This window comes from Scyliorhinus torazame, chromosome 5, assembly GCF_047496885.1.
Source record: "Scyliorhinus torazame isolate Kashiwa2021f chromosome 5, sScyTor2.1, whole genome shotgun sequence".
Lineage (NCBI taxonomy): Eukaryota > Metazoa > Chordata > Chondrichthyes > Carcharhiniformes > Scyliorhinidae > Scyliorhinus > Scyliorhinus torazame.
Genome location: NC_092711.1, coordinates 255,266,030 through 255,554,387, shown reverse-complemented (window position 1 = coordinate 255,554,387; position 288,358 = coordinate 255,266,030). Strand labels below are relative to the sequence as shown.

The 288,358-nt window shown below is 49.0% G+C and overlaps 1 long non-coding RNA gene across 3 annotated transcripts; it reads right to left on the bottom strand.

The window, feature by feature from the left end:
• Window positions 1-147,918: 147,918 nt before the first annotated feature.
• On the bottom strand, window positions 147,919-277,898 carry LOC140421057 (uncharacterized). 3 transcript variants are annotated; one of them, XR_011946657.1, is made up of 4 exons: window positions 227,859-228,008; window positions 199,969-200,048; window positions 158,361-158,429; window positions 147,919-148,616 (listed from the first exon to the last, which is right to left on the bottom strand). It is a non-coding gene; the product is annotated as an uncharacterized lncRNA (long non-coding RNA). The 3 variants fall into 3 exon arrangements; XR_011946656.1 differs by lacking the exons at window positions 199,969-200,048; window positions 227,859-228,008 and adding an exon at window positions 277,790-277,898; XR_011946658.1 differs by lacking the exon at window positions 199,969-200,048.
• Between the last annotated feature and the right edge of the window lie 10,460 nt (window positions 277,899-288,358).

Sequence of the window (288,358 nt, the reverse complement as noted above, 5' to 3'; positions counted from 1 at the left end):
ATCCGCTGTTACATGTCCATACTGTGCATCTGCATCACTGGATCTCCCAGCCTTCTATCATCACTGATAGCATATGGCCAAATAGAATACTAATGAAGTACAATCATGAGTGGTTTGAGTCTCTCACTGGTGTCATTGGGTAAGTGTTCTAATTGCTCTACCCTGCGTCCATTGAATGAACTTTGAAAATGAAAACTGAGTCAAATAACTGTGGCAATAACAAGAAGGCAGGCTATTATCTGAATGGCCATAAATTAGGGGGGCGATTCTCCCAAATGGAGCCCAAGTGTTTGCGCCGTCGTGAACGTCATCGCGTTTCACGACGGTGCGAACCGAGCCCGGGTACGACCTATTCTGACCCGCACAGGGGGCCAGCACGGCGCTGGAGTGGTTCATGCCGCTCCAGCCTCCTTTCCCAGTGCCAAATGGGCACCGCGCCAATCCGCGCATGCGCATGCGTGGGGGACTTCTTTAGCGCGCCGGCCCCGACTCAACATGGCTTCGGTGTTCAGGGGCTGGCCGCACAGGGAAGTAGGACTGGGGGTGGGGGTGGGGGGGAAAGAGGCCGGCCTGCCAATCGGTGGGCCCCGATCGCGGGCCAGACCCCATCGGAGCCCCCCCCCCGGTGAAGGAGACCCCCTCCCCCCCCCCCCCCCCCCCCCCCCACAGGCTGCCCCCGACCGCTCACGCAGAGTTCCCGCCGGCAACGACCAGGGGTGTATGGCGCCGGCGGGACTGTGTCGTATCCGCACGGCCGCTCGGCCCATCCGGGCTGGAGAATCGGAGGCCCACTGCCGGCGCCGCGTCAAACGCGCTGGAGCAAATGGCGCCGATTCTCTGCACCTCGGAGAATCGCGCGCCGCGTCGGGGGGTCGTGGCGCGGTTGCGCCGATTCTCCGGTCCGGCGCGGTGCTCGGAGAATCGCCCCCCCAGGAGAGGGGAATGTGCAACGAGACCTGGGTGTCCTCGTACACCAGTCACTGAAGGTAAGCATGCTGGTGCAGCAGGCAGTAAAGAAGGCAAATGGTACGTGGCCTTCACAGCGAGACGATTCGAGTACAGGAGCAGTGATGTCTTGCTATAATTATACAGGGCCTTGGTGAGGTCACACCTGAAATATGTGTGCAGTTTTGGTCTCCCTATCTGAGGAAGGATGATCTAGCTATAGAGGGAGTGCAGCGAAGCTTTACCAGATTCCTGGGATGGCAGGACTGACGTATGAGGAGAGATTTAATCGGTTAGGATTATATTCGTTGGAGATCAGGAGAATGAGGTGGGAATTGTTGTGTTGGGCGCTCTGGATCCGTGGAACACATACAGGGCACCAACATTTGAAATAGTGCAACACTATTTTATTGAATCATTAACTGTTTAACATACTCTCACTGTGGGTTAACACGATACTAGCTTTAACTAAAGACCTTTGCCTTGTCCTAACCAGTCGATGCACTCAACACATGGTGAATGTCTGTGTTGCAGGCTGTGAGCTCTGTGCTCCTAGCTAGCTGCATCTCGAATGAGAGGGAACTCTGATGCCCCCTGTCTTTATAGTGCGTGTGCTCTCACTGGTGATTGGCTGCGGTGTTGTGTTTGTTGATTGGTCCCACTGTGTGTCATCAGTGTGTGTCTGCACCATGATGTACTGGTGTACATTATGACATCCCCCTTTTATAAAAGAATGTACATGTGTGGCAATAAATAGTGTATGGTGAGAATGTCCCTGACTACGTGTGTGCGAAAGACATATTTACAGGACTATGTACATGAGAACTAAGCTATTTACATGGGAAGGTGCCTGGTGCAGAAAAACAGTATGCAACAAGAATAACGAGATGAACACTATATACAAACCATGTAAACGATCAAACGGAAGAACAGCACAATTCAGAAAGTCTATAAGTTCACAAATTAAGTCTCTGAGGTGGGCGATGAATTCTGGTTGATTGCCTCAAGGGTGGGTTGGGAGCCGCCGGCTGAGGAGCGGGCTGGACTGCGTCAGAGTGAGGAGGATGCAGAGTGACAGGGATCTCTGCATAGTCCATGGCAGGGTCAGCAGGAGGGCGAGGCGACAGTGGAGGAGCACGTAGCGAGCGTGGAACGAGACGAAGGGCGCGTCGATTGGGGCGCAGAATGGAGCCATCCGGTAGACGAACCAGGAACGAGCGGGGGGCCACCTGCCGAAGGACAACAGCGGTTGCAGACCAGCCACCATCCAGAAGATGGATGCGGACGTTGTCATCTGGAGCCAGAGCAGGGAGATCAGCTGCACGGGAGTCATGAGCCGCCTTGTGCTGTGCACAAGACAGCTGCATCCGTCGAAGGACCGGAACGTGGTCGAGGTCTGGGACATGAATGGACGGCACCGTCGTCCTCAGGGTACGACCCATGAGCAATTGGGCTGGCGACAGGCCAGTGGACAGTGGGGCGGAGCGATAGGCCAGCAAGGCGAGGTAGAAATCGGACCCAGCATCGGCAGCCTTGCAGAGGAGCCGTTTGACTATGTGAACGCCCTTCTCCGCTTTGCCGTTGGATTGGGGGTACAGGGCACTGGATGTCACATGGGCAAAATTGTATAGCCTGGCACAGTTGGACCATTCCTGGCTTGCGAAGCAGGGGCCATTGTCCGACATAACCATGAGCAGGATGCCGTGTCGAGCAAAGGTGTCCTTACAGGCACGGATGACTGCAGACGATGTGATATCGTGCAACCGTATCACCTCCGGGTAATTTGAAAAGTAGTCCACGATCAGGACATAGTCTCTACCCAGCACGTGGAACAGGTCGATGTCCACCTTGGTCCAAGGTGACGTGACCAACTCATGGGCTGCAGGGTCTCACGTGGTTGGGCAGGCTGGAAGCGCTGACAGGTGGAGCAGTTGAGCACTGTGTTGGCTATGTCTTCATTAATGCCGGGCCAGTACACTGCCTCTTGGGCCCGTGGGCAGCACTTTTCCACGCCAAGATGGCCCTCGTGTAGCTGTCCCAGGACGAGTAGGCGCATGCTATGCGGGATGACAATGCGGTCCAGTTTCAGAAGAACCCCGTCTACTACCGCCAGATCATCTCTGACATTATAGAACTGAGGGCATTGGCCCTTGAGCCACCCATCTGTTAGGTGGCGCATGACACGCTGTAACAAAGGGTCAGCCGCTGTCTCGCGGTGAATTTGGACAAGGCGTTCATCCGTGGCAGGTAGATTGGAGGCCACGTGGGCGTCAACCTGGCAGACGAATCCCGCTGGGTCACATGGAGTGTTGACTGCCCTGGAGAGAGCGTCAGCAATGATGAGGTCTTTGGCTGGGGTGTATACCAGCTGGAAGTCATATTGCCGGAGCTTGAGAAGAATGCGCTGGAGGCGAGGCGTCATGTTGTTCAAGTCTTTCTGTATTATATTGACCAGCGGGCGATGGTCGGTCTCGACGGTGAATTGAGGAAGTCCATGCACATAATCATAAAATTTAACCACAACGGTCAGAAGGCCCAGGCACTCCTTTTCTATCTGCGCGTAGCGCTGTTCCGTGGGGGCATGGCGCGTGACGCATATGCAACGGGGGCCCATGATGAGGCCTCATCGCGTTGCAGGAGCACTGCCCCAATGCCGGATTGGCTGGCATCAGTTGAAATTTTGGTCTCTTTTGCTGGATCAAAGAAATCTAAGACCGGGGCCGTGGTGAGTTTGGCTTTGTGTTCTCTCCATTCGCGCTCGTGGGCAGGGAGCCATTGGAAGTCTGTCGTCTTCCTGACCAGGGGCGAAATTCTCCCCCAACGGTGCGATGTCCGCCGACAATCAGACGGGCATCGGCTGGCCCAAAGGTGCGGAATGCTCCGCATCTTTGGGGCCGAGCCCCAACATTGAGGGGCTAGGCCGAAGCCGGAGGGATTTCCCCCCGCCAGCTGGCGGAAATGGCGTTTGTTGCCCCGCCAGCTGGCGGAAATGGCTTTTGGTGCCCCGCCAGCTGGCGCCGAAATGCAGCGCATGCGCGGGAGCGTCAGCGGCCGCCGACAGTTTCCCGCGCATGCGCAGTGGGGAGAGTCTCCTCCGCCTCCGCCATGGTGGAGGCCGTGGCGGAGGCGGACGGGAAAGAGTGCCCCCACGGCACAGGCCCGCCCACGGATCGGTGGGCCCCGATCGCGGGCCAGGCCACCGTGGGGGCACCCCCGGGGTCAGATCGCCCCGCGCCCCCCCCAGGACCCCGGAGCCTGCCCACGCCGCCTGGTCCCGCCGGTAAATACCAGCTTTGATTTACGTCGGCGGGACAGGCAATTCCTGGGCGGGACTTCGGCCCATCCGGGCCGGAGAACTGAGTGGGGGGTCCCGCCAACCGACGCGGCCCGATTCCCGCCCCCGCCCAATCTCCGGTACCGGAGACTTCGGCGGGGGCGGGATTCACGGCAGCCAACGGCCATTCTCCGACCCGGCGGGGGGGTCGGAGAATGACGCCCAAGGTTCCTGAGAGCCGTGGTATGAGAGGCGAGGTTCGGGATGAACTCCCCTAAAACGTTGACCATGCCCAGAAATCGGAGGACCGTCTTCTTGCCCTCTGGCGTTTTCATGGCTGTGATAGCAGCCACCTTGTTCGCATCTGGCCGCACACCCAACTGGGAGATGTGGTCCCCGAGGAACTTGAGTTCCGTCTGGCCAAAAGAGCATTTGGCCCTGTTCAGGCGTAGGCCCTGCTCACGTATGCGTTTGGAATACGTGCTGGAGGCGACTGACATGCTCCTGCGGGGTTGTGGACCAAATGATTATTTCGCCGACATAGACGCGAACACCTTCAATGCCTTCCATCATTTGTTCCATAATCCTATGGAACACTTCTGAAGCAGATATGATCCCAAACGGCATCCTGTTGTAACAATATCTGCCAAAGGGGGTATTGTATGTACACAGTTTCCTGCTAGATTTGTCGAGCTGGATATGCCAGAATCCTTTTGAGGCGTCGAGTTTGGTGAAGAGCTTGGCGCGAGCCATCTCGCATGTGATCTCTTCGCGCTTGGGAATTGGATAATGCTCCCTCATGATATTGCGATTTAGATCCTTGGGATCAATGCAAATTCTCAATTCGCCGGAAGGCTTTTTTACACATACCATGGAACTGACCCAGTCGATTGGTTCCGTGATCTGGAAATCACTCCTTGGTCCTGGAGGTCCTGCAGCTGCTGCTTGAGGTGGTCCTTAAGGGGTGCTGGGACCCTGCGAGGTGTGTGCACCACAGGCGTGGCATTCTGTTTCAATAAGATCTTGTAAGTATATGGGAGCGTGCCCATGCCTTCGAAGACGTTGTGGTGCTGGTTGATGATGGCGTCGAAGTCAGTGTCCTGAAAGGCAGACGTGTCATCAGGAGAGAGAGTGAACTCTCTGAACTAGGTTCAACAGCTTGCATGCCTGCGCACCAAACAGGGAGGCTTTCGAGGAGCCCAGGATTTCAAAAGGAAGGATGGCTTTGCGTGACCTGTGCGTCACTTCAAGTTGGCATGAGCCGCTGGCATCAATGGCATTGCCATTGTAATCCAATATCTGGCAGGTTGATGGAAGGATGGCTGGTTTGACACGAAGGCTTTGGAAGTCAGACCGCGCAATCAGATTGGAGGAGGCACCAGTGTCCAGGCGGAATCGTATTTGGGACCGGTTGACCGTCAGGGTGGCACACCACTCATCGTCTGGATCGATGCTGTATACTGACAGCGGCTGGTGTCTTTGCTTCGGGGACACCCTGTTATTTGTCACGATTCCGACTCAAAAAGGCGCCTTCAGGTCCTCGGTGTCACTGCTGTGTGGAAGGTCCGCATCGGACTCGGTGACCGTGGGTTGAATTGCCCGGACATTCCTGCGAGGCTGGCTGAAGCGATATGAATTGGCAGCATAGTGGCCAAGTCTGTCACATCTTAGGCATTGTCGAGATTTGGCAGGGCATTGCTGTTTTAAATTGGCGGAGCCACAGTTGCCGCACGTCGTAGCGTCAGCACGTTCGCTGCGCCACCGCGCATGCGCGGTGCGGTCGTGCATGGTGCGCGCCTGCGCATTACATTCTTTGACGTTGCCGTCCCCGCGTTTGATGCACACAAGCGCGGGAGTCCGCGAAAAGCGCGGGAAATGGCTGCCCTCATCCAAGCTGAGGCCCTGGAGTTGCTCAATTGTTTGGACCCGTTCCGCCTCGTGGGGACCTTGCCGTGCTGTTTCAGCCGCTTGGATGTGGAAAAACCGGCTCGTGGCGTTTTCAGGTAGGACACAGGCCTCAATGGCGGTCGCTAGGGTGAGCTGCTTTACTTTGAGGAGCTGCTGTCATAGGGGGTCCAACTGAACACCGAAAACGATCTGGTTGCGTATCATGGAGTCGGAGGTGGGCCCGTAGCTGCAAGACTGCGCAAGGATGTGGAGGTGCTTGAGAAGGGATTGGAAAGGTTCATCCTTACCCTGCAAACGCTGTTGGAACATGTAGCGCTCGAAACGTTCATTCACCTCTACGCTGCAGTGAGTGTCGAACTTGAGGAGGACCGTCTTGAACTTTGTTTTATCTTCATCATCCGCAAAGGTGAGAGAATTGAAAATGTGGCTGGCATGGTCCCCGGCCGTGGAGAGGAGGAGAGCAATCTTCCTGGTATCCGAGGCGTCCTCCCTGTCTGTGGCCTCGAGGAAGAGCTGGAAGCGCTGTTTGAATATCTTCCAGTTGGCCCCTAGATTGCCGGCGATGCGGAGCGGTGGTGGCGGGCAGATGTTGTCCATGTTGCAGGATGACGGAATGCTGGCGGAAGGCAGATCACTTGCAGGTAGGTCTAAGAAGTGCTAATATCCCTCAACTCCTGGTATTGTGTTGTGTTGTGCGCTCTGGATCCGTGGAACACATACAGGTCACCAACACCTGAAATACTGCAACACTATTTATTGAATTATTAACTGTTTAACATACTCTCACTGTGGGTTAACACAATACTAGCTTTAACTAAAGACCTTTGCCTTGTCCTAACCAGTCGATGCACTCAGCACATGGTGAATGTCTGTGCTGCAGGCTGTGAGCTCTGTCCTACTATCTAGCTGCAGCTCCAATGAGCGGGAACTCTGATGTCCCCTGGCTTTATAGTGAGTGTGCTCTAACTGGTGATTGGCTGCAGTGTTGTGTGTGTTGATTGGTCCCACTGTGTGTCCATCAGTGTGTGTCTGCACCATGATATACTGGTGTATATTATGACAGGAATCTCATAGAAACCTATAAAATTCTAACAGGACTAGACAGAATAGATGCAGGAAGGATATTCCCGATAGTGGGTGTGTCCACAGGGGTCACAGTCTGAGAATATGGGGTAGACTATTTAGGACAGAGATGAGGAGAAATTTCTTCACCCAGAGATTGGCAAGTCGTGGAATTCGTTACCATAGGAAGTAGTTGAGTCCAAAAAATTTCTGGTTTCAAGAAGCAGTTAAGTATAGCACTTAGGGAGAAGGGGAAAAATAGGGGATATGGGGGAAAGTGGGATTAGGCTATTGAGTTGGATGATCAGCGATGATCATAATGAATGGTGGAGCGGGCTTGAAGGGCTGAATGTCCTTCTCCTGATCCTATTGTTTCTATGTTTCTAAATATAGTGTACCCTTTGAATACATTTTTCACTGTTAGGAAGATTATTTTATAGTTAGTGTTAACCTTCTGTTTGACGGATAAAATGGGGGGGGGAGCGGACATGGTGGAGTAGAGGGTCATTGAAGATATTAGCAACCAGAAATATCCTCTCTATTCAAACCTAATCTCTGGAAAATAACTCCTTTAGTGCCAGAACTGTATGGTTATGAATCACCATCATATGTGACAGGGAACCTGGTCAGCGCTGACCTATGGAGCAAAGGGGATATGAAAGCAAGCAGTAATTAATTATTTCAAGGCTCAATGATTAAGACTTTAAAAATAATAATAAAAAGTCTGATTAGAGCTTTAACAAGTGACCAAAATAATCTTTCATTGTTGTTTTCACCAAAGTATTGTTAATTGTTAAAGCTCTCTTCAAGTGGATCTCACCAATGCGCAACCACTCCAAGGCAAACAAGTGGATAAGCTAAGTAAAAATAAACTGCATTATGAAAATTATGTTTAAATGCAAGCAGTCTACTTTTATCTGCTGCATATTTAATTGGGATAAATTATGGAATTGTGATGCATGTTATGTACAGGGATAAGCTCTGTCTGAGTTTGCTGCTTTTATAATTAGATAGATTTGGAATTATAAATATATGTCTGCAAACTTACAACTAACGTTTTACTTCTTGAGATCTTCATCTTTCAAAGCCTTATGTATGTGCAAGAGAACTGCCATAATAGGGGCTCAGGCTGTGGTGAGAAGTGGTCTGTTTTCAATTATGCTGATTGACTGTGAGATTGATGTACAAGATTTGCCAAGTGCCACAATCAATTGTGTGTTGGGTCACATTCCCATAAAGCCAAATCAGTCTTTCCTGCAATGCATCTCCATTTGGCCTCATTCCCCCATGTTTCATTTGGAATGGTGGAGCTGTTTTTGACAATAGTTAACACAATATTTCCTTGATAGAATTGCCCACTTAAAGGTTTATTTTTCATATTCAGGAAAACTAAGGCCTCAGTTTCAACTCCACCTTCTCCCCCATGCCTCCAGTTGTTGGATGGGGCCAGTTAAATTGAAGTGAGGGATTTACCCATTCCTTTTCCAGCCTGATCTGACTGACAACAATTTTAGATTGTAGGCAGCAACGACACCCTTCCCAAGATGTGCACTGTGTTCCCATTAAATAGTATGGATCCCATCTGCTATTTTAACCGAAGGCTTGAGCAGCAGGATAAGTGGAGGTTTCCTCACCAGGCCAATGGTGCCATGAACAGCAGGCAGGGCCAGTAAGCTCTGCCAATAGTCCTCCCCCATGACAATAACGCATTGAAAAGAAATGGGGTGCAATATAACAGGAAAAAATGTCCTATTTTGGGCAGGTTTAGTCGAGGACGACCCTGCTATCAAACGGGATTCTTTTTTTTTGGCCTCCATGAAGAATGACCCGCCGAGGCCGCACTTACCTTTATTCCATGAGCTGAGCTCGTCAGTGCAGGAAGATATCTGGGCATTATTTTAAAATGCCACCTTGAACTCCCGACCCCCCCATCGTGGCCTTCGGAACCCCCAACGCTCCAACTTACTTGTTAGTGGGTCCTCAAGCTCCCCCTCACCCCACCTCATAAGGACAGGGCACCCCCTCGCTCTTCCAGCCTACCAGTGCCACCCAGGCACACTTGCAGGGGTGCCTGGGTGGCAGTGCCAAGGTACCAGGCAGGCAGTGCCAAGGTGCCCAGGTGACAGTGGGAGTGCAGGGGTATCACCCTGCCCAGAGCTTGCCCATCTGGGGGCCTCTGATGGCCTGGGAGACCCCCCAAGATTCCATTGTCCCTGGTTCATGTTTGTGTGGACCAGTACTAAACGGCGCCATGGCAAGGTCTCCCAGGTACGAGCATTTGAGCCTAGGCCTTGGGAGACTCCAGCACAGACATATTTAAGTGAGCCTAACTGCTCGCTTAAATATACAAATCTGGACCCAGCCCAGTGACGGCAAGATCCAAATCACAATGTCTAACGAGATCTCTCTCGATCCCGCGACATGTCCCGAGCGTCGCAAATCTCGCAAACGGCCTCTTGCAAGATTTAACAGCTTTGGCACTTCACCAAGTCTGACGTTTCAAGGTTGTTCGATCACACCCATGGTTTCGATTTTCTATCCAAAGAGGAAAATAAACAACCTTTAATGTATTTTTTGAAAGCATTATTAACTTTAAGCCTCTGTTAACTGTGTGTCTTGGGGTTGATTTGCACCTTGCATCCAAAATGGGCACAAGGTGGGCATGGGGCCCATTCTGCCTCTCGATGGCACAAGTGAGAGGCCTGACCCAGTTGGAACTTTGCACTTCATTATAATATTAACAGTGAGATGTCAGTGCTAGTCACACTGGTTATTGACAGCTTGACAACTGGGGGGCAGCAATTAATGTTCCCTGGATGCTCTGTGTGTGGCTGTGCAGCAACCCTGAAGGTGCTGCGCAGGCTTTTCAGAAGATTCTAAGATACGAACTAGGCACAACCACACAACAAAATGTAAAGACACTGCACATTCACAATGAAACTCGGGCATAACGATTCCCACTTGGTCGTTTACCACCCAAGCATTGAAGGTAAAAATTACACAGACCTCACCAAGGTGAGCCACTCTGTTGCAAAGACTGAAAAACGCGTGTAAGACATTCAACCAATCTGCTAAAATTTCAGTGCGCTAACATTGGGAACTCATCAAAATTTTCACTATCACTTCCATATGTTACCCTATTAATATGTCCCTCAAAAGCAAATCTTTATACTTACATTTTTGTTAAAAAAATTAAACAGATGTTCAAACATATCACAGAGATGCAACAGCTGCTATTAATTAATCTCAGTTGCAGAAGGAATGATATACAAACAGACAGACCAACACTGCAGCAGTCAGGTTTATATAAAAAACAATTGCTTCAGAATAATGCAGTTTCCCTTGAAGGCCAAAGGTTTCTTCTCAAAGCAGATAGCAACATTTTTGAACTTTCTTTTTTACAGATAGCTGTTTATAGCAGATTCGAGAACTGACTGAACAGCCTACGCTTGTCATTTATTCCCATTAAGAGCTAAGCTTTAGCTGTAAGCAGAGGCCAGTGCAAACAGCAAGGAAGAACTCGTATAACACGATTGCTTTAGAAGGGGCTGGGGCTTTGGGATCTTTTCTAAATTTGAAAAAGAAGGTGCCAACAATTAATTTATATTCTTTTCATCTTTTCTTCAAGATGTTTGTTCTTCTTTTACTTTTGGAGATAACAACAACTTGCATTTATTGAGCACTTTACATAGTAAAATGCCACAAGGCACTTTACCGTAGTGTTATATTGCTTAATGTGACACTTGGCTAAAAAAGGAGTAGTTAGGGTAGGTGAAGTGGGTTTTAAGAAACGTCATAATGCAGTAAAGAGGGATAATGAACTGGAGAGGTTTAGGGAGGGTATTCCAATGTTTTAGGGCTTCACAGCTGAAGGCACAACTGCCAACGTTGGGAGCAGGGAGCTTGGAAGGTTGTAGGGCGGGAGATGGAGAGATAGGAAGCTTGAAGCCAAAGGGATTGTTGAGGCCATGGAAGGATTTAAAAATATGAATGAGAATTGTAAGATCAAACTGAGAGCCGATTTAGATCAGCGAGCACAGAGATCCAGAACTCAGTCTTATGGACAATTGTTGTCGATACCACACTAAGATTAGCTTCGGGACGACTTTCTTTTACTGGAACTAAAAATTAAATGCTTGATATATTAGTCAACATTAGTAAAGATATTGCATGGCATGCAGAATTAAATCAGTCAGTCATTAAATTTCAGGGCCCCAGCATGCCACAGTTGATCCTGTAATTCTGTTAGATTTGTACAGTTTGAAATTCAAAGATATGGGAGGTGCAGTGATGACGGAAATAATTTAATGGAATAGAAACAGAGTCCCATTTTGGATGCATTTAGCGGAGTATTTCCCGGTGCTTGCAGTGCTGAGAATGATCTCACTACCGGACTCTGCTTCTTCTTTGGGCCTTGGCGAGGAAGGCCCTGCTGAGGTAGTACTTAGATTTAGACTGACTTCATGCAGTAACAAGCTCAGCTCGCCAGTGAAGGAAGAGATTGGAGCGCCATTTTAAAATGTCATCTCAATCTCTTGACCTCCCAAGCGGCCTCCAGCAGACCCTCCCCCCAACAACTCAACTTACCAATTATGGAGTCCTCAGGGGTCCCCCCGGACCCCCCAGGCCTGATCTCGGGCACAAGTAACCTGGCACATCGCACCTTGGCACTGCCAGCCTGGCCTTGGCAGTGAGCATGCTAGCCTGGCATGGTCACCCGGGCATCCTGACAGTGCTACCTAGGGTGCCCAGGTGGCATCAGGGTGCCAGAGTAGCACCCTTCCCAGAGCCCGGCCACCCAGGGGCCTCCAACTGCCTAGGAGACCCCCCAAGTGCTGTAATGCCTGGTCCATGTTTGCGGAGACCCGTACTAAATAGTGCCATGCCGGGGAGTCCGAGGGGAGGCCGTTCAATCCCGCGCCTTGAGTAACTCAGGCATAGACATGTTCAAGTGAGATTAACTACTCACTTGAATATGCAAATCTGGATCATGCCCATTGAAGGTGAGATCCAAAACGCAAGAAGTAATGAGCGGCGTAAATCTCGCAAGGTCTCTAGAGAGATTTAATGACCTCATCGCATTCCCAGTCAGCAGTGCCAAAATGAGGCCAGTAGATCGCGTCTGACATCCTGACAATAATCAGTGATGTAGTCATGCTCATCACAACCTTAGTGTTGATGTTGATATTGGCATGTGAGAGTACTTTTAAGACATGGGTGTTTAAGCAATGTACCTTTAAGAAAACAGTGATGTCAGAGAGTGGGTGGGGCTGAGGTCAGGTCAGCCATTTTGCAGTTTAGTTTTGCAGTGTTTCCAGAGAGCTGCAGTTAGTTTGAAAAGAGCTTGTGTGAGTCTGTGTGTTTCCAGAGAGCTGCAAGTTTGGAAAACAGCTTGTGTGTGTCTGTGTTTGCAGTGAGCTGTGATGTCTGCCATAAAGGACCATCTCTGGATTATTTGGGTGATTTAAACTTATAATAGTGAAGCCTTTAACCTGATGTGATTTTGTTTAAAGGTGTTAAGTCTCTTGGAAGTTTGAAGGAACATTTTAAGGAATTATTTACTGTTGCAATATTTTCTTAGTTATCTTTGAAGTAAGGGGTGTTAAGAGATCCAATGTTTATTTAAGATGTTAAGTTGAGTTCATGGAATAAACATTGATTTGTGTTTGAAAACCCACGTGTCCATAATTGTAAACCCACACATAGGGGACAAGCAGTGTGCTCGGAAAAGCAACAAATCCATTAAAGGGGTTCTGAAAACGCCTCGCTAATAACAATATGTAACTAGTAATCCTGAGGCTTGGATTAATGATTTGGTGATGTGAGTTCAAGTCAGCTGGCAAATTTAAATTCAATTAGTTAATGTTGAAATTATATGAAGTGTTAATGTTGAATTAAAGTAGCACGCATAAACGGCAGGTAGAAAATACTGGATCAAGGTTATAAATAATACATCTCCACTCTCCTAAGGGGCTCCTTCCCCAACCTGCACCCAGGACGGGGTTTAGATACAAGGGAGGGCTCCGCTTGTTAATGGGATGCCCCGCCCCATTACCTGGGAAGTTCATATTCTGTGGAGGTCATGGGATACCGGACCCAAGTTTTCACATTTTGATTTGATGTTTTTAAGTTTCAGTTCCTCTTTGTTCTTTTTGGGCTTTGCTCCATTTGTTCTTTGTAGGAGCGACCCCCTTTAATTTATCCGTTAATTAGTTTCAGTTCTTTTGATTAGTTGATTGGCCCTATAATGCATCATGGGAAACCGGACCCCAGTTTTCACATTTTATTTAATGTTTATAAGTTTCCGTTACTCTTTGTTCTTTTTGGGCTGTGCTCCGTTTGTCTTTTTTGGGAGCGGCCCCTTTTAATTTATCTCTCATTTAATTTTGGTTCTTCTATTTAGATGATTAACCCCAAAATACATCATGGGAATCCGGATGGTCCTTATCCTGTGAACTCCAAGGAGGTTAGAACAGTTAGTATCATGAAACAACTAACTTATTGTAAAAGTCTACCTGCTTCAGTAATATTCCTTAGCGAAGAACTCTGCTGTACTTACCTTGTCTAGCCTATCTGAGACTCCACAACAATACTGTTGACTCTTAATTGGCCTCTGAATGGCCTGATAAGCCTATGGCCTATTCAAGAAAGTAGTTCATCAATACCTACTCAAGGACACTTACAGATGGAAAATAATTGCTGACATTGTCAACGATACCTGAACCATGAATGCATTTAAAAAAGCTTCAACTGCAAGCATAGCACTTGTGTGTGAATTCAGTGGTCTAACCAGCAATAAAAGGATTACTGGAGGCTGCTCATATAAACAGCTGAAGATATTTTGTAACTTATATTTTTGTGAGGGTTGGGATACGCCTCCTAGGCTCACAAAAATCCTTTGGGTCAATGTTGGCCTTGTGGGAGCCAAACTCATTCCCACACCACCCACATCCCCACTCCTCAACTGGTTAACTGTGTCAGAGCAACAGTTAGTACCTGCCATTTGTCAGCGGATAAACATGAGACACTAATCTCAAAATAGCGTGTTTACCCTGTTCACATTGGGTGGGCAATGGGTATGTTCGGCCAGCGAACTGCCTGTTGTGCATTTTTAAATTTAGATCAGCCCTAAGGAACTGGCTGACTATCTTCTGTGCTGTAAACGCCTATAATTCTGGTGAGTATTTTTAATCTATTATATGATGAGCTACAATATTGGACTTGAGTTCAACCTTTAAGAAAGAAGTAATGATAATAAAACACTAGAATGTTGTCACAATAGACTACCAAACATACACCCCCCAAGGCATGTAGTTTCACAGAGCACAATATGTCCTGAATTTCTACGCTTCCACAATTTGGTGTCCGTGTAATTCTATACCAAAAGTCCTCGAGGCACTGAAAATGCTGCTTTCAGAGTAAATCTGAACAATGATGAAACATTTACAGCAATAAATCACTTGCTCTAATGATACCATGCATTAATTTGCTCTTGAAAGGTCTACTCTGCAGTCAGACAGCACAACTAATCTATAATGCTGGTTGTGATTATCTTATGATGAGCTGCGTATAATGAATTGCCAGACACAGGTGCACATTTAATGTGAGTTATTGGTTCATGCTGAAACTGCAGCTCTAAAAACACTAAAGAAGGAATTTAAGGTTTACTGTGTGATCGAGTTCATCTGATAAACAGGTGAAACTCAATTGAAGAATTGGACAGATATATCAGGTTAGGCTTCTTTCTACTTTACTCATTACGTGCATTTCCTGCATTGAAAAAGAAACTAGCAGGTAGCTCCCACCTGAAACATTTATATAATTTAAATAAAGTTTAAGCAGTATCACGTCAATTTCTTCAAATTCAGGAATCTGAAAGGTGTACCTGGAATTATGTGTAACAATGCCATCGAACTAATGACGACAGATGCAATCAGCACATTACATATAAGCCAAACCTTTCACGACTTTCTAACTTTTCTGGCTGGAATGGACCCATATCAAAAATCCTAGGCTTGGTATGTCCTGGGCAGAAGGAAAACACAAACTGCTAGTGACTGACCTTTGGCCCAGTTAAAGCAATCAAACTCAATTTATATCATTGTAAACATACGCTGGACTAAAAATTGGACAGTGCCTGTTTTCAGGTATGAGGATTCCAATGTACAATTACCCCGGTGGCCATTCAAGTTGGTACAGGCAGCAGTTAATTTCTTGCTACTTGCTCACCATGATTGTGCAGACCAGTGCCAAAGATGCTGCCTGGATGCATTCACAGCAAGGTGCACACCAGCATGTGGTGCCAGCTCAGAAGTGTCGGCCCTGTTCTCAACTTGTTGTCCTCTAGAGCAGTGATTGACAAACTCAGGGGCGCGACCCGCGGGTGGGTCGCGGGCAGGTGCCGGGTGGGTCGCGGAGCTGTCCTTCGCAGCGCTCCCGATCGCGCAAATCTGCGCACAGCAGCCGGCTTTTAATAACACTGGCTGCAAGCGGCCTTCAAAATGGTTGCGAACATGTTTTAAAAAATGCGGCCGCATTGCGCATGCACGCCCGATCATCGGTGCACATAACCGGCGATCGGGCACGCATACGCAGTGCGGCCACTTTTTCTTTTAAATGTTCGCAGCTTTTTTGTTTTACAAGTTCGGGGGGGGGGGGGGGGGGGGGTTTATTCATTGAATTTTTTTTTTTTTTCATTTATTTTATTCATTTTATTTTTATTTTCTTTTACAAGTTCAGGGGGGGGTTTATTTGATAAAATTTTACAGAAAAAAATGCACAACTTTAGACCAATGGAGACTCCATACTTTCCGACACCGGAAGGCTTCACCTTCATCCAACAGGTTCCATTGGAGGAGCGTGTACGAGGGCCAAAGGGACCCAAAACCATTTCCTCCATTTTTGTCAGCAGCAAACAAGGTAAGAGAAAATGGTGGGTCGCGCAGGTCGGCCAGCATGGGTCGCGAAGGTCGGCCGGGTTGGGGCCCGAAGGTTGGCCGGTTGGTAAAAATGGGTCCCCGGAAAAAAAGTTTGAAGAACTGCTCTAGAGTGTGATGTTTCTCGTCTATTGTATTTCTCATTTTGGAGTGTCCACTTGCCTTTCAGCATCTTGTTAAATGCAATATAATTCAGGTCAAATTCACCCACACAAACATTCATGGTAGAAACACAGATGTGTGTTTTTTTTAGGTGACCAAACTGCATTCATTGGCGCGAAACTCTGGCAGCGTTGGGCTCTCGATTGTGGCACCGCAGCCTGAGAATGCTGGGAAAGGCCTCCAGCGAGCCTCCTGACAAGCCCCGACAGACTTCGGAGTCGGCATCCCAAATGGGCTGGACTGAATGACGCTCGTGGATGTAGGTCGGAAACTTAGTTACGACCTACCTGCACGGGATCCAGCGGCCTCCCTTGATTCGTCAGCCTCCCCAGGGAGGCTGCAGCTGGGCGCCGATCAGTGCTGGTCCACACTAAGGTGGACCAGGAGGAACGGCACCCGGGGGTTTCCAGGTCCTTCAGAACCCCTGAGTGTCCAGGGTAAGTGCAGGATGGCTCCTTTGCCCTCCCCATGGAACGTGGGCACCTTGGCACTGTCAACCTGGCACTGCTATGATGCCAAGATGGCACTGCCATGCCAGGAGGAGCACTCCTTGGGTCTCAGTGCAAGGATGCCCGTGTGCCAGGATGGCACTGCCAAGGACCAGGGAGCGAGGGGAGCTATGCATATGAAATGAGGCTGGAGGGGGGGTTTGAAGGGTTGGATAGTGCAGGGCAGGTAAGAAGGTGCCTCCGGGAGATTGGGTGGGTAATGGGTGGGGGTCCTAGAAGGAAAGGATGCTGTAAGGGGGCTTGGGGGGCCTGAAGAGGAGGGACCCACAGGGACCCCATAGCGGGGTGTCCTCACTTGGGGGTGTGTGGGGTAGTGTCCATGTGTGTGGGGGGTGACATTGCCCATGGGTAGAGGGTGTGGGGGTCTGACAGGCTCACTTAGAGATCGTGGCGTCCTTTTAAAATGGCGGCTTGATCTCTTGAGCTCACCTCCCCAATGCTAAAAAAAATTTTAAGTGTGGGCTAAACCAGTGAGAAACACCCCAGGACCCAAAAAAGTGACTAAGTGTCAGTGAATAGCAGTGGGGAACTCTCCGGTAGAGCCGGCACAAAACTCCCTGATAAACCGCCACAAATTAACTTTGACATTTTTTGGGACATCTGGCCCATTATTAAAAAGACATGTTCAATAGGTGCTGTGGTTTCCGATAAACACAAAACAAACACAACAGTCTTTGCCACATGTGAATATTCGTCTGCCTTATTGTCTCTCTCTTTCTGCTACCTTCCAGAAACAAGTATTTTCTGAGTTCCCAGCCAGACATGTGACAGGAAAATTATTGATTTGCATTTGCTTATTCATCAAAAAGACAACTATTGTGTATGCAACTGATGGTGGGAATTCTTGTGGACAAGTGGCAAAACTACTTTGGACATTTTCCCACACTGCCATGCTTTTCAATCGGACTCAATCAAGCTTTCCTGTATGTCCAAAGGCAAGGGACGTCGTTCTCCGACCCCCCGCCGGGTCGGAGAATCGCCGGGGCCTGGCGTGAATCCCGCCTCCGCCGGTTGCCGAAGTCTCCGGCACCGGAGATTCGGCGGGGGAGGGAATCGTGCCGCGCTGGTTGGCGGGCCCCCCCGCTCGATTCTCCGGCCCGGATGGGCCAAAGTCCCGCCGATAAATTGCCTGTCCCGCCGGCGTAAATTAAACCACCTACAAGGTGGCGCGGGCAGGCTCCGGGGTCCTGGTGGGGGCGCGGGGCGATCTGGCCCCGGGGGTTGCCCCCATGGTGGCCTGGCCCGCGATCGCGGCCCACCGATCCGCGGGCTGGCCTGTGCTGTGGGGGCACTCTTTCCCTTCTGCCTCCGCCATGCGGAAGAGACTCCCTCCACTGCGCATGCGTGGGAAACTGTCAGCGGCCACTGACGCTCCCGCGCATGCACTGCCCGGGGATGTCATTTCCGCGCCAGCTGGCGGGGCAACAAAGGCCGTTTCCGCCAGCTGGCGGGGCGGAAATTCCTCCGGCGCCGGCCTAGCCCCTCAATGTTGGGGCTCGGCCCCCACAGATGCGGAGCATTCCGCACCTTTGGGGCGGCGCGATGCCCGTCTGATTGGTGCCGTTTTGGGCGCCAGTCGGCAGACATCGCGCCGTTTCGGGAGAATTTCGCCCCTGGTTTCCAATGTTCCTGGTTGTTCAGAGAAGTTGTGAAAAAGGCTGCACTGCAAAATTCCTCTTCCTTAATTTTCCACTTTCAACGAAAGACTGCAACAGGATCCTTGGGCGTCATTCTCCGACCCCCCGCCGGGTCGGAGAATGGCCGTTGGCCGCCGTGAATCCCGCCCCCGCCCCCGCCGAAGTCTCCGCTCCCGGAGATTGGGCGGGGGCGGGAATCCAGCCGCGCCGGTTGGCGGGACCCCCCGCTGGATTCTCCGGCCCGGATGGGCCGAAGTCCCGCCCAGGAATTGCCTGTCCCGCCGACGTAAATCAAACCTGGTATTTACCGGCGGGACCAGGCGGCGTGGGCGGGCTCCGGGGTCCTGGGGGGGGGCGCGGGGCGATCTGACCCCGGGGGGTGCCCCCACGGTGGCCTGGCCCGCGATCGGGGCCCACCGATCCGCGGGCGGGCCTGTGCCGTGGGGGCACTCTTTCCCTTCCGCCTCCGCTACGGCCTCCACCATGGCGGAGGCGGAAGAGACTCTCCCCACTGCGCATGCGCGGGAAACTTTCGGCGGCCGCTGACGCTCCCGCGCATGCGCGGGGAAACTGACAGCGGCCGCTGACGCTCCCGCGCATGCGCCGCATTTCCGCGCCAGCTGGCGGGGCAACAAACGCCATTTCCGCCAGCTGGCGGGGCGGAAATCCCTCCGGCGTCGGCCTAGCCCCTCAATGTTGGGGCTAGGCCGCCAAAGATGCGGAGACTTCCGCACCTTTTTGCCGGCGCGATGCCCGTCTGATTTGCGCCGGCTTTGGCGCCAGTCGGCGGGCATCCCGCCGTTGGGGGAGAATTTCGCCCCTTGTGTCTGATGTGACAAATGTTTCTCTGAGCCTCTACACTAAATGATCTTGAAGGGTCCAAAAATGCAAAAATGCAGTGCAACGTCTGTCACCAATGAGTCACATTTCTCAATTGCCACTACTGTTTTCTAAAGGTGGTTATTCGCTTAACAGTAAAAGTAAGTCAGTTTCATGTGGCGGTCATTCATTGAAGACTTTCTTCAACTGTGTGGACAATATGGCTGGGCTCATCAAAAATCAACAAAATTCTGTCTGGTACTGAGAGAGAAATCATGTGCTGCTGTGCTCTAACAATTTAGAACATGCAAGGTCAACAATGGGCAGAAGTCTTTTAGTTTCTTTACATGAACAGTGTAAATGTGAAATGATTCATGAACTTTCACGGCACATGATTCCAACTCATTTGAAAGACAGTCAGCGCATGTTTGCTGATAGTTATGAACAATGTGAACACCACAAAGAATATTAAAGATCTCTTTCCCGAGGCTGACTTGCAACTTTTGTTATACATATACTAAATATACTGGGAAAAACAAAGTCTGTGTTTGTATTGTCTGCCCAAAGCCCAACAGATTTTCACCATGAGAATGTTTCTCAATCAGCGGCACAGTGGTTAGCTCTGCTGCCTCACAGTGCCAGGGACCCGGGTTCAATTCTGACCTCGGGTGTGTGGAGTTTGCATTTTCTCTTGTCTGCATGGGTTTCCTCCAGGTGCTCTGGTTTTCTCCCGCAGTCCAAAGACCGACAGATTAGGTGGATTGACCATGCCATATTAATTCAATCAATAATATTTGTGTTTACACCGCCACTTGTTGGAAGAAAACAGTTCACAAGAACAGAGACTAACGTTTGCTCCGTTTTGTTTGCTGCAAACACACTAAATGTAATGAATGAGCATTTATCTCAGACCCACTCCATTGATAACGGAGCTCATACATTGCAAATTGTTGCCTTAAATCTTGTGTGTGCAGATGAAAACCTGTGGTGGTTAAATGTTCTGTAACAGAGGTTACATCCCTGCTATAAAGCGTCATGTGATGTGTAGTGACGTCAGAAGAGTGTGCAGGGTTTGCAGCGTTCCATCTTAGATTGTCTGAGCACTTCTCATCGTGTTTGAAATAATCCAGAATGTGGGCACCTCTTTTCGACAAACAAAGGAATATAACAGAAAACTGGCAGCGAGGATTGAGCCAGGAAAAATTGCTGGAAAAATAAATTAGCCGACCATAGTTCGAGATGGCATTGGGAGCAACGGAAGATTCTCTGAATCATCTCACACAGACACACTTCGGGAGAAGCACAGCCGCCAATACGGAAGATCTTAATAAAAAGTCTGATAACAACCATGAGTAAAGAAGGCCGACAGTTTGGGGAAAACACGCTCGTCGTTAAAGTAAATAGGTTCTATGCTGCAGGGACCGTGCATGGGGTGAAGTTAAATGGGCTGCGGGGAATGGGGATTCCGAAGCCTGCCAATGCACCACAGGCAACTGCTCAGGGAAAAGTCAAACTACGGTCAGGCAAAACAAAAATAAAATTCTCGTTGTTTGTAATAAAGAGGATCATTTGTGCAATACTTTCCTAAAGAATCGGAAGTGAAGGGCAACACGGTGGCACAGTGATTAGCATTGCTGCCTCACAGCGCAGAGGTCCCAGGTTTGACCCCGGCTGTGGGCCACTGTCCGTGTGGAATTTGCACATTCTCCCCATGTTTGCGTGGGTTTCGCCCCCCACAACCCAAACGATGTGCAGGGTAGGTGGATTGGCCACGTTAAATTGCCCCTTAATTGGAAAAAAATGAATTGGGTACTCTGAATTTCAAAAAGAAGAATCGGAAAGGAGGAAGTTGGTTGAAGTATGGACCCGAGGAACCCGGGTTCAAAATGGCAGGAAAAACAGGCTCCATGGATGCATTTGATGAAGTCTGTGAGCCTTAGAACTCATATGAGGAAAGATTCCAATTAAATCTCATAGCAAATCTGACACAGGAGGATCTAAATGTTGCAACATTTCTCAGCTGAGTAGAGCGTAAAACCATTATGCTGCTACAAAATTTATTAAATGCAGCAAAACCAGGGGAAGTCCTCCATTGAATTAATGAATATCTTAGCGGTGCATTTCTCTCCTAGGCCGTTATTGATTGCAGAAAGATTTTGGTTCCAGCGTTGTAGTCAGGAATAAGGTGAAAGCATTTTATATCATTCGTAGCGACTTTAAGAACGTTAGCAAAATATTGCAGATTTGGTTCAACACTTGATGATACTCTTCATGATAGGCTGGTTTGTGGACATTGCAGTGAAGCTATTCAGAGAAAGCTGCCTACAGTAAGTGATTTAACTCTAAAAGCTGCTTTGGAAGTTTCCACATCTATGGTGCGAGCAACAAAAGAAGCTTCACAAATAAAGGTTGGAGCAAAGTTGCACAAATTAAATACCACAAGGAACAAAGCTGCAAGGGTGATACCATGTCACTGATGTACACAGTGTGGTGATATGTCTGTGAATAAGATTGTGCACATGCAGCAATGCGACCTCCAACCAGCTGGTGGCGTCAGACCTTGGTCACGTGATGTGGCACTCACCAGTTGGTAGCAAGGCATACACTAGGACAGTAGCACATCGGGTAGTTCCAGAGCAACCTAGTCTGTATCATATTCTGTATGTTATCCTTCCACGTGTTAATCAATAAATCATCATTCTAAGTAAGTTATCAGCAGTTCTGTGAGCATTATTGCAGCAGCAAGACTGCAGAACACAACACACAGGTTGGATATTCAGTAGGAGAATGCTGGAGTAAAATACATACCTGCAAGAACTGAGGCACAAAGGGCCATATTACCAAGGCACACTGAGCTCAGAAAACATTTCTTACATAAAAAAAAAAGCTAAACTGACTAATCATAAGACAACGTGTTATGTGTGTTGACAATCCGGGGTGATCAATAACATTTTGGGCATTTCCAAAACTTGACGGTCATGAAATTAAAATGGAAGTGGATACGGACGCAGCAGTATCAATAATGCCAGAGGCAATTTATACTTAAAAACGGAAGTTTTAAAACCGTCAAATAGCGCAGCCCTTTAAGGGGGAGGGATTCCAAGTGTGACGGACTCGGACCACTCGTGCAGGAAAGGTGTGGATGCCGGTCAATGGAACGGGGCCCTGGGAGCAAGACCTTGGGCATTGTGGACCGGGGAGCCAAAGTGTAAAGACCTGTTGTATAGTGTTCTGTGCCTGTTACTTATCTGCCTTTGCCTTTCATCAATAAATCCCTTTGTGAACTACTGGAAGCGCCAGTGTATGCCTCGAGCCACCATACTGGCTGTTGTGTTATGCTGCTTCGGATAACACAGGCTGCTACTTGATGCAGTCTTAACTAAAGGATGCTCCAGACTCTGAAATGAGTTCAACGTGTTTATTGAACTATTAACACAGTTCTCAAATGAGTTCGACTCTCTGCTAATCTAACTGTAGTAACTCAGTCTAACTGTACCAGCTTGCTCTAAGCCATGTGCTGGGGTGTGATGCTGCTGATCAACCCTGTCTAACCCTCTAGATGTCTGTCTGTGGAAAGAGGCAGGGTGTGAGTGCCTTATCCCTTCTATAGTGGTTATGTCATGCCCCCTTGTGGTGATGCCACCTCTGAGTGTCCTGACTGCCCATTGGTTGTGTCCTATTCTGAGTGTTCATTGGTTGCATGTTTGCACATCATGACATTGGCATCGAGGTAAAAGTTTCAAATGCAGCTACAGTCATCGTGAATTCAGAGTGGAATTAAGGATCAGTTAAGAAACAAGTGAAGCTCCAGCAGGAGTCAGAAGCATTGACACAATGAGTAGAAATGCCTATCATTGGGGAAACTAGACCTGTTTGACCAAGGGGCTAGGATTGGAGTCGGTACTTGAACGGCTCCATTTTCTTTACTGTAAATGAGATCACAGGCGAGGACAGAAAGTGATACTTCTGTTTGCAGGCCCCAAGAGTATAATTTGATAAGGAACCTCATGCCCCCAAAGGCACCTGACTGGAAGACCTTTGGCCAGGTAGCGAAATCAGTTAAAGAACATTTCAACCTAAGGCACTTGATTGTGCTCCAGTGTTATAAGTTTAACTCTGCAATGAGGTACCACCTGTCTCAGCCTTCAAAGCCAGACTTCGCCAGTTTGCTGAGCACTATGGATTTGGGGCCGCACTCAGTGACATGTTGCGCGATTGGCTAGTTTGTGGGACCCATAACCTTAATATCCTGAAGAAGCTTCTGGTGGAGGCTACAATTACGTTGGAAAAAGCAATCGAGATAGCTCAGGTGTTGGGGTGTGCCAAAAAATGTGCCAATGATCATCAAAGCATGGCTGAAGGGGAGGTTCGCCAGGTATGGTAATTATGGCCGCGAGGACTGCGGCGGGATCAACAGGCACAGCAGAGAACAAGACACGGGCCTCGGTACAGGACCGGAACCCAAGGAGTGGGAAAGAGTCGGGGAATCAACCCAAATCCGAGGTGGGCTGCTATCGTTGCGTGGGGTCCATCCCCAGAAGATCTGCATTTTTGGGAGTTCTTGTGCTTCCGATGCAACTGAAGGGGACACAATCAAGCACATTGCCACATGAGATCAAAAAACAAATACGCCAATGCTAAAGAAAAAGAACTAACAACAGCAACAGTGCACAGCGCCACGGAACATAATGGAGAAGACCTCTGAAGAAGAGCACTATTGGTTGAATGCAGTCCAATTAAATAAGGCGGCTCTGATCGAAATTGTCTTAGGAATAAATAGTAGACCCCTTAAAATGGGTCAACACCAGGGCTTCACTGATTATAGCGGGAGAGCAGACTTTCCAATATCATTGTGCAGGAATGCAGTCTTTAAACTTGAAGAGAACTGCAGCCAAGCTTTCAACATACACCAAAGTTGAAGATCCTCAGAACAGCCAATACCCCAATGCCATACAGATGGCAGGGGATCCATCTGCCTTCAGTTGTCGTGGAAGGGCATAGACCCTCTCTGCTGGGAAGAGACTGGTTACAGAAGATCGGGCTCAACTGGCTGGCAATCTTCAAAATATCCAACGCCGTCCTTCAAGATGTCTTAAGGAGATATGAAGGAGATCTTTCCCAAAAAATGGGCCCGATTAACGGCACACAAGCCAAGACATATGTCAATCCAGTTCTTCAGAGACAGAACAGTACCCTATGTATTGCATCAGAAGGTTGACGTAGAGCTAAAGAGATTGGAAGAGCTGGGTATAATCAAACCAGTCAAGTTTTCAGCTTTGCCCCTGTCCTTAAGCCTGATCAATCAATAGTATTTGTGGGGACTCTAAGCTGACCACAAATCAGGTTGAGCTGGTCGATCAGTATCCAATTCCCTGAATTGAGGACCTCTATTATTATTATTATTATTATTATGCTAAGCTGGCGGTGGGCTTCACCTTTTAAAAATTGGACCAAAGTCAATGAATACCCACAAAGGCCGCTTCCAGTATACCAGACTACCGTTTTGCATTGCCTCAGCCTGCACTATTTTCCAGAGCACGATGGAAAATTTCCTCCAGGGAAATCCCATGGTGATGATCTACCTTGATGATGTGCTAGTCACTGGCACTACACCAAAATAACACATGGCCAGCCTAAAGGAAGTATTGTAGAGGGTTCGTGATGCCTAAAATGCCAAAAATGTACTTTTCAGACTGAAGTGATGTACCTAGGATTTCTCACTGATGTGAGAGGGTTTGGAAGAAAAGGTCAAGGTCATATGAACATAGAACATAGAACAGTACAGCACAGTACAGGCACTTCGGCCCACGATGTTGAGATGTCCCTACACTCAAAAATGTCAATGAGCTTAAATCTCTTTTCGATATGGTTAATTATTATGGAAGGTGTATTTCAAATCTAGTCACAACATTGGTGCCATTACATCAGCTATCAAGGAAGAATCAGTAGTGGCATGGAGAGAGCCCCAAGAGGAAGCTTCTCAAGTCGTGAAGGGTGCATTACAGTCTTCAAACCTCTTGGTGCAGTTTGATCCAGGGAAACCAATCGTGCGGACATGTGATACATCCCCTTACGGTATGGGGCCGTTTTGTCCCACAAAATGGAAGATGGTTTGAAATACCGTATTGCCTTTGCTTCAAGTACCCTTTCTGGGGCGAAATTCTCCGGAAATGGCGCGATGTCCGCCGACTGGCGCCCAAAACGGCGCAAATCAGTCGGGCATCGCGCCGCCCCAAAGGTGCGGAATCCTCCGCATCTTTGGGGGCCGAGCCCCAACCTTAAGGGGCTAGGCCTGCGCCGAACGAATTTCCGCCCCACCAGTTGGCGGAAAAGGCCTTTGGTGCCCCGCCAGCTGGCGCGGAAATGACATCTCCGGGTGGCGCATGCGCGGGAGCGTTAGCGGCCACTGACGGCATTCCCGCGCATGCGCAGTGGAGGGAGTCTCTTCCGCCTCCACCATGGTGGAGACCGTGGCGAAGGCAGAAGGGAAAGAGTGCCCCCACGGCACAGGCCCGCCCGCGGATCGGTGGGCCCCGATCGCGGGCCAGGCCACCGTGGGGGCACCCCCCGGGGCCAGATCGCCCCGCGCCACCCCCAGGACCCCGGAGCCCGCCCGCGCCGCCTTGTCCCGCCGGTAAGGTAGGTGGTTTAATCTACGCCGGCGGGACAGGCATTTTAGCGGCGGGACTTCGGCCATCCGGGCCGGAGAATCGCGGGGGGGCCCCGCCAACCGGCGCGGCGCGATTCCCGCCCCCGCCGATTATCCGGTGCCGGAGAATTCGGCAACAGGCGGGGGCGGGAATTACGCCAGCCCCCAGCGATTCTCCGACCTGGCGGGGGGTCGGAGAATCTCGCCCCTGAAGTAGAACAAAACTACGCCCAGTTTGAGAAGAAGGGCTCAGCAGTTATATTCGATGTGAAGAAATTCTACCAGTATGTGTACGGCCGATAGTTCGACATATGGACTGACCACGAGCAATTACTGGACTTTTCAAGAAAGGTAAGCCATACCACCCAGAGGCTCGACAAGGGTACACCACTCCAGCCTTGTTGATGGCGGCCTACAACTATGCTTTTCAGCACCAGCCTGGGACTCAAATTATTAATGTGGATGGATGCATTAAGTCACCTGTCCCAACTCAAGAAATTTCTGCCACCACCTGTAACCCCAGGAGGTCATTCTAGCCCTAAATCTACGAAACACTCGACCAGTGTCCATGGGGCGTGTCTGCAACTGGACCCAAAGAGACCCGATTCTTTCATAGGTTAAATGAATGGTACAGTCTGGCTGGCCTTACAAATGCAGCAATCTTTTCCGCCTTCCTTCACCCTTGGGAATGGCTAGGTTACCCGTGGACCAGGGTCCATGTTGATTCTGCAGGCTGGTTTATGGGCAAGATGGTTTTGGTGCTGGTGTTTGACCTATCAGCTCAAGAGATGTGGACCACTACCTCAACAGCTGCAGTAGATGCCTTGCATCGAGTGTTTGCCATACATGTGCTTCCCAAATCAATTGTTTTGGACAACGGCACCCCGTTCACCAGCGATAATTTCCTGTTTTTTGTGCGAGCCAGTGACATGAGGACAGCCTCTACAACCCACCATCAAACGGTCTGGCTGAGAGAGCTGTCCAAACTTTCAATAATGCCATGCAAAAGCAGCCTGATAAATCCCTTTGCCAGAAATTGACCAATTGCTTGCTGTTGTACAACCCAACCTCTTATTCAACCATGGGAATCACACCAGCTGAGCTGATCATGGACCGTTGGTTGAGAACCCAATTGGATCTTGTGTATCCAAATTTTGAGGGAAGGGTGGAGGCACCTCAGGTCTCTCAGAAGAGTCAGCAGTCAGTCCAGAGGGGTGACAGGACATTCTGGGTGGGAGACTGGGCTTTGCTCCATACTTTTGCCTCAGGTTCACCTTGGTTAGAAGGGTGGTTGTGCCCCAGTCAGGGCCAATGTCCTATGTGGTTAATGGAAGACTTTCAGAAAGCATGTCAACCACTTGAATCAAGTTTGACCACACACAACTTGGAGTAAACAAGCCCAGCTAGCATTGTGAACACTCTTGTAACTCTGTCAAGACAAAGGGATCCAGGGACTCACGGTTCTGTTCAACCAGCTGTGCCTGTCGAGGCTAGTGAGGCCAGTTCGCCTGTGGTTGAGTTGGTGCCTCCTCATGTTGACCACTCAATTACCCAAAAGAGTGCCAAGCCTGTGGCAGGACTACGGAGGACCAGGAGGACCTAGAGGTCTCTGGACCAATTGCCTTTTTGATGGACTCTCTTTCCCTTGTTGTCTCTGTTAACATTTGTAACTTCTGTATATAATTCTTGGGTAATTGTTTTAAGGGAATTAAGTGGGGAGGAATGTGGTAGAATGGCCCCTTTAAGGAGGCGGGCTTCATGGACCATGTGACCGGCTCAGGGCCAATTGTGTGGGAACCCCAGCCAATTGGGGAGTTTGCGCAGGGCCCTGGGAGCAAGACCCCAGGCAGTGTGGAACAGGGAGCTGAAGTGTAAGGACCTGTTGTCTAGTGTTCTGTGTCTGTTACTTATCTGCCTTTACTTTTCATCAATAAACCACTTTTGTTAACTGCTGGAAGCCTCCTGTGTATGTCTCGAGTGATCCCAAGGACATACGCTGAAAGGGACAGACCGTGAAAAGGATGCATTATGGTGAAAGTAGAAGCAAATGGACAGATGATTAAGTTGTCTCTTCATGTTGTCCATTGGAATTTTCCTGCTTTATTTGTCAGAGCATGGGCAGCACGGTGGCACAGTAGTGAGCACAGCTGCCTACGACGCTGAGGACCTGGGTTCAATCACGGCCCTGGGTCACTGTCTGTGTGGAGTTTGCACATTCACCCCGTGTCTGCGTGGGTTTCACCCCCTCAAAGATGTGCAGGTTAGGTGGATTGGCCACGCTAAATTGCCCCTTAATTGGAAAAATATAATTGGGCACTTGATAGTAATCAACTATTTCCTGAGAGACCTAATGAATAAAAAGGCTATTTTATGTAAATATTAAGACCCAGTTTTAATACCCATTTTAAAATGAGGGTTTCAGCACTCATAACCTCAGATCATGACAAGACACATAGCTTCAACAGAGATACAAAAATCCTGACACATGCATAAACTAATTGGAGATAAAAACAACATTTTCACTAAGCAAGATGAAAAAGCTATTGTTCTAATAAACATATTTTCAAAGACAGTTTTGAAGTGTTGGGTGCTCTGAGATACAGACGAACCAACACGGTTGCGATTGGTACAACGCAGTTTTATTCCTTTAAACTACTTATATAACAAACTTGGTACTCAGCACGTGGTGAATGTGTGAGTGTCTGGCTTTGAGGTCCTTGCCCTGTGCCGTCTCCTGATGGACTGCCCAGGAAGTGTCATGTTTCTTGTTTTGTACTGTGTATGCTCTTGTCTGTGATTGGCTGTCGTGCTATGTGTGCTAATTGGTCCGTTGCTCTGTCTATCATTATGTATGGGTGTATGTGATGTTCACTTGAATATCATGACATCCCCCCTTTTTTTACAAGATTATGTGCCTACGTGGTTATAAATAGAAATGTGTACTGAGTGCAGCTAAATGTGTGTGTGTATAATATTTACAGCATGTACATGGGGCTTAACTATATACAAGGGGCGATGTCGTGTGTGACATACTAACGAGGTTGTACCATAACAAAAAAAAACATGGAAATGAGGAACGATAAAACGAATGCCTGTAACGAGAAGAACATAGACATGTTAAAACAGTGGTTGCATGAGTTCAACATGTCAACAGTCTCATAAGTCCAGTCTAGTAGGTAGGCGACGAATTTGGGTTGACCACCTCAAGGGTGGGTCAGGAACCACCGGCTGAGGAACGGGCCTGGCCACGGGCAGCGACGGAAGGGGCATGGTAACAGGCAGCTCCACGAAGTCGCTATCAGGAACCACAGGAGGACACGGCGTCAGTGTAAGGTCTCGTTGCGAGCGTGGAAGTAGGCGAAGAGCCCGGCGATTGTGCCTACGCACAGATCCATCAGGCATGCGTACCAGGAACGAGCAGGGAGCCGCGCATCAGAGAAGTTCGGCAGGTGCTGACCAGCCACCTTCTGGTAGGTAGATGCGGAAGTCGTCTCCAGGGGCCAGGGCGGGAAGATCAGTTGCCCGTGTGTCATATGACCTCTTCTGGCGACCGCGCTGCAGTTGCATCCCATGATGTACCGGAGCATGGTCTATTGTTGGTGCCAGGATGGAAGGCACAGTGGTCCTGAGGGCGCGACCCATCAGCAGCTGTGCTGGTGAGAGACCAGTGGCTAGTGGAGCTGAGCGATAGGCCAGCAGGGCGAGGCAGAAGTCGGACCCGGCAGCAATGTGAACGCCCTTCTCCGCCTTTCCATTTGACTGGGGGTGCAGAGGGCTGGACGTCACGTGTATGAAGCCATACGAGGCAGCAAACAATGACCATTCCTGGCTGGCGAAACAGGGCCCATTGTCCGACATGACAGTCATCGGAATGCAGTGGCAAGCGAAGGTGTCTTTGCAGGCCCTTATGACAGCAGACGACGTCAAATCGTGCAGGCGTATGACTTCTGGGTAGTTGGAGAAGTAGTCAACTATGATGACATAGTCCCTGCCGAGCGCGTGAAACAGGTCCACACCCACCTTCGCCCAGGGGGACGTCACCAGCTCATGGGGCAGAAGCGTCTCAGGAGGTTGCGCCGGCTGAAACCTTTGGCAGGTTGTACAGTTGAGCACCATGTTGGCAATATCGTCACTGATGCCCGGCCAGTATACCGCCTCTCGGGCCCTCCGTCTGCACTTCTCGACCCCCAAGTGGCTTTGTGTGGTTGGTCGAGAACCAGCTTGCGCATGCTGTGCAGAATCACAATCCGGTCCAGCTTCAGAAGGATGCCATCAATGACGGCCAGGTCGTCTCGGACATTGTAGAACTGCGGGCACTGCCCATTGAGCCACCCTCCCGTCATGTGGCGCACCACTCGCTGTAGAAAGGGGTCGGCCGCAGTCTCTTGCCGAATTCGGGCCAGACTGGAGTCGTCAGCTGGCAGATTTGCCGATGTGAAAGCCACTTGTGCCTCGACCTGACATATGAACCCCTCCGAATCTGGCGGCGTTCTCACTGCTCTAGATAGGGCATCCGTAATGATGAGTTCCTTCCCTGGGGTGTAGACCAGTTGGAAGTCGTACCTCCTGAGTTTAAGTAGGATGCGCTGGAGGTGAGGGGTCATCTCATTCAGGTCCTTGTTTATTATGCTGACCAGGGGACGGTGGTCAGTTTCGACAGTGAACCAGGGAAGACCATATACATCATGAAACTTGTCTAACCCGGTTAGCAAGCCCAGGCACTCCTTTTCGATCTGCGCGTAGCGCTGCTCTGTGGGGGTCATGGCTCGCGATGCATAGGCAACTGGGGCCCATAATGCCGTGTCATCCTGCTGCAGGAGCACTGCTCCAATGCCGGATTGGCTGGCATCAGTCGAGATTTTGGTGGCACGAGACGTGTCAAAGAACGGCAATACCGGTGCTGTGGTGAGCTTGAGTTTGAGCTCCTCCCATTCCAGCTGGTGTGTGTGTTGCCACTGGAACTCTGTGGACTTTTTGACGAGGTGGCGCAGAGCCGTCGTGTGGGAGGCAAGGTTGGGAATGAACTTCCCCAGGAAGTTGACCATGCCAAGGAAGCGTAGTACTGCTCTCTTGTCGGCCGGCTGTGGCATGGCTGTGATGGCGCTCACCTTGTCTGCATCCGGACGGACCCCTGACCGGGAGATATGGTCCCCCAGGAACTTCAACTCGGTCTGGCCAAAGGAACACTTGGCTCGGTTGAGGCACAGGCCGTTTTCCCGTATGTGGGCAAAAACGCGTTGGAGACGATATATGTGCTCCTGTGGTGTGGTGGACCAGGTGATGACGTCGTCCACATATACGCGCACCCCTTCGATGCCTTCCATCATCTGCTCCATGATCCCATGAAAGACCTCGGATGTTGAGATGATGCCAAATGGCATCCGGTTGTAGCAGAACCTGCCGAAAGGGGTGTTGAAGGTGCATAGCTTTCAGCTGGAGGGATTGAGTTGGATCTGCCAAAACCCCTTAGAAGCATCCAGTTTTGTAAATATTTTCGCCTGGGCCATTTCACTGGTGATCTCCTCCCGTTTGGGTATGGGATAATGTTCCCTCATGATATTATTATTGAGGTCTTTGGGGTCAATACAGATGCGGAGCTCGCCGGAGGGCTTCTTGACACACACCATGGAGCTGACCCACGGCGTTGGCTATCCAGATCCTGGATAGGACCCCTTGGTCCTGGAGATCCTGCAGCTGCTGCTTGAGGCGGTCTTTAAGTGGCGCAGGAACCCTGCGAGGTGCGTGAATGACCGGGATGGCATCCGGTTTGAGGTGAATTCGGTAGTATGGCAGTGTTCCCATGCCCTTGAATGCCTCCTGGTTGTGGGCGAGGAGCGACTGGAGCTGTGCGTTGAACTCTGCATCTGGGAAGTCAGATGTGCCGTCTGGAGAGAGAGAGTCGACTCGTTGCACGAGGTGGAGAGCCTTGCATGCCTGTGTGCCCAGCAGGGAGTCCTTCGATCAGCCGACTATCTCGAACGAGAGTGTGGCCGTGTGTGTTTTGTGTGTCACCTGGAGCTGGCAGGATCCCATAGCCGGGATAACGTTCCCGTTGTAGTCGACCATCCTGCACCGGGAAGGCCGGATTGGTGGTCTGACCTTCATGGCGTAGAAGGCGGACCATGCTATGAGGTTGGCGGAGGCACCAGTGTCCAGGCGGAAAGTGATCGGCGATCGGTTGACTGTCAGGGTGGCACCCCATTCATCACCCGCATTGATTGTGTTGACCTGGTTCCCATCAATGACCGCAACCCGGAAGGCGTCTTGGTCATCTGTGTCATCGGCTTGGATGTCATAATGTGGAGGCTTAATGGTCCTCACGTTCCTGCGAGGTTGTCGGAGATGCGGAAGATCAACAGGTTGAGCTGCTCGACAGTAAGCAGCGTAGTGGCCCACCTTGCCACAGCGGAGGCATTGTCGGGTTTTTGCAGGACATTGCCCTTTTAAATGTGCAGTTCCACAGTTGCCGCACGTCGTGACATCATGGCGTTCGTTACGCCACTGCGCATGCGCAGTTCGGTCTTGCGTCGAGCGCGCCTGCGCATCACGTCCCTCGGTGTTGCCGTAGGCACAGGCGCGGGAGGCCTCGAAAAGCGTGAAAAACGGCCGCCCTCGTCCGGGCCGTGGGCCAGGAGGAACTCGATCGTCTGGACCCGTTCGGCCTCGTGGGGCACCTGGCTCGCCGATCCGGTCGCGTAGGACCCCCTCCGCGCCGATTCGGTCGCCTGAAATTGGGCATAGCGGCTAGTCGCGTTCTCGTGCAGGACACAGGCTTCAACTGCAGATGCTAAGGCCTTTTATTTTTAGAAGCTGCTGGCGTAGGCTGCCGGAGGCAACCCCAAAAACGATCTGGTCCCGGATCATGGACTCTGAGGTGGCGTCGTAGCCGCAGGACTGCGCGAGTATGTGGAGATGCGTCAGGAAGGACTGAAAGAGCTCATCCTTACCTTGCAGGCGCTGCTGGAAGACATACCTCTCAAAGCTCTCGTTGACCTCAACGTTGAAGTGTTGGTCGAGCTTGAGGAGGACCGTGTCATATTTAGATTTGTCCTCGCCTTCCGCGAACACCAGGGAGTTGTATACATGGATGGCGTGCTGACCTGCGGTGGTGAGGAGGATGGCGATCTTCCTTTTGTCCGAGGCGCCCTGTTTTTCGTTGGCTTCCATAAAGAGTTCGAAGCGCTGCTTGAACAGCGTCCAATTTATCCCAAGTTTCCCAGTGACTTGCAACGGCTGCGGTGTGTTGGCGGTGTCCATGGCGCAGGATGGCAGATTTGTGGGTAGGTTTTGATTCACTTCTGGTACCATGAAGTGTTGGGTGCTCTGAGATACAGACGAACCAACACGGTTGCGATTGGTACAGTGCAGTTTTATTCCTTTAAACTACTTATATAACAAACTTGGTACTCAGCATGTGGTGATTGTGTGAGTGTCTGGCTTTGAGGTCCTTAACCTGTGCCGTCACCAGATGGACTGCCCAGGAAATGTCGTGTTTCTTGTTTTGTACTGTGTATGCTCTTGTACGTGATTGGCTGTCGTGTTATGTGTGCTAATTGGTCCGTTGCTCTGTCTATCATTATGTATGTGTGTATGTGCTGTGATGTTCACTTGAATATCATGACAAGTTTGTCATTAAGAAATTAGCGGTACCAGTAATCAGATCAAGGCCAAGTAAGCACCAGAGGAATATGAAGGCACCATTGTCCAGAATATGGATAAAAGCAAAGTCAGCAGAAAACCAGTAGAAACCAGTCTTGATAAAAGCACAGAATCGCATTCCATAACATACACAAATATTCAAACATGAAACATTCAGAACTTATGTTGCACATTAAGGATTGACAGTTAACCATCGAATCAAATGTATTTGATTCTCACCCAAACCAATTAGGACGACATAGAGGTGTAGACAGATAGCTTCAGACTGATAAAATTCTCTTTAAACATGATGGTCCGTACGACCATCTTTATCCAGGATCATCCGATACTTTAATCTAACTACTCGCTATCCTTATTTTCATATTTTTACTTTTCCACTCTAACTCTTGAAGTAAACGCAAGTTGTTTTGCCGCAAGCAAGAAACCATTTCTGCATTATTTTGAAAGTTAAATTGTTTATAAGTTACTTCTCGTTAAGTCCTTTTGCTAGCCGGAGTTTATTGAGAATAGATTTAAGTTTCTCTCAATTGTCATCAAATAGAGGCAATAAAGATTCTTGTTTGCATCCGAGAAGTTTAACTCCAATTTCTACTGAGTTTTAGTGTTGCGAGACTTCACTAATTCTGCATGGTAGATCTCATCAGCACTCTAAATATTTTTTTAAAATTATTTGTCAGAGCATACTTGGCAAAGTTTAGGCTTAACTGGGAAGCAGTAGATTCAAAGAACAACTTGCAACAACTTCTGATGAAGGTGTTTGATGATTCACTAGGCTCAATGACTGGAGAGTTACACCTAACAATCAAGCCAGACAGCACATCCAAATGTCTCAAAGATAGAACCGTACCATCCGCCCTCAGGCCAAAGTTGCGGAAGAACTGGAAAGACTAGTGCAAACAGGTGTCATTGAACCTGTTGCTACAAATGATTGGGCAACAGCAAATATTCCTTTCGGAATAATATCTGCTCCTGCTCTTTTTCAAAGATCCATGGATCAAATTCCAAGTGGGCTGAATGGAGCGCAGTGTTATTTAGATGACATCCTCATCACCGGTTCAAATGAACAGGAGAATGTGGAAGCTACCCTGAAGTGTTTACACAGCCACAATATGAGGGTTAAAAAGGAAAAAGTTTGATTTTTTTCATGTCATCCATAAATTACCAAGACAAGGGGCGTCATTCTCCGACCCCCCAGAGGGTCGGAGAATGGCCGTTGGCCGCCGTGAATCCCGCCCCCGCCGGTTGCTGAAGTCTCCGAAGGGAGAAAAGTCGGCGGGGCGTTAATGGCGCCGCTGCCGCGGAGAATGTCACGGGCCTGCGCAAGGCAGCCGATTTTCGGCCTGCCGATATTCTCCCTTCCGGATGGGCCGAAGTCCCGTCGACGTGATGACCGTTCACGTCGACGTCAATCAAACCTCCTTTTCATCGGCGTGACCCGGTGCTCCAGGCTCACGCCGACCAGCGAGGAGGTGAGTGACGGCCTGGGGGGTTGGCTCTGGGCAGGAAATGGCGTGGCCGCAGACTGATTGCCTGAGGAGAGGTGTGTCTCGGCTTGTGTGTGTGTGCGGCGGGGGGGGGGGGGGGTGGTTAGAGTAGGCTGGGCTCCGGGGGAGTGCCGGGAGGGGGTCCGTGCCGGGGTGGAGGTTGGGGGTTGTGGAGGGGGTCCGTGCCGGGGTGGAGGTTGGGGGTTGGGGAGGGGGTCCGTGCCGGGGTGGAGGTTGGGGGTTGGGGAGGGGGTCCGTGCCAGGGTGGAGGTTGGGGGTTGGGGAGGGGGTCCGTGCCGGGGTGGAGGTTGGGGGTTGGGGAGGGGGTCCGTGCCGGGGTGGAGGTTGGGGGTTGTGGAGGGGGTCCGTGCCGGGGTGGAGGTTGGGGAGGGGGTCCGTGCCGGGGTGGAGGTTGGGGGTTGTGGAGGGGGTCCGTGCCGGGGTGGAGGTTGGGGGGGGGGTCCGTGCTGGGGTGGAGGTTGGGGGTTGGGGAGGGGGTCCGTGCCGGGGTGGAGGTTGGGGGTTGGGGAGGGGGTCCGTGCCGGGGTGGAGGTTGGGGGTTGTGGAGGGGGTCCGTGCCAGGGTGGAGGTTGGGGAGGGGGTCCGTGCCGGGGTGGAGGTTGGGGGTTGTGGAGGGGGTCCGTGCCGGGGTGGAGGTTGGGGGGGGGGTCCGTGCTGGGGTGGAGGTTGGGGGTTGGGGAGGGGGTCCGTGCCGGGGTGGAGGTTGGGGGTTGGGGAGGGGGTCCGTGCCGGGGTGGAGGTTGGGGGTTGTGGAGGGGGTCCGTGCCGGGGTGGAGGTTGGGGGGGGGGGTCCGTGCTGGGGTGGAGGTTGGGGCGGGGGGGGGGTCCGTGCCGGGGTGGGTGATGGGAGGGCAAATGAGTTGGTCCACCTGGCCAGGTGCCAGCCTCCAACAGTTGGACCCATGCGGTCCATGCCACCTGGCTGGGGGGAGGAGGGGATATGGGCAATGATGACATGTCGTCGTTCCCCTCCCCCCCACCAGGTCGTCATGTTTTCAGATCATCCAGCGATGTTGGCCGCCGTGGTGGCAGCCGCTCATGTCTATGTTGCCCTGGATGAGGAGGAGGAGGAGGAGGAGGAGGAGGAGGAGCGTGCCAGAGAGGCGGCGCAGGCTGCCGCAGAGGGGCAGGCGGCAGCCGCCCAGGCTGGAGGGACACCTGACCGACAGGACGAGGAGGGAGAGGAGGACGTCGCGGCCCCACGGCAACGGAGGCACCCGAGGGCGCCCCGTGTGTACCGGCCCCGGCAGTCATACCAGGACCTCACGGACCGGGAATGCAGGAGGAGACTCCGGATGAGCCGGGAAACCGTGGCACACATCTGCCACCTGCTGGCACACCTGTCACCGCGTGGCACTGGCGGGGGACACCCTCTCCCCGTGTCCGTCAAGGTTACGGTGGCCCTGAACTTTTATGCAACGGGGTCATTCCAGGCACCGAGTGGGGACCTGTCCGGCATATCGCAGACATCGGTGCATCGGTGCATCCGGGCAGTGACAGATGCCCTTTATGCCATGGCGCACCGCTACATCCGCTTCCCCGTGGACCGGGCCAGCCAAGATGCCCGGGCCGTGGGCTTCTCTGCCATTGCCGGGTTCCCCATGGTCCAGGGCGCGATCGATGGGATGCACGTCGCCGTGCGGCCACCTGCAGATAACAGGGCCGTGTTCACTAATAGGAAGGGGACCTATTCGATGAACGTACAGGTGGTCTGCGACCACCGCATGATGATCCTGCACGTCTGCGCCCGTCACCCAGGCAGTGTACACGACTCATTCGTGTTGTCGCGGTCATCCATCCCCGGCATGTACGAGGGACGCCATCCCCGGCTGAGGGGCTGGTTGCTGGGCGACAGGGGCTACCCATTGCGATCGTGGCTGATGACGCCTATACGGAGGCCACGCAATGAGGCGGAGAACCGCTACAATGATGCCCATGTAGCGACAAGGGGAGTGATCGAGAGGTGCTTTGGCGTGCTGAAGATGCGTTTCAGGTGCCTGGACCTCTCTGGGGGCGCCCTCCAGTATCGGTCAGATAGGGTCGGCCGCATCATTGTGGTGTGCTGCGTCCTGCACAACATAGCCCAGCAGAGGGGCGATGTGCCGCAGGCAGAGGAGGGCGGAGTGGAGGAGCAGCAGGAAGAGGCCCAGTCCTCCCCAGATGAGGGGGATGGGGGCAATGGTCAGGGCAGACGGGGTAGACACAGGCGGGTGGCTGTCCACCGTTACCGGCTGGCCCAGCGGGCACGGGACAGACTGATAGACGCCCGCTTCACTGACTAGATGGGCGTGGGAATCGGGTAGTATGGCCACAGACCGCACACCATGACAACAGCCGACCACCCACACCCCCCACCCATCCATCCACCCAGCACCATCACCCCCCTCCCCAACCCCACACACCCCACCCGCATGCACACCACCCCCCCACTCCCAATTGCCGATCCACCGGCGGCACAACGGGCCGGGCTCACCCAGTTGCGGGTGGACGCGTGTCTATCGCAGGCCATGGAGAATGATGACAGCCCGCCTCCGATGAGCTCCTGGCTCTACATCGTTGGACTATGTCTGACCCATGGCCACAGTACCACCATCCACCCGGACCATCCCTGCATGCGGCTGTGACACTGCAGCGCACGGTCCCGTCCTCTGCCCGGGGGATGTTGATGGCGGCCCAGGGGGAAGGGGGCAGACTCACCTGGGGCTGAGGTAAGACCACCCCTCACACACACACTTGCGCTCAACGTACATGACACCCCCGCACACTTTGGACAGAGCACAAAGGCAGCTTCGGTAGGTGTAACATTGACTTTAATAACCAAAGGAGTTCATGCACGTGCCCTAGTGCCTAAAGCTCATCTGTGCCCTGCACCCGTGCCAACTTACTCAGTGTCTAATTGTTTGGCCTTACGGGCCCTTTGACTACGTCTACGTGGTTCCCCAGATGGTACAGCAGAACTGGAGGTGGACTCCTGTGATTCCTGCCCTCTGACACTGGATCCCTTTGGCGGCCGTTTCCTGGGGCGTCCTGGCCAAGATGGGCCAGGCTGCGGCCCGGGCGACTGGGATGGCGAGCTGCCAGCCTGTCCTGCCCGTTGCCCACCCGATGCACCTGGGACGGAAGGGGGGGAGTCCGAGGTGTCGCGGTGTACCGGGACCTCCCCTACAGAGGGAGCCGGGACGGACCACACCACCTCCTCCTCCCTCGGGGTGCCCGATGGCCCCCAGGCCTCTACATGGGTGGGGGATGCGAACGGACTGGCCATCCGACGCGCCCCCGACATCTGGCGCTGCCAGTCCTGGAGGCCCGTGCTGGTATCGACAGGGGTCTGCAGGTTTGCAGCCATGGAGCCCAGGGGGTTGTCGAACCCTGTCTGCGACAGTGCGACGCCAGCTCGCACATGGCCACTGGCGCCGATGCCCTCAGCGATGGCCTGCTGAGACTGGGCCATGGCCTGCAGAGACTGGGCCATGGCCTGCAGAGACTATGCTATGGCCTGCTGAGACTGGGCCATGGCCTGCAGAGACTGGGCCATGGCCTGCAGAGACTGGGCTATGGCCTGCTGAGACTGGGCCATGGCCTGCTGAGACTGGGCTATGGCGTTGAGCGCCTCTGCCATCTGGCGCTGGCACTGGCTCATGGCCTCCTGTGAGAGGGCAGCCATTTCCTGGGCCACAGACGCCGCCTGCACGGAAGGCCCCAGGCCTCGCAAACCGTTCCCCATGTCTGACACCGTCGCACCCATTGCCTCCACCGCGGACGCCACCCGTGCGGTGTCAGCCTGGGTGGCACGCATGACCGGGACCACTCCCAGCTCCTGGACGCGGGTGGACTCCTCCACCTGCGACCGCAGCCGCCGCAAGCCACCCGTCACCCTATTCGCTCGTCTCCGTGTCGGTGGTTGCATCGGATCTATGTGTGGGTGTGGTAACTCCAGGAACCCGGGATCCATCTGGGCGGCAGATGTTCGCTTGGCCTGGGCTGCCCTCCGACCGCCCGGTCCCTCTGCTGCTCCTACCTCCACCTGCTGTACCGGGACGGCTGTGTTGTGCGCACCAGTGAGTGTACCAGACGCCTCATCACTAAAGTGCCCAACCGTGGTGAGTGTTTCTGCGATGGTGGAGGGTGTTGGTGACAGCAGTGGCGTTGTGTCGTGCTCTTCGTCCCACTCTGAGTCCATGGCACTTTGGGGTGGGGGTTCGTCTCCACCCATCCACTCTGAGTCACTGTCCGGTATTTCGTCTTCCCGGGTAGGGGTGTCCTGGGTAGTGCTGTCCCGGGTAGTGCTGTCCCGGGTAGGGGTGTCCTGGGTAGTGGTGTCCCGGGTAGGGGTGTCCTGGATAGTGGTGTCCTGGGTAGTGGTGTCCTGGCTCGGATGTGACGGGGGCCTGTGGCTGCCCCCCTCATCGCTGGGTGGTCGCTCCCGCACGTGACGGGGGTGTCGTCTCCCTGTTGCTCCAGGTCTCTCCGTCTCCCGTGGTCTCCGAGGGGCATCCTGCGGGCGTCGCATGCTGGAGGGTTCGGGTCTCTCCGTCTCCCGTGGTCTCCGAGGGGCATCCTGCGGGCGTCGCATGCTGGAGGGTTCGGGTCTCTCCATCTCCCGTGGTCTCCGAGGGGCATCCTGCGGGCGTCGCATGCTGGAGGGTTCGGGTCTCTCCGTCTCCCGTGGTCTCGGAGGGGCATCCTGCGGGCGTCGCATGCTGGAGGGTTCGGGTCTCTCCGTCTCCCGTGGTCTCGGAGGGGCATCCTGCGGGCGGTCTGCATCTGCGGGGATGGGTGCCTGGACGTTTGGTCCTGCGATACACAATGAAGCATGCATGGTTAGACATCAGGCAGTGATCAGGTGATACGGGAGAGGGGGATATAGGGGAGGGGGGATATGGGGACGGGCTGTTGGTGGCTCACTTGCTCGTGGGGCCCCGACCTCTGCATCAGCAACCTCCCGGTCGTCAGGTCCGCCAGCCAGTTCCAGGGCCCTTTCCTCGTGTACGGTCAGTGGCCTCTCATCAGCGGGCCCTCCTCCAGTCCTCACATGCTCCCTATTGTTGTGTGCGCGCTTCTCCTGGGGGGGGGGGGGGGTGGTGGCAGGGGTAAAAGGCAACAGTGTTAGGCAGGTATATGAATGCACGCCATCGGTTGCGCGTGCATTGCAGAGGTTAAGGTTAGGGCTGGATTCACTTGGGGATATGGGGGATATGGGGGAGGGGGGATATGGGGGAGGGGTGATATGGGGGATATGGGGGAGGGGGGATATGGGGGATATGGGGGAGGGGGGATATGGGGGAGGGGGGAATATGGGGGATATGTGGGAGGGGGGATATGGGGGAGGGGGGATATGGGGGAGGGGGGATATGGGGGAGGGGGGATATGGGGGATATGGGGGAGGGGGGATATGTGGGATATGGGGGAGGGGGGATATGGGGGAGGGGGGATATGGGGGATATGGGGGAGGGGGGAATATGGGGGATATGGGGGAGGGGGGATATGGGGGATATGGGGGAGGGGGGATATGGGGGAGGGGGAATATGGGGGATATGGGGGAGGGGGGATATGGGGGATATGGGGGAGGGGGGATATGTGGGAGGGGGGGATATGGGGGAGGGGGGATATGGGGGAGGGGGGATATGGGGGATATGGGGGAGGGGGGAATATGGGGGATATGGGGGAGGGGGGATATGGGGGATATGGGGGAGGGGGGGATATGGGGGAGGGGGGATATGGGGGATATGGGGGAGGGGGGATATGGGGAGGGGGGGATATGGGGGAGGGGGGGATTTGGGGGAGAGGGGATATGGGGGATATGGGGGACGCTCACCCTGCCTGCTCTGACGAGGTCGTTCACCTTCTTGTGGCACTGGGTGCCTGTCCGTGGTGTCAGGGCCACAGCGGTGACGGCCTCTGCCACCTCCCTCCACAGACGCCGGCTGTGGCGTGGGGCAACTCTGCGGCCGTGCCCGGGATACAGGGCGTCCCTCCTCTGCTCCACCGCATCCAGGAGCGCCTCCACATCGCGTGACTCGAACCTCGGGGCTGAGCGACGGCCAGCCATCAAGTCGGGTGTTGCGGTCGGCTGTTCCGGTCGGGTGGGGGGGAGCTGCGCGGCCTTATGAGCCGTCACGCCGTGCAGCGCGTATGACGCTGCACGGCGTGAACCACTGCGCAAGCGCGGATCCCGTTACGTCGCTGCTAGCCCATTTCGGGCCGCAGACTATCGGCCCATTTTTATGACGTGACGCAAGTGGGATTTGCGCCGTTTTTTGCGCCGATCGGCGGAGTTTCCGCCGATAACGGAGAATTTCGCCCCATATGATCAATAAAGATGGCTTATACAAGGAGCCGAAGAAAAGCTCCAGGCCTCAAAAGTGTTCACATTTAAAGGTCATTTTTAGGATTGAACAATTATTACGGTAAATTTGTGCCAAATTTAGCAACACGCGTGAAGCCTTTATGCACTCTGCTTTGCATCAAACAGACAGGGCACTGGCCAGAAGAATACAAAAGTGCATACAATGAGGTAAAAGAAGCCTTACAAAAGTCAGAGCTATTGGTTCATTATAATCCCAAGTTGATGTTGCAACCTGCTTGCGTGATGCCTATGTATAGAAATAATGCATCAGTGGATCTGTTGTATAAATGTTAAGAAATTGTTGTTGTACTAATGAAGTAAAGGGGGAGGGTTGTTATGTATCAGAGATTACATCCCTGCTGGTAAAGCTTCACGTGATGTGTAGCGACGTCAGTATAGTGTTTGCGTGGGCTTTGGAGTTCTGCATCTTAGAATATATGAGCAAAACGGGGCAGCACGGTAGCATTATAGGGCAGCACGGTAGCATTGTGGATAGCACAACTGCTTCACAGCTCCAGGGTCCCAGGTTCGATTCCGGCTTGGGTCACTGTCTGTGCGGAGTCTGCACATCCTCCCCGTGTGTGCGTGGGTTTCCTCCGGGTGCTCCGGTTTCCTCCCACAGTCCAAAGATGTGCAGGTTAGGTGGATTGGCCATGATAAATTGCCCTTAGTGTCCAAAATTGCCCTTAGTGTTGGGTCGGATTACTGGGTTATGAGGATAGGATGGAGGTATTAACCTTGGGTAGGGTGCTCTTTCCAAGAGCCAGTGCAGACTCGATGGGCCGAATGGCCTCCTTCTGCACTGTAAATTCTATGATAATCTATGAAAACCACTTCATAAATCTCTCATCGCGTTTGAAAGAATCCAGGGTTTATTTTTATTTTTGTGGCAAACAAAAGTTCAGACGGACTTTAAATATGCAGATTGAATTTGAAAGTATGTCCCTGGAGCACAGCAAACAGCCTCACTTGCACGCAATTGATCAGCTTCTGTGTCTTGCTTCACAAAAAAATCCAAGACACTTGGGGGTTTGCACACTCAGCTCATTCAGCTTCCTTATGTCTTCTTGTCTGAAGATTCTGAGTAATGTCACTGCAGCCGCTGTGAGCAACTAAGAAATATGCTGTGACATGTTTGACACACAACCTGGGTTACCTGAACTATTGAAGAGTCTTTTTCCAAGAGACTTGGATAAAAGAAAGTGCATGTTCTTGTGACATTTTTCAAGTTAAATTTGATCTAACTGCACATGCTTCCAGTCTTGCAACGTTTTGCACCTAGCAGGTTGCCCAGAGCAAAAGCCATTCCCACCGCCTAATGTATATCTGACCACTTTATTATGAATGCAATAAGATGCACAGATGTTATGAAACGTCTGCCTGTGTTGTGTCTTGTGGTTCCTTGAAGTTTAAATAATCACACTTTTTAGGCACAAATACTGAAGCTTACATCAAGTGCATTCTTCCCATCTTCCCATGTGTGTGTGGTGGAATAATATGTTAGTTTTGTGTACTGACTATGGTGTAAAAGTGAGTGCTGTGGCATTGTAGATATATATTTAACATACACATGACAGTATAATTCCTAAATCATTTTGGAATAATATAACAACAACATTACACTACCCCATGTTTACCCTTAGTTTTATTTCAGGAACTGTAGCCATTTGGAAAAATTAGGCGGCAGAAACACAGTACAATTTGCCACCTGTTAAGAATAAGTCACAACACCTGCGCTAGGGTTTAAATATGGGACTGTCCCTTTAAAAACGTATGGTCACCCTAATTACTTAAGAATAGACAGCACTCCTGTTCTTCTAGACCCTACAAAAGAAAGCATGCGCGGGTTGGCCGGCGCCAACTCGCGCATGCGTGGTTGCCGTCCTCTCCAACTCCAAGTCCGCCCCTCAAGAAGATGGCGGACGGATCTTGCGGGGCCGCGGAAGGACGTAGGTCCTCCTTCAGAGAGAACGGCCCGACGATCGGTGGGCACCGATCGTGGGCCACCCGACATTTGAGGTACCCCCCGGTGCAGGATCCCCACTCCCCAACCCCGCAGGCCGCCCCCCCCCAGCGTTCCCGCGCTGTTCCCGCACTGTTCCCGACGGCAGCGACCAGGTGTGGATGGCACCGGGGGGTACCTGCCGTTTTGGGCTGGCCGCTCGGCCCATCCGGGCCTGAGAATAGCGGGGATGCCGGAGAATCGCCATTTTGGGTGTTTCGGGCGATTCTCCGGCCTCCGGCCCATTCCCGCCGCTTGGGAGAATCGCAGGAGGGCGTCGGACCGGCGTCGCGGGACAGTTTGGCGGCCCAGGCGATTCTCCCAACCGGCGCGACAGTGGAGAATCTCGCCCCCTGAGCGGCCAAGCCGAGGGGCTAGGCCCACGCCGGACTGATTTCCGCCCTGCCAGGTGGCGGGAAAGGCCTTTGGTGCCCCGCCAGCTGGCGCAAAACTGACTTTGCCGGGCGGCGCATGCGCGGGAGCGTCAGCGGCCGCTCACGGCATCCCCGCGCATGCGCAGTGGAGGGGGTCTCTTCCGCCTCCGCCATGGTGGAGACCATGGCGAAGGCAGAAGGAAAAGAGTGCCCCCACGGCACAGGCCCGCCAGCGGATTGGTGGGACCCGATCGCGGGCTAGGCCACCGGGGCCAGATCGCCCCGCGCCCCCCCCAGGACCCCGGAGCCCGCCCGCGCAGCCTTGTCCCGCCGGTAAGAGAGGTGATTTAATCCACGTCGGCGGCACAGGCATTCCAACAGTGGGACTTCGTCCCATCCGCCGGAGAATCGCCGTGGGGGGCCCACCAACCAGTGTGCCGCGATTCCCGCCCCCGCCGAATATCCGGTGCCGGATAATTCGGCAACCAGCTGGGGCGGGATTCACACCAGCCCCCGGTGATTCTCCGACCCGGCGGGGGGTCGGAGAATCCCGCCCCAGATGTGGCATGCACTTGGGGTGCGATTCTCCCAAAAGGGAGCAAAGTTCCCTGGTGAGCGCGCTTAGCCGCATGTTTGCTGGCACTCACACTGCCGGCAAACACATGCCTATTCAATGACACGCATGTTGAATAATATAATAATTCTTTATTGTCACAAGTAGGCTTACATTAACACTGCAATGAAGTTACTGTGAAAAGCTCCCAGTCGCCACATTCTCTCCATGAGGGAGAATTCAGAATGTCCAATTCACCTAACAAGAGCACTGAATGGGGAGCGTACAACCGAGGCTGTACAGAGCACTGCTTTGTTCCACTCGCTGGAACTCCACATAGTCGCGAACGATTGGGATGCCCCTGAAACACCCCACCTGCAACGCAATATGGAAGGGTCCTCCTCCACCCACAAGCCGGACAACGCTGGCTTGATCATGCACTTGCACAAAATCCCAGCTTGGCACCTTAGCAATGCCAACTTGGCATTCTGGCAGTGCCCAAGCCAGCTGGCAGTGCCACCAAAGCACCTTAGCAGTGCCAGGCTGGCCACCAGGTGGCACTGCCAAGGCGCTTGGCTGCCCAAAGGGCATGCAGCTGGGGACCTCCGATCCATGCAAGACCCCCACATGTGCTTTTCCATCTGGTCCCCGTTTGGGGACCCGTGCTGAATGGCACTCGCCCGAGGTCTCTGAGGCCAAGGGGGTGAATCCTAAAGCCTCAGTAACCTCGGGAATCAGCACATTAGAGTGAGGCTTACTGCCTTGCGCTAACATGCAGATTTGCTAAAAGGTGATACCCCCCATGTGGGAGGGATTCACATCGCATCATCGTGCGAGATTGCGTTGAATCGTACAAGGCGTTGTGAGCCAGGTAGATCCCAGGAGCGGGGTCTCCCGGCTTTCAACAGCCACGCTGCGCTGCGGCAAGCTGCTTTTATAGCGCAACGTGACCATTGGATCACGCCCTTGCTTTTTTACCAAATGAGCAAGGTGAAAATCAGACTCCACCCCTTTCTCCAATACAGATAAAATTAAAATTGGGCAACTTTGAAAAATTACATTTAATGTAATGTCACCAGAAAGAGTGGTAAGGAAATTTATTTCCTTCTAGTTATCTTGATTGGGCTTCATCTTCACAAATGTATTGGGGTATCGTGCCTGGCATAGTCCTGATAAAGTCTATTACATTAGCTCAGCCTCTTTAATCCCTTCCATTGTTCATATTGAGGGAGTAGAAATTCTGCTGTAACTCAGAAACTACACACCATTCCCATAGAGAAGCAAGAATCGGATCAATGTTGTGGTGAACACTACTCTAGGACTAAATGTTGATCAATGAACCGCAGCAATTCCTTGGCAAGTATTTCAACAAAAAACATTCACCATTTTGTGCTGACATATAAATAAGATAAATGTGACACCATTTTGTGCTGACATCTAAATAGCATCATTGTGTCACCCTAAGTATGGAAAGATATTTTGTTTCCTCTAGTGCTGAGACCACCCAAAGGTTCCAGTACAGAATATTATCAATCTTGATTGAAAACAGCTTCAATGTAACAAACACTGACTAAGAACTTAGGAACCAGTTAGTACCAGCGAGGCTACTGGACCATATGTACAGCATTTAATAAAAAGAAAGAACACCCGTTTTCCGGTGCAGCGCACTCCCGTCGGCAGTGGGATTCTCCATCCTGGCAGCCGGCCAATGGGGTTTCTCATTCCCCAAGCCTTCGGAAAATCTACGGGCGTGAGTGCGCTGCCAGCGAAACGGAGGATCCCGCCGATAGAGAATCCAGCCCTACAACTTTAAGGTTTCCAAATTTGTCTTTGATGACCCTTTTGGTTCATTATTAACCCGGGTGGGGGGGGGAGATTTTCTGCTCCCGTTTCTGGGGTGCGGGAATGGCGGCTGGGGTGGAAGATCCCACGGGAGTCCCAAAATGATTTTTATGCTGGTGGGATTTCCCAGATTGGTCATCCCTGCTCCCTTCCAATCACATAGTGGGAATCTGGACTTTTATCTCAATTTGAATAGATTTAAATATTATCAGGTCTCCCTCGTCTTGCCATTGGATTGCCCATTCATATCGGCGTGAGAGCACCTGGCAAGACGTGCACCTGGCAAGCAGACGTGCTGGAGGTGCACAGGTGAGTACTGCCCCGAGGGGAGAGGGTCATGCCCGGACACCACCCTGGTACAGCCCCAACGCACTGACCCAAGGCATTGTTCCCCAGCACACCGATCTTTTGAAAATGTAAGTTGATGGCGGGCCGGGCTCAATCAGTGCCCACCCCGCCAGCATGGTGTCGTGGGACCCGTCCCTTAACCTTTTTTGACTAAGCGTCTAACAGTATGGGGGAGGAAGCGGTCCTGGAGGCCAATGCCTTCCATCCTCTTTTTCCCACCTGCTACATCAGTCTGCAGAAACATTTCTGCCCTCTGTAACAATATTGTGATTCTGAGCTACTCATCTCCAGACTCCCCAAAGACTGTCCACTATCTACAAGGCACATATCAGAATGTAATGGAATACAATCGAATTATCTGAATGATGCAGCTCCAACAACGTTCAAGAAACCCGACATCATCCAGGACACAGCAGCCTGCTTGATTAGCACACCATCCGCCATCTTAAACATTGACTCCCTCCACCGGCCAGTGGCACCAGCGTGTGCCATATACAAGATGCACTGCAGCAAATCAACAAGTCTCCTTCCGCAGCACTTTCAAAACCTGCAATCTCTACCATATGGCAGGACAAGGGCAGCAGATGCATGGGAACACTACCACTTGCAAGTTCCCATCCAAGCCACAAACCATCCTGACTTGAAAATGTAATGTTGATACTTCACTGCTGTTGGGTCAAAATCCTGGAACTCCCTTCCTATTGCACTGTTGGCGTCTCTCAACGCACATCATAAAAATCATAGAATCAGAATCCCTACAGTGCAGAAGGAGGCCATTCGGTCCATCATGTCTGCACTGACCCTCCAAAGGAGCACCCTATTTAGGCCCAATCCCCCAGCCCAATCCCCGTAACCCCACTAACCTTTGGACACTTGGGGGCAATTTAGCATAGCCAATCCACCTAACCGGCACATCTTTGAACTGTGGGAGGAAACCGGAGCACCCGGAGGAAACCCAGGCAGGCACGGGAAGAACGTGCAAACTTCACACAGTCACGCGAGGTCGGAAATGAACCCGGGACCCTGCCGCTGTGAGGCAGCAATGCTAACCACTGTGTGCCACCATTCTGCTTGGACTGCAGTAGTTCAAGAAGGTAGCTTTCCGCCAACCTTTCAAGCGCAATTTGGGATGGGCAACAAATGCTGGGCCAGCCAGCATTGCGCCTAGCCTGTGAAATAATATAAAATATATGGGCCGGGATTCTCCCCCAACCGGCGGGCAGGCCGTATCGGCGGCAAAGAGCGGCGTGAACCACCCCGGCGTCGGGTCGCCCGGAAGTTGCGGAATCCTCCGCACTTCCGGGGGCGAGGCCGACACTGGAGTGGTTGGCGGCGCGCCAACCGGCGGCGAAGGGCCTCCGCCGGCCGGCGCGAGTTGGCGCATGCACGGGAGCGCCAGCGTGTTCTGGCGCATGCGCAGAACCGCTGGCGTGATCCCTGCACATGCACAGGGGGTTTCTTCTCCGTGCCGGCCATGGCAGAGCTTTACAGAAGCTGGCGCGGAGGGAAAGAATGCCTCCACGGCACAGGCCCGCCCGCAGAATGTTGGGCCCCGATCACGGGCCAGGCCACCGTGCCCCCCCCCCCCTCCCCCCGCAGGCCGCCCTCAGAACCAGGTCCCGCCGGTATGGACCTTTTGTATTTCACGCTGGCGGGACCGGCTGAAAACGGGCGGCCACTCGGCTCATCGGGGCCCAGAGAATTGCCGGGGGGCCACTGCCAATGGCCCCCGACCGGCGTGACGTGATCCCAGCCCCCGCCAAAAAAACGGCACCGGAGAATTCGGCATCCGGCGTCGGAGCGACGGGGCGGGATTCACAGTTTGAGGTGAGTGCAACAATGCTTTCCGCTATAGTACTGCACTGTTGCTGATGCTGCTGTGGCAGACCTGTTGCTGCCCTCCATCTTCATGCCGAGCTAGTCTTCATGGACAGCACTGTTCTGCTGGGCCCATGGACTCTCCTGCGCCACCGAGTCAAATCAGTTTTGTGCCAGGAGTTTCCATGGGTGTCCTTCCCCTGGTGCCACACAGCCATGCCTATCTGGGCAGCACTGTGCAGTGGAGCCATGAGGCCACTGCAACAAAGGTATGTATGCAAGGTGAGGGGGGTGGAGGTGGGGAGGATGGTGCATGAAGACCGAACAAAGACAAGGATGGCAATGTGGAAGGAGGGCTGCGCATGGAGGGAGGGATAGGGTGAGGGTTCACAATGGTAGGTAGAAGTGCAAGGAGGTGGATGAAGATGACAAACAATGGAAGATAGAGGGAAGACTGAGGGGAGTTTAGCCAAACCACAAAATGCCTGCATGAAAAGCTCATAAATAAGGGAGTCAAAGAGATATCACATTGTTTACTGGAAAAGGGTGCATGAAGACTCCAGCAGCAGTGTATAGAAGTCCAAGTGGGGCTTGGGCACCTCACAGGTGATGTGGGCCCCGGGGTGGGGGGTTGCTGGCGGGCGAGGTGGTTGAATTGAGGAATAGACTTTTTCTTGAGGCTGCTAACCGTTTCCCTCTGGGTTGGTGACATTGTGCATGGACTGGCAAAGACAGGTGGGCTGGAGAGAGTGCTGGACTGGTATTTAAATATGGTGCCGGGAATTAGCTGAGGGCAGACATCTATGTCAGCTGTCGGCCTACAAGGAAAGTCAGAGGGGAACTCACCTGTGCATTATTGACGTTTCAAGCGTAAAATCTGGCCCAGGAACCTGCCATTCTGGTCGGCCAGACAGACGCCACTGCCATTGCAATCAAGTCTCACATTCCTAAATTAATGCAATTTTAGCTGTGATTAGCATTATTTTCATTGTTTTGGTTATTTTAGAGGTACCAAGGCCCATATTAATTAGCTAGCTAACATACAACAATGTTGTCATTTTTTCAGACATCATTTGAATTCTTAAATTAAATCGATATCTTTATAAGCAGCACCAACATGCACAATGTTATGTTTTATTGTCAAACTTTTACAATAAAATTTACCTTTTTCATTCCAAGTTCTCATATTTTATGGTAGCTTACACTGGCAGCAGAAGTTATCACAAAACCAGATGAAAATGGCAACATGCATTGCAAAAATTAAAAAATACAAAATCCTGACCAAAATATTTTTTCTCTCCAATGGAATACATGAATAAAATTATTTATATTATTCATAAAGAACAATGGTATGGTCAAAACTAAAAATACATTTTTTAAACTGGAAGATTTGCTTTACTCTTTCCTCTTATACCAACTTGTTTTATTAACCGGTGGAAAAACTGGCTAAAACACAACATTTTACTCAATTATACATACAGTTTAAAAAATCTACTGAGAGGGAAAAGAAAAATACACAAATGTAGTTGAGGGATATGGGATTAATGTAATGTCCTTGAAATAATAGGGTAAGAACACATTGAATGCAAGCCGATCAGGTGTTCTGAATTAAAATCTGGGTTTATTGCCAGATGCAGTAAATGTATATTCAATCTATAATTATCATAACCTAAACCTTACCATGTGGTTCATCCTTTTAATATGTGCTGATAGAAATAATCTTCCATGGATGTCACCCTCTGGCCTCTGAATATAATGAGATCTGCTTGTAGATGTACAAGGTTCAAACCAGTCCAAGATGAATTAAGTTCCAGCTTGTGACATTAATTAACCTTTGATCACCCAAAACAACCTCCCTTTCAGCCCCAGTGACCCGTATCTGAAGCTCTGCCTTAACTGATAGCAATTTAAATTTTAAATAACATCCAAGTCTTCAGGGAAGGATAAACTCCCTCAAATGAGAAAATTAATAACAATCAAACTTTAAACTCAAGTGCCAAGCAACAACCATCTCCAACAAGACAAAATCTAAACATTTCCCCTTGATATTCAGTGGCATTACCATCTAAATCTCCTGTTATTAACTGCCTGGGGGTTGCCATTGACCAGAAACTGGGCTGGATCAACCATATGAATGATGTGGCTACAAGAGTGGGTCAAAGGCTGAGAATTCGGAGACAAGTAATTCACCACCGACTCCCAAAGCCTGACCACAATCTACAAGGCACAAGTCAGGAGAGTAATGGAATGCTCTCCATTTACCTGGATCAGTGTGACTCTGCACAAGTAGCTTGACACCATGCAGAATAAAGCAGCCCCCTAGACTGACACCCCGTCCATCAAATTAAACATTTGTTTCCTCCACCATTGGCACACAATAGCAGCAGTGTGTACTATACTCAGGCTGCACTGCAGCAACTCACCAAGACTCTTTCAATAGCACCTTCTCATGAACGCTACCACCTAAGAGGACAAGGACAGCAGATGCATAAGAATATCACTACTGCACGTTCCCTCTGAGGCACACGCCATCCTGACTTGGAACTATCTCACCATTCCTTCCCTGTCAAGGGATCAAAATCCTAGAATTTCCATCCTAACAGAAATTGTGGGACCTGCACTAGATGGATTACATTTAAGAAAGTGATACACCAAAACATACTTAAATATTTTTTTAAGGTAATAGTGGAAGAAACAAATTTAAGCATTCACGTAGTAATTTATTTTCAGGTTGCTGATGTTACCACAGAAAAATTATTGCAGAAGTGTTTTTACAAATATATTTTGTAATTAGAGAATAGGATTGTGATTTAGCATGACTGGATTCAAACTATAGCATGCTTTGAACGCCCAGAATTGACCTAAACTGTGAACTCTTCATTTTGATAAATAAAATATTTTTTTGCTACTTTGTAATCTGAAGCCGGGTATTTACTACTACACCTCACTTCTCATTATTGTCATGGCCTGTAAGGCATGTCATATTCATAATCTTAAACATGGACTCTGCTCATGGAAACATATACAACTGGCTTTATTCATTTAAAAATGGACGCCTATGAAGTGTTAAGATGGCTGCCAAGGGAGTTGGGTGATATGTGCAACTTCAGTGCAAATAATCAAGCTTCCAGAAGGATCTGGGGCGAGATTCTCCGACCCCCCGCCGGGTCAGAGAATCACCGGGGGCTGGCGTGAATCCCGCCCCCGCCGGTTGCCGAAGTCTCCGGCATCGGAGATTCGGCGGGGGCGGGAATCGCGCCGTGCTGGTTGGCGGGCCCCCCCGCGCGATTCTCCGGCCCGAATGGGCCGAAGTCCCGCCGCTAAAATGCCTGTCCCGCCGGCGTAAATTAAACCACCTACCTTACCGGCGGGACAAGGCGGCGCGGGCGGGCTCCGGGGTCCTGGGGGGGGGCGCGGGGCGATCTGGCCCCTTGGGGGGTGCCCCCACGGTGGCCTGGCCCGCGATCAGGGCCCACCGATCCGCGGGCGGGCCTGTGCCGTGGGGGCACTCTTTCCCTTCCGCCTCCGCCACGGTCTTCACCATGGCGGAGGCAGAAGAGACTCTCTCCACTGCGCATGCGCGGGAATGCCATCAGCGGCCGCTTACGCTCCCGCGCATGCGCCGCCCGGAGATGTCATTTCCGCGCCAGCTGGCGGGGCACCAAAGGCCTTTTCCGCCAGCTGGCGGGGCGGAAATCCATCCGGTGCCGACCTAGCCCCTCAAGGTTGGGGCTCGGCCCCCAAAGATGCGGAGCATTCCGCACCTTTGGGGCGGCGCGATGCCCGACTGATTTGCACCGTTTTGGGCGCCAGTCGGCGGACATCGCGCTGTTTCTGGAGAATTTCGCCCATGAGTAGGCCATTCAGCCCTTCAAGCCTCCTCTGCCATTTAATAAGATAATGGTAAGTTCTGGAGCAGAGGTCATCAGTACTATTGCCATAATGTTGTCAGGCATCCACTTTTGCAGCATTCAGTGCCTTCAGCCATTTTTTGATGTCATTTGGAGTTAATCAAATTGACAGAAGACTGGCAATAATAATCCACTCAATAATTCAGGCTGATGTGGTTGCAAATGCTTCAACCTTGACTTGTGTACTGATCTGCTGGGCTCTCCCAACATTGAGCATGGAGAGCCCTTTTCACTCCACTAGCCTCCACTTTCAAATAATAATAACCGCTTATTGTCACAAGTAGGCTTCAATGAAGTTACTGTGAAAAGTCCCTAGTCGCCACATTCCGGCGCCTGTTCGGGGAGGCTGGTACGGGAATTGAACCCGTGCTGCTGGTCTTGTTCTGCATTACAAGCCAGCTGCCTTAGCCCACTGTGCTAAACCAGCCCCAGGATCATCCTTCATCATTTCTGCTAATTCCAGCATGCTGCCACCACTAAACACATCTTCCCCGCACCCTGCATTCAGCATTCTGCAGGGATCACTACCCCCATGACACCTGGTCCACTCCTCCAGTGTCCCCAACCCTTCAACTGCTTCCTACAGCACTTTCCCATGCAACCGCAGAATGGGCAACACCCGATACTTTACCTCCTCGCTCCTCACTGTTCAAGGTCCCAAACACTCCTTTCAGGTAAAGCAACATTTTACTTGCACCTCCTTTAATTAGGTTTGCTGTATTCGCTGCTCAAAATGCGGTCTCCTCTACATTGGAGAGACAAAATGCAGACCGAGTGACCGCTTTGCAGGGCACAATCTCTCAGTCCACAAGGATGATCCCTACCTTCCGGTGGCTTGTTATTGCAACTCAGCATCTTGCTCTCATGCACACATGACCATCCTTGGCCTGCTGCAATGCTCCAGTGAAGCCCAACACAAACTGGAAGAAAAACACCCATCCTCTGATTCGACACATTGCTGCCTTCTGGACTCAACATTGTGGTCAACAACTTTAGCTTGCGAACTTTCCCCTCCAGCTTGACCCCCTTTTTGTCTTTTGATTTCCTTGGTTTGCCCCAGTATAACTTCTCCTGCCACCTGTCCCTTGTTTTTCAGTTTTTCTCCCACTGAGCACTGACCTCTGTTCTCCTGTTAAAACATTCTGCTATCTTACCTTTATGTCACTATTAGCACTTCTTCAGTCCTTAATGCTACTATTAGTACCCCATCTGTCTTATATTTATGACATCTTTGTCAATTTCTCCTCCACCGCTCCCATCCAAATGCCCAGCTATATAATCCATTACATTTTTTATCCCTCTTCAGTTCTGACGAAGAGTCCTGTGAACTCAAAACCATGATCAGCTGACTGGGTCCCGCCGGAATCGGGATGGGATGTGGCTGGTAGATCCCGGGAGAGGCCTCGTCCGGGATTCCCGACGGCTGTTACACCTCGCGAGATCTAACCAGATCTCGCACGATATTGCAATCTGAGTACTGCCCACAATGGACGGGGCTCAGTCTCTCACACTTAAGCGAGTTTGAAAGCCCACTTAGGCCACGCCGGATTGAATGGCCAACCGGCATCTATCGCCTCGCCAAGGAGGCCCCAGCCAAGTGCCGATTAGTACTGGCCCCCACAACCAGGGACCAGGTGTACCAGAACTTAGAGGGTCTCCAGGCATTTGCTGCTGAGTTTATCCAGCATTTTCTGTTCTTATTTGTAGTGTTTTGCTTTTATTTATTATTGAGAATGAATATATTTGTGGAGTCTCTTCCTCCAGTGAATTGATTAATTTGCCGCCACAATTCGCGATTGGGTGTGGTAGGACTGCAGAGTTTAGATCTGGGGCGAAATTCTCCCGAAACGGCGCGATGTCCGTCGACTGGCGCCCAAAACGGCGCCAATCAGACGGGCATCGCGCCGCCCCAAAGGTGCGGAATGCTCTGCATCTTTGGGGGCCGAGCCCCAACATTGAGGGGCTAGGCCGACGCCGGAGGAATTTCCGCCCCGCCAGCTGGCGGAAACGGCCTTTGTTGCCCCGCCAGCTGGCGCGGAAATGACATCTCGGGGCGGCGCATGCGCGGGAGCGTCAGCGGCCGCTGACAGTTTCCCACGCATGCGCAGTGGAGGGAGTCTCTTCCGCCTCCGCCACGATGGAGACCGTGGCGGAGGCGGAAGGGAAAGAGTGCCCCCACGGCACAGGCCCGCCCACGGATCGGTGGGCTCCGATCGCGGGCCAGGCCACCGTGGGGGCACCCCTCGGGGCCAGATCGCCCCGCGCCCCCCCCAGGATCCCGGAGCCCGCCCACGCCGCCTTGTCCCGCCGGTAAGGTAGGTGATTTAATTTACGCCGGCGGGACAGGCAATTTATCAGCGGGACTTCGGCCCATCCGGGCTGGAGAATCGAGCGGGGGGGGGCCCACCAACCGGCGCGGCCCGATTCCAGCCCCCGCCGAATATCCGGTGCCGGAGACTTCGGCAACCGGCGGGGGGTCGGAGAATGTCGCCCAGGATCTGTTGGTTGTCGTTTACCTTTGTGTATCACATGTTGCTTCAGCTGTTTGGCACACGGAGTCCTGAGTTGTAGCTCCTCCAGGTTGATTCCTCATTTTTAGGTATGCCTGATGCTGCTCCTGGCATGCCCTCCTGCACTATTTGTGTTTCTATACAATTTTGCTGCTACTGAGAGCCCACAACGGCTCATGGATGTCTGAGTTGCTAAATCTGTTTGAAAACTATTCCATTTCACCCAGTGGTAGTGCCACACAATAGCTGGAGGGTATCGTCGATGTGTGGATGGGACTTTGCCTCTACAATGATTCCGCCATATTGTCATGGACAGATGCACCTGCATCTGGTGAGAATGAGATCAAGTAGGTTTTTCCCTTTTGTTGGTTCCCTCACCACCAGCCATAGAATCTGTCTCACGCCTATGTCCTTTAGGACTCAGCCAGCTCGGTCACTTTTGGTGATAGACATTGATGGAATACATTCTGCACCCTTGCCACCCTCAGAAACTCCTCCACGTAGTGTTCAACTATTTCATTAGTTGAGCGTGGGGGGGGGGAGGAGTTGTTTGGGGAACAGTATGTGATAACCAGCAGGAGGTGGCCTTGCCCATGTTTGACCTGATGCTTTAAGACTTATTGGGTTCCGGAGTCAATTTTGAAGACTCCCAGGACCACTTCCTCCTAATTGTATGCCACTGTGCCGCGATATCTGTGGGGTCTGCCTTGCCAGTGGGAGAAGATGGTGGTGTCTGGGACGTGATCTGTAAGAAATGATTCAGTGAGTATGATTATATCAGATTATTCTGTGGGACTGCTCCCACAATTTTGGCACAACCTCCCAAAATGTTGGTAAGGAGAACTTTACAGAGTCAGGTGTGTCGTTGTTGTTTCCTGTGCCAAGGTCAACACTGGGTGGTTTCATTCCTTTTATAACTTTGTAGTGGTTTGAGACAACTGAGTGGCTTGCTCGGCCCTTAGAGAAGCATTTAAGGGTCAACCACATTGCTATAGGCCTGAAGTCACATCTAGCCATGCCAGACCATTTCCTTAAAATGACAACGATTTCATGGCCATGATTAGACCAGCTTTTTAATTTCAGATTTAATAATTAATGGCATTTTAAATTCCACCAGTTCCCACTTTCCCAGAACCTGGGCCTCTGAATCACCACACCAGTGATATTACCACTGCTTCACCCTTGCTTTGTTCAGCCTGTTCTGACAATCATAAATTGAGTTATTATTTATTCACTTTAACATTTTTATTTGGATGGATTATTTTATTTCTGTCATTGGTATCCTCCTCAAGGGCGGCACTTGAAAATGCTTATGGTTCCTTCAGGCTTTTCACAATCATACCAATTACCTCTCTGTGCAGAATACTCAGACCTTGATAAATTGGATGCAAGGTGGAGACTTTAGGCAGCCAATATTATTGAAGTAATTTACAAGATTGCTGTGTGACAGGACAAGGAAGAGCAGAGATGTTCCAGTGTGCAAAGTGGAATGTTGGCAATGTCGAATAAGAATGGAGATCGGTGAGGAAGGGGTTCCTTATGGCCGAACAATGACAAAGATTCTTGTGTCAAAAATGGATAATGTTAGACCGTAAAACCATTAAAATAGTGAATCAGGAGATGGAATCTCAGGGTAAAAGGGATTGAACAAATGAGAAATGATGACAAATGAAGAGAAAAAAGGGAGATTTATGATAGATTAGCAAAGTTAAGCACGGAGCACTGTTCAGATAAGAAGAATGTTCCTGCTTGCTACGAGCTGTGATAAAATCTCAATAATAGGCATCTGCTCCTTCAATGCAAAAATTATTTAAGGCTGAATATCATTTAGTAACAAGATTCAAAGGAGAATGAATGAGTTTGTGAGGGCTCTTTAATCTGTTACCAGAAAACTCCGAGATTTAGGTCCGGGGTGTCTAAGACTGAATAAAAATCATGGTTGTGCAGGGATAAGTATATTCTGGGAATGCTCAATTATCTGAGTGTGGGAGGTGGTTGATAATGTAACTGCTGGGGTTCCTGAATAACCCCAAATTATCCTTAAAACTATCCCAGAAGCAAGGCAACTGAAGAAGTGACAACTGTGGTCTGCATGATTGGAATTTTTGCTGAATAAAAGAACAAGATATATTTGTATAGTGTTACTCACATATGGGAAAGTCTGGGGGAAATTCACAAGGAGATAAAAATTGGACATCAGTGGGAATAGCAGAAATTGAAGTGGATGGAATAGATGTTTCAGAGGCTTTTGAGGAAAAATGAAACTACCGATGGCATGAGTGGTTTGGGAAGGAAGTTGCTGGGGGCTATTGAATGAAGGATCAGTATCAATGGTGAAAGAGCAGGATTGAGAGATAACTGAGCTAAAACAATGGAAGGTGGAATGTTGCTTGGGGGGATCTCTAACTGGAGGAGGATGAGATTGAGCTATGGAGGGATTTCAAAATAAAGACAAGGATCATCAATTTAATATGCTGAGGAGTGGAGAAGTGGAGCTGGCAAGGATCCGGGTAAGCGTACTGCACCATCTTTTGCAGTGGGAAAGTTTAGAATTAACTGGAATTTCTGAGGGAAACAACAAAGAACAAAGAACAGTACAGAACAGGAACAGACCCTTCGGCCCTCCAAGCCTACGCCGATCACGTGTCCTATTTAGACCAACCGCCTGTATCCTTCTATACCCCGTCTGTTCATGTGTCTATGTGAAACCTGGGAGATAAACATTGATCCTTGTTATGATAAAAGAACATGGGGCGAGATTCTCCGACCACCCGCCGGGTCGGAGAATCGCCGGGGGCGGGCGTGAATCCCACCCCCGCCGGTTGCCAAATTCTCCGGCACCGGATATTCAGCGGGGGCGGGAATCGCGGTGCGCCGGTTGGTGGCCCCCCCCCCCTCCCGGCGATTCTCCGGCCCGGATGGGCCGAAGTCCCGCCGCTAAAGTGCCTGTCCCGCCGGCGTAGATTAAACCACCTACCTTACCGGCAGGACAAGGCGGCGCTGGCGGGCTCCGGGGACCTGGGGGGGCGCGGGGCGATCTGGCCCCGGGGGGTGCCCCCACAGTGGCCTGGCCCGCGATCGGGGCCCACCGATCCGCAGGCGGGCCTGTGCCGTGAGGGCACTCTTTTCCTTCCACCTCCGCCACGGTCTCCACCATGGCGGAGGCAGAAGAGACTCCCTCCAATGCGCATGCGTGGGAATGCCGTCAGCGGCTGCTAACGCTCCCGCACATGCGCCGCCCGGAGATGTCATTTACACGCCAGCTGGCGGGGCACCCAAGGCCTTTTCCGCCAGCTGGCGGGGCGGAAATTTGTCCGGCGCCGACCTAGCCCCCTTAAGGTTGGTGCTCGGCCCCCAAAGATGCGGAGCATTCCGCACCTTTGGGGTGGCGCAATGCCCGACTGATTTGCGCCGTTTTGGGCGCCAGTCGGCGGACATCACACCGTTTCCAGAGAATTTCGTCCATGATGTGAGAAAAATGCAGACTTGGCAAATAGTTGTAAAGTATAATGGTTTGAATCTTGCAGTCCCGATAGCGGCATCGCTACTTCCAGGAATCCCAATTCTGCTTGAATCTTGAATTGACTCTGATGGTCGCATTGAGACCAGTTTTATGTACACTTTACCTGATTGCCCTATACTTACACCAATATCTACACTGATTTAGTTAGGGCACCCCCTAGCCAGTGCAGAGTCTGCTCAAGAGTGTACCCCTTTAAATCAGCAGGGGCGTGTTAAAACACTCCTGCGTCTCTGGCACCCCACCTAGATCGCCTGCATCTGCTCCCCCTTCCCCAACCCACTACACCCTTTGCTCCTTAGTCCCGCTGATGTCTGAGAGAAACGTGGGGGTGCAGAGTGATCGGCGGGGAAGGGTAGGGAACTGGGGTGGCAGTGGTGAGATGAGTCCAGTATAAGGGTCTGGAACATACATTTAATATGGTTAATATGGAAATGAGTACAGTACTATTCACACAGTTACGTAAGAAGACTCGAATCTAGAGTCAGCGTAGTATTGGCCTGGCATGTTTGGACGGAAGATGGAAATAGCTCCTTACCTTTAACTTTATATTTCCATATGGTTACATGTAGTAAATAAGGACTTGCTGTTAACATACACAAAGCAATGAAGGTTTATTTAACAGGCATATTCTGTAACCAACACCATCCCAACAGTGAAGAGTCCGGGCTGCTTGTGGAAGATGGGTGAGCAGCCCAGGGGTGCCGGGAGAGATGGGGAAGTGAGCTTTTCAGAAGGCACTAATCGGGGTGTGAGCCTAGTTGGAGACCCCAGGGACTGGCAATGGAGCTGAGCATGGGATGCTGGTGTGGGAGCTGGAATTAAAAGACTAAAGACAAAGTTTAAAATGATTAAAATCAGGAAAATTAGAGATAGGCAATGAATGCTGACCTAACAAGCATCGCAAGAATGAATTAAAAAATGTTAATGTCAGGTGGTAACACTGCTCACACCGAAATGCCTAACTATATGATGTTAAACATCAAAATGCAAATTAGGCTAAAGAATAATACATTTTCTTACTTATTTTGTTAATTTTCTTATTGGTCCCCAGTAAACATTTGTTAATTCTTTATAATTTGATGTTAGATAATTAGGAGCCCCAAGATAATATGAAACTTACTTGAACATTAATGGGCATTGTTCTAATGGAAAATGTTGAACAAACTATCTTTGGAAAAACAAAAGAGCAACTTTGATATTTTCTTATTGCAAAATGCCACATGATGCATTTTTAATTGTATTAATATATGACATTGAATCATATATATGTTTACAAACTGAGAAAAATATCTTTGCCAAAACCATTTCCAATGAAGGCAGTGGGGTTAATTCTCCGCGCTCCCCAGCCGTATGTTTCTCGGCAGCGCTCCATTGCTGGCAATGGAATTCTCCATTCCCGCCACTGGTCAATGGGATTTCCTATTGTAGCCACCACTCACGCGGTTCGCTTGAGACTTTGAGGTGAGTGCAAGATAGCCTACCTGCCGTGTTGCTGTGCTGCTCCTGATGTGGTGTTGGTTCCTACTGTCCATCTCCACACAGAGCTGCTCTTCACGGACAACACCATGCTGCTGGACCAATGGACCCTCCTGTGTCACTGTCTCGGATCAGTACAGGGCTCACCTTCGCTTAGTGCCGCACATCAGTGTCTATTTGGACAGCATTGTGGTGCTGGGTGTCATGATATCCACACCAGCATATCATGGTGCAATCACACACACACTGATGGACAGGCAGTTGGACCAACCAGCACACACATAACATCGCAGCCAATCACCAGTGAGAGCACACGCAGTATAAAACAGGGAACACCACAGTTCCTGCTCATTCTACCAGGAGATAGCTCAGAGCACAGAGCTCACAGCGTGCCACTCAGACATAGACCATGTGCTGAGTGCCTCACTAAGATAGTGATAGGGCTGGGTCCACAGGTTAGCTGGTGAAGCACGTACCCAAGCCAGCAGTTAGTAGTTGTCATTGTTAAGACAATCAAACAAAGTTGTACCATCTACAGCCGTGTTGGATCATTTGTGCATCGGAACACCCAACACGGCATGATACCAGTAGTGGAAGCTAACTAGCGACTGTGAGACCTACCTGCCTCCTTTCAGAAATCCGCCATCCTGCTCCATGGAAAACATCAGCCCGCTGCAGCCGCTCTGCATGGCTGGAAATCTTGGCATAAACTGGAAGCTGTTTAAACAGCGCTTCCAGCTCTTCCTAGAAGCCACAGACAGGGAGAATGCATCGGACACCAGGAAGATTGCCCTCCTCCTCTCCACGGCGGGGCAACACGCCATCCACATCTACAACTCCCTGGCATTCGCGGAAGGCGAGTACAAGACAAAATATAAGACGGTGCTTCTGAAGTTTGAGGAACACTTCAGCTTGGAAGTTAATGAGAGCTTTGAGAGGTACCTCTTCCAGCAGCGCCTGCAGGGTAAGATGAGCCTTTCCAATCTTACTTGACACACCTCCGTATCCTCGCGCAGTCCTGCGGCTATGAGGCCACCTCCAACTCCATAATATGGGATCAGATAGTTTTTGGGGTCATCTCGGACACCCTATGCCAGCAGCTCCTAATAATAAAGCGCCTCACCCTAGCGACTGCCATCGAGACCTGCGTCCTCCATGAGAACGCGACCAGCCGGTACTCCCAAATCCAGGCGGCCGAAACGGCACGGCACGGGTCCTACGGGGCGGAGCGGGTCCAGTCGATCGAATTCCTCCCGGCCCGCGGCCCGGACAAGGGCGGCCATTTTGCGCGCTTTCCGAGGCCTCCCACACTTGTACGCGCCAAAAGAGGGGACGTTGACGCAGAGGGACATGATGCGCAGGCGCGCTCTACGCAGGACCGCACCGTGCATGCGCAGTTGCGCAAAGTACGGCATGACATCACGACGTGCGGCAACTGTGGCTCCGCCCATTTAAAGCGGCAATGTCCGGCCAAAGCGCGACAATGCCTCCGCTGTGGCAGGATGGGCCACTACGCTGCTTGCTGTCGAGCAGCTCAGCCTGCCAACTACCAACAATTCCGCCAGCCTCGCAGGGACGCGCGAGCGATTCAGCCCCCCTACACTGAGTCATATCCTGATAGCATGCAGACCAGCGATACCGAAGACAGGGAACCCTTCCGCGTTGTGGTAATCCACAAGAACCGGATATCCCCAAGTCGGAACCACCAGCCGCTGCCAGTGCACAGCATTGATCCGGGCGATGTGTGGTGTGCCACCCTAACGGTCAACCGATCACAGATCATATTTCGCCTGGACACTGGTGCCTCCGCCAATCTCCTCGCATGGTCAGCCTTCCAGACCTTGAAGGTTAAACCACCGATTTTGCCATCCCACAGTCAGCTGGTTGACTACAATGGAAATGTCATCCCGGCCACAGGATCCTGCCAGCTCGAGGTTACACACAACTCACACAAAGCCACATTATCGTTTGAAATCGTTGGATTCTCGAAGGACTCTGTTAGGCGCACAGGCGTGCAAGATTCTCCACCTCGTTTAGCGGGTACACACTCTGTCTCCAGAAGGCACGTCCGATTTCCCGGATGCAAACTTTAGGGAGCAGCTCCATTCACTCCTCGCGCACAACCAGGAGGTTTTCGAGGGCATGGGCACACTGCCCTACACGTACAAAATACGGCTCAAACCGGACGCCACCCCGGTCATTCACGCACCTCATAGGGTCCCAGCACCACTCAAGGACCGCCTCAAGCAGCAGTTGCAGGACCTGCAGGACCAAGGAGTGCTTTCCCGGGTCACAGAGCCAACGCCCTGGGTCAGCTCCATGGTGTGCGCCAAGAAGCCCTCCGGCGAGCTCCGGATCTGTAGCGACCCAAAAGATTTGAATCACAACATTATGAGGGAACACTACCCCATACCCAAACGAGACGAAATCACGAGCGAAATGGCCCGGGCAAAAATATTCACCAAGCTTGATGCCTCAAAGGGTTTTTGGCAGATTCAACTGGATCAGTCCAGCAGGAAGCTGTGCACTTTCAACACTCCATTTGGCAGATACTGCTACAATAGGATGCCATTCGGCATCATCCTGGCCTCCGAGGTGTTCCATCGAATCATGGAACATATGATGGAGGGCATCGAAGGGGTACGCGTCTACGTAGACGACGTTATCATCTGGTCCACCACACCACAGGAGCACATCAGTTGTCTCCAGCGTGTCTTTGCACGGATACGGGATCAGGGCCTGCGCCTCAACCGAGCCAAGTGCTCTTTTGGCCAGACTGAGCTAAAGTTTTTGGGGGACCACATCTCCCGGTCAGGTGTGCGGCCGGATGCCGACAAAGTGGCAGCCATCGCAGCCATGCAGCAGCCGGCAGACAGGAAGGCAGTGCTGCGCTTTCTCGGGATGGTCAACTTCCTGGGGAAGTTCATTCCTAACCTTGCTTCGTACACGACTGCTCTTCGCCACCTGGTCAAAAAGACAACGGAATTCCAGCGGCTGCCCGCACACCAGAGTGAATGGGAGGAGCTCAAGGTCAAGCTCACCACCGCCCCGGTACTGCCGTTTTTCAATACCACACGGGAAACAAAGATCTCAACTGACGCTAGCCAGTCCGGCATTGGGGCGGTACTCCTGCAACGGGGTGACATCGCTTCATGGGCCCCGGTCGCCTATGCGTCGCGGGCCATGACCCCCACAGAATAGCGCTATGCGCAGATTGAGAAGGAGTGCCTAGCCCTGTTGACTGGCATCGACAAGTTTCACGATTATGTATATGGGCCGAAATTCTCCCCCGACGGCGCGATGTCCGCCGACTGGCGCCCAAAACGGCACCAATCAGACGGGCATCGCGCCGCCCCAAAGGTGCGAATGCTCCGCATATTTGGGGGCTGAGCCCCAACATTGAGGGGCTAGGCCGGCGCCGGAGGGATTCCCGCCCCGCCAGCTGGCGGAAACGGCGTTTGTTGCCCCGCCAGCTGGCGCGGAAATGACATCCCCGGGCGGCGCATGCGCGGGTGTGTCAGCGGCCGCTGACAGTTTCCCGCGCATGCGCAGTGGGGAGAGTCTCTTCCGCCTCCACCATGGTGGAGACCGTGGCAAAGGCAGAAGGGAAAGAGTGCCCCCACCGCACAGGCCCACCCGCGGATCTGTGGGCCCCGATCGCGGGCCAGGACACCATGGGGGCCAGATCCCCCCGCGCCCCCCCCCAGGACCCCGAAGCCCGCCCACGCCGCCTTGTCCCGCCGGTAAATACCTACTTTAATTTACGCCGGCGGGACAGGCAATTTCTCGGCGGGACTTCGGCCCATCCAGGCCGGAGAATTGAGCGGGGGGGCCCCGCCAACCGGCGCGGCCCGATTCCCGCCCCCGCCCAATCTCCGGAGACTTCGGCAGCCGGCGGGGGCGGGATTCACGGCGGCCAACGGCCATTCTCCGACCCGCTGGGGGGTCGGAGAATGACGCCCATGGTCTTCCGCAGTTCACTGTGGAGACCGACCATCGCCCCCTGGTCGGCATCATTCAGAAGGACCTCAATGATATGACCCCTCGCCTCCAGCGCATTCTGCTCAAGCTCCAGAGGTACGACTTCCAACTTGTCTATACCCCAGGGAAGGATCTCATCATCTCAGATGCTCTGTCCAGGGCGGTCAACACACCGCCTGACTCGGAGGGGTTGTTTGTCAGGTCGACGCACAAGTAGCCTTCACATTGGCCAATCTGCCGGCCACTGATGCACGTCTGGCCCACATTCGCCGTGAGACTGCGGCTGACCCCCTTCTACAGCGTGTAATGCGCCACATGACGGAAGGGTGGCTCAAGGGGCAGTGCCCACAATTCTACAATGTCCGGGACGACTTGGCCGTCATTGATGGTATCCTCTTGAAGTTGGACCGGATCGTGATCCCACACAGCATGCACCGGCTTGTCCTTGAACAACTGCACGAAGGCCATCTCGGAGTTGAAAAGTGCAGGTGGAGGGCCCGAGAGGCTGTGTACTGGCCGGGCATCAGCAACGACATCGCCAACATGGTGCTCAACTGCCCCACCTGCCAAAGGTTTAAGCCGGCGCAACCCGCTGAGACACTTCAGCCCCATGAGTTGGTAACGTCCCCCTGGGCGAAGGTGGGCGTGGACCTCTTTCATGCGCTCGGCAGGGACTACATTATTCTGACTGACTACTTCTCAAGTTATCCGGAGGTCATACGCCTGCACGACATGACATCATCAGCTGTCATCCGGGCATGCAAAGAAACCTTTGCTCGCCATGGAATTCCGCTCACCGTCATGTCTGACAACGAGCCTTGCTTTGAAAGCCAAGAATGGTCTTCCTTTGCCACTTCATACAACTTCACACACATGACGTCCAGTCCCTTGCATCCTCAGTCGAATGGCAAGGCGGAAAAGGGCATCCACATTGTGAAGCGGCTCCTCTGCAAGGCTGCTGATGCCGGATCTGACTTCTGTTTAGCCCTGCTGGCCTATCGCTCGGCCCCACTGTCCACGGGCCTCTCGCCAGCCCAGCTGTTGATGGGTCGCACCCTCAGGACCACTGTGCCGTCCACTCATGTTCCTGACCCCGACCATGCTCCAGTACTGCAAAGGATGCAACAACAGTGTGCTCAGCAGAAGATGGCACATGATGCTCAGGCGACTGATCTTCTTGCCCTGGCGCCTGGAGACAACGTCCGCATACACCTACCGGAGGGTGGCTGGTCGGCAACCGCCAAAGTTCTCCGCCACATGGCTCCCCGCTCGTTCCTGTTTCGCATGCCCGATGGCTCCATTCGCCGCCATAATCGGCGGGCCCTTAGTCTGGTTCCGCGCTTGCTACGTGATCATGTACTGGTACCACGCCCTCCTGTTGTCCCTGATGTCGACTTTGTTGAGCTTCCTGCCACTCTTCCTCTCTCGCCCGTGGCCAGGCCCATTCCTCAGCTGGTGGATCCTGACCCACCCTTGAGGCGGACAACCCAAATTCGTCGCCCACCTGAGAGACTTGACTTATGAGCCTGTTAGCACATTGGACTCACTGAATTGTTTTACAGTACTGTTAACGAGTTTCTTTTCTTGTCGTTCATTGTTCCAGAAGTTTTCTCTCGTCGTTTGCTGATTGCATTTGTTCTGTTATTGGTACAACCTCGTTGCTCTGTTGCACCTGACACCTTCCTCTGTATATAGTTTAGCCTCATATACATGTTGTAAATATTGCACACACATACTCAGATGCACTCAGTACACATTTCTATTTATTAGCATGTAGGCACATATCCTTGTGAAAGGGGGGGATGTCATGATATCCACACCAGCATATCATGGTGCAATCACACACACACTGATGGACAGGCCGTTGGACCAACCAGCACACACATTACATCGCAGCCAATCACCAGTGAGAACACACGCACTATAAAACAGGGAACACCACAGTTCCCGCTCATTCTACCAGGAGACAGCTCAGAGCACAGAGCTCACAGCGTGCCACTCAGACGTAGACCATGTGCTGAGTGCCTCACTAAGATAGTGATAGGGCTGGGTCCACAGGTTAGCTGGTGAAGCACGTACCCAAGCCAGCAGTTAGTAGTTGTCATTGTTTAAGACAATAAAACAGAGTTGTACCATCTACAGCCGTGTTGGATCATTTGTGCATCGGAACACCCAACATGACACTGGGCTCTTGCAGTCAGCTCAACTTGGGGTGAAGGTGGGGGAGGGGGAGAGGGAGGGGGGTAAGTGGCCTGATGAAGACAAAGGGAGCAATGGGGAAGAAGGACGGTACAAGGAGGGAGTAGGGGAAGATTGAGGCCTCACAATGTCAGGCAGAGGGGCAAGGAGGTGGATGAAGAGGACAAACAATAGAAGGCAAAAGCAAGACCGATGGGAGGGAAGCTGGACCTTGACAAAGCTGCATGATACCTGGGCAAACAAGTGAGTCTAAGTGATGGAACATGTACGACCAAAAGGGATGCACGCAGACTGCCGATTATGGGATGCGTGCCTGTTAGTGTGGCATATTAGGGATGGTTTGCGCAAACACTAAACAGGTCGGGGCTGCAGTTGCGAAGGTTACTGTTGTCCTTTGTCCTCTTTGGAAATGGGAACTATGTCAAGGCTCCCGGTTAAGTTCAGGGGCCGGCAGACAGGAGTCAGAGAGCACAGCATCCCTGCTGTGAAATGGAAAAGTTTCACAGATGGCAGGCAGCCCAGCAGCTATGTGGACCTCATAGTCTGAAGTCAGAGATTGGAGACAGTGCAGAACAGCAGCCATGCAGCAGGAGCAATCATTGGGGCCATAATGTACCCCAGCTGCAGGGAGGGGCCAGAGCTGTGTGCTCCACAGGAAAAATGCACAGCTTTGTGTGCAGGGCTGCTCTACAGTCAATGTCCCTGGGCATGGTGGGCTCTGATTTGGGCTACAGAGGGTATGGTGGTGGTCACAGGGGGCATCTGCAGCCTGTAGATAGGGAAGGAATAATATGGTTGGGACTGGGTGTGTGTGAAGGTTTCAAGGAGTTGGGGACAGTTCCCAGATGGGGTGGGAAATGTCTACATGAGGCATTGGCAACTTGCAGTTGATGGGCTCAGTGGGGGGAGTGTCCACCACCACAACGGTGGGATACAGTATTAGTAGGGAAGGCTGGAGAATGACAGGTGGCAACTGTGTTGCACATCGTGAGGCTCCAGATAAATCAGAGGCATGTGGACAGTGAGTGAGGGAGTGCCGAACTTCATCCTGTAATAGACATGTTGGAACACCATCTCGACAATCAAAAAATGGCATCACCCTAAATGGAAAGTAAGATTGGTTCTATTTGGGAAGGTATGATGAAGTGTGGGAGGACTACTAAGCAGTGCTCTGAGGCTCCTTCTTGGAATACATACTCACTTGTTGGTGCTACTGCAGTGGATATATGATTCACACCCCATTGCCAGGAAGCAAGAGCAAACCAGATTTCTAAATTTGCACTTTAAAAGAGATTGGCACAATTCAATGAAATGAAATGAAAATCGCTTATTGTCACAAGTAGGCTTCAAATGAAGTTACTGTGAAAAGCCCCTAGTCGCCACATTCCGGCGCCTGTTCGGGGAGGCTGTTACGGGAATTGAACCGTGCTTCTGGCCTGCCTTGGTCTGCTTTCAAAGCCAGCGATTTAACCCTGTGAAGACAGGTGGGCTGGTGAGAGTGATATGAGTGTGCTGGACTGGTGTTTAAATATGGCACAGGGACCTTTAAACCTGCCAGCTGACAGTAGGTGGATGAATCAGCTGCCGGCCCGATAGGTGATTTGGAGGGAAACTCGCCTGTGCAATATTAATGAGGTTCCAAGCACAGAATCTGGTGTGGGGTCCCACCATTCTGGCCATCGGGAAAGTGCCCCCGGAGCTGCCCGCCACCAAACTTAATCTCAAAATTGGAAAATTCCACCCGTATTCCCAGAAAATCTCCTTGACTGCATATAATGGAGTGTTTGCAGAGCCCATATCTTCCTCTGTGACTGACATACTGGCAGCCATCTTATTGGACACAGACGGACATTAAACAAAGACCGATCATAAACATACAACACTAGCTTCCTGCACAATAACTGACCTATCGTTCTCCCTCAAACATCAATGAATGCCAGCCATGAGGTATGCCAGAACAGTTAGGTCTCTAAGTAATGAAGTCTCTAAAAAGGATAATGATGCACACATCTATAAAGTGAAAACAATATATTGTGCAATATTTACATGTGATCAAGTGAATTTTGTAAAAACACTTGCAACATCTTTGTGGTCTCATAAAAGTCTTATGTTTTCTTTTCGTACCACTATGTCTTTGTGTGAACCCACCATCAGCAGCTGTGATGAGGGCAGGTTGCTGAGTGTGATGCCCCATTGCCCGTAATGAATTTGGCCTGCTTCCTTTGGAGATGTGGGGGCGTAGAGACTCCACCTACATGCCTCATGGTGTCCGTGAAGTCCTCCATACCCTGCGGAAAAGCTGCGCATAACTAGTGGCATCTCCACCATACGTTTTCCCCTTGCTTTGCCACTACAGCCTCATCATCAACAATGGATCAGCCTCCCTGTTCCCCAGCGAGATGGAGGGCTCCTTCCTCAGACAAGGGTAAGGACATTGTGATCGGGGGAACTCCCCCATCCATCTAATCCCTTTCCATTTGATTATGTGAAGCACGTACTGCAGCACGGTAGCATTGTGGATAGCACAATTGCTTCACAACTCCAATGTCCCAGGTTCGATTCCGGCTTGGGTCACTGTCTGTGCGGAGTCTGCACATCCTCCCCGTGTGTGCGTGGGTTTCCTCCGGGTGCTCCGGTTTCCTCCCACAGTCCAAAGGTGTGCAGGTTAGGTCGATTGGCCATGCTAAATTGCCCTTAGTGTCCAAAATTGCCCTTAGTGTTGGGTGGGGTTACTGGGTTATGGGGATAGGGTGGAGATGTTGACCTTGGATAGGGTGCTCTTTCCAAGAGCTGGTGCAGACTCGATGGGCCGAATGGCCTCCTTCTGCACTGTAAATTCTATGTTTCTATGTTGTTTCTTCTGCAGGAGAAGTGAAGATTTAAAAACTTTAAGAATACCAACAGACCCCCCCCCCTGTCTGCATACATCCCAGCATCACATATACTGCCCTGTCAATATGTTACTTTGTATCTGATTGCTCACTCAAACCAAACTGTGCATTATTCATCTACCCTAAATGAACATCTTTTGTTTGTTTATGGGACGTGGGCGTCGCAGGCTGCGCCAGCATTTATTGCCCATCCCTAATTGCCCTTGAGAGGGTAGGTAAGAGTCAACCACATTGCTGTGGGTCTGGAGTCACATGTTGGCCAGACCAGGTAAGGATGGCAGATTTCCTTCCCTAAAGGACATTAGTGAACCAGGTAGGTTTTTAAGGCAACCAACAATGGTTTCATGATCATCATTAGACTTTTAATTCCAGATTTTTATTGAATTCAAATTGCGCCATCTGCACTGGCAACATTTGAACCCGGATCCCCAGAACATTACTCTGAGTCTCTGGTTTACTAGTCCAGTGACAATACCACTACGCCACAGCCTCTCCCAAATACATACTCAAAACTCAAATACATACCGCTGACACTTTTCCGGAACTGTACGCATTTTGATTTGATTTGATTGATTTATTGTCATGTGTACCAAGGTGCAGTGAAAAGTATTTTTCTGCTTACAGTCCTGCCAGATCGCTCCATAGATGAATACTGATAGAACATACCACAATATCATTTATAAAAGATGTAGGAAGAGAATCTGTAGGGGAGAGCTCACAGAGAGTCACCACACTCCAGCACCAACTTGTAATTTAAAAAGAAAATCCAGCTGCAGCCTGTTGTTGTTTTTTTGTGCCCGATGTCTGTCAGGAAGAGGATGCGCAGGGTCCGCTTCCCTTGTAGTTGGTCTCCTTGGTGAAACACTGCTTTAATCTGCTTTAACCTCAGCAGTAGCCTCAATGCTGATGACATGCTCCCTGTTCTGTAGGATAAGCTCCTCAATCCTCTCCAGCAGGTCATAGATGGAGTAGATTTTGGGGTGGACGCTCCCAAAGTCCTGGATCTCGGCCCGGATGGCCGCTGTGTTGGCCAACTGCTGCTGGTAATTCATAATTTTGAAGCCCCCCCAAAAAAATTAACCCCCTCCCAGGGTAGAGCCCATGGATGCTAACCTTCTCTGTGATCTCTTGGTCAGATGGGAGGGTCTCCTGTTGCCATCGCTCAAGAAGAATATATCCCACCATTTCCTGACAGTCTGGAGAAGAATCTGGAAGGAGGCTTTGCTGAACCATGGGGCTGATCAATGTCTCTTTTTTGATATCTCCAATTAAATTTGTATAAAGAGCTTGTGTGTGATTGGGAGGTGGGCAGTAGCAGAACAATAGATTTTAAAGAGGGGGTGATGGGGGATATGTTTGAGGGGGACTGAATGTTATTAAGGATTGCAAAAGCAAATTAACCAAACTGCAGAACAAATAGATGTGGATGTGGAACCTATGGGCTAGACCTTGAGCCTCCATGCTTGTCCAGGTAGCTCCGTTATAAATGCCTGGACCGTCGTATGATGGTGGGATCCTCCAATAGAAACCCTCCCCCTTCACATATGCACACGTGTTTCACATGTCCATCACTGGCCCTTTACATTTTTATATGAGTCGCATGGCGGCAACTCCTAACATAAAAATGGCAATGCCACCCTCTTCCAGTTCCTTCCGTCAGGAACAGTGGGCAATGATTAAATTTCATTCTTTATTTTAAATGGATTATTATTGTCATTAAAGTAGGAGTGATGCAGCACAATTTTTGTGCCAGATTACTCATTTGAAGTTCCTTGTTTGGGTATCAAAGTTAGCTTCAATTAAAATCACATTTGCAAAATGCTGTCAAACGTTTTGAAATCAAGCAAATACAAAGCAAACACCACCATTATTAGCCCTTTTTAAATTTGTGCCAGAATCTGAATAGGAAGCCTAAGTAGCCAGATCAAAGTATCACAGATAAGACCTATATGAGACTATTTGAAAACAATGTCCTTTTATTCTTTGAACAAAACCTCTGTATGCCCTTTGCTAATGGATTAATGTAACAGTTAATTTTAAAATAAGTTGATTATGCAACAGGCAGGAAAGGCTGGTATTGTAATACAAGAAAAGGAACATGTCTAGATTAAAGGAGCGTGGAAATTTCTGCAGGAAACAGCGAAATGTTTTGTTTGGTCAAGATCCTGTAGATTTCTATTTTGAGGCCTAATCTGTCAATTTACAACAGATAACTTACTATTAGCTCCTTCCATTCTCAGTAGCTGTCGTAAAATAACACAAATCCACTGTCTCTTTGGAAATGTTAAGTAAACAGATAGTCTATAGGTTACGCAGAGTTCTATAGAATACACAGCATAGAAACAGGCCATTCAGTCAGTAGACCGAGTGGTTATGTGATGACATGATGACGCGGCTACTTAAAGGGTCACATGACGGAAGTTTGGGAGTTCGCCCCGGAGCGTGGGAAGAGTACAAGCATCGAAGAGTTGCACAGACTAGTCAATATACTATTGTTGTTCTAAGTCGTTGATCGGCAGGTATTGGAACCAAGCACTTCTCCATGGTGTCAAGAGTTGGCTGTATAGCACAAGAGTTTCTCCACATTGACCCACTCGTATTCAATAAAAGTATTACATACAACTGAGCCAAGTTTGAAAAGGAGTGCCATATATATTGTTGTTCTGGAGTATCGGATAAATCAAAAAAGTCACAAGCTTACAACTTATTAAATTTGGCGGAGGCCCCAAGGCTGTTCAGAAGTTTGAATCATTTGTTTTTCAAATGGAAGAGGAGAAAGAGGACCACCAATTTTTTTTTAAGTTTGAAAACATCTGCCTGCCAGTGAAGAAAATAATGCTTGACAGGCACATGTTTAACTCTACAAACCAAAAATCTGAATACAATCATGCGTGACAACTTTGAAAATCTTAGCGAAACAATGTGCATTTGGCACCTTCACTGATGAGTTATTTAGGGATTGAACAGTCTGTGGTGTCCACAGTAATCTTGTCCTCAAGCAGATGTTGTAAGAGAAAGATTTAACACAACAAACAGCCATCAGCACTTGCATGCTAAACGATCAGTCTGACAAAAGCAGCAAGGAGTTTAAGCGGGAAACAGAAAGAGATATTTTCACATTACAGGGCATACCTTGCCCAAATTTGGTTGCCATTGTTATATTACCTTGTGTGGAATATAAGGAAAGTAGGAAGGAACTTAAGCAAGGAGTCAGGAGGGCTAGAAGGGGTCACGAAAAGTCATTGGCAAATAGGGTTAAGGAAAATCCCAAGGCTTTTTACACATACATAAAAAGCAAGAGGGTAGCCAGGGAAAGGGTTGGCCCACTGAAGGGTAGGCAAGGGAATCTATGTGTGGAGCCAGAGGAAATGGGCGAGGTACTAAATGAATACTTTGCATCAATATTCACCAAAGAGAAGGAATTGGTAGATGTTGAATCTGGAGAGGGGTGTGTAGATAGCCTGGGTCACATTGAGATCCAAAAAGACGAGGTATTGGGCGTCTTGAAAAATATTAAGGTAGATAAGTCCGCAGGGCCTGATGGGTTCTACCTCAGAATACTGAAGGAGGCTAGAGAGGAAATTGCTGAGGCCTTGACAGAAATCTTTGGATCCTCACTGTCTTCAGGTGATGTCCCGGAGGACTGGAGAATAGCCAATGTTGTTCCTTTGTTTAAGTAGGGTAGCAAGGATAATCCAGGGAACTACAGGCCGGTGAGCCTTACGTCAGTGGTAGGGAAATTACTGGAGAGAATTCCTCGAGACAGGATCTACTCCCATTTGGAAGCAAATGGACGTATTAGCGAGAGGCTGCACGGTTTTGTGAAGGGGAGGTCGTGTCTCACTAACTTGACAGAGCTTTTCAAGGAGGTCACAAAGATGATTGATGCAGGTAGGGCAGTGGATGTTGTCTACATGGAATTTAGTAAGGCCTTTGACAAGGTCCCTCATGGCAGACTGGTACAAAAGGTGAAGTCACACGGGATCAGGGGTGAGCTGGCAAGATGGATACAGAACTGGCTAGGTCATAGAAGGCAGAGAGTAGCAATGGAAGGGCGCTTTTCTGATTGGAGGGCTGTGACTAGTGGTGTTCCGGAGGGATCAGTGCTGGGACCTTTGCTGTTTGTAGTATATATAAATGATTTGGAGGAAAATGTAACTGGTCTGATTAGTAAGTTTGCAGACGACACAAAGGTTGGTGGAATTGCGGATAGCGATGAGGACTGTCAGAGGATACAGCAGAATTTAGATCGTTTGGAGACTTGGGCGGAGAGATGGCAGACGGAGTTTAATCCAGACAAATGTGAGGTAATGCATTTTGGAACGTCTAATGCAGGTAGGGAATATACAGTGAATGGTAGAACCCTCAAGAGTATTGACAGTCAGAGAGAGATCTAGGTGTACAGGTCCACAGGTCACTGAAAGGAGCACACAGGTGGAGAAGGTCGTCAAGAAGGCATACAGCATGCTTGCCTTCATTGGCCGGGGCATTAAGTATAAAAATTGGCAAGTCATGTTGCAGCTGTATAGAACCTTAGTTAGGCCACACTTGGAGTATAGTGTTCAATTCTCATCGCCACACTACTAGAAGGATGTGGAGGCTTTAGAGAGGGTGCAGAAGAGATTTACCAGGATGTTGCCTGGCATGGAGGGCATTAGCTATGAGGCGAGGTTGAATAAACTTGGTTTGTTCTCACTGGAACGATGGAGGTTGAGGGGCGACCTGATAGAGGTCTACAAAATTATATGGGGCATAGACAGAGTGGATAGTCAGAGGCTTTTTCCCAGGGTAGAGGGGTCAATTACTAGGGGGCATAGGTTTAAGGTGCAAGGGGCAAGGTTTAGAGGAGATGTACGAGGCAAGTTTTTTACATAGAGGGTAGTGGGCGCCCGGAACCCGCTGCCGAAGGAGGTGATGGAAGCAGGGACTATAGTGACTTTTAAGGGGCATCTTGACAAATACATGAATAGGATGGGAATAGAGGGATATGGACATCGGAAGTGCAGAAGATTTTAGTTTAGATGGGCAGCATGGTCAGTGCAGGCTTGGAGGGCCGAAGGGCCTGTTCCTGTGCTGAACTTTTCTTTGTTCTTTGTTCTTTGTCTGTCTTTTATACCCATCGCTAGTGCAGTCATCTAGCGATTACTTAGTTGTCACTTCCAAACATTAATCCCTTATATACATACAGATTGGCAGATCACTACAGCCATGACCCTCTTTTGCATGGTAACGGCTGCAACAAATGTTTCAAGTGGGACCAGATCTAAATTACAGCAGCTTTCCTTTGCCACCAACCACATTACATCTGATCAGCCCTCTGGTGTTTATAATCTACTCGTATCTCCTTTCATTCTATCTGCCTCATCTGAACCTCTCAGCATTTCTTTCTATTCCCCTCTTTCTCATGTAGTCAGCTTGTTTACTTCTGAAATCATCGAAGCTATTTGCCTGTACCATCTGTTTGCTAGAGAGTTTTATATTCTAATCACTCTGAGCATAGAAATTTTTCTTAATTTCTGACTTGGATTTCTTAGTAACTATCTTGTATTTATCGCTCAAGTTTTGGATACTCCATCTCTCTCCCCATTTCCCTGTCCAGCCCATCGATAATTAGAAAGGCCTTGGTACGGTCACATTTAAGTCTTCATCTTTCTGAAGGAAGAATGCACAATGTGCTCTATCTATCCCGATGGCTGTAACCTCTCAGTTCTGCGTTATCATTCTAAATATTTTTGCACATTCCCCAGTGTTTCTATGTTCTTGTTATAATATTTGGACCAGAAGTTTGCACAGTAGTCCAAGCATGGTCTGATCAAGGTCATACACAAGTTTAACATAACTTCCCTATTTTTGAATTCTCTGAGCCCCTAGAAATAGATCCCAGTGGTTTGTTAGTATATTTAATTGCTTTGCTGATATGCGGTGCTGCTTTTAATGATTTGTTCACCAGTATCCTTCGATACTCTTCTTGCTCTTCTACACCATCCAGTTTCTGGTTTTCCAAGTTATTTTTATTAAAGAATCATAGAATCCCTACTGTGCCGAAGGAGGCCATTTGGCCCATCAAGTCTGCACTGACCCTCCGAAAGAGCACCCGACCTAGCCCCACTCTCCTGCCCTATCCCAGTCCACCTAACCTGCACATCTTTGGATTGTGGGAGAAAACTAGAGCACCTGGAGGAAACCCACCCAGGCACGGGGAGGTTGTGCAAACTCCACACAGTCACCCAAGGCCGGAATTGAACCAAGGACCCTGGAGCTGTGAGGAAGCAATGCTAACCACTGTGCCACCATACCGTGCCGTTTCTATTTTTTTTATCAAAGTGAATCACATCACATTTATCTATGCCAGCAGTGTGCATCTGCTATATATTTGCCCAGTACAATTGTACAATGCTAGTTCGAAATTTATTCATATCTTGCAAACAGTGAAAATTGCAAATTAAGCTATTAAAACAGTGTGCACAAAAAATCCTGCTAACTCATGAGTGCATTCATAATAAATATTGTGTGACATAATTTTAAATCCATTGTTTACATGGGGATGAACTGTGAACCGAGACTGCCTTTCCATTCTTCCTAGAGTCGAGTAAAAGATTCGCTGTAGCTCTCTAGATGGCTATTGGTATTAGGTTGAGCACGTATCCATGGCTGCACACATGATTAGGGCAGCACGGTAGCATTGTGGATAGCACAATTGCTTCACAGCTCCAAGGTTCCAGGTTCGATTCCGGCTTGGGTCACTGTCTGTGCGGAGTCTGCACATCCTCCCCGTGTGTGCGTGGGTTTCCTCCGGGTGCTCCGGTTTCCTCCCACAGTCCAAAGATATGCAGGTTATGTGGATTGGCCATTCTAAATTGCCCTTAGTGTCCAAAATTGCCCTTAGTGTTTGGTGGGGTTACTGGGTTATGGGGATAGGGTGGAGGTGTGGATCTTGGGTAGGGAGCTCTTTCCAAGAGCCGGTGCAGACTCGATGGGCTGAATGGCCTCCTTCTGCACTGTAAATTCTATGAAATCTATGATTATGTAAAATTAAGTAACTACTAAACTAGTAAGTCACCAAATGTATGATTGATATTTGACGTAACCAATTTAAAACAAACATGGGGCGAAATTCTCCGGTATCGGCGCGATGTCCGCCGACCGGCGCCCAAAACGGCGCAAATCAGTCGGGCATCGCGCCGCCCCGAAGGTGCGGAAGGTGCGGAATCCTCCTGCATCTTTGGGGGCCGAGTCCCAACCTTAAGGGGCTAGGCCCGCACCGGGCTAATTTCCACCCGCCAGCTGGCAGAAAAGGCCTTTGGCGCAGAAATGACATCTCCAGGCGGCGCATGCGCGGGAGTGTTAGCAGCCGCTCACGGCACCCCGCACATGCGCTGTGGAGGGAGTCTCTTCCGCCTCCGCCATGGTGGAGACCGTGGCGAAGGCGGAAGGAAAAGAGTGCCCCCATGGCACAGGCCCGCCCGCGGATCGGTGGGCCCCGATCGCGGGCCAGGCCACCGTGGGGGCACACCCCAGGGCCAGATCGCCCCGCCCCCCCCAGGACCTTGGAGGCCGCCCGCGCCGCCTTGGCCCTCCGGTAAGGTAGGTGGTTTAATCTACGCCGGTGGGACAGGCATTCTAGCAGCGGGACTTCGGCCCATTCGGGCCGGAGAATCGCGCGGGGGGGGGGGGGGGGGGGGCGCCAACCGGCGCAGTGCGATTCCCGCCCCCGCCGAATATCCGGTGCCGGAGAATTCTCAACCAGCGGGGGCGGGATTCACGCCAGCCCCCGGCGATTCTCCGACCCAGCGGGGGGTCGGAGAATCTCGCCCATGATTACTATGTTTAACCTACAGAAAGTAGTAATAAAATCTCTTACTTTTTCCAAAGCTATCATTCAAGAAATGCCATGGAACGTTAACTTTACCCACCCAATAGCTCAGAGTTTCATTATTCTGTTTATGGCTTCCATCTTCATTATTCACTTGAGACAATTAGAAATAACGGGCCGAATGTTGCTGCTAAAATGATGGTGCAAAAGGGCATCTAATAACATCCAACGTTATTTAGACTTGCCATGCCTCCTTCAGCTCAAAATATTTTACTGGAAGTCTGTGGTGATAACACACAGTGAGGGAACTAGGGGGCAGGATTCTCCGCCGGTGGGATGCTCTGTTTTGCCAGCGGCCGGGGGTTTCCCGATGGCGGCGGGCTGCCCACAATGGGAAACCCATTGACCAGCCGGCGTAACGGAGAATCCCGCTGGTGTGGTGAGGCAGAAATGTGGCGCGGTAGGACGGAGCATCCCGCCCAGGGTATCGGGGACCAAATGTGTATCTTCTTCAGCAATGAGATTGAAGGACTGAGGCATAAACAGGATGATGAAGGATGGTGAGTTAAAGGGGGTGAATTCAATGTCAAATCAGGTGCAGACAAATGAATAAAGGTAAGGAAAGAAAGTTTGCATTAAAGGATAGTGAAAAATGAGCCAGATGGAAAAAAATAAGAAAAAAATGCTTTCATTTAAAAGTTAAACTGAAGCCTTGAACACATCTTCCACTTGGCACACCCTTCCAAATATACATTGCCCGCTGCCATCAGGAGAGCCACTTTGCCGAAGCAACATTGTGCCACTGACCCTACTGGAACTACATGAAGTCATGGACCATTTTGCAATCCAGTTACACTTCTGGGCCCCAGGGCTGCTACCCTCTTCTGCGATCCCCATCCAGGCCACCTTTATTAGGCAGGTGGGTCACTTGTGGCCATTGCGGGGGAACAGGGTCTCCCACCATTTCCAGACAGCCTGGTGTAGAACATGTAGGAGATATCGCCAAACCGTGGGGCCACTCATTTGCACCGAGACATTTGTATAAATGTGTATGAGTTCACAGCAGATGGGCTTCAGCAGATGGGGAGGTCGGTGACAACGGCTACAGGGATCAAAGTGTGGCAGGTGGGGTGGGGATGGAAGCAGCTACAGGGTTCGAAGGAGCAGGGTTGGGCAGGGAGGTGGCTGACGTTCAAGTTGAAAGGCGTCCTCTCAGACTGCCAGACTGATGCTGCTGGCTTGCAGAGAGTGGTTGCTTGTCTGGGTGCCATTTAAAAATGGCACACAAACCTATAACCCATGAGGTAATGTTTTGATTGATAACTCCCTGCCTATCACCACAAGATTGGTCTCATAACTCTGAATATCTAGTTGGCTGGCCATCACGTGACCAGCCTTTCCATCTAAGTGGCGGTCCCGTCTGTCAAAACCCGCTGCACGGGATTTACTGAGTGGGAATGATTGTCTTCTCCGTGTCCCTTGCGGCGTATGAGCTCCCTCATTAAGGGGTCAAGAGAAACTCAATCTATATTGTATAAAAGGTTGGCCAGTTCAGCACTGACTGTTAAGGCCCAGTTGGGATCTACCAGGTGCTGTGTATTATAGCCTTGTAAATAAACCTACGTTTCTTTGATGCAACTCGCTGTGGACTCACTATGACTTCATAAAACCATCCACTCCCATTCCACCATCAGAACACTTGCCACTGCAACAGAAGTCCACCCAATATGTGAAAATATTGTGAATGTCAAGTAAAAAGAAACCCTCTGCAAGGTGGATTCTCCAAATGTGAAGTGTCATTGCTGGAAAAACCTTATGGAAAATCCCAAAACAAGGAGTTTGCAAGCTGCTTTGTCCTTTTACAGACAGGAAGAGTGCTATGTGGGGCGTAATGAATGATTTTTTTGGGTGAAGTACTTTGTATTACTGAGGGGACCTGACATTTTCTAGAAGCAAAATGAGGGGGTCTTCATGCTAAACCTCGGCTTTAGTTGGCTATAGACCTGGTCTGAAAAGCTACTCTGCTCTTCACATCTATATAAAAGTTAACGTCTACCATTAAAACAATGATGTTTTTGCTAGAAGCCTCCCTCTCTCCTCTCTGAAACAATCGGCGGGATTCTGCGCCTCGCCACGTCACATTTCTGCTTCAACCCACCAGCGGGATTCTCCATTACGCCGGCCGGTCAATGGGGTTTACAATTTGGGGCATCCCCACGCCGCCGGGAAACCCCCGGGCTTCCGGCAAAATGGAGCAACCCGCTGGCGGAGAATCCAGTCCATGATATTCTGCCTCATTGCTGCTGTCAGAAAGATTGCGACCAACCCTTGTTACAATTTTAAGATCCCTCTTGCTCCTCAAATCTGATCATAGGTTCTCCTCTGATTGCTTTCTTTCTCTAATGTTGTGATATCTTTAATCAATAAGACACCCCTCCTCCTCTTCCAGTTTCCTCATGCTTTCCAAAAACATTCTCAATGATAACTGATTTGCAGCCATGTCTCAGTGATGGCCACCATGTCAAGCTGCATTTGAGTCAATGGAGGCGATCTACCCAAAAGGGTTCAAAGTCCCGTCGCGTGTGAGATTAGTCGGGTGTTTCCCAGCGCACAGAGCGGCGAGAAGCACCCTGCTATCTAACTCCCATCCAGGTAGATCGGGGGCCTCAGTGGGGAACTTCCCAAACAAGGCCGCACTTAGCCCGTTTTCTGCACTGAGGTGCTCCGCTTGCCAAAACCCCTCAGTGCAGCGAAAGATCGGGATGCCATTTCTAAATGGTGCCCCAAAAGCGTAAGCCTCCAATGCAATAGAACATAGAACATAGAAAAATACAGCACAGAACAGGCCCTTCGGCCCACGATGTTGTGCCGAACTTTTGTCCTAGATTAATCATAGATTATCATTGAATTTACAGTGCAGAAGGAGGCCATTCGGCCCTTTGAGTCTGCACCGGCTCTTGGAAAGAGCACCCTACCCAAACTCAACACTTCCACCCAACACCAAGGGCAATTTGGACATTAAGGGCAATTTATCATTGGCCAATTCACCTAACCCGCACATCTTTGGACTGTGGGAGGAAACCGGAGCACCCGGAGGAAACCCATGCAGACACGGGGAGGACGTGCAGACTCCGCACAGACAGTGACCCAAGCCGAAATCGAACCTGGGGCCCTGGAGCTGTGAAGCAATTGTGCTATCTACAATGCTACCGTGCTGCCCTTGAGAACAAATAAATCTACACTATCATTTTACTGTAATCCGTGTACCTATCCAATAGCTGCTTGAAGGTCCCTAATGTTTCCTACTCAACTACTTCCACAGGCAGTGCATTCCATGCCCCCACTACTCTCTGGGTAAAGAACCTACCTCTGATATCCCTCCTATATCTTCCACCTTTCACCTTAAATTTATGTCCACTTGTAATGGTTTGTTCCACCCGGGGAAAAAGTCTCTGACTGTCTACTCTATCTATTCCCCTGATCATCTTATAAACCTCTATCAAGTCGCCCCTCATCCTTCTCCGTTCTAATGAGAAAAGGCCTAGCACCCTCAACCTTTCCTCGTAAGACCTACTCTCCATTCCAGGCAACATCCTGGTAAATCTTCTTTGCACCTTTTCCAAAGCTTCCACATCCTTCCTAAAATGAGGCGACCAGAACTGTACACAGTACTCCAAATGTGGCCTTACCAAAGTTTTGTACAGCTGCATCATCACCTCACGGCTCTTAAATTCAATCCCTCTGTTAATGAACGCGAGCACACCATAGGCCTTCTTCACAGCTCTATCCACTTGAGTGGCAACTTTCAAAGATGTATGAACATAGACCCCAAGATCTCTCTGCTCCTCCACATTGCCAAGAACTCTACCGTTAACCCTGTATTCCGCATTCATATTTGTCCTTCCAAAATGGACAACCTCACACTTTTCAGGGTTAAACTCCATCTGCCACTTCTCAGCCCAGCTCTGCATCCTATCTATGTCTCTTTGCAGCCGACAACAGCCCTCCTTACTATCCACAACTCCACCAATCTTCGTATCGTCTGCAAATTTACTGACCCACCCTTCAACTCCCTCATCCAAGTCATTAATGAAAATCACAAACAGCAGAGGACCCAGAACTGATCGCTGCGGTACGCCACTGGTAACTGGGATCCAGGCTGAATATTTGCCATCCACCACCACTCTCTGACTTCTATCGGTTAGCCAGTTCGTTATCCAACTGGCCAAATTTCCCACTATCCCATGCCTCCTTACTTTCTGCAAAAGCCTACCATGGGGAACTTTATCAAATGCCTTACTAAAATCCATGTACACTACATCCACTGCTTTACCTTCATCCACATGCTTGGTCACCTCCTCAAAGAATTCAATAAGATTTGTAAGGCAAGACCTACCCCTCACAAATCCGTGCTGACTATCCCTAATCAAGCAGTGTCTTTCCAGATGATCAGAAATCCTATCCTTCAGTACCCTTTCCATTACTTTGCCTACCACCGAAGTAAGACTAACTGGCCTGTAATTCCCAGGGTTATCCCTAGTCCCTTTTTTGAACAGGGGCACGACATTCGCCACTCTCCAATCCCCTGGTACCACCCCTGTTGACAGTGAGGACGAAAAGATCATTGCCAACGGCTCTGCAATTTCATCTCTTGCTTCCCATAGAATCCTTGGATATATCCCATCAGGCCCGGGGGACTTGTCTATCCTCAAGTTTTTCAAAATGCCCAACACATCTTCCTTCCTAACAAGTATTTCCTCGAGCTTACCAATCTGTTTCACACTGTCCTCTCCAACAATATCGCCCCTCTCATTTGTAAATACAGAAGAAAAGTACTCGTTCAAGACCTCTCCTATCTCTTCAGACTCAATACACAATCTCCCGCTACTGTCCTTGATCGGACCTACCCTCGCTCTAGTCATTCTCATATTTCTCACATATGTGTAAAAGGCCTTGGGGTTTTCCTTGATCCTACCCGCCAAAGATTGTTCATGCCCTCTCTTAGCTCTCCTAATCCCTTTCTTCAGTTCCCTCCTGGCTATCTTGTATCCCTCCAATGCCCTGTCTGAACCTTGTTTCCTCAGCCTTACATAAGTCACCTTTTTCCTCTTAACAAGACATTCAACCTCTCTTGTCAACCATGGTTCCCTCACTCGACCATCTCTTCCCTGCCTGACAGGGACATACATATCAAGGACACGTAGCACCTGTTCCTTGAACAAGTTCCGCATTTCACTTGTGTCCTTCCCTGCCAGCCTATGTTCCCAACTTATGCACTTCAATTCTTGTCTGACAACATCGTATTTACCCTTCCCCCAATTGTAAACCTTGCCCTGTTGCACGTACCTATCCCTCTCCATTACTAAAGTGAAAGTCACAGAATTGTGGTCACTATCTCCAAAATGCTCCCCCACTAACAAATCTATCACTTGCCCTGGCTCATTACCCAGTACTAAATCCAATATTGCCCCTCCTCTGGTCGGACAATCTACATACTGTGTTAGAAAAGCTTCCTGGACACACTGCACAAACACCACCCCATCCAAACTATTTGATCTAAAGAGTTTCCACTCAATATTTGGGAAGTTAAAGTCGCCCATGACTACTACCCTATGACTTCTGCATCTTTCCAAAATCTGTTTCCCAATCTGTTCCTCCACATCTCTGCTACTATTGGGGGGCCTATAGAAAACTCCTAACATGGTGACTGCTCCTTTCCTATTTCTGACTTCAACCCATACTACCTCAATAGGGTGATACTCCTCGAACTGCCTTTCTGCAGCTGTTATACTATCTCTAATTAATAATGCCACCCCCCCCCCCCCCACCTCTTTTACCACCCTCCCTAATCTTATTGAAACATCTATAACCAGGGACCTCCAACAACCATTTCTGCCCCTCTTCTATCCAAGTTTCCGTGATGGCCACCACATCGTAGTCCCAAGTACCAATCCATGCCTTAAGTTCACCCACCTTATTCCTGATGCTTCTTGCGTTGAAGTATACACACTTCAACCCATCTCCGTGCCTGCAAGTACTCTCCTTTGTCAGTGTTCCCTTCCCCACTGCCTCATTACACGCTTTGGCGTCCTGAATATCGGCTACCTTAGTTGCTGGACTACAAATCCGGTTCCCATTCCCCTGCCAAATTAGTTTAAACCCTCCCGAAGAGTACTAGAAAACCTCCCTCCCAGGATATTGGTGCCCCTCTGATTCAGATGCAACCCGTCCTGCTTGTACAGGTCCCACCTTCCCCAGAATGCTCCAATTATCCAAATACCTGAAGCCCTCCCTCCTACACCATTCCTGCAGCCACGTGTTCAGCTGCACTCTCTCCCTATTCCTAGCCTCGCTATCACATGGCACCGGCAACAAACCAGAGATGACAACTCTGTCTGTCCTGGCTTTTAACTTCCAGCCTAACTCCCTAAACTTGTTTATTACCTCCACACCCCTTTTCCTACCTATGTCGTTGGTACCAATGTGCACCACGACTTCTGGCTGCTCACCCTCCCCCTTAAGGATCCTGAAGACACGATCCGAGACATCCCTGGCCCTGGCACCCGGGAGGCAACATACCTTCCGGGAGTCTCGCTCGCGACCACAGAATCTCCTATCTATTCCCCTAACCATTGAATCTCCTACAACTATTGCTTTTCTATTCTCCCCCTTCCCTTCTGAGCCCCAGAGCCAGACTCAGTGCCAGAGACCTGGCCGCTAGGGCCTTCCCCCGGTTGGTCATCCCCCCCAACAGCATCCAAAACGGTATACTTGTTTTGAAGGGGAACGGCCACGAGGGATCCCTGCACTTTCTGCCTGTTTGTTTTTTTCCCCCTGACTGTAACCCAGCTATTCTTGTCCTGTACCTTGGGTGTGTTTACCTCCTTGTAACTCTTCTCAATCACCCCCTCTGCCTCCCGGATGATCCAAAGTTCATCCAGCTTCAGCTCCAGTTCCCTAACACGGTCTTTGAGGAGCTGAAGTTGGGTGCACTTCCTGCAGGTATAGTCAGTGGGGACACCGGTGGTATCCCTCACCACCCACATCCTACAGGAGGAGCATGTAACTGGCCTAGCCTCCATCCCCTCTTACCTGACAGAATATAGCTGCCCTGTGGACTAACTAGATCTCCGCCCTCCGACCCTCCTCCCAGTCAGCTACACTTTCTGTAAACTGGCTCTCTTCGCACTCTTTGCGGAAATGTCGGAAACAAAATGAAAGGAGCACCTTACTCCCTCCTCACCGAACTCCCTCGGTCACCAAACTCTTACTATAGCACTCAAAAAGCACCAAATTCAGCACTCCCTCGGTCACCAAACTCTTACTATAGCACTCAAAAAGCACCGAATTCAGCACTCCCTCGGTCACCAAACTCTTACTATAGCACTCAAAAAGCACCAAATTCAGCACTCAGTGCAAACAAAGTCTGCACTGTAGGGGATCACTTTTATACTGTGAATCTAGCCTCTGAAAACTGGCCTAATCCAATTAACTAATTAACAAGTTCCAGCTGCAAGTGCCTACAAGTAGAAGCCTGTTTAAAGCTTATTGAAAATTCACCTTCTTCTAAACCATACAGCAACTTTTAAGTTAATTAACTAAATAAAAGAAAGACTAAACTTTAGATAAAAATGAAGCCTTATACTCCCTCGGTCACCAAACTCTCACTATCGCACTCAAATGCACCAAATTCAGCACTCAGTGCAAACCCTGAACCTCCCCTCTAAACCCCAACTCACTATAAGGATGTCCCCGGGCCCCGCCACACCCTCCCACACTAGAACAGGGCATACCCCGGCCTGATCACTGCCACCTAAAAATGCCAGCAGGGCACCTTGACAGTGCCAGCCTGGCAACATGGCAGTCCCCCTGCCACCTGGCAGAGCCACCTGGGCAGTGCCAGGCTGCATCCAGGTAGCACTATCAGGGTGCCAGGCTGACAGTGTTAGGGTGCCCAGGTGACACCAGAAGTTCCAGGGTACCACCCTGTCCAGAGGACATGCACATGGGGACCCCAATTCACTAGGAGCCCCGTGATACATTTCCGTCTGCTCACCATTTGTGGAGATCAGCACTGAACAGCTCGCACAAGGTCTACAAGTCGAGGGAGTTAGATCCATCGCCTAGGGAGTAGGCCTAGGTAGGGTGTTCTTTCAGAGGGTTGGTGGTAGTCTCAATGGGCTGAATGGCCTCCTTCTGCGCTGTAGGGATTCTTACGTTGTTTTATACAACATTGTGGAGTTTTCCCAAAACAATGGCAATGTCACATTCTGACTGAAAACCGATGTGTTTCTCTCCAGAAACACAGCCAGGTTTTCTGACCAGATCTTAGAACACTCTGTCGAAATAAATTAGGTGAGGGATGCGGTTTGCGTCGTCACTCTGGTGGAGTGGGGCAGAGCGGGGGGGTTGCATGATAGAGCCAACAAGCCCAGTTCCATTTTTAAATGGCACCCAAATCTGTGAGAAAAATGAGCCACTCCCTCCCACCCCACCCGACCGCAAAAGTTTCCGGGCGACCCTGCCCCCTCCTCCCTGCACATTTCAGCAGGTGTCCATCTCCCCCACACCGCCACATATAGGGGGAAGCCCGCCTCCCCTAATGGAGGAGGGTTACCCCCCTGGCTGTGCCCCTGGCAGTACCCACCTCATTGCCTACCTCAGTGCCCTCGGCACTACCTGCTGGTACTGTAGCCATCTGGGATGGCCACTTTCAGCATATAAAATGGACACTCGCAGAGCATACAGGGAAAATGGACAATGCAAATTAACAAGCAGGCACAGAGCCTGAACATGTATTTAGAAGCCAGACTGCAGACAGAACCGAAACTCTTGGCCGATTTGCACATTGATGGCCCAACTCCGATAAACAAAAGACTAGTGCTCAGGTAGCTGATACCGTCCCAGACATTCCGGCGCCACTACCCCACCAAGAAGATACAAACAAAGTAAGGCCAACGGCCACTTAGGACACGCCCAGCCATCAAGGCACCCGCCCCTTTATTGGCTCAGGTCAATGGCAGTGATCGAGAAGCTGCCCAATTAATTGGGACCAAGTTTAAGGCCAGCCTAAAAGCGCACAAAGCCCCTCAAGTATAAGGAGGAACCCGCACCATGTGTTCCCTCTCTTCGAATCGGCCCTCAACCGGAGAGACCCTTCCACCAGCACCACCAGAAGCAAGTAAGTTCAAGGTCAACGCTCGCTACCAGACGGACTACCTTAGCTGTACTCCTGTTACCTCTTCGAACCCAACAGCCTCAGATCCGAACAACGGCCATTGTTCCTCTGACCTAAGTGGGCACCCGAAGTTAAGTAGAGGTGTCAGTGATAGATATAGTTTAGCCTGTAGTGTTATTGTGCATGAGTAAATCATACTGTGTAAATAAAGTAGTATTGACTTTGAACTAACTAACTGGTGTATTGGCTCTTTGATTGGTATTCGGTTGAACCTTGTGGCGGTATCAAGAGATACCTGGCGGCTCTGAAAGCATATTCATAATTAAGATTAAGAAAGGCGACCTTATTAATCGCCATATTTAGAGCCACGAAAGAGAGCAACATTACTGCCCCCTTTCACTTCCAGGGCGCAGTACTAGAGGGCAGTGTCCAGCTTGGCCCTCAATCCCGGGGCATCTAGGCACCTCTGTACCGCTGGCGTGGTCAACCTCACTGGCTTTCGCTTTTGAAAACTGGTAGTGATTTGTGTCAGCGTGATGTCATGCCATGGGGTTTGGGGGAGATAGAATTGCATGGGGCTGAACACTATGGCGTAAAGCTATTTAATATTTTTCAAGTGGATGCTAATTTACGGGTACCCTTTCTGGGTGTGAACCTGATCACATCACTGGTGGGAGGTGGGGGGGTGGATCTCAAACCAAGATCTCATTAGCGCAAATTCAATTTTGGCCCACTGGTAAGATTTAGAGGCCATAACAGACCCGAAAAATCGGTCCCCATATATCTTATTTGTCACTCCTGCTGTAACTACTTCAGTGTAACGTATTGCTTCAGTAGATTTGTTATATTATGTTGTTGGGTAAACCACTGCCATGTTTAAGCTGTGCTGGGACCTGAGGGACTCACCTTTGAAGACTAATTCTATCTGTGAGTGATGCTATGCAAGATCATCGAGTAGTCATGTAAATCAACTCAGATCATTGCTTGAACAATCAGTCAGCAGTGTGCTGTATGATTTGTGATGAGTTTGCCTAGAAGTTACTGTACCTTTAAAGTTTCAGAACTTTCCAAAGAGCTTATTTTCTCCGGCATGGAAGTCTGTTAGGAGCAGCAAACCCCCACAGGATAATCTATTACAAGCAATTGCTTTAGGTTGCTGCAAAGTGTCAGCAGAGGCAGACGTCCAAACCTTTAATTGACTGCACATGTTGACTGCAAATATAGCATCTGTAGAGTTTATTTATCTCATTCCAAGATATGTAGTTGAAACAGTGGATGTATTTAGTTATGGCCGGGTGGCATTACCCGTAGCACAAAGCAATTGTAATTAATAAATGCATATTTTAGCTGAAGTATAGCCTAGGTTTATAAAGGATATTATAGATGTTACAATGTATGAGGAGGTGCATTTCAAGAAAGAACATGTATCAATGTTATGGATAGAGTCTGAGACAGGAGAAGGCATTGTTGAAAGGTATTGTTGGAATTTACTGAAGTGGCCAAGTTTATATGGGAGCATAGAGTGAAAATGTTTGGACACATAGGAAGCAGACTTCCTGAGTATCTTCTGGATGATCTTTGCTATCTATTACACTCCAGTACTCATTCAGGTAGTATAAAAAGAGGTAATGATGCATGCCACCAAATCTCCACCTCTTCTGTGTCTGATGCATATTTGGAGCACCATTTAAATAGGCCCTGAAAGCTTTTCCAAGGATCAGGTGGGACCTTCACTGTAATAGGCCATAGGGCAAGCATAATCTTTCAGTTACCCCATTTGTGGACAAATTTGACAATTGCAAACAGATTCAGGAAAATGCCCATGCAAAACAGGCATTCGGAATGTTAGGCAGAATTTTTAAAATTTCAAATACCAAATAGATTGCTCAGTATATGTTGGGAAGCAAACGGAAGTTTTATTTCCTGTTCTTTTCCTAGAATCATAAAATCCCTACAGTGCAGAAGGTGGCCATTCAGCCCATCAAGTCTGAACCAACCCTCTGAAAGAGCAGCCTACCTAGGCCCACACCTCCACCCCATCCCCGTAACCCAATTACCCCACCTAAACTGCACATCTTTGGACACCAAAGATGGTTTTGATTGTGCTGTGGGCAAGAGTGCTGGAGTACCATCAAAGCCAACCCACCTAACTTGACCGGCATAATATTATGTAGACTGTTAGATTCAATTTATTTCTGTGCAAGAAGCCGTATAGCATTTGATACATTTTGTTGTATACCTATTTCCACGTTTACCACTGAAGAATGTTATTTAATTGCAAGTGCACTAAATTAAGTGTCAGAAATGAAAACCTCTGCTGCCACATGTTCTTCAATGTTTATCAGGCAAGCCGGTATGTATCATCCAGAAAATTTTCATTTTTGACATTGCAATAAATTCTCCTCCAAAATGTTATCGGTGTACCACGTAAAGATCAATGTAAGCTTTCGGTGGGTGCACACAGATGGCTGTTCAAATCCACTTTTCAAATTGCCACAACACGAGTTATTCACAGGTGTAAGATGATGTTTTCAATTATTTTATGTTGAAACTCATCCCTCAAGTTGGAAGAAGTTATTTATTTGAAAACTTATAAAAACGCTGAGTGACCTGGTGGCAGTTGGCAGCTGGGTACAGCTTGATTATTTTCACAGCGATGGTAAGGAACCACATTAAAAAATAAATCATTGTCAACTGTTTAATAAAGCAGTGTAACTGGTTATAAATGAATAAAGCTTATTTCAATCCTGGTTAATTCACAAAAATTCAACTGAGTGAAGTCTAATCCAATAATTAGTGCTTTGGTGGTTGGAAATTTTATACCAGTTAGCTGATTACACAAGGTGTTATTTTTCAACATTTGTTTAAATCTCCATTGACAATCAGGCATGGTATGAATCCGAATGAGAAAAGTCAGTGTGGAATGTTTACGTATAATTAAAGAGAATAGAGATTAAGGTGGGAATCATAGCTAGTGTAGGGGAAGATGTGCTCCATGAGGGTTCCTTACAGCACCATCTGTGCAGGGAACTGTTCTCTTTGGTATTGACTTCAGGTGGTCTTCATTGACAGGAGAGTTATAACATGGGGCAGGGGTGCAAAAATATCATGGGTGGAATTTCCCCCCCAAAATGATAAAGTGTCAATCTTGGCCCGAAAACCGGCACGATTCCCGACGGCCCCGGTGGCATGGCCCGGTCAGCAATTTTAAGGCACTTAGAAAATAAAGTTGCATACAAGAAAAATGCCACGCCTGGGGAGAAAAACATGGGCTGGATTCTCCGCCGGCAGGATGCTCCGTTTTGCCGGCAGCCCGGGGGTTTCCAGACGGTGTGGGGCTGCCCCACAATGGGAAACCCCATTGACCAGCCGGCGTAACGGAGCTCCTGCCGGCGGGGTGAAACAGAAATGTGGCGTGGAGGGGCGGAGAATCCAGCCCCTGACTCATCTGCCACAGGAGTCTGAGCACTGAAATGAAAGTGCTGCATTTAAACGGCTGCGCAGAAATTGCTCTCATTCAAGCCAGGTGGATGGCAGTGAGGAAGTCAGCACCTCGATTCACGGCGGCAGCCCTCACCCATATGCTGGCTGTCTTGTAGGAGAGACGGGAAACAATATACCCTCGTGGTGTCAGGAGACCCTCCAGCAATATAGAAAATCTAGCCTGGGAGACAATGACAGCACTGGACAGTGCCAGCAGCCTGCACAAGAGGATGGGGTACGGTGCTGCAAGTAGATGAATGACCTACTCCGATCGGTCAGGGTAAGCGCTTCCTGTGTCCTTTCTGTACTCCACCTTGCATCACTCCTCGGAATGTCACCTCAATTCCATATGCCGCCATCTCGTAGGGCCCTAGTACTTGACCTCCCACATCCTCTGTCACTCCTCTTCAGAATACCTCTATTTTTACATGCAGCATCCACACATGCCAGCACTGCATGAGGTTCCTCCGGGTGTTCCAGTTTCCTCCCACAGTCCAAAGATGTGCAGGTTAATTGGAAAGATCATGCTAAAATTGCCCATTAGTCTCCAAGGATGTGCAGGTTAGGTGGGGTTATGGAGATACGATGGTGATGGGCCTAGGTAGGATGCTCTTTCAGACGTCAGTGAAGAGTCGATGGGCCGAATGGCCTCGTTCTACATTGCAGGGATTCTATGGTTCTTCCATGGTTCTATGACACTGACCAGTACTGTCACCGTCTCTCAGATGGAATGCATCACCTTGTTAGAGGGCCTCTTGCAAGCCCGAGGGTACATTGTAGCCTGCTTCACATCCATGGCAGCTAGCATCTGGGTGAGGAGCCCCCTCCATAAATCTGAGAGCTGGATTCCTCGCTGCCATCCTCCTATCTTGAATGAGAGCAAGTGCTATGGAGCTGTTTAAATTCAGTAGCCCCTTCATTGAATTACTCAGATGATCCCCCCTAGCCGGCCGATTCAGATACTTTATGCCTCAGACATGGAGGCGGGATTCTCTCAGCCCGAGGCTGGGCCGGAGAATCGCCGCAACCGGCGCGAATTGGGCCATGCCGCCCTGGCACCGGGACTCGAATTCTCTGCAGAGCGGAGAATCAACGCCATTGGCGCCGCCGTGGTCGGTGCGACGCCGGTCGGGGAGCACTCTATGGGCCCCCCCTCCGGTGATTCTCGGCCTGGGACGGGCTGAGCGGCCGCAACTAAAAATCAGAGTCCCACCGGCGCCGTTCTAACCTGGTCTTACCCGGCGGGACCGCGGCGTGGAAGGGTCTGGGGGCGGCCTGTGGGGTGGGAGAGGGGGTCCAATCTCGGGGGGGGGGGCCTCCGCTGTGGCCTGGCCCGCGATTGGGGCCCACTTATCGGCGGGCCGGCCTCTCAGGCGGGGGGCCTCCTTTCTTCCGCTCCGACCCCTGTAGCCCTACACCAAGTTGCTTCAGGGCCGGCACTTGCGCATGCAGTTGATGATGGGATCGGCAGCTGGAGCGGCGTGGGTCGTTCCAGTGCCATGCTGGCCAATTGCTGATCCTGAGGCCATGTTGACACTTAGCCTCAGGATCAGAGAATCCCGCCCTGTATTTTTCACACGGGGAAAGAAAATTCTTCTAAGTGCCTGAAAACTGCGCTCCAGACGGCGCCACCGGCATTGGCGGCAACCGCCCCAATTTCCTCGCGAAAATGGCGCTGTCATTTTTTTGGAACATTCCACCCGTAATCATTGTTGTAATGTTGGAGAAATCGTTGGACTATTTGTGCAACAAGCTCACAGGAACAGTAATATGGCCAGATAATCTGTTTTTACGCTCTTTGAAATATAATTATTGGCCAGGCTATCGGGGAGAACTTCCTTCAAAACAATAGAATTGGATCTTTTACATAGAGAGAAGACAGCTTAATGTCTCATTCAAAAGACAGTAGCATAGCACCTTACCTCCTCAGAACTGCACTGATCTCAATGCCAAATAATGACAAATAAATATTTTTAAATTTTTTAAATTAATATTAAAAAATATTTCTTCAACATTTTCAACTTTATACATAACAATAATAAACAATCCAAAACCACCCCTCCCACCCCCAAACCACACTCCCCAACCAAAAAAACTACCACCAAAGAAAAGCCCTCGCCAACTCCCTCCTCCGGCTGTCTCCTCCCCCTCCCTAGCAACTAACGGTGACCAGCTCTTTAAAGTGCAGAATAAAGCTCTTTAAAGTGCAGAGGTTCCTGTAGAACTCCTCAATTGCTCCCCTCATGGTGTACTTGACTTTCTCGAGGTATAAAAACTCCATCAGATCTCCCAGCCGCACTGAGGTACTGTGTGGAGAAGCTGACCTCCATCCCATCAGCCCTCGCCTCCGAGCAATCAGCGAGGCGAAGGCCAGGATCGGCCCCTGCCCCCGTCTGCAGCTCCGGCAAGTCTGACACCCCAAATATGGCTCCTAGTTCAATTTGCAAAATCGTCGATGTGGTGCAAAAGAAGGAGACCCAGAACCCTATGAACTTAGGACACGACCTCACCATGTGCACATGGTTAGCGGGTTCCTCCCACGATGCTCACACTTATCCTCCACTCCGTAAACGACCGATTCATCAATGACAATCAAATAAGCCCTATGCACTACCTTAAATTGTATTAACCCTAATCTCGCCCACAAAGATGTAGCATTCACCGGCCAAAGTCAAGTAAATATCAATAGACTCTCTCATAGAAAAGAAAGCATTTTAAACAAAAATATCCTCCTGCATTTCCCTTCCTGGTTCAGAAGCTTGAAAACATATTGAGAATTGTCTCCGGATGATCCCAGAGGGCTCTCCTGGTGCATTTTCAGTTGATTTTGAGAAAAGCTTTCACAGCTTTCACTCCTGAGGAGGCACATGTGGAAATTCTTTGGCAGGAATCTGGATAATAAATTGAGCTTCATGATTAAAGCTAAATTTTTAGAAGTAGGTATACATGGATGGCAAAACAGCAGCAATATTAGACTCCAGCAAACTGCAATTAAACTAATCTCCTGAGGGGAGTTGCGGTTCACGCTGGCAAACTACCACAAAACCAAAAATATGCAAATAACATCAGTAAAGTATAAGCCCTACAACTCCTGTCACTTAAAACCATGCCAGATATGAGGATTCCTTTCACAAAACCCTGCTGAGGTTTACATCATGTTTACTATGTCGAACAGCGACAACAGGCAATTGTATTATTTTTATAAATTAAACAAATTATGGACAAAATGACATTGCATAGCCTCAACTGTACTTATTTAGTAACACACGACTGACTAAATGTTAACAAAAAGCAAAATACAGTCCAAAGACGTGCAGGTTGGGTGGGGTTGCGGGGGAATGGGCCTGGTAGGGTGCCCCTTCGGGAGGGTAGGTGCAGACTTGATGCCAGATGATCTCCTTCTGCACTGTAGAGATTCTATGATTCTATGATACTGCAAACGCTGGAAATCTAAAATAAAAACAGAAAACGCTTGAAATACTCAGCAAGCCTCGCAGCATTTGTGGAGCAAATAAACATTTCCATAACTTCCACCCAGTGACATAAAGTCATAGCCAGCTGAAATGACAAGGGTTTAAAGTGCACCTACCAGCTCCAGAAAACTTCATTTGAACCTCCACTGGCTGGAGCCTGAAGAGTCCCCAAAAGGCTGCAGCACAGAGCAAGACAGGTGAACTCAGGGAGGCCACACCCACTTTTTTACTGCACTGACTGTCGTAAAGCAGTAGGTATGAAGGGCCAGTCAGATTGACAGGTCAGAGAGACCTAAAGAGTGTCCAGGTAAGCGGATGGGATTTGGTGAGTCCGGGGAGAGTGGGGGGTGGTTTCATTTCCACAGGGGTTCAAGGTCCTTAAAGGGGTCTGCTTGTGGAGTCTGGCAGGGGGTCACATCCACTCTGGGGAGGGGGTGTCGAATCAGGGGAGGAAGGGGAACCTAGAGTCGGGCCCGCAGGTTGGAGATGGGGTGAGTCCTCTGCTGTTGGAGGTCAGGGGGTGAGGGAATCCCAAGAGGGTGATTAGGGAGGAGGTGGGTAGGGACGCCCTGGGGTTCATTACTTGGGAAGTGGGGATCTGGAGTGTTGGGGGGCTTGGTCTGGCTGTTTAAAACAATTACTCTGCAGTTAGAAGTGCTTTTATTTCTTCTAACTCCTTCAGAGTAAATTGTTGTGCAAAAACTGGCAGAACCATCCAAAGTTAACCATTTAAATCTCTTTGTTGGGTGATTCCCAGCGCAGCACAATTGTCCAGGGGATGCTAGCGCTTCTCGACACTTGCCAGGTAAACCCTTATGAGGGATCTTTCAAAAGGGTTTCCCTAGCACATCTTTGGGGTACCCCCAAATCCGATGTCGGTGGGCCAGAAAGTTATGTGTCAGAGATAAGGGGGGGACTTTTCCAGCTGTTCACATCGGCGGGATATTCCGGTCCCGTTGACGCCGCATCACCACCGTAGGTTTCCCAGTGGTGTGGGATGGATTGAATGGGAAATCCCATTGACAGCAATGGGACCAGAAGATCCCACTGCCGACCAGCAGTGGGTCACCTCTCGCTGCCGAGAACCACACCACAGGGAGACCAGAGAATCTCGCCTAATATTTCACATCAATGGTTCTGATAAAAGGTCATTAACTTGAAGTGTTAAATCTGCTTGTTTGAAAAGTTGATAGAAACAGGAGATAAATGACACTGGGGCCACGATTTAGCAGCGGTGCTAACCATGTTCAGGTTCACGCCCAGGAAGGGCGCGAGCCTGATTTGCATAATTAGTGGGCTTGATGGTGCCATTTCCTCTCTCACGGTATCTTTTCACCCAGCTGGCGCAACGTCACGCTGGCACGAATCATTACTTGTTTTCAGTTGTGATGACCAACCCGGGGCACACAGGTAAGTATACCCCCTGGGTGGTGACGGACCTGCGCCGGCAGTACCCTGGCACTGATTGCTGGCACCCATATGTGGGTTGGGGTGACCCAATGCTTGTAAGTGGGGAGGATCATTTGTGTCCGTGGGGGTTTGGGGGGAATTGTGCGGCTCAGAACACCCCTTAAAAATGAAAACTACTGAAGAGCATATCCACATATAATTGCTAAAAATATACGGTTGTGATCTTAGTTCCTCACAGCCCTTGTGACCTTGGAGAAAAGAATTAATTCTATTTCATTTTCTTTGTGTGATCTAGTGAGGAAGAACTAGAAGCGAAGTTTGCATTTGTTGTCTCATTCACACTGGCACATCAGATACACAGCTAGTAGGGGCAAATGCAGTTTCCTGCTGTACTTCTTTTGCAGTTTAAATCTGGGTTTATTGTCCTGTCCTGTGATGTCCAATGCTTAGGTGACACAGGAAGATTCAAATCTGTCTTTATGGGTTTCAGACCTCTGCCTGTCCAACTCCTGATTAAGTGCTCTCTAAAGGGCAATGCAGGTTTACATTGCGGTTAGCGCATAGTGGGTGAGAAATAGTCCAGCTGCTCTAGGCTATCTGCAGAGAAATGCTGGATATCCCACGAGTGCTGGGTCTTTTTATCACAGGGCTGAGCGGCGTTGGTGTAGCTTGGCTTCCGCCTATTCACCTGGTCACTTGTGGGTTCAGTTGTTGAAACACAGGGACTGTGGTTAGGCTGGGTGTCAGTAGATTGGGATGTTTTAATGGGGCTTTGACCTCTTTCAGGGATTCTGCTTTAGTGTTCGGTTCAGGTGCCAGCACTACTGGGGTGTTCCTGTTACTGTTGCTAGGTGCTGTGGGTTGGCATGGCAGCAAGTGGACAAACTGCTCATGAACTTGTGCCAACTTTTCTAGGCCCAGATGATAGGAAGACTGCCTTCTGGAACCATCCTCTCCTGCACCCAGGGCAGGGTAACAGTGCGAACCTGGTGAATTGTTACAGATCCTTTGCAGTGGACAGGCCTATCAGCTTGTCTCACAATTCTGCACTAAGGTAGGTGGGCATGAGATCCATTCTCTGCTAGTCAGTTAGGTGGGAGGTTCTGTGTCTTTCTGAACACTATTGCCATCTCGTGGATGGTCAGCTCTCGTTGTACCTCCCGGTGGGTTTTCTATGTGAGATATCACCCTCAATATTTGTGGTCCAATTTGGGAACATTCCTGGTCCCCACTTAAATTCACCATAAAGCTCTCAGCTAGACCAATCAATGGCTTCTTAGCCAGTGCCTTCTTAGCCAGTGCCTTTGCTTTGGGAGTAGACACTCTCCTAACCTGTTCCCTGTTCCTGTTCTCTGGAACACCGCTGCCCTCAGGTGGTGATGCAGCTCTGGCTACACTCCCTTGTGGCATTTCAACTCTGGGGGGGGAGGGGGAGGGGGCGGAGGCATATAACTCCCTATCTGCTCATCGGTTTGGGGAATCTTTCTGTCCCTATTTAAATTTGGAAAGAAGGTTTCTGCCAGCCATACTTCAGGCAATTCCTGAGCTTTGGCCTTTCCTGGTTTAATAACTTGTCTTCAGGCTCTTTGATTATGTGAGGCATCCCCTTGAATATCTCGTTCCTGGCTCTGGGACCTCTCTGGCCCCTGTTTAATTCTGGGCTACAGTCTGTTCTACATTCCAGAAACAAGAGTGCGGTCGAAGAGGCAGTTCTAGGATTCAGGCTCATCAGTCACTCAAGGACCCACAGAGCCCATGGGATTTCTTAGGTTGACAATCCTACTCGTTAATAAGTGATCACATAAGGTTACATATACTCCAAATTCACTCTATCTATTATAGTTCCTTTATTGGAATTAACATCCCCATAATAAACCAAAATGTAAAAAAAAAACTCTTTATTTCGCTTTCTGTGACTCCAAACTGAATTTATACATTAAAGTACATTTTAACCAGTCTCATGACAAACCAACATTTTAAAAATATATATATGTCCATTTTTAATAAAATTTAAAATGCCCAATTCATTTTTGTTTTCCAATTAAGGGGCAATTTAGCGGGACCAATCCACCGCCTGCATCTTTTGGGTTGTGTGGGTGAAACCCATTCAAACACGTGGAGAATGTGCAAACTCCACATGGACAGTGACCCAGAGCTGGGATCTCGGTGCCGTGAGGCAACAGGGCTAACCCACTGCACCATCGTGCTGCCCTTGTATGTCCATTTTAAACATATTTATAAACATTATTATAAAGGATTATGCCACTGAAAAAATGTTCTCTGATGTCTCCTGCCTCGGGGCAGGAAAAAACAGTGCAAATAAACAAGCATAAAAACTTATCTAACATCGAGGCAGGCAGGCCAAATTAGCGTTGTCCCGAGATTCAGCATTCAGCTCCTTCAGCACACCGTTTGCAGCAAAGTACTTTAAAAATACTGGAACAGAAGTTTGAACTTGGCACGCTTTCAAAGCGTATGCCTGTGCATCAGGACCTCTATATAGTCTCAACGCGCATGTGCTCCATACACCAGAAGAGTTTTTTAAAAAAATTCCATGTGAGGGAAATTTAGCGTGCCTAATCCACCCACCCACACAGACACAGTGAGAATGTGCAAATTCCATACGTACAGTGACTCGGGGCCGGAATCGAAGCTGAGGCCTTGGCGCCGTAAGGCAACAGTGCTAATCACCACCGAGCCGCCCTACACCAGAAGATTCAATGGAAGTTACGAGATTGAAATCACAATTGGTTGCATGGTAGGATGCACATTGAATCAAGTCAAGTTATCAAACTTCTGCAAATATATTCACCTTGGGCGGGATTTTCCGGTCCCAAGTCAGCGCACGGGTTTCCCGGTCTATGGTAAATCCCGCTGACAACGTTGGGACCAGTAGATCCTGTTGGCGGGCTGCCTTCCCCTCCGAAAAACATGTGGCATGAGGGTCAGTAAATTCCGCCCCTGTCTAATGTGTTGTTTCATCTTAAGGCTTAACACTCCCCGCACACACTGAGCCTTTGGTCTTCAGATTCTCATGCTTCTCAAGACCCTAACATTGTGAAGACTATCTGCTTGGGTTGCCCTTCAGTTGTCTATTTGAGCTGATCTGCATCACCACTCACCCCCAATGACCCAACTCCCATATAGCATCTCGCAATCTCCAACACAGGACTCTGCATAGTTGCAACCACCCAGCAACGGTGGTAGTGTGGTGATACACCACTGTACCTCCCTACCATTGTACATAGTATATAATAGTTGTGCGTAACGTGGCCCTGTAATACTGTGTATTGTACTGTAACTCTGCAGAGGTTCGGTCACTGGTAGGTAACCCGACCTGGCCACGGAGAGCTCCGCCTTAGCCACTCCCCCGGGAGTCAGTATAAGAACCTCTTCTGGGACAGCCCCCATTCTGTCTGGGGTCGTCTGTGTCGGGTAAGCCTCCCTTGTAGTATATTAAAGCCTGAGTTAAAGTCTCACATGTCTTTGTGGTTCTTGACGCTTAGCGCATCAATTTAATATACTACAGTTATAATGGAGGCTGCTCTGAAACCCGACAAGCTCTCGCTCGACCCCCACGCTCCACGCGCAGACCATCTTTTCAACTGCTGGCTCCGGTGTTTCGAGGCCTACCTGGAAGCATCCTCCGCCTTCGCCAAAACGGACGCCGACCGACTCAATCTCCTGTGCTCACGGCTCGACTACGGGCTTTTCGACCTCATCACGGGAACAACGACCTACGCCGATGCCATCGTGAAGCTCAAAAGCCGGTATGCACGAACTGTTAATTCTATTTACGCCCGCCACCGCCTCGCCTCCCGGCACCAGCAGCCGGGTGAACCCCTATCCGTGTTTGTTCGGGACCTCCGTGCCCTCGCGCTCACCTGCAACGCGCCAGCAGTCTCCGCTGAGCAGAACACTGAGGCCCTGGCGCTTGATGCCTTTGTAGCTGGCATCGCTTCCGTCCCAATTCGCCAACTCCTTCTGGCACAAACTACCCTGACTCTGGACACAGCAGTCACTATGGCAGAGGCCCAACAGGCAGCCTACGACAATAATGCATCCTACACGTCTGCACGAACTTCCTATGCTCCTGTCCACGCTCCCTACGTGGCCGCTACCTCCCAGCAACAACCCCTGCAGGTCAGGGCCCACCCAGCCACTCCAGCAGTAAAAATGCCTGGGCCCCAGTGTTATTTTTGTGGCCAGGCAAAACACCCCAGGAAACGCTGCCCTGCTAGAGATGCTACCTGTTCAGCCTGTGGCAAGAAAGGCCACTTTGCAAACGTCTGCCGCTCCACTGCTGCCTCGGGGTCCAACGCCGCGGTCTGCTACTCCGGGGTGCCGCCGTCCTCCGTTCCCGGCTCGCTGTTCAACATGTGCGACGCAAGGGCGCCGCCATCTTTGATCATCCCCGGCCCGGCTCACTTCACTCCCGGTTCGCCGATCGTCACTTCCGGTTCGCCGATCGTCACTTCCGGTTCGCCGATCTTCGCTTCCGGTCCGTTGCCGATCGTCACTTCCGGTCCGTCGCCGATCGTCGCTTCCGGGTCCGCCCCGCCACCGAATTGCATCACTTCCGGTCCACCGCCGATCGTCACTTCCGGTCCTGCGCACTGGACCGAAATGCTGCAAACAAAGGAGATGCAGCCACCAACAGCAACCTGGCCTCCAGCAGCAGCCTACGACGCCTGGGCGCCGCCACCTTCTCCCACAGGCCGCTCCTCGGATCCGGCTCCCTTCTCCAACAGCTCCACCATCGCATCCATCGTCCTCGACCAGGACCGACCGCATCAGCTCGCTAGATCCACCATGGAGGTTCAGGTAAACTGTTTCACTGTCACCTGCCTCTTCGACAGCGGCAGCACGGAGAGCTTCCTGCACCCGGACACCGTGCGCCACTGCTCCCTCAAGGTACTACCCACGCGCAGGCATATTTTCATGGCCTCCAACTCCCAGTCGGCCGAGGTTTTGGGCTACTGCGTCGTCACCCTCTCAGTGAACGGCGTGGTGTTCCAGGATTTCAAATTCATGGTCCTCCCTCACCTCTGCGCCCCCGCGCTCCTCGGCCTGGACTTCCAATGCCACCTGCGCAGCCTCACCTTGCATTTTAACGGCCCCCTCCCCCCCCTCTCGGTCTCCAACCCCCAGTTCTTCCCTGATTCCTCCCCGGATCCCACCTGTGGTCTCTCCACGCTCAGGATCCCCCCCCCTTCACTGTTTGCTAATCTCACCCCCGACTGCAAGCCCGTGGCTACTAAAAGTCGGCGTTACAGTTTCGGGGACCGCCAATTCATTCGAGCGGAGATTAAGCGCCTTCTCTCGGAAAATATCATTGCTCCCAGCACCAGCCCCTGGCGAGCCCAAGTGGTGGTAGTCAAGTCTGGTGAGAAACACCGCATGGTCATTGACTACAGTCAGACCATCAACCGGTACACGCTGCTTGATGCGTATCCCCTGCCCCGCATATCTGACATGGTCAACCAGATTGCACAGTACCGGGTGTTCTCCACCATAGACTTGAAATCCGCCTACCACCAGCTCCCTATCCGACCGGAGGACCGTAACTTCACGGCCTTCGAGGCGGACGGCCGCCTCTACCACTTTCTTAGGGTACCCTTTGGCGTCACCAATGGAGTCTCGGTCTTCCAACGGCAGATGGACCGAATGGTGGACCAGAACAGACTGCGGGCTACCTTCCCGTATCTGGACAACGTCACCATCTGCGGCCACAACCAGCAGGACCATGACGTCAACCTCACGAAATTCCTCCAAACTGCCAAACGCCTCAACCTCACGTACAACGAGGCAAAATGTGTGTTCAGCACCACCCGCCTCGCCATACTCGGCTACGTGGTGGAGAACGGTGTCCTCAGCCCCGATCCCGACCGTCTGCGCCCCCTTCTCGAACTCCCTATTCCCACCTGCCCCAAAGAACTGAGGCGATGCCTCGGACTCTTTGCCTACTATGCCCAATGGGTGCCCGAGTACGCTGACAAGGCCCGACCCCTCCTCCGTTCCCCCTCATTCCCCCTCCCGCCCGAGGCCTGCCAGGCCTTCCACCTCCTGAAAACTACTATCGCCAGAGCCGCCATGCATGCGGTAGACGAGTCTGCACCATTCCAAGTCGAGAGCGATGCCTCCGACTTTGCCCTGGGTGCCACCCTCAACCAGGCGGGCAGGCCCATCGCCTTCTTTTCCCGCACACTCCAAGGCCCCGAGATCAGCCACTCCTCTGTTGAGAAGGAGGCACAAGCCATAGTGGAAGCCGTCCGGCACTGGAGGCACTACCTGGCCGGAAAACCATTTACCCTCGTTACTGACCAACGATCAGTTGCGTTCATGTTCGACAACAAACAACGAGGTAAAATCAAAAATGATAAGATATTACGGTGGAGGATCGAACTCTCCACCTACAATTATACTATCTTATACCGGCCAGGTAAGCTCAATGATCCTCCTGATGCCCTGTCCCGTAGTACTTGTGCCAACGCACAGGATGACCGGCTGCGGGCACTACATAATGACCTCTGTCACCCGGGCGTCAGGCGGCTCTACCACTACATCAAGGGCCACAACCTACCCTTCTCAGTCGAGGAGGTCAAGGCCATGACTAGAGACTGCCAAGTCTGTGCGGAGTGCAAGCCGCAATTCTACAAACCAGACAAGGCGCACCTAATCAAGGCCACCCGCCCCTTTGAACGTCTCAGCATTGACTTCAAAGGGCCCCTCCCCACCCACAACCGCAACACGTACTTCCTCAACGTCATCGACGAGTACTCGCGGTTCCCCTTCGCCATTCCCTGCCCTGACACGACCTCCGCCACCGTCATCAAAGCGTTGCACGACCTCTTCATGCTGTTCGGTTATCCCAATTACGTTCACAGTGACCGGGGCTCCTCCTTCATGAGCGAGGAGCTGCGTCGGTACCTGCTCGCCAGGGGCGTTGCCTCGAGCAGGACGACCAGCTACAACCCCCGGGGGAACGGACAGGTGGAGAGGGAGAACGCGACTGTTTGGAAGGCCGTGCTGCTAGCCCTCAAGTCCAAAGGCCTACCAGTCTCCCGTTGGCAGGAGGCCCTACCGTCCGCACTCCACTCCATCCGGTCTCTTTTGTGTACTGCAACGAATGCTACCCCTCATGAGCGGATGTTTCTCTTCTCCAGGAGATCAGCATCCGTTACATCGCTTCCGTCCTGGCTCCTGTCCCCGGGAGACGTCCTGCTCCGCAAGCACGTGCGGACCTCTAAGGCGGAGCCCCTGGTGGAGAGAGTCCGTCTCCTCCACGCCAACCCACAGTACGCGTACATAGCGTACCCCGACGGGCGTGAGGAGACCGTCTCCATCAAGGACCTGGCCCCCTCTGGGGCCCCTGCCGCCCTCGCCCCGCAACCTCCACCCCACTCCCTCTCTGCTCCCGTCAATCCCTCGGCCTGTTACTACTCCGTGCCAGCCGCTGTCATCCCGCAGTTTCGCCTCGAGCCAGCCGAAGCGGTGGGGGAAGTCATGCCGCCTCGCGAACCAGCACCACCGACCGCACGGATACCGCCGGACACTACCTCAGCGCCGCAGCTCCGACGTTCAAAGAGACCGACCAAACCCATCGTTCGTCTCGACCTTTGACGACACGGAACCTCCTGATGGACTCTGTTCACTGCTCCAAATTTTCACCCCGGACTTCCTTCTAAACAAGGGGTGAATGTGGTGATACACCACTGTACCTCCCTACCATTGTACATAGTATATAATAGTTGTGCGTAACGTGGCCCTGTAATACTGTGTATTGTACTGTAACTCTGCAGAGGTTCGGTCACTGGTAGGTAACCCGACCTGGCCACGGAGAGCTCCGCCTTAGCCACTCCCCCGGGAGTCAGTATAAGAACCTCTTCTGGGACAGCCCCCATTCTGTCTGGGGTCGTCTGTGTCGGGTAAGCCTCCCTTGTAGTATATTAAAGCCTGAGTTAAAGTCTCACATGTCTTTGTGGTTCTTGACGCTTAGCGCATCAGGTAGTGAAGTTCTTCCTTCAATCTAATATCTTTTCCCCTTCCTTGGTCACCCCCACCATATCCCCCATAACCATTTCTCCCCCAGAAACCTTCCCGCTGTCACTCTTCAACATTCCCCTTTAACTTTTGGAACCGTGCAGATTAGCTTTGAGGTCCCCTATCTCCCTAAGAATCCCACCCCATTGCATTGACATGTCTACCCTCGTGCTGGCCACTCCCGAATGCCTAGCAATCTCTGCGTCCACACCAACAACCCTCAGCATCCCTTCACGAGCGATTGTCGCATCCTCACCCTCCCACCCTACTGATTCCCTCTGTCCCCTATAACCTTCACCATACCTTCCTACCATACTTACCCTCTGTTTGCACCCCAGGATTCCACCAATGACTCCACCAAATCTTCCCTGTGAACCCCTTCACACCTCCGCATCCCCCATAGCCCTTCAGACCACCACACTCTCCCATGTCCTTTCAGATCTGCACAAGTTATACACCTCCCCGTCCCTCCATTCACCCCCCTCAACAGATCCTCGCCATCCAACAGGACCTCCTGCAGCCTTTCATCCGCAACTGGAGCCACCGAACCCTGGGTGGTCTCTGGATGGAGATCCGAGCCCTGGAAGAAGTTGCTATGCTGAGAACAGCCACATTCTGGATGCTGCTGCACAGAGAATATCCCGGTGGTGGGTCCGTCACTCACACACTGCTGCATGCGACGTTCCGGGTCAGGCCTCTGGAGGCCTTCAGCTTCTCTCCCTCTCCGCAAGCTACCTAAGGCAGCCTTAAAGTAGATGTGTCTTTGTTCCAGGCATATTCTGGACCAACATAAATTCCTCTGTAGAACTGTGGGGTGGGGGGGGGGGGGGGGGGGGCGTGCTGCGTAGCAGTTCTGGCTGGGCCTTCATCTGCATCCCATTAGAGGGATTCTAATCAGTTTCACTTTGGCGTTTGGCATAAATTGCAACCTGCCATGGTGGACAGAAGTGGAAAATCCTGCCGTCATTTTACATCTGTGGAAATTGATTTCCGACCTCACGCCACAATTTCCACGGATGTAAAATGACGGCAGGATTTTCCACTTCTGTCCACCCCCGTCTGTCCGTCCGTCCACCATTAGACTCACTGCAGGGGAATTGGGTAATTCCACCCATAGTAACCACTGTTAACACAAAGACTGCTGCCATTGTCTCTGAGCGTAAACGCCTTTGCACCTTCTTACCAATAAAATAATCTGGGTCCCCTTTTCGTCTCTAACAACACAAACTTACTGTCAGGCAGACTTCAGAATAGGTCACATGACCCCCTACATTTTTCTTTAAATTAAAGGCAAGGTCCCAAAACGTAAAAATCCTACTATAAATTTCATAATTACAACATTATGTACCAGTTATGGGGATGAAAATCCTGCCCAACTCACTTTCACTGTCTCACTTTCCTCATCTACTTAAATAAACAGCATAACCATACTTTTTGAAAAAATATAGATCAGTAAAGATTTCACAGCACCCACAGGAAGGCAACCAGTGGATAAGCTGCAGTTTCAATCACGACACTGATGTTATTTTTTCAAAGTAGTTCCAGTCAGCAATTATACATCTGACCCAGCTGAATGCATAATTGCCAAAATAACAAGAAACAAACTTATATCAAAAAATTATAATTCCCCGAAAAACATGATTTTTTCCCCCCCCCATACATCTGTATCAATCCCACATTCTTATATTACCGGTAATTCCAGAGGCGTATTTATGGCTTGGGAGAGCTGAGTCTCAGATTTCTTCCTTTAACCTCAAGTCTGCCTGATTTCGTCCTTAGCCATTGTTCTTGTTTCTTTCCCTTACCATGGGCCCAACACACATGCCCACAACGCACTACTGACTCACAACACCAGGGACCCGGGTTCAATTCTGGCCTTGGGTGACTGTGTAGAGTTTGCGTGGGTTTCCTTCGGGTGCTCCGTTTTCCTCCCACAGTCAAAAGGTGAGCGGTTTAGGTGGATTGGCCATGATAAATTGTCTCTTGGTGTCCAAAGATGTGCAGGTTAAGTGGGGGTTGTGAGGATATGTTGAGGGAGTAGACCTAGGTAGGGTAATCTTTGGGAGAGTTGGTGCAGACCCGATGGGCCGAATGGCCTGCTTCTGCATTGTAGGGATTCTATGTCTATGCCCTGTCAGACTCAATCTTGTGCAATATTCACTAACATGCTCCACCTTGCCTCACAAAAATACCATCAGACCATTGCTGGCCCAACCTCACACTTGTCTGCTTTAACGCTTTCCCCACTTCAGACATGTGGGGCAGGATTCTCAGACCCGCCAGCCCTGTTTCCCAGCACGGTGTGCCCCCGCCGGCAGCAGGATTCTCCGTTCCTGCAGATGGCCAATGGTGTTTCCCACCCCCACGACGCCGCAAAATGCATAGACGTGGGTGCGCTGCCGGCAAAACAGAGGATCCCGCGGGTGATCTGGCTCAGCATTAAACATGGCCAGAATTCAGCAAGTCTTGACCAGAAAGCTGCAGCAGGATCTTCCAATTAATACCTGGAATTTAACCAGTTTAATTCAAATCAGGCCTGTTTTCATACTTTCATCAGTCTGTAGAATGACATGGGCTGCAAAATGAACATTTGGTTGGCTTGCTCTCTGTTTTTGCTGCAAGTCGGATTTTATGGTCCTGATCTCTCTTTGCTATTTGGTGCTTCCATCAACTCAAAGATTTCATTCCATTATGGTTTTAGAAAAAAATAAGTTTGTAATAAACTAGCAAAGAAGCTTACTTTATTCTGCTGGTGCAATGTGTCACTGGGCCAGAATTTAATTGCTGAGCCCCCGCCATTCTGAAAATTCTGGCCATTATACACTACCCGGACGCACAAATCAAGAAGGTCTCAGGTTAAAACAATGATTTCAATGTTAACTCTTCACATATGCTGAAACAGTTGGATTGAGCCAGTTGCCCTCCAATGTGAAACTCTTCTATCTCAATAAGGGTGAAAGAGCAGTTGGCATAGCATGCTCCCTTCTGATATTTCCTGTCCCTTTATGTGAGAGAAAGTGGAAGATAAAACAGACCAATAAGTGGGGAAGATTGCAGACAAACAGATAATGCAGATGCGGTGTATGAGTGAGAAGTCACCCAAGAGACAGAAAGGGATATTATTCACCAGATTAACTTTGAATGACTTCTTTCTATTTGGTAGTACAGAAATTGGATGTCACTGAAAAGAGAGACATGCTGCCAAAGCTTTTATTTTTTCACTCATCAGGACAAATATAAGAATGTCAAATTTAATTTATAGAGGAGAAAAGGGTACTGATTGGTTGGCAAGTTGACTCTGTTTCGCAAAGGTGTTGCCATGGAGAATGTAACGTGGAACTGTAAACTCCGGAAGCTATTATGTAATTCAAAAAAAGTGCAATACTTGAACATATTCCTTTAGTTTGCCGACATGGCCATATGGATGAATGTATGCTCCTTCTAGAAGTGCAAATGAGCCAGGTTACAAGCTCAATTGTTTATCTTTGATTAGTTATTAGTGTTGCTATTGGTGCACTCAGCATTGTTTAACCAGTACAGCCCAAACACAGAATCACATCTAACAGACGTTTTGATTTGGGTTTTGCAAGCATGGACAAGTTAAGTTTTGTCTGTACTCTCTCTGTCTACTGCAAACAACCGAATGAACATACTGTTTGATTCAATCAGCCAGTTATTGGGATGTACGACCTAAATACCTGCCATTACGCAAGCACTGAAATTCATGTATTATGTTGCTCAGTTATCCGGTAGGCATTCTATTGATGGATAATACCACTTGCATAGCCACTGTGTAGGAGCAGCATGAGACAGCTTGTTTAATCTGTTGTTCAAATTATTTGCCTTTCAAGGTAATTTTAGGTAGACTGGGAACTTTTTAGTTCTGACACAGTAGCCTTTGGTCTATTTACAAATTTGTGTGATATGGAGTGAGCAAATTATGTAATCAGGATAACTATTGTTTGCAGGATAGCTTTGATGTGCTTCATCTGTGCGCCAGGTTTGCAAGGTGCGCTTGCCGTTCCAAGTTGGTAATGGTATGATTGAGGGCTAAGGTTGTCACAGGTTCTCAGGCTGGTATTGCAGGAGTCCAGGAGAGATTTCGCATTTAGAGATTTCACTATAGCAGTTTGAGATAATGGGTAAATCTCCTGCTCCACTTTAACTGCTCTGCATACATAATGAGATTTGGCTAAGAGCCTAAAATCTATTAGGGGAAACATTGCTTGATCAACAGCTCAGGCTCTCAGATCTCTGCGGTCAATGTCACAATGTTTGTTTACATAACTCAAGTGGTTTCAAGTGTTTATGATTTATGGGTTTTGAGACTTCAAAGGATTTGTCCAGACTTCTTTTTTTACAGGTATAAGGGAAAGTGATCAAAGGATTACATTTTTTTAAAGCATTTTTTTTTTTACACATACATTTTACACTGTGGTGTTCATTGGTTCCAGAAAGATCAACGGGTATGGACGTGCCAGAGTCTGGCAAAGAGGAATGAGGGAGTGGGTGGAAAAGCAGAGCTTTGCATGGGGACGTGAAGGGCCTGGGGAGTGGGTGAAAAGACAGAACCTGATATCGGGGATATGAGGGGCCTGAGGAGGTAGGTGGATGGGAAGAGCTTGGCATGGGAGTATAAGAGAGCTGAGGGGGTGGACTGAAGGGCAGTGCCTGGCAGAGGAGGCATGAGGGGCCTGATGAGTTAGGTGGGAGCATGAGGTGGCATGGATGGGGCATGGAGAGTGTTTTCAGGGTGAAGGGAGTGTGAGTGGTGTGGGCTGGAGGACATTTGTGTTTTTCTTTAACTGAGATAAAGTCCCATAGCTCCAAACAGGATAGTAAACAGCCTTCTCAGCACCCAGTAGCCCATGTGACTTCCTCCAGGCTTATTACCTGGGCGCCTGGCCAGACTCCAGCTCACATCAGCCCTCCTCCCCCCCCCCCCCCCCCCCCCCCCAGCAATGAAGATCCCACCTTGCTGGGCCTTTTCTCTTGAGCCAAAAATGTTCCTGACTTCCCCAGGCCCCTTGAGGACGAAAATCCAAGCCACTGTGTTAGAACATTGCCTTTTAATTCTGTGACCTGGGATCAAATCCAATCTAGGCTTAGGTGAAAGATTCTCTTTCTCTCGCTTCGATTATGTACAGAAGGGAACAGTTGATTGAATATGGCCTTTTGTAATCTAGAATTAAATTTGGCTTAGCAATAGAAGTTCTCTTGTCTTTCTGTCAAACTCACTTTGGGGACTGAGTTGTATCCTTGTCGTAAGACACTCTTTTTCACCTCTGTGAATTGTGATCTGCTGCAGCCCAAACAGAAGAGGACGAAGCTGTCCCTCTTTCTCTCTGACCTCTGACAGAGGTTAACAGAGGTAATGGAAATTGGCAACCTGATCTGCGAGCAGTTTATGTGATTCAGTGCTCCACACATTCATCACCTTACATCCTTGAACTGTTGCCAATACTCAGTCCAACATGGTAAAAGACTGCTGCTAAGTGAAAAGCCCCAAGAGTCAGAAGGTGTGTGCGATCAAAAATCTTTTATATGCAATCAGGCACCGAGGCTTTCTTTCATTTTCTTAAATAATTATATTCTTATTTTATTTTCACAGGACTTGGGAGCCTCCCCTTCAATGACAATATATTAGCAGCAAAACTCCATAATATAATAAAGTGAAGCATTTTATTTTAATAATTATTTCTAAGCTTTTTTTTACAATAATTAGGATTAATTAGCACAACACAATCTTTATAAGAATAGACAAAACAGCTTATGCCACAAGCTACAGAAGTAATGTAATGCTCCAAAGAGCTAAGCATAAATTTATAATTTAGTAACAAAAATTAAAGTATTTACAGAATATCTTCTGAAGAATTAAAATCTTCCTTGGCCCTACTTGTTTTCCAAATTTAATACATAGGTATCAGCACAACTTTTTTGCATGTTGTTTAGTTAAACACCCTGAGATAGACGTGCTCTCCCAAAGGAGACAACTGTGTTGTGTTAAGATAAAATCAATGCGGACAGGCCCTTGAATCACATGGTGCACAGTGCAGGGAGTGTCTGACAAGGTTGCAGGTCAGCTAAGCAAACAAGGTCCTGTTCCTTTTCACTTCTGGGAGACATTTGTCTTCATTGTAGACACTGAGATGCTTGTAAATGGAGATGATGTTGCTATAGTGAGGCTTGGGTGCTCAGTTTCTGGGGGCAGACTGGGTGACCTTGAGGTTTCAAAGGTACAGATGAGCTTGAAAGGAAGGAGAATTTCACGGTTTCCTGGAGAAACATGAATCACAAGACAAAAAAATTGTGTTAATAAATAGTCGGATGCCGTATCAGATGGTTTATTTTAAATGTCTTTCTTTATATCTGATTTCCCTGTGCCTCGTTGCATTCCAGCCTGGCAGGATGGCCAGAACTTCCTTTGACAGGACCTTCCACACCCGCGGTCACTATTATAGAGGACAAGGGCGCACGGGAACACCGCCACCTGTAAGTTTCTATCCAAGTCACGCAACATCCTGACTTAAAATTATATCACTGCTCCTTCACTATCGCTGACTCAATATCCTGGAACGTTCTTTCTAACAACATTGTAGGTGTACCTACTCCACATGGACTGCGGTGGTTCAAGAAGGTGGGTCACTACTACCAGGTCAAGGACAGTTAGGGCTGGGCAATAAATGTTGGCCTTTGCAGCGAATGAATAAAAGTAAAGTCAGCTGTTCCCATGCATCTGGCAATGTTCCTCTGTACCAGAATAGTCTTGCTTTGCCCTTCAATTCCCCAAATTGTACATAGAATTGCATAGAATTTTACAGCACAGAAGCAGGCCATTCGACTCGCATGTCAATGCCAGTGTTTATACTCTAGAAGAGCCTCCTCCCACCCTTCTTCATCTAACCTTATTAACATCTTCTATTCCTTTCCCCCAGCTTTCCTTTAAATATATCTATGTGATTCACCTCAACTATTCCATCTGATCAGAACTTCCACATTCTAACTATTCTCTGGGCACATAAATTTCTCCATTATAACTTAATGAAGATAGGGAACATGAGCTCTCACACAGCATGCTGCAAACATGGCAGTGTCAAGCATCCAAGCTGTTCCTCCCCTCCCACATCCACCTGTCTTTGAAATCTGCCACTCTCTTATTTTGACTAGTTATCCTGTCTTCCTCCAAGCATCTCAACTTTGCTGAGATAGAGAATGGATTGGCTACCGAAGTATGGCATGTAGCCTGAAACCATCTGCTGTGTAGCACTGTCCATTCAAACACCAATGATGGAGCCATTGATCTGCCTCTCGGAAATAATAATACCACGCTTTTCAATGTCGCATTGTCTCTTTCCTAAATAAGTTTATTGCCCCACATCTCCCATTTATATGGGGTTGATATTTTTAAAAGATCCAAACTAAAACAAGGTCAAGACAGGAGGTATCAAGTTGTGATATTTGTTCTTTAGATAACAAAATATTGAAACAAAATATTGAAATCCTTATAACAAGAGGGATAGATTTTCACCTTCAATAGCTGAGCAATTGACTTTTGCCCTTTATTGTACCCGTTTGATTTTGTTCCATTCATTTCGATATATGGGTTTCGTAGGATGAGAGAATCCACCAGATTATTGTCTAAGCAGCGAAGATGAAAATCCACCATGAAGTGAATATCACAGAAGACACAGATGCAAGTGAAAGGCATGAACATCGATTTTAAAGAAGCAGATTTTTGTAGCATGATTTATTTTGTAGATATTTCCAGCATTGGCTCAAAAGTCAGATTTAAAATCAGAGACAGGCACCCCACTGTCTCTCACATTGACCTACATGTATGTAATAGATACCTCACTATTGCCTCTCCAAAAACCCCATTATACTGACGGTTCAGATACTTTGAAAGCTGTAGAGCATTTTCTGAAACCAAAGGGTTAACATGAAAGGAACAGAGCAGCAAACAGCACAGGACTGACTCATAAAGTATGTCACCAGCTCCTCCGCAAACTAAAATCAATTTTTGCTCTGGCAGTCCAGGCAGTCACATGCTTGACTCTAATCCAAATGGTCCTGATTTGAAGACTTAGGGCTGCTTGTGTTAATCCTGACTGCTTCAACCAGGTAAGTTGCACCATTTCCCAACCTGCCTGCGAGGTAAAGCACTTCCAGGTTAGCAAGATGCTCAAACATTGGGTGAAAATTAGAGGGAATCAAAATTGCCTGGACACACTGCTGGTGTCAGGTTTCCTGCCTACTAATCAAAGAACAGCATTTAGTTTGGTCATGGGAACCATGTTATTCTCCCAGCTGACAGTAAGGAACCAGCCAAGTGAAAAATGGAGGGAAACACAGAACAAAGGAGAAACAGAAAAGGAATGATATTTGGCCTTACTGTAGTGCAATAATTCCTGGAGGCGCGGAGTAAATGGCCAAACTGGTTTATTTTAAACTGAAAATAAAGCCGCTACCACGGCACACAAGACAAAGGTCCCGGCCCAGGACTATCAGGAACTGCCGGTCCGGGTCTCAGACCTACGTTTAAAGGTCCCGCTAATGAGCCCCAACTGGATGGGTCACCGCCCGCTCACCATGGGAACTCATATTCTATGAAGCCCACAGGAATATCAATCAGCGAACCACATGAGGTCCTCGTGAGGGTTATCACAGAATGGATAACAAAATAGGAATGCAAACTAATCCTTGAAGCATTGACTTGTCATTAGAATAGTCTGAAGCATTGACTTGTCATTAGAATAGTCTAAGACTGTCTACTATGGTGTAGTCTCCTGTGAATGCCAGGCATAGATTACTATATATTTTAATATTTCAAAACCAAGTTACCAGTCCAATTTATTGATAAACCCAGATACAATCAATCATTCTACTCACTCTCTTTTACAATTTTTTTAACTGGTAAGAAATAAAATTTGATTCATGCTTTGAAGTTGCCGATTAAATAATTGGCAAATATCTTCAGAGGTTGTTCTTGCCAGGGCACCTTGTGATAAATATTGGTAAGTCACTGTGTAAAAGAAGGCTTTGCCATTGCAGTCTATTGTCCCACAATACAATGCTCCACCATAATCCATGAAGAAAATCTTATTATCTGCTCCTCCTGGATTGGATTTATGAGATGATAGAACAATGATCTAACTCAGAGCAAAAATTGATTGTTCTTTCAACAGAGAAAATAATTTCATCGTTTCTGTTTGAGTTGAATTTGAACCCATGCTTTCCAGATGAAAAAACTGTTTCTATTGCAGTTTGCCTCTGGTTTTCTAGATCCCCATTTTATAGTTTGGACAGGTACCAATTTTCAGAGCTAAACATTCAGCATTAATCACACTGGGCCATCCAATCTAACATTTATTGGCTTGACGCAAGTACTTGAATTGCTATTTTTCAAACTGTTCAAAACAGTTAAAAGTATCTAAGGAATATGGTGAGATTTAAATTTTTTATGGGCCAGCCCTTTTGGTGTGAGTGCCAAATTAGCAGCTGGCAGCTGTTACGCTTTGATTAGGCCAGTTTGTTTAGTCCTAGACATGTTGTGATAGTTGGCATTGTTACCCGTAGTTTGGTCACTTTCCAAGAAATGTGGGAAGATATTACTTGTGCTTGAGAGTGAAACCAGCAGTGCTAGAAACAGTTCGAGCTATTAAACCACAGTAAGCAATTAAGTCCACACTTCTGTCTGCTAATCAAATAGACTCCAGGTATAATAAAGAAGCATGAAGAGAGAAGCAGGGCCAATATTAATGGGATGTACCTGACCTACTAACTAAGGAAGAAAACCAAAATTTAATTTAAAATATAATAATTGAAAAAGTGAGGACCAACACTATGTAAAGAAAAAAAAAAGGGTTTAAGGATGATGCTTGAATAAAAAATGTCTGATACACATGTTAACACATTTTCAATGCAAGTGATGAAGCTACTCACCACTAGATTAAGTGATGAAAGGTTTGGGGTGTTTGTTTGCAGGTTAGAAGCAGCGTGTTGGGATCTATTTATGACATTAAACTGATGCTATTAGAGTAATGCGTACATTTCAAAGGAATTAATAGGAAATGCTCTGGTGTTTCGAAATTATGATAATGATCATGTTTCAGTGCCACCATAAAATGTAAATGTTCGATAAATAACTTTGCTATTTTAAAATTTGGAATTTTTGTGAATGGAGGTTTGATATTCCCCTGCAAGTGCTTGTCTATAAACAACAGCCCACTGTTAATTAGGCAAGGCTAGATCACTAGATTCTCAGTCACAAACTGCCATATAGTTGGCCTAATGGTGATTGACAATACTCGTTAGTGATTGAACATAAAAGCACAGATGCCACATATGGATTTCAGATTAATGGAATAGATCATAAATGAAAGTATCAACATATATTAAATATCATAATATTGATGGTAAAAGGAAGTACTAAACATTCAGGAAGATTAAGGGATGTTAAAGTTTCCACCAGAAAACAGGAAATTGTTTTCTTCAGTAGAATTCTTGGGGTTTCCTCCATTTGGTTTTCTGAGACTTGTGTTACATTTGGGGCATATTTTCCCTGACAAATATTGCTTTGTAACCTTTCTTAATGTTCTCCCTTCTTTCCTGAAAACTCTGGCTCTCAGTAGGAAATAGCTCCAGAGATGCTGGTAGACCACTATTCCTTAGTGAAGTACCCATTATTTACAGATAATGGTTGTCACCTGCTATTTTGACAAATGGTTTGATCTGGAGTCAAGCCCAACTCAGTTCTCTTTCCAGCCGAAGACCCTGCATAATAATTAGAAATGAGAACATTTGACTATTTTCTTTCCCTTTCCATAGCCTAGAGGTGCTGAAGCTAATTGTAGTGACCCATTTGTTGCCTCAGCTGGGACTGGCTAAATATCAGCAGTATGAAACATTCACTGGGATAGACTGTCAGGACAGACTAAAGAATGAACTAAAATGGGATGTTATGAATATACAAGGTTCATCCTATAAAGCCATATTAATGATTTGAATCCTTTGGGACTCCAACAGATTTGTATGTCTGTGTGTCCAAGAATAACACAAGGTTAAAATGCTTAATATTTTTGCTTTCACAGAGTTCTGTTATACAGGACATGCTGGGCTTTTCAGAAAGCCCTTATAGAAAAGAGAGAATGATGGACAGCGCAGCTGCTTGTGAATCATTCTGTTAACAAGTTGCCAGTATTGTAGACGTGTTGTTTGAAACATATCCCTGCTAGCCATAGATCTGGAAACATTTATTTTCCATAAAGTGGAATGTATGTCATTTTGATTTGTGTTTGATGCACGTTATCCCCTGAAGATGTACACAGCCCTGGCAGATAAGTGCAAAGTCAGTTTAGTTTAATTTTCTTCATTTTTTTATGGACACACATAATACAAAATCAAACTTTGGCCTGTGGTGGATTAGTGGGGAATAGTCCTTCACAGCAGCTAACCAAGCTGGATAAAGGCCAGACTGCAGTTAGGCCCGCAAGTAAACTGTTGATCTAATAATAGGCAATTACCTGTCACACAGCTAGTGTTAGAAGAGCTCCTTATAAATGTATTTGTAATGGCTTCAGACATGTCAAAGAACTAGTGTGTATATGTGCCCAAATGACAGTATTTGAAAAACAAGAGCATTTGACTTGGACTGTTCCCAAAGTCCAAGTTCACTTACATTCAAGTTGTACATTTATTTGTTGTTGTCTGTCACGTATGGAATTTCATCTGTGTGAGGGAGCTGCTGTCTGCATGTTCTTGTACAGATGTACCGGTGAATTTAAGTCCTTGTTCACATAAAATGGTATATATATCTCCAATGCATTCTCTACTTTGTGTTTCAATATCTCGTGCAAATTCACAAATACCGTTTTAATATTTGCTCAATCTACTACACTCTCTGTAAGAATGGAATTTGAGGTTGTAGGACTGGATGGCAGAGATATGGGGCAGAAGCAGAAGTATTAAACAGATTCTGGTTATTTTTAGCCAAAGTTTTAAATTATTTTTATCAAAACGTGTTTGAAAAATATTGGAATTATTAAACTTTTTTTTTCAATTGAACTTGTATGAATTTTAGCTTTGCTCTGAATGTTTTCATGTTATTAAAATTATTAAAGAGAGTGATGCCTGTTCAGATGAATGTGTGAATCTCACGTTGCACTAGTCAAAAGAAAATTCAGGGATTCACCCGATATGGCAGCCAATATTCTACATGAAACAAGAAAAATGAATTAAACAATCATTCATCCCATTATGGCTTGTGAGTTTCAAATGGTTGGTGTGTTTTGTCTCTAGCAACCATTGCATTTCAAAATAATTCAATGTGTGAAGCACTGAGAGGTTTCAATTCAAGTACTACATAAATTAATGTTTTTTTATATTCAAAAGGTTATTTTGTTTTGTTGTGTATTTTTAATTTCTTTTGTGACAATTTTTTAAAAAAATAAATGTTTTATTGAGGTATTTTCTTTGGCATTTTAACAGCAACAGAATCAACAATATAAATAACAAGAGAAATATATACAAAGTGCAAATTCCACAACCCTCTCCCGCAGGTCTTGCCATTACTTATCCCCCTAACCTAGCCTAGCCCCCCCCCCCTTCTGCTGACGATTAGTTCTCTCGCGGAAGTCGACAAATGATTGCCACCTCCGGGCGAACCCCAGGTGAGACCCTCTCAAGCGAACTTAATTTTCTCCAGGCAGAGGAAGCCTGCCATGTCTGAAAGCCAGGTCTCCGATTTTGGGGGCTTCGAGTCCCTCCGCGCCAGCAATATATGCCTCCGGGCTACCAGGGAAACAAAGGCCTCTTTCTCCTCCTGGATTCCCGGGTCCTGCGATACCTCACAAATTGCCACCTCCGGACTCATTGCCACCCTCGTACTTAATACCGTGAACATGGTGTCAGCAAACCCCTGCCAAAATCCCCTCAATTTTGGACATGTCCAGAATATGTGGACATGGTTCGCTGGCCCCCCTGCACACTTCGCACATCTGTCCTCCACCCCAAAGAATCTACTCATCCGGGCCACTGTCATGTGAGCCCGGTGAACAACCGTAAATTGGATCAGGCTGAGCCTGGCACATGTTGCGGTATCATTGACCCTTCCTAGTGCATCCGCCCAAGGCCCGCCTCTAGCTCTCCCCCCAGCTCCTCCTCTCACTTTCGCTTCAGCTCCTCGGTCTGCATCTCCTCCGAACCCATAAGCTCTCTATAGATTTCTGAGATGCTCCCCTCCCCTATCCATCCTCTAGAAACCACCCTATCCTGAATCCCCCTTAACAGCAGGAGTGGGAAGATTGGTACCTGCCTCCGCAGAAAGTTCCGTACCTGTAAATATCAGAGTTCATTCCTCCAGCGAGTGCAAACCTTTCCTCCAGCGCCCTCATACTCGGGAAGCTACCTTCCAAGAACAAGTCCCCCATCCTCTCAATCCCCGCTCTCCGCCAAATTCAGAACCCCCCGTCCATCCTCCCCAGGGTTAACCTATAATTGTCACAGATTGGGGACCACACCGATGCCCCCTCTGCTCCCACATGCCTCCTCCACTGCCCCCAGACTCTCAGGGCCGCCACCACCACCGGACTGGTGGAGTACCGCGCCAGCGGGAACAGCAGGGGCGCCGTCACCAGTGCCCCTAAACTTGTGCCCTTACACAAAGCCGCCTCCATGCGTACCCACGCCAGCTCCCCCCCTCCACCAGCCACCTCCTCACCATGGCTATGTTAGCCGCCCAGTAGTAATTACTGAAATTCGGCAATGCCAGTCCACCATCTCCCTGATTTCGCTCGATCATTGCCCTCTTCACCCACGGGGGCTTATCCCCCTACACAAAGCCCACAATAATCTTATTAATCCACTTAAAAAAGGACCGCGAGCTGAAGATGGGGAGGCACTGGAAAATGAATAGGAACCTCGGTAGGACCGTCATTTTTACCGACTGCACCCTACCCGCCAGAGACAACGGGAGCGCCTCCTTCATCTGGTCCACCAACCGGGCCAGGTTCAATTTGTGTAGCCTGTCCCAATCCCTCGCCACCTGAATACCCAAGTATCTAAAACTGTCCCCTACCACTCTAAATGACAGTTCCCCTAGTCGCCTCTCCTGACCTCGCTCTTGAACAGAGCTCCAAAAAAGAAGACTGATACCAAGCAATGCGAGAAAAGAGTCAATTTTCACAACAGAAAGAGAAAAAAAAAATCCAACCGAAACCCCACCAACCTTCCACGGGGGAGAGAAGAAAAACAAATAAACAAAAAAACCCCCCCCGAGAAAAACAGAAAGAGAAAAAGGGCCCAATATAGGCCAACATATTGTCACTGAGTGCAAAGGTTCTCAAGCTCCCACCAGTCCTTTTCTTTTTACATAGTCCAAGCCTCATCGGGCGACTCAAAATAATGATGTTGGGCTTCGTGTGTAACCCACAGGGGCACCGGGTACAGTAGACCAAACTTCACCTGCTTCTTAAAGAAAATCGCCTTGCCTTGATTGAAGCCTGCCCTCTTCCTCGCCACCTCCACGCTCAGGTCCTGGTACACCTGCAGGATGCTATTCTCCAACTTGCAACTCCACGTGCGCTTGGCCCACTGAAGAATACATTCCTTGTCCAGTAACCTGTGGAGTCTCACCACCATCGCCCTCGGAGGATCCCCCGCCCGCGGCTTCCTGGCAAGCGCTCGGTATGTCCTGTCCACCTCCAGCGGTCGGAGGAATGCCCCCTCCCCCAGCAACTTTTCGAACATACCCGCCACGTATGCTCCCGCATCTACTCTCTCAGCTCCCTCCGGAAGCCCGGCAATTCTTAGGTTCTGTCGGCAGGACCGGTTCTCAAGGTCTTCCACCTTCTCAAAGAGCCTTTTCTGCTGTTCTCGAAGCATCCCCACCGCCAGCTCCACAGCTGTTTGGTGCTCCTCTTGTTCCAGCAGCGCCTTCTCCACCTTCTGAATCGCCCGATCCTGGGCGTCCAGTCTCCATTCCAGGCGGTCAATTGACTCCTTGATCAGGTCCAGGCATTCCCGCTTCTGTCTGGCAAGGCCATCCTGAATGGCCTGCATCACTGGGTCTGTTGATCGCTACGCTGCCACCCCAAGGGTCCGTCCCGCGGCCATACTGTCTCCCGTTACAGCTTCAACAGCGCTCGCTACTGGCTTCTTGTTTCTGCACTTTCACACACTTCTGATCCTTTTTTCCATAAACCAATGTGAGGAAACAGTCCCCAGCTGCCTCAGCCTATAAATCTTCCGATTAAAACCGAAGAAAAGTCCGGGGGAAAGATCCAAAAGTCTAACCAGAGTGGGAGCCACCAAATGTGCGACTTACTCCTCCATAGCCACCACCAGAATCTCTTTTATGACAATTAAACCCTGTTCTAGTTCACTCCAGTCCACTATATAAATCTCTCGTCTGCATTACTCCTGAACCTTGATGGAACATACGACAACTGCTTTGACATGTGAGCTGAAGCTAGGTCTTAGGGCCAATTACTTTGAATCAAACCACTGTGGGCTCAATAGCCAGCTGTTCTGTGACAGGGAGGCTTTCTATGGTGTCTAGAGCTTCCCAGGTTCGATTCCGGCTTGGGTCACTGTCTGTGCGGAGTCTGCTCTGTGTCTGTGTGGATTTCCTCCGGGTGCTCTGATTTTCTCCCTCAAGTCCCGAAGGACGTGCTGTTAGGTGAATTGGACATTCTGAATTCTCCCTCAGTGTACCCGAACAGACGCCGGAGTGTGGCGACGAGGTGATTTTAACAGTAACCTCATCACAGTGTCAATGTAAACCTACTTGTGACAATAATAAAGATTATTATTATTATTACCCTTGCTGACTGTGTTCTCCTTAGAGTACAAGTCAAGGTAGTGTTCCACCCATGTCTCCAAATGTTACTGCAGTCAGTGATGAGCTCCACTGCCTTTGTTTCCATTTGAGCCATGTTCTTTGCTGATTGACCTGTTGGCGTTTTGAGCCTTCACACATGTCCCTAGCATTCCCTGTATCGAAGGACATTTGGATATTCTGGCAAAGTTGTAAGCAGTAGTCACTGACACACTACCTAACAGTTTGTTGGACTTATCATTAACTGGCTTTTGTTGCATTCAGAATCACCTCACCCAGATCCCTCTTGTATTTGGAGCCAAGCGGTCGCTCTCATTAACGACAGGTTCCACCAAAGTGATATTAGCCTTGAACCAGTCAGTAATTTTTCTGTTCTTGCTGCCCATACATTGAGCTTGTGATGTTGTAGATGGTGTCTCGAAGTGTGTTCCCTTTCACTTCTGCACTCTGTGACTACCTCTGATGGGAGTCTATCATCAAGAATAGTGAGTTCATTTACAGCAAAGCCTAAAACTTGACTCTTCTTCTCTCAAATGAACATTTAATGTTTTTTCTTTTAGTGAACTGCTCTTTCCTGGATGTTCAGCCCACGAAGTTCCATACTGAGCACGGCTGTCATGTGCACGTTATTGACCAATTGCAAGTTATCTATTCATTTCATGAAAATAGTCCTGATTTTCTAGTTTGTCAAAGAATCAGCATCTTCTTTCTTTTTGCTTGTTTTGTTTTTTTGGCTGATGCAATGGATTCCATCCATTTGTTGAGCAGAGACTCTGAGCTCCAAGCATTTATTGAAGTAGATGGACCGTGATCAGTCAGTACCTTACTAGTCGGGGACTGCTTGACTGGAGGTGAACAGTGGTTGAGATGATGGGTTTTTTCGCTGTTGGAAACAGCCCATAACACCCATTCTCATTATCAATCAAGTTGGACTTATCACTGGTAACTGCTGACCCCATGTTGTGTTAATGCTGTGCAGCAAAACTGAAGTGTCCTCTCCAGGGTGCAAGGCTGCGTCAAATGTATGGCGACCTCTGGGTCCCCTCAATCTCTTGATTAAGCCCAAAGGAGTGCAGAGCACTATGTTTGGCACTGGCTTGGTTACAGAAGTCAATGGGCAGGTGGCATATTTGGACATCAGTCCAATTATGGGTTGTAATCCAGTGTTTTGTCAGGATTTATTCCTGAGCCTTCAACTCTCCCGAGGTATCCACAAGGCAGTGGAGATATTTACCTATAGCTGGGAGTTCAGTTCATGAGTGTCAGGGTGTGTCCACGTGCCAGTGGGCCTGGACACTGCATGTCTGGGGACCAAATCTCCTCCTGGTTCCTCTGAAGCTTTAGCCTGGGCCTGCCAGGGACCCAGTTTCTGCAATTCACCATGAGGAGGCACAACTGATGCATTGATATTGGAGAGGCCATGTACTGAGGGCGAGAGACTGAAACATTTGACTCGAGTTATTTTTCACACCGCTGCTAGAAAGTGGTGCAGGCTGAAAATGAGAAACAAACTAGCATAAAATGCAGAAAGCATACCAACTCTCTTCAGCGTCACATTAGACACATCACATTGACCTGTTGGACACACAGGTTAAGTGATTGGGCAATAAAGTAATTTGGCAAACACTGTATAATGGGGAGAAATGTGAGGTTGTCCAGTAGGGAGAATAGAAAAACAGAATGTTATTCAATTGGAGAAAGATCAGAATGCTGTGGTACAGAGGGATCTGGATATCCTTGTACATGATTCACAAAATGGTTAGCATGCAGCTTTAGCAAGTAATTAGGACGGTCAATGGAAGGTTGGCCTTCAGTACAAGAGGAATGGAGTATGGCATGGCATTGATGAGATTACACCTCAGGTTCAGTATAGAACTGTGGTCCTTACTGAAGGAGGAATGTACTTGCATTGGAAACACAGAATCACAGAATTGTTACAGTGCAGAAGGAGACCATTTGGCCGATCATGTCTGCCAACTCTCGCCGCAATTCACCTAGTGCCATTCCCCACCATCTCCCAGTAACCCTGCACAATCTTCCTTTTCAAAGAAGAGCCTAATTCCCTTTTGAATGGCATGACTGAACCTGCTTCCACTACACTCTTAGGCAGTGCATTCCAGGCCCTAACCACTTGCTGTATGAAAAAGATATTCCTCGTATTGCTTGTGCTTCTTTTGCAATTTTCGGTAAATATGTGCCCTCTTGTTCTTGACTCTTTCATAAGTGGGAATGGCTTCACCTATCTCCCCTGTCCAGACCTCTCATAATTTTGAATATCACCTCTCAGCCTTCTTTTCCCTGGAAAACAGTCCTAAATTCTCCACTCTAACTTCATAACTGAAGTTCCTCATCCATGGAACCATTCTCGTTAACCTTTTCTGCATCCTCTCCAAAGCCGTCACATCTTCTCTAGAGTGCACTGTCCAGAACTGGACTCAATACACCAGCTGAACTCAAACTAGTGACTTATACACGTTCAAGAATAACCTCTTTGCCCTTGTACTCTATGCCCTATTAATAAAGTCTAGGATATTGTATACTTTGGCTGTGCTCTCAACCTGTCCTGCCATCTTCAATGACTTATGCACATATACACCCAGGGCCATCTCCTCCTGCACCCTCTTTAGAGATGTATCCTTTATTTTATAATATCTCTCCATGGTCTTCTCACCAAAATGAATCAATTCATATTTCTCTGCGTTGAACTTCACCTGCCACCTGTCTGGCATTCCATCAACTTGCCTATGTCCTCTTGAAGTTCTACACTATCTTCGTTAAAGTTCTCAATGCTTCTAGGTTCAGTATCATCTGCTAACTGTGCTCTTGTACACTAAAGTCTAGGTTATTAGGAAAAGCAGAGGTCACAACACTGTCTGCTGGGGAATTCCATCACAAACACTTCTCCAGTCTGAAAAACATCCATTAACCACCACTCTCCTGTTTCCTGTCACTCAATTTCTTATCCATGTAGCTACTTTCCTTTTTCTTCCATGAGCTATAACTTTGCTCACATGTCTGTAGTTCGGCATTGTATCAAATGCCTTTTGAAGCAGTTCAGAGAGGGTTCACTAGGCTGATTTCTGGGTTGCAAAGGTTGCTGTATGAGTATAGCTTGAGCAGGTTGGGCTGATACACATTGAGGTCTAGAAGAATAAGAGATGATCTTATTGAAATATTGATGATGGGGGAGTTAAACAGAGTAGGTTCTCAGAGGATGTTTCCCCTCATGGCAGAATCTAGGAGTAGGGGACACGGTTTTAAAATAAAGAGTCTTCCATTTTAGGCTGAGCCAAGGAGGAATTTCTCTGTCGGAGGGTTATTAGTCTATGGAATTCTCTTCCACGGACAGCAGTGGAGAACAGACCATTAAATATATTCAAGGCTGAGTTAGGCTTACAAGGGAGTCAAGGGGACAGGCAGTGTAATAACTTTGCCAAGGACAGTGTTCCAATAATGAACCCCTTTATTACACTAACAAAAAAGGCCACAGCTGTGGCTTACAACACATGCGTCCAAGCCCAGAGATCTACGAATGATGCTATTCTGGGTCGGAAAAGCGGGCTTTAAGCTCCCACCATACATTTCCTATTGGGCTAGCTACTGCTAGTTTAATGGGGAAATTCATATTCCATGAAGCTCAAAGGGTGATTCATTGCTGATCCCCTGTGTCCGTCGTGGCCACCATAACAAGCAGGGAAGTGGAATTAAGGCCACAATCAGATCAGCCATGAATGGTGGACCAGGGTCAATGGGCTAAATGGCATAGTCTTGCTTCTTCGTTCTTATGAGCTTCCTTGAGTGGCTGAGGGAATACTCCTGCACCTGATGGCCCACAAGGAGTCCCGGAAAAGGCACTTTGCTTGTGTTGCTGGCAGCTCCTGCCTCCCTTTCACTGCCTGGCATCCTTGCCCCAGGACGCTCCTACACCAATGCATTTTAAATTAATCTTTCAATTGCACTATGGGATCCTGATTTAAATATGTTAACGTTGTGTCCTGACTTTCGGCAAGGGGTACTCGAACACCTTAGAACCTACGACTGTAAATATGGCAACGGAAGCATTTGTGGCAGGTTAGGAACGCATACCACATGATTTAACCATCCCCGCCAATCTTCCATCACCCATCATGGAGCTTTAATATCAAGGCCACTGATTTTTTCAGTGTCAGCCAAACCTTTCAGCCCCTATAATTGAATCCAAATGCATCTACAAAGTGCCTTCCCTGAAACATTATATTAGATCCTACCTAACCTGAAGAATGTTATTAGTTACAGTATGCTATCAATGCCAATGGGTGTTGGCTGTGAATCAAAGCATATTTTTGTCCACAGTTGCAGTTTATTGGGAACCAAAAATACTAATTACAAATGATGTCGGGGCCTGCAATGGAATTGCATAAATCCATTAAACATTCAAAATATCTAAACAGTTAGACAATGCTGAACTAAATTAAACTTTGACTTTAACATATCTCTATTATAGGTGGTATTCTCAACATGTGCAATTTCCTTTCTGGCTGACTTCCAATTGTTATATTGGGAGGTCTGGTGAATGGCCAAGCCAATAGTGCAGGGCAGCACCAAGGTTGTAACAAATGTCAAATAAGGAGGGGGGAGATTAAGTGCAGTAATGATTAAAAGGTGTGGAACTTGCATCTTAACAGCCTTAGTTTGCTGGAGAGAGATAGACTTTTGAGGATCTGGGGATGGATTTAAAAAAATCCTAATCCTGGTGCTAAAGTATACTTGAAGAATACTAATTTTTACAGAATTAATGTTCTAATTTGAACAACTAAATTTGATGGGCAGTCACAAACAGATTGAACTTGCATCAGTGTACCATTCTGCTTCTTTGGAAATTGGTAGAATGATGAAAGAATGTATTTATATAGCGCCTTGTATCATGGAAGTATTTCTAAGCACTTCACACGATGTACTACTGAAAGCAAAAATGAGTCTAAATTTCTAACATTGCATTGAAAATTTATGGTATAAGCAAAATATATTGGTGGTTAATGAAAAATAAAAAATATGGGGCAAGATTCTCCGTTGCATGACGCTGAAATCATGTTCGGCGATCGGGCGGAGAATGGGCTCACACAGTAATCAGGGCCGTCACGGCTTTGACGCCGGTCAGCCATGCTCCGCCCCCTTCAAACTGGTGTCATCACGTCGCACGCCGTTGCAACGGAGTTGGTGTGTCATCGACCAGCCCTCCCGTGCTCCATCCCCGATGGGCCGAGTTCCTGATGGCACGTAACACATGTTGTCTCAGCCATGCGGGAACCCAGCATGGCGGCTGCAGACTGTGTCCAGTGCCGCCACACTCGGCTGGGATCCATGCCGCTGGCCGGGGGGCTTCTGTGAGGGCTGGAGGGAATGGTGGGGGGTGGCCAGGGGGTGGGCTGTGTGGTCGCAGATGGCGGGTCTGGTCCGCGCATGTTGTACGGCACGACCGCTTCAGGTCGTCAGCCATGTGCATGCGCGGCGCAGGACAGAGCAATTCTCCGGCGTTTTCGCGCGGGAGGCTGGAGTTTTAACCGGCTCCGGTGCTAGCCCATCACTGGTCCCAGAATTGGTGAGGGTTTCATGTAGATTTTTTGGTCGTAAAAGACCATACATGTTCCGCCGGCTCCGGCACTTAGCCACTGAAACGGAGAATCCAGTCCATGACCTTTTGTGGCCTTCTCACTCAATGAATGTGTTTTTATTCCGTTATTTGGTGTCCAAGTTGTCACTGTATATTACAATCTGCACATAGACATTATATAATAGTATCTGCACAATGTGGCATTATATATTATCTGCACAGATTGACATTGTATATTATCTGTAGAGACTAACATTTATATAATACATCTGAACAGATTGACATTATATCAGGATTAACAGTGTATACTATATTCACAAATTGACATTGTATATTAATGTCTGCAACAACCTCAGTGTAACATTGTTATAGTAAATAAACGTTATTATTTTACATAGAACATACAGTGCAGAAGGAGGCCATTCGGCCCATCGAGTCTGCACCGACCCACATTAATCCCTCACTTCCACCTTATCCCCGCAACCCAATAACCCCTCCCAACCCTTATGGACACTACGGGTAATTTAGCATGGCCAATCCACCTAACCTGCACGTCTTTGGGCTGTGGGAGGAAACCGGAGCACCCGGAGGAAACCCACGCGGACACGGGGAGAACGTGCAAACTCCGCACAGACAGTGACCCAGCGGGGAATCGAACCTGGGACCCTGGCGCTGTGAAGCCACAGTGCTAATCACTTGTGCTACCGTGCTGCCCAGCATCCAAATACCCCCCCCCCAAAAAAAATATATTAAAAGCATCAAAGAATTGGTTTAAATTGGATTCATGTTTATCCTAAATTACCAGGTGGTACACATTTTCAATGTTAAAAGTGGCCAAGTAAAATAAACAGATCAGCACCACAGCACCATCTCAGATTTAGAACAAAGATTTTGCAGTTATTAGAATATAAAAAAGCAAATTTTACAAATCCATAAATTCGAACTCTAGAACAGATTCAGAATTTTCCTTTACAGCAGCATTTACCTCCAGCAAAGTTACCTCCAAACCCGGTTATGGAGCAAGCCTACACAAGAGCCTATCAGAAAATCCTGGAAAAATCTCACGCTTTTACAAACATTTTCAAATCATAGAATCCCTACAGTGCAGAAGAAGGTCATTCGGCCCATCGAGTCTGCACCGGCTCTGAAAGATCACCCTACAGAGGCCCACCCCCCCCCGTCCCCAATGACACCAGGTTGTTCGCACCAAACTGCCTGTGCATGGTAGAGTGAGGGGCCGGGTGAAGTGAGAGTTGACTGTAAACTCTGTCTAGGTCATGTCTGGCTCCTCACTTGTATATAATATGTGATCTTTCATATTATTAGTAACACAAAACTATTTTGTGTTACTACCTGCATCTCCCCATTGCAGCTTACTGTGCGGAAGGGGAGGCACAGACGGCTTGCCCACTCGTGGGCCAATTAGGACCTAAAGTGGTAAAGAAATTAAGTGGCTAAGTGGTAAGGACCTTATAAAAACAAAAATTCTGGAATAGTTCAACAGACAGTTCGATGTTGAAATGGGGGATGGTAGAAGGATAAGTTACATGTGCTTCGTTGGTTTGCTCATCTAATCTAGTGAAGCAAAAATAGGGCCCCGGATTTTCCGGTTCCATTGTGGCAGGACCTGTGGCAGGAGATTCGACAGCCCAGCCGAAAGTCCACTAATTTTCGATGATCCTGAACTCCCACCCAGGGAAAAACAAGAGGGAGATAAAATTCATTCAGACAGCCATATATTTCTGACAGTGATTATGAATAAACCTGGTAGTTTCATTTAAGTTAGTGAAAATTGGTATAATTCTTTGGTGTTATTTTTATGAATCTATTGGTGGACAAAGGTACTCAGACCAAAAATGCTAGAAGACTTGTGTGTGTTACGTATGCAATATCCTGTCAGACTTATTATATATTCAGGATTATAATGACTTGCTTGATATTTGCTGGATGTTTCTTTTTCAGGATTACATGATTTTTCTTATCCTCCTTTTTTCTATTTTTCTGGAGCCCTGCAGCCTGGCGAACAACTATCAAAGCTCAGTCTACTGAGGTAAGCGAATTTGAGTGAGGGGTTCACCCATTTCTGGCTGGGAGGCAGGACCTCACTCACTTGTGTCACTTGGGCCCCCCACTGTGTATCATTAGTAAAAGAAAAATAGTTGAAGCAAAAAATTGGAAGAAAAAGAATTCAGTTCACTTGCAAGGGAAAATTTTGTACGGAGTCATGAGTGCAATTATATATTAAATTTACACAGAATGCAAATAATGGAACTTTGCACTCTCTTTATTCTTGGAGGTCACTGAACATAAAGGGAACTTGAATTATTTGACGTGGCTTTAAATTTTTAATATTTTAAAATTAAATTTGAATTACATTTCAAAAAGAGATCCCCATGTTTCTTGATTAATTCTGAAGACACTTCAGTGGGGATTAAGGGGTGATAAATCTGGTTACCACTACAGGTTTAGTCCATCTTCTTTTGATTAAAAGTCTTCAAGTTCAGCCAATGCACAGCAAGAAATGCATGCAAGCTCAGAGTGATTAGGCACATGTTTCACACTCTAAAAACCAAGGGACTTATTTTTACTTTTTAATGATGTCTTAGAAACAGTGACTACTTCTGCTTGACAGTCTGCTCACATTAGCAACATAGCCTGATAACAGCTGTACTAATGGATTTAGTCTCGCTACCTTTGCACAAGAAAAATGGATTGGAATTAACATTTAAAGAAATATCTATTTAAGTAACTTCAAAATTGTTTCCATAGTCTATAAAATGTAAAGTTGTTGCATGAGTGACTCATCCTGCATATGTCAAAATGTTTGATTTCCTATCCAGTTAATGATGAATCTCAAAAGATCCAGAACTAGAAGGAACTGGCCAGATCAGTCATAAGTGATATATATATATGAGATTGTATCATCACACTGTTCTACTGAAAGTTTGCATGTGTACATATTGAATAGACTGCCAACCTCTGCACCTCCCATGCTCTCACAGGAAGAATGGCTACTTCGACAAGGTATAGGAGTTTATACCAGCTCAAATATTATCGAATTCCAGGAGGAATTAACGTCTCGCGCAAAAAGGGAGGGAAAGTTGGAGTTATCTAAAAGCCAACAGTACTCAGGGTGAATTAGACTAGGCATAGGAACAGGAATAGGCTATTCAACCCCTTAAGCCTGTTTTTCCAATAAAACACATAATGGCTGATTTATATTTTAATTCCATTTAATTGCCTTTGATCATATCCTTCCATAGCCTTATCCAATAAAAACCTGTCATTCTGAATCCTGAAAATTAACCTAACAATTTTCATGGAATTAAAGAACCCCTACAGTGCAGGAGGCCATTTGGCCCATTGAATCTGCACCGACCCTCTGAAAGAGCACCCCCTCCTAGGCCCTAGCCCGTAACTCCACCCAACCTTTTGACACAAAGGAGCAATTTAACCAATCCACCTAACCTGCACATCTTTGGACTGTGGGAGGAAAAGGGAGCACCTGAAGGTAAGCCATGGAGACATGGGGAGAATGTGCAAACTCCTTGCACACAGTCATCGAAGGTCGGAATTGAACCCGGGTCCCTGGTGCTGTAAGGCAGCAGTGCTAACCATTGTGCCACCATGCCAGAATTCCAATTTTCCATTACTTTTTATGTGAGTGTGCATTCTGACTTCATTCCTCAACGTTTTCGGTGTAATATTAAAATTTCTTCTGGATTACCCCACCAGAGGAAATAGTTTCTCTGCAGCCACTCAGTTTATACATCTCAATTAGGTCAATGTCAACCATTTAACTTCAAGGAAACACAAGCCAACCTGCCTTCATAATTTCTCTCTTTAAACCCTGGTATAATTCAAGTGAATCTGCACTGTACCCCCTTCTAAGGCTAACATTTCTTTTTAAGTTATCGTGCCCAAAACTAAACATAATACATCAGGTGGCGTATGACTAGGGCTCTGTACACGAAGCACCAGTCCCCATACTCTTGTAATAAGCTATTAAAAATATAGGTGCTCTGCAAAGGTTTCATTCCACAAAAGGAAACATTCTGAGCCCTCTAACCAGAGAGATTCTACTGATTAGATTTATTCCAAAAAAGAAAGTTCCTTAGTGAGGGCAAACTACTTAGAATGGCATCAGTCTTTCGAGATTATCAATCTAAAGAATGCAAGGCTTTGTGGCTTAATCTATAGTACTCTAATGAATGGCAGGACAGCTCATTCTTAGTTAATGGAACAATATTTAATGTTGTAGATCAGATTAACTCAATCAATGACATAGCTGCTCTCGAACTTATCATTCAAACATTAGGTCAATTATAACTATTTTAGACATTGTGACAGTAGTTGCAAGAGAAATTGTAGCCTGTAATGAGGTTAGGCAATTTGATTTAATTTTTTTAAGGCCTTCCTAATGGTTCTCTGCTTTGCAGAGTATTCAACGGGAGAGTCGCTCTTGAAATTTTCATTGTACATTTTATGTCTCATTATGAATAGTTGCTGTGAGATTCATCTTGCAGTAGCAGGAATAATGGTTGGCTCCCATTCAATGTGTTCCAATTAGTGTGGAGGGTATTTGTATCGTTTTAGTTCATTCCCATTTTATGTGATTGAAAAGCTATAATGACTGCATTTGTTAAACTGCATTTTAGGCTGAACTCCATTCTGTCCGGACAGTTAAGTGGGGGCACTGTGCAAACACTTCAGGGACCACCAATACTGCAAGACAGATAATCATCTATTGCACTGCACCTACAGACAAAAACCTCGTGACCTTGTAATCATTACACAAAATAACGATAGATAGAGGATGAATGGCAAGAGATTGAAATAATATGAGCAGTTGGTAATTCTAACATGTTTCCAGCAATACACAAAGCTCATGGCACCATGTGTTAAGCTACCTTTTCATTTACCTGACTCAGAAGGGCATGGGTCCTTTGTGTGAGAGCCGGGGTCTCAGCCTCCTGTATTTCTTCATTGGTACTTGCCTTTGGCTGGGACGCCTGCCCATTTTTTGTACATAAGTTCTGATACCGCTCTCATCCAATGTTGACCCCTCTGATAGGACACCAACCGGCCCTGCGAATATGATAAACAGGGTTAGTCATGGAGCAGAGGGAAGGTGCAGCAAATTGGGTGTGTGAATGGAGTTAATTGCTGCAAAATATGACGGCCAGGACATGTTTGCAAATATTTTCCTCAGTAAACTGAAACTGACTTTTGAACCATTTTAGCCACACAAATGCTATTTTGTAGAGCAGAAACCTTCAGCTTGAAATCACATTGGCACAGAATAAGTCAGTGTTATATTTGTGGGCTAAAGGTTCTCTACAAAAATGTTGAGCAGCATCCGGAAATCAATATTTCCTCTGATGTCTGCTGCCTCCAGGTAAATCACCTGCATATCACATTGTAAGATATGTTTCTCATTATTACTTGGAATAAGATGAATGTTCATTTATAATAAGTTATCACAAGGCACTTGCACACTTCTGGTTTGAATTAGTACTTTTCACAATTTAAACCTGTCTATAAATCTAAAAGAAGACACATGAAAGTATACTCTCAAAACAATGAGTCTGATTCCTCACAACATACAAAAACAGTACTTCTCTTATAGATGATCATCTCCCTGTTAACATAAAATATTCATTGCCACCGATTAATGTTCTTCACGACAGCTGTCTAGTTGCTCCTTGTCCATTATATATTAATATTCACCCCAAAATTTGCTGCTTACCTACTAATTATTTGCTAAAATCTAAAAATGTATATCTTGCTCATTAAACAATATTAAAAGTTTTGCACAGAGGCAGCATGTCCTGTCTATGTCACATTACGATTAAATGTCATGACTACTTTATATTTAATACACCTGGGTGTCATGTGTGGATTTTGCTTTTAATGTATTCAATATTATAAATTTAAATCTGTGCCAAATTCCTGTCTGAATCACTGACGTCTTCTTTTAATGTTTTTATGTCAACTTTAAATTTCCAATCTCAGATTTGTGTGGGTTTTCCCTGAGTAAACTTGTCATTCCAGCCCTGCCATTGAAGACGCCAACATGAGGCCCAATTGTAATTGGACCTCAGGGCTCACCTTCATAAAAGCAGTCAACTGCAGACACCAATTGGACCTTCTGATACAGCTTGCAGGTTGGAACGTAACTAATTCCAGTTGGCTGACACCAAACTGACACACAGCTCAGCTCTGCTCCAGCTTGTCCTGGCTACACAAAAGCAAAATTATTAGAACGTTTTTTTCACCTCCTCTCATCTCTAGTTGGTTCATTGTCACCAAATTTCCAATTTCCACCCACTTGCTGACCCTGAATGACATATATTTTGGTGTATTTCAGCTGGCTGCCTTGAAAATCTAGAGGTTGCCGACATCCAATGTGGTAGTTAGTGCACTCCAAGGGGAATCTGTCATGAGAGGTCTTGACATGAAATACAGCTTCGTAGGGATAGAAATAGGTCTCAGGTAGTGGCACAATCAGTTCCATTGCAGTTGTAATGGGTGGCTGATCTAATATCACTGGTTTTGCACCACTGCCCGAATTAAATTTCATTACTCAATGTTGATTTAATGTTAAAAAAAAACCTTCGACGGGATTCTCCGGTGCGCAGCCGTATTTTGTGGCGCGGGGTACCCCTGCCGGCAATAGGGGGCGAGATTCTCCGACCCCCCCGCTGGGTCGGAGAATCGCCGGGGGCTGTCGTGAATCCCGCCCCCGCTGGTTGCCGAATTCTCCGGCACCGGATATTCGGCGGGGGCGGGAATCGCGCCGCGCCGGTTGGCGGGCCCCCTGGGGGGGGCGCGATCGGGGCCCACCGATCCGCAGGAGGGCCTGTGCCGTGGGGGCACTCTTTTCCTTCCGCCTTCGCCACGGTCTCCACCATGGCGGAGGCGGAAGAGACTCCCTCCACAGCGCATGCGTGGGGATGCCGTGAGCGGCCGCTAATGCTCCCGCGCATGCGCCGCCCGGAGATGTCATTTCCGCTCCAGCTGGCAGGGCACCGAAGGCCTTTTCCGCCAGCTGGCAGGGCGGAAATTAGTCCGGCGCGGGCCTAGCCCCTTAAAGTTGGGGCTCGGCCCCCCAAGATGCGGAGGATTTCGCACCTTTGGGGCGGCACGATGCCCGACTGATTTGCGCCGTTTTGGGCGCCGGTCGGCGGACATCGCGCCGATACTGGAGAATTTCGCCCAGGGTTTTCCATTGTGGCGACCTCACGCCATCGGGAAACCCGGGGGCGTGGGGGCGCTGCCGGCAGACCGGAGGATTTTGCCGACAGAGAATTCCGCTGCATATGCATGAATGTTGAATTTCTCCTCATTAACATCTTGGACGAAATTTTCATTTTGGGGTTGACATCTCGATGTCGGGAACAAATTTGGGGACCAACGCCACACCTTGAGGGGATTAATCACCTGACAAGGTTTTCAAAGGATTGGCCAATTAGATTGCTGCACCATTTGAGGATGGTGGGTGACTTTCCCAATGCTAGAGAGTCAATTGGAGTTCCTCCAGCTCAGACAGTAACAACCTTCTGATGCAGGTAATGGAGAGAGAGGTTGTCCCAAGATGGAAGAACTGTCTCTGCCCTTGGTATAAAGTTGAAAAAAACGAAATGGCCATTTGTCAGACTAGCATTGTGAAGAGAGTAACCACAGCTCAGAGCATCCTGGGACCACAGCTGGAGCCTCGTAGATTTAATGGTTGTGGGTGGTGCTGTGTGGAGTTTCAAATCAATTCTGGAGTGCGAGCTGTCGCCACCTCCAAACATTCCTCCCCCTACCACTCCGGTCTGCAAACAGGAGGTCGCGGGGCCCAATGACTCACTGAAAAATTTCAGTAAACTTCTGATCGTTAGCTTTAATAGGTCATTTAATTATGAATTATGTGAATGAGCTAACCGTTGCTTCCAGTTGAGTAGCATCACTCCGCCAGATTTTCCTCCTTATAATTGGCCCAGAGGCATGAAGATGCTGGCAAACCGTAGGCCAGATGATGTCAGAAAAGTCTGGGCCTGCCTGCTTCTGTCAGACTTCCAAAATCAAATCCCTTAAATCTCTGTGCAGTTGTTGCTATCTTATTTCATTATAAATTCCTGTATGGACAAATCTCTGCGTACGTTGGGTGCAATTTAATTGCCTCATGATGCCCGACTTGGTGATGCAATGAGGCTGTTAAATCTCGCGAGAGGCCCCTCGTGAGATTCTGACTCGTGAAAAGCCTTGCGAGATTTAACGAGTTGTGATCTGGATCTTGCCTCACTGGGCAAGATCCAGATTATCACATAATTGTATCTTATTTTCCCAGGTCCCGGGAACTAATGGCCATGCCAGGGCGACCTCGCCAGGTCATCGTTTAGCACTGGTTTCCACAAATATGGACCAGGTGTAATGGCACTTGGTGAGGGGGAGGGGGGGGTCTCCCATGCCATTAGAGATCCTTGAGTGGTTGGGCTCTGGGCAGGGTGGTACCCTGGCACTCCTGATAGCACCTTGACACTGCCAGCCTGGCACCTTGGCACTGCTACCCGGTCTGCGGGCGCTGAGAAACACCCCGCTAAACCCATTCTGTTTTAATCCTGTTTAGTTGCGCCCATCTTTTATAGCTTATAGAACATGGCAGAACTATGTAATTTTAACTACTGTGTGGAAATTAATACTAAATAATATACCTATTATTTTTATGTATACCACCTAGAAGGGGGCGAGATTCGCTGGCCTCTTCATGACATGTTTCTCAGCGGCGGGACACAGCCCATCATTGGCTAGCAGCAGGATCATCTGGTCCCACCACTGTCAATGGGATTTCCCATTAAATCCACCCCCACGCCGCCAGGAAATGGGACCAGGTCGTCGTCGGGACTAGAAGATCCCGCCGGCGTGAACAGCCAGAAGATCGTGCCCAAGGGATCAGCTTAGCAAGGTTAAGATAGTAATTGAGCAACTCATCACAGCAAAGACCATGAATGGTCAGTCAATCAGATTGTTCTGATGTCCTCAGCATTGCTGGAAGAGGATATAAATGCAGTAGGGTTAAATTGTTAACTTGAGCACTTTACACGCACGTCTCACAGAATGAATCAACAGTGAATAAAATATAAATGTCATCTTGTAAAATCTGAGTCAAGGTCTCCCACTGGTTTCTGTGTCATGGAAAATAACTCAGAATTTATCCCCGAAAGATTTCTGTGGGAAGAGTGTGCTCTTTATTTCTTCGAATCCTTTCTCTGAAAGCCTGATCAAAATTAGGAACCTACCTTGTATGAATTCACAACATCAGACATATCTTACATAGCCCAGATTTGGGACAATATCTTAATGGCAGCCTTGTTTGTCCACCATACAATCAGAAAACTGAAAATCTGATTAACGTTCAATGTGTATTACTCTCTCCCAACGGACAGATGCTAAAGTGCATTCACTTCATTCAAGGGCAATGTTAATCCATGTCTACAAATTTTTGGCCAAGTAGATTTTGCCCAATCAGAATAAATACAATGTGTTTTTTTGAAAATCCAGTTACAACTGCTGTCCATTTGTCAATCTAATCAGAAACTTTAGAAACTCTATTAAATTTGCAAAGCACAGCTTGCGTTTAACAAGTCTGAGCTAGCTGTCCTTCACTCGTGCTTTTCTAAATGCTCACAAATTTGACTTCAAATTATGGATTCTAAGAGTTTTCCCTTGACTTATTTTGGAGTAATTGGTCTTTAGTTACCTGGGGCGTTCCTCGACGGCATCAACACGGCCTCAGGATCAGAAATTCAGCAGGCACTAGAGCGGTTCACGCCACTCCAGCTGCTGATCCCGGTGTCAACTGGGCGCCGTGGGATCCACGCATGTGCAGTGGCACTGATGCCAACGCGCACATGCGCAGTGGTGCTGGCGCCAACGCGCAGTGCCTTCCTTCAATGCGACGTCCCGATGCAACATGGCGCAGGACTATAGGGGCCAGTGCGGAGGAAACGAGGCCCCCAGCCAGAGAGGCCGGCCCGCCGGTCGGTGCGCTCTGATCGCAGGCCATGCCACATCGGAGCCCCCCCCCCCCCCCCGGGTCGGACCGCCCCTCTGCCCCCCACAGGCGACCCCTGACCCTTCCATGCCGAGTTCCCACTGGCTGAGAGCAGGTGTGGACGGCGCCGGCGGGACTCTGCATTTTTACGACGGCCGGTCAGCGTAGAGCGGCCCCCAACTGGCGCCGCGCCAACCATGCCGGCGCCAACGGCGCCGATTCTCCGCTCCGTGGAGAATCGCATGCCGGTGTTGGGGCGATGTGGCGCGATTCGCGTCGGTCGCGGGGATTTTCCGGCCTGGCCCCAGGCTGAGAGAACCCCACCCCTGGTTTATCCTTCTCTCTTCATGAATATAGTACTTACATTGGGTAGACATGAGTCTCATGAAATGATTTTAAAAACTGGCAAGGGCCTTTTGTTCGGAGACAACAGAGGTAGATTGCTTATCCTTCTTAAATATGCAAAAACATTTCAAAAACCTGCGGTGACTGCTGTCAAGGCTTTGTGACTTACCCTCTTGTATTCTGCTATTTTTCAGAACCATTTCCCTTTCTGCCATCACTTCCATTGATTGTACTCTCTAATACTCTTACTGTCTCACTCCCACAAGCATTTGAAATAACTGATAACAATATGCAAGACCATCAACCATTATAATTGCTGTTTCCCTACTCCTTGCTTGAGCAATCCAACCCTCAATCGATTCTTTTTCTATGGCTATGTTTAGAAATGTTCGTATTACCAGTCCCATATACTTCCTTTTCCAGTTTCAGTTTTTTTTTAAACTCTGTACTTATCGTGGAAATCTTTCCTTGATACAGCCACTTTTTGCCTCACAGAAATATTTATTTTGTATTTGGAGGTTTCACAACACTGATTGAGATCAATTGATCTGTTTGTGAGGTCTTCTGCCCAGTTAATTTGGGTCAGATCCTTTATCGCAACTGAACTTTACCTTTTTTTAGTCCACACTCTTATCTTTGACTCTTCACGTTCCTTCTATTCTGACAATGAAACTATGCTGTGCCTCTTTTTTCCAATTATTCTCCTCATCCCAACAATGACTTGCTTCACTTCATTTTTCAGAATACATTAAGCAATGCTGATTTCCTTCATACAGTACAAACATATTGTTCTAGGAAGCAATCCTGCTTTCTAAAAAAGGTTTCAAACATTTATCCCATGGGTTACCTTTGTTTCAGTCCGCCTTGGAATGATTTGAATGATCAGAGATTACTGCTCTTGAGTTTTGCATATATTTGAACTACAAGTAGATCTCCTTTACTATCCCATCTCCCTCATCCGTTGGCCTCTAATGCACACATAGGGGCCTTGCCACGCCCGAATTGGTGTTGGGACGTGGCTGTTGAATCTCTAGCAGTCCAATGATGTGCAGAGTAGGTGGATTGGCCATGCTAAATTTCCCCATAGTATCCATAGGTTTAGTGGGGTTATGGGGATAGGGCAGGGAAGTGGGCCGAAATAGGGTGCTCTTTCAGAGGGTCAGTGAAGACTTGAAGGGCAGAGTGGCTTTCTTCTGCACGGTCAAAATTCTATGGTTCTATTTTGACCCACCAACAGTGAAGGAACAGTGATATAGTTCCAAGTTAGGATGGCTTGTGGCTTGGATGGGAACTTGCAGGTCATCGGGCTCTCATGAATCTACTGCCCTTGTCCTTCAAGGTGCTAAGTTCAAGAGTTTGGAAGATACTTTGGAAGGAGATTTGGTGAGTTATTGCTGTGCATCTTGTAGATAGCACACACTGCTGCCACTGTGTGTCGGTGTAAAGGGAGGCAATGAACAAAGAACAAAGAACAAAGAAATGTACAGCACAGGAACAGGCCCTTTGGCCCTCCAAGCCCGTGCCGACCATACTGCCCGACTAAACTACAATCTTCTACACTTCCTGGGTCCGTATCCTTCTATTCCCATCCTATTCATATATTTGTCAAGATGCCCCTTAAATGTCCCTATCGTCCCTGCTTCCACTACCTCCTCCGGTAGTGAGTTCCAGGCACCCACTACCCTCTGCGTAAAAAACTTGCCTCGTACATCTACTCTAAACCTTGCCCCCCTCACCTTAAACCTATGCCCCCTAGTAATTGACCCCTCTACCCTGGGGAAAAGCCTCTGACTATCGAATATTTAAGGTTTGTGGGGTGCTGATCAGGAAGGTTGCTTTGGCGTGGATGTTGTCAATCTTTTCAAGTTTTATTAGCGCCACACTCATCTAGTATTCCATCACACTCCTGACTTGTCCCTTGTAGATGGTGGACAGGCTTTGGGGAGTCAGGAGATGAGTTACTCCTCACAGAATTCCTATTCTGAACTGCCCTTGTAGCCACAGTATTTATATATCTATTCCGGTTCCGTTTCTGGGCATTGGTAACTCCAGGGTGTTATTAGATGGGGATTCAGTGATGATTACACCATTGAATGTCAAAGGGAGATGGTTAAATTTTCTCTTATTGGAAATCGTCATTGCCTTATGTGCCCACCTATCAGCACAAGCCTGACTGTCCAGGACTTGCCACATATGGGCACGAAATCCGTCAGTATCTGATGAGTAGCAAATGGTGCTGAACATTGTGCAATCATCAGTGAACCATCAGTGAACATCCCCAATTTTGATCTTATGGTGGAGAGATGGTCATTCATGAAACAGCTGAAGATGGTTGGGCCTAGGACACTACACTGAATTAGCAATGTCTCGGGACTGAGATGATTGTCCTCCAACAATCACAACATATTCCTTTGTGAGAATCTTCTTTTTTGGTTGATTGTGTGGGAACTGTGTGTAGAACCCTTTGTGTGTTCACATTTGTACCATCTAATTCTCACCCCAATATTTTAAGGCTTGTTTTTTTTTGTTTATTTAATTTCATTTCTTTCCCCCTCACATCTTAAATGCAGGGTTCTGTTCTTGCTTTAGTCGTTGAATGTTAACTCTTCCTCCTTGCACCAGCTCTGTAGCCACATGTGCAGTTCCTAGCACAGGAAACAATTTGAACATTACCATCCTTGAGGCATTATTCTCAATCTAATGCCTAACCTCTGAAATCCCCCTGCATGACCATGAACATAGATTGGTTGATGTCATTGAATTCAACATGAAGAAAGATTTTTGACAGCTCACCCACTCTGACTAGAGGTTGTTCACCCATTTTTTGATATACTTTTCTCTATAATAGAAAAACATCCTGCTATATGGGATTCCCAGTCATGATTGCAGAAAGGAGATTTCTCTGCCACCCCTGTGCTATCTTGTAAACAACTTGCTGCGCACTTTCTTGGGTAATCTTTGTTCCACAGTGCTACAGTGAAGTTCAGGACCACTGTACTTTGAGTGACTTACCACCATTATCTTCAATTCGGTAATTCCAGTAATTCGATGTTCCCTGCACTTCTGAGTACTATCTCCTCCTTTTGGCCCTGCAGATGCTCTTTCTTTTTCTCTATCCATCTGTCCTGGGCTCTATGATCTCTTGGCTAACCACATTCTGAGACTATGATCCAGTTTATCACACCACTGCTGCAGTTTCTGACCAATTCCTTCTCAAGAAAAGATCCTCTGCCCAAGATACTTAATTTTCTGACGTTGAACAAACATGCTTCCTCAGGATACTGTAAGAAAAATCAACATCAGCCAATTTGCCAGATCAGCCCAATCACTAACTGAATTTTTCCTTTTGGAATTTAGGTATGTGGACGAACAAGTCATGCATAGTCTGCAAAAATGACAAGGTTGCATTCCCTTAGCCTACAAATTGAAAATATATATTTTTTAAGCCTGTAAATATAACTAATTGGATAAGGAAAATGCTTCAATAATTTGCATAATCCTTGGAGGACTGCAGGAACATTTCTGCATAAGAATTAGATTATAAATTAATAATTATTTATAACCATTTCAGTTCTGTTCATTTCTCTAATTGTAATTCAGAATATTCATCAATAAAACATTATAGAAGAACACTGTTTAACCGTAACCCAGCAATAATTGCACCTGAAAGCTGCAAATGACTCAGTACTCAGAGCAATAACGCTCGCCTTTCCTTTTTTCAAAAGACGCACACACATATTCTCTGGTTCTCTTCACACTGTAAAATAGTAGAACCAGATAATACCATAATAATACACATTGATACTGGACTATGATCTGTACAGTGCCCATGAAGGATCTGCAAAAGTGCAAAATGCCTTCCCTAAGGTGCTGTGATCATTGTGCAGTTTAATATGACCACCTAACCAGCTTTAAACCAGATAGTCCAAGTTTGAAAGGAGATTGTCTGATCATTTTGACAATATATTGAAAACCTGACTTTTGTTTGCCACATTAAAGAATGTGAAAATTTAAGCAAACGTGATTGCTTAATGATGAACTCCATTCAAACATGTACTCATTAATTTTAAATGCCATGCTCCATCTGGTTTGGACAACCTGTGACAGACCTGGGTCAGCCCCGCTGAGTCTCATTGACTGATTTTCGGCCCTTTGTCAGTCTCGGTGGCCTATACATTTTGTTCCCTCATTTGAATGGCGTAGTCACTTGAAAATTGAGTGGACCTAAATTCCAAAATACATTAGGAGTAATTTCAATCTTACCTGCCTGGCAGAAACAGGCCAGGTGGACAGTTAAAATTGTCCCACAGCATTAACTGTTTCACATCCCTCCTTATTCTCAGTTTTCTATTTTAATGTGCTTAATTCCTAAGCAGGCAGCAAAGTGGCCTCTTGGAGTTGGCAAGGTCCTTTTCTTTAAATATGCAGATCAGGATCTGATAATGTCATTAGGGGCACTGCTATTTTAACCGGTGATCTGATTGGGGAAGGCATTCTGACTTTCCACCATTGAAGGTAACAGCAAGAGGATCCATAGCTAGAAGGACTGGTCAGTTTATTTTACTTTCTGTGTAGGGCTGAGCCCCACCTCTGCCCCAGGTTATTCTTTCCCAAGTGCATGATGCTTGTAAAGCCTTCTCCGAGTATGTCGTCCAAGTTGCTGCTTCCTGCTGTCCAAAAATCCCTTCCTGCCCAATAACTTGCCATTTCCTATCTATTTCCAGTGAGCCACCAACTGGGAATATATTGCCCAGGCATCATGTTGCCAAGCTCAGAGGGATTTGCTACTCAATACAGCCTCCATCCACCCAATTCCTACCCCGAGTTATACAACTTCTTGTTTCTTGCTTACCCATTCCTGTGACATTTCATTATTTCACTGTCACACAGTACAGAAGGCAGAAGGACTATTCATTCTGTTGGGATTCTAACTGTGCATTTCAAATTGGCTATCTGCAATATAATGCTGGCTGTGGTAATTTTTTTGGTCATTGAGGAATATCTCCCCAAGGGAGTTGGATAGATTTCAGTCCAATTAACCCTAAACATTCTTTGCTATTGGACTGCGAAGGGCATAACAGCTGAGCCTAATCCCATCCTCCGAACCATCTCCTCAGTCAGTGCTAGCACCCATTAGTCTGCAGCTGAATTTGTATCAATAAAAACAGCATAGACCAAGAAAACCATATAAGGATCTTCCTAGCTATACACTTCAGTTATTCATTCACAACGTGCTGGACCACTGGGGGGCTGCTGACCTGGTTTGATAATCATTCAACTGCTCTCCAAATTTCCAGACATGATGCTTCTGACATTCAAACTCTCACAAAAAAAATTCCAGTCAGACTGATTTGGCTGGTATCAGGTTGATAGAGTGAATGTAAATGTAACCGCAAGGATCATATCCCTTGTAACTAATCCGTTATCGTTGACTACATCCCTTGTTTAAAAACGAATTCTGCGAAAAATTAATGACTGGTCCTCACTGTGCATATGTGCTACTGAACCAAAACCACAGTGTCCATGTTCAGACCTAATGAAGTGCTTCCTATAATTAGTGAGAGGTTGTAAAGGGATATGAATCACATTGTGGTGCACACTCAGCACCATCCTCTGAGGAAATTTCAGGTCAAAGTAGCCACATATTTAAGATGAAACACAAAATCTAAATATAGAATATGTTACCCTGTACTGAACAGTACAAAGAATACATACATATATATATATATATATATATATACATATATAAACATTACTTAATTTAACTTCCCTACAAGATGTGAATCTGTACTGTGAATTTGAAATAATGGACTAAATGTTAAGGGGGGTGCACAGCTCAGGAACAGGCCCTTCGGCCCTCCAAGCCTGCGCTGACCATGCTGCCCGTCTAAACTCAAATCTTCTAGACTTCCGGGGTCCATATCCCTCTATTCCCATCCTATTCATGTATTTGTCAAGATGCCCCTTAAACGTCACTATCGTCCCTGCTTCTGGCAGCGAGTTCCAGGCACCCACTACCTTCTTGTGTAAAAAACGTGCCTCGTACATCCCCTCTAAACCTTGCCCCTCGCACCTTAAACCTATGCCCCCTAGTAATTGACCTCTCTACCCTGGGAAAAAGTCTCTAACTATCCACTCTGTCTATGCCCCTCATCATTTTGTAGACCTCTATCAGGTCGCCCCTCAACCTCCGCCGTTCCAATGAGAACAAACCGAGTTTATTCAACCTCTCACCATAACTAATGCCCTCCATACCAGGCAACATCCTGGTAAATCTCTTCTGCACCCTCTCTAAAGCCTTCACATCCTTCTGGTAGTGTGGCGACCAGAAGTGAACACTATACTCAAAGTGTGGCCTAACTAAGGTTCTATACAGCTGCAACATGACTTGCCAATTTTTATACTCAATGCCCCGGCCAATGAAGGCAAGCATGCCGTATGCCTTCTTGACTACCTTCTCCACCTGTGTTGCCCCTTTCAGTGACCTGTGGACCTGTACACCTAGATCTCTCTGACTGTCAATACTCTTGAGGGTTCTCCCATTCACTCTATATTCCCTAGAAGTACTGCTGGGACTGCAAGGATGCCACGGATAGAAGTGGACATGGTCTCTGGGCTTGTGTATGTACGGGGTTTTGGGCAGGGAGGGATTGGGGACCCGAGTGAGGGATGTGACCGGTGGGTTCTGAAGTCCAGACAGTGAGGCACAAAGTAGAGGGAGGGCCAGACTGTAGGGGAGTGCCCCCAAAGCTGGTGAAAATTGGCCTGCCCACTCTATTCCATTTTCCACCAGCTAGTCTATATTGGTCACAGACAGCGGGGGCTTTTAGGGCCTTTAGTTAGGTGGGGGGTGCATAAAATCCAACTGACCAGCTGAATTAATAATTTAAAGATTTTGGGGGTCATTTTTTTGATGATATAATCAATTTATTTATTCCAAGCACCATAACATATGTGTTCACTGCTGCCACAGTTGAGTTACGTGGACTAAAGCAGTTGCCAGAAGCTGTCATTTATCACAATGTCAACCAAAAACAGAAGAAACGAGACAATGTGTATAATAATGGTACAAACTGGGTGGAATGGGAGTTCAGGATATGTGATATATTTTGCTGCTTAGATACCACCCTGTTTTAGTGTCAGCCTTCCCCCAGAATCATATGCAAATCAGGTTCTGACTCAAATAAGATCCAGGAGTGATTCTAACAACTTACTGGGGACGTGCCCACTCTAACCCTTCAAACCGACTGGAGCAGAAGTGGAAGGCCCTAAAGACAGGTGCAAAACCTACCTTTGCGGTGCCAGCTGGTGCAGGAATGCTGCTCTGAGTCCATTTACGGAGGTTTGGCCTCTGTCAATGCAACAACTTTCTCCCTTAACCCCCAACCAGCTAAACCTTCTTGAAACCCACCCTGCAGCTGTGCTAAGTACTGGTCGACAGTCTCTGGGCCGCCTAGTCTCATGAGACGCAAGTTGACCAGCATCTCTTTACACAGCTGTTCTGGGCAAGGCCGCTGGCTGGGGGCCACTAAAATTGACTTGGCCTCATACAAGAATTCCTAGGTTAGGGAAACTGTGCCTATGTTCAGTTTTCTGCCCAGCAGTTTAAATCTTAACTAACGTGTGTCTGTCCCTCTCATAATAACATCTCCTTATCTGATCAATTACCAGATCAAATAACCTGGCCTCCGTTCCATAGCAACAGGCTTTTGTTCTTGCCTAGTGGTCTGGAGAGAAAATGCACAATCTTCATTGTAACACTGGTCAGTTGGAAAATATTATACTGCTATATTATAAAACTAAAGAATAAATGAAGACATAAATATCAGAATCTTTAATTGAAACGAAGATATACTTTGCTCCATCATGATATCAGAATACAATAAATGGAAATTCCGCAACAGTTCTGCAGTTGAATTCACAATGTTTGGGATTGAGCCACACAAACAAGGAAGATCACTGGTTTTACTTCAAATCTACGATCCCATATGTATTGGAAATTGGAGCTAATTGGTTGTGGTGTCTTCGATCTTGATAAGGGAAACACATTACACAAGGTTCCTATTTCTGCTTCCTCTTTAGTGGCTTCTCCTGTGATGTGGAGATGCCGGTGTTGGACTGGGGTGAGCACAGTAAGAAGTCTTACAACACCAGGTTAAAGTCCAACAGGTTTGTTTCAAACACGAGCTTTTGGAGCACTGCTCCTTCCTCAGGTGAATGAGGAAGGAGCTGCGCTCCGAAAGCTAGTGATTTAAAACAAACCTGTTGGACTTTAACCTGGTGTTGTAAGACTTCTTACTGTGCTTCTCCTGTAGGTATTACTATGAGTTGTGAACAAGATCAGGCACTACTTAATGCTTCAATGTTTGAATGATCTGCTGATACACTCTGGTCTGGCACATGAAAAATAGCTGCACATGAAAAATAGCCACTTGGGTGAGGTCCAGGAGAATCACCAGTGGACAACACGTCTCAGCAAGTGGGCAGTGAAAAATTGAGTTTTCAGAAATATTAAATTAAAAATGTGCAAAAATGGAAAAAATATCTGGGGCGTCATTCTCCGACCCCCCACCGGGTCGGAGAATCGCCGGGGGCTGGCGTGAATCCCGCCCCGCCGGTTGCCGAAGTCTCCGGCACCGGATATTCGGCGGGGGCGGGAATCGGGCCGCGCCGGTTGGCGGGCCCCCCCGCTGGATTCTCCGGTCCGGATGGGCCGAAGTCCCGCCGATAAATTGCCTGTCCCGCCGGCGTGGATTAAACCACCTTTTGAACGGCGGGACAAGGCGGCGTGGGCGGGCTCCGGGGTCCTGGGCGATCTGGCCCCGGGGGTGCCCCCACGGTGGCCTGGCCCGCGAACGGGGCCCACCGATCCGTGGGCGGGCCTGTACCGTGGGGGCACTCTTTCCCTTCCGCCTCCGCCACGGTCTCCACCATGGCGGAGGTGGAAGAGACTCCCTCCACTGCGCATGCGTGTGAAACTGTCAGCGGCTGCTGACGCTCCCGCGCATGCGCCGCCCGGAGATGTCATTTCCGCGCCAGCTGGCGGGCCCTCAATGTTGGGGCTCGGCCCCCAAAGATGCAGAGCATTCCGCACCTTTGGGGCGGCGCGATGCCCGTCCGATTGGCGCCATTTTGGGCGCCAGTCGGCGGACATCGCGCCGTTTCGGGAGAATTTCGCCCCAGAGTTCCCAATTCATTGAGACATATTACGCAGATCCTAAGAGAAACCAGTAGATTCATTCAGTTTTGCCTCTATGGGAGTGACTGAATAGGATGGAGCAAGACCTAAATTATACCTCCCATCACCATAGCCCTCCCACTAAAGTGATACATGTTGTCCTATTGCACTGTGATTGAACTAGCATCCTTTGTTTCAATCTTGACTGTTCTTCCTTTCTCTCCCTATCTAATTGCCTTTTAATTTCAGATTATTTTACAAGAATTTAGATTAATTTACACAACTAAAGTAGTTGACACTATTTGATATTACTCCGGTTTACAATGTTAGAATGCAAAGCCGTTTCTAATTACAGCAAGTTCAGGCACTAATAGACAGCGATACTAAGAGCTTCATTAAGCAAGTGAAGTGTCCAGACTTGTAAAACATTGATTCATGATGTGACAACAGAAACACCAAATTTTGTAAAATCATTCTTATGAAAAAGACAGTACTTGATTGATTCAAATGCTGGTTAGTTTTTCATATTTTGGGTTGGCAATCTAACATTCACATTTGTGATAGCGTCCCCACCTCTGGTCCAGAAGCTCTGGGTTCAAGTCCCACTCTGGGACTTCTTGGCTGTGGAAGGTGCATGCATAATGTGGCCAACCAGGTTGATTATCAGCCTGTAAACCAGGCGCTAAGAGTGGGAAAGTTCAGTAGTACTGCAGAAGGAAACAGCAAATAATTGTAGTGCCAACCATAATCATAGGGCAATCTGATGGAGGTCCATAGTTGCCAATGTCCACTTCGGAAGGAGGTAGGATCTTCATAGCATCACTGTACTGCAATAATTGCTGTACCCAATTTCCACGTTGTAAATGGCCAGCACGGTGGCACAGGGCTTAGCACTGCTGTCTCACAGCGCCAGGGACCCAGGTTCAATTCCGGCCTCTGGATCTGTGTGGAGTTTGCACTTTCTCCCTGTGTCTGCGTGGGTTTCCTCTGGGTGCTCCAGTTTTCTCCCACAGTTCAAAGATGTGCAGGTTAGATGGACTGACAATGCTAAATTGCCCCTTAATGTCCAAAAGGTTAGGTGGGGTTACTGGGTTACGGGGATAGGATGGAGGTGTGGGCCTAAGTAAGGTGCTCTTTCAAAGCCAATGCGGATTTGATTAGCCAAATGGCCTCCTTCTGCACTGTAGGGATTCTGTACTCAGAGGATTTCAGAAAAAAACTTAATGGAATTGTTTCCAAAAATAATGAAGCAGAATAATATTGGCTCAATTGGATAAATGTTGAATTAGATGGTTAATCTAATTACATACATTCCTTGAAGTCCTTGATCAATTCATTATATCACAATCCAAAGTTCAATTTATCTCCAATGTGAATCATTCTAAAATTGAAATATTATTATGGCCATTAATCAGTGGTAATATCTAACCCCTTCCAATACTAATCACAAGAAACACAGTTTAGTGTGAAAGAAATGTATCTTTCGCTCCACTATGCCAATGAAAATTTTCATTGAGTGGCTGAACTGTGAAAACTGGAACAGCAGAAGCCAGTCAGTAAACAATCTTGGTCAAGGGGGGACTGGACTTGGAGCTGATACTCTGAGAACAGAATTCTTCTGGTCATGTGCGGGATGAACTTGAAGGTGGATTCAAGAGGAATTCAAATAGCTTCCGGCCAGTGGGCAATCTGCCCCAAAAATGGATTATTACTGACAGAGGCTATCAACCTGGCAGCAAAGAACAAAGAACAAAGAAAGGTACAGCACAGGAACAGGCCCTTCGGCTCTCCAAGCCTGTGCCTACCATGCTGCCCTTCTAAACTAAAATCTTTTACACTTCTGGGGTCCGTATCCCTCTATTCCCATCCTATTCATGTATTTGTCAAGGAGCCCCTTAAATGTCACTATCGTCCCTGCTTCCATCACCTCCTCCGACAGCGAGTTCGAGGCACCCACTACCTTCTGTGTAAAAAACTTGCCTCGTACATCTACTCTAAACCTTGCCCCTCGCACCTTAAACCTATGCCCCCTAGTAATTGACCCCTCTACACTGGGAAAAAGTCTCTGACTATCCACTCTATCTATGCCCCTCATAGTTTTGTAGGCCTCTATCAGGTCGCCCCTCAACCTCCTTCGTTGCAGTGAGAACAAACCGAGTTTATTCAACCGCTCCTCATAGCTAATGCCCTCCATACCAGGCAATATCCTGGTAAATCTCTTCTGCACCCTCTCTAAAGCCTCCACATCCTTCTGGTAGTGTGGCGACCAGAATTGAACACTATATTCCAAGTGTGGCCTAACTAAGGTTCTATACAGCTGCAACATGACTTGCCAATTTTTATTATCAATGCCCCTGCCAATGAAGGCAAGCATGCCGTATGCCTTCTTGACTACCTTCTCCACCTGTGTTGCCCCTTTCAGTGACCTGTGGACCTGTACACCTAGATCTCTCTGACTGTTAATACTCTTGAGGGTTCTACCATTCACTGTATATTCCCTACCTGTAATAGACCTTCCAAAATGCATTACCTCACATTTGTCCGGATTAAACTCCATCTACCATCTCTCCACCCAAGTCTCCAAACGATCTAAAACCTGCTGTATCATCTGACAGTCCTCATCACTATCCGCAATTCCACCAACCTTTGTGTCATCCACAAACTTACTAATCAGACCAGTTAAGTTTTCCTCCAAATCATTTATATATACTACGAACAGCAAAGGTCCCAGCACTGATCCCTGCAGAACACTACTAGTCACAGCCCTCCAATCAGAAAAGCACTCTTCCATTGCTACACTCTGCCTTCTATGGCCTAGCCAGTTCTGTATCCATCTTGCCAGCTCACCTCTGATCCCGTGTGACTTCACCTTTTGTACCAGTCTGCCATGAGGGACCTTGTCAAAGGCCTTACTGAAATCCAGATAGACAACATCCACTGCCTGACCTGCGTCGAACATCTTTGTGACCTCCTCGAAAAACTCTATCAGCAGTGGGTAAACAATTTGAATAACCAACTATACATTTGTGGGCTGGTTGGTGAACAGCACCAGTATCTTCCCAGTGTCAGGTGACCAGCCCCAGCCCCAACAACCCCTTACTGAGCTGCCTCGAGGAAGCTTGCAAGCAGTTGACCAGATAAGCCCACAATGCCTCCTGTTCTTACCCTCCTCTGAACTAGCATTGATCAGTGGGCATCATCTGCAGCTGCTGACCATCCAGTGGAAGGGTTTCCTCATAATAAAGGTGGCCTGTTAGCTGCGGGCAGAGTTAATTAAACATTTTTAAAAATGTCTTCAGAGAGGAGTCCTTGCAGTTCCTATCCTACAGAGACCAAGCCGACCACTAGAGTGGTGCTGCTGTCCTTCCAACATTGCCAACCCTCTGGTTGGGCCCCCAGGCTTAGGAACCCATTTGGTGTCCTGAATTGGGTAGCAGGCCCAGAGGTGGCTTCTTAATTAGGTACCTGCAGGAAGATCTCCCAGGAGGCACGCTGACAACAATGAAAATGGTCCCATCCCTTGATTATGTTTAAAAGCATCAAGATTCTGCCCTGCACTTAACCACTGCTATTGGTAAATATGTGTTTTACCATGCTTCACTGAACCATTGAAACCTCAACCCAGAGGAAGGTATTTGTCCTATTGTGCCAGTACTGGTATTAGCTACACGATGAAGCTATCTGCTTTAATTCTATTTCCCTGCTCATATCCTAATGAATAATTAATATTCAGATAAAAATCTTGTTTTGCTTTTCTCTCAACATAACTACGGTGCAAAAGTTGTTTTTGTATATTTGTTTTTTTGCATATTTGATTTTTATCAGATCCAATACAACACGGGGACAATATTGGCACATCCTGCAAAATCAACAATTCACATGGTGATTGACAGCCAGTTGAGATCCCAGCCAGTGAATCTCAGGGTTTACCAAGTGAAACCAAAAATCATTAGATTTCTTTTGTAGGGTAGGATCTTTTAATAAAATTAGACAATCTCAGCAAATAAAACTGCCAGTGACAAAGCTGAATATTAGATAAGGTGTTACTTCTAAGGAACCCAGTCAAAACAACATATTTTTGCATTTATGAATGATACAAAACAGGCCACGTTTTAAAAATCAAATTGAATAGTCATTATTCTCCCCACAGGGCAGGTTCCACAGCATGATGCAGAAAAACAACTCAGTGAAGTCCATTATTTTAATGTGACCCAAATCAAACAACATAGTGCTAATTACTATATTCAATAATAAAATAATACTAATAAAATAGCCATATTCAATATATTTATAAATCTCTCAAGTTTTTACGTGGTCCAATAACTGTCACAGCACACAAAATAATTTTGACACACATCTAAAAGGTTAGCTTTGGACTTATAGAGTTTCCGTGCATCAAAAATAATTAAGATTTAAATGTAATGTATTAATTACTGAGTCCCAATTATACCTGAAAACTTCTATTTATAATTAACGTTGACAAATGTTTTTATTTATCCTTTGCATTTAATTGCTAACAGGTGCCCTTCCATAGATTCCCCTTATTGATGAAATATGTGGAAAATTAACTTTATTTCAGCTTTCTGCAGGAAAGATTTATTGCTGAAACATTCAATAAATGACTTACCTCCAGCTACGTGAGTCAGAGAGACAAAGAGGACCAAGAGGACGAGTGTATGGAACTTGACGTTCATGTTCTTTGCGCTGTGCCTTCAGTGTGAACTTGCAGTTGCTGTAGATTGATCAGTCGCTGTGAGAGGAGGCGTGTGTGAGCCTCAGTGCTCACTGAATGGCTGTTCAGTTCTCAGTAAGCTGGGAGTCTTTGTGGGAAGCTCTGTCTTAAATGGATAAGAGCTCAGCTGATCATGTGGCTCACGTCTCATACCTCAGCACTCCGTAGGTCGTACAGGAGGGGCTAGCTTCCCCTATACCAACATTGTGAGCTGCAAAATTGTAAAACTACCAGCCTGCCCTCTATGATAAACCAGAGGTTATTATAACAAAACAGTCAAACAAACACTTTGTGGGGGTTGGGATACTGCCAAGTTTGAGGTGGAAGTCATTAACCCTCGTAGTGCCGGATTTCCTGCATGTTTGAAGGGGGAAATCATTAACCCTTATACTGCCTGGTTTCCTGTACAGCTGCTTTCCACCAAATTTAATCTTGGAATTTTTTTATTTTCTTTGGGAGTTTTTCTAAATGCTGTCTGATGAAAATTAACATGGCATTACGCTGCCTTTGTCAGCTAAGATTAAAGGCTGTCTTTAGAAAAGTCAAAAGTAAATATTTAGAGATCCTGCCAAGTTCAAATGGAAAAAATATGAATGCTGGACATTTGTAATGTGGTATGAATAAGACATTCTGCAAATATATTGCAATTTCTCAGAATCTGAAAGAAAAAGAAAACTAGGTTAATGGTCCATGTGGGGACTCTTATATTCCTGTTCTGACGAAGGACCTAGATTCAAAATGTTAACCCGTCCTTTTTCACTATTAATGCTGATAGACCTGCTGTGTATTTTCCAGAATTCTCTATTAGTTTTGATAATCCTTACTTCATTTTTAAAATGGTGTTAATTTTAGGGATGTACCTCAGTGAGTAGCACAAGGAGGAGAATAGAAGGAAACAAACTGGTTAGGACACATGGATTATGACCGAAACAATCTATCCATATAATTTAGACGGGGATAAAAATACATTTAACTACTCAATTTGTGCCAGGTCAAATTTACATTTTGAAGACGAGGTTTCAATACTTTTATTCCTTTAAAGACTGAATTGAACTTTGAAAATTCAGGTGGCCCCTTTATTACTGTAGACCAATTGTGTATTGTACTGTTCAACTTATCATTTCAAAAATTTTAATCTGGCATCAAGTAAATTGTACCACATAGTCTCTGACATGACAAAGACTGAAGTAAACAGGGACACCTATGAAAATGTACCTGAGGATAAAGAACATAGAATTAATGCAGTTTTGATCCTCGAACATTGATATAAAAAAGACCTGTTCTGATGTGGTTAAACTTCTATGCTTTTTGTTCCACAAATTGTTGTGAATAAAAAGTAAATTAATCATACTTAAACTCATTGGGCGACCCACGCCGCTCCAGCTGCCAATCCCGGTGTCAGATGGGTGCTGCGGGTCTGCGCATGCGCAGTGAGACCGGCGGCAATGCGCACATGTGCAGTGGCCCCCTTCTCCGCGCCGGCCCCGCATAACATGCCGTAGGGTTACAGGGGCCGGTGCGGAGCAAAAGAGGCCCCCAGCCCGAGGGGCCGGCCCGCCAATCAGTAGGCTCCGATCGCGGGCCAGACCACAGTGGAGCCCCTCCCTGGGGTCGGACACGCTCCCCCCCCCCCCAACCAGGCTGCGCCCGGATGCATGCATGCCGAGGTCCCGCTGGGTAAGACCACACATGGACGGCGGCGGCGGGACTCAGATATTTTGTGCGACCGTTCAGCCCATCCCGGGGGAGAATCGCTGGGGGGGGGGCGGGGGGGGACGCGTAGAGCAGCCCCCGACTGGCGCCGCGCCGACTGCGCCGGCGCCGATTCTCCGTTCTCCAGAGAATCAGCGGACCGGCGCGGGGCAGCGTAGCGTGATTCACGCCCGTCCCGCCGTTTCTCCGGCCGGCCTGGGCTGAGAGAATCCCGCCCATTATTTCTGAGTAGCATGCCATCGAATCAACAGTAATCAATAATACAGAAAAATAGATTCCAAAAGGAAATACTGCATTGAAGAACGCATATGCCACCATAAATGTGAAACGAGGGGCGTCATTCTCCGACCCCCCGCCGGGTCGGAGAATGGCCGTTGGCCGCCGTGAATCCCGCCCCCGCCCCCGCCGAAGTCTCCGAAGGGAGAAAAGTCGGCGGGGCGTTAATGGCGCCGCTGCCGCGGAGAATGTCACGGGCCTGCGCAAGGCAGCCGATTTTCGGCCTGCCGATATTCTCCCTTCCGGATGGGCCGAAGTCCCGTCGACGTGATGACCGTTCACGTCGACGTCAATCAAACCTCCTTTTCATCGGCGTGACCCGGTGCTCCAGGCTCACGCCGACCAGCGAGGAGGTGAGTGACGGCCTGGGGGGTTGGCTCTGGGCAGGAAATGGCGTGGCCGCAGACTGATTGCCTGAGAAGAGGTGTGTCTCGGCTTGTGTGTGTGTGCGGCGGGGGGGGGGGGGGGGTGGTTAGAGTAGGCTGGGCTCCGGGGGAGTGCCGGGAGGGGGTCCGTGCCGGGGTGGAGGTTGTGGAGGGGGTCCGTGCCGGGGTGGAGGTTGGGGGTTGTGGAGGGGGTCCGTGCCGGGGTGGAGGTTGGGGGGGGGGGGGTCCGTGCTGGGGTGGAGGTTGGGGGTTGGGGAGGGGGTCCGTGCCGGGGTGGAGGTTGGGGGTTGTGGAGGGGGTCCGTGCCGGGGTGGAGGTTGGGGGTTGTGGAGGGGGTCCGTGCCGGGGTGGAGGTTGGGGGTTGTGGAGGGGGTCCGTGCCGGGGTGGAGGTTGGGGGGGGGGGGTCCGTGCTGGGGTGGAGGTTGGGGGTTGTGGAGGGGGTCCGTGCCGGGGTGGAGGTTGTGGAGGGGGTCCGTGCCGGGGTGGAGGTTGGGGGTTGTGGAGGGGGTCCGTGCCGGGGTGGAGGTTGGGGGTTGTGGAGGGGGTCCGTGCCGGGGTGGAGGTTGGGGGGGGGGGGTCCGTGCTGGGGTGGAGGTTGGGGGTTGTGGAGGGGGTCCGTGCCGGGGTGGAGGTTGTGGAGGGGGTCCGTGCCGGGGTGGAGGTTGGGGGTTGTGGAGGGGGTCCGTGCCGGGGTGGAGGTTGGGGGTTGTGGAGGGGGTCCGTGCCGGGGTGGAGGTTGGGGGGGGGGGGTCCGTGCTGGGGTGGAGGTTGGGGGTTGTGGAGGGGGTCCGTGCCGGGGTGGAGGTTGTGGAGGGGGTCCGTGCCGGGGTGGAGGTTGGGGGTTGTGGAGGGGGTCCGTGCCGGGGTGGAGGTTGGGGGTTGTGGAGGGGGTCCGTGCCGGGGTGGAGGTTGGGGGGGGGGGGTCCGTGCTGGGGTGGAGGTTGGGGGTTGGGGAGGGGGTCCGTGCCGGGGTGGAGGTTGGGGGGGGGTCCGTGCTGGGGTGGAGGTTGGGGCGGGGGGGGGTCCGTGCCGGGGTGGGTGATGGGAGGGCAAATGAGTTGGTCCACCTGGCCAGGTGCCAGCCTCCAACAGTTGGACCCATGCGGTCCATGCCACCTGGCTGGGGGGAGGAGGGGATATGGGCAATGATGACATGTCGTCGTTCCCCTCCCCCCCACCAGGTCGTCATGTTTTCAGATCATCCAGCGATGTTGGCCGCCGTGGTGGCAGCCGCTCATGTCTATGTTGCCCTGGATGAGGAGGAGGAGGAGGAGGAGGAGGAGGAGGAGCGTGCCAGAGAGGCGGCGCAGGCTGCCGCAGAGGGGCAGGCGGCAGCCGCCCAGGCTGGAGGGACACCTGACCGACAGGACGAGGAGGGGGAGGAGGACGTCGCGGCCCCACGGCAACGGAGGCACCCGAGGGCGCCCCGTGTGTACCGGCCCCGGCAGTCATACCAGGACCTCACGGACCGGGAATGCAGGAGGAGACTCCGGATGAGCCGGGAAACCGTGGCACACATCTGCCACCTGCTGGCACACCTGTCACCGCGTGGCACTGGCGGGGGACACCCTCTCCCCGTGTCCGTCAAGGTTACGGTGGCCCTGAACTTTTATGCAACGGGGTCATTCCAGGCACCGAGTGGGGACCTGTCCGGCATATCGCAGACATCGGTGCATCGGTGCATCCGGGCAGTGACAGATGCCCTTTATGCCATGGCGCACCGCTACATCCGCTTCCCCGTGGACCGGGCCAGCCAAGATGCCCGGGCCGTGGGCTTCTCTGCCATTGCCGGGTTCCCCATGGTCCAGGGCGCGATCGATGGGATGCACGTCGCCGTGCGGCCACCTGCAGATAACAGGGCCGTGTTCACTAATAGGAAGGGGACCTATTCGATGAACGTACAGGTGGTCTGCGACCACCGCATGATGATCCTGCACGTCTGCGCCCGTTACCCAGGCAGTGTACACGACTCATTCGTGTTGTCGCGGTCATCCATCCCCGGCATGTACGAGGGACGCCATCCCCGGCTGAGGGGCTGGTTGCTGGGCGACAGGGGCTACCCATTGCGATCGTGGCTGATGACGCCTATACGGAGGCCACGCAATGAGGCGGAGAACCGCTACAATGATGCCCATGTAGCGACAAGGGGAGTGATCGAGAGGTGCTTTGGCGTGCTGAAGATGCGTTTCAGGTGCCTGGACCTCTCTGGGGGCGCCCTCCAGTATCGGTCAGATAGGGTCGGCCGCATCATTGTGGTGTGCTGCGTCCTGCACAACATAGCCCAGCAGAGGGGCGATGTGCCGCAGGCAGAGGAGGGCGGAGTGGAGGAGCAGCAGGAAGAGGCCCAGTCCTCCCCAGATGAGGGGGATGGGGGCAATGGTCAGGGCAGACGGGGTAGACACAGACGGGTGGCTGTCCACCGTTACCGGCTGGCCCAGCGGGCACGGGACAGACTGATAGACGCCCGCTTCACTGACTAGATGGGCGTGGGAATCGGGTAGTATGGCCACAGACCGCACACCATGACAACAGCCGACCACCCACACCCCCCACCCATCCATCCACCCAGCACCATCACCCCCCTCCCCAACCCCACACACCCCACCCGCATGCACACCACCCCCCCACTCCCAATTGCCGATCCACCGGCGGCACAACGGGCCGGGCTCACCCAGTTGCGGGTGGACGCGTGTCTATCGCAGGCCATGGAGAATGATGACAGCCCGCCTCCGATGAGCTCCTGGCTCTACATCGTTGGACTATGTCTGACCCATGGCCACAGTACCACCATCCACCCGGACCATCCCTGCATGCGGCTGTGATACTGCAGCGCACGGTCCCGTCCTCTGCCCGGGGGATGTTGATGGCGGCCCAGGGGGAAGGGGGCAGACTCACCTGGGGCTGAGGTAAGACCACCCCTCACACACACACTTGCGCTCAACGTACATGACACCCCCGCACACTTTGGACAGAGCATAAAGGCAGCTTCGGTAGGTGTAACATTGACTTTAATAACCAAAGGAGTTCATGCACGTGCCCTAGCGCCTAAAACTCATCTGTGCCCTGCACCCGTGCCAACTTACTCAGTGTCTAATTGTTTGGCCTTACGGGCCCTTTGACTACGTCTACGTGGTTCCCCAGACGGTACAGCAGAACTGGAGGTGGACTCCTGTGATTCCTGCCCTCTGACACTGGATCCCTTTGGCGGCCGTTTCCTGGGGCGTCCTGGCCTAGATGGGCCAGGCTGCGGCCCGGGCGACTGGGATGGCGAGCTGCCAGCCTGTCCTGCCCGTTGCCCACCCGATGCACCTGGGACGGAAGGGGGGGAGTCCGAGGTGTCGCGGTGTACCGGGACCTCCCCTACAGAGGGAGCCGGGATGGACCACACCACCTCCTCCTCCCTCGGGGTGCCCGATGGCCCCCAGGCCTCTACATGGGTGGGGGATGCGAACGGACTGGCCATCCGACGCGCCCCCGACATCTGGCGCTGCCAGTCCTGGAGGCCCGTGCTGGTATCGACAGGGGTCTGCAGGTTTGCAGCCATGGAGCCCAGGGGGTTGTCGAACCCTGTCTGCGACAGTGCGACGCCAGCTCGCACATGGCCACTGGCGCCGATGCCCTCAGCGATGGCCTGCTGAGACTGGGCCATGGCCTGCAGAGACTGGGCCATGGCCTGCAGAGACTGGGCTATGGCCTGCTGAGACTGGGCCATGGCCTGCTGAGACTGGGCTATGGCGTTGAGCGCCTCTGCCATCTGGCGCTGGCACTGGCTCATGGCCTCCTGTGAGAGGGCAGCCATTTCCTGGGCCACAGACGCCGCCTGCACGGAAGGCCCCAGGCCTCGCAAACCGTTCCCCATGTCTGACACCGTCGCACCCATTGCCTCCACCGCGGACGCCACCCGTGCGGTGTCAGCCTGGGTGGCACGCATGACCGGGACCACTCCCAGCTCCTGGACGCGGGTGGACTCCTCCACCTGCGACCGCAGCCGCCGCAAGCCACCCGTCACCCTATTCGCTCGTCTCCGTGTCGGTGGTTGCATCGGATCTATGTGTGGGTGTGGTAACTGCAGGAACCCGGGATCCATCTGGGCGGCAGATGTTCGCTTGGCCTGGGCTGCCCTCCGACCGCCCGGTCCCTCTGCTGCTCCTACCTCCACCTGCTGTACCGGGACGGCTGTGTTGTGCGCACCAGTGAGTGTACCAGACGCCTCATCACTAAAGTGCCCAACCGTGGTGAGTGTTTCTGCGATGGTGGAGGGTGTTGGTGACAGCAGTGGCGTTGTGTCGTGCTCTTCGTCCCACTCTGAGTCCATGGCACTTTGGGGTGGGGGTTCGTCTCCACCCATCCACTCTGAGTCACTGTCCGGTATTTCGTCTTCCCGGGTAGGGGTGTCCTGGGTAGTGCTGTCCCGGGTAGTGCTGTCCCGGGTAGGGGTGTCCTGGGTAGTGGTGTCCCGGGTAGGGGTGTCCTGGATAGTGGTGTCCTGGGTAGTGGTGTCCTGGCTCGGATGTGACGGGGGCCTGTGGCTGCCCCCCTCATCGCTGGGTGGTCGCTCCCGCACGTGACGGGGGTGTCGTCTCCCTGTTGCTCCAGGTCTCTCCGTCTCCCGTGGTCTCCGAGGGGCATCCTGCGGGCGTCGCATGCTGGAGGGTTCGGGTCTCTCCGTCTCCCGTGGTCTCCGAGGGGCATCCTGCGGGCGTCGCATGCTGGAGGGTTCGGGTCTCTCCGTCTCCCGTGGTCTCCGAGGGGCATCCTGCGGGCGTCGCATGCTGGAGGGTTCGGGTCTCTCCGTCTCCCGTGGTCTCCGAGGGGCATCCTGCGGGCGGTCTGCATCTGCGGGGATGGGTGCCTGGACGTTTGGTCCTGCGATACACAATGAAGCATGCATGGTTAGACATCAGGCAGTGATCAGGTGATACGGGAGAGGGGGATATAGGGGAGGGGGGATATGGGGACGGGCTGTTGGTGGCTCACTTGCTCGTGGGGCCCCGACCTCTGCATCAGCAACCTCCCGGTCGTCAGGTCCGCCAGCCAGTTCCAGGGCCCTTTCCTCGTGTACGGTCAGTGGCCTCTCATCAGCGGGCCCTCCTCCAGTCCTCACATGCTCCCTATTGTTGTGTGCGCGCTTCTCCTGGGGGGGGGGGGGGGGGGGTGGTGGCAGGGGTAAAAGGCAACAGTGTTAGGCAGGTATATGAATGCACGCCATCGGTTGCGCGTGCATTGCAGAGGTTAAGGTTAGGGCTGGATTCACTTGGGGATATGGGGGATATGGGGGAGGGGGGATATGGGGGAGGGGGGATATGGGGGATATGGGGGAGGGGGGATATGGGGGATATGGGGGAGGGGGGATATGGGGGATATGGGGGAGGGGGGATATGGGGGATATGGGGGAGGGGGGATATGGGGGATATGGGGGAGGGGGGATATGGGGGAGGGGGGAATATGGGGGATATGTGGGAGGGGGGATATGGGGGAGGGGGGATATGGGGGAGGGGGGATATGGGGGATATGGGGGAGGGGGGATATGGGGGATATGTGGGAGGGGGGATATGGGGGAGGGGGGATATGGGGGATATGGGGGAGGGGGGATATGGGGGAGGGGGGATATGGGGGAGGGGGGAATATGGGGGATATGGGGGAGGGGGGATATGGGGGAGGGGGGGATATGGGGGAGGGGGGATATGGGGGATATGTGGGAGGGGGGATATGGGGGAGGGGGGATATGGGGGATATGGGGGAGGGGGGATATGGGGGAGGGGGGATATGGGGGAGGGGGGAATATGGGGGATATGGGGGAGGGGGGATATGGGGGAGGGGGGGATATGGGGGAGGGGGGATATGGGGGATATGGGGGAGGGGGGATATGGGGGAGGGTGGATATGTGGGAGGGGGGGATATGGGGGAGGGGGGATATGGGGGAGGGGGGATATGGGGATATGGGGGAGGGGGGAATATGGGGGATATGGGGGAGGGGGGGATATGGGGGAGGGGGGAATATGGGGGATATGGGGGAGGGGGGATATGGGGGATATGGGGGAGGGGGGATATGGGGGATATGTGGGAGGGGGGATATGGGGGAGGGGGGATATGGGGGATATGGGGGAGGGGGGATATGGGGGAGGGGGGATATGGGGGAGGGGGGAATATGGGGGATATGGGGGAGGGGGGATATGGGGGAGGGGGGGATATGGGGGAGGGGGGATATGGGGGATATGTGGGAGGGGGGATATGGGGGAGGGGGGATATGGGGGATATGGGGGAGGGGGGATATGGGGGAGGGGGGATATGGGGGAGGGGGGAATATGGGGGATATGGGGGAGGGGGGATATGGGGGAGGGGGGGATATGGGGGAGGGGGGATATGGGGGATATGGGGGAGGGGGGATATGGGGGAGGGTGGATATGTGGGAGGGGGGGATATGGGGGAGGGGGGATATGGGGGAGGGGGGATATGGGGATATGGGGGAGGGGGGAATATGGGGGATATGGGGGAGGGGGGGATATGGGGGAGGGGGGAATATGGGGGATATGGGGGAGGGGGGATATGGGGGATATGGGGGAGGGGGGGATTTGGGGGAGAGGGGATATGGGGGATATGGGGGACGCTCACCCTGCCTGCTCTGACGAGGTCGTTCACCTTCTTGTGGCACTGGGTGCCTGTCCGTGGTGTCAGGGCCACAGCGGTGACGGCCTCTGCCACCTCCCTCCACAGACGCCGGCTGTGGCGTGGGGCAACTCTGCGGCCGTGCCCGGGATACAGGGCGTCCCTCCTCTGCTCCACCGCATCCAGGAGCGCCTCCACATCGCGTGACTCGAACCTCGGGGCTGAGCGACGGCCAGCCATCAAGTCGGGTGTTGCGGTCGGCTGTTCCGGTCGGGTGGGGGGGGAGCTGCGCGGCCTTATGAGCCGTCACGCCGTGCAGCGCGTATGACGCTGCACGGCGTGAACCACTGCGCAAGCGCGGATCCCGTTACGTCGCTGCTAGCCCATTTCGGGCCGCAGACTATCGGCCCATTTTTATGACGTGACGCAAGTGGGATTTGCGCCGTTTTTTGCGCCGATCGGCGGAGTTTCCGCCGATAACGGAGAATTTCGCCCGAGGTCCCCAGCATCATTAGTCATATAGACTGTCCTACACTTGGATTTTAAATTCAATATAATAAAAGAAGATGCAACTGTGGCAGGAACTTACTGCTAAAACATTCATTTTACAGCATTGAATTTACTAGAGGTGGATATTGGAGAAGACAGGGCACCTTTTAACTGAAGTGACTTGGACTGCAAGCTTCATGTGCGATTGCAGTGTTTTGACACAGATTCTGGGTGGCTGCCACTGTCTGGGGACTTTGGGGACTACAGCAGAATTTCTGCAATCAGCAGCTGGTTTTATATTGGCTACCTTTATCTGTAACTGGTTAATTTTGTGCTCTGAAACATATAAATAAATAAACACTTGAGATTATCAAATAGATTTAACAATGGTTTTGAAGATTTTCTCCCTTCATTTACCGATGGACCTTTAGCGGGTTAACTCTAGCGTACCTATAAAGAAAGGACTTGTACTTATTTAAGTGAGATTGTACTGTTTGCCGGATCAAGAGAGAAAGAAGATTTTATCTGCAATCATTTTTACTGCTGTCAGGTCAACCAGCTGGGAGGTATGTTTGAGTGGTGCAGGACAGAACTCTCCCTCACTGGTTTACTCTTAATGTGGAGACGTCACGCTGAGACCAGTCAAGCTTGTTCTCTTTAGGAAGCCTAATTGTGAATGCTAGTCAACACTGCAATTTGAACTCAGGCCTTCCAGCTTAAGAAGGCCAGCTCCTTGTGATGGCAACCACCAAGCCAATCACTTCAAGAGCTGATTTTAGAAGAGATGCTTTCAAAGCCATTTTGTCGAATATTGTTACTTTTCTACACAATTGATACCTTTTCCCATCCTCCATTAGTTTCTCCTCACGGCACTCACCGTGAGTGTAATCTGCTGTATAACCAGAACATGAAGCGCAGAACCATGACTCACCCTTTAGTTTTCTCTTCCTCCCTCTGCACGTCCAGCCAAGATTGGAATTCCCTGCTCAAAGAATACCATCTGTCAAGCAGATATATTTCATTGTGTCAAACTACTTTGGTGGCACGACCCTTGTATCAAACTATTTTCTTGGCACAGCCCTTCAATAAGACAATATGCTGCATGTCAATCTATGAAAGAAACACAACAGGCTGGATTCTCCGATATTCAGGCTATGTCCGGAGGAAGTGTCTAGTTTTACGATGAAAGTCGGCAGCGCCCCTGTACTGATGCTCCGCCTGATGGGGGGCGAGCAGCCGTGCCACGTAAACCCCCCAGCGTTCCAGACATAAATGGCCGGAGAATTGCCGGGTCCATGGCCGCACATGCGCACGGCGACGACCAGCAGCGGTCACGCCGTACAACATTGTGCTGGCCGCGCGCAGACCCGGCCTGCCAGATAGTGCCCCCTGTACCCCCTCTTTGCCACCCCCGGATCACCCCTACCAGTCCCCCCCAGCTCCTGCCGAAGCTCCCCCCGCCAGCGGAAGGGCTCTCCCCCAACAGTCCGCAGCCGCCACACGAGCTTGCCGAAAACACAGACCACGCCATTGGGAACTTGGCCCATCGGGGGCGGAGCATCGGGGAAGGGCCTTCAGGTGATGTCCTGATGCCGTCCAAACAGCGTGCGGCGTACTCCTCGATGACAGGGAGTTTTGGAGGGGGCGGAACATCTAGGACGGGATTATCCGACCCCCCCGCCGGGCCGGAGAATCGCCGGGGGCGGGGGGGGGGGGGGGGCGGACCTGTGCCATGGGGCTCTCTTTCCCTCCACACCGGCTGCTGTGGACCTCCGCCATGGCTGGTGTGGGGACGAACCACCCTGCGCATGCGTTGGGATGACGCCAGCACACGCTGGCACTCCTGCGCATGTGCCAACTCGCGCCAGCCAGCGACCAGCCAGCCACCCTTCGCCGCTGGTTGGCACGGCACCAATCCCGCCGGCGCCAGCCTAGCCCCTGAATGTGCGGAGGATTCCGCACCTTCCGGGCAGCCCGACGCCGGAGTGGTTCATGCCACTCCTCGGCGCCGGAACCGCCGCCCCTCCGGGTAGGGGAGAATCCCGCCCCTGAAAACTGGCGCCGGCCCCGATTCGGTTGCAAACGGTTGAACTGCCGATTGTAAAGATGAGAGATTCTGTAACAGCTTTCCTTATTTATTTAGGACAACTATGAACATAATCATTCCAAAAAAACATTGTTAGTGTGTCCAATTATTTTGGAAGCGTTTGTTGTAAAACAAAACCTCCTCCTTTCTTCAGTTATTTGACTTGGCAATCAATAATGAGATCCAATTTGAGTGCCAAAGCAAGAGTTCTTTACTGAAAGAGAAACATTTGTAAATCAAGGATGATCCTGTTGAATGGAACTTTGGTGTACTAATGGATTTCATCACCCGCTGGACGGATGTGGTTGTCATGTCTTATCTGCTCAAATGGTAATTCCTGACTTTGTCAAACTGCCAGAGTGTGTGAGAGTCAAAAGCAAAAGATTGTTCCCACTGAAACAAACAGAAACTCAGAGGGTGGGCCACGCGAGACAGTCCTTAACTATCTCTCAACGGATGTAACTTACATTAATATTGTGCCTTTCCGCACCACAGAATGGTTAAAAGAGTTTCACAGCTAATTTGACACGTAGTCACTATTATAATCAATTGGGGGATTTTCTGCCCCCCTCCCCCTGCTGCCCGTTTCTTGGTGGTGGAAGGTGACCCGCCGTTGGCCAGTGGCGGGATCTTCTGGTCCCACCACTTTCAGTGCGGTTTCCCATTGAATCCATTCCATGCTACCAGGGCACCCACGGTGAGGGTGCACCATCATTGAGACCGGAAGATCCCGCCGGTGTGAACAGCCAGAAGATCTCGCACATAGGGAGCAGTCAATTTACCAAGAGTGAGGTCTCACTCACAGAACTGAAAGGAGTGACGAGGGGCACGATTTAACGGAAATGAAAGTGGGCTCGATTCAACTAAATGGGAACAAAGGCCCATAGCGAGCAAGTTTAGCCGCGTGTTTCCCAACATGCGCAGCGCCAGGGAACACATGGCTATTCAATGAGACTTGCATTGTATTCAGGGCCACAAGAGGGAACATGCGGCAAAGGCTGCACACGGCTCCTCTTTTGTACATTGGGGAGGGAGAGAGCGGGCGCCATTTAAAAGTGGCATCCTGATCTCCGAGGCTCCAAACAGACCCGTAAATCCCTCCAGCCAGAATGCACTATGGAAGATCCCCGACCCACCCCGCACCCCTCCAATACCCACACAGGGCTCCCCCAGCCTGATCGCGGGCACAAAATGCCTGTTTGGCACCTTGAAATTCCTCAACTCCATTTTCATAGAATCCCTAAAGTCCAGAAGGAAGCCTTTCGGCCCATCGAGTCCACACTGACCCTCCTAAAGAGCACCCTATCTTAACCCACGCTCCCACCCCATCCCAGCAACCCATCCAACCTTTTGGACACTAAGGGACAGTTTAGCATGGCCAATCCACCTAACCAGTACATTTTTGAACTGTGGGTGGAAAGCAGGGCACAGGGAGGAAACCCACGCAGACACGGAGAGAAAGTACAAACTCCACACAGACTGTGACCCAAGGATGGAATTCAACCCGGGTCTCTGGCGCTGTGAGGCAGCAGTGCTACCCACTGTGCCGCTGTGCCGTACTTTCCCACCTTATCCCCATAACCCATGATGGTGGTTATACCATGTCTGGACCAGAGATATAGGGCAGGATTCTCTGTTGCCCGACCCCAAAATAATATTTGGCGGTTAGGCGGAGAATCCCTGTTTGCGACCGAATCTGGGCCGGCGTTGTTTTTCAGATGCCCCACCCCCCTCCAAATTGGCGTCATCGAGGCCCGCGCCGCATGCTGTTGCAACGGCGTTAGTGCGGCGCTTTGAGGCCTTCCCCTGATGCTTGAGTCCCAGTGGGCCGAGTTCCCAAATGCGTGTGGTTTTCGTAAAACCGTTGTGGCGGCTGCGGACTGTGTCCAGTGCCGCCACAGTCGGGCAGGAGCCGTGCTGCTGGCAGGGGTCCTTCGGCGAGGGCTGGGGAGACTGGCGGGCGGTGTCCAGGGGGAGGCAAGGGGGTATCCAGGGGGAGACTATTTGGCTGGCCGGGTCCGCGCGCGGCCTGCGTCATGTTGTGCGGCTCAACCGCTGCAGATCATCGCCGTGCGCATGCGAGGCTACGGACCCGGCAATTCTCTGGCCGTTTATGTCGGGAATGCCAGGAGTTTTATGTGGCGCGGCTACTAGACTCCTACCGAGTGGAGCATCGGTGCGAGGCGACGCCGAAATCGGGATAGACAATTAGGTGGCAAATCGGTCGTGAAGCCAAAATTGTGGCAAGCACCATGCTCTGGTGCCTCAACAGCGGCCCAGGCGCACACATTGTGCGGCCTCCCGTGCCTGCCCGGGCCCCATGCCCTGCCCATTTTCATCCTCCCCCACATCCTCCTCGTTGATTTTACTCCGCACAAACAGTGAACGCTGTTTGCATATCATTAGCGGGCCGACCTGGTATTCTCTGGGGCCTCTGCGATGCCCCACCTCCACCGGGAGGCATTCCCGATGGCGAGTTTCGCTTGTGGTCTTAGAAATTGGGAAACAGGCACCGTGGCTGATAAGGGAGAGAGAAGAGGTAGGACATGCAGACGGGCAACCATCGACTGCTGGTCCTGCCACTGGCAGGGCTGGCTGGTGGGAGGGTGCTCTATCTGCCAGGGGGGGCAGTGGGGGGGGGGGGTGACCAGGGTATGGGCCATTGGGTTGGGGTAGCCTCCCATTGGACCGGGGCGTCCAAGCACAGGCCGCCATTGCCACGGTTTGCAGGGCATCCATCTTGCTGCGCACCCCATTGACCACCCTCTGGGTGACCCCACCCCACCAACCGTCTCAACCAAATTCCACCCACCAGCAGGGCAGCACACAACCCACCTAAGGGCAGTGGCCACAGTAGGTCCTGCAGAGGGCACCAGACGGGGGCCGCAGAGTATACCACTGGCATGGGGAGCACCAGCTATCCGTACACCTGGCAGCAAGGACGGGTGCTAGCCCATGACTGGCCACTCTACACAAACCAAAAGAGCTGCCACTCAATGAACATGCAGCTGGTTTGTGACCATGAGCTGCACATCATGTACGTCTGTAAGATACCCGGGCAGTGTGCACAATGCCTTCATCCTGGCACACTCAACAGTTCCTGACCTCTTCAATGTGCACACCCAGCTGAGGAGATGGCTCCTGGGTAACAGGGGTTATTCACTGCGGCTGTGGCTGATGACGCCCATCCGGAGGCCACAGACCGACACGGAGACCCGCTACTATGAAGTCCATGCAGTGACCTGGTCGTGATCGAGTGGTGCTTCAGCATCCCAAAGATGTGGTTCAGGGACTGGACTGCTGTGGGGGAGCCCTCCTATAGAGCTGGAAGGGTCTCCCACATCGTGGTGGCTTCCATAATATCACATCGCAGAGTGGGCGACATGCTGGAGGAGGAGGATGAACACTAGCCCTCGATCGACGAGGAGGATGTGGGGGAGAATGAAAATGGGCAGGGCATGGAGCCCGGGCAGGCACGGGAGGCCGCACTATGTGTGCGCCTGGGCTGACATACGCGGGACCCTCTTGTCACCTCCAGGTTCACTGACTAGGGGGCCTGACCAGCGGCACGGATATCACACCCTTTCTCCCACCCTTTCTGCAAAACCCATACACTCCTCTCGGTCTGATTCCCACCTCGTAAAATCCGCTCCCCCGCCTATATTACCTAGCTGTGGCCTGATTCATGCTGCAATCTGGGGACTCCAGTACCTATCCTTCTAGCAACAGCTACGGCCTCCCCAGTGGCAATGCTGAGCACACAAGCCTGTATGGTTGGCAGCTTTAGATAGCCCCCAAGCTCTTGTTTCCAGGGGAAATTCTGCGCTGGCCTTGCCACTGTGGGCAGCATGTAGCAATGAACGGCATGGTAGCACAATGGTTAGCACTGTAGCTTCACAGCGCCAGGGTCCCGTGTTTGATTCCCGGCTTGGGTCACTGCCTGTCCGGAGATTACACGTTCTCCCCGTGTCTGCGTGGGTTTCCTCCGGGTGCTCTGGTTTCCTCCCACAAGTCCCGAAAGACGTGCTTGTTAGGTCAATTGACGTTCTGAATTCTCCCTCTGTGTACCCGAACAGGCGCCGGAGTGTGGCGACTAGGGGATTTTCACATACAACTTACATTAACAATTTTGTTGCAGTGTTAATGTAAGCCTACTTGTGACAATAATAAAGATTATTATTATTATGTGGTTTTGCAGGCCTTCCCAAAAAGAGGCAGCGAGGATCTCTGCAAGCTCCCCAATCAGCAAGCAAAATCCCTGGTGTCTCAACAAGATTCTGTCCATAGAGTAGATAATCCACTCTACGGGCTTGCTGCCCAAGCGTGAAGTCCATGATCTCCTATATTCTAGATTCAGTGGATTGCTGCTGAAATCAATTTGAGAAATGTTTTAAGGAATTTAACTATTCTCGTAGCGATTGTCAGTTGTTAATACTGTAAGTTCTTGATGCCTGCTGCTTCTTCATCAGGTGTTTCCAGGTTGTATATTTTGGAAATGAGAAACCAGACTCCTCAGAACCGAGTGGATCTTAGCAATCAGCTTTGGAGGGAGTCAGTTCGATTGATTAACTGGCAAATGGTGAGTTTGCCAGTAACGGTGTTCTGCCTGACAATGGGCAGTGATTGGTTCCTGTGTGATGCTTTCTGAGAGCATTTAGCAGAAGTGTTTGATCTTGGAAGTAAATGAATTGCTCTCTCTCTCTCTCTGTAGTTTATTGCGTTCAGCCAAAGACCTTGGGTATTTTAAATAAAATCTAATTCCGTCTGTGTTGCGACTACGGGTCAATTGACCGCTTACTAGCCCAGGGTGCTGTGCCAATGCCGAGAGGGGCAGAGGACATAAATCAAAATTAATGAAAAGGAGTTTCAGAGCAGAAATTATATAAAAACCTTCTTTATAGGGAGAATGGTAAATGATTGAGAATAATCTAACAAACAAGAAAGCAGAGTCAAAAGCTCGGAGCTTCATCAAATTACAATTTGATTGTGATAGCAATATGAATGTGTGAGAGCAATAAGCTTCAGTGGACTAATTCATCTCTTCTTATCCATAACCTCTTTCGTGTTTAACTGGAGGCTTTGCAGGAGATAAAGAAGAACATTTTCCTGAGAAAGGCAGTTTAAGGAGTGACAAGAGCCAGACTATACTTAGGCCTGACATTCATTCACACGCTCCACCATCCCTCACTTGGCTAAATCTCAAACCTAAATCATACACAACTATTGCAGCACCCTATTATGATAATCATTTATTCCCTCAACGCAAACTATTGAAAAGGAACAGTTCTGCTGACGAAGGTGGAAATCAGCATCACTCACATTTGGCATTATTCTGAAAAGCCTTTCCTGTTGTCGGTCAATATTAGATACAACCACAAACAACCAAAATTGTTCAAGATGTGGCCTGTAGGTCAGCTTGGCCCACAAGTTCCTTTGATCTGTACAAAGCTGTTGTCAGCTTTCAGTTCCAGGATCTGGAGGACCAGGAAAAGCTACCCCCTGTTTGGTGGATTTTGGCCAGTCAGGAAACAACCTTGAGAGCCCACCCTGCCTGGGAATTTTAAAGAGCCGCAGCTTCTAACCTATCAAATTTCAGTGGTTCAACAGGATGAAAAGGATATTTTCTGTAGATAGGCAGATCTTACATTTTTCGTCTTTTGGATGTTGTTCTCCATTTATATGGGTCTCTCATCACTTCCTGAACATATGAGGCACACTCAGTGGTTTAAATATCAGGGTCGTGAAGTTTGAATTGCTCACATATGTTTTTTGGGTACTCGGAGTGAACTTAGCTATCCAAAATGGTATCTGTGGCACGCATGCACAACATCAGGGTGAGTTGCATCAGATGCCATATTGTTGAGGGCATTAGCACACAGGAGGTATGCAGTGCAGGTAAATAATGATGTTAATCAGTGTCTAGCACTCTCAACAATATGGCATCCAGTAACACTTTTGACACCAGCGGTGCCATTTTGAAACTCAATGCTCTAATGAACTTAATCTCGTTCCGCAGCATGAATGTATTTCCAACAGTGCTATTTAAAGAGATTATCACCTTTTGGTTGATTTGCTCTGGCTGTTGATTCAATTCTACAAGAGTTTGGTGCTTTCTATAGTTGTTTCAAGTTGTAACAGTTTACAGAGGGTGGTCTGTAGGTGCTTAAAGAACTTTTGCTGTCTTCAAGGACCTTTCGCATCATGGGTGCATTAGGAGGCATTCTTGTTCACTCCAACATGACTTGGGTATGAACAGAGGACATGAAGAGTAGGGCAAGCTGCTTGAGAGGGAAGGGGTGAAGAGGAATGGTTCTCAATAGGAGGCGTGCTCAGGAAGCAATTTTCCGACCTGAACCTCAACGAGAACAATGTCAGAGACTTCAGTAAGATTTACATGCCATCATAGTGGGAAAGTTTGCTACTGCTGTTGCGGGAGGGGAAATCTAAACTAACTTGACAGGGAGTTATGATCCTGATAACAAATTCAGAAGTGAGAGAGATGTCTCTCAGAGGGCCATTCGTCTTTGGAATTCTCTTCCGCAGTGAGAAATGGAGACTGGGTCATTGAATAAATCCAAGTCATATCTGAGCCAGGCTGGTTTCCGATTGACAAGGCACTGGAGGATTATGGGGAACAAGCTGGAATGTTGTACTGGGATACAATCAGATCATCTTATTTAATGATGGACTGAGCTTGAAATCCCAAATGGCCTACTGCTGCTCCTATTTCTTATGATTGCATCATGGAATCATCAAATTCCTGCCACTAATGCATCACCAATTTTAATTGTTTCATTATTGGTGGCTGTGCCTTCAGTTGCCTGGGCCTTAATCAGTGGAATGTCTTCCCTGTACCATCCTACCACTCTACCTCGCTTGTTCCTTTGAGACACTCCTTAAAACCTAACTCTATTGTCAGAAATTTAGTCATCTAACATAATTTCTCCGGAAAGTGTGGTCGTGAGCGGGCTTCTGCTGTTGCGGCGGAGGGGGGAGCTTCCCAGTGCTCGGCCCAGTGAGGCCGGCAACACAATTCAAGATTAATTTGTCCACTTAACGAGGTCCCACGGGCTTCTCGCCACAAATGAAGGCTCACCAGCTGATTTGCCAGCACCGTGCTCATCAGTCCCCTGCTAACCAGGTCAAGCAGCACTTAAGCAACACTTGCTCAGCCAACCCCAACCAGCTCGCAATAATTGCACCGAGGAGACTGGCCCCAAGATTTGGGGATGCAGATCTGGCCAGGGTCCCAGACACAGTGGAGGCCAGGAGGGATGTCCTGTTGTCCCGAAGGTCCCAGAGGGTCAGTCACAGGGCAGCCAGTACTAGAGGTAGTGGCGGCTGTAAGCGCCAGGAGTGTGACCAGGGGGACTGGCCTCCAGTGCCAGAAAAAGGCCAATGATCTACAAAGACAGAATGAGTGAGTCGACACCAAATTGTCCCCCCCCCCCGCCAAGATCTTTCCGCCCCTAAGCGAGCATCCAACCCTCAACCCTCCATGCAACCCCCAACCCTCCTTCCACCCCCTTTCCCTTCAACCCCCCCAACATTTTCTTCACCCCATCTCCCCCCAGCACTGTGAACCACGCCTGTGGCTAATGACGCCCTCTCTGTGTCTCCTCAGGAAAAGCTCTCCCACACCGTCGGGAGAGGGCCCAGACTGGCGGTGGGGTGCCGGACATAAAAATCCACACCTTCTTCGAGGAGCAGGCCCTGGAGGTGACTGGGGTGACCGAGGACAGAGCGGTGACCAACGTGGAGGTTGGCAGACACTGCAGAGGTGAGGAACCACCAGGCTCCACCCAGAGGACCTGTCAAACCTGGTTGTTATTGTCTTACTAACTGACCCATCTCTCCCACTGACCACAAAACCATTCTCCCACAGGTCCTCCAGCCGACACCGACGGCCCATACTGGAGACCACCTTGAAGGGGAGCTCCAAGGCAGACATGATTGCGGCATCACAGCTGTCATCCCCATCCTCCACCAGCGCAGATACACACACCTCGGTGGGAAATATTAGTGGTCAGACTTCTGGGGCACAATGTGGTGAGCACCACACAGCTGCTGATGCACATCAAGTGGAGGAAGGACCCCTCAGACTAGACAGCAGCCAGAGGGCTGCTGGATCCCAGGACTCAGCTGGGTCCCAGCCTGATGCTGAGCCTCTGGAAGAGGGAATCCCGGAGCTGATGTCATTAGGGAGCAGTCAGGACATTCAGAAGAAGGTGTCAGTGTCACTCCAGCAAATTCATGACCAATTGGAGGAATCCAAAAGGTTACGGGTGCAGGAGATGTCGCCGACAATGCGTGGCACCGAAGCTAACACTGCTAGAGTGGTGACTGCAGTGGAGAGTCTGGTGCACGATTCTGGCACCATTAGTGAAGGTGTCCAAGGCGTTGCGCAGTCAGTGATAGCCATGGCTGAGAGCCTCGGCAGAATTGCCACCTCGCTGGGGGACGTGACCCGATACCAGGCTGTCCTTGATAAGGTTCTGCGGGACATGTCCCGCTATCAGATGTGAATGGCCGAGGGGGTGGGGTGCTTGTCCCAGTCGCAGGTGGGCATTGCCAAGGTGCTGCAGAGATGTCCCAGTCACTGAGGAGCATTGGCGAGGGCGTCGACACAATGATGCAGACGCTGGGGAGCCACCAGGGCTGGCAGAGCCAGATGATGCAGGGGCAGCCGGAGCTCAAACCAGCTGTTTCTCCATCCCAAGCTGATGCCCAAGGCCCAATGGGCACCGACTGGGAGGAGGAAGTGCTGGGTGTCACCCTGGACTCATCCCATGGAGTGGCAACGGTGGCCACCAGCTTCCCCCAAGTTCCACCCCTCTGATGTGGCAATGTCTCACAGCCAGCACACAGAACAGGGCAGCACGGTTCTGCATGTGTCGCCGACAAGTGAGCCGGAGCATTCAGTCCCCAGAGCCCCCAGAGGATGCCCGCCAGGAGCAGCTTAAGCAACGAGACGAGGTAAGCAGCTGGCAGCCTCCATCTCAGATATGCATCCTGAGGACACACCTAGACGTAGCAGTAGAGGTAGGCCGGCAAAACATATTGAGGATCACTGAGGGCACCGGGGATGGGCATGTGGGGGGATGTGGTAGCTAGGTGGTGAGGGAGGGTGGCGCCATCGGGAGAGTGGGGAATTGTTACACACAATAAACACCCTTGCACACAACCAGAATCATGCCTCTGTCACTTTCTTCCACAATGTAGGCCTACCTCCATACCTTTGACCCATCTATCCAGGCATCCCTCCCTCCCCATTGCACTCACACACCCTCTGACCATGAACATGTGCCCGGAGCTGTGTCCCATCCCCAGCTGTTCGGATGTTGGCTGCTGCATGTATGGTGTTGTCTCCCTCAGTGTTCAGGCATCACGGTCTGATTGGGATGCTAGGCAATGACTCCCACATGCTACATGGCCCGGCCACCCAGGGGAACCCGCTTAAATTGCGTGAAGTGCACACTTAACCACGATTGCCAATTCCCTATTAGCAATAGCCTTCAGCTGCATGGCCAGAGGCCTCAGCAGTCTTTGGGGGTTATAGATGGTCAGTGGGGCAGATGGGCAGGGACAAGGGTTGTCTCCGGAATGGGTGCACACGTTCCAGGCATTGCCAAAGCGCTGCAGAGATGTCCCAGTCACTGAGGAGCATCGGCGAGGGTGTCAACATGGTGGTAGCGGGCACAGTTGCCCCCCGGTTTCCCGCCAGCGCTTCCTCCCCACTCTCTCATGGCGGATCATCCCTGCGAAGGTCCCCCACCCCCAGCCAAGGGTCCTCCACCCTCAGCCAAGCACTGGGGCATCAAGCCCAGCGCCCCCGGGCTCTTTGCCAATGAGCAAAGATGGCTTCCCACTCCTTAGCTCCCCACAGAAGCCCTTCCGCCAGGTTCACATTTTTAGAAAGGAAAAGTAATCGGCGTCAGCGTGACCACTCGCTGGGAGGCCGATGAAAGACGGGAGTCCATTGGTTATGGGGTTGTTCCCGTTAATTGTATGGAAATAGGACTTAAGTGGTGATAATTGGCTACTCGCCACGCTATGGCGAGATGCCAGATTTTGCCTACGGGAGCCGGCCGGTTGCATCGCAAACTGTTTGGCGCCTGCCGCACTTCTCGTTTTCGGCCTCTCCCACTATTCATTGGCCTCGTTTCACTCGAGTGAGAGTGTAATGAGGCCGGAGAATCGCGCCCAATATCTCCTTGTGTAGCTCGACGTCACATTTTGTTCCATAACTTTTCTGTGAAGTGCTTTTGGATGTTGTAATATATCTTCAAGGGCTAGCAGCATGACTAGAAGGGAAATGTGCCATGCAATCCACTTTTGTTTTTCAGCAGAGCACACATATGCACACAGCTCTGCTGAAAAGAAATGTTTCATTTGCTGTGTCTAAATACATGAACCCACAACATGTTTACACAATCCCTTATGAGTGATTGGTGCTCTTACTTCATGATAGCAACATGGTCTGGCGCTGAGCTGTGGTCAAACAGCAAGTAAAGTTATGATCTAGTGCACAACCTCAGATCATGCTGTTTGGCATGATGTTCCGTTCAGACTGCAACGGAGTCGCAGTATTGGATAGAGTGAGAATGCAACAACTGACTGCACAGAAAGGCTTTAAAGGCACACAGTAGAGTGCTCAGTAAAGAGCTGGTAAGCAGACACATCTTTCATGGTGAGATTGCAATGCATAGTGTGTCAGTTCAGTGATTGGAGCCGCACTTTGAGAGGACCAGCACTGGGTTAACTCAGTTTGGAAAGAGGAGTGACCAAGGTGTGAGCTGGATCAAGAGTAAATGAGGGAGAGTGAAGCAAAAATTCCCCACCAAAAAAAAAAATCAGGCCCGGAAAGGTTGTGATTGTAACGGGCGCAGCTTTGGAAAAGCGAACAAAAGTAGTTAGAACGACACTCATCCCAGGTACTATAGGAGAGGAAAGATCAAACAAATATTGTCGAAATGCTCACAAGGTAGAATTGGATTGCAGTGGACCTCCTATCCAAGTTCAAACGGTGGGATTCTCCGGCAGCAGGAAACACGATTGGGTGGGGAATCACGGGCGTCATTCTCCGAACCCCCGCCGGGTCGGAGAATCGCCGTGGGCTGGCGTGAATCCCGCCCCTGCTGGTTGCCCAAGTCTCCGGCACCGGAGATTCGGCGGGGGCGGGAATCGGGCCGCACCGGTTGGCGGGCCCCCCCGCTCGATTCTCCGGCCCGGATGGGCCGAAGTCCTGCTGATAAATTGCCTGTCCCGACGGCGTGGATTAAACCACCTTTTGAACGGCGGGACAAGGCGGCGTGGGCGGGCTCTGGGGTCCTGGGGCGGGCGCGGGGCGATCTGGCCCCGGGAGGTGCCCCCACGGTGGCCTGGCCCGCGATCGGGACCCACCGATCCGCGGGCGGGCCTGTGCCGTGGGGGCACTCTTTCCCTTCCGCCTCTACCACGGTCTCCACCATGGCGGAGGCAGAAGAGACTCCCTCCACTGCGCATGCGTGGGAAACTGTCAGCGGCCGCTGAAGCTCCCGCGCATGCGCCGCCCGGAGATGTCATTTCCGCGCCAGCTGGCGGGGCAACAAAGGCCGTTTCTGCCAGCTGGCGGGGTGGAAATTCCTCCGCCGCCGGCCTAGCCCTTCAATGTTGGGGCTCGGCCCCCAAAGATGCGGAGCATTCCGCACCTTTGGGGCGGCGCGATGCCCGTCTGATTGGTGCCGTTTTCGGCGCCAGTCGGCGGACATCGCGCCGTTTCCGGAGAATTTCGCCCCTCATGTCAGCTGAAAATCAAGGCCGGTGCTGGATGCCCGACAGAATGCCATGCTCCGCTCCCCCAACGTAGGTGTGAATGCATTCTACTCCACACGTACAGTAAACGCCGTTGGTATATTATTAACGGGCCCATCCCAGTATTCTCCGAGGCTTCCGTGATGCTCCGCCTCCTCCAGGAGGAATTACTGATGCCGAGGTTCACTTGTGATTTAACAAATCGGGAAAAAGGCGCAGTGGCTGCTGAGGGAAAGAGTGGAGGTAGGTCATGTTCCCAGAGGCGCGACTGTGGGCTGCCAGTCCTGCTGCTGGCATGGCTGGGTGGGGGAGGGGCGTCTGGCAGGGCCGGATGGAGCGAAGGGTGACCAGGGGATGGGCCGTGGAGTTGGGGTGCCTCACTGGGAAAAGGGCGTCCAGACATGGACCGCCATTGATGCGGCCTGCAATGTAGCCATCCTCTTTGCAACCCACTGACCGCCCACCATGGCCTGTGGGTGCGCAGAGCCACACCGGTCATATGGGTGCACCCACCACCCCCACTCCTACCCCTCCCTCCACCTCACAACCGGCGCCGCCTGCCGGCGGGGCATCATGCAGCCCATCCAAGGGCAATGCCCACAGTAGCCCCTACAGGGGGGCACCGGACAAGGGCCGCAGACCATACCGATGGCCTGGGTCGCGCCAGCCACCGGTATTCGTGCCGGCAGGGACAAGTGCTGGGGAGCATTAGGCCTCGTGTGTACCGACAGCGTCTGTCATTCGAGGGCCTGATGGACCGGGAATGCAGCTGAAGACTCCAGCTGGGCAGGGGGAACGTACGGCATATCTGCCAGATCATGGCGCACCTATACCCGTGGGGTTATGGGGAGGGCAGCCGCTCCCGGTGGCCATCAAGGTGACGGTCACCCTGAACTTCTACGCAATGGGATTTTTCCAGGCGCCGAGTGGGGACTTTGCAGAGCTCGATGTACAGGTGCATGCACGCTGTCACGGCAGCTCTATATAGCTCAAGTTGGCAAAATATATCAGCTTCAATGTGAACCGAGCCCACCAGGATGCCCCGCAATCTGGCGCTGCCAGTCCTGGCGGCCTCAATGCCCGTGGCCATGGAGGACAGGGACTGGGCCACCTCCCTCTGGGACTGGGCTATGTCCCTCTGTGACTGGCTCAGGACAGCCAGCACCTGGGCAATGCCAAGAACGCCAGCAGCCGTGACCCGTTGTGACCCGCAGCTGCAATGCCCAGGTGGCCCTGGTACATAGCTGCCTATGACAGGGCAGCCATATCCTGTGCCTCAACCACCACCAACACAGAGTACCCTTGGATATCCTGATCCATGGCCGAAATCTTCACCCATGTCACCCATGCAGTGTTGGCCTGGTTTGCATGCATGGTCAGCACCGCCTTCTGCCCCTGCAGCGATTTGACTCCTCCAACTGCACTTGTAGGTGCTGGATGGTTGCTAACAACCCCTGATATAGTCCCCAGCTCTGTGACTGCATCTCCGGCATCGATGGGACTGCCCTTTCCAGAATCCTGAAACTGGTCTGGACGGCAGCTCGTCCCTGGGGTCAGGCAGCCCTCTGACCATCCGCTCCCTACCTCCACCTGATGCACCGCTGCATGTGTGTGTGGTGCGCAACAGATAGTACCATGGGAGCCTCTTCAGCAAAGTTTGCAACCGAGGTGAGTGTCTCTGGGATGGTGGAGGGTGTTGGAGACAGCTGTGATGGAAAGTTGGTGTCTTCCCGGATTGGTGCCCCGGGATGTCGCGGGCTGGCAATTCAGTCCCGGCGTCAGCACTTAGTCTCTCTAACGGAGAATCCCGGTCAAATGTTTAAATGGTTTCCTGATGGGCGGCACGATGGTGCAGTGGTTAGCACTGCTGCTTACAGCGCTGAGGACCCGTGTCCTATCCCGGCCCCTGGTCACTGTCTGTGTGGAGTTTGCACATTCTCCCCGTGTCTGCATGGGTTTCACCCCTACAACCTAAAGATGTGTAGGTTAAATGGATTGCCCACGCTAAAATTGCCCCTTAATTGGTAAAAATAATTGGGTACTCTAAATTTATTTTAAAACATTTGTTTTACGGATTTCCTGATTCAGCTGTGTCTGAACTACACAAGCAAGCTATAAAAAATCACCAAGCAATTCGGAATGAATGTCTTCACAGGCTGAACACTTCAGTGTTGGATTGGATTTTGTTTTATTGTCACGTGTACCGAGGTACAGTGAAAAGTATTCTTCAGTGAGCAGCTCAACAGCTCATTAAGTACATAAAAATAAAAGAAAAGAAAAGAAAATACATATTAGGGCAACACAAGGTACACAATGTAACTACATAACCACCGGCATCGGATGAAGCATACAGGGTGTAGTGTTAATGAGGTCAGTCCATAAGACGGTCGTTTAGGAGTCTGGTAATAGCGGGGAAGAAGCTGTTTTAGAGTCTGTTCGTGCGTGTTCTCAGACTTTTGTATCTCCTGCCCGATAGAAGGAATTGGAAGAGTGAGTAAGTCGGGTGGGAGGGGTCTTTGATTATGCTGCCCGCTTTCAGGGTTAACTGAAGAAGAGTTAAGGGATCCCCATTGGAAGAAAAGTTCGGAATCATCTTAAACCTCTGCATTCATCAACAGATGTGGAGATGCCAGAGTTCATGTCTTTTCGAAAGACCACTCTCAGCAGATAAAGAGAAAATGTATGTACTGTGGCTTTTTCAATACAGAATGAGCAGACAGAATTGTTGAGTTGATGATCGCATAAATTCCCATGGACGGAATCCAGAAAGATTTGCTGGTATTAGATTGGATTTATTTAATTGTCAGATGTACCGAGATACAGTAAAAAGAATTGTTCTGAATACAGTCCAGACAGATCATTCCATACATAAAAAATAACAAAGGGCATACATAAATACACAATGTAAATACATAGACACAGGCTTCGGGGGAAGCAGACAGGAGTATATTACTACTCAGTGGAGAAGATGTGTGAAGAGATCAGATCAGTCCAAATGAGAGTCATTCAGGAGGCTGGTAACAACTGGGAAGAAGCTGGGGGCAATTCTCCGATATTGAGGCCAAATGGGCACCGCGCCAACCCGCGCATGCGCAGTTGGGACACACCATCCTGCGCATGCGCGGGGAACGTCTTATGCACGCCGGCCCTTCACCAACATGGAGTCGGTGTTCTGGGACCGCGCGCAGAAGGAGGTAGGCCCGGGGGGGGGGGGGAGAGGCTGGCCCGCTGATCGGTGGGCCCCGATCGCGGGCCAGACCCCATCGGAGGTCACCCCGGTGAAGGAGCCCTCCTCCTCCCCCCCACAGGCCACCCCCCCAGCATTCCCGCAGAGTTCCCACGAGCAGCGACCAGGGGTGGATGGCGCCAGCCGGAACCTTTCGTGTTGTGGCGACCGCTCGCCCCATCCGGCCGGAGAATCGCCGCTCGCGGGTTCTCCGAGCGGCCCGGTGCGAATATCTCGCCGCTGGTTTCCGGGGGGGTGGAAGAATCGCGTGCGGGGGTCGGGGCGGCGTGGCGTGATTCGCGCGGCGCCCTGGCGGGTCTCCCACCCAGCGTGGGGGGGGGGAGAATAGCGCCCGCTGTTTTTGAACCTGTTAGTGCGTGCTCTCAGACTTTTTACTCCTGCCCGATGGAAGAAGTGGGAGGAGTCAATACCCCGGGTGGGAGGGGTCTTTGATAATGCTGCCCTCTTTCCCAAGGCAATGGAAGGTGTGGACAGAGTCAATGGATGGGAGGCAGGTTCGCGTGATGGACTGGGCTGTGTTCACGACTCTCTGGTTTCTTACGGTCTTGGGTCGAGCAGTTGCCATACCAGGCTGTGATGCAGCCGGATAGGATGCTTACTGTGGTGCATCTGTAAAAATTGGTAAGAGTCAATATGGACATGCTGAATTTCCTTAGCTTCCTGAGGAAGTACAGGTGCTGTTGTGCTTTCTTGGCCATAGTGTTGATGTTGGTGGACCAGAACAAATTGTTGGTGGTGGCATACTTAGGAATTTGGAGCTGTCAACCATCTCCACCTTGGCCCCATTGATGCAGATAGCGGTGTGGAGAGTACTATGCTTCCTGAAGTCAATGACCAGCTCTTTAGTTTTGCTGGCATTGAGGGAAAGATTGTTGTCGTTACACCACTCCACTAGGTTCTCTATCTACCTCCTATATTCTGACTCTGAAGTGGTTGAGGACAGTGCCATCCAGGAAGTGTCAGCTTGGCACTGTCCGGTTGCCATGGTGGCTCTGCGAGGCTTTCAAGGGCACTGCTAGTGTGCCACATTGGCAGTGTCAGGCTGGCACTGCCAGAGATTGGGCAGGGTGGCCTTACCAGGGGAGGGGGAGGGGGTGGCGAAGGGGAGTTCCCAGGGTTAGGGGAGGGGGGGGTGTCAAAATCGGAAGGGAGGTTGAAAGGGGTGGGGGAGAAGACCGGAGCAGCCAGACAAAATGGCGTCCCGTGGCAGGTGCGGAAGTCACAGGGTAGTAGTCATGGGTGACTTTAACTTCCCAAATATTGAGTGGAAACTCTTTAGATCAAATAGTTTGGATGGGGTGGTGTTTGTGCAGTGTGTCCAGGAAGCTTTTCTAACACAGTATGTAGATTGTCCAACCAGAGGAGGGACAATATTGGATTTAGTACTTGGTAATGAACCAGGGCAAGTGATAGATTTGTTAGTGGGGGAGCATTTTGGAGATAGTGACCACAATTCTGTGACTTTCACTTTAGTAATGGAGAGGGATAGGTGCGTGCAACAGGGCAAGGTTTACAATTGGGGGAAGGGTAAATACGATGTTGTCAGACAAGAATTGAAGTGCATAAGTTGGGAACATAGGCTGTCAGGGAAGGACACAAGTGAAATGTGGAACTTGTTCAAGAAACAGGTACTACGTGTCCTTGATATGTATGTCCCTGTCAGGCAGGAAAGAGATGGTTGAGTGAGGGAACCATGGTTGACAAGAGAGGTTGAATGTCTTGTTAAGAGGAAAAAGGTGACTTATGTAAGGCTGAGGAAACAAGGTTCAGACAGGGCATTGGAGGGATACAAGATAGCCAGGAGGGAACTGAAGAAAGGGATTAGGAGAGCTAAGCGAGGGCATGAACAATCTTTGGCGGGTAGGATCAAGGAAAACCCCAAGGCCTTTTACACATATGTGAGAAATATGAGAATGACTAGAACGAGGGTAGGTCCGATCAAGGACAGTAGCGGGAGATTGTGTATTGAGTCTGAAGAGATAGGAGAGGTCTTGAACGAGTACTTTTCTTCTGTATTTACAAATGAGAGGGGCGATATTGTTGGAGAGGACAGTGTGAAACAGATTGGTAAGTTCGAGGAAATACTTGTTAGGAAGGAAGATGTGTTGGGCATTTTGAAAAACCTGAGGATAGACAAGTCCCCTGGGCCTGACGGGATATATCCAAGGATTCTATGGGAAGCAAGAGATGAAATTGCAGAGCCGTTGGCAATGATCTTTTCGTCCTCACTGTCAACAGGGGTGGTACCAGGGGATTGGAGAGTGGCGAATGTCGTGCCCCTGTTCAAAAAAGGGTCTAGGGATAACCCTGGGAATTACAGGCCAGTTAGTCTTACTTCGGTGGTAGGCAAAGTAATGGAAAGGGTACTGAAGGATAGGATTTCTGAGCATCTGGAAAGACACTGCTCCTTGATTAGGGATAGTCAGCACGGATTTGTGAGGGGTAGGCCTTGCCTTACAAGTCTTATTGAATTCTTTGAGGAGGTGACCAAGCATGTGGATGAAGGTAAAGCAGTGGATGTAGTGGACATGGATTTTAGTAAGGCATTTGATAAAGTTCCCCATGGTAGGCTTCTGCAGAAAGTAAGGAGGCATGGGATAGTGGGAAATTTGGCCAGTTGGATAACGAACTGGCTAACCGATAGAAGTCAGAGAGTGGTGGTGGATGGCAAATATTCAGCCTGGATCCCAGTTACCAGTGGCGTACCGCAGGGATCAGTTCTGGGTCCTCTGCTGTTTGTGATTTTCATTAATGACTTGGATGAGGGAGTTGAAGGGTGGGTCAGTAAATTTGCAGATGATACGAAGATTGGTGGAGTTGTGGATAGTAAGGAGGGCTGTTGTCGGCTGCAAAGAGACATAGATAGGACGCAGAGCTGGGCTGAGAAGTGGCAGATGGAGTTTAACCCTGAAAAGTGTGAGGTTGTCCATTTTGGAAGGACAAATATGAATGCGGAATACAGGGTTAACGGTAGAGTTCTTGGCAATGTGGAGGAGCAGAGAGATCTTGGTGTCTATGTTCATACATCTTTGAAAGTTGCCACTCAAGTGGATAGAGCGGTGAAGAAGACCGATGGTGTGCTCGCGTTCATTAACAGAGGGATTGAATTTAAGAGCCGTGAAGTGATGATGCAGCTGTACAAAACTTTGGTAAGGCCACATTTGGAGTACTGTGTACAGTTCTGGTCGCCTCATTTTAGGAAGGATGTGGAAGCTTTGGAAAAGGTGCAAAGAAGATTTACCAGGATGTTGCCTGGTATGGAGAGTAGGTCTTACGAGGAAAGGTTGAGGGTGCTAGGCCTTTTCTCATTAGAACGGAGAAGGATGAGGGGCGACTTGATAGAGGTTTATAAGATAATCAGGGGAATAGATAGAGTAGACAGTCAGAGACTTTTTCCCCGGGTGGAACAAACCATTACAAGGGGACATAAATTTAAGGTGAATGGTGGAAGATATAGGAGGGATGTCAGAGGTAGCTTCTTTACCCAGAGTAGTGGGGGCATGGAATGCACTGCCTGTGGAAGTAGTTGAGTCGGAAACATTAGGGACCTTCAAGCAGCTATTGGATACGTACATGGATTACGGTAAAATGATATCGTGTAGATTTTTTTGTTCTTAAGGGCAGCACGGTAGCATTGTGAATAGCACAATTGCTTCACAGCTCCAGGGTCCCAGGTTCGATTCCGGCTTGGGTCACTGTCTGTCCGGAGTCTGCACATCCTCCCCGTGTCTGCGTGGGTTTCCTCCGGGTGCTCCGGTTTCCTCCCACAGTCCAAAGATGTGCAGGTTAGGTAGATTGGCCATGATAAATTGCCCTTAGTGTCCAAAATTGCCCTTGGTGTAGGGTGAAGGTGTTGAGTTTGGGTAGGGTGCTCTTTCCAAGAGCTGGTGCAGACTCAAAGGGCCGAATGGCCTCCTTCTGGACTGTAAATTCAATGATAATCTATGATTAATCTACGACAAAGGTTCAGCACAACATCGTGGGCCGAAGGGCCTGTTCTGTGCTGTATTTTCTATGTTCTATGTTTTGCGAGGAGCCTCTCCTGCTGGCGGGTTGAAGTTCGCCAGCAGGAAATGTCTCTAAGTGCAGCCTCAACAGAGAGGCCAAAAAAATGGCATAGTGGGTTAAACAGCGAGATATCTCTTGGCGCTGCAGCCTGTGAAAAACACCCGGCTAAACCCGCCCAAAACCAGACATAGATTTTTTTACTGTTAAATCTCGCCCACTCTCTCTGTGAATTCTAAAGGACATGTATCCACCGACATGGAGGGCCATGGCGAACCCAACTACTGTGTAACTTTCAGTGTATAACAGTTCACCAATTCCATGTGCAGGATCTACAGTCGTGGATTACAAGTACAGTCAATCTTCTTGAGTGTCACACTTGTTTTACATCATGGAAACAACTGTAGGTCTCCCACCATGCCGTGACCTGACACTAATAACAATCCATGGAATTAGTCAGACATCACAAGGCATATCAAAGTTAAATCAAAAAATACTCAATCATCACAGTTCATGTCTTAACATTGAAATATCCAGAATGTATCAACAAAATTGCAAGTTTCCAGGGAACCACAATGTTAAGCTTGCAGGTGAATGCATGTTCATCAACTTATCTGGTTCATTTTGTATATTGCAAACGCCAATAGATACAAGAAGAAATTGTGAAAGATTCAACACTACAGAAACTGGGAAGCCAGGATCGACGGATGACCTGACTCAATTCAGCATGTCCACGACCACACAAGACAATAAGACCTAGGAGCAGAAATGGGCCATTTGGTCATTTTGGCCGCACTGAGACCAGCTAGGCGGAAGGGAAAGAGTGCCCCCATGGCACAGGCCCGCTAGGCATCTCCTGGGGAGTCATTTTCAAAGGCTGGAAGTTCATCGTACTAGAATCTTTGTGCCCTGATATTCTTCAACAACTTCATCGCTCTCACACAGACATATATCAGTTGAGATGATCCACAAGAGAGACAATCTATTGGCTGGCTATTGAAGCATTCAGCAAAACGTGTGAGGCATAACAAGACCATATATCAAGTTAGCACAAAGAACCACCAATTCCACATGAAGTTCCACATGAATATAGATCACACTCCTTCTTCTCCTCATCACCGTAGATCAAACAGCCTCACTGAACAAATGATTTGAATGGCAAAATTCCTGATTTTCAAATGTGGACAGACCAAGCAAGATGTACACTTGCAATATTATATCACAGTGACACCTGTTAGTGCAACTATTCCATCGCTGGCAGAACTCATGTTTGGCAGAACAGTACATACCAATTTACCTATTCTTACCCATACTATCTCAGATATTTGAGAGCAACTTTTAAAGCTGCAAAAAAAGATGACCAGTGTGCCTGGTAAATATGAGTACAGAATTGCCAAATCTACAGTTGGCAGAACAAGCTTGTATCCAGGATCCCACAGAAAGTGCATGCCATCCAACTGGGGTGACAAGGATCTGGTGAGATCTAAGGCCCTATGAATTCATTACACAAAGGTACAATGGAGAGGTGTAACTGAGGACAAATCAGACCAATTCCAGTTCCTCAAATACTGTACAGTCCAATGCATTGAAGAAAAGATCGCTAATACAACCAGGAACAACGTCCAAGCATGACAATTCCACAGATCACAATGAACAATTAAAGAAACCTCCAGACAGGATTACCATTGCAAGATCTGGGCATACCAGTAGATTGTCATTACACTTTAGAGATTCATAAGTTCATCAATTCTGTACACTAATGCAGTGATAATTAAACATGAATATGTATTGTAAAGTTATACTTCTTTGGAAGGGTAGAAAGTATCTTTGCAAAGAAAAGGAGATATTATAAGATGCCTTTAAGGGATATCAGGATGACATTACTAGAAAGGAAATGTATCCACAATGTGTCCCCAATGGGTCACTGGGACTGGTCCTGGGGGACATTGGACCAGTACAAACTGTATGAGTTACATCTGGGCAGGACGGGGATGATGTCCTCGGGGGAGTAGAGGGGTTATACTAAATGGCAGGGGTATGGGAAGAACAATGAACCAGAGGAGGGGAAATCAAGGACAAGAACAAAAGACAGAAAGGGGAATAAGACAATGTTGCTAACTTTTGGTTTGTTCAATTGGCTCAGTTTTATAACCTTTGCTCTCGAGTCGCCAGGTATCTTTATGATACTGCCACGAGGTTCAAGTTCAAGTAATGATCAATAACTCAATACACCGATTAGTAAGATTCAATCAAAGCACATTTATTATACACAGTAATCGCTACTCATGCACAAATTCTACTTCTAAGCTCCTTCTACAATTAACAGGCCTATACTTAGCTTCGGACTGGCCCACCAGGTCAGGGGAACAAATGGCCTTTCATTTGGGTTCTGAGTCTGCGGGATTCGAAGTTGGTACGGACTGGTAGCTAGGAGCGCCTATCTCGTAGCGACCGTTGACTTAAGTCTTACTGGATATCGGCGGCAGCTGCACCGGTCACTGTCAAGGGTTGGTTCGCGTTGCTGAGTGACCCGGTCAAGAAGAAAGATTTGAACTTGGGGGCTTAACTTTATAGTCCCCAGGGGCTTCCCGCCTTTCGGGGCGGACCCTGTACCTGGTTCCAAGTAATTGGACTTCGTTCCAATCGCTTGGTTCGATTTCTCCAATACTGGAACGGTTCCCTGATCGATGGGCGGTCTTGAGGTGTCCGTTAAACTCTTTTGTGTTGGCTCCTGCTGGCGCCAGGGAGTCTGGCTTAGCTTTGTTTATCCCAAATGTTGCGATTGTTCCCAGGGATCGCTTATTAGTATGTAGATGGCTGCTACATTATTATGCAGATGGTTGCTTGTATCAATGCTATCTGGGCTTTTGCAGCGTTTAATACACAGTAACTTGCACCTGCTAGTTTCTGCCTGTGTTGGCTGAATTTCCCTTCAGCCTTTGCTGTTCTCCATTTTAAATCGGGACTTGGCCAACCCAGGTGGCTACAACAAGTGATGGACAAAGAAATCAAGGGCCAGGATCAAACAAGGCCGCAACGAAAAATAGTGGGAATGGGGCAAGTAATGTTAAACAGACAAGCCTTAAAGTTTTGTGCCACAAAATATAGAGCATTCACAATAAAGTGGATTAATTAATCGTGCAAATACAGGTAGATGTAAATGAATCTGATATCATCGAGGTTAGGGAGACATGGCTGCAATGTGATCAGGGATGGGAGGTGAATGTCGAGGGGTATTCAATATTTAAGAAGGACAGACAAAAAGGAAAAGGCAGTGGAGTTGCATTGCTAGTAGTGAGGATGGATATTAGCTCTGATGATGTGGAATTTGTACGGGTTGAGCTGAGAATCACTAAGAGGCAAAAAAACGTTAGTTGGGGCTGTATATAGACCCCAACTTGCACTGTTGATGTTGGGAATGCCACTGAACAGGAAATTAGAGATGTATGCGATAAAGGACCATCTGTAATTGTGGGTGACTTTAATCTGCATAGAGATTGGGCAAATCAAATTAGTTACAATACTGTAGAGGAGGAATTCCTGGAGTGCATGCAGGGTGATAATCTGGACCAATACATTGAGGAACCAACTTTGAGAACAGGTCATCCTAGGCTGGGTACTGTGTAATGAGAAAGGAATAATTGGCAATCTAGTTCTGCGAGAGTCCTTGGGGATGAGCGACCATAATATGATAGAATGTTTCATCAAGATGGAGAATAGAGTTGCTGATTCTGAGACTAAGGTCCTGGATCTTTTTAAAAAAATAATATTTTATTAAGGTATTTGAAAATTGTTATAACAGTAACATAAACAATGACATCAACATGGTAAAATAAACATTCCCCCCCCCCCCAGCCCAATCTTCACGCACCTCAACCATACAACAACAATCCACCCCGCCCCCCCCACCCTAGAATACTGCATCTGCTGACATTTTCATTTCCCCTAGAAAGTCGATGAACGGCTGCCACCTCCGGGAGAACCCCAGCATTGACCCTCTTAGGGCAAACTTTATTTTTTTCGAGACTGAGAAACCCAGCCATGTCACTAACCCAGGTCTCTACACTCGGGGGCTTCGAGTCCCTCCACATTCACAAGATACATCTCCGGGCTACTAGGGAGGCAAAGGCCAAGATGTCTGCCTCTTTCGCCCCCTGAACCCTCGGATCTTCCGACACTCCAAAGATCGCTACCTCCGGACTCGGCACCACCCATGTTTTTAGTACCGTGGGCATCGCCTTAGCAAAATCCTGCCAAAACCCTCTAAGCTTCGGGCTTGCCCAAAACATGTGGACATGATTTGCTGGGCTTCCCGCGCACCTCGCACACCTGTCATCTACCCCGAAAAGCTTACTCATCCTAGCCGCTGTCATGTGTGCCCGGTGGACTACCTTAATTTGTATCAGGCTAAGTCTGGCAGATGGTGAGGAGATATTAACCCTGCTTAGGGCGTCCGCCCATAGACCCGCCTCTATCTCTCCTAGCTCGTCCTCTCACTTGCCCTTAAGCTCCTCCACCGGGGTTTCCTCCACCTCCGAAAGCTCCTGGTAAATATCCATAACCTTCCCCTCTGCCACCCAGGTACTGGAAACTACTCTATACTGTATCCCCCGTGGCGGCAGCCGCTGAAAGGCCGTCCCCTGTTTTTTCAGGAAGTCTTGCACCTGCAAATACCTAAAACCATTCCCTGCTGGCAATTTAAATTTATCCTCCAAAGCTTTCAAGCTGGGAAAGCTCCCGTCTATAAATAGATCCACCATCTTTCTAATTCCTGCCCTCTGCCAATTCCGGAACCCGCTATCTCGCCTACCCGGTACAAACCTGTGGTTACTATAAATCGAGGTCCAAATCGATGCTCCCTCCACTCTCTTATATCTCCTCCATTGTCCCAGATCCTCAGAGCCGCCACTACCACCGGACTTGTGGAGTATCGGGCCGGTGAGAAGGCAGAGGTGCCGTTACCAATGCTCCCAAACTGGTGTCTTTACATGACGCCACCTCCATCCACTCCCATGCCGACCTTTCCCCCACTACCCACTTCCTAATCATGGCTATATTAGCCGCCCAGTAGTAATTGCAAAAGTTCGGCAGCGCCAACCCACCCTCCCCCCGACTGCGCTCCAGCAACACTTTCTTCACTCGCGGGGTTTTACCCGCCCACACAAAGCCCCAAATAATCTTATTCACCCGCTTGAAAAATGCCTTTGGGATAAAGATGGGGAGGCACTGAAAGACAAACAGAAATCTGGGGAGGACCGTCATTTTCTCGGTCTGTACCCTCCCTGCCAGTGATAGCGGGAGCATGACCCATCTCTTAAAGTCCCCTTCCATTTGTTCTACCAGCCGGGATAGGTTTAACTTGTGCAGTACCTCCCATTTCCGGGCCACCTGGATTCCCAGATATCGAATGCTCTTCCCTACCATTCTAAGCGGCAGTTCTCCCAGTCGCTTCTCCTGTCCTCTTGCCTGGATCGCAAACATCTCGCTTTTCCCCATGTTCAATTTATACCCCGAAAAATTGCCAAATTCCCCCAAGATATGCAATACTTCCCCCAGCCCCTCCAAAGGGTCCGAAATGTACAAGAGCAGGTCATCGGTGTAAAGCGAGACACGATGCTCCACCCCCCCTCCCGAACCAGCCCTTTCCAGTTCCTAGAGGCTCTTAATGCCATGGCCAATGGCTCTATGGCCAGAGCAAACAGTAACGGGGAGAGAGGGCACCCTTGCCTCGTCCCTCGGTGCAGTGTAAAATACCCCAACCTCAGCCGGTTCGTAAGCACACTCACTACTGGTGCCTGATAGAGTAACCGCACCAAGTCAATAAAGCCCTCACCAAACCCAATCCTTCCCAGCGCCTCCCACAGGTAATTCCACTCCACCCGATCAAAAGCCTTCTCCGCATCCATCGCTACCACCACCTCCGCCTCCGCTCCTTCTGAGGGCATCATAATAACATTTAGAAGCCTTCGGAGATTGGCCTTGAGTTGCCTGCACTTTACAAATCCCGTCTGGTTTTCCCTATCACCCCTGGGACACAGTCCTCTATCCTTGTGGCCATTATCTTAGCCAGCAGTTTGGCGCCCACATTCAGGAGAGAAATCGGCCTGTATGAACCGCATTGCACAGGATCCTTCTCCCGTTTCAGGATCAATGAAATCGAGGCCTGCGACATTGTTGGGGGGAGGACTCCCTTCTCTCTTGCTTCATTAAATGTCCTCACCAGCAGTGGGCTCAATATCTCTGAAAACCTCTTATAGAATTCTACCGGGTAGCCATCAGGCCCCGGGTCTTTGCCCGACTGCATGCCCTCCAGCCCCTTGATTATTTCCTCAGTCTCAATAGGGGCTCCCAGCCCCTCCACCAGGTCCTCCTCCACCCTCGGGAACCTCAACTGATCCAGAAATTCCCTCATCCCCTCCACCCCAGCCGGGGGTTCGACTCATATAATTTACGAAAGAAGTCCTTAAACACCTCGTTCACCCCTGCTGGGTCCAGGACAGTATTACCGTCTCGACTCTTTACTTTACCGATCTCCCTGGACGCCTCTCTTTTCCTGAGCTTGTGCGCCAACATTCTGCTTGCTTTTTCCCCGTACTCATAGATCGCCCCCCTTGCCTTCCTCAACTGTTCCACTGCTTACCCTATGGTCAACAGCCCAAACTCCACCTGTCACCTCCGCCGCTCCCTCAGTAGCCCCGCGTCCGGGGCCTCCGAGTATCTCCTGCCACCTGGTGTATCTCCTCCACTAATCAACCCCTCTCAGCCCTGCGGTGATATACATCACTGTAAGTACACAAAGGGTTAATGTACATACACTACACCTAGCTAGACACTAGAGAGAACACCAGAGACATGACACACAGACAGTCAACCAATAGGTCAGTAAGTTGGACACGACCAATGGGCAGTCACGATACACACAGAGGTGACACTACCACAGGAGGGCATTACACGAACCCCAGAGAAAAGGACACATCGCACATGCTCAGTCTCTTTCCAGTGGAGACTCTCAGTGAGTACAGACACAGGGTTGATTGAACATCACTCCCACCACGTGGATTGTAGTAGACTGGTTAGTCAGTCTGAGTCGCTATAGCAGGATTAACCGTAGCGTTGAATCCAAGTAGGAGAATTGTTAACAGTTTAATAAATGTGTTAAAGCTATCTCCAAGTCTGAACCTTCCTTTGTCAGAGTGCACATCAAGGAAGCAGCTTATGCTACGCCAAGAGCATAACAAAACAAGCCCGTTCCACCTTTTCTCTGTGGGCCCGTATCGAGATTAATTCCTCTCTGACTACTGCCTTCAAAGCTTCCACCTGCTCACCCCACTATGCTTCCAAGTGTCAGCTGACCCATGCTGACTCGAAAGCTCCCGCCCCCAGCACCAAGCAGTCTGTCTCCCTATTGATCTCTCCTCTCTCCCCCCCCCCCCCAAATGAATAAACATTTTAAAAGCATTACATTCCCCAGTAAACAAACATCAGAAAAAACAGTGAAGAAACAGTCATTTTAGAAAAATAGTCACCCAAAAAGCAGAACCAAATTCAAAGCCCATCACATCCTCTAACAAGGTCCCTGCAAGACAGAGCAACCTTTTACCATCCACACAACCCATTATTTCACATAGAGCTACTTAAATTTATACAATCCAGCACCACAAATCGCTGCCACAGTACTTCTCCAAGGCTTGAGTGTCTTTTAATTCGCCTCCAGCTTAATTTCTTCAATAAACGTCCATGCTTCGTCTGGCGTTTCAAAATAGAAGTCCCGTTGCTCATGTGTGACGGGCTGGGTGCAGCATCCCGAACTTCACCCCCTTCTTAAAGAGGGTCGTTTTTGCCCGATTGAACCCAGCTCGCCTCTTGGCCAAATCTGCTCCCAGGTCCTGATAGATGCGCAACTCACAGTTCTCCCACTTGCTGCTCCGTTCTTTCTTAGCACACCGCAAAATGTGTTCCTTGTCCATGAAACGGTGAAAACGTACCACCATGGCCCTTGGCAGCTTGTTTGCTCTGGGCTTCCTCGCGAGGGCTCTGTGCGCTCTGCCCAATTCCAGGGGCTGAGGGAACACTCCTGCCCCCATCAACTTCTCCAACATATCCGTCACATAGGCCTTCGATCCGATCCCTCACTGACTTCAGGGTGGCCAACAATTCTCAGATTTTGCCTCCTGGACCTATTCTCCAGGTCCTCCAGCTTCTCCTGCATTCTTTTCTAGCCGTCATTCATCATCCCCACCTTGCTTTCCAGCACGGTTATATACTCCTCGTGCTCGGACAACTTTTGTTCCACCTCCTGGATCGCTCTCCCGTGGGTTTCCTGATTCTGAACCACTTGATCAATCGAAGCCTTAATCGGGTCCAGCGTGTCCTTCTTCAGCTTGGCGAAGCAATCCTCAAAAAACTTCACCCGCTGCTCCTTCGACCACTGTGCCATCTCCCCACGGCCATGCTGCCCCGCCATGCTGTCCCGCGTTGCCAGCTCTGCTTGCGTTTCCCTTATAGGACTTTGTCGTCTCACACGGCCACTTCTGGTCCAATTCTCCATACACCGGAGGGGGATTTCTCCTTACTGTCTCACTCTTCACTGATTTATCCCATTAAATCCCCCCAAAAAGGGGGAAAAACGTCCAAAAGTCCGTTACAGGCAGGAGCTATCAAATGTGCGACCTACTCTTCCATGGCCACTACCGGAAGTCGTCCTGCATCTTAATAAAGGAAACTACGATGGTATGACGCATGAGTTGGCTGTGATAGATTGGGAAACATTACTTGAAGGGATTACGGTAGAGAGGCAATGGTAAACTTTCAAAGAGTGCATGGGTGAACTTTAACAATTGTTTATTCCTGTCTGGTACAAAAGTAAAATGGGAAAGCAGGCCCAACAATAGCCTACACGGGAAATTAGAGACAGTGGGTGAGATTATCTGGCCTCCCAGCCTCGTGTTTCTTGGTGGCGCGCTATTCGCTCGCAGTGAGATTCTCTCTTCCTGTCGCTGTCAATGGGAATTCCACTTTAAGTCACCCCACTCTACTGGGAAACCCAGCCAGTATTAGATCCAAGGAAGAGACATGCAAATTGTCCAGGAAGAACAATGAACCTGAGGATTGGGAGCAGTTTAGAATTCAGCAAAGGCGAACCAAGGGATTTATTAAGAGGGGGAGAAAAGATTATGAGAGTAAGCTTGCGGGGAACACAAAAAGTGACTGTAAAAATTTCAATAGGTATGCGAAGAGAAAAAGATTGGTGAAGACATATGTTGGTCCCTTACAGTCAGAAACAGGGGAATTTATAATGGGAAACAAAGAAACGGCTGACCCACTGAATGCATACTTTGGTTCTTCGGAAAAGAGAAAACAATAACATCCAAAAAATATTGACGAACAGTTTGGTGAGATGGAGGAGCTGAAGCAAATCAATATTAGTAGAGAAATGGTGTTGGGGAAATTGATGGGATTGAAGGCCGCTAAATCCCCGGGACCTAATAATCTACATCCCAGAATACTTAAGAAAGTGGCCAGAGAAATGGTGAATGCGTTTGTGGTCATCTTCTAAGATTCTATGGTTCCTGCAGATTGGCGGGTAGCTAATGTAACCTCACTATTTAAAAAGGGAAGTAGAGAGAAAACAGGGAATTATAGACCAGTCAGCCTGAAGTGGGAAAAATTCAAGAGTCCATATCAAGGATTTTATAGCAGAGCACTTAGCAACTGGTGGAATCGGATCGAGTAAGCATGGATTTACGAAAGGGAAATCATGCTTGTCAAAATTACTGGAATTTCCAAGGATGTAACTAGTAGAGTTTTTTTGGAAATTATTTTTGTTAAGTTTTTAACGTTTTATACAGAAGTTACAAAAGACATAAACAAACACTTCTTACAAAATACCAACCCCGACACCCCGCCCCCCACCCTGCCCCAGATCCACAGAACTATCCCTCATCAGGCGAACAAACACACCCCCTCCAACAGCGAACAGTGACCAATTCTCTAAAGTGCAATTTAAACCATCGTCATCTTTGAGATAAACCCCTCACTCGACCTTCTCATGGTGTATTAGACTTTCTCGAGGTGTAAAACCTCCACGCCGCCAACAAAGCGAAGGCCAGGACATCCGCCCCTGCCCCCGTCTGCAGCTCTGGCACATCGGAAACCTCCAAAATCGTCGCCAGTGGGCAGCGTTACAACTCGACATTCAGGATCGCCGTCGTGGTATAATCAGTAGAGTTGACTAGGGGATGCCAGTGGACGTGGATTATTTGGACTTGCAGAAGGCTTTCGACAAAATCCCACATAAGAATCATAGAATCATAGAATTTACAGTGCAGAAGGAGGCCATTCGGCCCATCGGGTCTGCACCGGCTCTTGGAAAGAGCACCCTACCCAAGCCCACACCTCCACCCTATCCCCATAACCCAGTAACCCCACCCAACACTAAGGGCAATTTTGGACACTAAGGGCAATTTAGCATGGCCAATCCATCTAACCTGCACATCTTTGGATTGTGAGAGGAAACCGGAGCACCCGGAGGAAACCCACGCACACACAGAGAGAACATGCAGACTCCGCACAGACAGTGACCCAAGCCAGGAATCGAACCTGGGACCCTGGAGCTGTGAAGCAATTGTGCTAACCACTATGCTACTGTGCTGCCCATAAGAGATTAACATGTAAAATTAAAGCGCATGAGAGTAGGGGTGGTGTGTTGAGATGGATAGAAAACTAGATCTAGGTGTACAGGTCCACAGGTCACTGAAAGGGGCAACACAGGTGGAGAAAGTAGTCAAGAAGGCATACGGTATGCTTGCCTTCATTGGCCGGGGCATTGAGTATAAAAATTGGCAAGTCATGTTGCAGCTGTATCGAACCTTAGTTAGGCCACACTTGGAGTCTAGTGTTCAATTCTGGTTGCCACACTACCAGAAGGATGTGGAGGCTTTAGAGAGGGTGCAAAAGAGATTTACCAGGATGTTGCCTGGTATGGAGGGCATTAGCTGTGATGAGAGATTGAATAAACTCGGTTTGTTCTCATTGGAACGACAGAGGTTGAGGGGCGACCTGATAGAGGTATACAAAATTATGAGGGGCATAGACAGAGTGGATAGCCAGAGACTTTTTCCCAGGGTAGAGGGGTCAATTACTAGGGGGCATAGGTTTAAGGTGTGAGGGGAAAGGTTTAGAGGAGATGTACGAGGCACGTTTTTTACACAGAGGGTAGTGGGTGCCTGGAACTCGCTACCGGAGGAGGTGGTGGAAGCAGGGACGATAGTGACATTTAAGGGGCATCTTGACAAATGCATGAATAGGATGGGAATAGAGGGATATGGACTCTGGAAGTACAGAAGATTTTAGTTTAGATGGGCAGCATGATCGGCGCAGGCTTGGAGGGCCAAAGGGCCTATTCCTGTGCTGTACTTTTCTTTGTTCTTTGATTGGCAGACAGGAAACAGAGCAGGAATAAATGGTTGTTTTTCCAAATGGCAGGCAGTGACTAGTGGGGTACTGCAGGGACCCCAGGTATTCACAATATATATTGATGATTTTAAATGAGGGAACGAGATGTAATATCTCCAAATTAGCAGATGTCACATAGCTCAGTGGGAGGGTGAGCTGTGAGGAGGATGCAGCGATCCTTCAGTGTGATTTGGACAAGTTGAGTGAATGGGCAAATGAATGATGTATGCAGTATAATTTGGATAAATGTGAGTTTATTCACTTTGGTATCAAAAACAGGAAGACAGATAATTATTTGAATGGCTAGGGGAATATGCAACCAGATCTGGGTGTCCTCACACACCAGTCGCTGAAGGTAAGCATGCAGGTGCAGCAGGCAGTAAAGAAGGCAAATGGTATGTTGGCCTTCATAGCGAGCGGATTCGATTACAGGAACAGGAATTGTTGCTGCAATTATATAGGGCCTTGGTGAGGCCACACCTGGAATATTGTGCACATTTTGGCCTATGTATCTAAGAATAGTAGTTCTTGCTAGAGAGGGAGTGCAGAGAAAGTTTACCAGACAGATTCCTGGGATGGTGGGACTGACATATGAGAGATTGAGTCGGTTAGGGTTATGTTCGTTGGAGTTCAGAAAAATAAGTGGGGATCTCATAGAAATCTATCAAATTCTAACAGGACTAGACAGGGTAGATGCAGGAAAAATGTTCCCTTGGTGGGGGTGTCTAGGACAAAGGGAAATAGTCTGAGGATACGACGTAAACCTTTTAGGACTGAAATGAGAAGTTTCTTCACACAGAGAGTGGTCGGCCTGTGGAATTCACTACCACAGAAAGCGGTTGAAGCCAATATATTGTGGGCTGGATTCTCCATCGGCCGATGCTGGTATCGGGGTCCACAATACGCTGGGGAATTTTGTAATCAGGATCGATGCTGGCCGTCGGTTGCCGCCTGAATCGAGGTCCATGACCGAGCGCCAGACGGACCATGTAAATGAATGCAAATGACCCATTTACACCCATTTTGCCAAGGCTGGAAATCACGTGGGCGTGGATCACTTCTGGTTGACTGGCAGCTCTTGGAGTGCAGGAAGTTGTCTTCAGGGGTCCTCAGTCTGGACAAAGGCCCGCTATTTTCCACTTAACTGTCTGACGGGCAGAAGATACAGCAGGTCTTCTTCCTCAGAGTCAGTATGGGTAGCTCACCGCTTCTGGCAATGAGCGAAGGCACCCGCCAAGAATGGGCAATCCTGCATATTGTCTGTCACAGGACATAGTGCTTAACCACTTGTTTGTAAGGAGAATGATGTGTCAGATTAGTATAGGGAAGCTTATAATTCAAAGAAAATATTATGCAATTGTCAAACATGAGGGGGTGGATTCTCTGTTGCTGGTATCGGGATTCCTGACCGGGCAGAGAATGGCGGCTGCTCGAAAAACGGGATCAATGCTGGGCACCAGACCCATTGCAATACTCTGCTGTCCCACCGTCAACCTCAGCAAACAACCCGCCCCATGCCGGTGGTACCATGCCAATCCACTGGACTTCCAAATTTTTACCCCCCTCCCCATTATACTCCACTGCTCACAGCTGGGAGTCGCGTGGGCGAGATATGGTGCAGGTATTTAAAAGTGGGGCCCAGGCACCATGGCCGTTGAGGGGGATCAAGGAGGGAAGCAAACCTTACTGGTTTACAATAAGATGTATGCCTGGACCCCAGCGAGTAACCAGGACGCCTTGGAGGCAAGTGCATGGATCGGGGTGCCCAGCCTGAATGAAAATCAGATGCAATCCACCTCCAGCAGGAGAATATAATCTTCCAAACAGAGAGTTCAGCCCAGTGTATGATAGAACCTCTCCTGCAGTAGTGATAAGCAATGGGATCTTTATCTTGGACGGATTTACCAACCCACCCGCCGCGGATTCTTTGGTAGCAGAGGTGGCCCGCCAGCAGGATTTACCGACCCCGCTTTTGTCAACAGGACCCGGTGACTGCACCCCTTATCGCTAGGAAACCCATGCGCCGGCGTGGGACCAGAATATCCCGATGGCGTGAACAGCCGATAGATACCGCCCATTGTGTTTAATAAAGAAGTGATTTGATTCAAAGTTAAAGGTGTTGGGCGTCATTCTCCGACCCCCCGCCAGGTTGGAGAATCGCCGGGGGCTGCCGTGAATCCCGCCCCCGCCGGTTGCCGAAGTCTCCGGCACCGGATATTCGGCGGGGGCGGGAATCGGGCCGCGCCGGTTGGCGGGCCCCTCCGCTGGATTCTCCGGCCCGGGTGGACGGAAGTCCCGCCAATAAATTGCCTGCCCCGCCGGCGTGGATTAAACCACCTTTTGAACGGCGGGACAAGGCGGCGTGGGTGGGCTCCGGAGTCCTGGGGGGGGGCGCGGGGCGATCTGGCCCCGGGGGGTGCCCCCACGGTGGCCTGGCCCGCGATCGGGGCCCACCGATCCGCGGGCGGGCCTGTGCCGTGGGGGCACTCTTTCCCTTCCGCCTCCGCCACGGTCTCCACCATGGCGGAGACGGAAGAGACTCCCTCCACTGCGCATGCGTGGGAAACTGTCAGCGGCCGCTGACGCTCCCGCGCATGCGCCGCCCGGCGAAGTCATTTCCGCTCCAGCTGGCGGGGCAACAAAGGCCGTTTCCGCCAGCTGGCGGGGCGGAAATTCCTCCGGCGCCGGCCTAGCCCCTCAATGTTGGGGCTCGGCCCCCAAAGATGCGGAGCATTCCGCACCTTTGGGGCGGCGCGATGCCCGTCTGATTGGTGCCATTATGGGCGCCAGTCGGCGGACATCGCGCCGTTTCGGGAGAATTTCGCCCGTTGTGTCTATCAAGCATCCCGGTTAACACCTGCAGGGCCAGGATTCAGGCGGGCTGCACGTGGGTTGCATGCTGACCCCCTTGCATGGCATAAATTGTTATGTGCCGGCGCTTCTCCTGACAGTGCGCAGTTACCACGATTCTCCACCGATGGCAGCACTTTGTCTCCAGAACAGACAATCCAGACCGCGATCACTAGAATTGGCTATAGCCAAGGATAAACATGTTTGTGAGCAGACAAATTAAACAATAATAGAATGGTTACAGCGCAATAGGAGACCATTCGCCCTTTGTGTCTTTACTGGTTCTCTTCACGAACAACTCACCTGGTCCCACATGTCTTTTCCCTGTAGAGTTCCTGTTATATCTGTGGGTTATTGTAATTGTGTGCAATGTCTTTTTAAGAATAGAGTCATGTGACTTACGAGACATCATTAGCTGCTTCGCGGGCTTTTGGGGAGTGTAGTACCACACATTGGATAGTGAAGATGTTCATTAAACCTCTGCTAATCTTGCTTGAAACCCACGTGCTATGGCAATCTATTTATTTTGTACTATTAGTCTATAGATACAAGAGTTACAATATTTTTCTCTGCTGATTATTATCCAATATCCTTTTAAAAGCCACTGCTTACTTCACCACAATCTCAGGCAGTGCATTCCAGATCCTAACCACTCACTGCATAAAATATTTTGTCCTCACGTTTCCTTTGGTTCATTTGCCATTCAACTTAAATCAGTGTAACTGGATCTCAACCTCCCACCAATATATGAACAATTTCTCCCGATCCATTCTGCCCAGACCCCTCATGATTTTGAATACCTCTAACAGATTTCCTCTCAATCCTCTCTTCTCTAAGGAGAATAAATAAAATCACCTTCTCTGATCTATACTCATAACTGAAGACTCTCATCTCAGGAACCTTTCACGTCAATCGTTTTTGCACCTTCCTTAATGTCCTCCCTGTCTCTAGAATTGGACACGATACTGCAGTTGAGAATGGATCAGTGTTTTATAAAGTTTCATTAGAACCTCCTTGCTTTTGCACTGTCTCTGTTTATAAAACCCAAGATCCTGTATGCTCTATGAATCACTTTCTCACCTTGCTCTGCCGCATACAATGGTTTGTGCACTTGTACCTGCAGATTCCTAGACTCCTGCAGTCCTTTAATAATTGTATCCTTCATTCGATATTGTTTTTCCCTGCTCCTCATCCCCAAACTTATCCATTCACACTTATTTGTCTTAAATTCCATCAACCGCGTGGCCGCCATTTCCACGGCCTTTGTCTTCTTGAACGTTTATCTCTATTCCCATCACCGATCGCAATACTTCCAAGTTTGTGATCAACTGCAATTGTTGAAATTTTACCCTGGACACTGAAGTCTAGTGGTGCGATTCAACAGCCTCATCGCCCCAGACATGGGGCACGATTCTCCGCAAAGATTTCTAATTGTTGTAGTGAGCGGGAACTGCCGCGAGCTTCCTGATGCTCGGCCCAGTGAGGCCGGCAACACTATTTAACGTTAACTTGTCCACTTAAACAAGGCCTCCGGGCTTCATGCTGCAAATGAAAGCTTGCCAGCTCATTCGCTGGCACCGTGCACGCCAGCCGCCCATCACCCCCCCCCCCCCCCCCCCGCTAACAGGTTGAGTGGCAGCCAGCTCACAACAATGGTGTCCAGGAGACCGGCCCCAAGGTTCGGAGATGATGACCTGGGGAGGCTCCAGGATGCTGTTGAGGTCATGAGGGCTGTCCTGTTCCCCCAAGGGTCCCGGAGGGTGAGCCATGGGGCAGGAAGTGCTGCCTGGCACGAGGTAGCAGCAGCTGTGAGTGCCGGGAGTGGGACCAGGAGGACTGGCCTCCAGTGCAGGAAAAAAGCCAATGACCTACATCGGGCAGCACGAGTACCAATGCCCCCTCCTCAGCAACAGGATCCTTCCGGCACCACGAGAGCTTCCACCCCCCAACTCCCCATATAACTCCCAACCCTCCCCTTCAACTCCCCAACCCTTCCTTCACATGCCCCCCCTCCCCCCCACCACAGTGAACCACGCCTGTAGTTAATGATGTCCTCGCTGTGTCTCCTCAGGAAGAGCTCTCTCATAATCGGGGGGAGAGGACCCACACTGGCGGCAGTGTGCCGGACATCAGAATCTTCACCACCTTCAAGTAGCAGGCCCTAGAGGTGGATGGTGTTGCCAAGGACAGAGCAGTCACCAACGCGGAGGCTGGCAGACACCGCAGAGATGAGGATCCACAGGGCTCCACCCAGGAGACCTAACAAATGTGAGTTGTTATTACCATCCCTCCCACTGAACATATGTCTATTCTCCAGCAGGTCCTAAAGCATACTGCAATGGGTGGCCCTTTTCCAGTCTCCCATAAGACCTTGGAGGAGGAGAGCTCTGAAGATCCCAGCGTAATAGTTGTATCACAGCTGTCATCCCTACCCTCCACCAGCGCAGATACACGCATCTCGGTGGGAAATGTTAGTGGTCAGACGTCTGGGGCACAATCTGCTGAGTGAGCACCACACAGCTGCTGATGCACATCAGGTGGAAGCAGAAACCCGCAGGTGAGACAGCAGTCGGAGGTCTGCTGGATCCCAGGACTCAGCTGGGTCCCAGCCTGATGTTAAGCCTGTGGAACAGGTATTCCCGGAACTAATGGAGACATTAGGGTGCGGCTAAAACATTCAGAGGGAGATGTCTTCGTCACTCCAGTCGATCCATAGCCACTTGGAGGAGTCCCAGAAGCTACGGGCACTGGAGCTGGCACCCGTAATGCGTGGCACCGAGGCCTGCACGGCTAGAGTGGTGGCCGCCGTGGAGAGCTTGGTGTACGACGTCAGCACCATTAGTGAAGGTGTCCAAGGTGTTGCGCAGTCGGTGACGGCCATGGCTGAGGATCTCGGCAGAATGTCCACCTCGCTGGGTGATGTGAGCCAGAACCAGGCTGGCCTGGATGACATGTCCCGCTCTCAGATGGGAATGGCCGAGGCGCTGCGGAGCTTCTCCTAGTCACAGGTGTGCATTGCCGAAGGCACCGACATGATGGTGCGGACCATGGGGAAACGCCAGTGCTGGCAGAGCCAGATGATGCAGGGGCATCCGGGGTTCGAACCCCCTCCGTCCCAAGGTGAACCCTAGGGCCTATGGGAAACAAGCAGGAGGAGGGGACGCTGTTGCCAACCCGGACTCGACCCATGGAATGGCAGCGGTGGCCACCAGCTCCAAGAGTTCCACCCTTCTGATGAGGCCACATCTCACAGTCAGCACGCGGGACGGGGTGGCACAAGTCAGCCTGGGCCATCCAGCCTCAGAGCCCCCAGAGGACGCCCACCAGCACCAGGGGCAACGAAGGCCACAGGACGTGTTAAGCAGCTGGCTGCCTCCACATCGGACACGCCTAGATGTAGTGGTAAAGCTAGGAGGGCAAAGCACATTGAGGATCAGTGAGGGCACCAGGGGAGGGGGGATTGCTGGGGGGTGAGGGGACTGGAGTGGGGGAGGAGCCAGCACCATCGGGAGGGTGGGGAATTGTAAAACACAATAAACATCTTTGTGCACAACTAGTATGATGCGTTTGTCACTTTCTTCCGCAATGTGGTCTGACCTCGGAACCCTTGGCCCATCTCGCCAGACACCCCCCCTCCCCGTGGCACTCACCCACCCTCCGGCCATGGTCATGTCCTCGGAACTGTGTCTCATCCACTGGGTGGTTGGATGTTGGCTGCTGAGTGGGTGGTGTTGTCTCCCGCAGTGTTCAGGAACAGGGTCCAGGCATCAAGGTGCGATTGGAATGCTAGGCAACTCCCACATGCTACATGGCCTGCCAACCCACGGGAATCCACTTGGGTCGTGTGAAGTGCTCACCTAACCACGATTGGCAGTTCCCAATGAGCAAGAGCCTTCAGCCGTGCAGCCATAGGCCTCGCCAGTCAATGCAGTTTATGGGTGGTTGGTGGGGCAGATGGACAGGGGCACGACTTGCCCCCGGTATGGGTACACATGATTCAGGGGTTGGCATGGTGGTGCCACGCGCTGTTGCCCTCTGTTTGCCACCCTACACTCCCATGGTAGTCTTTTATTACACTTCTTTGTAGTATGTTTTGATATACTACTGAGTGTAATATGTGTTACTCAAACCTGTCGCTGATGAGGTTTTCTGTACCTTGATGAAAGAGACTTGTACTCGTCCAATAGTAAGAAAAGGTTTAATGAGTAAATATAACAATAATTGCGTAAGTTCTTTACTTTAATATTAATACCAGTGATAAGGTCAACTAACTACAGTAACTATGTTCAACCACACTAACCATCTGAGCTAATGTTACACTCCTGTCCTGGTCACAGTACACCCAAAAGAGAGAGAGAGAGGCTCAATGTGGTTGCTTTTATACCCCTGTTGGTACTGCCCTCTAGTGATCATCTGGTGCTACTGATTACATATTAACCACTTATGTACATGCACATACAGAGATCAATACAGGCAGGTCACCCCTGCGGAAGGTCCCCCACCGCCAGCCAAGGGCCCCCACCCTCTGCCGAGGGTCCCCCACACCCTGCCGAGCACTGGGGTGACAAGCCCATTGCTTCCGGGCCCTTTGCCTGTGAGCATAAGTGGCTACTCACCTCCTCAACTCTCCACAGAAGCCCTTCCGCCAGGTTCATGTTTTTCAAAAGGAGGACTAATCGGCGCTAGCGTGAGCACTTGGGAGGCTACTGAATGACAGGAGGCCATTGGATATGGGCGGCTCTCACTAATTGTATGGAAATAGGGCTTAAGAGGTGATAATTGGTTTCTCGCCACGCTACGGCGAGATCCCGAATTCACCTACGGGAGCGGGCTAGTTGAATCGCAAACTGTTTGGCGCCTGCCGCAGTTCTTGTTTTCTGCCTCTCCTGCTATTTACCGGCCTCATTTCGCTTGAGCGAGAGGGCAACGGGGCTGGAGAATCACGCCCTTGTTGTCGGGATGAGGCTATTGAATCTCGGTAGTGGCCTCTCGTGAGATTTGTGACGCTCAAAATGGCTTGTGAGATTGGACAGACTCTTGCGAGACAACGCGATCTGGATCTCGCCCTCACTGGGCTCGCCAGCAGGAAATGACTTTAAGTGCAGTCATGCGGAGGAAAACTCTCCGAGGCCAAAAGAAAACAGCAAAGTGCCGCTGAATAGCGGAATATTTCTCGGCGCTGCAGCCACTGAGAAACACCCCGTTAAAGCGGCTAAAGATGAACATTTTTTTCTGAATAAATCGCACCCTTGATCACTAATATGTATCAAGAAAAACAATGTTCTTGATACTAATCTTTGGGAAACTCCACTTTAAAAATCTGTAAAACAATCATTCACTACTACTGTTTCTTGTCACTCCGCCAATTTCATGTCCATGCTGCCATCATTGTTCATTTTATTCCATGGGCTTTAAACTTGCTGACAAGGCTGTTATATGGCACTTTCTCAAATATCCTTTGGGAGTCCATGTACACCACATAAACCACATTACCCTCATCAATCAAGTTAGTTAAATACCGTTTGCATTTTCAAATATTGCTGTCTTCCCTCAATTAATCCACATTTATCCAAGCCACTGTTAATTCAATCCTGGATTATCATTTCCAAAAGTTTTTCTAACACTGAGGTTAAACAGACTGCCCTGTAGTTGCTGGGTTTATCCTTACAACCTTTCTTGAATAAAGGTGTAACATTTACAATCCAGTTGTCTATTACCACCCCTGCACCTAAGTACATACTTACTTATCTAAGGAGGATTGAAGGATTATGGCCAGTGCCTCTGCAATTTCCACTCTTACTTCTCTCAGTATTCTTGGGTGTGGCTGCTCCAGTCCTGGTCACTTATCAACATTAAGAATGACCAATCTTTCCTCATGCTTCCTCCATCAAATTTTAGCCCATCCAGTGTCTCAAAGACTTCCTCATTCAGTATGCCTTTGACAGCGTCTTTTTCCTCGGTAAGAGGGATATAAAGCACTCACCAAAACCATACCATCATGTGTAAATCTCCTATTTTATCCCTCATCAGCCCTATTCCTCCTTTTACCATCTTCTCCTATTTACACACCTACAGAAGACTTTTGGCTTCCCTTTTATGCTCTTCTTTCATAATTTCTCTTTGCTTTTGATTTCGTTAATCACTTCACATCTGAATTTCTAATATTCAACCTGGTACTCAATTGAATTATCAATCTGACAACTGTCATACCCTGCTTCATCCTATTCTCTATCTCTTACACCATCCAGGGAGCTCAGGCTTTCATTATCCTATCTTTCCCCCTCATTAGAACATATCTCAATGTCTCCTCTTATCATGATTTTCTGGCCCTGCCCGTCGTGGGAAATGTTTCTGGTGGGTCGGAAATTTTGACGGACCAGTCGAAGGTCCATTATCTTTGGGCAGAAATTTCTGGTACTGTGACTGGTGGGACCAGAAACTGTAGGCCTCTGTTGTTTTATATTTTCGTACCAAGCTTAGAGTCCAGTTTACCTGAGCCAGATCCATTCTCACTCCCTTGAAATTAGTCCTGCTCCAATTAAAAATGCAACATTATAAAAATAAATGGCAAATGGATATAGGAAATAAATTGTATTTTGTGTTAGTCTTGCTCTTATTGGAGAATGCAGGTGAGGAACACAGTTGAACTCATCATAACAAAGTCATGAGATTTGCTCATCACAACAACCAGATTTTCTTTTAACAACTCACAATTATTGAATTACAGACGTCATTCAGTTTTAATTTAAAAAAAACTGTTAAATTCATTTTTCATTTAAGACAGAGCACGAGGAAGCACTAGGAAATGCTGATCATTTTGGCCAAGGATGGTATCATGACCGGTACAGGCTTGGAGGGCCAAAGGACCTGTTCCTGTGCTGTATTGTTCTTTGTTTAATAAACAATTTTCTTTATATATCTGCATTCACTTTTACTTTCTGTTGTATTTAATTTAACACTGGTGGATTTGTAATATATTCACATAAATCCTCAAAGCATAACTAATTTGAAAACAGTTGGCACAAAATAAATCTACATACATATTTAAAAATATTATATTTAAGCATAATTTATTCTGAAAGTTAATTGGAAAATAATGATTACCTGCGGTGTTTATCAGCCTAAACTTAATCAAGCAGATTATACAGTGAAGTGTCTGAGATTGAAGTCTGCATAAATACCACCTGAAATGCAAGATAAGCCTTCAATGACTACAGTTCCATTTACGAAGTTTGCCTCATGCACCTAAACATCCCAAGGCATTTTACAGGAAGGAGCAATCAACGTCAATTAGGAAGTTAGGCGGAGGTGAGAGTGAAGGCAGAGTTAAAGAAATAGATTTGCAGATGCTTTTGAAAATGTGGAATGAAGTAGCAGAGAGAAAAGCTTTAACAAGAGAGTTCCAGAGAGCCGGAATATGATGGTTGAAGGATCTGTCAGCAATAGGAAATCAGGAGATGGAGCTGCAATTAGTCTCTTTAGCTCCAATGTCAACCTGGATTTTGGGAGATATTTAGGGTGCTCACTACAGGCCCAAATAATCAAAAGTGGGACGACAATACTATTTTAAAGAGAGGTGGTGAGTGTCAGGCACAATGTCAACTGCACAGAACTATTAAAAAAATAGATCCACATTCAGAAGAAGTTCCGCAAGGTCGGAATTTTTACTACCTTCTTTGCAGGACAGAGGTGTTTCTCTAGGCCTAGCAAGGAAATCTTGGACTTCTGTTCCTCCACCAACCACAGTTGTCTCTCAATGATCACTGCCTCCCAATCTCCCCTTCCCACAACCCCAATTATTTACCTTTGCGCTGTGGTCACCAATCACCCAAAATCCTGCTCCCAATTGCTGGCCCCCTGGTCATTCCCATTAGGGTTTGAAATAGCTTGGACAGCTACAAGAGCTTGTTGCTCCCCCAAACACTTCACTTGCACCCTGATTTACAATCCATGGTTCTCTCTTTCTGATCTACAGCACTATTTGAAATGTCAGAAAAGTCCCAGGCAAATATTGTAACCTAGTCTGCAATATCTATGGTGAGTAACTCACCTCCTGACTCCCCAAGCCTGTTCACAATCTACAAGACACAAGTCAAGAGTGCAATGGAATATTTTCCACTTGCCTAGATGAGTGAAGCTCCAACAACACTCAAGAAGCTAGACACTATCCGGGACAAAACAGCCCACTTGATTGGCCACCCATCCACCACCTCAACATTCACTCCTCCACCACCAATGCACAGTGGGAGCAGTGTGCACCTTATATAAGATGCATTGCAGAAACTCACCAAGATGCCCTGGACAGCACCTTCCAAACCTGTGACTTCTACCACCTAGAAGGACAAGGGCAGCAGCTTCACTACCACCTGCAAGTTCTCCTCCAAGCTACAGGCCTTCCTGACTTAGAAATAATCTGCATGCCTTCACTGTCACTGGGTCAAAATCCTGGAATATCCTTCCTAACAGCATTGTGAGTGTAGCTATACCAGATGGATTAGAACATAAGAACATAAGAACTAGGAACAGGAGTAGGCCATCTGGCCCCTCGAGCCTGCTCCGCCATTTAATGAGATCATGGCTGATCTTTGTGGACTCAGCTCCACTCTTCGGCCTGTACACCATAGCCCCAAATCCCTTTATTCTTTAGAAAGGTATCTATCTTTTTCTTAAAAACGTTTAAAGAAGATTGCAGCGGTTCACTCCCATGCAGGTGACACGGTGGTAGAATGGTTAGAACTGCTGCCTCACATCACCAGGGCCAGGGACCTGGGTTCATTCCAGCCTTGGGTGACTGTCTGTGTGGAATTTGCACATCCTCCCCGTGACTGCATGGGTTTCCTTCGGGTGCTCAGGTTTCCTTCCACAGACCAAAGATGTGCAGGTTAGGTGGATTGGCCATGCTAAATTGCTGCTTAGGGTTCAAAGATATGCAGGTTAGCTGGGGTTGTGGTGCAATGTGGATGGGACGGAGGAGCGGGCCCAGGTAGGGTGTTTTTTCAGACCCTTGGTGCAGACTCAATGGGTCAAATAGCCTCCTTGTGCACTTCTAGAGATTCTATGAATCTTCTCAAGTGCTATTAGAGATGGACAATAAATGGTGGCCTAGCCAGTGACACCCTCTTCCCGTGAAAGAATAACAAAAAATGGAAGAACCTCACCACTAAATGGCAATCCTTATTGGCGAAAGAGATTCATTAGTTAATCTACTATCTGCAGGCATCTTTAAAAATCTTCAAAGATTAGTTTAACTGCGGGTGCACGGTGGCTATTGGCTAGAATTCAGAAGCTTCTGTTTCCAGGGCAAGTTCAGTCATGGTGTAAGGCAGCGCGCCTGAACACACTCTGATTTTTGTCTCACCTTTCAGAAGTTATTTGGACTGTAACATTACTGGAAGCCAAGAGAGTACTTTTGATGTTGATATGGCTGGGCACAGACTGATGATAATCTGGACTCAGTTGGTCATTGCTGGAATACTGTTGACTGTCACCCATTGCAGATACCTATCTTCGAGGACCTTTCATTTTTAAACTGTCCAAGGAAGGTGTAGAACTGGTGGTTATCAGGACTGTCATTCATTGCTTTTCTCTGTTTTTGCACCTTTGTTATAGGGAGAGGTTAATGTTTTGTTTGAATCTCTGAGGTTTACACCACACTGCTTGAAGATCATTCTTCAGGCATTATCAAATAGTTGTTAAGAAAACATTTAACAAACTACAATGCTAAAATGATTAATTATAATTATTTTGGTATTCAATATATAACTGAGAGTGGTGTCCACTCCTGATACAGCACTTAAAGATGTGTTTGTTAATTAATTTATAATTCATAAGGTGTTCATATTCATAATATAATTAATTGTCAGATGTTCGGTATTCAATTCCTAATTCCTAGTTCATTATTTGATATATAGTTCATCAGTATGCGTTCATCATTTAGTCTATAACCCACTGAAAAGTGTTGCATATAATTCACTGAAAAGAGTCTATCGGTCAGACAATGATGCACTGAGAAATGTCCGTTATCCAATATATCATTCACCGAGACAAAGTGCTCATCAACCTTTATCATTCACTGATTAAATTTTCCCAAATAGATATCTTGCAATTACATAACAAGCATGGTTCTACTGACCTTTCCAGAAATGTGTTGCATTTCTGGAGTCAGTTGCATAATTATAGCTGTTCTTCGAAATCGCGGAGGAGGGGGAGTGCCATAGGCAAGACTGGAAGATCCCACTGGCAGGACCAGAAGATCGCACCAGCAGGAAGGGCTGGAAAATTTTGGCCAAGATCTCTACCAATAAATACTACATAAATCAGGCTTGTACAACCTTGTCATTTGAGGGGGCCAATGCACAATTTTGGAATGAAAAAGGCAACAGGCTCAGAGGAATGAAAATTTACCTCACTGTTATTATGAACAACAAGCATCTGCATCTCTGAGAGCAAGCACCCATTGAACACTGATTCTGTGAGACACGTGCCCGTGTTTTTACCTGCCGAATGAAGTCAATGTCAGCCCACGTACATGATGTAGTGCTGTGGCGCATCCCAGACCTGGTGCCCACCTGTCAGCGCATGAAGAGCCCCATCCCCTACCACCTGCTGCATCAGGGCCCTTCCCGAGACCTGACTCCCCTCCCTCCCGCTGCAGCTCCCTGCGCTCACTGCATGCTGCTCTGAGCTCTGCCCACAGAAACGGAGATTTCAAACTTATCTGGGAACTGAATGGCAAGCCGCTCAGCTGGTCATGGGCTGGTTCCCAGTGTATCAGCTGCTTTGGGCTCACCAGTGGGCTTGCCGGCAGCCAGTGCAGGGAGGAGCTGGCCTGTCATGGATGAGCAGGCTTGCATCATTTTTCAAATCAATGTCAATCAAATCTTCAGTGCTATGCCCAATGGCATGGTGGGCTGGATCAAACAGCCTTACAGGCCACAACCAACCCATGGGCCAACCCTTGGAAAAGCCTGACAAAGTATGATTTGATCAGTTTGGACTGTTAAATTGTTCAAACTGTTAAGCTATTCTCCAAATATGTACAGCTAACTTCAGTATTTTGTGTTTGATAGTTTGCAAACCTTGTTCATTATTGGGACCATCTTGTACTGCTGTCAAACCATCAATCCTCTCTTGGATTGAGAGGATTAGTTGATGGACATTTTTTTCAGTTATTGTCTGGCCGCTCACGTACTCACTATGATCCTATCTGTGGAAGATCTGCCAACAACATTGACCTAAAGTCTACCATGATTTCTAAAGAATAAAGAACAATTAGCGTTTATGCAATGCGTCATCACATTTGACAAAAACCTCTCCAAATGCTTTACCTTTCAGAAATTACTTCGATGTGCAGTCATTGTTGCTATGACGGTAAACATAGCCTGCATTTTGCTCACAACAAAACCCAAAGACAAATGAGAAGAGACTTACAAACCAGCAAACGTTGCTGCTTCAAGAAAAAGTTGGCATGTCCTTCATAAAACAAACTATTTAATAACAGTGCTGAATAGAAGCAGCATGTGAACAAGCAGTTAAATGAACTCTGAACTTTAGCTGTAAATTGTAAAACTTTGGTTGCATTCCTGAAGAGGAAATCCAAATGAGTGAAGGTGCAAAATCATTATAGGCCTAAATCTACCAGTCCCGCCCACATTGGGAATAGTCAAGCTGGAATTTCCAGTCCTGAGGGCTGGCAGGACTGGAAAATCCCACCCAATCGCTGGGATTCTCCGTCCAGCGATGCCGGAATCACAAAGCACTTTTAGGCGGAGAATCGCGCATCAGCCGAAAATTGAGGTCGGTGCCACACTGAATGCCAATCTCCGGTGCCTCGACAGCGGTGTGAATGCGTTCCACACTGCACGATGGCGTGGGCATGTAAACTCCAGAGGCATATCATTAGCGGGACTGCCCCTGCATTCTCCAGGCCTCCAGCGACGCTCCGCCTCCGCCATGACGAATTACCGCGTCATGGTTCACTTGTGGTGTTTAAAATTGAGAAACAGGTGCCATGGCTGCTGAGGGAGAGAGCGGAGGTTGGACATGTTCCAAAGGCGCAGCCATGGGCTGTGATGGTCAGTGGCGGAGGGAAGATAAGATGTGTGGGACAGTTGTATGGGTAATCAGGGTTGAGGTTATGAGTATCGCTCGTGTTCACATAGAGTAGGGGCAGAAAGGGGATACATAAATTGCAAACTCCCTTCCTCTCTGTCGTGTTGGGTGTTCCGCTACACAAACGAACCAACACGGCTGTAGATGGTACAACTCTGTTTTATTATTCTGTACAATAATAACTATTAACTTCTGGCTGTGGTTTGTACTTCACCAGCTAACCTGTGGACCCAGCCCTAGCACTATCTTAGTGAGGCACTCAGCGCATGGTGTATGTCTGAGTGGCACGCTGTGAGCTCTGTGCTCTGAGCTATCTCCTGGTAGAATGAGCAGGAACTGTGGTGTTCCCTGTTTTATAGTGCGTGTGCTCTCACTGGTGATTGGCTGCGATGTTATGTGTGTGTTGGTTGGTCCAACTACCTGTCCATCAGTGTGTGTGTGATTGCACCATGATATGTTGATGTGGATATCATGACACCCTTCCTTCTCTTTTGCCTTCACTTCCTTATGCTTTTAAGCTTCTCACCTCTTGGTGTCAAAGGTGTTCCCTCAAGGTAGCATGATTTTGCAATATGCAGAACATCATGAGAGATCTTGCGACCCAGCAAGCCGAGTACTGCAGAGATCCTCTATAGGAAGTGAAGTTGTTGCTTTAGGATGCCAGTGGATTTCTCTATAAGGTTTCTTGTGGAAGCATGTCTCTTGTACGCATGCAGTGCACATGTTCATGTGTTGTGGTCTGGGGCCATGAGCCACGTAGTCAGCAGATAACTCTCGTCACCCAGTAACTGTCCTTTAGTTTGCTGTGAGGGTGGAAATGCCCCAAACCAGAGCACTGCCACAGAATGATCACGAATATTAACACAAGTTACTGCGGATGCTGGAATCTGAAAGAAAAACAGAAAATCCTGGACAGGATGAACACATTTTGATTCCTGCCAGGAGATTGAGTAATGACCAGTATGATGGATTTCCTACACTTACATAGCAGTTGCACATTGCAGAAATTGAATTTCTTTTGTTTCAGGTACATGACAGTGTTGACATGCAATGCATGAATCATAGAATCATAGAATCATAGAACTTACACTGCAGAAGGAGGCCATTCGTCCCATCGAGTCTACACCTGCCCTTGAAAGAGCGCATTATCCCCGTCACCCAGTAACCCCACCTAACCTTTAGACTCTACGGGACAATTTAGCGTTGCAAATCCACCTAACCCGCACATCTTTGGACTGTGGGAGGAAACCGGAGTGCCCGGAGGAAACCCATGCAGACACGGGGAGAAAGTGCAGACTCCGCACCCACAGTGATCCAAGGCTGAGAATCGAACCCGGGGCCCTGGCGCTGTGAAGCAACAGTGCTGACCGCTGTGCTACCGTGCCTACCTGTGGGCAGTCTACCCACCCTTCAACTTGGGAAGCCTATAATCCTTGCAAGTCTTTGTTCTTGTTTCACCTGCTTCTATCTGGCAAGATGTGAAGTTGTCTCTCCATACAGAGAGAACCTTGGTGACCTCCCCAATGCAACAGTGTAATGCAAACTGAGATATGTTGGCTTATATCTCCCTAACAGCTTGAAAGGAACCGGGCTTATAGACATTCAGGGCAACAGTCACTTTTACAACCACAAGCAAGGTGAGCTTTCTCATTGTGAACCCAATGTGATCTTTGCTCTCTTTTGAGGTAGTGTTGTGACTTCAGCAATTGCAGATTTCAGTCCCAACCTCTTTACTGAAATATAGCAATCTCAAGCAGTCATTGTCACTGAACATCTACAAAAATTGCTCCCTGAAGACCTTGGGCGGAATTCTCCGTCAGCCGATGCCGAAATTGGGAAAGGCGATTGGGCGGAGAATCGGTCGTGAAGCCCAAGTCGAGGTCGACGCCGGGCTCCCGCCAGAATGCCATGCTCCGGTGCCTCGACAACGGTGTCAATGCTTTCCACTCTGCACCACAGTAAATGCCATCTGCATATCATTAGCGAGCCTGACCCGGTATTCTCCAAGGCCTCCACAATGCTCCGCTTCTACTGGGAGGAACTATCAATGGCGAGTTTCACTTTTGGTTTTAAAGATTGAGAAACAGGCACCGTGGCCGATGAGGGAGAGAGAGGAGGTAGGACATGTAGAGAGTCAACCGTGGGCTACTGGCAGGACTGTATGTGGGAGGGGGGGGGGCACGTCTGCCTGGACTGGGCGCGCAGCGGGGAGTAACGGGGGGTGACCAGGGGATGGGCCAAGGGGTCGGGTGATCCCCCTTGGGACCAGAGGCACAGGCCGCCATTGCCGTGACCCTGCAAGGCAGCCATCTTGCTGCACACCCCACTGACTGCCCACCTTAGCCCGTGGTCGTGTGGAGTGCACACGACCACGTCATATGGGTGCACCCAGCCACCATCCCCCACACCCCAGCCCCCACCTCCACCCCACCAACCACGCACACCACTACCCACCCACCACCCCACCACCCCACATTCCACCCCCCCCCACCCTCCACCCCACCACCCCTGCATTCCACCCTGCATGCCACCCACAATCCCACCAACTCCACCCCCATGCCAACCAGTCGCCAACCACCAGTGGGGCTGCACACAGGCCACCCAAGGGCAATGCCCACAGTAACCTCTACAGGAGGGTGCCGGACATGGGCCACTGAGCATACTGCTGGCACAGTTAGCGCCAGCCAATGGTACCCCTGGCAGCAGGGATGGGTGCCAGGGCCAGAGGCCGTCATGGTGCCAGGCACCGATGGGGCCAAGGGTGCATAGGGCAGAACAGGGGAATAGCCAGGTGTGGGTGTGGGGCAGGGTCTGCACTGCAGACCGGGCCCACTATGTAGCCCGTTGGACCTGGTTGGGCATGGGGCTGTGCGCCATGCTAACGTGCTTGCCTTTAACCCCTACAACCAATGGACTTCGGAATCCAACCAGGAATGGTGGCTTTCATCATAGTCGCCACAGCCCTGGGGGATGCACTGAGGCTGCTCGAGGGGGAACAGAAAGCAGCTAGTGAGGATAGTGAGGGTGGGGAGCAGGCTGCCCAACAGGCTGAGGAGGAGGTGCCGCATGAGGCCTCCTGTGTACCGGCAGCACCTCTCATTTAAGGACCTGCTGGACCGGGCATGCCGTCGAAGACTCCGGCTGAGCAGGTGGACAGTGCGACATACCTGCCAGACCATTCTGCACCTGGCTCCACAGGGGTATGGGGGAGGACACCCGCTCCCTGTGGCCGTCATGGTGACAGTCACCCTGGACCTTTAGAAATGGGGTCCTTCCAGGCGCCGAGTGTGGACCTGTCCAGAATCTGACAGATCTCACAGGCCCACTTTCATCTCGAACAGGGTCGTGATGCTTGCAGCCATGGACTGGACCACCTTCTCCTGGGACTGTACCACATCACTGAAACTGTGCCACCTGTCTCTGTGCCTGGCTCAGGTCAGCCAGCACCCAGGCAATGCCGCCGGAGCTCTCAGCCATGGCCCGCTATGTCCCAGCCAGGCTCCAGAGCGCCGCTGCAATGTCCAGGTGGTCCTGGTACATGGCTGCCTGTGACAGAGCCGCCTTCTCTGGGCCTCGGCCACCATCCGCCCCAGACCGTGAACATCTTGACCCATGACCACGGCCTCCATCGCGTACACCACTGGTGCGATGTTGGCACCACCACCTGCCCCTGTAGGCAGTTGGACTCCTCCAACTGCACCTGCAGGCGCTGGATAGTTGCTGACACCCCTCCTGTAGTCTCAGGCTCTGTGACTGCATCTCCACTATCAATGGGACTGCCCTTTCCAGAAGTCCAAAACCAGTCTGAACGACAGCTAGGCCCACCCTCTGACATGTACCGGAGCACGTGTGTGCTGCGCACCAGATAGTATCCCAGAAGCCTCTTCACGAACATGCCCAGCTGAGGCGAGTGTCTCTGGGACAGTGGAGGGTGTTGGAGACAGCTATGTCGGGAAGTCAGTGCCATCCCTGGACTAGTGCTCCGGCTGTCGGATATGTCGGAGTCAGAATTGACACTCGAGGAGCTGACAAGCTGCAGCCACATATTAGCACTCCACTCCCCACACACACTCATCCCAGCCAACAAGATGGCAGCACGGAGAACTGCCCCCCGGTTAGCGGACACCCACCTGGGGACCCTGCTCGACGCTGTGCAGGATGGCAGGCTATCCTGTAGCCTGGGGTGGAAAGGAGGATGCCACCACCACCGTACACCAGGCCTGGGTTCAGGTGGCAGACGCCAGGTGTGCCGTGGGCCCCACCATCAGGACCAGACAACAGTGCCGCAAAAAGTGCACAACCTCCTGAGGGTGGCCAGGATGGATAGGCAGTGCTATGGACAGTGCGATATACCTGCCAGACCAGAATCTGACAGACCTCACAGGCCCACTTTCATCTCGAACAGGGTCCGTAACAGCCTCCCCGAACAGGCGCTGGAATGTGGCGACTAGGGGCTTTTCACAGTAACTTCATTTGAAGCCGACTTGTGACAATAAGCGATTTTCATTTCATTTCATGCCACTGGCACTAACTCCTGTCCCACGTACCCATAACCACCCCCCGGCTACCCGGAGGGCAACCGAACCCCCACCATGCACCATGTGCTAGCACCCATGCCGGCTGCCATGGCCAAGTGCCCTGGCCACAAAGGCCACCAGCTACCCGTACCATGTGCTGCATGCATCCACCTGTCTAAAACTGCGTTTTCTGTCTCCCCCTCCAACCAGGAGGAGGCAGCCCACAACCACCTAGAGAGGAAAAAGACTGGAGAGTGTCCACCGGACCTGCGGCCCATCACTGCAGCAGAGTAGCAGAGCAATGGGCACTGGACCAGGTTGGTGGGCCCGGAGAGAGAGCAGGCACCCAGGCGGAGGTCGGCATCGGGCGAGCAAGTGAGACCCTGCTGAGTCCCCCATGCCACGTGTGTCACCACATCCTCCCCACCCCACAACCGCCCACTCACATCACCCCGACAACATATGGGTGAATGATATGTTTCTGAAACCTACCTCTTCATTCACCTGAGGAAGGAGCAGGGCTCCGAAAGCTAGTGATTCGAAACAAACCTGTTGGACTTTAACCTGGTGTTGTAAGACTTCTTACTGTGCTCACCCCAGTCCAACGCCGGCATCTCCACATCATGTTTACCCCTTCATTACTTTGAATTTTTTTCTCCATCACTTTATCCCAGTGCTGGTCCTGCTTGAATGCTGTCATTACTGGAAATTATTCTGAGCACAAAATACCGCAGTGCGAGAATTCTATATTCAGTGCTTATATACTGTACAGTGAGGTACATTGATGCATCTTGGGTTTTGCCATGACTGTGGAGAGATCAACATTTGAGGCAATATGCTCTTGATACATGAGACTTGTTAGCTAGGGAATGGCATTGTGGAGTCCTGTTTTATGTTTTGCAGCTATCACTATGTATGGAGTTCTAAATGAAATTACAGGCAAAGGTGTTAGTTGATTGCAGCCTGGGCAACCTAGTGCTTCTGGGCTAGGAAAAAGAAATGTAGCCAGGGTTAGTGTTTCAGTGGGGCCTGCTGTAAAGTACCATGTGCATATAAATACAGCCTCCCACAGTACATTCCCTGGTAACACTCACTTCACACGTGAAGGTGGCTCACTTGGCTGAGGTACTGAAAGGCACTTGGTTCCTATGGAGCTGCACCAACAAAATTCCAACCCCTTCAGCAAAGAAATATTGAATAATGCACTTAATTCAGTGCATTGTACTAATGAATACAAACATGTCAGTCCCGATATTAATGTGAGGTTGGCATCCAAAGTGTAAGTGTGTGGGAACAACCAGGAAGTAAAATGCCGAATTGGATTACCTGCAGCTTGACTGAAGCAATATATTTTTACTTCTTTTCCAGGCAGACGTAATACGCACTCACAAGATGGGGTCCCCAAACCAACATTTAAAGGGACAGTACAGAAGTGGAATTTGGAGAATCCAGTATAAGTTGAGGATGTTGTACAGTGAGCAAGAGAAGCACCCAGACTTAATGATGCCTATCCAGCATTGCTGCTGGGAGCAATTAGGAGCAGAACAGACAGACGTATTCACAACACTGAGGAAGAAACCTGCTGCGGTCCATTTTTCAACATTGCTTTGCTGAAGGGATTGATTTTTGTTGGTCCAGTGATGAGCGCTCCATCTTCAAATTCCTTCTCGTCCTCTTCTTCCATGATCTCCCCATCAGAAGAGGATGATGAGCATCTACATCTTTCTCCACCTGTAATCCAATGTTGCGCTAGTGCAACCACTATTATTCTGGATAGCCTCGCTGGTGAGCACTGAAGGACCTCTCCCGTTCTATCTATACAAATAAAGCATATCTTCAGCATTCTAATATCTTTCTTTTTGATACAAAGTGGTTGTGCGCCTCCTGCACCACATTCCTCCATTCCTCCCAGATGGCCGGCTACGTTTGAAGGGAGTAGTGTCACGGTTAATGTTGTGATGGGAGGTTATTGACCTGCAATGTTAACTTTGTCTCTCTCTCTCCATATTTGTTCCCTGGCCTGGGTATTTCTGTTTTTATTTCAGATTTCCAGCATCCTGCAATATTTCATTTTCTTGGAGATGTATCCTTTGACTCCTGAGAGTGAACCTTCACAGCTTCCTCCTGGAATAAAAAGGTCTGGATGTTGGACTCCTACAGAATGAATGTACTGTGACAGCTCCCAGGAAATCTGGTACAGATCAGCAAGAACCTCGTGTTTCCGCACCAGCTGTGCGCGAATGGAATATTAACTCTTGTGTGGTTGGTAAAAACTCTTGGTTGGTGGTATTCCGATTGCCATGTTTGTGCAATCAGTGGGACCCTTTATCTGTGAGAACCCAATCAGACAGGTAAATGCAATGCCAGTTCAGTCTGACTATCACAGGGGACATTGACATATATCCCAGCCCTGACAAACAATCTAGTTGCCACATGCCTGTGTAGAACTGAGTCTCCTCAAAATGGCAGAAAATGTTAAGACAACCACTGTCATAAATTACACAGAACTGTAACTTCCCGAAAGCTACAACAAGACAGATTCTCTTGACTGGGACTTCAGCTCTGTATTGTCTTTCCTCTTTGGGGAGCAGGTGTAGCCACCTGGGTTGGCCACTTCCCGACTTAAAATGGAGAACCACAAAGGCTGAAGGGAAATTCAGCCAACACAGGCAAAGACTAGCAAGTGCAGAAATCATGTATATTGAAACCTGCAAAACAACCAGACAGCACTGGAACCAGCAGCCATCTGCATAGTAATGCAGCAGCCATCTGCATAGTAATGTGAGATTCGAAGACAATGGCAACAGCTAAGGTGAATAAAGCCAAGCCAGACTCCTCGGAATCAGCAGGAGCCAAGACAAAGGAAGGCCAACGGACATTTAGGGACCGCCCAACGATCAGGGAACAACTCCAGTATTGGAGAAATCGATCCAAGTGATCGGAACGCAGTCCAACCACTTGGAACCAGGTACGGGGTCCGCCCCAAAGGGCGGGAAGCCCCTGGGGACTATAAAGTAAAGCCCCCAAGTTCAAATCGTCCTTCTTGACAGGGTCACTCAGCAACGTGAAGCAACCCCTGAGAGTGAACTGTCCAGCGGCCGCCAACCAAGTAAGTCTCAAGTCAATGCTCGCCATGAGACAGGCGGTTCTAGCTACCAGCTTTTGAATCCTGCAGACTCAGGACCTGAATGAAAGGCCATTTGTTCCCTGACCTGGTGGGCCAGTCCGAAGCTAATTATTGGCCTTTTAGTGATAGGAATAGCCTAGAAAGTAGAGTTTATGCATGAGTAGTGATTTACTGTGTATAATAAATGTGTCTTGATTTGAATCTTACTAATTGGTGTGTTGAGTTATTGATCATTACTTGAACTTGAACCTCGTGGAGGTATCATAAAGATACCTGGCGACTCTAGAGCAAAGGTTAAGGAAACAGAGCAAATTACGATTTAAGAGCCAACCAAAAGTTAGCAACATATTACTGGCGACTCCTCCGGGACCCGACTTAGAAGTGGCTTAACCACTCCGGGAGAACCCAAAATTTGAATTAGTATTCCAATTGGGAACAGAAAAACCACAAGTATTCAAGCAGTTCTGATCAATCCTCATAATTCGGAAGTGTGTTAATGCATGCGTAACTAACAGGGTTATAAGGTAATACTGATAGATTTTTGTTGCGACAAAAACTGTCGGGTGTTTGTATTCTGGAAAATAGCGAAAGCCGTACCCGTAATTACAGCACCGCCTTAATACCCCTCGTTCCAAATTTTAAGAGAAGTATTCAGAGAGGAAAGATGGCAATGCAGGCAACTCATGAACCCCGAAGAATTCGTGGTCGCAGCGACAAGCAGCAGAGTAGGACAGTGTCCCCTTTGGGAAGAGGAAATCAGAAAGTACCTCAAAGGGAAGGGATGGCCCCTTTGGAGCGAATTCTGTGACAATGAGGAAACAGGACCCGGGAGTATAGGACATACTTGCTGGGAGAACCTGTCAGAAATTCATAAGAAAAGCTTCGGGAAAGCTCGCAAGCCGATGGCAATCGTGTCCTGTTTGGCACAATTGCGAGGCACAGAGGAGGTCGTTCGGACGCTCCGTAAAGAGATAGGAGTACATCAAATGAGCAAGGTCGATGTAAGTGAGGGTGAGAAAGAGAACCTAGAATTAAGAAGGAAGTTAGCAGCAAAGGACGGAGAGGTGGATGATGCCAAGTGGGCACACCAGTCTTGTCTGGTGCACCTAAGCAGCTTCCAGACACAGTACGAAAAGGCCTATCAGGACACGCAACATGCAGTCCTGGTAAGTGAGGAAACAGAGAAACAGGTAGAGGCATTGTAAAGGCAGTGTAGCAACCTGAAAGCAGCATTACGAGCACTCCATGCTACCACCATGGAGCACAGACAGAGCTCACTAGATCACGCAAAGTGCGGGAAGCAGATTGCAGAACTGCAGTCTTTGCTTTCAGTTCAGAATGGATTCCAGAGCACCTTTGGATCCCAGTTAGATGCAGAAGACGGCCCGGATTGGGAAGAATTAAATGAGACCGCGCATAGATATGTTCAGGGAACATGTGCGCAAGGAAAGCCCCAGAAGAGAAAAGCACCCCAACCCCCCACAGAGCAGATAGTTCAGGCACCAATGAATCCAGTAACCACCCACCGCACAGTCACATCGGAAGGAGACACGGAATTCCTGTATACCACCCCCTTAACCTTGACCCAATTACGGGACGCGTGCGAGGAAATCACACCGTTCCTCCCCACCTCAGGCCCCCACCACTTCTTTGCTAGAGTAACGCAGCAGGCGACCATGTACGGCCTGTGAAGCTCACAGTTTTGAGCTTAGACCCTTCGGTCGTAGCAGCCCTTCCCGGCCCACAGAATGTAGGAGGCGGCACCCTTGAGGAAATGCACGCCGCGATCCTAGACGCGATCGGCTACAACAGAGGTGACCCCTAGAAGGCCTGAATAAGTGCAGGCAGAAAAAGACAGAACACCCCACAGCGTTTGCTGGACGCCTGTGGATTCATTTCACAGCAGTTTTCGGCAATTTAGACGCTATGGCCAAATGGACCCGCACCCTTATCTCCCAGGCCACAGAGGCAGGACAAAAAGCCTGTACGAATTATGACTCCTCAGAGGAAGCCCACAATGAGAAATGGGTTTTAAAAAGATTGTCCCGCACCTGGGAGCAGTCTGTACAAAACAAACCCGCAGTTAGGAAACCCGAGGAACAGCAGGCAGCAGCAGACATCCACACAGTTAAGACGCACCAGAACCCCGCATGGGTAAATGAAGGAAGGAACAGCCCCCCACACAAGCCACAGGAGTGTTACAACTGTGGATAGTTAGGACACTTTGCACGACAATGCAATGCCCCACAAAAGCCACAGAGAGCCCAGCAGGCAGGCACTCTGAATAAGAATAGGACAGAGCCCATACATAGTGTAGGCACCTGTTCAGACCAGACGGACCTGAACGGAACGGACTGACGGTGTTCGGGCTCCCCCAGTTGGGTCTGCGACACCCTTTGGGATAGGTCCGGCCGACCAGTAGTTGCAGCAAAGATACGGGGACAGGCCATCAAATTTCTCTGGGACACAGGAGGGTCCCGCACCACAATTAATTCCTCCACCATATTCCAGAAAGACACGTGATCCACCACAGCCACAATCACCCTCAGCGGCTTTACAGGCCACTCACAGCAGGGACATATCACAGCCCCTGTACCCATTCAAATCGGCAACATCACCACAAAGCACCCCATAATTTTAGTCGATCTACCCCACACAGCAGAACACATTTTGGGAATTGACTTGATGAACTCCCACCACCTTTCAATTGATCCGGTAATCCAATGTGTTTGGAAAATGGCAAAATCCGCAAGAGTCCCCGCAACGCTCACAATAGGTAAATACGCGAACAAGATTAGCGCAGTCAGCGAATTTTGGTTTGACCCGACCACAATTAGCACAGACAAGCAGGTTAGGGCAGTTCTGCAGAAGCACAGGACAACATTCGCGACCCACAAACACGACTGTGGCCGGATGACTGGTTCCGTTCAAATCACAGGACCTGACCCTAGACCCCAAAAGCAATACAGATTTCCCCAAGAAGCAGAGGGAGAAATCTCAAAAGTGATCGACAGCTTATTAGAGCAGGGCGTACTTAGATCAGTAGCCTCCACAAATAATGCCCCGATTTGGCCAGTGAGAAAGCCCGATGGATCATGGCGACTGAACATCGATTACCGGGAACTCAACAAAGTCACCCCCACAGCAGCCCCCACGGTAGCCACAGGTCCCGAGACCATGCTCAAACAGGGACTCAACTCATGATACTTTACGGTTTTGGATGTCAGTAATGGATTCTGGTCCATTCCATTGGCAAAAAGCGTGCCAATACAAATTTGCCTTCTCTTTTAAAACTCAGCAGTACACGTGGACAAGCCTTCCACAAGAATTCCACAACTCCCCCTCCATTTTCCACCGCCAGCTGGCAAATGAATTATCAAAATGTTCTCGCCCCGAATGTCTGGTCCAGTATGTGGACAACTTATTACTGCAGACAGACACCAAGGCAGAGCACATCGAGCTTCTGTCCGAACTCCTGGAACTCCTACAGAAAATTGGTTGCGAAGTAAACCCCGAAAGGGACCAGATTTTGGAAAACAAAGTGATATATTTGGGGACGATTATCACGCACGCTAAACGCGAGATCGAGCACAAAAGAATTGACTCGATTACCAAATTGCCCCTTCCCCAGAATGTTTCAGCCCTCCGGTCGTTTTTAGGACTGGTTGGCTACTGCCGAAACCACATTGACGGTTTTGCCAGCAAGGCAGCACCCCTCTCGGAACTCCTAAAGAAAGGAGCCCCTTGGGAATGGCTTCCGCAGCATACGGATGCTGTGGATGGTTTGAAAAGAGCCCTCATTGCAGCCCCCGCACTACAAGTTCCAGACCCGCTTTCCCCCTATGCTATAAAGATAGCTAGCACCGACCGTACCCTTTCGGCCGTGCTCCTCCAGGAACGGCACGAACAGTTAAGACCCGTGGCTTACGCATCCAGACTTGTAGATCCTGTGAAGCAGGGATTCTCGGCCTGTGAAAGACTCCTGCTCGCAGTTTTCTGGACAGTGCAGTATTTTTCTTACATAACTGGACTAAACCCCATCACAATCCTCACCCCCACCCAACTTTTACTTGACGCCGACTCAAGGACGGTACAGTTAGTCAGATTAGAGCAGCCAGATGGATCCTTCTTTTGCAGCGACGGTACATCACCATTAAAGGGACCAAGACCCACACTTTCTTAGCCGATAACCTTCAGTACCCAGGCACCCCCCATGAATGTGAAATCATCTCACCACACCACAACACAGGCCCCTTTATCGCAAAAACACCCCCCAGAAAGATAGGTAGTTCACCCCAGAGCCCCCAGCCCACAGACACGTGCAAACCTTTAAGGATATATGTGGATGGTTCTTCCACAGTATTAGACGGGAAGCGCATTACAGGATGTGGCATATATGTCGAGGACGCGCAGGGACGGGCCCGAGAAGAAATATCCTCCCCCCTGGAAATGTAAAGGCCGACACACTGGCTAAAGCAGGTTCCAGGCACGGATATTTTTGGACACCCCCCCGAAAGCACACCAGCGAATGCAGTTCAGGTATCGCAGACTAATATCGAGGATTTAGTGCAGGCCCAGAAGCAGGATAGCAATCTCAGGGAAATTTTGAAAGGAAAATTTACAGCACCCTTTGATAGATTTAAAAATGCACTGACCACACATGAAGGTGTGGTGTTAAAAGACACCCTTTATGTGGTTCCTGAACAGGACAGGAATCAACTTATTTGTTTGTTCCATGACAGTCATGGACATCAGGGAATTGATCCCACTACAGCCCACCTCACGCAGCTCTGTTGGTGGCCAAGTTTAAAAGAAGGCGTAATGCACTACGTTGAGAATTGCCTTATCTGTGCCCAGAACAATCCGGACAGATACGCAAAGAAAGCTCAACTTAGCCACACCCGCCCCGTTAATGGCCCCTGGACTAACCTCCAGATCGATTTTATAGGACCATTGCCCCCTAGCAGGAATGGTTACAAGTACGTATTAGTTGTCATAGACACTTTTACGAAATGGGTAGAGGAATTCCCATCCTGAAAAAACACGGCAAAGACCACAGCCAAGTTCTTAACCCACCACATCTTTAAAAGATGGGGACTCCCCCGCAGCATTGAATCCGACCAAGGTTCCCATTTTACGGGACGTGTCATGAAGAACATCCTCACGATACTTGGCATTACCTAAAAATTCCACATCGCATACCACCCCCAGTCAAGTGGTATCATGGAGCGCATGAATCGGACCCTAAAATCAACCCTCAGAAAAATGGTCCAACAAAACAACACCACTTGGGATTCAGTCCTCCCTTTTGCGCTGATGTTTTTGAGAAATACTGTCTCAGCCTCCACAGGTTACACCCCACACACTCTCATGACCGGACGCCCCATGAAAGGCACAGAATTTTTATTAGGATTGGACTTGACCAGCCCCGAAGTGACGGCCCTCACACACGAGAAGGCAGTCAAACAGTTAGTGGAGAATGTGAAAACGGCTCAGCTAGCAGCCGCAGTAAGATTAGGCACAAGGAAGAAACATAGCAAGGCCTGTTTCGACAAGACAGTGCATGCGAATGAGTTTGAGGTAGGACAGCAGGTCATGCTCACAATTTACAACCCCAGCACATACCTGTCGCCGAAGTATTCGGGTCCGTACTCCATTGCGGACAAAGTAAGCCCCTCCGTCTATAAAATTAAGTACCCCAACGGAAAGACTGCGTGGTTCCATATTAACCAGCTTAAGGCATATGGCCCACAGTCCAACCACGCACATCACGTCATGCTCGACGCAGCAGACCACACCCCGCCCACAGCCAACGTCTTCCTACCCTCCCCCAACACGCCTACCACATCCACAGACTCGCCCTCAACTCCACCCCCGACCTCTAGACTCCGCCCCGGAACGCCCACAGACTGCAGCAGCAGCGACAGCGACTGTGACTCAGACAGTAGCCACAGCACGCCTCCCTACTATCCCCATGCAATAGGACCCTTACCCAGCGAATCTGACCACGATTCGAGTGATCCCTTCCTCATCACATTCCTCAACAAACCCCACCAAAGACCACCGCCCTACGATGACGATTCCGTCCCCACAGAACTAGACACCACCTTTTGGCACCGTGATAATTCATTCAGGCTCGTCCGGAACGACGAGATGGACCCCAAATCGCACCATGCAGCCCTATCAGCCCTTATACATTCCAGAGTATGGCATCCGGGAGAAGATGACGACTTTGAGTCTGACTCCCAAAACGAGAACCCCTTTGCGACTCTGTTCGCAACTGATAACTGAGGTGTCCAGATGATGTTTTAAAAAGGAACCGCTTGGGACAAAACGGTGTCCCTTCTGATGGAACCTGCAGCATGTGGTTTAATGTTGTTTGTTACTGTTATTGTTAAATGTTGTACGTAAGATCGGAAAAATTTTCCACGGCCCCACGCCTTATTTGTCTGCCTATACCTTTGAGAACTTGCCCGCACGTTTATCGGCAGAAACCGCTGAGAGCTTGCCAGACCCCCGTTCATAACTGCTCTTCTGGTTCGAAGGTAGAACCTTTACGGCAACTCCCCACGATGACTACATTTTTGCCCGTTCTTGCCGGTTGCTCAGGCAGTGGAGAAACTGCATTGGTCTCCGCCCTGCCTGAGGACCCCCCCTCTAGTCAGCTACGCTCGGGTAGAGCACACACGGCATTGGTCGCCATCCTACCCGGGGATTCCATCCAATTCTTACCCGTCGCGGCCCATACGCACCTCATTTTGGCAATTTTGGTTCAAAAAGTTTTGTTTTGTTTTCGGGCAACCCTTAGGTTGCCATCCCTATGCTATTTACATCCTCAAACATTTGGATGGTAAATCGCACAGCCTGCGAGACGGCTCGCACTGTTTCAGTATTTTTAAATGTGTCTTGACCGGAATATTCTTTTTTTTTAAATGAGGGAGTCACACATGGTGACAAATTGTAATGGGAGAATTGGCACTGAAGGACAAACATACTAACATACGAGATATTAACCAAGATAGTAGCAGAAACTATGCTTGATCCCATAGAACCCGAGAAGCTCCAGGAAAAGAGATGAAACGGAAAGGAAGAGACAAAAAGAGAAAGAAGAAGAACAATGAGGACATCCTCCGTGTTGAACACCACCATTATGATGTGCATTCGGTTGCGCCCGAACGCGAACCCCCTGACCCCAACCCCCCCCCCCCCCCCCCCCGGCCATCAATGATGCACTTCCACATAGCACCCAGAGCCCAGTAACAGGCAACACCACACCATCATGGTGTGATAAGCTCATACGTGGTACTCCCTTTCCTACGTAGTCGAATATTAGCATTGGCGATACTCTGGAGCAGCGTGCAGACTATCCGCATGAGGAAATGGAGAAGGAGAGCCTACCGCGCTCGCACCCCGGTATATAGGATAAGATCCCCTATGTTCGGTTATCACCAGGACCCTGAACCCCTCCATCTATAATAAAGGACATTCGTTTGCGATCTTTTGTAAATAAAGAAATGGAATTATTGTACACCCCTGTGCTTGACTGCCAAGCCAGGAAAAATGTAAATGCTGCTATTATTTTCTTTTGTTTAGGAAGTTAATATGACTGAATGTTTAGTGAGTGTAGTTTATTGAGGACCGTTAGAGGTACCGTTTTTTAAATTTTGTAATGCATGTCCCTGTTTTGACATAGCGCCACTTAGAAATTGTTAGTTAAAATTTTTCTTGCATAGTTATGGTCAATGTAGAGGCCATAGAAGAGTTCTCACCCAGTCAGAGAATGAAGACAATGCAGTTATGTGATTCATCACGCTTCACGTTAGGGATCACAAGGAGGATGTGTAGCCACCTGGGTTGGCCACTTTCCGATGTAAAATGGAGAACCACAAAGGCTGAAGGGAAATTCAGCCAACACAAGCAAAGACTAGCAAGTGCAGAAATCACGTATATTGAAACCTGCAAAACAACCAGACAGCACAGGAACCAGCAGCCATCTGCATAGTAATGCAGCAGCCATCTGCATAGTAATGAGCGATTCCAAGGCACAATGGCAACAGTTAAGGTGAATAAAGCCAAGCCAGCCTCCTCAGTGTCAGCAGGAGCCAAGACAAAGGAAGGCCAATGGACATTTAGGGACCGCCCAACCATCAGGGAACAACTCCAGTATTGGAGAAATCGATCCAAGCGATCGGAACGCAGTCCAACCACTTAGAACCAGGTACGGGGTCTGCCCCAAAGGGTGGGAAGTCCCTGGGGACTATAAAGTAAAGCCCCCAAGTTCAAATCGTCCTTCTTGACAGGGTCACTCAGCAACGCGAAGCAACCCCTGAGAGTGAACTGTCCAGCGGCCGCCAACCAAGTATGTCTCAAGTCAACGCTCGCCATGAGACAGGCGGTTCTAGCTACCAGTCCATACCAGCTTTTGAATCCTGCAGACTCAGGACCTGAATGAAAGGCCATTTGTTCCCTGACCTGGTGGGCCAGTCCGATGCTAATTATTGGCCTTTTAGTGATAGGAATAGCCTAGAAAGTAGAGTTTATGCATGAGTAGTGATGTACTGTGTATAATAAATGTGTTTTGATTTGAATCTTACTAATTAGTGTGTTGAGTTATTGATCATTACTTGAACTTGAACCTCGTGGCGGTATCATAAAGATACCTGGCGACTCTAGAGCAAAGGTTAAAGAAACAGAGCAAATTACAATTTAAGAGCCAACCAAAAGCTAGCAACACAGGTTTGTCCACTTTCATTACAAGTGCCAGAAGCCACTCATTGATCAGACCAGCCAACCACTCACCTGACTATTTGAGCAGATGACAGTCAAGAGAGGAACCAGCAACAAGAAGTACTTCCACCTCCATCTCTGATATCAGTTGCAGACACAAACCCTAAGGCTGCAGAGCAGACTCTGCAATCACCAGACAGCATGACATTGCCACAAAAGATGGTGGAATCGAGTAGCAGCCATCCATTTTCGACAGCACACCACACAGCCAAAGGCGAGCTTACTACCAAGTCACACCCTCACAACAGGAAGAGCCACCTTCCAACCCTGTGTGTGTGTCACAGCAAGGCACCTGAAGGAAGAGAAAAAATACCATAGAGATGAGCCTAGAGTTTGTCCGGCCGTAAAGAGCACGATAGACCAACTGCCATCTATCACGATAACTGGAGAATCGACAAAGAGCGATTAAATGTTAACGAACAGGGGAAAAAGGATGAATAGGCACCCAGATGCCAGAATAACCTCTAATTCAAAAAAAAAGGCAGCAGCAACTGAGCCTACTACTCCACCGACATTAGTTAGAACAAGATGTGGAACGGTTACAAAGTCTCCAAATCACCTGAACCTATGAGCTCAGTGACTTGAGGGTGAGATTTGGGGTATAGCAATGATGTAAATACATGCAGTAAACTGGGATAACTTGTAAATACATTGGATAAAATCTTGGGGAGGGATATAATATAAGGGTCTGGCACATGAAGGGTTAACATGGGACTAAATACAGTACTGCCTATACAGTGATGTAAGAGAGCACATGGCCCACACCTAGGGGGTCAGTGCAGTGTCTGACAGATGTGTGTGTAGAAACAAGCATGGAGACATTTCCTAGCTTGGCCTTTACTACAATGTTTATAGGTTCTGGTAGTTAATAAATACTTATTCTTGACTATGAACTACATTGGACTATAAATACCTTAATAAAGCCTACTGAACACGTTTATCACCTCACAACAATATGCATTGGATTGCAAGGCCCTTGATGTAGCTCTGGTAGTGCTCTGGAACAAACCAAGGCAAAAAGTGTGACTTTTGTATTCACTGACAATACATAGTCATATAGTTCAGTAAATGGCAGGCTTTCCTCTAGCCTGGTGGCACATGTGTGTGATTGGCTGACATGGCAACCTCAGCCTGTGAAACCACTGCTCTTTCGAGAGATCCAGGAAGTTGAGGCCCTATCTGTAAATTCTATTATGTTGGTAGTGCCAGCTGCAACCTCACTCTCCAACCACCTGACTCCGGCATACTGGCTGGCTCTATTACAGCTCTGGATAGTGATGGCATGAGTGATCACTTTCCTGAACCACAGGAAATATAAGCTGGAATTCTCCAGCCATTGTGATTCACTTTTCCCACCAGCAGTGTCCCCCGCCTATGGGTTTCCCAGCGATGTGGGGTGGCTTCAATGGAAAATACCATTGACAAGCAGCAGGAAGAGAGAATCTCGCCACCACCCAATGGCGAACCACCAAGATACACGCGGCTGGGAAACCAGAGAATACAGCCCATATGATGGAGGCGTTAAATCTGAATAATGTTCAATTCCTATGACATTTGCATCCGGTTATTAGTTTCACTGATATTTCCATCCCCCACCTATCAGGCTGGCTCCAGTGAATAGGCTATTTGCAAGCCTTCAAATGCACCTCAGCATACTGGAGTTGTGATCAGCATTATTTTTGCTCCAATATTACTAACACACCTGACCCAAGTCACCCATTATGCCTGTGAAAGATTCTCTCCCCTCAATATCAGCAATGTGTAAGCTCGGCGCATTTATTTACTTGAACTAACTGCTGAATCAACAGACAGACCCAGTAATATATTGATAGCATTAAAGAGAAGCATGATATCACCCATGACATGATGGTGTTCAAACTGAACAATGTTTAGTTTACTGAAGGTTATGGGCGACATGTTTACAGGATCCAAATGTTTATCTGAATGTAAATATAGCAGAATATTGTGTTGTTGGATGTCAGCAATAAGAGGATGAGGCAAGAGCATTTAGAGAATGGCTGCCTTAAACATATGCATCTAAAGCTCTCTGGTGGCTTAATGGGTAAAAGCGCAGTCCATGATGGCTGTAAGCCTTACAGGCAAGTTAGGTCCTAGGTTCAACCACAGGCTTGCTTTTAACTAGCTAGTTTCAGTCCAAGCAGACTGCCAACATACTACACTGTACAATGGGTGAAATAGAGTGAAAAACAATCCATATATCATTAAATAAACATAAACATCTGGCAAACTAAATATAAAAATAAACTCTAATAAAATAAATATACATGGTAACATAAATATATTTTCCAGAGAAATAAATATATATCCAGCAAAATAAATGTATGAAGCCAGTAAAATAAATATATATATCACAAAATAAACACCACGAGCTGAGTTGTACAGTTGAAAAGATTCAGACAATGTCATAAACTGTCACTGTTTAAAGCCAATTCGTCGCCTGAATATTTGTATCTGAGTTTAACTCAGTACTGTGCACATTCTGTTAGTGTTTCTCTTTGCTGGAAATATGGAATCATTGAATTTACCCAGTTGCACATATTAAATTTCAACACGGCAAACTTACCATAAAGCGAAGTGATATTCATTGTTAGTAACTGAACAACAGGCAGTGTCTTGAATTCATCAGGGTCAAGACAAGAATGCCAAATTCCACACAATCACAATTTATGCCACAGAAGAATGGGTTGCTGATTAGTTGGCCAGTTGACTCTAATTGGCCGAGGTGTTTCCATGGCGAAAGCAATAGGGAACTATAGGTTCCCCAAGCTCTCAGGCAATTCAAAAAAGGCACAGGGGTTGAACACGTTTCTTTTACTTAAAGCACATGGGGTTAGGGGTAATATACTGGCATGGTTTGAGAACTGGTTGATGGACAGAAAATAAAGAGTCGGAATAAATGGGTCATTTTCAGGTTGGTAGGCTGTGACTAGTGGGGGACCGCAAGGATCAGTGCTCGAACTCCAGCTTTTCACAAACTTTAACAATGATAATAATAATAATCTTTATTACTGTCACAAGTAGGCTTACATTAACACTGCAGTGAAGTAACTGTTGTAGCCATCTGGGATGGCCACTTACAACTAGGTACAGAGAAACTCACAAAGCCTAGCGGGTAAAATGGACAAGGCAAGACTCAGGTAGGCTCAGAGCCTGAAATGTATATTTGCAAGCAAGAAGTCCAGACGGTATCGAAACTCCGACCAATTAGCATTTTGATGGGCCGATTAGCATTTGATGGTCCATCTTCACCAGAACAAAGGACTGGTACTCGAGCAACCAGTACAGTCCCAAACATTTCGGTGCCACTCCCTGTTCAGGGGAAGCGTCAACAACGGGGTCAGTGACCGCTTGGGACACGCTCAGCCATCCAGATCCCCACCCACCTATTGGTTAGGAATCGAACGGAGTGATCAGGGATCACGCAATTAGTGTGGTCCAAACTGAAGGACCGCCCAAAAGGGCGCGAGAACCCCCAAGTATAAGAAGAAGAGTTCGGCATATGTTCATCCTCTCTTGGACCTGGCGCCCCGGCCACAATCATCTCCAATTGCAGCAACACCAGAAGCAAGTCCAAGTTCAATGCTCGCTACCAGATGGATGAGTCATCAGCAAAATTGGACGTATTACATTTAATCCCCACATCCAAAGTGGCACAGTAGCACAGTGGTTAGCACTGTTGCTTCACAGCGCCAGGGACCCGGGTTCGATTCCTGGCTTGGATCACTGTCTGTGCGGAATCTGCACGTTCTCAATAACTGAGCCTCCAAAGCCCCCTGGGTTAGAGAATTCCAAAGATTCCCCGTTCCCTGAATGAAGAAATTCCTTCTCATCTCAATCCTAAATGGCCTGCCCTATTCTGAGATTGTATCCGCAGCAGTTACTCCTTCGGACTCGATAGATCCAGGATCGAACAGCGGCCACCGTTCCTTTGACCTAAGCCGGGTGCCCGAAGTTAAGTACAGGTTGTCTTAGTTGATAGGTGTAGTTAACTAGTAGTGTTTATATTGCATGACTAATGTGTGTAAATAAAGTACCCTTGACCTTGGACTAACAAACTGGTGTTTGGCTCTTTGATCGATAGCCGGTTGAACCTTGTGGTGGTATCATTTGATACCTGGCGACTCTGAGCATTAGAACATTGATATCAAAAGAAAGGAGGGCAAACTCACTGATTGCCATAATTGGAACAGAGCCATAAGAAAAGAAGGCGCAACACTGTGAAAAGCCCCTAGTCGCCATTTTCCGGCGCCTGTTCGGGTACACTGAAGGAGAATTCAGAATGACCAAATCACCTAACAGCACATCTTTTGGGACTTGTGGGAGGAAACGGGTGCACCTGGAGGAAACCCACACAGACATGGGGAGAACGTGCAGATTCCGCACAGACAGTGATCCAAGCCAGGAATCGAACCCGGGTCCCTGGCGCTGTGAAGCAACAGTGCTAACCACTGTGCTACTGTGCCACTTTGGATGTGGGGATTAAATGTAATACGTCCAATTTTGCTGATGACACAAAACTAGGTGGAAGTTAGTTGTGTGGAAGATGCAAAGATACTTCAAGGGAATTTGGAGAGACTAAACAAATGGGCAAAACAATTGCCAGATGGAATACAATGTAGAGGAATCTGAGATTATCCACTTTGGTAGGGAAAATAGAAATACAGAGTATTTCTTAAACGGTGAGAGTTTGGGATGTGTTGAACGTCAAAATAACTTGGTTGTCCTTTCTCTTACGAGTCATAGAAAGCCAACATACAGCAAGCAATTAAGAAAGCAAAGAGTATGTTGCCCTTTATTACAGCAGGATTTGAGAATAGGAGTTTGGATGCCTTACTGCAATTGTATAGAACCTTGGCGAGACTGCACCTGGAGTATTGTGTGCAGTTTTAGCCTCGTTACCTAAGAAGATATATACTTGCCTAGAAGGAATATAACAAAGGTTCATTAATTCCTGGGAAGAAGGAATTGTCCTACGAGAAAAGATTAAATAGACTGGCCCTTTATTCTCTGGAGTTAAGAAAAATGAGAGGTGATCTTATTCAATCATACAAAATTCTTACAGCGCTCGACAGGTTAGATGCAGGAAGGTTGTTTCCCCTGGTTGAGGAACCAGCGGATACAATCTCAGAATAGGGCAGGCCATTTAGGATTGAGATGAGAAGGAATTTCTTCATTCAGGGAACGGGGAATCTTTGGAATTCTCTAACCCAGGGGGCTTTGGAGGCTCAGTTATTGAGTACATTCATAGCATCATAGAATCATAGAATCCCGACTGAACAGAAGGCAGCCATTTTGTCCATCGAGTCTGCAACAACCCTCTGAAAGAGCACCCTACCTAGGCCCATTCCCCAGCCCTATCCCTGTAACCGTGAAACCAAAACTAACCTGCACATCCTTGGACACTAAGGGGCAATTTAGCATGGTCAATCCACCTAACCTACACACATTTAGACTGTGGCAGGAAACCCACGCAGCCACGGGGAGAATGTGCAAACTCCACACAGTCACCGAGATTGGAATCGAACCCGGGTCCCTGGCCTGTGAGGCAGCAGTGCTAACCACTGCGCCACCCTGAGATCAAGACTGAGATCGATAGATTTGTATATATTAAAAACACCAAAGGATAAGGGGATAGTGCAGGAAAAGATTAGTCATGATTTCATTGAATAGTGGAGTAGGCTCCAAGGACTGAATGGCCTACTCCTGCTCCTATTTCTTATGTTTTTTTGTTTGCAGAAAATGGGTTTCAGCATTGGAATGTATGTCACTTTTGGTAAGCATAAATGTGCCCCGTTACAAGCTCGACCGATTATCTTCAATTGGTTGCTAGTTTAGCTATTGTCACACTGGGGATTGTTCAGCAGGTGCTGCCCAATAACACAATCCGCAGCAGATGTTTTGTGTTGTGTTTTGCAAGTGTGGGCTAGTTGGGTATAGTCTGTGCTCTGACAAATGGCTAAGGCTCTAGTTACAAGATTGCTGATAAGTTCAATCTTATAGTGTGCTGTACACATTCCAACACATGTATATCTACCAGTGAAGGTAGGCTTTTGTTTGGCATTAATGGAGAATAGTGGGAAATAATATATTCTGGCTCCGTAATTGAGGCCTGAACCAAATGTAAATTCTGTGTATTACCTGCATCTAAGCCTTTGTTTTTCTGAATTGTGCTATATTGCATCAAGATTTTCTGTTGAAATAACGTCTAATTACATTTGTAGTTATTTAAGTGTAGGTTTTACAGCAACTTCAGCCGACTGGGGCAGATTATTTTCCTTCGATGGGATGAGGCATTGCTGGAAGGGCCAGCATTTAATGCCCATCCCTGTAAGATCCTTTACCTGTACTAAAGGTTCCTTTGTCTCTAGTTTGGATAAAACTGACATGACAGCTTAGATGAAGCTTTACCTACTGTAAATGTACCTACTCACAACAATAGTGGTTACTTTGATTCCCTGTGTGTCAGGTATCCGTCTCAGTGGTCAATCTGATTGATGAAATCATCCGTGCGTGTTTTTTGAGCGGTAGACCATATTGCTCTTAGCCACTGCTGCCTCGATGGTTCTGTGGGATCTTTCTTTATACCCTGTGCCATATAAAGTAAAGTCAGTTTTTAGTCGGTTTAATTAATTTTCAATTATATCAGTATCTTTTCCCTTGCTCTTATGTCATGGGCCTCTCACAAGGTTATGCTTGAAGGAATAGAACCAGCCTGATTTCACTTTGTTAGCTTTTGCACGGTTATCAATTTCCAAGCTGGTACAGACGGACACCTTGACTACCTCTGACAAGCACAAAAGGCGCCTATCGTTCTCACAGTTCAAGGACAGTTCTCCAGCACAATTTAATTTGTTTTGCAGACCTTGCTAATTCTGTCAAGGCCTTGTTTTGACTAAATTGACCATCATGCTTTGTGTTTTGAGCCCACAATTCAGTTCAGCCCAGTTCTTTACATACCTTCAGTCTGGGTCCTTCTTTTATCTTGCGGTTCCATGAGACAGATTCCACACACAGGGTTACACCACAACTGGTCAACATTGGTGAAAATAAGGGAATGATTACATTGTTAAAAAATGAATTTATATTAAAAGGTAAATAATATGTTGGCTTACATCCCTAATTGCCTTTGAACTGAGTGATTTGCCAGGCCACATCAGAGGACAGTTAAGGTCCAATCACATTGCTGTGGATCTGGAGTCACATGTAGGTCACCAGATAAGGATGGCAGATTTCCTTCCCTAATGAACCAGGTGTGCTTTTATGATAATCAATAATAGTTGTATGGATACCATTACTGAAACCGGTTTAGCTCACTTGGCTGGGCAGGTAGTTCATGATGCAGAGTAAGGCATGGGTTCAATTCCCAGCTGAGGTTATTCATGAAGGCCCCACCTTCTCAACCTTACCCCTCAACTGAGGTGTGGTGATCCTCAGGTTAAATCACCACCAGTCAGCTCTCCCCCTCAAGGGGGAAAGCAGCCTATGGTCATCTGGGACTGTGGCGACTTTGCCTTACCTTATTACTGAAACCAGCTTTCAATGTCAGATTTCATGAATTCAATTTAAATTCCACCAGTGGCCACAGTGGGATTTGAACCCATGTGCCCAGAGCATTAACCTGAGTCACTAGCCTAATAGTCCACTGACATTATGTGACCATCGCCCCTGAAAATGTGGCTAAATTTGAACATTCAAAAGCTGTTGTCCAAATTGGGTGCTCTGTTGTTCAAAAGCTGTTGTCCAAATTTGTATTCTGCCTCACCACTAACACACATTGCGTGCCATAAAATAAATGTATTTGCACAGTAGAAAGGAGCTAAACCTGTTGGAGATGTTTAGGCTAATGCAAGTACTCTTTTAGCAACAGGGTAATTGTTAAATACTGCCAATCAACCTCTCTGGTGCCAAAAAGTAATAATTGTAAATGTGGAGCCTCTTTCCTTCAGGTTTTGTTTTCTGGGGAGATTTTAAAACTGGTATTTTTTTAAAATTCTTACTTTCCTGAATCTTTTTTTCTCTCTCTTAATTCAATCATTCTTTCTCTCTTTATATTTCTTGTCTGCATCTGATTTGATATTGAACTCATGCTTTTCAATTCATCTTCCTTCTCAGTCCTTCCTGTGTTTAGATCCTAATCTTTAAATCTCATTGGTTCACACAAGTCCCAGATGCCTGTTTCCCTCACTGTGTGCATTATCAGCTCACAGATTCAGCAACAACAATCTTTTGAGTTGAAGGAGCTCGCCTAACTAACAGTTACTGCTGTTAGATGCTCTGCTGCAGCAAAATGAGACCCATAACGTCCTGGTTCCCCAGCGTCGTAAATAGGGGGTATCCCAATGATGGCCTGGGGTATCCCTCTTGGACGTTCCCACGTAAGGGTTTACCCAGCAATTGTCAAGAAGCGCTAAATTCCTCTGGACAATTGCGCTGGGCTAGGAACTATCTGACAGAAGTTATTTAAATTGCTCATTTCAAATGGTTCTGCCGGTTTTACTCTGATGGTTACTCTGAAAAATTGGAGGAAAAGAAAATCATTTCTAAACTCCCCCCGCCCCCAACCTGACCTGACCCATCCTCCCATATGCGGTCCCCTTTCCAGTTCCCCCCCCCCACAACTCCGGTCTGACCCCCACCTACAGTCCAACCCCCCCCCCCCCCCCATCCCGGTGCCATAAAAAGGGGGGTTTCTTACTTCCTGTGTCCCAGTTACTCCACACCAATGCAGCCCAGGGTGTGCCTCACCGCTGCTGTCTCACTCTGATTGAGTGAGCAAAGTTGTGCGAGACAGCTTTGCAATCCCAGTGTGGGTAAGTCCATCAAAAGGGGCAATCCGCCAGTGATTGCCATTCTGAGGAAGGTATGGACCATTAGTTGTGAATGTACCATCATATTTGTATGAAATGTCTTCGATTTGAAGAGGATGCACTGTAGGACTCACAAAGGCCCCTTAGACAGCACCTTTCAAACCCATCTAGAAATGTAAAGGCAGCAGATACATGGGAACACCACCTTCTGAAAGGTGGCCTCCAAATAACTCACCATCCTGACTTGGAAATCTTTCTTGACTCTCGTGGTTTGAAATCCTGCAACTTCTCTCCCTAAAAACACTGAGTGTACCTGCACAACATGGCGTGCTGCAGTTCAAGAAGGCAGCTCATCACTGTGATGATTGGAAGATTTCAGTAATATTGGATTCTAAATATTGGGGCAATTTAAGGATTAAAAGCCTGATGTTATAGTGTGTTTGACTGCAGTGGTCATGTTTTTAAAAAGTCAGAGTACAGGAGGGAGTTAGAGAACCTAGTGGTGTGGTGTAATGACAACAATCTCTCCCTCAACGTCAGCAAAACTAAGGAGCTTGACATTGACTTCAGGAAGTGAAGTATCGTACACACCCCTGTCTGCATCAATGATGCCAAGGTGGAGATGGTTGACAGCTTCACATTTTTAGGTGTGCACATCACCAACAATCTGTCCTGGTCCATCCATGTCACTGCTACGACCAAGAAAGCACAACACTATTATACTTCCTCAGGAAACTAAGGAAATCCAGCATGTCCACATTGACTGTTACCAATTTTTACAGATGCACCATATAAAGCATCCTATCTAGCTGCATTACAGCCTGGTATGGCAACTGCTCAGCCCAAGAACATAAGAAACTACAGAGAGTTATGAACACAGCCCAGTCCATCACGCAAACCCACCTCTCATCCATTGACTCGTCTGTACCCTCCGCTGCCTGGGGAAAACGGGCAGAATAATCAAAGACCCCTCCCAGTCTAGGTTATTCTCTCTTCCAAACTCTTCAGGGAAGGAGATACTAAAGTCTGAGAACACACACTAACAGATTCAAAAACAGCTTCCTCCCTGCAGTACCAGTCTCCTGAATGAACCTCTTATGGACTGAACTGATCTCTCCACCCATCTTCTCTACTACACTACGTATGCTTCACCCAATATCTGTATCTATATATTTACATTGTGTATGTCCAATGTTTTTTCATGTATGGAATGATTTGTCTGGACTGTACGCAGAACAATACTTTTCACTGTACCTTGGTACACGTGACGATAAACTCAAATCCAAATCCAAAAAGGAGTTTGTTTGCAGGTCCTGGGAACTTTTAGAACCAGAGGGTGAAATTGACCAGAAGAATTTGTTTTTCAGTCTGGGCTAATGCACTGTAGTTTGACTGAGAAAAGGCCTTGGGGAGTTAATGCGCTTTAGCCTAGAAAATGAATTCATTTTTCAGCTTGAGGAGATGATGTCATTGCTGGGTGAAGCTAAGGAATTCAGAGAGGTTTTGAGAAAGCTTTGGCGAAGAGTTGAAGTCTGATCTGTCTGACACTGAATACACAATTTCTCTCCCAGTAGGGCAGTTATAAAAAGAGTAATACTATTGTTATGGGTCAGGATTTAGAGAACCCCAAAGTGTATCATGGAGTTCACCTGACCCACAACTTTTAATAGATTGTGGTATGGGGAGCACACAGCTCACTCTGCAGGTGTGGTACAGCAGAAATGGAAAAGTATTTTTCAAAGCAAAACAATATTTATTCTATGAACTCAAGTTAACCTTTTTAAAACATAGTGAACTTTTAGCAACCATCAATTCAAATACAACCCCCAAAGAATACAACACTAAGTAATCCGTAATAACTTCCCAAACAACATCCAGAAGACAAAATAAACACCTTTTAACAGAAGCGTATCAGGTTTGCATTCACTACTGAAAACATTTATAATTCTGAATTCACCAAATGATCAAGAGATAGTCTTTTCATGGCAGAGAGAACAACAGTATACTTGCTTTGTCTGGATCAGCTCCAACACTGAAAATGAAACCAAAAAACACAGACAAACCCAAGCTTTTCTCAAAGTGAAACTAAAAAGCAGAGCCAGAGCTCAGCTCCACCCACACTCTGACATCACTGCAGCAACATGAGCAGACAGACATTTCTTAAAGTGACATTCTCATTACACTATTTAAAGCAGAGCAGTCTTGTCTGAGGACAAGGGAAAAGCTGAAACAAGCCAGGTGAACCCGCTTTTTGAAAGCATCCAGCCAGAGTCTGCAGGGGCTCTAACATGAATCCAAATCTATTCTGTAAAGTAAGTACTGCTCTATGTCATGCTGATTTTAAGATGGATTGAGAGCTGTATGTTTATTTTCTTGTTTAATGGGGGATTGAGTAGTAATGTTTAAGCTGTTCTTTTCAGGTGTGAAGTTAAATAGTTTAATATTGTATTCACAATAAAGTTAAAAAATACCAAGTGCCTATTTCTTCATGCAATCACTCCTAGGGGTACACATCTCCAAAAATCTGTCCTGGTCCACCCACGTTGACACTACCACCAAGAAAGCACAACAGCGCCTATACTTCCTCAGGAAACTAAGGAAATTTGGCATGTCCACATTAACCCTTACCAACTTTTACAGATGCACCATAGAAAGCATCCTATCTGGCTGCATCACAGCCTGGTATGGCAACTGCTCGGCCCAAGACTGCAAGAAACGTCAGAGAATCGTGAACACCGCCCAGTCCATCACACAAACCCGCCTCCCATCCATTGACTCCATCTACACCTCCCGCTGCCTGGGGAAAATGGGCAGCATAATCAAAGACCCCTCCCACCCGGCTTACTCACTCTTCAACTTTTTCCATCGGGCAGGAGATATCAAAGTCTGAGAACACGCACGAACGGACTCAAAAACAGCTTCTTCCCCACTGTCACCAGACTCCAAACGACCCTCTTATGGACCGACCTCATTAACACTACACACCTGTATGCTTCACCTGATGCCGGTGTTTATGTAGTTACATTGTGTAGCTTGTGTTGCCCCATCACGTATTTTCTTTTATTTCCTTTTCTTTTCATGTACTTAATGATCTGTTGAGCTGCTCGCAAAAAAATACTTTTCACTGTACCTTGGTACATTTGACAATAAACAAAATCCAAATCCAAATTCACTCCTTGAAGCGAATCATTCTTTCTGCACAGTCTTATAAAATAAAGTAAAATATTGGGCTTTTGTTCCCGTATCCTAGTCACTATTGGGGTCAGCCTGGGAACGTAATATCAGCACCTTCTCAAGGGCAATTAGGGATTGGCAATAAATGCTGGCCTAGCCAGCGATGCCCACATTCCAAGAATTAATTTAAATAAAGGCATTCACCTAACTATTTTGCGGCCCAGCACAATGGCATAATAATTCCTTTTATAAAAGTTCAAATGTTGATATACCGGCTTCAGAAAATGAATTCAGTTTACAAAATCTGGAAAAGTAGCTATTAGCAAAAGTGACGATTAAACTGTCAGATTGTTGTAAAATTCCAATTGGTTCACTGCAGTTCTTCAGTGAAGGAAATCAACCATCCTCCCCAAGTCTGGTCTATGTGTGAAAACAACATGGTTGACTCTTAACTGCCCTCTGAAGACTGTTTTGTTATGCTCTTGTCGTAGCATAAGCTGCTTCCTTGATGTGCACTCTGAGAAAGGAAGGTTCAGACTTGGAGATAGCTTTAACACGTATTAAACTGTTAACAATTCTCCTACTTGGATTTGACGCTACTGTTAATCCTGCTATAGCTACTCAGACTGACTAACCAGTCTGCTACAATCCATGTGGTGGGAGCGATGTTCAATCAACACTGTGTCTGTGCTCACTGAGAATCTCCACTGGAAAGAGACTGAGCATGTGCGATGTGTCCTTTTATATGGGTTGGTGTAATGCCCCCCTGTGGTAGTGTCACCTCTGTGTGTATCGTGAATGCCCATTGGTCGTGTCCTATCTTACTGACCTATTGGTTGACTGCCTGTGTGTCATGTCTCTGGTGTTCCCTCTAGTGTCTAGCTAGGTGTAGTGTATGTACATTAACCCTTTGTGTACTTACAGTGATGTATATCACCACATCCCCCTTTTTTCTTGTTACATATTTTCTGTAGTGTTAAAGAAAATTGAACAAACTAGGTAGATGAGTGATACTCTGTACAAGTTATGATAACAGTGATCATTAAACAATAAGTCCAAATCATATGCGTGAGTCCAAAGTTCATGAATTATTATGGTCGAGTGGCTTTCTTGTTTGGTTGGTGAGTTGGTGATGTTGATGATGGCATTGCATTGTAAACGCCATCAGTGTCCCTGCGCTGAAGGAACCAAGAAGTGGTCAAATCACTTTGTTGTCGGATTTGGACTCTTTTTTTTTTCTTTCGATGCTTGTGGTGGTATTTCTTGATGGTATCTGTCCTAAAAGCCAGGTTGCCTGTTGGTAGTGTAGGAAACGTGAATTGGTAAGATGCATCATCCTGCCATGGCACGTCATTGTACTGAGCTGAGCAGTAACAGTGTCCCTCATTTGCAGAGTTGTACCATGTCGTACCTGTCGTAGTTCCATTGGTGTTGTTTTTGTCGTGCTTGTTGTCGACGTTGTTGCCTTTGGTACGCTTCTTGCTATTGTCTTTGATGTTGTTGTTGTGGTGGGTGGTTTTGTTGTCGTGTTTGCTGCGCTCAAGGACCACACTCTGTGGATAATACGAGTCCTTCACACAGTTACTCGTGTTAGCGTGCTTTGTGGCATCTGCTGTCACCTTGAGCATGTCGTCACTGAGTTTGCGGCACTCCCCGTCTGGAGTCATGTCCGGCTTACTGGATTCAGCTTTGGCTTGTCGATGCTCCCCGTCTGGAGTCTGGTCTGTTTCACCTGAGTCAGTTTTGGTTTGTCGATGCTCCCCGTCTGGAGCCCTTTCTGGTTCGTCTGAATCAGCTTTGGTTTCTGGATGCTCCCCGTCCGGAGTCACTGCAGGTTCACTTGAGTCAGCTGAGATTTCTTGATGCTCCCCGTCCGGAATCATTTCAGGTTCACTTGCATCTTCTGAGGTTTCTTGATGCTCCACGTCCGGAGTCAAAACATTCAGGAATGCATTTGCTTGTGGAGAGGCTCGAGCGAATGAGGTTTGAAGTAAGGTGGTGTCACCAGAGTCACCAGTAGTCTCACTGTGATTGTCAAGTGCCTCTGTACACACTAGCTGAGGTCTGTCACGTTGCACATCTGGTATGGGAAGTGGGATGCTGTCGTCACTTGTCTCACATGCAGTGGGAAGAGCCTCAGTGTCTTCTTGTCGTTCACTTGAGCTGGGTAGATCATCAGAGTCTTCTTCTGGTGGCTCAAATAATCTGGGTGGACTGTCATAGTCTGCTTGCTGTACACTTGAGCGTGGCAGACTGTCATAGTCTTTCTGTTTGTTCACTTGAGCGTGGCAGACTTGCATTGTCTGCTGCCGGTTGCTCAGAGGAGGTTGCTAGACCCTCATGGTCTTGTTCATGCAAGGACTGCGCTTTGGAGTCTTGCATTGCTTCTATTGTGGAGGCTGTCCACGAGCTTGATGTGGACAGCCTCCATGTCACTCCCTCTGTGGAGTCTTGCAGCGTTCCCTGTGTGGAATCGTGCATTGGTCTCTCTGTGGAAACTGTCATCACTTTTTGTTCATGCAAGGACTGCGCTCTGGAGTCTTGCATTTCTTCAATCGTGGAGTCTGTCCATGAGCTCTCTGTAGAGGCTTGTGTCACTCGAGTCACTTCTTGTTCATGCAAGGATTGCGCTTTGGAGTCTTGCGTTACTTCTATTGTGGAGTCTGTCCACAAGCTTGCTGTGGAGGCTTGGACCCTTTGTGGTGCGTGGACCACGCTCTGTGTTGAGTCGGGGACTCTTCGTGGTGCATGGACCACTCTCTGTGTGGCAGCAGGCTGCTCTCTGTGGGCTTGTACCGGTCTCTGTCTCTTGGTGCCAGGCCGCAGCATAATTCTGCACTCACGAGTCGGGATGTCATATCTGCTGGGCTGAAGATCCTCAAATCCGAAGAACTCGTCGTCGGGGTTGTCAATGTGCAACACGTCTAGTTAAGGTTCGGATTTGGTACTGTGGTAGCCTCCCAAGGTGAAAGCTTTGTCTGAGTCGTTGTCTTCCAAGACGATATCATAACGTTTTGTGTCGGAGCTGGCATTGGGCTCGCGATGTACAAAGAAGAATTCAGGGTCTGAGTCATAGTCTTCAAGGACTGTATGATCTCTTTGGGCGGTGCTAACTGCTTGTTGCAGAGTTCTGCGGAGGTTACTGGTCGAATTTCAGGCATTGTGCTGTCGTTCCAGGTGAAAGAATCTGGCTTTGAGGCTTTACATTTTTTTTTTTCATGTTTTGGGACATTTCCCCTTTAAGTGGGCATGGTCCGGGGCCTCTGATGTCATGACGCTTGTGACGTTGAGCGTAGGAAGCGATTGCGCATGCGCGGATCACTGGTCCTTCACTGGGGCCTTTTTCACAATTGCGCATGCGCGGCTTCTCGCGCATGCGCAAATGGACCTTCCCATTCTGCGCACTCTTCACGCAACTGCGCATGGGCAGCACCTTTTCCAAGATGGCTGCAATTCAAAACTGCCGTTCGTTGCTGCAAGCCTACCTCGCGGTGAGTTTTGGCGCCTCTTTTACCTTTTCTTCTTGTCTGTTCCTCGCAGAATTCTTGGAATTTGTCCAGGACTGCCTAGAAATCGCTCTTGTTTTGCCCCTTTGAGTATTTGAAGGTCTGGAAGATTTCAGCTGCTTCTGGACCCGCGATGGTAAGTAGAAGCTTTATTTTCTCTGCATCCACCACACCATCTAAGACGGACGCTACCAGGTAGATCTCGAATCTCTGGCGGAACCAACGCCAGTTTTCACTGAGATTTCCGTTGCACCTGAGCTGCTGCGGAACTAGAATCCCGAACATCATCTTGCCTGGCTGTTGTTGCTGGTTGCCACTGTTCGCTGAATTGAAACTATATGGATTTAACAGTTCACTCCTGGAACCATGTTTTTCTATACTCTTGTCGTTGCATAAGCTGCTTCCTTGATGTGCACTCTGACAAATGAAGGTTCAGACTTGGAGATAGCTTTAACACATTTATTAAACTATTAACAATTCTCCTACTTGGATTCGACGCTCCTGTTAATCCTGTTATAGCTACTCAGACTGACTAACCAGTCTGCTACAATCCACGTGGTGGGAGCGATGTTCAATCAACCCAGTGTCTGTACTCACTGAGAATCTCCACTGGAAAGAGACTGAGCATGTGCGATGTGTCCTTTTATATGGTTGGTGTAATGCCCCCCTGTGGTAGTGTCACCTCTGTGTGTATCGTGAATGCCCATTTGTCGTGTCCTATCTTACTGACCTATTGGTTGACTGCCTGTGTGACATGTCTCTAGTGTTCCCTCTAGTATCTAGCTAGGTGTAGTGTATGTGCATTAACCCTTTGTGTACCTACAGTGATGTATATCACCACAAAGCCAAGCTGGGCAACCAGGATTGCACAATAAATGCCAGCCTTGCAAGTAACACCCAAGTCCCAAGATTAAAATGTAAACCAGTTTGAATGTAACTTATTATGAACCTGTTAATAATAATCTTTATCTTTATTGTCACATTAACACTGCAATGAAATTACTGTGAAAAGCCCCTAGTCTCCACATTCCAGCGCCTGTTTAGGTACACGGAGGGAGAATTCAGAATATCAGTGTTACTGTGAGCCTACTTGTGACACTAACAATTATTACTATTATTAATGTACTTATATTAATGCCAGGCCTGTGATTTCTATTCCACGATGCAGTGTTTATTTACAGATTTTAAAACATGCATAAATAAGAGGTAAAATTAATCTCCAGAACTCTGTTCAAAAATAGCTTGAAAGTTATGTCAGCAACGTGGTAATGTACATAGTAGGAAGACTTTGTTGTTGAGAGGGGGGGGGATTCAAGAAACTTTCTGACAGTACTCAGGGTTTGGTTCATTCTGAGGAATATCTTGAGGGTGTTTCTTGCTGATTGATGCTAAAAACCTCTGCAACAAGTAAGCATTTGGTCAGTAAAATTAAGTGCCACCAATTCTATAAGTCACAGTGAGGGGCAAATGAGTTGAAGTCGTTATATATTGCCTTCATTAGTCTCACCATACATTTGACCACGTGGTCGTCTATTTAACTGCTGAAGAAAATTGGCCGTCTGCCGATGCTGCTCAACGTGATCTCCTCTCTCCATAGTGGTTAGCACTATGGCTTCACAATGCCAGGGTCCCAGGTTCGATTCCCGGCTTGGGTCACTGTCTGTGCGGATTCTGCACGTTCTCCCGGTCTGCATGGGTTTCCTCCAGGCACTCCGGTTTCCTCCCACAAGTCCCGAAAGACGTGCTATTAGGTAAGTTGGACATTCTGAATTCTCCCTCTGTGTACCCGGACAGGCGCCAGAATGTGGCAACTCGGGGCTTTTCACAGTAACTTCATTGCAGTGTTAATGTAAGCCATGATGGGTAAGGTCAGCTATGATAGCACAACATCGAGATCATAGTGCGGTCAACAGGGTTGTATTCTGATGCTGTATTCCTGACACTGATGGTTTGGTCATCAGTGTCAGGAAGGCAAATGTCATTGTCCGGAATGTTGCCATCCTGCCGTCAATCAGCATTGACAATGTGATGCTGGAGGTTGTTGATAGCTTCACATATCTAGGCTCCACAATCACCAATCATCTGTCATGTCATGCTCAAACCGCACTGCAAAAGCTATAACTGTTTTGCCGAAGCTGACTCAAAGACTGTGGAACAATAGCAATCTGACCCAGGGCAGCAAGCTTTAGTCTGCATCTTGAGTGCACCCCTAATGGTAGTGAGACCTGGGCAACATATGCTAGGCAAAGAAAAGGCTGAAGACTTTCACTTTCCCAATTTCAGACTATCCTTGACATTTCTTGACAGGTCAAGGTCACTAACTCAGAGGTCCTGAAATGTGTTAATTCCATTGGTGTACACTCATTACTAAGCCAATGACTTCTGAATTGGCTAAGCCACATGCATTAAATGGATAATAACCATATACCCAAACAACTTCTGTTTGTACAGTGAACTGGCCACTGGCCTCCTCAGTGTCGATACCTCCACTACAAGGACACTGCAAGCGAAATATTAAAATGGTTGGCACCAACACAGACAACTGGGAAATGGTCGTCGACAACCATGATCTCTGGAGGTTGGCTGTTTGGAAGTGTATTGGAAGAGGCGAGGATGAATAGAAACCTTCGCTCATGAAGAAGACAGCCCAGAGAAAATAGAGGCCAGTGAATCTTGCACCTTCTCAGGCCATTCCCTTCCTCTGCAATAAACATTGGCATTCCTAGGCCACACCTAGCAATGCTTAATAAAGAGTTGACCACCAAGGCAAAAAGCATTGTAACATTAGATGGATGTTGCCAACAAGGTGCTAAAATGGTAAATAAGTAATAGCCAAGATTTCCCTGCCCCAACACCAGCCTGCATTGTCATGGGTGGGACAGGAAAATTTGGAGAGCTGTTAAAAGTCAATGGCTCTCCAAATATTCCCATCCTGCCTGTGACGATGCCCACCATGTCAGGGCTGAATAATCCCAGCCAACATCTTAAGAAGAAACAAAACAGAAAATGCTGGCAATAAGTCTGGCAGCATTTGTCGAAAAAGAGTCAGAGTTAAGTTGCGGTTCAATAATCTTTTGTCAGAACTGAAAATAGGTCATTATGGAACAGGTTTTAAGTCAGCGCAGAAACAGGGCAAATGGGAGTGGGGAGAGATAAAAGGGAAGCTCTGCATTAGGGCGGCAGGTGGGAATGATCAAATGACTAAAGGGATGATGGTGCGAGGCAAGAGGGGATGACAATGAGACAAGTAAAGATAAAAAAGAAGGAATTCCAGAGGTGTAAATGGGAGCAGCAAAATCACCACCAACAGCTGCCATCTGAAAATATAGGGACAGGGTCATGATCTAAAATTGTTGAACTCAGTGTTGAGTTTGGAAAACAATAAAGTGTGTAATTGCAAATTGAGATGCCATCCCTGAAGCTCACATTGAATTTCAGTGGAACATAAAGAGTACAGTGTAGGAGTTCAAGGGTAGAGTAGTCAGAATGTAAGTGTGTAGAGATTTTCCACTTCCTCAGTAGTAGCACGTGCTGGAAGTAGATGTTGGGGAAATGTGTATACTCATGCCATGATTTTGAGCAGAAAATCACAGACTGGAGACGTGTCATATTTTTGCATCTGCAGCACAGAAAATTGAGTTGTATTGGATTTGTTACGTGTACCTAAGTAAAGTGAAAAGTATTGTCCTGTATGCAGTCCAGACAGATTATTCCATGCATGAAAAAAAAACATAGGGCAAACATAAATACACAATGTAAATTGTGTGAATGGAGTTTATGCCTATCACAAGGTTGTATATTTCTACTTCATACTTATCATAAGAGGTTAAAAAAATAGCTCTACATTTCTGCATTCCAAACACCTGCCAAGCACCCGTGGGAGACTTGACAGGAATAAACTACAAATGAGTGAATGACTACATTCAGCTGGTGACAGAAATCCACGACAAGAAGACGTAAGTGGGGTCAATTTTAGTTGAGGGTGGGGTGCAGATTGGGTGGATGGTGGGCGAGATGCACACTCCGCTTGCCCATTGATGTCAGCAGGTGGCAAGATCCATAGTCACACTTAGGCCTCAATTAAATGCCTTTGCCAATCTTCCAGCACGAATCACACCCCCATAGGCAGCCAATTGGGAGGGTGTGAAATCTGGCTGGCTGGGATGACATTGCTGATAAGCAGCTTGCATTTCTTAAAGAGAAGGTTTGCATTTCAATGTTGGTTAATGGCAACCAATTTTTTAAACTGCTGGTAAATTTACTTTATCCATGGGCCTCCGATTTTTTGATAGTACACAGGAAATGGTCTTTGAGCAAGTGAGCTGGTCGCCAAGCTGACAACAGTAGAGAAAGCTGACAGATCACATCAATGCAATAAATATATACTCTCAGCACTCTGGCTGCAATGCAGAAAGAAGTTTAATGGCCATATCAGGACTATCAAGGTAAGATATGTTTTCACATCTCTTACTTTTCTCAGCTCTACACTACCCTTCTAGTGCCCTATACCAGAAATGCTTCCCCATTTCCCATATCTCTCCTCCAATTACCACTTTCGGACCTGGTACTGTTTCACATCTCCCATAACTATGTTGGCAACATGGCAGCACAGTGATTAGCACTATGGCTTCACAGCGCCAGGGTCCCAGATTCGATTCCCGGCTTGGGTTACTGACTGTGCGGAGTGTGCACGTTCTTCCTGTGTCTGCATGGGTTTCCTCCGGGGCGCTCCGGTTTCCTCTCACAAGTCTCGAAAGATGCGCTGTTAGGTGAATTGAACATTCTGAATCCTCCCTCTGTGTCCCGAACAGGTGCCAGAATGTGGCGATTAGGGGCTTTTCACAGTAACTTCAATGTAATGTTAATGTAAGCCTACTTGTGACAATAAAGATTATTAATTATTAAATTATTAACTATTTCCCTCTCATGCCCACGTCTTTTCCATTTAATCACGCTTGCTATACTGAGTTTGTGACAATAAATGATTTTCATTTCATCAAGCATCTTTAGAATGCTTGGCCGGGGGGAGGCTGCTATCCTAGCTCAGTTGAAGAGGACAGAGATGCAAATTTCACAGGTTGGGAAGAATTATGTTCATTTAATTCCACCAATTGCTCAATACATTGGACTTCCTGCCAGGGATTGTTGCAGCAGAACAAAGTGAATTCATGAATCAGTTCTAGCAACTCTTGTTGGTTCAGACTGTTTTACATCAGTTTAATTGAACCGCAGGACAAATTTTGCCTGACAATTTACTAACTTCAATATTTTGCATTTGAACAACTGATTAAAATCTTAAAATGTATATAATCTGTAAACGATTGAACATAAATTTGTTATTCTGATTCTGTTTCTATTCACACACACTTTTAAAAGTGTTCCCTTGAGTATTTATTTAGGATTCATTCTGGCATAGAGTTCAAACAAAACAACTTTCCAGACATAAGCCAATTCACCCACCCCTACAGGAATATATATGTAGGTCAGGTATCATTGAACATTAAAGTTAAATATAGATGAACAGTTGGCTCAGATGTGTACCAAGTCATTAACACAATCTCAGGCTTCCGAAAAGTTAATGCAGTCGTCAGAGCCAGGAGATTGTGTTACAGCCGTCATACACTCTCCGCCATCTGTTATTTTATACAACACCACTCTGGGCAGGTGGACTATTCCCTGATCTTCAATAATGTTGCTCTTCAGCCACCCATGACTGCCCAAATTGACTCTCATTACAATTACTAACCATCTGTGACATAGCATACAGGAGTTCAACCCTACCCACCATCTCACCACCAATGTGAACGGTGAATACAATAGCAAAATATTTTGAATGCTAGAAATATTCAGCAGGTGAGGCAGCATCGGTGGAGAGAAAAACAAAGTTGATATTTCAGGTCGATGACTTTCCAGCAGAAAACCTAGACGTGTGACAGATATTAAGCAATACAAAGGCAGGGAAAGGAGGGGAAAGGATTAAAAAAAAAACAAAAGCACCATCTCTGATATGGTGGAAGGCAGGAGTGATTAAATAACAAAAGGGGTTATTGATACAAGAGGATATCTCTCAACATCTGGTACGTCTCTAACTTTTTCAGTTCACATGAACCAGTTGCACTAGATTTTAGGAAAAGGTTGCACAAGGAGCAGATGTTGTTCTCAAGGCAGCCAGCCAATTAACTCAGGAGAAATACGGGTGATACCCAATTGAATTCCAGAGACAAGATGCAAGGCAGCAATGGCATATCAGATGATGCCACAGCAGGTGGTGGCATCATATTCGAAGAGCTGCCAGCCCTACATTCACTGCCAACTGGTCAGAGGATTCCTTCATATCACTGCTGCCTCCAATCTACAGTCCTCTGCCTGACGATCATCTCCATCATAGTGTCTGTAGTCGTAGCGTCTAGTACATACAAGGCTAATCTGAAATTGATTACAGTATTACCCACAGAGTAATATAAGGAAAAAAAAGATCCAGAACCAGGGTCAGTGCAGAGAAGGACAGAGATCGGTAGACGCTTAGGATGGAATCAACTCCATACTTGTACCCTCACTCGATATATGTATATAGTTATGGGCTTTTTAATAAGGACCTGCTGTTAATATACTTAAGACTATGAAGCGTACATCATGGTGTCCAAAGCAGAGTTCTTCTCGGTAGCACTGCCCAGATCAAAAACACTGATCCTCACAAGAATGTAAAAAACTAAGAAAAAGGACACCTACAATAGATTCTGAACTGAAACAACCTCCCAGCAGAAGCGACAGGTGCAGATAAAATTCAGCAGAAAGAAAAAGCTCCAGAGACAGGAGAGCCTGGAAGCAATATGGGTGATGTTTTGCTCCAGCACATGATTCCACTGAATCGCCTTTGGAAGTCCAGCTTCAGCAAGCAAAACTCACAGTCAGCAAGGATGAGAATTTTTTTTAAATTCCTAGCCAGCCAGTCGGTACCTCGCAACTGTCTAATTTCCTGAACAGCAAGCCTGTGGTTCTTTTCTATGTGTCCTGACTCGCAACACTGTACCACTGATTAAATTAAGTTGGCTGTCGGCCGGCCCACACAGCATTCTGTGCCCTTCTTCAGGCAGCAGCATGCTGCTGCCATTTTGGAAAGCTGGCCAAAAGCCAGCAAGCTCGGGACGATCCATTGCTCAGCAAAGAATGGCGACGCCATCTTGGAAGCCTGAAATCTCTTCAAGCTGTACTCTCACTTCAGAAAATTTTCAATATGGTTCATACTTCCAGCTCCATTGGGAATCATCCATGGCTTAGACTAGTCACACAATTGAAGTCTTTGGAGCAAAAGATTTTTAAGGTATAGGTCTAAATAAAAAAATGGAAGCAGAACAGGTCAAGACACATCGTCACTCGACGGGGTCAATTGCAGACAACAATTGTACGCCAAGCTATCAATGAGTCATTTGCCAAATTTGATGATGCTTTAAAAGCATTCAACTTTCATTTCAACCTGAGAGCCAATAAAATATTGGAGAGAGCCAAATTTAACGAGAGTCCAGCTGCCTGAGGAACTTGCTGATTCCTTCATAAATGGTCTCTACAAGCAGGCAGAGGATGTGAATGTAACGATTTAAAGTTTGCGCTCATCAAAGACAGAATTGTGATTGGTATTGCAGGCGATTCACTCTCTGACCTCCTACAAGCTAAAGATGATCTTACCGCAAACAAAGCAATTCAACTAATTAGATTGTCTGAGCTACATATAAAATACAGGGCCATCCTAAAGGAAAAGAACATTACATGGGGAAAACTTCAATTCTCAGCCCACCATATCAGGTCACAGAAACACAGGTACCATCCAAGTCATGGAAATTAATTCCTGAAGTGTGGTGTGAAGTGCCCTCACAGGAAAGATCAGTGTCCTGCGAGCATGGTCCAATGATTCCACTGAAACTGATAGGAACACTTTAGTAAACTGTACAAGTCAAAACCCCAGCACCACGCATAAGGTTATGTGTGAGATCAAGACCGAAAACCCTGAAGCCTCACAACCATGTTTCTTGGATGATATCAGAAAACAATGTCTCCATTTTGGAATTCTGACACCACTTTCAAATTAGATTCATGGGCCAGTGTGGCAGTCCTGTCAAACGACGAATCCATTTGGCCCTTTGGCCTTTGGATTTGAATGATGGATCAGGGAAGCCTGACTCCTGATCATTGGCAATGATGCTTGAACCACTGAGGTCTGATGACAAACAAATCTTTAAGCTGATTTACGTTGTCCATAATCAGCCTTTCTCTCTTCTGAGCAGAGATGCCTGCATAGCCCTAGATCTCCTCCAGTGGCAGACGATGACAAGGTTACCACAATTGTTAGCCAGCAAGAACAGCATGTTCCTGAGTCCTCAAACAGTAAAGAGCATTCAGACTCTGATTTCACCTACGATCTTGCTTCTCTTTTTGTGGAACATCATCATTCCACATCCTGGAAAGTTCCCAATGGTCAGACCAACCTACCACACACAAGATTACCACAGTACCTCAGGTGTAAATAGTACCAGAGAAGGATTAACAGTCTGAAGAGCACCAATGATGGTGGTACAGTCAGTAGACACAACAACCACTGTGCACACAGCAACTTCCAGCCAACGTTCCAGAACCACAGTGAATCTGGAATCTGGAATATCGAAACAGCAGCCCAACCTCCAACCCAACAACAAGAATAAAACCACCAGAGCCGACCGTTCTCCCAAAAGAATAGCAAACAAGATGTGAAAGAGTTATCAGACCTCAAGACTGTCTAAACATCTAACTCCAAGGACTTGAAGGGGGAGATTGGTTGAGAATGTTGTTAGTGTGAATACTATTATAATCCCAGGCCAGACCCCAACAGTGGCTCGGATACTGAACCAAAAACCCCATTATTTTAGTTTATTTGTAAGACTGTGCGGAAAGAATGATTTGCTCCAGGAGTGATTGCATGAAGAATTAGGGCTTGGGTATTTTTAAAACAAAACTTTATTATGTATACAATATTGAGCTTTTTAACTTCAGTTTTCAATTACACCTTAAACACTACTACTCATTTCCCATTAAACAGCAAGAAAAGAAACATAGAGCTCTCAAAGGGGCAGGGCAGCAGCACAGTGGTTAATACAGTTGCTTCACAGCTCCAGGGTCCCAGGTTCGATTCCCGGCTTGGGTCACTGTCTGTGTGGAGTCTGCACCTTCTCCCCGTGTTTGCGTGGGTTTCCTCCGGGTGCTCCGGTTTCCTCCCACAGTCCAAAGATGTGCAGGTTAGGTGGATTGGCCATGATAAATTGCCCTTAGTGCCCAAAAAAGGTTAGGTGGGTTTACCGGCATAGGGTGGAGGTGTGGGGATAGGGTGAAGGTATGGGTTTAGGTAGGGTGCTTTTTCCAAGAGCCGATGCAGACTCGATGGGCTGAATGGCCTCTTTCTGCACTGTAAATTCTATGATTCTATCTATCTTTGGGAGAATTGTGGAAGCAGCGTCGTGCAGATCAGAATTCAACTCCTTTCTCCGAAGTTTCTCCCAAAACTGCTTCTCTAGAGCTTTCAAACTGCCTCTCTGCATTCTTTGGCTCCACCCAATAATGACCTCCTCTCCCCAAGATTAAAAGCGAATGGGGGGGATTCTCTCAGCCCATGCCGGGCCGGAGAATCGGCGGGCGCACAAATCCGGTGAGCGGAAAATCGGTGCTATTGACACTGGCATGGCGCCAGTCAAGGGCCGCTCTACGCGGCCACCCCGGCGCTTCTCTACCGGCATGGGCCGAGTGCCGCAAAAAAAAAAATCTGATTCCCGCCGGCGCCGCCCACCTGTGGTCTTACCCGGCGGGACCTAGGCGTGCATCCTTTCGGGAGCGGCCTGGTGGGGGGGAGAAGGGGTCCGACCCCGGGGGGGCTTCCGCTGTGGCCTGGCCCACAATCAGGACCTACCGATTGGCTGGTCGGCCTCTCGGGCTGGGGGCCTCTTTTCCTCCATGCCGGCCCCTGGAGCCCTACGCCATGTTGCATCGGAGCCGGCGTGGAGATGGAAGCCACCACGCATGTGGCAATCACGCCGGTCGCAGCGCACATGCGCAGACCCGCGGCGCGCATTTGAGGCCAGTATCGGCAGCTGGAGCGGCGTGGGTCGCTCCAGTGCCATGTTGGCCTCCTGAAGGGCTCGGAATCGCTGCTCCTGGGGGCCTGTTGACGCCGTCGTGAAACACAACGCCGTTTACGACGGCGTCAACACTTAGCCTCAGGATCAGAGAATCCCGTCCATGATCTCCGCAGGCTGCACAGCACATTAACTCCCCAGGGACATCACCAGTCAAACCACAGTCCATTAGTCCAGACTGAAAAATATATTGCTTTGTCAATTTCACCTTCTGGCTGCTAAAAGCACCCGCAAAAACAAGGAAAACATGACACTACAGTCAAACACACTCTAACCCCAGGCCTTTAACCCTTAAATTGCCCAATACCTAGACTCTAATAGTCCTAACATTTTCCAGTCGTCACAATACTGTGATAGCAATAAGCCTGGAATAGTGTTAACAATAAGATAATTGCACAAGACGTTTAACAATGTAAGGCTGGTACATACAGGTTTAATGTGGGACTGAGTACAGTACAGTGATGTAAGAAGGTACATGACCCAGAGCCAGGGTCAGCCGAGAGATGATCAGAAATGTGTAAAGATGAGGAATGGAGTCAACTCCATATCTATACCCTATGCTGTACATATGTATTTAGTTATGCGTTGTTAACAAATACTTTCTGTTTATATACTCAAGACTATGAAGCCAACCTCATGGAGTCTGAAGTAGGATTCTTCAGAACCTACTGATTGATTATTATGTCCTGCCAAGAGGACACCTCCTGCTGATTACCACGTACCGCCCATCTCCCCTCAGCTGATGAATCAACTTAGTACTCCTTCATGTTGAACACCACTTGGAAGAAGCACTGAAAGTGGCAAGAGCACAGAAAATACCTTGGGTGGGATATTTCAATGTCCATCATCAAGACAGGTTCAATAGCGCCACTACTGACTCAGCTGGTCGAGTACTAAAGGACAGAGCTGTGAGACTAGGTCTGCAGATGGTGATGAGGGAACCAACATGAGGAAAAAAACTTTCTTGACCTTATCAGCCAGAAATGCATCTGTCCAGGTCAGTATCAGTAGGAGTGATCACGGCACAGCCCTCGTGGACATGAGGCTCGTCTTTACATTGAGGATACGATCCATCATGGGAGTGTGGCACTACCACCATTCTAAATAGGATAGATTTTGAACAGAACTAGAAACTGAAGACTGGGAATCCATGAGGCACTGTGGACCATAAGCAGCAGTATAATTGTACTCAGTCATAAGCTGTAACCTCATGGCTGGGCACATCCCACATTCTGCCATTACCAGCAAGCCAAGGGTTCAATCCCAGTTCAATGTTTTGTGCAGGAGCAGCACCAGACCCACTTCCAAATGGGGTGTCAACCTGGTGAAGCTCCAATTCAGGTGAACTTGCACGGCAAGCAGCATAACCAGCATGCGATAGACAGAACTAACACGCCAAGCAGCATAACCAGCATGCGATAGACAGAACTAACACGCCAAGCAGCATAACCAGCATGCGATAGACAGAACTAACACGCCAAGCAGCATAACCAGCATGCGATAGACAGAACTAACACGCCAAGCAGCATAACCAGCATGCGATAGACAGAACTAACACGGCAAGCAGCATAACCAGCATGCGATAGACAGAACTAACATGCCAAGCAGCATAACCAGTATGCGATAGACAGAACTAACACGGCAAGCAGCATAACCAGCATGCGATAGACAGAACTAACATGCCAAGCAGCATAACCAGCATGCGATAGACAGAACTAACACGCCAAGCAGCATAACCAGCATGCGATACACAGATCTAACACGGCAAGCAGCATAACCAGCATGCGATAGACAGAACTAACATGCCAAGCAGCATAACCAGCATGCGATAGACAGAACTAACACGGCAAGCAGCATAACCAGCATGCGATAGACAGAACTAACACGCAAGCAGCATAACCAGCATGCGATAGACAGAACTAACACGCAAGCAGCATAACCAGCATGCGATAGACAGAACTAACACGGCAAGCAGCATAACCAGCATGCGATAGACAGAACTAACATGTCAAGCAGCATAACCAGCATGCGATAGACAGAACTAACACGCCAAGCAGCATAACCAGCATGCGATAGACAGAACTAACACGGCAAGCAGCATAACCAGCATGCGATAGACAGAACTAACACGCCAAGCAGCATAACCAGCATGCGATAGACAGAACTAACACACCAAGCAGCATAACCAGCATGCGACAGACAGAACTAACACGCCAAGCAGCATAACCAGCATGCGATAGACAGAACTAACATGCCAAGCAGCATAACCAGCATGCGATAGACAGAACTAACACGCCAAGCAGCATAACCAGCATGCGATAGACAGAACTAACATGCCAAGCAGCATAACCAGCATGCGATAGACAGAACTAACACGCCAAGCAGCATAACCAGCATGCGATAGACAGAACTAACACGCCAGGCAGCATAACCAGCATGCGATAGACAGAACTAACACGCCAAGTAGCATAACCAGCATGCGATAGACAGAACTAACATGCCAAGCAGCATAACCAGCATGCGATAGACAGAACTAACACGCCAAGCAGCATAACCAGCATGCGATAGACAGAACTAACACGCCAAGCAGCATAGCCAGCATGCGATAGACAGAACTAACACGCCAAGCAGCATAACCAGCATGCGATAGACAGAACTAACACGCCAGGCAGCATAACCAGCATGCGATAGACAGAACTAACACGCCAAGCAGCATAACCAGCATGCGATAGACAGAACTAACATGCCAAGCAGCATAACCAGCATGCGATAGACAGAACTAACACGCCAAGCAGCATAACCAGCATGCGATAGACAGAACTAACACGCCAAGCAGCATAACCAGCATGCGATAGACAGAACTAACATGCCAAGCAGCATAACCAGCATGCGATAGACAGAACTAACACGCCAAGCAGCATAACCAGCATGCGATAGACAGAACTAACACGCCAAGCAGCATAACCAGCATGCGATAGACAGAACTAACACGCCAAGCAGCATAACCAGCATGCGATAGACAGAACTAACACGCCAAGCAGCATAACCAGCATGCGATAGACAGAACTAACACGCCAAGCAGCATAACCAGCATGCGATAGACAGAACTAACACGCCAGGCAGCATAACCAGCATGCGATAGACAGAACTAACACGCCAAGTAGCATAACCAGCATGCGATAGACAGAACTAACATGCCAAGCAGCATAACCAGCATGCGATAGACAGAACTAACACGCCAAGCAGCATAACCAGCATGCGATAGACAGAACTAACACGCCAAGCAGCATAGCCAGCATGCGATAGACAGAACTAACACGCCAAGCAGCATAACCAGCATGCGATAGACAGAACTAACACGCCAGGCAGCATAACCAGCATGCGATAGACAGAACTAACACGCCAAGCAGCATAACCAGCATGCGATAGACAGAACTAACATGCCAAGCAGCATAACCAGCATGCGATAGACAGAACTAACACGCCAAGCAGCATAACCAGCATGCGATAGACAGAACTAACACGCCAAGCAGCATAACCAGCATGCGATAGACAGAACTAACATGCCAAGCAGCATAACCAGCATGCGATAGACAGAACTAACACGCCAAGCAGCATAACCAGCATGCGATAGACAGAACTAACACGCCAAGCAGCATAACCAGCATGCGATAGACAGAACTAACACGCCAAGCAGCATAACCAGCATGCGATAGACAGAACTAACACGCCAAGCAGCATAACCAGCATGCGATAGACAGAACTAACACGCCAAGCAGCATAACCAGCATGCGATAGACAGAACTAACACGCCAAGCAGCATAACCAGCATGCGATAGACAGAACTAACACGCCAAGCAGCATAACCAGCATGTGATAGACAGAACTAACACGCCAAGCAGCATAACCAGCATGCGATAGACAGAACTAACACGGCAAGCAGCATAACCAGCATGCGATAGACAGAACTAACATGCCAAGCAGCATAACCAGCATGCGATAGACAGAACTAACACGCCAAGCAGCATAACCAGCATGCGATACACAGATCTAACACGGCAAGCAGCATAACCAGCATGCGATAGACAGAACTAACATGCCAAGCAGCATAACCAGCATGCGATAGACAGAACTAACACGGCAAGCAGCATAACCAGCATGCGATAGACAGAACTAACACGCAAGCAGCATAACCAGCATGCGATAGACAGAACTAACATGGCAAGCAGCATAACCAGCATGCGATAGACAGAACTAACATGCCAAGCAGCATAACCAGCATGCGATAGACAGAACTAACACGCCAAGCAGCATAACCAGCATGCGATAGACAGAACTAACACGGCAAGCAGCATAACCAGCATGCGATAGACAGAACTAACACGCCAAGCAGCATAACCAGCATGCGATAGACAGAACTAACACGCCAAGCAGCATAACCAGCATGCGACAGACAGAACTAACACGCCAAGCAGCATAACCAGCATGCGATAGACATAACTAACATGCCAAGCAGCATAACCAGCATGCGATAGACAGAACTAACACGCCAAGCAGCATAACCAGCATGCGACAGACAGAACTAACACGCCAAGCAGCATAACCAGCATGCGATAGACAGAACTAACACGCCAAGCAGCATAACCAGCATGCGATAGACAGAACTAACATGCCAAGCAGCATAACCAGCATGCGATAGACAGAACTAACACGCCAAGCAGCATAACCAGCATGCGATAGACAGAACTAACACGCCAGGCAGCATAACCAGCATGCGATAGACAGAACTAACACGCCAAGTAGCATAACCAGCATGCGATAGACAGAACTAACATGCCAAGCAGCATAACCAGCATGCGATAGACAGAACTAACACGCCAAGCAGCATAACCAGCATGCGATAGACAGAACTAACACGCCAAGCAGCATAGCCAGCATGCGATAGACAGAACTAACACGCCAAGCAGCATAACCAGCATGCGATAGACAGAACTAACACGCCAGGCAGCATAACCAGCATGCGATAGACAGAACTAACACGCCAAGCAGCATAACCAGCATGCGATAGACAGAACTAACACGCCAAGCAGCATAACCAGCATGCGATAGACAGAACTAACACGCCAAGCAGCATAACCAGCATGCGATAGACAGAACTAACACGCCAAGCAGCATAACCAGCATGCGATAGACAGAACTAACATGCCAAGCAGCATAACCAGCATGCGATAGACAGAACTAACACGCCAAGCAGCATAACCAGCATGCGATAGACAGAACTAACACGCCAGGCAGCATAACCAGCATGCGATAGACAGAACTAACACGCCAAGTAGCATAACCAGCATGCGATAGACAGAACTAACATGCCAAGCAGCATAACCAGCATGCGATAGACAGAACTAACACGCCAAGCAGCATAACCAGCATGCGATAGACAGAACTAACACGCCAAGCAGCATAACCAGCATGCGATAGACAGAACTAACACGCCAAGCAGCATAACCAGCATGCGATAGACAGAACTAACACGCCAAGCAGCATAACCAGCATGCGATAGACAGAACTAACACACCAAGCAGCATAACCAGCATGCGATAGACAGAACTAACACGCCAGGCAGCATAACTAGCATGCGATAGACAGAACTAACACGCCAAGCAGCATAACCAGCATGCGATAGACAGAACTAACATGCCAAGCAGCATAACCAGCATGCGATAGACAGAACTAACACGCCAAGCAGCATAACCAGCATGCGATAGACAGAACTAACACGCCAAGCAGCATAGCCAGCATGCGATAGACAGAACTAACACGCCAAGCAGCATAACCAGCATGCGATAGACAGAACTAACACGCCAGGCAGCATAACCAGCATGCGATAGACAGAACTAACACGCCAAGCAGCATAACCAGCATGCGATAGACAGAACTAACACGCCAGGCAGCATAACCAGCATGCGATAGACAGAACTAACACGCCAAGCAGCATAACCAGCATGCGATAGACAGAACTAACACGCCAAGCAGCATAACCAGCATGCGATAGACAGAACTAACATGCCAAGCTGCATAACCAGCATGCGATAGACAGAACTAACACGCCAAGCAGCATAACCAGCATGCGATAGACAGAACTAACACGCCAAGCAGCATAACCAGCATGCGATAGACAGAACTAACACGCCAAGCAGCATAACCAGCATGCGATAGACAGAACTAACACGCCAAGCAGCATAACCAGCATGCGATAGACAGAAGTAACACGCCAAGCAGCATAACCAGCATGCGATAGACAGAACTAACACGCCAAGCAGCATAACCAGCATGCGATAGACAGAACTAACACGCCAAGCAGCATAGCCAGCATGCGATAGACAGAACTAACACGCCAAGCAGCATAACCAGCATGCGATAGACAGAACTAACACGCCAAGCAGCATAACCAGCATGCGATAGACAGAACTAACACGCCAAGCAGCATAGCCAGCATGCGATAGACAGAACTAACACGCCAAGCAGCATAACCAGCATGCGATAGACAGAACTAACACGCCAAGCAGCATAGCCAGCATGCGATAGACAGAACTAACATGCCAAGCAGCATAACCAGCATGCGATAGACAGAACTAACACGCCATGCAGCATAGCCAGCATGCGATAGACAGAACTAACACGCCAAGCAGCATAACCAGCATGCGATAGACAGAACTAACACGGCAAGCAGCATAACCAGCATGCGATAGACAGAACTAACACGCCAGGCAGCATAACCAGCATGCGATAGACAGAACTAACACGCCAAGCAGCATAACCAGCATGCGATAGACAGAACTAACACGCCAAGCAGCATAACCAGCATGCGATAGACAGAACTAACACGCCAAGCAGCATAACCAGCATGCGATAGACAGAACTAACACGCCAAGCAGCATAACCAGCATGCGATAGACAGAACTAACACGCCAAGCAGCATAACCAGCATGCGATAGACAGAACTAACACGCCAAGCAGCATAACCAGCATGCGATAGACAGAACTAACACGCCAAGCAGCATAACCAGCATGCGATAGACAGAAGTAACACGCCAAGCAGCATAACCAGCATGCGATAGACAGAACTAACACGCCAAGCAGCATAACCAGCATGCGATAGACAGAACTAACACGCCAAGCAGCATAGCCAGCATGCGATAGACAGAACTAACACGCCAAGCAGCATAACCAGCATGCGATAGACAGAACTAACACGCCAAGCAGCATAACCAGCATGCGATAGACAGAACTAACACGCCAAGCAGCATAGCCAGCATGCGATAGACAGAACTAACACGCCAAGCAGCATAACCAGCATGCGATAGACAGAACTAACACGCCAAGCAGCATAGCCAGCATGCGATAGACAGAACTAACATGCCAAGCAGCATAACCAGCATGCGATAGACAGAACTAACACGCCATGCAGCATAGCCAGCATGCGATAGACAGAACTAACACGCCAAGCAGCATAACCAGCATGCGATAGACAGAACTAACACGGCAAGCAGCATAACCAGCATGCGATAGACAGAACTAACACGCCAGGCAGCATAACCAGCATGCGATAGACAGAACTAACACGCCAAGCAGCATAACCAGCATGCGATAGACAGAACTAACACGCCAAGCAGCATAACCAGCATGCGATAGACAGAACTAACACGCCAAGCAGCATAACCAGCATGCGATAGACAGAACTAACACGCCAAGCAGCATAACCAGCATGCGATAGACAGAACTAACACGCCAAGCAGCATAACCAGCATGCGATAGACAGAACTAACACGCCAAGCAGCATAACCAGCATGCGATAGACAGAACTAACACGCCAAGCAGCATAACCAGCATGCGATAGACAGAACTAACACGCCAGGCAGCATAACCAGCATGCGATAGACAGAACTAACACGCCAAGCAGCATAACCAGCATGCGATAGACAGAACTAACATGCCAAGCAGCATAACCAGCATGCGATAGACAGAACTAACATGCCAAGCAGCATAACCAGCATGCGATAGACAGAACTAACACGCCAAGCAGCATAGCCAGCATGCGATAGACAGAACTAACACGCCAAGCAGCATAACCAGCATGCAATAGACAGAACTAACACGGCAAGCAGCATAACCAGCATGCGATAGACAGAACTAACACGGCAAGCAGCATAACCAGCATGCGATAGACAGAACTAACACGCCAAGCAGCATAACCAGCATGCGATAGACAGAACTAACACGCCAAGCAGCATAGCCAGCATGCGATAGACAGAACTAACACGCCAAGCAGCATAACCAGCATGCAATAGACAGAACTAACACGGCAAGCAGCATAACCAGCATGCGATAGACAGAACTAACACGCCAAGCAGCATAACCAGCATGCGATAGACAGAACTAACACGCCAAGCAGCATAGCCAGCATGCGATAGACAGAAGTAACACGCCAAGCAGCATAACCAGCATGCGATAGACAGAACTAACACGCCAAGCAGCATAACCAGCATGCGATAGACAGAACTAACACGCCAAGCAGCATAGCCACCATACGATAGACAGAACTAACACGCCAAGCAGCATAACCAGCATGCGATAGACAGAACTAACACGCCAAGCAGCATAACCAGCATGCGATAGACAGAACTAACACGCCAAGCAGCATAGCCAGCATGCGATAGACAGAACTAACACGCCAAGCAGCATAACCAGCATGCGATAGACAGAACTAACACGCCAAGCAGCATAACCAGCATGCGATAGACAGAACTAACACGCCAAGCAGCTTAGCCAGCATGCGATAGACAGAACTAACACGCCAAGCAGCATAACCAGCATGCGATAGACAGAACTAACACGCCAAGCAGCATAGCCAGCATGCGATAGACAGAATTAACACGCCAAGCAGCATAGCCAGCATGCGATAGACAGAACTAAGCTATCCCACAAACAATGTCTCAAGACGGAGTTCTGTAATCTTGCCACATCCAGTCATGAATGGTCATGGATAATTAAACTTCTCACTGGAGGAGGAGGCTCAATAAATATTCCCATCCTCAATGATGGGGGAGCCCAGCACATCAGTGCAAAGGATAAGGCTGAAACATTTGCAACAACCTTCAGCCAGAGGTACCACGTGGATGATCCACCTTGGCTTCCTTTGGAAGTCCCCAGTATCGCAGGTACCAGTCTTCAGCCAATTTGATTCACACCACGTGATTGGATTGGATTGGATTTGTTTATTGTTACGTGTACCGAGGTACAGTGAAAAGTATTTTTCTGCGAGCAGCTCAACAGATCATTTAGTACAGGAAAAGAAAAGAAAGTACAAAGTAGGCCAACACAAGGTACGTAGCAATGCAAATACCTAGATACCGGTATCAAGAAATGACTGAAGGTACTGAATACTGAAACAGCTATGGGCCCTGACAATAGTAATGAAGACTTATGCTCTAGAACTTGCAGGACCACTAGCTAAGCTGTTTTAGTACAGTTATAACACTCTACCTGGCAATGTGGGAAATTGCCCAGCTTTCTCCTGTATACAAAAAACAGGATAAATCCAACCTGGCCAGTTACAGCCCCATCAGTCTACTTGCAATCATCAGTAAAGTGATGGATGAATCATCAACAACGCTACCAAATGGCACTTGCTTTATAATAAAATGCTCATGATGTTCAGTTTGGGTTCCACCAGGGCTATTCAACTTGTGTCCTCATTCCAGCCTTGGTTCAAACATGGACAGAAGAGCTGAACTCCAGAGGTGAGGTGAGAGTGACTGCCTCAGCATTAGGCAGCATTTGAGCGTGGCACCAGGGATCCCTATAAAAACTGGAATCAATGGGAATCAGGAGGAAAACTCCCCACAGGTTGGAGTCATAGTTAGCACCGGAAAGACCAATCCACCTAAGCCCAACCTTCACCCTATCCCCACAACCCAGTAACCCCACCTAACCTTTTTGAACACTATGGGCAATCCACCTAACCTGCACATCTTTGGACTGTGGAAGGAAACCGGAGCACCCGGAGGAAACCCACGCAGACACGGGGAGAACGTGCAGACTCCGCACAGACAGTGACCCAAGCCAGGAATGGAACCTTGGACCCTGGAGCTGTGAAGCAACTATGCTAACCACTGTGCTACTGTGCTGCACAAGAGATCCATAGCTACTCTCTGCCTTGGTGCCGTAGGTAAATCAGATATTTGCATACGTTCTCTTGTTTGCTTGCAACGATGCATCTGGCATGTGTCACAACAACTGACCATCCTGTCAATATCCTGGTTGATACCTGGCCAGTAAACAGAGTAACGAGCTCTCGGTTTACATTTTTCAATCCCGAGATGTCCTACATGTATCCTCTTTAGTACATCCTTGCGAAGATATGAAGGTTAAAATGCTTAATATTTTTGCTTTCTCAGAGTTCTGTTATACAGGACATGCTGGGCTTTCCAGAAAGCCCTTATAGAAAAGAGAGAATGATGGACAGCGCAGCTGCTTGAGAATCATTCTGTTAACAAGTTGCCAGTATTGTAGACGTGCTGTTTGAAACAAAGCCCTGCTTTGAGCTTGGAGTAACAATTCTGAGCAAAGTGATTTTTTTTCCTTTGCATCTGGAACAAAACTTGCCAAACGCTGGACACTGCCTTAATTTGTGCCTGTGACCAGGGGCAAAAATCTCCTACCCCCCCCGCCACATTTCTGCCCCGACCGGCCGGCGGGAGTCTCCGTAACACCGGCCGGTCAATGGGGTTTCCCATTGTGGGGCAGCCCCACGCCGTCGGGAAACCCCCGGGCGCCGGCAAAATGGAGACTCCCGCCGGCGGAGAATGACGCCCCAGATCTTTTACACTAAAATGATTTTTCCTGTTCTTTAACCTGTTTGTTGGTGTGCAAAGAGCTGCAGGAACTTTCCCGCCTTTATTTGGAAGTTTCCCGCCTTTTTGGAAATTTGGCATTAACCCCATATTTGCCACCTCACAGCTCTCAACACCCAAACCCCCAGTATCATCCTCATGCAAAGAACGCCCCATCACAACTCCTCCCCGGCTAGGCACTGTGCCCACAAAGGCCAATTGCTATAAACCCACCAGGCATCCGCCTCACAATGTCCTCTTTGTGTTCGCAGGAGCAGATAGCTCATAACGGGAGAGAGCGAGAGAAGACCGGCAGGGTGAGCCCAAGATACATGTCCATACCTGCTATGTGGAAAGAGCGATGGAAATCAGGGGGAGATCCCAGAGAGCAGTGACAGACAGTGAGGTTGGGCTGCGCTAGAGAAGTAACGGTCCACTGCACCATACTCCAGATGACCAGTCTCAAGTGAGTCTCTTATCTCCTACACTGTTGTCCTTCGCCACTGCTGACTCCATGGGCGAAATTCTCCCCAAACGGCGTGATGTCCGCCGACTGGTGCCCAAAACGGCGCCAATCAGACGGGCATCGCGCCACCCCAAAGGTGCGGAATGCTCCGCATCTTTGGGGGCCGAGCCCCAACCTTGAGGGGCTAGGCCGATGCCGGAGGAATTTCCGCCCCGCCAGCTGGCAGAAACGGCCTTTGTTGCCCCGCCAGCTGGCGCGGAAATGACATGTCGGAACGGCGCATGCGTGGGAGCGTCAGCGGCCGCTGACAGTTTCCCGCGCATGCGCAGTGGAGGGAGTCTCTTCCGCCTCCTCCATGGTGGAGACCGTGGCGGAGGCGGAAGGGAAAGGGTGCCCCCACGGCACAGGCCCGCCCGCGGATCGGTGGGCCCCGATCGCGGGCCAGGCCACCGCGGGGGCACCCCCCGGGGCCAGATCGCCCCGCGCCCCCCCCAGGACCCTGGAGCCCGCCCACGCCGCCTTGTCCCGCCGGTAAATAGGTACTTTAATTTACGCTGGCGGGACAGGCAATTTATCGGCGGGACTTCGGCCCATCTGGGCCGGAGAATCGAGCGGGGCGGCCCGCCAACCGGCGTGGCCCAATTCCCGCCCCCGCCGAATATCCGGTGCCGGAGACTTCGGCAACCGGTGGGGGCGGGATTCACGGCAGCCCCCGGCGATTCTCCAACCCGGCGGGGGGTTGGAGAATGACGTCCCATGTCCTTTGTCTTAAAGGATCACCATCAGATGACACCATCCCCCAAACCCCAGCAACCCAACAGAGCAGGTGACATTGATATTTCGTCACAGCTTTCATCCACACTATCCACTAGCGCAGAGACATACAACTCGGTGGGACATGTTAGTGAACAGGCTTCTGGGTCGCTATCAAGTGCACACCACTCAGCTGCTGTAACACATCAGCAGCAGGCTGTAACTTGCAAGGGAGCAAGCAGTCAGAGGTCTGCTAGATCCCAGGACACAGATGCCCCTCTGAGAGATGCAAAGCCTCTGAAAATGGTTATCCCTGAGCTGCTGGAAATGCAACGGTAGAGCCAGAATTTACAAGAAGGGGTGTCAATGATATTCCAGCAACTGCAAGGCCATCTGGAATAAGAAATGTGAACTTACCTTGTTCTGCATGGAAGCCAAGGACTCCATTTCCCAGCCAGTTCAGGAGTTCTGACACACGCCTAGCAGGGTGACAGGCCCCACAGGCTCAACCCAGAATTCTGGGTTCTTTGGGGCCAAGGCAGAGATCACCAGAGTGCCTATGTGGTGATGGTTCCACGGAAACCCAACCAAGGACCCGGTGCTGGCGTAAAAAGGTAAACCCAAGTGACTGAGTGTTTTGGAAGACAGATGAAAAGGTTCCAGACAAGAAAGGTGCTGCTTTTGGCTCCAGTTGGTGAAGGCTTGGGAGAAGTCCTGGGGAGCCAAGGTGGTGGCCGAATAGGCACTGGCTCTATGTTGCAAGGCTTGGGGCTTGGAAGAAGCCCTGGATGCCATTTATAGCTCGCTGCAGCTGGGACATTGGAAATCATGGAAACCCTGGGGCAGTGCCAGATCAGTGAGGCTAGCCATCTGCTAAAGAGCTTGTGCTATTATGTAGATGGTTGAACGCAGCTTTGTGAATCCCATTGGTGGTAGTATCATGAAAAGAGACTGAACCATCAGGAGGTGTGTAGTCATTGAGGCAATCTGAGTTGGAGCGGCTGTTGCGAGAATTTTTGAAAGTGGAAGATTTCAATCCTATTTGACAGTGTCAGAGCTTTCACAAGATTGTCTAACCCACTGTGGTCACTGACATCTGGGTGGGGTGCTGGGAAATCCGTGGGATCTGCCTGGTCACATCTGCCATTTATTGCGCAGTTTGGTACATTTGACCACAGCATGCCTATTGTTTCTCATTTATCTCCTGCTAATTCTAAATGTTAGAGCATAACATGGATATTGTAAATTGTTTGTCTGATTTTTCAGTAGTGAAGTTTTACTTGTTTGTTTAAAACCACAGAATCTCGTGGTTTTATTTGGCGAGTGGGTAAATAGGATTTCAAACTTTGTCTACTTTAAACCAAACGCTGCCGTGCCCTACCTGGATCATAACACCATGGAAGTCTCTACCCCGGAAAGCAACTGAGGCCGGATCATTGACTATATTCAAGATTGATTTAGACAGATTTACAAGGGTGTCAAGGATTATGGTGGGGGCGGGGGAGAGAGGGAGGGGGGAGCAGGGGGCAGGGGGGAAAGGGCAAGTAAGTGGAGTTAAGGTAATGAACATATCAGCTATAATTTTATTGAATGGTGGCATACTCCTTCTCCTACTTCTGAAAATCTGGGGCGAGATTCTCCGACCCCCCCCCCCGCCGGGTCGGAGAATCGCCGGGGGCTGGCGTGAATCCCGCCCCCGCCGGTTGCCGAATTCTCTGGCACCGGAGATTCGGCGGGCGCAGGAATCGCGCTACGCCGGTTGGCGGGCCCCCCCCCCCCGCGCGATTCTCCGGCCCGCATGGGCCCAAGTCCCGCTGCTAGAATGCCTGTCCTGCCGGCGTGGATTAAACCACCTCTCTTACTGGCGGGACAAGGCGGCGCGGGCGGGCTCCGGGGTCCTGGGGGGGGCGCGGGGTGATCTGGCCCCGGGGGGGCGCCCCCACGGTGGCCTGGCCCGTGATCGGGGCCCACCGATCCGCGGGCGGGCCTGTGCCGTGGGAGCAGTCTTTTTCTTCCGCCTTCGCCACGGTCTCCACCATGGCGGAGGCGGAAGAGACTCCCTCCACAGCGCATGCGCAGGGATGCCGTGAGCAGCTGCTAACGCTCCCGCTCATGCGCCGCCAGGCAATGTCATTTCCGTGCTAGCTGGCAGGGCACCAAAGGCCTTTTCCGCCAGCTGGCGGGGCGGAAATTAGTCCGGCTTGGGCCTAGCCCGTCAAGGTGAGGGCTCGGCCCCCCAAGATGCGGAGGATTCCGCACCTTTGGGGCGGCGCGATGCCGGACTGATTTGTGCCGTTTTTGGCGGCGGTCGGCGGACATCGCGCCGATACCGGAGAATTCCGCCTCTGTACTCCTTGGTTGCCAGAATTGGCAAAACCTGGAAATTACGTAACGACATCTGAGGTGGGATTCTCCGTTTCAGAAAAAGTGTTGACACCGGAATTGAATCGATGGCGTTTTACGACAGAAAAATTGGCGCTGTTCCCAGAGCAATTCATCAACCATTAATGGGTTAGCACCAGCGCCACATAGAACTCGACCGATTCCAATGAAAATCTGTGTCTGATTCGCCGGAGTCAAGATTTACACCCCAGTGGCTGACTAGTGGCCACATATTAGCACTCCACTCCCCACTCACACATCATCCCAGCCAACAAGATGGCAACACGGAGAGCGGCACCGCGGTTCACCGACGCGGAACTGGAGACACTTCTGGACGCCATGGAGGAGAGGCAGGCTACGCTGTACCACAGGGTGGTGAGGAGGTTGCCACTTGCCGCCGTGCATTGGGCCTGGACGCAGGTAGGAGATGCCGTGAGCGCCTTGGGCAACATTGCAAGGTCCAGCAAGCAGTGCCATAAGGAACTGCATGACCTCCTCAGGGCAGCCAGGGTGAGTAGCAGCACTGTGCCCCTGGCACTAACCCCGACACTCAAACCTGTAAACACACCTGTCCCCCCATACCCTGAGGACCACCGAACCCTTCACCACCTGTCAGCACCCATACCGGCCACCATAGCCGGGTGCCCTGGCCACGAAGGCCATCAGCTACCCAACCCAGTGTTGCATGCATCCAAATGTCTAAAACTGTGCATTTAATGTCTCCACCGCCCCCCCCCCCCCCCACCCACAGTAGAGCAGCGGCCACTGGACCTGATTGGTGGGCGTGGGGAGAGGGCAGTCACAGAGGCGGAGGTCGGAATCGGGCGAACAAGTGAGACCCGCTGAATTGCGCTTCCCCCTGGCACGTGTGTCACCACACCCTTCACCACCCCCACCCATCCACACAACCCCCACATCCCCTCCACAATGCCACCTACACCACCACCACTCTTCCACCCCCCCCTCCACCACTACCCTCACCCACACACTCACTTCCACCACCGCCCACCACCACCCGAACAACCTCCTCCACTACCACAACCCCCCGAATCCCCCCCCCCACACTGCCCCCTCCACCACCATCATCCCCACAACCCCCCCTGCTCCCCACCCTCCCCCCCACACCACATTTCCACCACCACCCATGAGCCCAACCTGCTGTCCAAGCATCCAAGCATTTGGCTTGTCTTGTGCGTCTTGCAGGATCTCTTAGCGGTGAGGCAGGTCCCTCTGGTGTCCCCTGCCCCCGACCCCAACCGCAATCCCAGGAGGAGAGCAGCGAGGAGGAGGAGACGGACAGCAACAGGATGCCTTGACAAACAGTATCAGTCCGGGGATGCCACTGACTTCCCGTCACAGAATTCTCCAATACCCTCCACCATCCCAGACACATGGACCTCGGTTGGGCATTTTAGTGAAGAAACTCCTGAGGCACTATCTGGTGCGCACGTGCAGCGGTACATAAGGGGAAGGTAGGAACTGCTGAGGGAGCAGGCGGTCGGAGGGCGCCTGACAACAGTGACTAGATGTCGTCCGGACGGATTTCGGACTTCTGGAAAGGGCAGTTCCATCTATAGTGGAGATGCAGTCTCAGAGCCAGGGACTACAAGAGGGGGTGTCTGCAACCATCCAGCACCGCACGTGCAGTTGGAGGAGTCCAACTGCCTGCAGGAGCAGGAGATTGGCCGACAATGCGTGCCACCCAGGCCAACATCGCACAGGTGGCATCAGCACTGGAGGCCTTGGGGGCGAAGATATCAACCATGGGACAAAATGGCCAAGGCCTGGGAAACTCTATGCTGGCAGTGGCCGAGGCCCAGGACAGAGCTGCTCTATCACAGGCAGCCATATATCAGGGCCACCTGGACATTGCAGCGGTGCTCCACAGTGTGGCCCAGTAACAGCTTTGCCCAGGCACTGGCTGACATGGTGCAGACCCAGAGGGAGGTGGCACAGTAACTGGCACAGACCCAAAAAGTGGTGGCACAGTCACAGCATGATGTGGTACAGTCCCAGAGACTGGGCTCACTGGCGTGTACTCTACCCAAGGAATGCCTCAGGAAAGCACACAGAACTCACCTTTCCATTGTCCAGGAGGTTGACGCAGCAGGCATCCACCCATGAAGGGTGATCCAAGGCAGGAAGTGGATGTCTGATCCTATTCACTCCGCCGGTGTAAGTTCTCTCTCAGTCCCCTTCACAACCAAACTCCCAACATGGAGTCATGTACTCACACAGCCACTCGCTTCACGGATCTCACACATTTGGTCACAGGGGACAGATATAAACAAAGGGAGCGCAAATCAGGTGCAATTCAGCTCTGGCGAGACAACATGGTCGCCCAAATGGATGATGTCGCCCCTGGTATGCTGTTGCTTCCTCCGCAGCAAAATCTGTGCCCTGTGGAATTGACCTGGACCCAGCCCACTGTAACAGCACCAGCATGTGAGTAAGTGTCCCAAGAACTAGTCCCAGAGCACAGCTTAGCAGTCCTCCTAAACTTCACCGTGCACTTCCCAGAACCGTTCTTACTTTTCTTCTGGCAGAGCTTTCATACCTGTGTCGAAATGGTGGGCCTACTTGACGGACTTTGACCCACACACCCTCACTGTCCGCGTGCCCTCAATTAGCCTGTACTATGACAGGTAAGCTTTGTTGCACTCATTGCGTAATCTCTTGCAAACTGGTGCACAACACTCTTTATCAGTCGGGGTTTGGACCGATATAACTTCCCGCAGGCATGACGCAAGAGTGATGGGATGCCAGTGAGCAGCTGTTTTAATCAGCATTCATGAGATCCAAATGGTGTTCATGCCACCAGAAACCCGCTATGAACCTATCATTGGGAGAACTGCCCCATGATTTTACCGCTGGCCGGTTTCCGACTTTTTGATTCCCGTTGGATTCTCTACTCCTGCCTGTCAGTGGGATGGGAGAATTCCACCCTCCGTTTCTCTCACCACAGGTGCTGCCTGACATGCTGAATATTTCCAATGTTTACTACTTATACATCTAGATTTATGGTTTGTTTACTAGTCTGTATTTATGACTGTTTAATCAGGGAGACTGGTTAGGATGAGAATTATAAAGAGAGTACGTTCTTATGTATAACCATCAAAGGACTGAAAGGGAATTATTTCATCATGTTGGTTTGGCTATGTGTAAACAATCCAGTCCCAGCATAAACCAACACATTCTGAAGGTGAGGAGAAAAAAAATAAGCCATATCTGTGGAGGAGGAGGATCATTATCAGCATGACAATGATGTGCTGAAGTGCAGTAGGATCCCTGGCACCGAAAAGGAGCACCCCTGAATACTCTTAACATTCATGATACCATCGTCCATTCCAAACTAGCCTTCAGAAATCTCTGAACTGCATTTTAGGAGTTGGATGGTATTAAACAAAAGGGAAAGATTAGCCACAATTGGCACTATTGAAGCCATCACATGAGTAACAAGAATGCTAATTAGTTTTGACACCAAGAAGAAAACATTTATTAAACACGACAAGTTTGCTTATAATACAATATTCCTTTACTCCCCTCTTAGCTTCACAAATGCACACAGATTTTAAAGTTGACACAGATTACAAGGTATATCTTAAGCTACACACATCTCAGTAATACACAGTCCCAGGCTGGCTGTGGTCAGACACACTCCACTCTGAACCGGAGTGAATTTCTGTAGATTTATCCCCAAAATCCCCCCAAGATGATTCTTATACCATGAGCCAACTTGTCCCACTGAACTCCGGCTTCAACCTGAGTGATTTCAAATTTTGTTTTCAAAAAGACACACTTTCAAATCTTCTTTTGAACAATACTATCTATTAGCTGCTTCCATCAACGATTTGCCTCCAAGTTTGACACCTCTCCCTTCAGCATTTCTTTTGTCTGGACTGCTACACACTTGTTTTAACTATCAATTCCCAGACTGTGTGAAGATGGCACCAAACTTTTGATTTACTTCTGGGGCGAGATTCTCCGACCCCCCGCCGGGTCAGAGAATCGCCGGGGGCTGGCGTGAATCCCGCCCCCGCCGGTTGCCGAATTCTCCGGCACCTGAGATTTGGCGGGGGCGGGAATCGCGCCACGCCAGTTGGCGGGCCCCCCCCCCCCCCCCCCCAGCGATTCTCCGGCCCGGATGGGCCAAAGTCCGGCTGCTGGAATGCCTGTCCCGCCGGCGTGGATTAAACCACCTTTCTTACCGGCGGGACAAGGCGGCGTGGGCGGGCTCCGGGGTCCTGGGGCGACCTGGCCCTGGGGGGTACCCCCACGGTGGCCTGGCCCGCGATTGGGGCCCACCAATCCGTGGGCGGGCCTGTGCCGTGATGGCACTCTTTTTCTTCCGCCTTTGCCATGGTCTTCACTATGGCGGAGGTGGAAGAGATACCCTCCCCTGTGCATGCGCGGGGATGACGTCAGCAGCCATTGACGCTCCCGCGCATGTGTCGCCCGGTGAAGACCTTTCGGCACCGGCTGGCGTGGCGCCAAAGGCCTTTCCTGCCAGCCGGCGGAGCGGAAACCACTTTGGCGCAGGCCTAGCCCCTCAAGGTGAGGGCTTGGCCCCTAAAGGTGTGGAGACCTCCGCACCTTTGGGGCGGCCTGACGCTGGAGTGGTCCCCGTCACTTCATTACGCCGGAACCCCCCCGCCCCGCCGGGTAGGGGAGAATCCCGCCCCTGGTCACTGCAGCTGTCTCTTTAACTTAGAACACTTTACCTGCTTTTCTTTGAATTCTCCTGAACAGTACCTCGTTCAACTTGTTGGTCTCTGCTCCCTTAAATTCAGTCTTTCTCAAAGAATACTTTCTGTCCCAATTCCCTGGTTAGCAGGACTTTATCTGGTTCTTTGGGAAATCTGTCTTTTTGCAGCTCCTGTCTAGCTTTTCTTCTGGCATAGCTTCCTACCTCCAAGTGCAATATATCCAGCTAAAAGCTAAATTCAACAAGCATTCCTACCATAAATGTGCCCCCAGTTGATAAGCAATGACTTTATGCTTCTGTCACAGCTTGTTTACTTTTCACGCCATAACCCTCTCTAAGCACAATAGAATCGCAATTGAAACTGAACAAATCCACACATACTAACACCTTTGTCCAGCATGAATTTAATTATAGGTTTATCCTTCCTTACACAGAAACACTAAATTAAACCCACTTAAAACTATACCTGGGGCGAAATTCTCCCCAAACGGCGCGATGTCTGCCGACTGGCGCCCAAAATGCCGCCAATCAGACGGGCATCGCACCGCCCCAAAGGTGCGGAATGCTCCACATCTTTGGGGGCCAAGCCCCAACATTGATGGGCTAGGCTGGCGCCGGAGGGATTTCCGCCCCGCCAGCTGGCGGAAACGGCCTTTGTTGCCCCGCCAGCTGCCGTGGAAATGACATGTCGGGGCGGCGCATGCGCGGGAGCGTCAGCGGCCGCTGAAAGTTTCCCGCGCATGCGCAGTGGGGAGAGTCTCTTCCGCCTCCGCCATGGTGGAGACCGTGGCGGAGGCGGAAGGGAAAGAGTGCCCCCACGGCACAGGCCCACCCGCGGATCGGTGGGCCCCGATCACGGGCCAGGCCACCGTGGGGCACCCCCCCCGGGGTCAGATCGCCCCGCTCCCCCCCCAGCACCCCGGAGCCCGCCCACGCCGCCTTGTCCCGCCGGTAAATAGGTACTCTAATTTACGCCGGCGGGACAGGCAATTTATCGGTGGGACTTCGGCCCATCCGGACCGGAGAATCGAGCGGGGGGGCCCGCCAACTGGCGCAGCCCGATTCCCGCCGGTATGTCGGAGAATGACCCCCCTGATTTCTAATATTTACCACACTACCTTTGTTTTCCTGACACTGCCTTCAGCGAATCGGTGTTAGAACCTGAGGGACTTTCATGAATGCTGACAAAGGGACACAAGGAGTATTTAACCACAAGGAAGAAGTTAATATTTGGTGCATATCACAGATTTTGGAAGTATAGTCTGTTTAAAATGGGACCACTTTTTATTACATTGCAAAGTTAGGATAAACTGGTCAATTGTCTAATTAATCTGACCAGAAAGGTCCCCTCGAAGCTCTGAGATTTTGGTCCATCTCTCACTGAAAGTTAGTTTACAGGATTATAAAGTCAGCACTTAGTCAAGTGCCGACCACAATGAAACTATAAACAATTTTGTAGCCAACCATCAAGTGATGGCTTCTTAAACTCTACACACAGTAAATTCTAAATGCAGAAAATGTATCTTCTCACACCTGCACACACACACACATATTGTTTGCTGCTTTTTGGTTGAATTTTGAAAAGCTATTAAGTTCCTTCACTGTAATGTGTCGCTTTTATCAGCACCAGTATTGGGTGTAATACCCAAGTTCCAGGGCAGTGTGTCTGGGGTACCCGAAAGATGTACCGGAGAACACAACCCCCCCTGCAAACGCCCCCCCACCCCCACCCCCCCCCCCGGCCCCCCGCCCCCCTGGATACTCCCAGGTAAAGCAATAAATGACCTGGGACATGCAAATTTCCCATGGACAATTTCCTTACACTGAAACCATCCAAAATTGTGATCTAAACCACAAACTTTGGACGGTTCTGACTGTGTTACATCAATAGTTACCCAGAAACAGTAGGAAGAATTGAAACCACTTGTTCCTCCTGAGTAACTATTATACAGACCCACACCGATCCCCTGCAAGTCTCCCCTCATACCCATGAAGCCCCATGGGACTTCATTTATGTTGCTGTACTTGGTGCAGGTCTGGCCCATTCCTCACTCCTCTGCTGTGGAAATCACCCGTGCTGTTTTCCGCTTCATCTGGAGATCAAAAATATACCACGTTTGAAGGGACGCGACCTGCAGATAAAGGGGGAAAAAGCGTGTCCAACATCACCCAAGTAACTCCATGATGCTGGAGTCTGTGCTCTATGGGCTGTTCCCAGGGGGGGACACTGAGACAAACAACCGTTGTTTCTGGAGGATCATCAACTCAATGAAAGACACTCTTTAGTCTGCCAGAAGCTTCTTGGTCTTCCAGTGAGAGTTGGCCCCAATCATGTGTTGCAAATTGGCACAATCCAAAGCCCAGGACTACGTGCTGAGGGATGCATTGAAGCTCGGGGCAACCATCGCAAAGGCACATTGGGGGAACTGAGGGGCTTGAAATTGTATAGAACTCTCTTGGGCTGTATGGCTTACATTGAGTGAATATACAGTGAATATTACACTTATCACAATTTTATTGAAGCACCTCAGAGTGCAACTTGATATGTGTAGAGAATTTAAGTACCCTTGTACGATTTAGAATGACAATTTTGAAACGTTTGCAACGTTCCTTTGACTGTGTTGAAGCGTCTCAGAGGACAACGTGATGTATTTGGAAAACCTGAATATTATTGCACTTTGTGTGATGGCCGCTTTGAAATGTTTGTAATGCTCTTCCAGATATTTTACAAATAAAGTATATTTTTGTTTAAAAAAAAGTTTTCCCTGAGTGTGGATGTGTAAAGAGAGAGAGCTAAGGTGAGTAATGAGAGTTCTGAATTATTTGGATTCATGCACATTTATTTTGGATTAACAATAATCAAAATCATTTTAAGTGGGGCCATTAACCAGAAAGGGGAAACAATTGGACTTTCTGTTGGAAAGTTCTGAAATTAGATAAATTTAGAAGCAAATGAATCCTATTGACTACCAAAAATTCTGCTCAATGTGATCTGCTAACAAATCAAGCATAACAATGATGGTATTTCACTTTAAATTATAACTGATTATTGTAAACTTGTATAAATCAGTAGTAGTGGCATTGGAAATGTTGGTTACACATTTTAGACACTCCACCTTTAAAAGCAGAATATGCATTGGATAAGGTACAGAAAAGAATGGAAAAGGTGGTTTCAGGGCTGTTAGGCTATGATGAGAACCAGACACTTGCTTCCATGGGGGAACATGAGGAAATTGAGAAGGGATATAATCCAGATCTTTGACAGGCAGAGAGATAAAGGAAGTAGATGTAAGTAGAGCACAGTTTCTTCTGGGGGTCCCCTTTCCCTGTTCTGTGCTAACGTGAGTGAATGCAAACAAGTTATCAAACTTGAGGCCTTAACAGACTTCATGCTGTATTCTTTCTGTTTTAATATAACTTCCTATCAGATGGCTCTCGAGGAGTTGAGGTTTTCAGCCAGAAGATCAAATACTAAGCTTTGATTTAGAAAATTAACCAGGTACACGCTGTCATCGCATTAGCATTTTCTGAGTAGTATTGCAGATGTTGTGATATGTATGTTGTCCCCAGTATTGTCTTTGTTTTAATTTCCTTGACAGATACTCGGAATTCCTGGACCAGGAATAAAAATAACTAGTTTTCACCCTGGGGAAAAAGCAGCAAGTCTATGGGCAGGATTTACCACGCAACTCACTGAGTGTTTCGCGGCAGCGGGAAGCAGCCCCACCATTGGCTGGCAACAGGATCTTCTAGTCCCGCTATTGTCAATAGGATTTCCCGTTGAATGCACCCTTCACCGCTGGGAAACCCATGCCTCCTTCTTATGATCCTGCCAGCTACAGGTATGCTACCGGTATGGAGTATAATATAGTTTCCTTTTCCACACTTAGTGGTGCATAAGGCAGACTTTAATCTCTACCCATAGCAAGTTTTTTTCTGGAACAGTTCACTGGCCTGTTGCCAGAAGGACTTGAGAGTTTGAGGGGGCGCCACTCCACATAAAACATGGCTGACCAGAAGAATCTCTCTTGCTCTTACCGCATGCCATTGGAGTGTATTGAAAGGATTTTGCAGGTTGATACAGAACCTGTTTGGTTGCATTATGAACACAGCTTCTTTGACCATCGGGTCCTGTGGGACTCAAACCCAGAGTTTCTGGCTCAGAGGCAGCGGCACCACCCACTATGTAACAAGACCCCCTACAATGGGTCACAGATAGTTTATTTAACACTTAGTGACAGTTTTGCAACATTTTGATTCCATATTGCGAGTGCATTCTGCCCTTAAGGTGGAAATTGCAAAGCTCCGCTGTGGCATGGAGCCTGGCTAAGCACTAAGTATGAATAGGAACTAGGGCTGTGCACTTCACACTGTACTGTATCCCAGTCAGTGGAGTAACAACCTCTTGACAAAGAGTCATTGGACTCGAAACGTTAGCTCTTTTCTCTCCCTACAGATGCTGCCAGACCTGCTGAGATTTTCCAGCATTTCTTCTTTTGTTTCAGATTCCAGCATCCACAGTAATTTGCTTTTATACCGTAACCCCAGTTCTGCAAACCTCATTTATGTTTAGAACAAAGAACAAGGAAAAGTACATGAATAAAGAAAAGTAAATGAACAGGCACTTCGGCCCTCCAAGCCTGTGCCGACCATGCTGTCCGTCTAACCTAAAACATTCTACACTTCTGGGGTCCATATCCCTCTATTCCCATCCAATTCATGTATTTGTCAAGATGCCCCTTAAACGTCACGATTGTACCTGTTTCCACCACCTCCTCTGGCAGCAAGTTCCAGGCACCCATTACCCTCTGTGTAAAAGCTTCCCTCGCACATCTCCTCTAAACTTTGCCCCTTGTACCTTAAACAAGGCTCATAACCTTTGCAATAACCAGTCCCTTCAGCAATTCCTTGATATCACGAGAAGTGAAGCAAATTGGATGAAGGTTGGCATCTGTGATGCTGGCGACTTCCAGAGGAGGCCAAGATGGATCATCCACTTGACACTTCTGGCTGAAGATTGTTGCCAATGCTTCTGCCTTGTGTTTTGCACTAATGTTCTGGGCTTCTCCATTATTGAGGTTGGGATATTTATAAAGCCTGCTCTTACAGTGAGTTGTTCAATTGTCCACCACCATACACAAATGGATGTGGCATCGCTGCTGAGCTCAGACCCAATATGTTGGCTGTGGAATTACTTAGCTCTGTTTATCGCTTGTTGCTTAGTCCTGCCTTGCAGCTTCGCCAGGTTGAAACCTGCTCCATATCCCATTAACCCATTTTTAAAATCAGAAATATATCTATCTCCTTCTTGATACTATTTAATGACTCAATCTCCACCGCACTATGGGGCAGCGAGTTCCACAAATTCACCACCCTCTGTGAGAAGTAGTTCCTCCCCATCTCAGTTCTAAATCTTCCGTCTCTCAACCTAAATCTGTGACCTCTCATTCTAGATTGCCCCACAAGGGGGAACTTTGGGTCTACGTTTACTTCTCAATCCCTTTTAGTATTTTATATACTTGGATCAGATCCCCTCTCATCCTCCAGCGAGTATAAGCCCAAACTGTTTAATCTCTCCTCAAATGTCAACTCTTTCAGCCCCAGAATCTGATGAACCTCCTCTGAACTGCTTCAAATGCCACCACATCCTTTTTCAAATAAGGAGACCAAAACTGAACACAATACTGCAAATGTGGCCTCACCAACACCCTATACAATTGTAACAACACTTCTCTACTTTTATACTTCAGTCCTTTTGCAGTAAGCGTTAATATTCCATTTGCCTTTTTAATTACATGCTGGACCTGAATACTGATATGACGACTTTCTGCAATCTCGCCCCATATATTTGGTGTATCTCGACATTAGGCAGAAACAGGGTATTTGTTAATGCTGTGCCTCAGCTAGGAGATTGTCACAGAACTGCACCATCTCATGGGGCCAGACCTGCAGTCACACTGCAGGATGAGAACAGCGCTATTAATGAATATCAAGGTGACCATGGTCATGAATTTTTATGCCAGTGGATCCTTCCATGTTGGAACAGGTGACATTGACAACATATCGCAGTTGAGAACATACCATCCATCACTGAATGTGGGAGGTCATAAAGGATCAGTATGTAGGGACAGGGTCTTCACTGTCATAACAGGGAGAAGTAGGAGGAGTGGGCATGTTACTGTGAAAGGATTGTGGGATCTCCATGGTTCAGGGAGCCATTGGTTGCATGTCTGAGACATTGCAGGCTCTGGATCTCAACTGGGAGATAGTCCAAAACCACATGGGGCACCACTCACTGTGTAGTTGCTGTGCAACCATGTCTGAAACATGCTGTGAATCATGCTGGTGAATGTCTGCCATGCATCAGTCCATTGCTCCAGCCATTTGCGAGCCTCCACGTTGAACCATGGGTGACTGCTCCAAGACAAGCCTAACTGATGTGCAAATAGCTAATGGCTCTCTTTTGTAACTCCACCACATGTGGCCAGCACTCCAACAAGGAGAGCAATACTACAATGAGAAACGCCGCAGAGCTTGCCATCAAGCTATCATGATAGCATTATCTAACTCCAGGTACCCTGAATGGATTCCTATTTCTGTACCTTAACCATTTCTCTGTTACTGACCAGCACAGCATCCAATTGGCCACAATCCTGAATACACTAGAAAACTACCATTCCAAACCATCTTTATCCAATATCCAATGCTCCATACAATACTCAGCTGAACATCCTTTTGCATTCCCTCAATGTCTGCCTTGCAGGTGCTTTACTAATACCACTGCTCCTATGCAGTGTTACACAGTTGCTACGGCAGGTTTGGTAGAAGGTTGCAGACATTAATTGGGAGAGACTACAGATTTTCCTGGGATGATGCTCTTGAACAGCTCTGCGCCTTGATGGCCTTGGCATTGTCGATAGCAGCCTGGTCTCTCTGGCTGACAGGTAACAACAAGAGATTTCATGGAGTGGTAATATTGGGAGAATGAATGCTGGTATCCTCAGAGAGGATGGCAGGAGTGTGCACCACGGAGCTCTTGCCACTCTCCCAGGGAATTTAATGATATGTGTATATATAGACAAGTAAAGGGTTAATGATTACATCTCAGTGTACACAACCACTAGAGGGCAACACTAGATCCCACTATAAATATGAGAACTCAAAAGATCTTGGGTCTCTTCCAACCATGAGTGACTAGACAGCATAGTTTAGCACAAGTAGTTTAAATTATTATTTTAATATAGATTACATGATTACTCGTTATAGTTCTGTGGAGTGAGAACTCAATATTATTCAATCGTTATTCAATAAATCAGTTTTGCTTTAAGTTGAAGATTGGTGGTTTCTTCAGAATCACACCATCAGACCATTCTGGATTTCGAAGCAAAGAGTAATGATATATTTCCAAAGAGTAATATAACAGAAACGTCCGAGTAGACCATGGAGGATAGATTGCTGGAGTGCTGTAAGAGCCAGAAATCCCCTTGTAACACTGGTATCTACAGCCAAGCAGAGATCCCATTCCCTCAATCTGAACTTCCATTGCAGTGCTCAGGCGTTGAGTGTCTTCTGATCCATGCTACAATAGAAGCAGTGAGACGTACACCATCAGTCTCTGCATCACAGCCGGGTCCACAAGTGTTCTCCTGATGTTGGCTACTGTTTCTGTGTCGGAAAGGATGTGCTGTAAACTCTCATAAAGCCATGTACCATGTTGAAGTTGGATTCCTACATGCCTTTTGACAATGAAGGTCTGCCAATTTACCAACCATTTCTGTCTGCATGCCTATCAGCCTTTTATCACACATCACCATCAAAGACCTATTCTGAGTCCTCTGCAGCAGAAACTGTCTGTGAGGTGAGCCTGTCACTTAGAGACAGCCCACTTCAGCTTGCTGACTCACAATGTCCAGATCCACCTCTATTCTCCCTTTTAAGCTACACACAATTAATCTCTGAGCTAAAACAGAAAATGCTGGTTGAACTCAGCAGGTCTGGCAGCATCTGTGGAGAGAAACAGAGTTAACGGATGCGATCCACCGGTCACGCTGCAGCCGAAAATATGCGCGCCGCGAGCAATGTGGTCCGTAAGTGACGGGAGACCTGGCTCCTGGTATCTACCTGGCTCGCCACGCTCACGAGATCTAACGTGATCTCGCAAGATGTTGTGATGTAAAGTCCGCCCATTGTGGGCGGGATCACTTTTTGGCAAATCTGTTTATCTAATATGCAGCTAACAAGGTTAAGCAAGGCTTTGGGATCAATCCCCATCACCTTGGAGACTTCAGGCGAGCGTCGATCACTACTGGTCCCCACAAGCGGGGACCAGACAGAACCGCACTCGTGGGGGTCTCCCAGGGGATCAGAGATCCCCAGGTGTTTTCCCTCTGAGAAGGGTGCCAGCCTGGCACTGCCAATGTGTCCAAATGGCACTTCCAGATGGCAGGGGCACTGTCAGGGTGCCAAACTGGCAGTGCCAAGATGCCAAGGTGGCATTTTCTGTGCAGCGGGGACTGGGACCAGATGCCTTGCATGGGTGTGGGTGGTACAGGGGCCCGAAACCCTCTTGTAATTGAGCTGGGGCTTGAAGAGTGTTCGGGAGTCATGTCGGGAGCTCGAGAGATTGGGACACATTTGAAAATAGTATCCCAATCTCTCCCTGCACTGAGGATTTTTGTCAAGCCGGGCTCCTCAGTGCAGGAAAGGGAACTAAGTGTGGCCTTGGCTGCGCATTCCCCGCTGAGGCCCCATACTGGAGTTGTGTTTGATAGCGTTGTGTTACTTGACGCTGAGAGCATTGGGAAACACATGGCTAAATGCGTCCGCTAGTTCCCATTTGGTTCAACTGCACCCAACTTTTCGGATCTAAATTACCCTTCTACAGAGCTGCCAGAATTGTGTTTTACGAAAGGTCATTTAGATCCGATAAACTGAGTGTGATTCAACGACCTCATGCCCCTAGCTTGGTGTCGGGACAAGATCGTTGCATCTTGCGAGAGGTCTGGATTGAGGCTCAAAACGTCTCATGTGATTTAATGGAATCTTGCGTTGCGTCGCAACCTGGATCTCGCTCTCGCTGGACGAGATTCAGGAGTGCATATTTAAATTCCCATTAGGCTCATTTAAATATGCGCTTTCCCAATTCACCCGTGGACGCCTGGTTGAGGCCTCTCTGGAATCCCGGCCTCACCAGAGAGGCCTCAACCAGGCGGTGTTTGGTACTGGTTCACAAGTCGTGAACCAGTCGTGATGGCATCTCGGGGAATTTAGCTGGGGAGTTGAGATCCCCGGATGTTTGGAGCCAGGGCAAGATGCCACCCTAACACTCCCCCTGGCATGTGGGCACCTTGACACTGCCAGCCTGGCTCCCTGGCACTGTCAGGATGCCCAGGTGGCACTTCCAGAATGCCAAGTGGGAAGTGTCAAGGAGCCACGGTGCCACGGTGCCAAGTTGCCTGTGCCAGGATCGGGCCCGGGAGGTCCTTGCTCATTAGAGGTGAGGTGAGGCGAGGGGGCTCGAGGACCCCTGAATAGGTATGTTGGATGAAGTGGGGAGGAGTGGGTCTAGAGGCTGCGGTGGGGGTGGTGGTGCCGCAGAGGCGGGGGGCGGGGAGGATGAATGATCAGGGCTGCCTTTAAAATGGCGCCCAAATCCATGAGTAGTCTTCCTGCACTGGCCAGTTCAGTTTGCCAGTTCAGTTTGTCAAGAAAGACCCGCTATTGAACGGCAATTTGCCGTTTTTTTTGGCAGGCCAAAAAAAACGGCAAATTGCCGTTCAATAGAGGGGTCTTTCTTGGCGCTCCGGACTCTGTGAAACACCACGCTAAATATGCCATTCAGCAGACTTTAACTTGAGTTCACTGAAACCTGCTTGTTTTGCTCTGTTTCTCTCCACAGATGCTGCCAGACCTGCTGAGTTTATCCAGCATTTTCTGTTTTTATTTCAGATTTATAGCATCTGCAGTATTTTGCTTTTATCTCTGAGCTGTCAGATCAAGTGAAAGGCTATAATCCTAAATGGTCTGCTCTTCCTCTGGGCCTTCAGCCTCAGACACCACTGGCTGACCTTGCAGAAACTCTTATCTGAAAGCATTACTGCGTAAGCGGCAACTTGGGGGTGAAGACAATGGCCGTTGTTTAGCGGAAAACAAGAGATGCATGGTTGTGCCATCTGTGCCTTGCGCATCATAACAAATTGCAGGAGATGTGTGGAGTGGGGTTTGAGAAGGTTTATTAGGCAGGGACATTGTGTTGTCCTTGATTGTTTCAGCTCTGTTACTGACCACTGCCTCAGTGACAGCCAGCACTTCCATGGGGGGTCAGCTAATCATGAAGTTGGTAGGATTTGGTATGTCATGATGCATTCACTGACCTTGACCATCTGTATGTGTTCATTAAACTTCTTGTGGCAATCCACCCATGTCCTTAGTAACCAGCTAGACTGGTAACAGCCACTGGAACCCCCTGACTTCTCAGCAATTGCCTCCAAAGCAGCCTGGCCACTTCGGCACCAGCAACTACAACACGGCACCAAAATACCTGGGCACACGTCCGTATCTCTTGCACCATTTTGAGTCTTTGTAAAGTCTTCTGAATGTTGCCCAGGCACTTTTAGCACCTTCTGCAGCCAGAACACTCATCACCTTTTAGCCATGCAGGCTAGTGCTAAGTGGTGCTAGTCTTGCACATACATTGGCCCCCTATTGAGATGTGCAGGCACACTGCGGCACGTTCAGTGATTGGCTGCATGCCACAATCATGGAAATAAGCAGGCAGCACATAGTTTTCACGCTGCCTATCAATCAGGCACCAGATTACATGGTGAAATACCCTCACAGTGCCGCTTCATGCATGAATAGAGGTAATGAGAACCAATCGGGACTCATATGTGCCAGCGTTTTAGGGGCAAAATTAGAGAAAACTGCCAGCGGACAATGGCAAAAGCAACAATGTTCAAGAAAATCAATGCTATGTTGATATCTCATTAACATTTTGTAAAATCAAAGCCTGCATTGAGTCATTCACATTTGGTGTTGCCTCCTGAGCTGTGCTTTCTTGCCGTTCTGGCATCTAATTGTTCCCAATTAAGCACATGAGCCAACAAGAATTTGGATTATTCATTTATAGTAAAAGTAAATCTTTTAGAAAATTCTGACAGGTTTACAAAGTAATAATGTTTTGCTTTAATTTTCTTTTTTGTAATTAAACCTGATCCAACAGTGACTTCTTATGACAGTCATGTGTGGATGGTTTCAGAGATCAAAATGTGCAGACCGAATTAACCCACCTTTTGCTAATTGCTTCCAGTTGTGGCAAAGCTGTTGTCAGACACTGTGGAACAAGACCAAAACGCCAGAAACTCTGCATAACCCAGGCTGTAATATTCCGCTTAACAGTCAGCGAGCAGTAAAACTACCCATTCAGACTATCGAGGGATGTTGCAGCTTCTGGAAAATAATTTCACACCTAATGTAGGTTTAATCTGGAACAAGTTCAATGGTCTGAAATTAAGAATGACTTACCATCTTCACGTGGAAAAACTTATTTTTGTGCCAGAAACAACAGATGTTTTTGTAGCGGCAAGTACGAAGGCATCTTGCCAAGAACAGCAGTTATTAGGAATCTACAGACTGTAAAAAGATACATGCATTATCTAGGGGGGGTGCTGAGTTAGATTATATATGTCAGCCTCCCGTCTGACCTTGATCAACTACCAACCACACTGCTCCCTCAGGTCCATTTGGTAATAATTTATCTAATCGAGTCAAACAGGGACATGTGCAGGACTGAATCATGACCCATATCAGTATGAACAGGAGCAGATCCTTATCACTTAAGCTGGCAACGGTGCACAATTTTTAACTGCCATGTCAATGTACAAAGGAAATTCAGGCAACTTCCAAGCACACAAGGAACTGCAGTTGAATGATTTTATTTTCTGAAGGACATTAAATCAAGGTTGGTTTAGTTAATGGTAAACATTTTAGTCAGAAAACTTTAATGATTATCATTCAGATCAAACATGCAAGTAAATCAAATTTAATTAAGCCAAATTGAATTAGGTGATTAAAAAACAACCTCATTGGAATTTGTGTAATGCATTTCTTCTCGAAAATACATTCGCTGCTGGACTTTGTGTTTTGGAGGGGTGGTGGAGATAGGGGTCAGGGGGAGGTGGGGGTAGTATCCACAGAGCAGTGGAAATGATGAGTCCCAGTCTCAAAACAACCCGTGTCTCAGAAAATGCATATGATAGATGCTTTGCCACCCTCCTGGTCTCATACCCAGAATGGTGCCAACTTCAGCTGGTCAATACACCCTTGCAGAAACTAGGCACAGCAGTCTGGAGATGGGTCTCTCACAAATTCGATCACCCAGAAGTTAATTGATCACCAGCATCTCATGAGCGACAGCAGCCATCCACCTAATTTGCTGAAGTCAAACAGTTTGTTGGAGTGGCAGGGTTAATAAATTTTCTTATGAAACGATATGGGTTGAGCACTTGGGAGAGAAACGAATGAAATATGTTAATTATATTTCCCATTAAATGAATCACCCTTTTCACTTTTGGCACTTTGACCCATAATGTGGTTAAATAGCAGCTCCTGAGATTATATTGTCAGGATGTCACTGATGTGGAAATTGGATGGTTTGAATGTTCTTTAACAGAAAATATGTTCAGTACGAAGTCTTACAACACCAGGTTAAAGTCCAACAGGTTTGTTTCGATGTCACTAGCTTTCGGAGCGCTGCTCCTTCCTCAGGTGAATGAAGAGGTCTGTTCCAGAAACACATATATAGACAAATTCAAAGATGCCAAACAATGCTAGGAATGCGAGCATTAGCAGGTGATTAAATCTTTACAGATCCAGAGATGGGGTAACCCCAGCTTAAAGAGGTGTGAATTGTCTCAAGCCAGGACAGTTGGTAGGATTTCGCAGGCCAGATGGTGGGGGATGGATGTAATGTGACATGAATCCCAGGTCCCGGTTGAGGCCGCACTCATGTGTGCGGAACTTGGCTATAAGTTTCTGCTCGGCGATTCTGCGATGTCGCGGGTCCTGAAGGCCGCCTTGGAGAACGCTTACCCGGAGATCAGAGGCTGAATGCCCTTGACTGCTGAAGTGTTCCCCGCCTGGAAGGGAACATTCCTGCCTGGTGATTGTTGCGCGATGTCCGTTCATTCGTTGTCGCAGCGTCTGCATGGTCTCGCCAATGTACCACGCTTCGGGACATCCTTTCCTGCAGCGTATGAGGTTGACAACGTTGGCCGAGTCGCACGAGTATGTACCGCGTACCTGGTGGGTGGTGTTCTCACGTGTAATAGTGGTATCCATGTCGATGATCTGGCACGTCTTGCAGAGATTACCATGACAGGGTTGTGTGGTGTCGTGGTCACTGTTCTGAAGACTGGGTAGTTTGCTGCAAACAATGGTTCGTTTGAGGTTGCGCGGTTGTTTGAAGGCAAGTAGTGGGGGTGTGGGGATGACCTTGGCAAGATGTTCATCGTCATCAATGACGTGTTGAAGGCTGTGAAGAAGATGACGTAGGTTCTCCGCTCCGGGGAAGTACTGGACGACGAAGGGTATTCTGTCGGTTGTGTCCCATGTTTGTCTTCTGAGGAGGTCGGTCCAGTTTTTCGCTGTGGCGCGTTGGAACTGTCGATCGATGAGTCGAGTGCCATATCCCATTCGTACGAGGGCATCTTTCAACGTCTGTAGATGTCTGTTACGCTCCTCCTCGTCTGAGCAGATCCTGTGTATACGGAGCGCTTGTCCATAGGGGATGGCTTCTTTAATGTGTTTAGGGTGGAAGCTGGAGAAGTGGAGCATCATGAGGTTATCCGTGGGTTTGCGGTAAAGCGAAGTGCTGAGGTGACCGTCCTTGATGGAGACGAGTGTGTCCAAGAATGCAACTGATTTTGGAGAGTAGTCCATGGTGAGTCTGATGGTTGGATGGAACTTATTAATGTCATTGTGTAGTCGTTTCAGTGATTCTTCGCCGTGGGTCCAAAGGAAAAAAATGTCATCGATGTATCTGGTGTATAATATCGGTTGAAGTTCCTGTGCGGTGAGTAGGTCCTGTTCAAACTTGTGCATGAAGATGTTGGCGTATTGGGGTGCAAATTTGGTCCCCATGGCTGTTCCGTGCGTCTGAATGAAGAACTTGTTGTCGAAGGTGAAGACGTTGTGATCCAGAATGAAGCGGATGAGTTGCAGAATTGCGTCTGGAGATTGGCAGTTGTCGGTGTTGAGTACTGAGGCTGTTGCAGCAATGCCGTCGTCATGGGGGATGCTGGTGTAGAGTGCCGAGACGTCCATTGTGACGAGGAATGTTCCTGGTTCAACTGGTCCATGGGTGCTGAGTTTCTGTAGGAAGTCCGTCGTGTCGCGACAGAAGCTGGGTGTACCTTGTACGATGGGTTTCAAGATGCCCTCGATGTAGCCAGAGAGGTTCTCACACAGGGTCCCATTGCCTGAAACGATAGGGCGGCCTGGTGTGTTGGCCTTATGTATTTTGGGGAGGCAGTAGAGATCTCCAATGCGGGGAGTACGTGGGATGAGAGCACGTAGGGTGCTCTGAAGATCTGGATCCAAGGTCTTGATCAGTCTGTTAAGTTGGCGGATGTGTTCCTTGGTCGGATCTGCGGGTAACTGTCTGTAGTGTTCTTGGTTGTTCAGTTGTCGGTATACTTCTTTGCAGTAATCCGTTCTGTTCAGTACGACAGTGGCCCCCCCTTTGTCTGCTGGTTTGATGACGATGCTGTGGTTGGTCTTGAGAGCGCGGATGGCATTGCGTTGTGCTTGGGTGACGTTCGGGGTTGTCTTGTGAATGCGACTGATGAATCTGGCATTGACGCGACTCCTGACGGCTTGAGCATACATGTCGAGTCTAAGGCAGCGGCCTTCCGGAGGGGTCCAATTCGACTCTTTCCTCTTCGGTTGCCGCACCGCAGATCTCTCGGTCTGCTGTTCCGGTTCATTGGTAGTCTGCTTGGGTTCGCTGTTGGCCTCTTGGGGTCTGTGGAAGAATTCCCGGAGCCTCATTCGCCTGATGAATTCCTCCGTGTCTGCCGCGAGACTGATGGGGTCCATTTTGGTGGTGGTGCAGAAATTCCTATTTCTGCATTCCTAGCATTGTTTGGCATCTTTGAATTTGTCTATATATGTGTTTCTGGAACAGACCTCTTCATTCACCTGAGGAAGGAGCAGCGCTCCGAAAGCTAGTGACATCGAAACAAACCTGTTGGACTTTAACCTGGTGTTGTAAGACTTCGTAATGTGCTTACCCCAGTCCAACGCCGGCATCTCCACATCAGAAAATATGTTGTTAGCTCATTATCTCACATCAGAGGTACCACTCTTTAATTAGAAAAAGAAACCCTTTTAAGTTTAAACAAATAACAATGTTCATAATTGTTAAATACTAATCAAAATATGCATTGTGTATAATAGGGCAATTTTTCTTATTCGGTCATTTCCAAACTTATGATTTCCAAACCTGAATTCCTTACCCCTCAAATCTGCTCCAATCTCTTCAGCACATTCTGCATATTCTATTTTGTATATCCTTAAACTACAATCTATATGGAATAAGATCCTCTTCTATTGGGTGATAAATGTCCAGATTTCAAATTGCCTTTGGTCTCCTTTGTAATGTTGCTGTCTGATGTACATCGGCCTTGCTCCCCAATTTCTTTCAGCATTACATTCTGCCCCAAAAATCAATGGTGAAAAAAGGGTAAAACAAACCCTGATCTTAGTGATCCTTAAGTTGACATTGGAACGGAGAGATCATAGCCTACAAGGTAAGCAGAGATAGGGGAGAGAAGGTGGCCAGGCAACAGCTAGTGGACTCCATTCTGGAAGTCGATAGAAAATACTCCGAAGCCCCGACCATAGGGCTGCTGGCGGAGAGGAAAAAGCTGCAAATGGACTTTAACCTGCTATCTACTAGGAAAGCAGTGTACCCAATCCACCAGACACTGGGGACCTTCTACAAACATGGAGACAAGGCTGGCCGCCTATTGGCTCACCAGCTGAGAAAGCAGGCAGCCACGAGAGAAATAGCGCAGGTTAAGGATAGCAGAGGCAGACTGGTAACAGAACCAAAAGAGGTCAATCGGGCATTTGAGACCTTCTACCGGGGACTGTACACCTCCAAGCCTCACACCAGCGGGAATGAAACAGTTCCTAGACAGACTGGAACTACCAGTGGTGTGGGGAAGACAGACGGGGGGAGCTGGAAGCACCAATAGACCTGGGAGAAATCATGGAGAGCATCAGCTCCATGCAGGCGGGGAAGGCACCGGGACCCAACGGGCTCCCGGCGGACTTCTACAAAAAATCGCACCAATCCTAGTGCCACACCTAAAGGACATGTTCGCGGACTCACTGGCAGGGGGCACTCTGCTCCCCACGCTAGCGCAGGCCACAATCTCAATGATACTCAAAAAAGATAAAGACCTGATGGAATGTGGATCAAACAGACCCATTTCACTTCTGAACGTGGATGCAAAAATACTCACAAAGGTCCCGGCCAAAAGGCTGGAGAGCTGTGTACCAGAGGTGGTCGCAGAGGAACAAACGGGCTTTGTCAAGGGGAGGCAGCTCATAGCGAACATCAGGCGGCTGCTGAATGTGATAATAACCCCCCCCCCCCCCCCCCCCCCAGAGAGAGAACACCAGAGGTGATCGTCTCCCTGGACGTCGAAAAGGCCTTCGACAGAATCAAATAGAACTACTCCGTGAGGTACTGGAACGGTTTGAGCTAGGTGTGGGGTTCACCGCCTGGGTGAGGCTCCAGTACAACGCTCCCAAAGCGAGGGTGCGATTCTCCACTCCCACGGCGGTTGGGAGAATCGCCTGGGCCGCCAAAATTTTCGGGGACGCCGGTCCGACGCCCTCCCGCGATTCTCCCAAGCGGCGGGAACGGCCCAGCGGAGTTTCGCGGGCCGGAGAATCGCCGGAGACACACAAAATGGCGATTCTCCGGCACCCCCGCGATTCTGAGGCCTGGATGGGCCGAGCGGCCAGGCCAAAACGGCGGGTTACCCCCGTCCACACCTGGTCGCTGCATTCGTGGGTGGTGCGTGAACGCTGGGGGGACGGCCTGTGGGGGGGCGAGGGGGGATCCTGCACCGGGCTTCACCTGCAATGTGGGGTGGCCCACGATCGGTGCCCACCGATCATCAGGCCGTCCTCTCTGAAGGAGGACCTTCTTCCTTCCACGGCCCCGCAAGATCCGTCCCCCACCTTCTTGCGGGGCGGATTTGGACTTGCACCGGCCAACCCGCGCATGCGCGGATGACGTCCGTTATGCGGCGCTGGCCGCGTCATCTATGCGGCGCCGCTTTTACGCGGACGACAGGGCCTGGCATGGGTAGATGACACGACTCCGATACTGGCCCATTGTCAGGGCCTGAATCGGTCGGGACCGGGGCTGTTCCGCGCCGTTGTGAACCTCGACGGCGTTCACGACGGCGCGGCCACTTCGGCGTGGGAGTGGAGAATCGCGCCCCGAGTGTCCGAACTAACACCACCAGCTCTGAATACTTCCAGCTACAGAGAGGAACAAGACAGGGCTGCCCCTTGTCCCCATTCTTGTTCGCGCTAGCGATCGGACACCTGGCGATAGCCCTGCGGGACACAAAAAGCTGGAAGGGAATCTGGAGAGGAGACGAGAGCACAGAGTCTCACTCTATGCAGATGACCTGCTCCTCTATGTCTCGAGGCCACAGGAGGGACTGACGGCAATATTGCAAATACTGAAAGAGTTTGGAACCTTCTCGGGCTACACACTTAACCTGGGAAAAAGCGAGACATTCCCAGTGAACCCAAAAGCGGGAGGGACAGAGCTGAAGGGGCTCCCGTTTAAAACGTCCCAGAACAGATTCCGTTACCTGGGGATCCAAATAGCCAGACACTGGACACAGGTCCACAAGTGGAACCTGACCCGCCTGGTGGAGGAAGTAAGAAAAGACCTTCAACGGTGAGGCTCACTCCCACTCTCCCTGGCGGGGAGAGTGCAGACGAGCAAGATGAACGTACTGCCAATGTTCCGCTTCCTGTTTAGATCCATCCCGATCTTCATCCCCAAGGCCTTTTTCCAAAACATAGACAGGCTAATCATGGCGCTTGTGTGTGTGTGTGGGGGGGGTTAAGAACATGAGAATTCCCAAACCAACACTGTAAAGAGGAAAAGTCAGAGGGGGCCTGGCTCTTGTAGCCAGTTAAAATGGCTAACTCCCGATTTAGAATGGCTAACCCCGATTTAAAATGGCGAACGGAAAAGGCTGATGGGATAATCAGCCAACAGGACTAAAACAAGCAGCTGCAGGTAAAACTGTGTATTCGCCTCTGGGAAGGCCAGACAAGATCGATACCTGCAGCCATCAGCACAACAAAACACCAGCCATCTGAATATTAATGAGCAATCCCCGGGAACAATGTGCAACAATTTAGACACACAAAGACAACCCAGACTTTTTGACGCCAACAGGAGCCTACACAAAGGGAGGTGAACGATAACCCCAAGACCGCCCATCGATCAAGGAATCGCTCCAGCATTGGAGAATATCGAACCAAGTGATTGGGACAAAGTCCAATCACTTGGAACCAGGTACAGGGTCCGCCCCGAAAGGCGGGAAGCCCTTGGGGACTATAAGAATAGAGTCCAAGTTCAAATCGACCCTTCTGAAACCCCTTCTGCCTCCTGCACCCTTCTGCTACCACTTCTGCACCCTCCTGCGACCCTTCTGCTAGCCTTCTGCAACAGCCGCTCAAATCGTAAGTCTTACTTCAACGCTCGCTACGAGATAGGCACTCCTAGCTATCGATCTGTACCAGCTTTGAATCCCGCAGGCTCAGAACCCAAACGAATGGCCATTTGTTTCCCTGGCCTGGTGGGCCATTTCCAAAGTTAAGTATTGGCCTGTTAGTTGTAGGAAGTAGCTTAGACGTAGAATTTATCCATGAGTATTGGTTACTGTATATAATAAATGTGTGTTGATTTAACTCTCACTAAGCGGTGTGTTGGATTATTGATCATTACTCGGTCTTGAACCACGTGATGGTATCAGAAAGATACCTGGCGACTCAAGAGCAAAGGTGATAGAACAGAGCAATTAAACTAAGGCTAAAGTTAGTAGCAACACTCTACCGAACCTACAATACTACCACTGGTTAGCAACGGCAGAAAGAGTGAGGGGATGGGTACAAGAACCCAACACAGATTGAATACAGATGGAGGAGGCATCCTGTAAAGGAATAACCCTCCAGGCTCTGGCCACAGCAGCACTGCCATCCTCCTCAGCAAGATACACAATGAGTCCAGTGGTAGCGGCCATGCTGGGAATGTGGACCCAGTTGAGATAGCACTTCAGGATGACCAAAATGTCCTACATGGTCCCCACCTGCGGTAATCACAGATTCCCCCAGCCATGCTTGCTACCACCTTCAAAGGATGGAGGCGGGACGGGGCACACTAATGGTCAGGGACTTCTACGTCGGGCGCAGACTGGCGACACTGGACGAACTGACAAGGAAGTGGAAACTAGCAAGAGGACAGGAATTGAGACACCTCCAAATAAAACACTTCCTCTGCAAAGAGACAGTAGGGTACCCAGAAAACACACTACTAGAGGACATGATAGGCACAAGCAATGAGAAGGGGGGTCTATGTGGGAAAATATATGGATAACTACTGGACAGAGCCCGGACTCCACTGGACGAGACCAGACAAAAATGGGAGGACGAACTGGGGACAGAGTAGGATGGGAACTCTGGAGTGAAGCACTGAGCAGGGTGAGCTCCACCTCCTCCTGCACAAGGCTAAGCCTAATGCAGCTCAAAGTGGTGCACAGAGTGCACTTGACCAGAACCCGAATGAGCAGGTTCTTCCCGGAGGTGGAGGGCAAATATGAGCGGTGCCAGAGGGGCCCGGCCAACCACACCCACATGTTTTGGGCTTGCCCCAAGCTTGCTGGGTTCTGGACAGCCTTCTCCGAGGCGATGTCCAAGGTTGTGGGGGTGAGGGTGAAGCCATGCCCAATAGTGGCAATCTTCGGGGTGTCGGAGCAGCCAGAGTTACTCATGAGGAAGGGGGCCAACGCCCTTGCTTTCGCTTCCCTGATCGCACGCCGGAGAATCCTGCTCGGCTGGCGATCGGCAGCACCGCCCAAAGCTGCAGACTGGCTCGCTGACCTCTCGGAATTTCTCCACCTGGAGAAGATTAAGTACGCCATCCGAGGGTCAGAGGAAGGCTTCCTGGATACTTGGGGGCAGTTCCTTGGCCTGTTCCAAAACCTGTTCGAGGCCAACAGCGAGGAGTAAGCTAGGGAAAAAAAAAGATGAGGAACCAAAGGACTGCACAACCCGGGGGGAGGGCGGGTGGGGGGGGGGGGGGGGGGGGGGGGCGGATGGAAGGTGGGGAAACCACAAGAGGAGAGGAAGGGTGCTGAAGCCAATGGGGCGGGGGGGGCGGGGGAGGGGGGGTTGGTATCATAGACCGAACCAGAGGGCAACAAAATGTACATAGATTTAGTTAAATGAAGGACAAAACAAACCTCTCTGTAAAATAAAGTAAATTAGCCCGGGCAAGGAATATGTAATGTATATACACAACAACTTAGAAAAGCCAATAAAAAGATTTTCAAAAAAAAAAAGTTGACATTGGAACATAATATAAAAGATTGAATTTTCTAAACTTTGCTCAGCTGTTCTTCCACTGACATCTATATTCAATAATGTAATTTCTCAGGTTAAGGGAAGTTGGTGCCCTTCCTGTTGCTGGTTCTTCAGGATCTCCCTATAATAAATCTATTCACTGCTGTCAGCTCACAGCGGCTGATCCCGTTCCTGTATGTTGTATGGTTTAGGATAAGGCACGTTTATATGTTCAGTAAGAAAACCATACTAGACATTTCGATACGCCTGAAATTCATTCATATATTTGTGTTTCAGTTAGCAGTATTTGGTGTCTACTGAGTTGTCCGAATACAGAAAAATATTACTGCATCAAATCTAAACCAAGTTAGGTGCCCTAAGGTGGGGAGAGGAGGGAGGGGGTGGGGGTGAAGGCCTGGGGGAGCGTGAAGGGGAAATTGGGGTCTTGCAGGAGAGGCCGGGCGTGCAAGGGAGGTCTGGCGGTCACCATATTTTCAAATGGGGGCTTCTGATAAAAGCGCTCCATCCCCCTCACCCCCTCAATTCTCCTTCCACCACCTCACACCCTCCTCACCCCCCAATCCCCCCACCCCACCCCTTCCTGCCAAAGATGTAACCCTGTTCCTTCTTGGGCATCCCTTACAGATGTTTGGGCAGCACGGTAGCATTGTGGATAGCACAATTGCTTCACAGCTCCAGGGTCCCAGGTTCGATTCCGGCTTGGGTCATTGTCTGCGGAGTCTGCACATCCTCCCCGTGTGTGCGTGGGTTTCCTCCAGGTGCTCCGGTTTCCTCCCAGAGTCCAAAGATGTGCATGTTAGGTGGATTGGCCATGATAAATTGCTCATAGTGTCCAAAATTGCCCTTAGTGTTGGGTGGGGTTACTGGGTTGTGGGGATAGGGTGGAGGTGTTGACCTTGTGTAGGGTGCTCTTGATGGGCTGAATGGCCTCCTTCTGCACTGTAAATTCTATGATTCTATGTTCAGTCCTCCGCCAGATTAAAACTTGAGGCTGGGAGGGAAGGATGACTTCAGGGTCAAAATTAGGGCAAGGATGTGATTCCTGTCTGAGGCCTTACCTTCCCAAGCATAACTGTGCGATTGGAGCGGATGGAAACTCGGAGGGAATCCCATCGCTTCATTTTAATGCTCAGTCTGGCCTCAAGGCCCACCGGTAGGGGAGTGTTAAATTCTGACCTATGAGTTAAGAGCTTTTATTTTATTTAAGAACCAAAGACATGGATATTTTCATGGACAGGCATAAGTATGAATATACTTCATAGTCCCAGTGCTGGTAGCATACTCAATTTATCTTCAGCAGCATGTTAGCACAGTTGCTTCTCATCTCCAGGGTCCCAGATTCGATTCCCGGCTTGGGTCACTGCCTGTGCGGAGTCTGCACCTTCTCCCCGTGTCTGCATGGAT